At 41.1% G+C, this 288358-nt stretch overlaps 6 protein-coding genes across 12 annotated transcripts; 2 read left to right on the top strand and 4 right to left on the bottom strand.

Annotated features, from left to right (window-relative positions):
• Positions 1 to 38608: 38608 nt before the first annotated feature.
• On the bottom strand, positions 38609 to 112311 carry npnta (nephronectin a). 5 transcript variants are annotated; one of them, XM_080760052.1, is made up of 14 exons: positions 111917 to 112311; positions 101718 to 101818; positions 92859 to 92909; positions 85327 to 85419; positions 79055 to 79147; positions 74188 to 74307; positions 71852 to 71971; positions 61960 to 62094; positions 59639 to 59761; positions 56862 to 57404; positions 51423 to 51512; positions 46914 to 47012; positions 39324 to 39583; positions 38609 to 39209 (listed from the first exon to the last, which is right to left on the bottom strand). In XM_080760052.1, the coding sequence occupies exons 1-14, from the start codon at positions 111985 to 111987 to the stop codon at positions 39099 to 39101; spliced, it is 2010 nt and encodes a 669-aa protein (XP_080616178.1). In that variant the 5' UTR covers positions 111988 to 112311; the 3' UTR covers positions 38609 to 39098. The 5 variants fall into 5 exon arrangements, with proteins under 5 accessions (XP_080616178.1, XP_080616179.1, XP_080616180.1 ...); XM_080760053.1 differs by lacking the exon at positions 92859 to 92909; XM_080760054.1 differs by lacking the exon at positions 79055 to 79147.
• A 4261-nt stretch (positions 112312 to 116572) lies between these two features.
• gstcd (glutathione S-transferase, C-terminal domain containing) lies at positions 116573 to 188714 on the bottom strand. Of its 2 annotated transcripts, XM_080759824.1 has the most exons (12): positions 188588 to 188714; positions 187904 to 188331; positions 184228 to 184680; positions 181951 to 182265; positions 177921 to 178014; positions 145328 to 145443; positions 142440 to 142484; positions 141985 to 142113; positions 135429 to 135562; positions 122450 to 122480; positions 119493 to 119562; positions 116573 to 117618 (listed from the first exon to the last, which is right to left on the bottom strand). In XM_080759824.1, exons 1-12 carry the CDS (start codon positions 188706 to 188708, stop codon positions 117464 to 117466), a joined length of 2091 nt encoding a protein of 696 aa, XP_080615950.1. In that variant the 5' UTR covers positions 188709 to 188714; the 3' UTR covers positions 116573 to 117463. The 2 variants fall into 2 exon arrangements, with proteins under 2 accessions (XP_080615950.1, XP_080615951.1); XM_080759825.1 differs by lacking the exons at positions 141985 to 142113; positions 142440 to 142484.
• Positions 188715 to 188977: 263 nt separating this feature from the next.
• On the top strand, positions 188978 to 194857 carry ints12 (integrator complex subunit 12). Its single transcript, XM_080755709.1, has 7 exons — positions 188978 to 189115; positions 189362 to 189532; positions 189850 to 190014; positions 190827 to 191011; positions 191348 to 191507; positions 192293 to 192445; positions 192735 to 194857. The coding sequence occupies exons 2-7, from the start codon at positions 189377 to 189379 to the stop codon at positions 193287 to 193289; spliced, it is 1374 nt and encodes a 457-aa protein (XP_080611835.1). The 5' UTR covers positions 188978 to 189115; positions 189362 to 189376; the 3' UTR covers positions 193290 to 194857.
• On the bottom strand, positions 193599 to 213543 carry arhgef38 (Rho guanine nucleotide exchange factor (GEF) 38). The gene is made up of 15 exons (XM_080755698.1): positions 213262 to 213543; positions 208214 to 208398; positions 207859 to 207973; positions 207608 to 207755; positions 207450 to 207467; positions 207033 to 207232; positions 206110 to 206237; positions 204630 to 204734; positions 204299 to 204418; positions 203077 to 203481; positions 201646 to 201783; positions 200199 to 200400; positions 198579 to 198874; positions 194878 to 196832; positions 193599 to 194000 (listed from the first exon to the last, which is right to left on the bottom strand). The coding sequence occupies exons 1-14, from the start codon at positions 213509 to 213511 to the stop codon at positions 196650 to 196652; spliced, it is 2493 nt and encodes an 830-aa protein (XP_080611824.1). The 5' UTR covers positions 213512 to 213543; the 3' UTR covers positions 193599 to 194000; positions 194878 to 196649.
• A 4593-nt stretch (positions 213544 to 218136) lies between these two features.
• Positions 218137 to 229038, top strand: ppa2 (inorganic pyrophosphatase 2). 2 transcript variants are annotated; one of them, XM_080760236.1, is made up of 12 exons: positions 218137 to 218464; positions 219269 to 219333; positions 220027 to 220071; positions 220785 to 220835; positions 221466 to 221585; positions 221770 to 221856; positions 223584 to 223710; positions 225634 to 225761; positions 225981 to 226066; positions 226280 to 226349; positions 227184 to 227223; positions 227628 to 229038. In XM_080760236.1, exons 1-12 carry the CDS (start codon positions 218287 to 218289, stop codon positions 227648 to 227650), a joined length of 1020 nt encoding a protein of 339 aa, XP_080616362.1. In that variant the 5' UTR covers positions 218137 to 218286; the 3' UTR covers positions 227651 to 229038. The 2 variants fall into 2 exon arrangements, with proteins under 2 accessions (XP_080616362.1, XP_080616361.1); XM_080760235.1 differs by having other exon boundaries at positions 218139 to 218464; positions 220782 to 220835.
• A 161-nt stretch (positions 229039 to 229199) lies between these two features.
• tet2 (tet methylcytosine dioxygenase 2) lies at positions 229200 to 274840 on the bottom strand. The gene is made up of 10 exons (XM_080760234.1): positions 274262 to 274840; positions 241208 to 244330; positions 240509 to 240599; positions 240301 to 240394; positions 238470 to 238678; positions 237784 to 237934; positions 237586 to 237675; positions 236844 to 236981; positions 233605 to 233950; positions 229200 to 233010 (listed from the first exon to the last, which is right to left on the bottom strand). Exons 2-10 carry the CDS (start codon positions 244284 to 244286, stop codon positions 231605 to 231607), a joined length of 5604 nt encoding a protein of 1867 aa, XP_080616360.1. The 5' UTR covers positions 244287 to 244330; positions 274262 to 274840; the 3' UTR covers positions 229200 to 231604.
• Between the last annotated feature and the right edge of the window lie 13518 nt (positions 274841 to 288358).

The following is a 288358-nucleotide window of genomic DNA, read 5'->3' on the forward strand; positions in this document are numbered from 1 at the left end:
GCTATAGTATGCCGTACGATATGGGCTATAGCCCATGGTCCAAAATGATGAGAAACGAGGCTAACTTTTTTTTTCAAAATTTCAAAAAACATGGGCTATAACCCATCGTTTTTGTCATTTCGTCATTTTTTTCAAATTCTCAAAAATGATGAAAAACGGCGCGCTATAGTATGCCGTACGATATGGGCTATAGCCCATGGTCCAAAATGATGAGAAACGAGGCTAACTTTTTTTTTCAAAATTTCAAAAAACATGGGCTATAACCCATCGTTTTTGTCATTTTGTCATTTTTTTCAAATCCTCAAAAATGATGAAAAACGGCGCGCTATAGTATGCCGTACGATATGGGCTATAGCCCATGGTCCAAAATGATGAGAAACGAGGCTAACTTTTTTTTTCAAAATTTCAAAAAACATGGGCTATAACCCATCGTTTTTGTCATTTCGTCATTTTTTTCAAATCCTCAAAAATGATGAAAAACGGCGCGCTATAGTACGCCGTACGATATGGGCTATAGCCCATGGTCCAAAATGATGAGAAACGAGGCTAACTTTTTTTTTTGAAATTTCAAAAAACATGGGCTATAACCCATCGTTTTTGTCATTTCGTCATTTTTTTCAAATCCTCAAAAATGATGAAAAACGGCGCGCTATAGTATGCCGTACGATATGGGCTATAGCCCATGGTCCAAAATGATGAGAAACGAGGCTAACTTTTTTTTCCAAAATTTCAAAAAACATGGGCTATAACCCATCGTTTTTGTCATTTCGTCATTTTTTTAAAATCCTCAAAAATGATGAAAAACGGCGCGCTATAGTATGCCGTACGATATGGGCTATAGCCCATGGTCCAAAATGATGAGAAACGAGGCTAACTTTTTTTTTCAAAATTTCAAAAAACATGGGCTATAACCCATCGTTTTTGTCATTTCGTCATTTTTTTCAAATCCTCAAAAATGATGAAAAACGGCGCGCTATAGTATGCCGTACGATATGGGCTATAGCCCATGGTCCAAAATGATGAGAAACGAGGCTAACTTTTTTTTTCAAAATTTCAAAAAACATGGGCTATAATATGGGCTCAGATCCATGCCAATATTATCTGTGTGTTCGTAAAAGAAAATGCGTAAAAAAACAATCCGTAAAAGAAAAATGCGTAAAAAAACAATCCGTAAAAGAAAAATGCGTAAAAAAACAATCCGTAAAAGAAAAATGCGTAAAAAAACAATCTGTAAAAGAAAAATGCGTAAAAAAACAATCTGTAAAAGAAAAATGCGTAAAAGTTACAGATGCTTTTTTTGGTTCCCCAGTGATATCACTGCCAAAATTCACATGACGGCTGAGAGCCAATCACTTGCGAACAGAAAAAAAGACAACCTAAATTACGAATGCTTTTTTTGGTTCCCCAGTGATATCACTGCCAAAAATCACATGACGGCTGAGAGCCAATCACGTGAGGCCTTTTCCTCTACCCAATCAAAAAGCTCCATAAGTCTGCCTGGCAACTGAGGTTGCCATGTTTGTCTGGGGCTACGTTATAAGTATAAGTTTATGAGTTACAAGTTTAGCTATATTATATCCATATCTTGTCTTAAAACAACCACTCAATGGCATTATTGACTAATTCATTATTTTATAATATATATATATATATATATATATATATATATATATATATATATATACTATAATTAGTGAATCACTGCCTGCACCAATCGCTCCCACTTTTCACACGGGGGGGCAATATCGCACAACGGGCAAGGGCTAGTATAAAATAGTAATACATAACTTAAAAATATATATTTAATCTGGGACTGGGCTTTCCTGTCTATAGGTTTAGCTATATATCCATAATATCTTGAATTAAAACAACCAGTCAATTACACAAATTCGTTATTTTAGTAGCCTAAAATAAATAAAATAAATTCAGCTATATATCCAATATCCATATGATATTAAAAAAATCGGCAAATAGGCTATATCCTAATTTCTGCACACAGGCATCATTATTTTCTGACGATTAAGTAAGGCATTGTATAATTTCACCACAGGGAGACGCTGTACGTCTTGCTCACTGTCTCATGCACACACCACCCTTGCCCGTTGTGCGATATTGCCCCCCCGTGTGAAAAGTGGGAGCGATTGGTGCAGGCAGTGATTCACTAATTATAGTATATATATATATATATATATATATATATATATATATATATATATATATATATATACTATATGATATGATATGATATGATGATGTGATGATGATGATAGTATGATGAGGCTGCTATCATATATATATATATATATATATATATATATATCATATATATATCATTATAAAATAATGAATTAGTCAATAATGCCATTGAGTGGTTGTTTTAAGACAAGATATGGATATAATATAGCTAAACTTGTAACTCATAAACTTATACTTATAACGTAGCCCCAGACAAACATGGCAACCTCAGTTGCCAGGCAGACTTATGGAGCTTTTTGATTGGGTAGAGGAAAAGGCCTCACGTGATTGGCTCTCAGCCGTCATGTGATTTTTGGCAGTGATATCACTGGGGAACCAAAAAAAGCATTCGTAATTTAGGTTGTCTTTTTTTCTGTTCGTAAGTGATTGGCTCTCAGCCGTCATGTGAATTTTGGCAGTGATATCACTGGGGAACCAAAAAAAGCATCTGTAACTTTTACGCATTTTTCTTTTACAGATTGTTTTTTTACGCATTTTTCTTTTACAGATTGTTTTTTTACGCATTTTTCTTTTACGGATTGTTTTTTTACGCATTTTTCTTTTACGGATTGTTTTTTTACGCATTTTTCTTTTACGGATTGTTTTTTTACGCATTTTCTTTTACGAACACACAGATAATATTGGCATGGATCTGAGCCCATACTATAACCCATCGTTTTTGTCATTTCGTCATTTTTTTCAAATCCTCAAAAATGATGAAAAACGGCGCGCTATAGTATGCCGTACGATATGGGCTATAGCCCATGGTCCAAAATGATGAGAAACGAGGCTAACTTTTTTTTTCAAAATTTCAAAAAACATGGGCTATAACCCATCGTTTTTGTCATTTCGTCATTTTTTTCAAATCCTCAAAAATGATGAAAAACGGCGCGCTATAGTATGCCGTACGATATGGGCTATAGCCCATGGTCCAAAATGATGAGAAACGAGGCTAACTTTTTTTTTCAAAATTTCAAAAAACATGGGCTATAACCCATCGTTTTTGTCATTTCGTCATTTTTAAAAAATCCTCAAAAATGATGAAAAACGGCGCGCTATAGTATGCCGTACGATATGGGCTATAGCCCATGGTCCAAAATGATGAGAAACGAGGCTAACTTTTTTTTTCAAAATTTCAAAAAACATGGGCTATAACCCATCGTTTTTGTCATTTCGTCATTTTTTTCAAATCCTCAAAAATGATGAAAAACGGCGCGCTATAGTATGCCGTACGATATGGGCTATAGCCCATGGTCCAAAATGATGAGAAACGAGGCTAACTTTTTTTTTCAAAATTTCAAAAAACATGGGCTATAACCCATCGTTTTTGTCATTTCGTCATTTTTTTCAAATCCTCAAAAATGATGAAAAACGGCGCGCTATAGTACGCCGTACGATATGGGCTATAGCCCATGGTCCAAAATGATGAGAAACGAGGCTAACTTTTTTTTTTGAAATTTCAAAAAACATGGGCTATAACCCATCGTTTTTGTCATTTCGTCATTTTTTTCAAATCCTCAAAAATGATGAAAAACGGCGCGCTATAGTATGCCGTACGATATGGGCTATAGCCCATGGTCCAAAATGATGAGAAACGAGGCTAACTTTTTTTTCCAAAATTTCAAAAAACATGGGCTATAACCCATCGTTTTTGTCATTTCGTCATTTTTTTAAAATCCTCAAAAATGATGAAAAACGGCGCGTTATAGTATGCCGTACGATATGGGCTATAGCCCATGGTCCAAAATGATGAGAAACGAGGCTAACTTTTTTTTTCAAAATTTCAAAAAACATGGGCTATAACCCATCGTTTTTGTCATTTCGTCATTTTTTTCAAATCCTCAAAAATGATGAAAAACGGCGCGCTATAGTATGCCGTACGATATGGGCTATAGCCCATGGTCCAAAATGATGAGAAACGAGGCTAACTTTTTTTTTCAAAATTTCAAAAAAAATGGGCTATAACCCATCGTTTTTGTCATTTCGTCATTTTTTTCAAATCCTCAAAAATGATGAAAAACGGCGCGCTATAGTATGCCGTACGATATGGGCTATAGCCCATGGTCCAAAATGATGAGAAACGAGGCTAACTTTTTTTTTCAAAATTTCAAAAAACATGGGCTATAACCCATCGTTTTTGTCATTTCGTCATTTTTTTAAAATCCTCAAAAATGATGAAAAACGGCGCGCTATAGTACGCCGTACGATATGGGCTATAGCCCATGGTCCAAAATGATGAGAAACGAGGCTAACTTTTTTTTTTGAAATTTCAAAAAACATGGGCTATAACCCATCGTTTTTGTCATTTCGTCATTTTTTTCAAATCCTCAAAAATGATGAAAAACGGCGCGCTATAGTATGCCGTACGATATGGGCTATAGCCCATGGTCCAAAATGATGAGAAACGAGGCTAACCTTTTTTTTCAAAATTTCAAAAAACATGGGCTATAACCCATCGTTTTTGTCATTTCGTCATTTTTTAAAAATCCTCAAAAATGATGAAAAACGGCGCGCTATAGTATGCCGTACGATATGGGCTATAGCCCATGGTCCAAAATGATGAGAAACGAGGCTAACTTTTTTTTTCAAAATTTCAAAAAACATGGGCTATAACCCATCGTTTTTGTCATTTCGTCATTTTTTAAAAATCCTCAAAAATGATGAAAAACGGCGCGCTATAGTATGCCGTACGATATGGGCTCTAGCCCATGGTCCAAAATGATGAGAAACGAGGCTAACTTTTTTTTTCAAAATTTCAAAAAACATGGGCTATAACCCATCGTTTTTGTCATTTCGTCATTTTTTTTAAATCCTCAAAAATGATGAAAAACGGCGCGCTATAGTACGCCGTACGATATGGGCTATAGCCCATGGTCCAAAATGATGAGAAACGAGGCTAACTTTTTTTTTTGAAATTTCAAAAAACATGGGCTATAACCCATCGTTTTTGTCATTTTGTCATTTTTTTCAAATCCTCAAAAATGATGAAAAACGGCGCGCTATAGTATGCCGTACGATATGGGCTATAGCCCATGGTCCAAAATGATGAGAAACGAGGCTAACTTTTTTTTTCAAAATTTCAAAAAACATGGGCTATAACCCATCGTTTTTGTCATTTCGTCATTTTTTTCAAATCCTCAAAAATGATGAAAAACGGCGCGCTATAGTATGCCGTACGATATGGGCTCTAGCCCATGGTCCAAAATGATGAGAAACGAGGCTAACTTTTTTTTTCAAAATTTCAAAAAACATGGGCTATAACCCATCGTTTTTGTCATTTCGTCATTTTTTTCAAATCCTCAAAAATGATGAAAAACGGCGCGCTATAGTATGCCGTACGATATGGGCTATAGCCCATGGTCCAAAATGATGAGAAACGAGGCTAACTTTTTTTTTCAAAATTTCAAAAAACATGGGCTATAACCCATCGTTTTTGTCATTTCGTCATTTTTTTAAAATCCTCAAAAATGATGAAAAACGGCGCGCTATAGTACGCCGTACGATATGGGCTATAGCCCATGGTCCAAAATGATGAGAAACGAGGCTAACTTTTTTTTTTGAAATTTCAAAAAACATGGGCTATAACCCATCGTTTTTGTCATTTCGTCATTTTTTTCAAATCCTCAAAAATGATGAAAAACGGCGCGCTATAGTATGCCGTACGATATGGGCTATAGCCCATGGTCCAAAATGATGAGAAACGAGGCTAACCTTTTTTTTCAAAATTTCAAAAAACATGGGCTATAACCCATCGTTTTTGTCATTTCGTCATTTTTTAAAAATCCTCAAAAATGATGAAAAACGGCGCGCTATAGTATGCCGTACGATATGGGCTATAGCCCATGGTCCAAAATGATGAGAAACGAGGCTAACTTTTTTTTTCAAAATTTCAAAAAACATGGGCTATAACCCATCGTTTTTGTCATTTTGTCATTTTTTTCAAATCCTCAAAAATGATGAAAAACGGCGCGCTATAGTATGCCGTACGATATGGGCTATAGCCCATGGTCCAAAATGATGAGAAACGAGGCTAACTTTTTTTTTCAAAATTTCAAAAAACATGGGCTATAACCCATCGTTTTTGTCATTTCGTCATTTTTTTCAAATCCTCAAAAATGATGAAAAACGGCGCGCTATAGTACGCCGTACGATATGGGCTATAGCCCATGGTCCAAAATGATGAGAAACGAGGCTAACTTTTGTTTTTGAAATTTCAAAAAACATGGGCTATAACCCATCGTTTTTGTCATTTCGTCATTTTTTTTTATCCTCAAAAATGATGAAAAACGGCGCGCTATAGTATGCCGTACGATATGGGCTATATCCCATGGTCCAAAATGATGAGAAACGAGGCTAACTTTTTTTTTCAAAATTTCAAAAAACATGGGCTATAACCCATCGTTTTTGTCATTTCGTCATTTTTTAAAAATCCTCAAAAATGATGAAAAACGTCGCGCTATAGTATGCCGTACGATATGGGCTATAGCCCATGGTCCAAAATGATGAGAAACGAGGCTAACTTTTTTTTTCAAAATTTCAAAAAACATGGGCTATAACCCATCGTTTTTGTCATTTCGTCATTTTTTTCAAATCCTCAAAAATGATGAAAAACGGCGCGCTATAGTATGCCGTACGATATGGGCTATAGCCCATGGTCCAAAATGATGAGAAACGAGGCTAACTTTTTTTTTCAAAATTTCAAAAAACATGGGCTATAACCCATCGTTTTTGTCATTTCGTCATTTTTTTCAAATCCTCAAAAATGATGAAAAACGGCGCGCTATAGTATGCCGTACGATATGGGCTATAGCCCATGGTCCAAAATGATGAGAAACGAGGCTAACTTTTTTTTTCAAAATTTCAAAAAACATGGGCTATAACCCATCGTTTTTGTCATTTCGTCATTTTTTTCAAATCCTCAAAAATGATGAAAAACGGCGCGCTATAGTACGCCGTACGATATGGGCTATAGCCCATGGTCCAAAATGATGAGAAACGAGGCTAACTTTTTTTTTTGAAATTTCAAAAAACATGGGCTATAACCCATCGTTTTTGTCATTTCGTCATTTTTTTCAAATCCTCAAAAATGATGAAAAACGGCGCGCTATAGTATGCCGTACGATATGGGCTATAGCCCATGGTCCAAAATGATGAGAAACGAGGCTAACTTTTTTTTTCAAAATTTCAAAAAACATGGGCTATAACCCATCGTTTTTGTCATTTCGTCATTTTTTAAAAATCCTCAAAAATGATGAAAAACGGCGCGCTATAGTACGCCGTACGATATGGGCTATAGCCCATGGTCCAAAATGATGAGAAACGAGGCTAACTTTTTTTTTCAAAATTTCAAAAAACATGGGCTATAACCCATCGTTTTTGTCATTTCGTCATTTTTTTCAAATCCTCAAAAATGATGAAAAACGGCGCGCTATAGTATGCCGTACGATATGGGCTATAGCCCATGGTCCAAAATGATGAGAAACGAGGCTAACTTTTTTTTTCAAAATTTCAAAAAACATGGGCTATAACCCATCGTTTTTGTCATTTCGTCATTTTTTTCAAATCCTCAAAAATGATGAAAAACGGCGCGCTATAGTATGCCGTACGATATGGGCTATAGTCCATGGTCCAAAATGATGAGAAACGAGGCTAACTTTTTTTTTCAAAATTTCAAAAAACATGGGCTATAACCCATCGTTTTTGTCATTTCGTCATTTTTTTCAAATCCTCAAAAATGATGAAAAACGGCGCGCTATAGTACGCCGTACGATATGGGCTATAGCCCATGGTCCAAAATGATGAGAAACGAGGCTAACTTTTTTTTTTGAAATTTCAAAAAACATGGGCTATAACCCATCGTTTTTGTCATTTCGTCATTTTTTTCAAATCCTCAAAAATGATGAAAAACGGCGCGCTATAGTATGCCGTACGATATGGGCTATAGCCCATGGTCCAAAATGATGAGAAACGAGGCTAACTTTTTTTTTCAAAATTTCAAAAAACATGGGCTATAACCCATCGTTTTTGTCATTTCGTCATTTTTTAAAAATCCTCAAAAATGATGAAAAACGGCGCGCTATAGTACGCCGTACGATATGGGCTATAGCCCATGGTCCAAAATGATGAGAAACGAGGCTAACTTTTTTTTTCAAAATTTCAAAAAACATGGGCTATAACCCATCGTTTTTGTCATTTCGTCATTTTTTTCAAATCCTCAAAAATGATGAAAAACGGCGCGCTATAGTATGCCGTACGATATGGGCTATAGCCCATGGTCCAAAATGATGAGAAACGAGGCTAACTTTTTTTTTTGAAATTTCAAAAAACATGGGCTATAACCCATCGTTTTTGTCATTTCGTCATTTTTTTCAAATCCTCAAAAATGATGAAAAACGGCGCGCTATAGTATGCCGTACGATATGGGCTATAGCCCATGGTCCAAAATGATGAGAAACGAGGCTAACTTTTGTTTTTGAAATTTCAAAAAACATGGGCTATAACCCATCGTTTTTGTCATTTCGTCATTTTTTTTTATCCTCAAAAATGATGAAAAACGGCGCGCTATAGTATGCCGTACGATATGGGCTATATCCCATGGTCCAAAATGATGAGAAACGAGGCTAACTTTTTTTTTCAAAATTTCAAAAAACATGGGCTATAACCCATCGTTTTTGTCATTTCGTCATTTTTTAAAAATCCTCAAAAATGATGAAAAACGTCGCGCTATAGTATGCCGTACGATATGGGCTATAGCCCATGGTCCAAAATGATGAGAAACGAGGCTAACTTTTTTTTTCAAAATTTCAAAAAACATGGGCTATAACCCATCGTTTTTGTCATTTCGTCATTTTTTTCAAATCCTCAAAAATGATGAAAAACGGCGCGCTATAGTATGCCGTACGATATGGGCTATAGCCCATGGTCCAAAATGATGAGAAACGAGGCTAACTTTTTTTTTCAAAATTTCAAAAAACATGGGCTATAACCCATCGTTTTTGTCATTTCGTCATTTTTTTCAAATCCTCAAAAATGATGAAAAACGGCGCGCTATAGTATGCCGTACGATATGGGCTATAGCCCATGGTCCAAAATGATGAGAAACGAGGCTAACTTTTTTTTTCAAAATTTCAAAAAACATGGGCTATAACCCATCGTTTTTGTCATTTCGTCATTTTTTTCAAATCCTCAAAAATGATGAAAAACGGCGCGCTATAGTACGCCGTACGATATGGGCTATAGCCCATGGTCCAAAATGATGAGAAACGAGGCTAACTTTTTTTTTTGAAATTTCAAAAAACATGGGCTATAACCCATCGTTTTTGTCATTTCGTCATTTTTTTCAAATCCTCAAAAATGATGAAAAACGGCGCGCTATAGTATGCCGTACGATATGGGCTATAGCCCATGGTCCAAAATGATGAGAAACGAGGCTAACTTTTTTTTTCAAAATTTCAAAAAACATGGGCTATAACCCATCGTTTTTGTCATTTCGTCATTTTTTTTAAAATCCTCAAAAATGATGAAAAACGGCGCGCTATAGTATGCCGTACGATATGGGCTATAGCCCATGGTCCAAAATGATGAGAAACGAGGCTAACTTTTTTTTTCAAAATTTCAAAAAACATGGGCTATAACCCATCGTTTTTGTCATTTCGTCATTTTTTTCAAATCCTCAAAAATGATGAAAAACGGCGCGCTATAGTATGCCGTACGATATGGGCTATAGCCCATGGTCCAAAATGATGAGAAACGAGGCTAACTTTTTTTTTCAAAATTTCAAAAAACATGGGCTATAACCCATCGTTTTTGTCATTTCGTCATTTTTTAAAAATCCTCAAAAATGATGAAAAACGGCGCGCTATAGTACGCCGTACGATATGGGCTATAGCCCATGGTCCAAAATGATGAGAAACGAGGCTAACTTTTTTTTTCAAAATTTCAAAAAACATGGGCTATAACCCATCGTTTTTGTCATTTCGTCATTTTTTTTAAAATCCTCAAAAATGATGAAAAACGGCGCGCTATAGTATGCCGTACGATATGGGCTATAGCCCATGGTCCAAAATGATGAGAAACGAGGCTAACTTTTTTTTTTGAAATTTCAAAAAACATGGGCTATAACCCATCGTTTTTGTCATTTCGTCATTTTTTTCAAATCCTCAAAAATGATGAAAAACGGCGCGCTATAGTATGCCGTACGATATGGGCTATAGCCCATGGTCCAAAATGATGAGAAACGAGGCTAACTTTTGTTTTTGAAATTTCAAAAAACATGGGCTATAACCCATCGTTTTTGTCATTTCGTCATTTTTTTTTATCCTCAAAAATGATGAAAAACGGCGCGCTATAGTATGCCGTACAATATGGGCTATATCCCATGGTCCAAAATGATGAGAAACGAGGCTAACTTTTTTTTTCAAAATTTCAAAAAACATGGGCTATAACCCATCGTTTTTGTCATTTCGTCATTTTTTAAAAATCCTCAAAAATGATGAAAAACGTCGCGCTATAGTATGCCGTACGATATGGGCTATAGCCCATGGTCCAAAATGATGAGAAACGAGGCTAACTTTTTTTTTCAAAATTTCAAAAAACATGGGCTATAACCCATCGTTTTTGTCATTTCGTCATTTTTTTCAAATCCTCAAAAATGATGAAAAACGGCGCGCTATAGTATGCCGTACGATATGGGCTATAGCCCATGGTCCAAAATGATGAGAAACGAGGCTAACTTTTTTTTTCAAAATTTCAAAAAACATGGGCTATAACCCATCGTTTTTGTCATTTCGTCATTTTTTTCAAATCCTCAAAAATGATGAAAAACGGCGCGCTATAGTATGCCGTACGATATGGGCTATAGCCCATGGTCCAAAATGATGAGAAACGAGGCTAACTTTTTTTTTCAAAATTTCAAAAAACATGGGCTATAACCCATCGTTTTTGTCATTTCGTCATTTTTTTCAAATCCTCAAAAATGATGAAAAACGGCGCACTATAGTACGCCGTACGATATGGGCTATAGCCCATGGTCCAAAATGATGAGAAACGAGGCTAACTTTTTTTTTTGAAATTTCAAAAAACATGGGCTATAACCCATCGTTTTTGTCATTTCGTCATTTTTTTCAAATCCTCAAAAATGATGAAAAACGGCGCGCTATAGTATGCCGTACGATATGGGCTATAGCCCATGGTCCAAAATGATGAGAAACGAGGCTAACTTTTTTTTTCAAAATTTCAAAAAACATGGGCTATAACCCATCGTTTTTGTCATTTCGTCATTTTTTTAAAATCCTCAAAAATGATGAAAAACGGCGCGCTATAGTATGCCGTACGATATGGGCTATAGCCCATGGTCCAAAATGATGAGAAACGAGGCTAACTTTTTTTTTCAAAATTTCAAAAAACATGGGCTATAACCCATCGTTTTTGTCATTTCGTCATTTTTTTCAAATCCTCAAAAATGATGAAAAACGGCGCGCTATAGTATGCCGTACGATATGGGCTATAGCCCATGGTCCAAAATGATGAGAAACGAGGCTAACTTTTTTTTTTCAAAATTTCAAAAAACATGGGCTATAACCCATCGTTTTTGTCATTTCGTCATTTTTTTCAAATCCTCAAAAATGATGAAAAACGGCGCGCTATAGTATGCCGTACGATATGGGCTATAGCCCATGGTCCAAAATGATGAGAAACGAGGCTAACTTTTTTTTTCAAAATTTCAAAAAACATGGGCTATAACCCATCGTTTTTGTCATTTCGTCATTTTTTTCAAATCCTCAAAAATGATGAAAAACGGCGCGCTATAGTATGCCGTACGATATGGGCTATAGCCCATGGTCCAAAATGATGAGAAACGAGGCTAACTTTTTTTTTTGAAATTTCAAAAAACATGGGCTATAACCCATCGTTTTTGTCATTTCGTCATTTTTTTCAAATCCTCAAAAATGATGAAAAACGGCGCGCTATAGTATGCCGTACGATATGGGCTATAGCCCATGGTCCAAAATGATGAGAAACGAGGCTAACTTTTTTTTTCAAAATTTCAAAAAACATGGGCTATAACCCATCGTTTTTGTCATTTCGTCATTTTTTTCAAATCCTCAAAAATGATGAAAAACGGCGCGCTATAGTATGCCGTACGATATGGGCTATAGCCCATGGTCCAAAATGATGAGAAACGAGGCTAACTTTTTTTTTCAAAATTTCAAAAAACATGGGCTATAACCCATCGTTTTTGTCATTTCGTCATTTTTTTCAAATCCTCAAAAATGATGAAAAACGGCGCGCTATAGTACGCCGTACGATATGGGCTATAGCCCATGGTCCAAAATGATGAGAAACGAGGCTAACTTTTTTTTTTGAAATTTCAAAAAACATGGGCTATAACCCATCGTTTTTGTCATTTCGTCATTTTTTTCAAATCCTCAAAAATGATGAAAAACGGCGCGCTATAGTATGCCGTACGATATGGGCTATAGCCCATGGTCCAAAATGATGAGAAACGAGGCTAACTTTTTTTTTCAAAATTTCAAAAAACATGGGCTATAACCCATCGTTTTTGTCATTTCGTCATTTTTTAAAAATCCTCAAAAATGATGAAAAACGGCGCGCTATAGTATGCCGTACGATATGGGCTATAGCCCATGGTCCAAAATGATGAGAAACGAGGCTAACTTTTTTTTTCAAAATTTCAAAAAACATGGGCTATAACCCATCGTTTTTGTCATTTCGTCATTTTTTTCAAATCCTCAAAAATGATGAAAAACGGCGCGCTATAGTATGCCGTACGATATGGGCTATAGCCCATGGTCCAAAATGATGAGAAACGAGGCTAACTTTTTTTTTCAAAATTTCAAAAAACATGGGCTATAACCCATCGTTTTTGTCATTTCGTCATTTTTTTCAAATCCTCAAAAATGATGAAAAACGGCGCGCTATAGTATGCCGTACGATATGGGCTATAGCCCATGGTCCAAAATGATGAGAAACGAGGCTAACTTTTTTTTTCAAAATTTCAAAAAACATGGGCTATAACCCATCGTTTTTGTCATTTCGTCATTTTTTTAAAATCCTCAAAAATGATGAAAAACGGCGCGCTATAGTACGCCGTACGATATGGGCTATAGCCCATGGTCCAAAATGATGAGAAACGAGGCTAACTTTTTTTTTTCAAAATTTCAAAAAACATGGGCTATAACTCATCGTTTTTGTCATTTCGTCATTTTTTTCAAATCCTCAAAAATGATGAAAAACGGCGCGCTATAGTATGCCGTACGATATGGGCTATAGCCCATGGTCCAAAATGATGAGAAACGAGGCTAACTTTTTTTTTCAAAATTTCAAAAAACATGGGCTATAACCCATCGTTTTTGTCATTTCGTCATTTTTTTCAAATCCTCAAAAATGATGAAAAACGGCGCGCTATAGTACGCCGTACGATATGGGCTATAGCCCATGGTCCAAAATGATGAGAAACGAGGCTAACTTTTTTTTTTGAAATTTCAAAAAACATGGGCTATAACCCATCGTTTTTGTCATTTCGTCATTTTTTTCAAATCCTCAAAAATGATGAAAAACGGCGCGCTATAGTATGCCGTACGATATGGGCTATAGCCCATGGTCCAAAATGATGAGAAACGAGGCTAACTTTTTTTTCCAAAATTTCAAAAAACATGGGCTATAACCCATCGTTTTTGTCATTTCGTCATTTTTTAAAAATCCTCAAAAATGATGAAAAACGGCGCGCTATAGTATGCCGTACGATATGGGCTATAGCCCATGGTCCAAAATGATGAGAAACGAGGCTAACTTTTTTTTTCAAAATTTCAAAAAACATGGGCTATAACCCATCGTTTTTGTCATTTCGTCATTTTTTTCAAATCCTCAAAAATGATGAAAAACGGCGCGCTATAGTATGCCGTACGATATGGGCTATAGCCCATGGTCCAAAATGATGAGAAACGAGGCTAATTTTTTTTTTCAAAATTTCAAAAAACATGGGCTATAACCCATCGTTTTTGTCATTTCGTCATTTTTTTCAAATCCTCAAAAATGATGAAAAACGGCGCGCTATAGTATGCCGTACGATATGGGCTATAGCCCATGGTCCAAAATGATGAGAAACGAGGCTAACTTTTTTTTTCAAAATTTCAAAAAACATGGGCTATAACCCATCGTTTTTGTCATTTCGTCATTTTTTTCAAATCCTCAAAAATGATGAAAAACGGCGCGCTATAGTATGCCGTACGATATGGGCTATAGCCCATGGTCCAAAATGATGAGAAACGAGGCTAACTTTTTTTTTCAAAATTTCAAAAAACATGGGCTATAACCCATCGTTTTTGTCATTTCGTCATTTTTTTCAAATCCTCAAAAATGATGAAAAACGGCGCGCTATAGTACGCCGTACGATATGGGCTATAGCCCATGGTCCAAAATGATGAGAAACGAGGCTAACTTTTTTTTTTGAAATTTCAAAAAACATGGGCTATAACCCATCGTTTTTGTCATTTCGTCATTTTTTTCAAATCCTCAAAAATGATGAAAAACGGCGCGCTATAGTATGCCGTACGATATGGGCTATAGCCCATGGTCCAAAATGATGAGAAACGAGGCTAACTTTTGTTTTTGAAATTTCAAAAAACATGGGCTATAACCCATCGTTTTTGTCATTTCGTCATTTTTTTTTATCCTCAAAAATGATGAAAAACGGCGCGCTATAGTATGCCGTACAATATGGGCTATATCCCATGGTCCAAAATGATGAGAAACGAGGCTAACTTTTTTTTTCAAAATTTCAAAAAACATGGGCTATAACCCATCGTTTTTGTCATTTCGTCATTTTTTAAAAATCCTCAAAAATGATGAAAAACGTCGCGCTATAGTATGCCGTACGATATGGGCTATAGCCCATGGTCCAAAATGATGAGAAACGAGGCTAACTTTTTTTTTCAAAATTTCAAAAAACATGGGCTATAACCCATCGTTTTTGTCATTTCGTCATTTTTTTCAAATCCTCAAAAATGATGAAAAACGGCGCGCTATAGTATGCCGTACGATATGGGCTATAGCCCATGGTCCAAAATGATGAGAAACGAGGCTAACTTTTTTTTTCAAAATTTCAAAAAACATGGGCTATAACCCATCGTTTTTGTCATTTCGTCATTTTTTTCAAATCCTCAAAAATGATGAAAAACGGCGCGCTATAGTATGCCGTACGATATGGGCTATAGCCCATGGTCCAAAATGATGAGAAACGAGGCTAACTTTTTTTTTCAAAATTTCAAAAAACATGGGCTATAACCCATCGTTTTTGTCATTTCGTCATTTTTTTCAAATCCTCAAAAATGATGAAAAACGGCGCACTATAGTACGCCGTACGATATGGGCTATAGCCCATGGTCCAAAATGATGAGAAACGAGGCTAACTTTTTTTTTTGAAATTTCAAAAAACATGGGCTATAACCCATCGTTTTTGTCATTTCGTCATTTTTTTCAAATCCTCAAAAATGATGAAAAACGGCGCGCTATAGTATGCCGTACGATATGGGCTATAGCCCATGGTCCAAAATGATGAGAAACGAGGCTAACTTTTTTTTTCAAAATTTCAAAAAACATGGGCTATAACCCATCGTTTTTGTCATTTCGTCATTTTTTTAAAATCCTCAAAAATGATGAAAAACGGCGCGCTATAGTATGCCGTACGATATGGGCTATAGCCCATGGTCCAAAATGATGAGAAACGAGGCTAACTTTTTTTTTCAAAATTTCAAAAAACATGGGCTATAACCCATCGTTTTTGTCATTTCGTCATTTTTTTCAAATCCTCAAAAATGATGAAAAACGGCGCGCTATAGTATGCCGTACGATATGGGCTATAGCCCATGGTCCAAAATGATGAGAAACGAGGCTAACTTTTTTTTTCAAAATTTCAAAAAACATGGGCTATAACCCATCGTTTTTGTCATTTCGTCATTTTTTTCAAATCCTCAAAAATGATGAAAAACGGCGCGCTATAGTATGCCGTACGATATGGGCTATAGCCCATGGTCCAAAATGATGAGAAACGAGGCTAACTTTTTTTTTCAAAATTTCAAAAAACATGGGCTATAACCCATCGTTTTTGTCATTTCGTCATTTTTTTCAAATCCTCAAAAATGATGAAAAACGGCGCGCTATAGTATGCCGTACGATATGGGCTATAGCCCATGGTCCAAAATGATGAGAAACGAGGCTAACTTTTTTTTTTGAAATTTCAAAAAACATGGGCTATAACCCATCGTTTTTGTCATTTCGTCATTTTTTTCAAATCCTCAAAAATGATGAAAAACGGCGCGCTATAGTATGCCGTACGATATGGGCTATAGCCCATGGTCCAAAATGATGAGAAACGAGGCTAACTTTTTTTTTCAAAATTTCAAAAAACATGGGCTATAACCCATCGTTTTTGTCATTTCGTCATTTTTTTCAAATCCTCAAAAATGATGAAAAACGGCGCGCTATAGTATGCCGTACGATATGGGCTATAGCCCATGGTCCAAAATGATGAGAAACGAGGCTAACTTTTTTTTTCAAAATTTCAAAAAACATGGGCTATAACCCATCGTTTTTGTCATTTCGTCATTTTTTTCAAATCCTCAAAAATGATGAAAAACGGCGCGCTATAGTACGCCGTACGATATGGGCTATAGCCCATGGTCCAAAATGATGAGAAACGAGGCTAACTTTTTTTTTGAAATTTCAAAAAACATGGGCTATAACCCATCGTTTTTGTCATTTCGTCATTTTTTTCAAATCCTCAAAAATGATGAAAAACGGCGCGCTATAGTATGCCGTACGATATGGGCTATAGCCCATGGTCCAAAATGATGAGAAACGAGGCTAACTTTTTTTTTCAAAATTTCAAAAAACATGGGCTATAACCCATCGTTTTTGTCATTTCGTCATTTTTTAAAAATCCTCAAAAATGATGAAAAACGGCGCGCTATAGTATGCCGTACGATATGGGCTATAGCCCATGGTCCAAAATGATGAGAAACGAGGCTAACTTTTTTTTTCAAAATTTCAAAAAACATGGGCTATAACCCATCGTTTTTGTCATTTCGTCATTTTTTTCAAATCCTCAAAAATGATGAAAAACGGCGCGCTATAGTATGCCGTACGATATGGGCTATAGCCCATGGTCCAAAATGATGAGAAACGAGGCTAACTTTTTTTTTCAAAATTTCAAAAAACATGGGCTATAACCCATCGTTTTTGTCATTTCGTCATTTTTTTCAAATCCTCAAAAATGATGAAAAACGGCGCGCTATAGTATGCCGTACGATATGGGCTATAGCCCATGGTCCAAAATGATGAGAAACGAGGCTAACTTTTTTTTTCAAAATTTCAAAAAACATGGGCTATAACCCATCGTTTTTGTCATTTCGTCATTTTTTTAAAATCCTCAAAAATGATGAAAAACGGCGCGCTATAGTACGCCGTACGATATGGGCTATAGCCCATGGTCCAAAATGATGAGAAACGAGGCTAACTTTTTTTTTTCAAAATTTCAAAAAACATGGGCTATAACTCATCGTTTTTGTCATTTCGTCATTTTTTTCAAATCCTCAAAAATGATGAAAAACGGCGCGCTATAGTATGCCGTACGATATGGGCTATAGCCCATGGTCCAAAATGATGAGAAACGAGGCTAACTTTTTTTTTCAAAATTTCAAAAAACATGGGCTATAACCCATCGTTTTTGTCATTTCGTCATTTTTTTCAAATCCTCAAAAATGATGAAAAACGGCGCGCTATAGTACGCCGTACGATATGGGCTATAGCCCATGGTCCAAAATGATGAGAAACGAGGCTAACTTTTTTTTTTGAAATTTCAAAAAACATGGGCTATAACCCATCGTTTTTGTCATTTCGTCATTTTTTTCAAATCCTCAAAAATGATGAAAAACGGCGCGCTATAGTATGCCGTACGATATGGGCTATAGCCCATGGTCCAAAATGATGAGAAACGAGGCTAACTTTTTTTTCCAAAATTTCAAAAAACATGGGCTATAACCCATCGTTTTTGTCATTTCGTCATTTTTTAAAAATCCTCAAAAATGATGAAAAACGGCGCGCTATAGTATGCCGTACGATATGGGCTATAGCCCATGGTCCAAAATGATGAGAAACGAGGCTAACTTTTTTTTTCAAAATTTCAAAAAACATGGGCTATAACCCATCGTTTTTGTCATTTCGTCATTTTTTTCAAATCCTCAAAAATGATGAAAAACGGCGCGCTATAGTATGCCGTACGATATGGGCTATAGCCCATGGTCCAAAATGATGAGAAACGAGGCTAATTTTTTTTTTCAAAATTTCAAAAAACATGGGCTATAACCCATCGTTTTTGTCATTTCGTCATTTTTTTCAAATCCTCAAAAATGATGAAAAACGGCGCGCTATAGTATGCCGTACGATATGGGCTATAGCCCATGGTCCAAAATGATGAGAAACGAGGCTAACTTTTTTTTTCAAAATTTCAAAAAACATGGGCTATAACCCATCGTTTTTGTCATTTCGTCATTTTTTTCAAATCCTCAAAAATGATGAAAAACGGCGCGCTATAGTATGCCGTACGATATGGGCTATAGCCCATGGTCCAAAATGATGAGAAACGAGGCTAACTTTTTTTTTCAAAATTTCAAAAAACATGGGCTATAACCCATCGTTTTTGTCATTTCGTCATTTTTTTCAAATCCTCAAAAATGATGAAAAACGGCGCGCTATAGTACGCCGTACGATATGGGCTATAGCCCATGGTCCAAAATGATGAGAAACGAGGCTAACTTTTTTTTTTGAAATTTCAAAAAACATGGGCTATAACCCATCGTTTTTGTCATTTCGTCATTTTTTTCAAATCCTCAAAAATGATGAAAAACGGCGCGCTATAGTATGCCGTACGATATGGGCTATAGCCCATGGTCCAAAATGATGAGAAACGAGGCTAACTTTTTTTTTCAAAATTTCAAAAAACATGGGCTATAACCCATCGTTTTTGTCATTTCGTCATTTTTTAAAAATCCTCAAAAATGATGAAAAACGGCGCGCTATAGTATGCCGTACGATATGGGCTATAGCCCATGGTCCAAAATGATGAGAAACGAGGCTAACTTTTTTTTTCAAAATTTCAAAAAACATGGGCTATAACCCATCGTTTTTGTCATTTCGTCATTTTTTTCAAATCCTCAAAAATGATGAAAAACGGCGCGCTATAGTATGCCGTACGATATGGGCTATAGCCCATGGTCCAAAATGATGAGAAACGAGGCTAACTTTTTTTTTCAAAATTTCAAAAAACATGGGCTATAACCCATCGTTTTTGTCATTTCGTCATTTTTTTCAAATCCTCAAAAATGATGAAAAACGGCGCGCTATAGTATGCCGTACGATATGGGCTATAGCCCATGGTCCAAAATGATGAGAAACGAGGCTAACTTTTTTTTTCAAAATTTCAAAAAACATGGGCTATAACCCATCGTTTTTGTCATTTCGTCATTTTTTTAAAATCCTCAAAAATGATGAAAAACGGCGCGCTATAGTACGCCGTACGATATGGGCTATAGCCCATGGTCCAAAATGATGAGAAACGAGGCTAACTTTTTTTTTTCAAAATTTCAAAAAACATGGGCTATAACTCATCGTTTTTGTCATTTCGTCATTTTTTTCAAATCCTCAAAAATGATGAAAAACGGCGCGCTATAGTATGCCGTACGATATGGGCTATAGCCCATGGTCCAAAATGATGAGAAACGAGGCTAACTTTTTTTTTCAAAATTTCAAAAAACATGGGCTATAACCCATCGTTTTTGTCATTTCGTCATTTTTTTCAAATCCTCAAAAATGATGAAAAACGGCGCGCTATAGTACGCCGTACGATATGGGCTATAGCCCATGGTCCAAAATGATGAGAAACGAGGCTAACTTTTTTTTTTGAAATTTCAAAAAACATGGGCTATAACCCATCGTTTTTGTCATTTCGTCATTTTTTTCAAATCCTCAAAAATGATGAAAAACGGCGCGCTATAGTATGCCGTACGATATGGGCTATAGCCCATGGTCCAAAATGATGAGAAACGAGGCTAACTTTTTTTTCCAAAATTTCAAAAAACATGGGCTATAACCCATCGTTTTTGTCATTTCGTCATTTTTTAAAAATCCTCAAAAATGATGAAAAACGGCGCGCTATAGTATGCCGTACGATATGGGCTATAGCCCATGGTCCAAAATGATGAGAAACGAGGCTAACTTTTTTTTTCAAAATTTCAAAAAACATGGGCTATAACCCATCGTTTTTGTCATTTCGTCATTTTTTTCAAATCCTCAAAAATGATGAAAAACGGCGCGCTATAGTATGCCGTACGATATGGGCTATAGCCCATGGTCCAAAATGATGAGAAACGAGGCTAATTTTTTTTTTCAAAATTTCAAAAAACATGGGCTATAACCCATCGTTTTTGTCATTTCGTCATTTTTTTAAAATCCTCAAAAATGATGAAAAACGGCGCGCTATAGTGCGTCGTACGATATGGGCTATAGCCCATGGTCCAAAATGATGAGAAACGAGGCTAACCTTTTTTTTCAAAATTTCAAAAAACATGGGCTATAACCCATCGTTTTTGTCATTTCGTCATTTTTTAAAAATCCTCAAAAATGATGAAAAACGGCGCGCTATAGTATGCCGTACGATATGGGCTATAGCCCATGGTCCAAAATGATGAGAAACGAGGCTAACTTTTTTTTTCAAAATAAAAAAAAACATGGGCTATAACCCATCGTTTTTGTCATTTCGTCATTTTTTAAAAATCCTCAAAAATGATGAAAAACGGCGCGCTATAGTATGCCGTACGATATGGGCTATAGCCCATGGTCCAAAATGATGAGAAACGAGGCTAACTTTTTTTTTCAAAATTTCAAAAAACATGGGCTATAACCCATCGTTTTTGTCATTTCGTCATTTTTTTCAAATCCTCAAAAATGATGAAAAACGGCGCGCTATAGTACGCCGTACGATATGGGCTATAGCCCATGGTCCAAAATGATGAGAAACGAGGCTACTTTATTTTTTGAAATTTCAAAAAACATGGGCTATAACCCATCGTTTTTGTCATTTCGTCATTTTTTTCAAATCCTCAAAAATGATGAAAAACGGCGCGCTATAGTATGCCGTACGATATGGGCTATAGCCCATGGTCCAAAATGATGAGAAACGAGGCTAACTTTATTTTTTTAAATTTCAAAAAACATGGGCTATAACCCATCGTTTTTGCCATTTCGTCATTTTTTTCAAATCCTCAAAAATGATGAAAAACGGCGCGTTATAGTATGCCGTACGATATGGGCTATAGCCCATGGTCCAAAATGATGAGAAACGAGGCTAACTTTTTTTTTCAAAATAAAAAAAAACATGGGCTATAACCCATCGTTTTTGTCATTTCGTCATTTTTTAAAAATCCTCAAAAATGATGAAAAACGGCGCGCTATAGTATGCCGTACGATATGGGCTATAGCCCATGGTCCAAAATGATGAGAAACGAGGCTAACTTTTTTTTTCAAAATTTCAAAAAACATGGGCTATAACCCATCGTTTTTGTCATTTCGTCATTTTTTTCAAATCCTCAAAAATGATGAAAAACGGCGCGCTATAGTACGCCGTACGATATGGGCTATAGCCCATGGTCCAAAATGATGAGAAACGAGGCTAACTTTTTTTTTTGAAATTTCAAAAAACATGGGCTATAACCCATCGTTTTTGTCATTTCGTCATTTTTTTCAAATCCTCAAAAATGATGAAAAACGGCGCGCTATAGTATGCCGTACGATATGGGCTATAGCCCATGGTCCAAAATGATGAGAAACGAGGCTAACTTTTTTTTTCAAAATTTCAAAAAACATGGGCTATAACCCATCGTTTTTGTCATTTCGTCATTTTTTAAAAATCCTCAAAAATGATGAAAAACGGCGCGCTATAGTATGCCGTACGATATGGGCTATAGCCCATGGTCCAAAATGATGAGAAACGAGGCTAACTTTTTTTTTCAAAATTTCAAAAAACATGGGCTATAACCCATCGTTTTTGTCATTTCGTCATTTTTTTCAAATCCTCAAAAATGATGAAAAACGGCGCGCTATAGTATGCCGTACGATATGGGCTATAGCCCATGGTCCAAAATGATGAGAAACGAGGCTAACTTTTTTTTTCAAAATTTCAAAAAACATGGGCTATAACCCATCGTTTTTGTCATTTCGTCATTTTTTTCAAATCCTCAAAAATGATGAAAAACGGCGCGCTATAGTATGCCGTACGATATGGGCTATAGCCCATGGTCCAAAATGATGAGAAACGAGGCTAACTTTTTTTTTCAAAATTTCAAAAAACATGGGCTATAACCCATCGTTTTTGTCATTTCGTCATTTTTTAAAAATCCTCAAAAATGATGAAAAACGGCGCGCTATAGTATGCCGTACGATATGGGCTATAGCCCATGGTCCAAAATGATGAGAAACGAGGCTAACTTTTTTTTTCAAAATTTCAAAAAACATGGGCTATAACCCATCGTTTTTGTCATTTCGTCATTTTTTTCAAATCCTCAAAAATGATGAAAAACGGCGCGCTATAGTATGCCGTACGATATGGGCTATAGCCCATGGTCCAAAATGATGAGAAACGAGGCTAACTTTTTTTTTCAAAATTTCAAAAAACATGGGCTATAACCCATCGTTTTTGTCATTTCGTCATTTTTTTCAAATCCTCAAAAATGATGAAAAACGGCGCGCTATAGTATGCCGTACGATATGGGCTATAGCCCATGGTCCAAAATGATGAGAAACGAGGCTAACTTTTTTTTTCAAAATTTCAAAAAACATGGGCTATAACCCATCGTTTTTGTCATTTCGTCATTTTTTTCAAATCCTCAAAAATGATGAAAAACGGCGCGCTATAGTATGCCGTACGATATGGGCTATAGCCCATGGTCCAAAATGATGAGAAACGAGGCTAACTTTTTTTTTCAAAATTTCAAAAAACATGGGCTATAACCCATCGTTTTTGTCATTTCGTCATTTTTTTCAAATCCTCAAAAATGATGAAAAACGGCGCGCTATAGTACGCCGTACGATATGGGCTATAGCCCATGGTCCAAAATGATGAGAAACGAGGCTAACTTTTTTTTTTGAAATTTCAAAAAACATGGGCTATAACCCATCGTTTTTGTCATTTTGTCATTTTTTTTAATCCTCAAAAATGATGAAAAACGGCGCGCTATAGTATGCCGTACGATATGGGCTATATCCCATGGTCCAAAATGATGAGAAACTAGGCTAACTTTTTTTTCCAAAATTTCAAAAAACATGGGCTATAACCCATCGTTTTTGTCATTTCGTCATTTTTTAAAAATCCTCAAAAATGATGAAAAACGGCGCGCTATAGTATGCCGTACGATATGGGCTATAGCCCATGGTCCAAAATGATGAGAAACGAGGCTAACTTTTTTTTTCAAAATTTCAAAAAACATGGGCTATAACCCATCGTTTTTGTCATTTTGTCATTTTTTTCAAATCCTCAAAAATGATGAAAAACGGCGCGCTATAGTATGCCGTACGATATGGGCTATAGCCCATGGTCCAAAATGATGAGAAACGAGGCTAACTTTTTTTTTCAAAATTTCAAAAAACATGGGCTATAACCCATCGTTTTTGTCATTTTGTCATTTTTTTCAAATCCTCAAAAATGATGAAAAACGGCGCGCTATAGTATGCCGTACGATATGGGCTATAGCCCATGGTCCAAAATGATGAGAAACGAGGCTAACTTTTTTTTCCAAAATTTCAAAAAACATGGGCTATAACCCATCGTTTTTGTCATTTCGTCATTTTTTAAAAATCCTCAAAAATGATGAAAAACGTCGCGCTATAGTATGCCGTACGATATGGGCTATAGCCCATGGTCCAAAATGATGAGAAACGAGGCTAACTTTTTTTTTCAAAATTTCAAAAAACATGGGCTATAACCCATCGTTTTTGTCATTTCGTCATTTTTTTCAAATCCTCAAAAATGATGAAAAACGGCGCGCTATAGTATGCCGTACGATATGGGCTATAGCCCATGGTCCAAAATGATGAGAAACGAGGCTAACTTTTTTTTCCAAAATTTCAAAAAACATGGGCTATAACCCATCGTTTTTGTCATTTCGTCATTTTTTTTAATCCTCAAAAATGATGAAAAACGGCGCGCTATAGTATGCCGTACGATATGGGCTATATCCCATGGTCCAAAATGATGAGAAACGAGGCTAACTTTTTTTTTCAAAATTTCAAAAAACATGGGCTATAACCCATCGTTTTTGTCATTTCGTAATTTTTTAAAAATCCTCAAAAATGATGAAAAACGTCGCGCTATAGTATGCCGTACGATATGGGCTATAGCCCATGGTCCAAAATGATGAGAAACGAGGCTAACTTTTTTTTTCGAAATTTCAAAAAACATGGGCTATAACCCATCGTTTTTGTCATTTCGTCATTTTTTTCAAATCCTCAAAAATGATGAAAAACGGCGCGCTATAGTATGCCGTACGATATGGGCTATAGCCCATGGTCCAAAATGATGAGAAACGAGGCTAACTTTTTTTTTCAAAATTTCAAAAAACATGGGCTATAACCCATCGTTTTTGTCATTTCGTCATTTTTTTCAAATCCTCAAAAATGATGAAAAACGGCGCGCTATAGTATGCCGTACGATATGGGCTATAGCCCATGGTCCAAAATGATGAGAAACGAGGCTAACTTTTTTTTTCAAAATTTCAAAAAACATGGGCTATAACCCATCGTTTTTGTCATTTCGTCATTTTTTTCAAATCCTCAAAAATGATGAAAAACGGCGCGCTATAGTACGCCGTACGATATGGGCTATAGCCCATGGTCCAAAATGATGAGAAACGAGGCTAACTTTTTTTTTGAAATTTCAAAAAACATGGGCTATAACCCATCGTTTTTGTCATTTCGTCATTTTTTTCAAATCCTCAAAAATGATGAAAAACGGCGCGCTATAGTATGCCGTACGATATGGGCTATAGCCCATGGTCCAAAATGATGAGAAACGAGGCTAACTTTTTTTTTCAAAATTTCAAAAAACATGGGCTATAACCCATCGTTTTTGTCATTTCGTCATTTTTTAAAAATCCTCAAAAATGATGAAAAACGGCGCGCTATAGTATGCCGTACGATATGGGCTATAGCCCATGGTCCAAAATGATGAGAAACGAGGCTAACTTTTTTTTTCAAAATTTCAAAAAACATGGGCTATAACCCATCGTTTTTGTCATTTCGTCATTTTTTTCAAATCCTCAAAAATGATGAAAAACGGCGCGCTATAGTATGCCGTACGATATGGGCTATAGCCCATGGTCCAAAATGATGAGAAACGAGGCTAACTTTTTTTTTCAAAATTTCAAAAAACATGGGCTATAACCCATCGTTTTTGTCATTTCGTCATTTTTTTCAAATCCTCAAAAATGATGAAAAACGGCGCGCTATAGTATGCCGTACGATATGGGCTATAGCCCATGGTCCAAAATGATGAGAAACGAGGCTAACTTTTTTTTTCAAAATTTCAAAAAACATGGGCTATAACCCATCGTTTTTGTCATTTCGTCATTTTTTTCAAATCCTCAAAAATGATGAAAAACGGCGCGCTATAGTATGCCGTACGATATGGGCTATAGCCCATGGTCCAAAATGATGAGAAACGAGGCTAACTTTTTTTTTCAAAATTTCAAAAAACATGGGCTATAACCCATCGTTTTTGTCATTTCGTCATTTTTTTCAAATCCTCAAAAATGATGAAAAACGGCGCGCTATAGTACGCCGTACGATATGGGCTATAGCCCATGGTCCAAAATGATGAGAAACGAGGCTAACTTTTTTTTTGAAATTTCAAAAAACATGGGCTATAACCCATCGTTTTTGTCATTTCGTCATTTTTTTCAAATCCTCAAAAATGATGAAAAACGGCGCGCTATAGTATGCCGTACGATATGGGCTATAGCCCATGGTCCAAAATGATGAGAAACGAGGCTAACTTTTTTTTTTGAAATTTCAAAAAACATGGGCTATAACCCATCGTTTTTGTCATTTTGTCATTTTTTTTAATCCTCAAAAATGATGAAAAACGGCGCGCTATAGTATGCCGTACGATATGGGCTATATCCCATGGTCCAAAATGATGAGAAACGAGGCTAACTTTTTTTTCCAAAATTTCAAAAAACATGGGCTATAACCCATCGTTTTTGTCATTTCGTCATTTTTTAAAAATCCTCAAAAATGATGAAAAACGGCGCGCTATAGTATGCCGTACGATATGGGCTATAGCCCATGGTCCAAAATGATGAGAAACGAGGCTAACTTTTTTTTTCAAAATTTCAAAAAACATGGAATATAACCCATCGTTTTTGTCATTTCGTCATTTTTTAAAAATCCTCAAAAATGATGAAAAACGGCGCGCTATAGTATGCCGTACGATATGGGCTATAGCCCATGGTCCAAAATGATGAGAAACGAGGCTAACTTTTTTTCAAAATTTCAAAAAACATGGGCTATAACCCATCGTTTTTGTCATTTTGTCATTTTTTTTTTTTTAAAATCCTCAAAAATGATGAAAAACGGCGCGCTATAGTATGCCGTACGATATGGGCTATAGCCCATGGTCCAAAATGATGAGAAACGAGGCTAACTTTTTTTTTCAAAATTTCAAAAAACATGGGCTATAACCCATCGTTTTTGTCATTTCGTCATTTTTTAAAATCCTCAAAAATGATGAAAAACGGCGCGCTATAGTATGCCGTACGATATGGGCTATAGCCCATGGTCCAAAATGATGAGAAACGAGGCTAACTTTTTTTTTCAAAATTTCAAAAAACATGGGCTATAACCCATCGTTTTTGTCATTTTGTCATTTTTTCAAATCCTCAAAAATGATGAAAAACGGCGCGCTATAGTATGCCGTACGATATGGGCTATAGCCCATGGTCCAAAATGATGAGAAACGAGGCTAACTTTTTTTTTCAAAATTTCAAAAAACATGGGCTATAACCCATCGTTTTTGTCATTTCGTCATTTTTTTCAAATCCTCAAAAATGATGAAAAACGGCGCGCTATAGTATGCCGTACGATATGGGCTATAGCCCATGGTCCAAAATGATGAGAAACGAGGCTAACTTTTTTTTTCAAAATTTCAAAAAACATGGGCTATAACCCATCGTTTTTGTCATTAATTTCGTCATTTTTTAAAAATCCTCAAAAATGATGAAAAACGGCGCGCTATAGTATGCCGTACGATATGGGCTATAGCCCATGGTCCAAAATGATGAGAAACGAGGCTAACTTTTTTTTTCAAAATTTCAAAAAACATGGGCTATAACCCATCGTTTTTGTCATTAATTTCGTCATTTTTTTCAAATCCTCAAAAATGATGAAAAACGGCGCGCTATAGTATGCCGTACGATATGGGCTATAGCCCATGGTCCAAAATGATGAGAAACGAGGCTAACTTTTTTTTTCAAAATTTCAAAAAACATGGGCTATAACCCATCGTTTTTGTCATTTCGTCATTTTTTTCAAATCCTCAAAAATGATGAAAAATGGCGCGCTATAGTACGCCGTACGATATGGGCTATAGCCCATGGTCCAAAATGATGAGAAACGAGGCTAACTTTTTTTTTTGAAATTTCAAAAAACATGGGCTATAACCCATCGTTTTTGTCATTTCGTCATTTTTTTTAATCCTCAAAAATGATGAAAAACGGCGCGCTATAGTATGCCGTACGATATGGGCTATATCCCATGGTCCAAAATGATGAGAAACGAGGCTAACTTTTTTTTCCAAAATTTCAAAAAACATGGGCTATAACCCATCGTTTTTGTCATTTCGTCATTTTTTAAAAATCCTCAAAAATGATGAAAAACGGCGCGCTATAGTATGCCGTACGATATGGGCTATAGCCCATGGTCCAAAATGATGAGAAACGAGGCTAACTTTTTTTTTCAAAATTTCAAAAACCATGGGCTATAACCCATCGTTTTTGTCATTTCGTCATTTTTTAAAAATCCTCAAAAATGATGAAAAACGGCGCGCTATAGTATGCCGTACGATATGGGCTATAGCCCATGGTCCAAAATGATGAGAAACGAGGCTAACTTTTTTTTTCAAAATTTCAAAAAACATGGGCTATAACCCATCGTTTTTGTCATTTTGTCATTTTTTTCAAATCCTCAAAAATGATGAAAAACGGCGCGCTATAGTATGCCGTACGATATGGGCTATAGCCCATGGTCCAAAATGATGAGAAACGAGGCTAACTTTTTTTTTCAAAATTTCAAAAAACATGGGCTATAACCCATCGTTTTTGTCATTTCGTCATTTTTTTCAAATCCTCAAAAATGATGAAAAACGGCGCGCTATAGTACGCCGTACGATATGGGCTATAGCCCATGGTCCAAAATGATGAGAAACGAGGCTAACTTTTTTTTTTTAAATTTCAAAAAACATGGGCTATAACCCATCGTTTTTGTCATTTTGTCATTTTTTTTAATCCTCAAAAATGATGAAAAACGGCGCGCTATAGTATGCCGTACGATATGGGCTATATCCCATGGTCCAAAATGATGAGAAACGAGGCTAACTTTTTTTTCCAAAATTTCAAAAAACATGGGCTATAACCCATCGTTTTTGTCATTTCGTCATTTTTTAAAAATCCTCAAAAATGATGAAAAACGGCGCGCTATAGTATGCCGTACGATATGGGCTATAGCCCATGGTCCAAAATGATGAGAAACGAGGCTAACTTTTTTTTCAAAATTTCAAAAAACATGGGCTATAACCCATCGTTTTTGTCATTTCGTCATTTTTTAAAAATCCTCAAAAATGATGAAAAACGGCGCGCTATAGTATGCCGTACGATATGGGCTATAGCCCATGGTCCAAAATGATGAGAAACGAGGCTAACTTTTTTTTTCAAAATTTCAAAAAACATGGGCTATAACCCATCGTTTTTGTCATTTCGTCATTTTTTTCAAATCCTCAAAAATGATGAAAAACGGCGCGCTATAGTATGCCGTACGATATGGGCTATAGCCCATGGTCCAAAATGATGAGAAACGAGGCTAACTTTTTTTTTCAAAATTTCAAAAAACATGGGCTATAACCCATCGTTTTTGTCATTTCGTCATTTTTTTCAAATCCTCAAAAATGATGAAAAACGGCGCGCTATAGTATGCCGTACGATATGGGCTATAGCCTATGGTCCAAAATGATGAGAAACGAGGCTAACTTTTTTTTTCAAAATTTCAAAAAACATGGGCTATAACCCATCGTTTTTGTCATTTTGTCATTTTTTTCAAATCTTTAAAAATGATGAAAAACGGCGCGCTATAGTATGCCGTACGATATGGGCTATAGCCCATGGTCCAAAATGATGAGAAACGAGGCTAACTTTTTTTTTCAAAATTTCAAAAAACATGGGCTATAACCCATCGTTTTTGTCATTTCGTCATTTTTTTCAAATCCTCAAAAATGATGAAAAACGGCGCGCTATAGTACGCCGTACGATATGGGCTATAGCCCATGGTCCAAAATGATGAGAAACGAGGCTAACTTTTGTTTTTGAAATTTCAAAAAACATGGGCTATAACCCATCGTTTTTGTCATTTCGTCATTTTTTTTTATCCTCAAAAATGATGAAAAACGGCGCGCTATAGTATGCCGTACGATATGGGCTATATCCCATGGTCCAAAATGATGAGAAACGAGGCTAACTTTTTTTTTCAAAATTTCAAAAAACATGGGCTATAACCCATCGTTTTTGTCATTTCGTCATTTTTTAAAAATCCTCAAAAATGATGAAAAACGGCGCGCTATAGTATGCCGTACGATATGGGCTATAGCCCATGGTCCAAAATGATGAGAAACGAGGCTAACTTTTTTTTTCAAAATTTCAAAAAACATGGGCTATAACCCATCGTTTTTGTCATTTCGTCATTTTTTTCAAATCCTCAAAAATGATGAAAAACGGCGCGCTATAGTATGCCGTACGATATGGGCTATAGCCCATGGTCCAAAATGATGAGAAACGAGGCTAACTTTTTTTTTCAAAATTTCAAAAAACATGGGCTATAACCCATCGTTTTTGTCATTTCGTCATTTTTTTCAAATCCTCAAAAATGATGAAAAACGGCGCGCTATAGTATGCCGTACGATATGGGCTATAGCCTATGGTCCAAAATGATGAGAAACGAGGCTAACTTTTTTTTTCAAAATTTCAAAAAACATGGGCTATAACCCATCGTTTTTGTCATTTTGTCATTTTTTTCAAATCTTTAAAAATGATGAAAAACGGCGCGCTATAGTATGCCGTACGATATGGGCTATAGCCCATGGTCCAAAATGATGAGAAACGAGGCTAACTTTTTTTTTCAAAATTTCAAAAAACATGGGCTATAACCCATCGTTTTTGTCATTTCGTCATTTTTTTCAAATCCTCAAAAATGATGAAAAACGGCGCGCTATAGTACGCCGTACGATATGGGCTATAGCCCATGGTCCAAAATGATGAGAAACGAGGCTAACTTTTGTTTTTGAAATTTCAAAAAACATGGGCTATAACCCATCGTTTTTGTCATTTCGTCATTTTTTTTTATCCTCAAAAATGATGAAAAACGGCGCGCTATAGTATGCCGTACGATATGGGCTATATCCCATGGTCCAAAATGATGAGAAACGAGGCTAACTTTTTTTTTCAAAATTTCAAAAAACATGGGCTATAACCCATCGTTTTTGTCATTTCGTCATTTTTTAAAAATCCTCAAAAATGATGAAAAACGTCGCGCTATAGTATGCCGTACGATATGGGCTATAGCCCATGGTCCAAAATGATGAGAAACGAGGCTAACTTTTTTTTTCAAAATTTCAAAAAACATGGGCTATAACCCATCGTTTTTGTCATTTCGTCATTTTTTTCAAATCCTCAAAAATGATGAAAAACGGCGCGCTATAGTATGCCGTACGATATGGGCTATAGCCCATGGTCCAAAATGATGAGAAACGAGGCTAACTTTTTTTTTCAAAATTTCAAAAAACATGGGCTATAACCCATCGTTTTTGTCATTTCGTCATTTTTTTCAAATCCTCAAAAATGATGAAAAACGGCGCGCTATAGTATGCCGTACGATATGGGCTATAGCCCATGGTCCAAAATGATGAGAAACGAGGCTAACTTTTTTTTCCAAAATTTCAAAAAACATGGGCTATAACCCATCGTTTTTGTCATTTCGTAATTTTTTTCAAATCCTCAAAAATGATGAAAAACGGCGCGCTATAGTACGCCGTACGATATGGGCTATAGCCCATGGTCCAAAATGATGAGAAACGAGGCTAACTTTTTTTTTTGAAATTTCAAAAAACATGGGCTATAACCCATCGTTTTTGTCATTTCGTCATTTTTTTCAAATCCTCAAAAATGATGAAAAACGGCGCGCTATAGTATGCCGTACGATATGGGCTATAGCCCATGGTCCAAAATGATGAGAAACGAGGCTAACTTTTTTTTTTGAAATTTCAAAAAACATGGGCTATAACCCATCGTTTTTGTCATTTCGTCATTTTTTAAAAATCCTCAAAAATGATGAAAAACGGCGCGCTATAGTATGCCGTACGATATGGGCTATAGCCCATGGTCCAAAATGATGAGAAACGAGGCTAACTTTTTTTTTCAAAATTTCAAAAAACATGGGCTATAACCCATCGTTTTTGTCATTTCGTCATTTTTTTCAAATCCTCAAAAATGATGAAAAACGGCGCGCTATAGTATGCCGTACGATATGGGCTATAGCCCATGGTCCAAAATGATGAGAAACGAGGCTAACTTTTTTTTTCAAAATTTCAAAAAACATGGGCTATAACCCATCGTTTTTGTCATTTCGTCATTTTTTTCAAATCCTCAAAAATGATGAAAAACGGCGCGCTATAGTATGCCGTACGATATGGGCTATAGCCCATGGTCCAAAATGATGAGAAACGAGGCTAACTTTTTTTTTCAAAATTTCAAAAAACATGGGCTATAACCCATCGTTTTTGTCATTTCGTCATTTTTTTCAAATCCTCAAAAATGATGAAAAACGGCGCGCTATAGTATGCCGTACGATATGGGCTATAGCCCATGGTCCAAAATGATGAGAAACGAGGCTAACTTTTTTTTTTGAAATTTCAAAAAACATGGGCTATAACCCATCGTTTTTGTCATTTTGTCATTTATTTTAATCCTCAAAAATGATGAAAAACGGCGCGCTATAGTATGCCGTACGATATGGGCTATATCCCATGGTCCAAAATGATGAGAAACGAGGCTAACTTTTTTTTCCAAAATTTCAAAAAACATGGGCTATAACCCATCGTTTTTGTCATTTCGTCATTTTTTAAAAATCCTCAAAAATGATGAAAAACGGCGCGCTATAGTATGCCGTACGATATGGGCTATAGCCCATGGTCCAAAATGGTGAGAAACGAGGCTAACTTTTTTTTTCAAAATTTCAAAAAACATGGGCTATAACCCATCGTTTTTGTCATTTCGTCATTTTTTTAAAATCCTCAAAAATGATGAAAAACGGCGCGCTATAGTATGCCGTACGATATGGGCTATAGCCCATGGTCCAAAATGATGAGAAACGAGGCTAACTTTTTTTTTCAAAATTTCAAAAAACATGGGCTATAACCCATCGTTTTTGTCATTTTGTCATTTTTTTCAAATCCTCAAAAATGATGAAAAACGGCGCGCTATAGTATGCCGTACGATATGGGCTATAGCCCATGGTCCAAAATGATGAGAAACGAGGCTAACTTTTTTTTTCAAAATTTCAAAAAACATGGGCTATAACCCATCGTTTTTGTCATTTCGTCATTTTTTTCAAATCCTCAAAAATGATGAAAAACGGCGCGCTATAGTACGCCGTACGATATGGGCTATAGCCCATGGTCCAAAATGATGAGAAACGAGGCTAACTTTTTTTTTTGAAATTTCAAAAAACATGGGCTATAACCCATCGTTTTTGTCATTTCGTCATTTTTTTCAAATCCTCAAAAATGATGAAAAACGGCGCGCTATAGTATGCCGTACGATATGGGCTATAGCCCATGGTCCAAAATGATGAGAAACGAGGCTAACCTTCTTTTTCAAATTTTCAAAAAACATGGGCTATAACCCATCGTTTTTGTCATTTCGTCATTTTTAAAAAATCCTCAAAAATGATGAAAAACGGCGCGCTATAGTATGCCGTACGATATGGGCTATAGCCCATGGTCCAAAATGATGAGAAACGAGGCTAACTTTTTTTTTCAAAATTTCAAAAAACATGGGCTATAACCCATCGTTTTTGTCATTTCGTCATTTTTTTCAAATCCTCAAAAATGATGAAAAACGGCGCGCTATAGTATGCCGTACGATATGGGCTATAGCCCATGGTCCAAAATGATGAGAAACGAGGCTAACTTTTTTTTCAAAATTTCAAAAAACATGGGCTATAACCTATCGTTTTTGTCATTTCGTCATTTTTTTCAAATCCTCAAAAATGATGAAAAACGGCGCGCTATAGTATGCCGTACGATATGGGCTATAGCCCATGGTCCAAAATGATGAGAAACGAGGCTAACTTTTTTTTTCAAAATTTCAAAAAACATGGGCTATAACCCATCGTTTTTGTCATTTCGTCATTTTTTTCAAATCCTCAAAAATGATGAAAAACGGCGCGCTATAGTACGCCGTACGATATGGGCTATAGCCCATGGTCCAAAATGATGAGAAACGAGGCTAACTTTTTTTTTTGAAATTTCAAAAAACATGGGCTATAACCCATCGTTTTTGTCATTTCGTCATTTTTTTCAAATCCTCAAAAATGATGAAAAACGGCGCGCTATAGTATGCCGTACGATATGGGCTATAGCCCATGGTCCAAAATGATGAGAAACGAGGCTAACTTTTTTTTTCAAAATTTCAAAAAACATGGGCTATAACCCATCGTTTTTGTCATTTTGTCATTTTTTTCAAATCCTCAAAAATGATGAAAAACGGTGCGCTATAGTATGCCGTACGATATGGGCTATAGCCCATGGTCCAAAATGATGAGAAACGAGGCTAACTTTATTTTTTTAAATTAAAAAAAACATGGGCTATAACCCATCGTTTTTGTCATTTCGTCATTTTTTTCAAATCCTCAAAAATGATGAAAAACGGCGCGCTTTAGTATGCCGTACGATATGGGCTATAGCCCATGGTCCAAAATGATGAGAAACGAGGCTAACTTTTTTTTTCAAAATTTCAAAAAACATGGGCTATAACCCATCGTTTTTGTCATTTCGTAATTTTTTTTAAATCCTCAAAAATGATGAAAAACGGCGCGCTATAGTATGCCGTACGATATGGGCTATAGCCCATGGTCCAAAATGATGAGAAACGAGGCTAACTTTTTTTTCCGAAATTTCAAAAAACATGGGCTATAACCCATCGTTTTTGTCATTTCGTCATTTTTTTTAAATCCTCAAAAATGATGAAAAACGGCGCGCTATAGTATGCCGTACGATATGGGCTATAGCCCATGGTCCAAAATGATGAGAAACGAGGCTAACTTTTTTTTCCGAAATTTCAAAAAACATGGGCTATAACCCATCGTTTTTGTCATTTCGTCATTTTTTTAAAATCCTCAAAAATGATGAAAAACGGCTCGCTATAGTATGCCGTACGATATGGGCTATAGCCCATGGTCCAAAATGATGAGAAACGAGGCTAACTTTTTTTTTCAAAATTTCAAAAAACATGGGCTATAACCCATCATTTTTGTCATTTCGTCATTTTTTTAAAATCCTCAAAAATGATGAAAAACGGCGCGCTATAGTACGCCGTACGATATGGGCTATAGCCCATGGTCCAAAATGATGAGAAACGAGGCTAACTTTTTTTTTCAAAATTTCAAAAAACATGGGCTATAACCCATCGTTTTTGTCATTTCGTCATTTTTTAAAAATCCTCAAAAATGATGAAAAACGGCGCGCTATAGTACGCCGTACGATATGGGCTATAGCCCATGGTCCAAAATGATGAGAAACAAGGCTAACTTTTTTTTTCAAAATTTCAAAAAACATGGGCTATAACCCATCGTTTTTGTCATTTCGTCATTTTTTTCAAATCCTCAAAAATGATGAAAAACGGCGCGCTATAGTACGCCGTACGATATGGGCTATAGCCCATGGTCCAAAATGATGAGAAACGAGGCTAACTTTTTTTTTTTTAATTTAAAAAAACATGGGCTATAACCCATCGTTTTTGTCATTTCGTCATTTTTTTTAAATCCTCAAAAATGATGAAAAACTGCGCGCTATAGTATGCCGTACGATATGGGCTATAGCCCATGGTCCAAAATGATGAGAAACGAGGCTAACTTTTTTTTTCGAAATTTCAAAAAACATGGGCTATAACCCATCGTTTTTGTCATTTCGTCATTTTTTTCAAATCCTCAAAAATGATGAAAAACGGCGCGCTATAATATGCCGTACGATATGGGCTATAGCCCATGGTCCAAAATGATGAGAAACGAGGCTAACTTTTTTTTTCAAAATTTCAAAAAACATGGGCTATAACCCATCGTTTTTGTCATTTTGTCATTTTTTTCAAATCCTCAAAAATTATGAAAAACGGTGCGCTATAGTATGCCGTACGATATGGGCTATAGCCCATGGTCCAAAATGATGAGAAACGAGGCTAACTTTTTTTTTCAAAATTTCAAAAAACATGGGCTATAACCCATCGTTTTTGTCATTTCGTCATTTTTTTTAAATCCTCAAAAATGATGAAAAACGGCGCGCTATAGTATGCCGTACGATATGGGCTATAGCCCATGGTCCAAAATGATGAGAAACGAGGCTAACTTTTTTTTTCAAAATTTCAAAAAACATGGGCTATAACCCATCGTTTTTGTCATTTTGTCATTTTTTTCAAATCCTCAAAAATGATGAAAAACGGTGCGCTATAGTATGCCGTACGATATGGGCTATAGCCCATGGTCCAAAATGATGAGAAACGAGGCTAACTTTATTTTTTTAAATTTCAAAAAACATGGGCTATAACCCATCGTTTTTGTCATTTCGTCATTTTTTTCAAATCCTCAAAAATGATGAAAAACGGCGCGCTATAGTATGCCGTACGATATGGGCTATAGCCCATGGTCCAAAATGATGAGAAACGAGGCTAACTTTTTTTTCCGAAATTTCAAAAAACATGGGCTATAACCCATCGTTTTTGTCATTTCGTCATTTTTTTAAAATCCTCAAAAATGATGAAAAACGGCTCGCTATAGTATGCCGTACGATATGGGCTATAGCCCATGGTCCAAAATGATGAGAAACGAGGCTAACTTTTTTTTTCAAAATTTCAAAAAACATGGGCTATAACCCATCGTTTTTGTCATTTCGTCATTTTTTTAAAATCCTCAAAAATGATGAAAAACGGCGCGCTATAGTACGCCGTACGATATGGGCTATAGCCCATGGTCCAAAATGATGAGAAACGAGGCTAACTTTTTTTTTCAAAATTTCAAAAAACATGGGCTATAAGTTACCCATCGTTTTTGTCATTTCGTCATTTTTTTCAAATCCTCAAAAATGATGAAAAACGGCGCGCTATAGTACGCCGTACGATATGGGCTATAGCCCATGGTCCAAAATGATGAGAAACGAGGCTAACTTTTTTTTTCAAAATTTCAAAAAACATGGGCTATAACCCATCGTTTTTGTCATTTCGTCATTTTTTAAAAATCCTCAAAAATGATGAAAAACGGCGCGCTATAGTATGCCGTACGATATGGGCTATAGCCCATGGTCCAAAATGATGAGAAACGAGGCTAACTTTTTTTTTTCAACATTTTAAAAAACATGGGCTATAACCCATCGTTTTTTTCATTTTTTCATTTTTGTCAAATCATCAAAAATGATGAAAAACGGCGCGCTATAGTATGCCGTACGATATAGGCTATAGCCCATGGTCCAAAATGATGAGAAACGAGGCTACCTTTTTTTCCCAAAATTTCAAAAAACATGGGCTATAACCCATCGTTTTTGACAAATTGCGACAAATGGCATGCTCTTTAGAACATTTAGTCCTGCACTCATTTGAAGTAATGCTGTTGAGTAATGCAAGTGACAGCTAATTCCATTTTAGTCATTGAAAAATAAAATAAACATGCTTTATGTCAGTCAAATTTATTTTTATTTACATTGCTGACTGAATCTGAATTTGGTGAAAGCATCCATGCATACAGTTATTTCCAAAACTGAGGCCCTTCATTGTAATAACATACCATTATGCAACTATGTGCTTTGCAATGTACAGACAGACCATAACACATGAACAAAAAACTGACAATGTATGCACTGTAAACACAGCCTTGTACTGCACAAGGTTTCCATTTGAGTATATGATCATTAATTAAAAAGTAAAATACCTTTTCTTTTTACTCCAATTAATCATTGGACGAATTTACATAATGTATAAACCACACAGCATAATATGATCATAGATATTCTAGAATATGTACACACGACTACATTTACAATAATACAATTTGTGAAAGCCTACAAATTTTTATTAATATTGTCTTCTGTATAACAAACGGCACTTGATAAAACAAAGCACAAACTGTAGAACAGAAAGAAACGGTAGATTTGTAAGTGTCAGAGTTCACACACTGATTCTGCCTGACACATTTCAAGTATTTGAACATGGATTGTGGTGATCAAACAACTTGGAGAACCTTAAGTAGAGGTCATGGTAGAATCTTACTACCATGACAGCCGCATTTTTATTCATTTTGCAATGGATAAAAATATGCACAGCACAATCTTTCCTGGTATTCTGTGGTTCTCTCAGCTCCGATTCTAGTGAAGAATACTGTACTCATGGTTTTCATTCCAGCCACAGTATCAGAGAATAATTTAGTGAACAGTGAACAGAAAGTGAACAGTATAGTCCTGCACCCCAGAATTGGAATTCAGAACTACTGCATTGTGGTAATTTGGTGTAATGAACTGACAATCTGCTTAGTAAAAAAAAGCCAGAGATAACTGGAGATTTTTGAAGGTTAAATTATGGCAGTGCGTTTTGGTTTTGTACATTGGGTTCAAATCAGACATATCAATGAATCACTCCTCTAATACTTTGCTTAGAGGAAAACAACCTTGGAAATACGCTTTGATGTAAAAAATAAAATAAAATAAAAAAGGGGGGGGGGGGGGGGGGGAGGGTTGGGCGGAAGCATCAGTAGCTCGTGATTAAAAGGTTAAACCAAGGATAAGGAGATGCCCTCTGTGAAATAAGGACGCTCTCCCCAGGAGGAAATAAAGTGGATATAGGCTTCTTAGCGGTATGTGGCTTGCTGGGCAGGGCTGGGCTGTGATATGCCAGGAAAATCTCCATGGTAAATCCATACATGCATGTGTTTGAAGATCGAGGTGATGGAGTAAGAGGGGATTGTAAGGGGAATGGAGTATGTAGCAAGGTTTCCCCTCACCCCCATAATATTTGATTCAGTCTTTATTCATGGACATGTGACGTACTGTGCTCCACACGTATGGGGTTGTTCACAACATGGTGGTTAAGTTGAAGGACTGGTGAGAGGATCATCAACAATCCAGGGCAGAGCGCTGGTGTGCCAGAATGAAAGAGTCTGCTCTCCATGAGATATTTCTCCCTCTTGTTACTTCTTTTTTCTGCCATCTTTCTCTGATCTGTCTATCAAAGTCTCCTCAGATTGTGGTCCTCTGTGCAGGTGCCTTTCCTCAGGGTGATGTCATCTACAGCCATCTCCCCGCTCCTGCCTCGCCCACGCTCCCCCTTCAGGATCACCTGGAAAGAGCAATGCAAGGTTGTTGATGATCAGACAGACAGACAGACAGACAGACAGACAGACAGACAGACAGACAGACAGACAGACAGACAGACAGACAGAGTAATACTTACACTCTCCAGGCCTGTGCCCCATAGTGTAATTTGGGTATGCCTCCAACCATTGCCCCCTGTCCTGCCCCAGACTGCTGGGCTGTACTGCTGTCCCTTTTTCACAAACACCTGCAGCATGCCCACATGGTGCCCCGCCAGCTTGTGGCGAAACGACAGACAAAGGTTGCCGTCATTCCAGGGCGGAGTCAGTGGGAGGACCAGCCTCGCCCCACGTCCACTCCTCTTGTTGCCCACCTCAGGGATGGTGAGGTACCGCCCGCCTGTAGGAAGGAGGAAGTACAGATTAAAGGATATTATTACTTGCGCAAGCAGAGCGCGCAAGTAATAATTTCGCCCGGTCTCTTCAACGTGACAGCCGTCAACCACTTTTCTGGGTATGCAAAAAAAACAGCAAATCTGTGCCCGGTTTGCTGGGACCAGACTACACAAACAACCATATGTCTTACGTCATCATTTAGAGCTAGTCATACGTATACTATACACATAACCAGTAAAAATAAAATAGCAAATTGTGCCTGAACTGCTGGGACCAGAGTACGTGGTGTGTATATGTATGACTAGCTCTCAATGATGACGTAAGAAAAATGGTCATCTGTGTAATCTGGTCCCAGCAAACCGGGCACAGATTTGCTGTTTTTCTTGCATACCCAAAAAAATGGTTGACGGCTGTCACTTTTTGGCACAAAGTAACCACAGTATACTGCTAATCAAATTACAACTACATACTATTATAGTATATGTATATGTATACGTATGTCTTACGACATCATTTAGAGCTATACATACGTATACTATACACATAATCAGTAAAAATAAAATAGCAAATTGTGCCTGAACTGCTGGGACCAGAGTACGTGGTGTGTATATGTATGACTAGCTCTCAATGATGACGTAAGAAAAATGGTCATTTGTATAATCTGGTCCCAGCAAACCAGGCACAGATTTGCTGTTCTTCTTGCATACCCAAATAATGGTTGACGGCTGTCACTTTTTGGCACAAAGTAACCACAGTATACTGCTAATCAAATTACAACTACATACTCTATATCAGTGGTTCCCAAAGTGGGGTCCGGGGACCCCCAGGGGTACCTGAGGGAGTTCCAGGGGGGACCCATCTATTTTGTTCATGTTCATAAAGTGCTAAAGTGTTTAAAGCAGTGGTTCCCAAACTTTTTCATGTCAAGGACCCCCAAATTGACACTACTTAGCCCGTGGACCCCCATTTGAAAAGATATGCCAGGGACCCCCATAAGAGAAGACGTCTACATTTAGACGTCTACAGTTAGACGTCTACATTTAGACGTCTACATTTTGTTCATGTTCATAAAGTGCTAAAGTGTTTAAAGCTAAATGTAGACGTCTACATTTAGACGTCTACATCTTGTTCATGTTCATAAAGTGCTAAAGTGTTTAAAGCTAAATGTAGACGTCTACATTTAGACGTCTACATTTAGACGTCTACATTTTGTTCATGTTCATAAAGTGCTAAAGTGTTTAAAGCTAAATGTAGACGTCTACATTTAGACGTCTACATTTTGTTCATGTTCATAAAGTGCTAAAGTGTTTAAAGCTAAAAGTAGACGTCTACATTTAGACGTCTACATTTAGACGTCTACATTTTGTTCATGTTCATAAAGTGCTAAAGTGTTTAAAGCTAAATGTAGACGTCTACATTTAGACGTATACATTTAGACGTCTACATTTAAACGTCTACATTTAGACGTCTACATTTAGACGTATACATTTAGACAGTGTCCCCCTGAGTGCCTCCCCAGTGTGCCTCCCGAGTGCCTTCCCAATGCCTCCCCAGTGTGCCCCTGAGTGCCTCCCCAGTGCCTCCCCAGTGTGCCCCTGAGTGCCTCCCCAGTGTGCCTCCCGAGTGCCTTCCCAGTGCTTCCCCAGTGTGCCCCTGAGTGCCTCCCCAGTGTCTCCCCAGTGCCTCCTCAGTGCCTGCCCAGTGTCCCCCCAGTGTCTCCAATAGCAATACAAGAGCAATAATACAAATTAATCTTAATGTATTAATCGTATTAATTAATGAATCTAATTAATTAATTAATTAATCAAAATTGCGGCCTGTGCCCAGCACCATGCCAAAGCTTTTTCCTGCAGGAAACACTGCTTGTGGTTGTAAATATATTCTTATCCGTGTTGCGAGGATGAGAGGGTACCTGGAAAAATATCTACCCCAAAAGGGGTACCTGGTCCAAAAAAGTTTGGGAACCCCTGCTCTATATAGTATATGTATACGTATGTCTTACGACTTCATTTCAATGAAGACCATTATACTGAAAAAGATAGAACTATAAAGACCTTCATGTCAAGATTAGGCTTTAAACAATTAAATACAAATCCAACAACAGATTTCGGAAGTATTTTAGATCGTGTATATTTTAACAAATTTGAAAGTATTATTACAGAAATTGAAGTTAGAGACACATATTACTCTGATCATGATTTAGTATTAATATCACTATAGTCCAAGATGAAATACATTTAAAACAATTGACAATTTACAATAAGTAATAAAATAATTATACTGTATACCGTATATTACCAATTAACAGCCCATGCGCAAATAACCGCCCAGCTTCTTATAACAGCCCAGGTTCCGACACCATTTTGCGTAATAACCGCCTCCATCAAATAACCGCCCTCCTCCATATAACGGCCCATGGGCCGTTATATGCAAACTTCATCAGCCTCAGCCCTCATTTATATTATTATATGCGTGTTCACCGTGTTGAGTTTGCAGATCTCCGCACGCCATCACCTCACAACAGCGCAACACCAGTCCTCCACAATGATGCAACAAGTGTTGCATCATGACAGCGCTTTGTGAGTTTGGTGCGCGGCGTGCAGTCAGGTCCTCACAAGTATAGTAGCCTACTATAAAACACCTCAGCGCAACAAGTCCTCGCGCAACAAAAAGGTTGATATTTAAATCGTGTTATTCTCGGTCAATCTTTAACCGATTGTTCTAATTCCAAATGGCCTATAATCTGTGAAGTGTAAATTTTCATTGGGTGAAAATCTACCGGTACATAGGCCTACAGTTTATAATGAAATCATGTATTTGTCCGCTGCTTCCCCATGCTCAATCAGAACAGTGGTTACACCTGTGTGTTGATACGCTCCCTCTTACAATTAAATCAAAATGCATTGCCTGCAATGTTTATTGTTTACCATACTAAAAAAAGATTACTGCATGGAACTGTATGTAACCAAATGATGGCCAGGTGCAGACTGGTGCAAAAAGCCGTGGCCGGTGTGCAAAGAAATAGCAGATACAAGCTCACAATGCGTCGAGCCTCAGCGCGTTGTGAGCTTGTAGGTCTTGTACAATATTGTTGCACTAAATTGGAGGAAGATGATGAGTATTGGTATAGCATTGAGATTGCTACAGTCCCACAAGTTTAGTTCCCACAATTATTTTTTTAACAATTCATATTCTACAACATTTCCAAATGTATTTTACCCCATTTCCAGGCCTATGCATTAATGAGGATATTGTAAAAATATTCTTTTGGAAAAAAGAACAGATGTAAAAAAGTAACTAACACTATGTTGTTAGGTTGCAGTGTTTCCTGCAGGAAAAAGCTTTGGCATGGTGCTGGGAGCGGGGGGTTTTGAAAAATTTGATTAATTAATTTGATTAATAAATTAAGATTAATTTGTATATTATTGCTCTTGTATTGTTATTGGAGACACTGGGGGACACTGCAGGGCAGGCACTGGGGAGGCACTGGCAAGACACTGGGGAGACACTGGGGAGGCACTGGGAGGCACTGGGAGACACTGGGGAGGCACTGGGGAGACACTGGGGAGGCACTGGGGAGACACTGGAGAGGCACTGGGGAGGCACTGGGGAGGCACTGGGAGGCACTGGGGAGGCTCTGGGGAGGCACTGGGGAAGCACTGGGGAGACACTGGAGAGGCACTGGGAGACACTGGGGAGGCACTGGGGAGACACTGGGAGGCACTGGGGAGACACTGGGGAGGCACTGGGAGGCACTGGGGAGGCTCTGGGGAGGCACTGGGGAAGCACTGGGGAGACACTGGAGAGGCACTGGGGAGGCACTCAGGGGGACACTGGGGAGGCACTGTAGCTTTGTTTGTTTTTAATTATTATTATGGTAATACCAGTTCCAGACAATATTTGCACTACATGTTACTGTACGTTTATACTGAAACCAAATAATGGCCTTGTGCAGGCCGGTGCAAAAATAAATAACAGCCTATGGCGAATAACGGCCCGGCTTCTTATAACAGCCCGGGGTCCGAATCGATTTTGCATATTAACGGCCCGGGCTACTATTTGGTAATATACGGTAATATATTTTAATTCAGTTTATATACCTTTTTTTTCATCACATATCAATGATTTATTTTTCTGTAAAAAAGTAGGTAGGTAGCAAATAGTTACACCTAATGATTATACATTTCAAACGTTCCTTCACAGAGATACTGAGATGTGACAGTTTACAGCGGTCGAAAGTACTTGCGCCCTCTGCTTGTATGCAAGCAAGTATGCACTCGGCAGAGTGCAGTTCTAGTTCCATCCTGTTTTTTGCATGTTTATTTATTGTTAAAATAAATATTTATTGTTAAAATGTGTGTGTGTGTGTGTGTGTGTGTGTGTGTGTGTGTGTGTGTGTGTGTGTGTGTGTGTGTGTGTGTGTGTGTGTGTGAAAATAACTCAAGAATGGACAGACTTTCATGAAAGTCAATAGGAGTGGTCAGTTTTGGTCAATTTCTTTCAATTTGTATATGTATAGGCTATGTGTTGTTTTCTGTACCATGAGTCCATACTTAAGTTTGAATCGAAACAAATATGTCATTGCATGTCCACGTTTCATTGTCAATTTTCACTTTCAAATCTACAGTAGCTTGTAATATTTCACTCACATGAATAATACAGGCCTTGGGCAATTTGATATTCATAATTAATTAATGTATTTGATGTTATTGTGGAACAGTAATCATTATGGTAATGGTAATATCGCTTCAGGCTAAAAGCTGATTTATGCCTCTAAATTTTCCACATCTAAAGATGGGAATCAAATTAGCTCTATGAAGGGTGTGTGTGTGTGTGTGTGTGTGTGTGTGTGTGTGCGTGTGCGTGTGCATGTGTGTGTGTGTGTGTGTGTGTGTGTGTGTGTGTGTGTGTGTGTGTGTGTGTGTGTGTGTGTGTGTGTGTGCGTGTTATCCATCTGTGAAAAAATGGATTATGGATACTTTCCTGGACGTAGTAACGTGACCACTGTGTGGCTATGTCAGAATAAATGTTTTGTAATATTTAAATGTATTAATGGAAGTCAATTGAACTCAGATCTAGCTGAAAGCTTGCCTAAGTCATACGTCATAGATGTTAATAGTCGTCCATGACGTATGTCGAAACCCAGCCTAATTTCTTTACAAATATGCAATTGGACATTTTTGCCTAAAGGTGGCACTAGAGCAAAGGCCACCGGGTCACCAAATCGGCACAGTACATCCTATGGGAAGCCTGAATGTGCTTAGAAAGTTTCATCAATACAGTTGTTTCTAAGATATGTTGTTTGGGAGTATAATGAGTGTGCTAAGGAAAGGCCATGGTCACCAACATCAGTAGGGGATCATGAAGGCAAATTTCCAAGGCAAACGAGCCATTCGTGTTGAATATATGGCTACAAACAGAACTTAAAATACATCCAAATACTCCTTCTACTACTGTATAATACTATTTTGTGATATCATGCAGTATTTTTAAATCCAAGCACATCTACATTTCTATTTTATAATGCAAAATGTGGCGGTTACCAATATTTGTTAGTCTACTTGAAGTTATGATATGTACAGTATATTTACAGTATATAAGATGCACATTTGCTGACCTCATCAGTGCATGATAACACATTCTACAGCACCTGTTTTATATAATGGATTTTCTTTTTCTGCATAGAATGTGAATTACCTAGCATAAAATGCCTATCTGCATTTAATTTAATTTGTGCCTTTGAGGTCTACTTAGAAAGATCTCATATTTCTTGCTAAAAGTGATTTACCTCACCAATTGAGCTGCTTTTGTGTACATGGGAATTTAAACAGTTCTCAAGACATCGTGTTTAGGAGTGCGATATGATTTTGTGAACATTTGTATGGTTATACGAAAATCTTCATGGCAATCCAGGCAGTTTTCAAGATAGGCATTCTTGTTTAGGAGTACAATGTGTACGCTAGAGGAAAAGCCAGGTCACCAAAATCAGTAGGCGTCATACACTTGGGATGGAAATCCAGACGGTAGTTTAAGAGATATCTATTATCTACTGTATGTTATACGTTTGTGTTTGTAAAATTATACAGACATTTCAGAATACATTATGCTGCTTTGGCAGAGGACTGTGCTCTACTGAGTGCCTTCTTGTTCTTTTATATATATACAGTAGTGCTGATCTAGTCCTCATGGGGACAGAATTCATCACATTTTCTCATTAGGGCTCCATGTAAAACAGTTGCTTGCTCCCATTAAAGTAAGCCACAGGTGTCACAGATGGATGCTCATCTGCATGAGTTTCTAGAGCGAAAGCACTCACTGTCATGTTTTATATGGCGGATAATCCACTGGCAAGCAATTTGTTTTTGCCAACGGCTGATTTGCGTCTGGCTTATTAGCCAGGCTACTGCATCGTAAGACCTCTGGACGCCATGCCATATTTTGAGTCCAACAACACTGATTACTGCAGAATCTTGTAATCAATTTGAAAATCAGATTTGATTAAAGATTCAGTTTGAAAACATTTAACTTATATGCAAACAATTAAATGTCAAAAATAGCAGCTCTACATTCATCGCATTGTGACATGTTGACATGTTGCTATTTAAAAATAAAGTGTGGAGTGAGTGGTGCAACTCTGTGTGGGGGTCCCCGGAACGTCCAGACCTACAGAAACGCTTCTCCCCTCCGCCTGCGTCCGAAACGGTTGAGAAATTAGAGAGTTACCGTGTGGGGGTCCCTCTACTGTACTGTACTGTACTGTACTGTCACACCTAAAATCATCATATACTTATACAGTTAATATGTGTGTGTGTATTAGGCTGCACAACAGTGACACTTGGTGATGAAAACCAACCAAACGCTATTTTCGTGCTCAGACACAGCCAGGGACACAGGGACCCAGCCAGAGACACACAAAGCTCCGTATAGGAAAAATAAATTAGGATTACAAATTGGGACACATTGGCTGCATAAATTCCAATACTGGTGTACTGGAAAAAATCAGACCCGTCTGAAGTGAGTGGTACTGTACTGTACTGTACTGTACTGTACTGTACTGTACTGTACTGTACTGGCCCTCCTCCCTGGCCTGTGTGTGTCTGTGTGTTAGGCTGTGCAACAGTGACACTTTGTGGTGAACAAACGCTATAACGCTATTTTCGTGCTCGGACACAGCCAGGGACGCAGGGACAGACCCAGGGACCCAGCCACACACATAGCTGTCTGGTAGTTTGAGTGGTTGCACCACTCAAAAAGAAAAAAGTCAAATAATAGCCAATATATCAGCCAAAAGGATACATTAGTCTGGCTCTATGGGTGAGGTCGACGTCAATTACCTGATGGGTCTGCTGTTGTCTCCCAGTGCAGGTCACCATCTTTGTCCCTGATCCAGCCACACAGACCATGGTCAAATGAGCAGCTCAAATACCCAGAGTCTGTACACAGTGAAAAACACACAATTTTTAGATTTCTTTTTGTGTCTGAAAAGAACAAAAACATGTAGGTGGAGAAAGAAAATGAAATATGCTCTCCCTTCTTGATAACTACAGTACATTCAATATGCTCCAAACAAGGCATTCACGGCAGAAACTCTGTATCTCTGCATTTCATCTTTATATGTTTATGTTTTTAAATAACCAGAGGTTCGGGCCGCACCGATCCGAACGATGTCCGAGTGTCAGGGGCTTTGACAGAGTACCAGTTGTACATGTCTGTGTGTGTCACTTTTACAGTATGCCCATATATGGAGATCCCTTTATCTGTCAGTCTTTGTCCCTTGTATGACCATAAATGGAGATCCATGATGTCCAAGTGTGTCGTGGTGTTGGTGGGCAGTGCCGGATTTAGAGTAGTAGTGGCCCCTGGGCGAGATAAGATTTCTGGAGCCCTCTCTGGGGTATTTGGTTTAATTTTGGTGTAATTTTGACAGACAGACAGACAGACAGACACTAGTCGCTGTCCATGGTGCTGAATGCATGCAGCCACTAGGTGTGTGTGTCCGTGTGTGTGTGTGTGTGTGTGTGTGTGTGTGTGTGTGTGTGTGTGTGTGTGTGTGTGTGTGTGTGTGTGTGTGTGTGTGTGTGTGTGAGAGCTCTCAATGTTCTAACCGTAACAACTAAATATAACTATAAATATAACTAACACAAATCTCACTTGAATTGGATTGCAATACTATACAATTTCATAATTTCTTTTAGTCTGGGGCCCTCGGGCTGCAGCCCACCCTAGCCCAATGGTAAAACTGGGCCTGTTGATGGTTAATGCAGTGGACACAATGATATGAGAGTGAGTTCCTTCCTGCATATGATGGTGAGTTCCTTCCTTCATAGTAAGAGAAAATTAGCAAATTAGCACAAATTTGTGGGCGTGGAATTCTCTCAATTGTAATAATTGCGAACGCAGTGATTGCAAACGCAGTGAGCACTTACTATGAGACCTAGCAGATCATGTCTGTCTGTCTGTGTGTGTGTGTGTGTCTGTGTGTCTGTCTGTCCCGCTATCCAAATATGGAGTGTGTTGCATCAGCAATCACTCAGCTCCATATATGGGCACAAAAGGGGCCAGGTCCACTCAGCTCCATATATGGGCACAAAAGGGGCCAGGTCCACATATACAGTAACAGCGGGACAGACACACAGACAGACAGACAGACAGACATGATCTGCAGGGTCTCAGCTGCGTTCGCTTCCCGCGTTTGCGCGTCTTACTGGTAGATAAAATGTACATTCAGAGGAATTCACAATTTACCCTTTTCATGGCAGCCATATTGGCGTAAATAGTTGTGTCCTTCACAGTTGTTACCAATATTGTCTCACAAAGCCTGGTGGTTTTCTTCGGTGTCCCATTTGTTGAATTTAAATTTTCCCCAGACGAAGATCTCTCATCGTCCAGGTACACAAGACTAATTAAGACTCTGTCCAATTTAGTGTCAATTTCTGAGCCTTTCTAGTGAGCCGAGGAACACATATAATGCTATATCCATAGATGCATAAACAAATTAAACCATTTGAAAATTGGTTCCACAATAGCATGTTGGCTCAAACATGTACACATTGGCTGTGAAAAGAATACATATTGCTCAAAGTTGAGTACAAATCTGGGTTGACTGTCCCATTATAGAAGCATCCCTAGTTCAATCACCCCTGCAGCTATCTTCCGCGCCAAAGTGCCTTTCAGCAAGGCGAATCGGTTATATGACTGATGTTTATAACTTCTGTCATAGTAATAGATCAATGGGATGATGTACTGATAGATAATAAAAACAAATCTAGTCTCTGTCAGTTTTTGTTGCTGTACTGCACAGTGCACAATGTGTGCGATTATCCCCCTCCAGCCACAGTTTGCATAAATGCCACAAACCACAGCAAAGTGCAATCCAGTGATGACAGTAATAATCTACTACAAATGATCATTTCATTTCTGGCAGCACTGCCTTGATGACAGTTGGATAATAGTTGGGGGACATGAGAAAAAAAACAAGTGCTTCTTCTATACACACATTTCTGTACAGATTGGATATGGATATGAGAATAGCATCCGTCTTTGTGCCCCTGAAATCGGTTTGTGCAAAACACTTCACACTTCATTTTCTAAGCCAATGAAAATACCTTCTCTCATAGCCAATGACACACCATGAGCCAAACCAATGACACACTATGAGCCAAAATAAGCACAAAGCCAAACCATTAAGCAATTTCAATTGTGTATCATTGGCATCAGTAAATCACAAAGGTCTACACATAGCTGTCTGTTTCCTGATACTAACTAGACATTGCTCTTCCTTATTATCTATGGAAACCTTTTATATCCAAAACTTTAACTTTTCAGAAAATGAAAAAAATAAAACAGAAGCTGGGTTCCAATGGATCCATTGTAGTTACCACTTTCACATATATAATTTTGTATTACATTTTTGAATAGCAGATCTATAAGCTCACAACGCACAGCACCATGACAAGCTGTGAGCTTGTAGATTGGCTATCTTTGCTACTTTTGTGTGACACTGTAGTATGACAAAGAAAGAAAGACAATCTGGATGATGATGTGGAGATATGAGGTTTTTGCCCGACAGCAACGTTATGCTTCGTGTTGATGTGGTGGTTGGTAATCATACTGAAAAATGTCCCGATGGTTATGCGGCTCACGATCACCACAGTAATCTACTTCCAAATGAATCAATTAATCATCCAAGCAGTCACTCTAGCAATCATCTTAAAGTGAAAAGTGTGAAAAAGTCTTTGACGGAGCACTCTGGGCCGTGGGCCATCGTTTTAAAATGGAATCAGCCAGATGTCATCAGCAGGCAGGGCACAACGCCGACGGCACGCCTATCAAAACACACCTGGTCACTATCACCTCCTTCCTTCCTTTGGCTGCTTTCCGGAGGACTGCGGCAATTGTTTGTCAGGTTTGCCTTAGCAACTCATCTGTCACTATTTGATATGTGAGCTCTGTCATCTGTAAGCAGGTAGCCAGGTACACTGCAAAATCCGGAGTGACTCATTCGTTATTGTTGGGACTATATTTGTCATTGTGCATTTCAGAGAGTGTAAAATAAATTCTGTTGAGGTCCATTTTAACACTCTCAGAGTCAGGGGCTGTTGGGCATAATCTTTGACTTCATTCTCTGAATAAGGCTGTCGGGAGAGGTCAAAGGAATGTGAGTGGCATGCATGGAGACACACAGTGTCGTGAAATAAAAACGCTTGGGCCACGTCACTGGCTTTGATGGAGGGAGTGTAAAACAGCCGTTGATTCGTGGTGCAAGGTTGTACTGAAACACCCTGCTGGACTGTATTACATTACTAGAGAGTAGAACGAGAATGTGATATTGAGCCCATATACTGTGGAGAGGATAAGAATGTGATGTACAGTATGGTTCTTTGGAATGGAACATCGAGTGGGGAGGCACAAAAGACAAGCAAAAGAGACGCATAGTCTAATACAGGGGTTTTCAACTCATTATGAAACAGGGACCACGACCCAGACTGAGAATCAGCCTGGGGACCACTGTTGTGTTGGGAGGGGGGATATGGGTGTGGTGTGAGGGAAACATCTTGAAATGAAATTAGGTTGACTGTTAAGGGCTTAATTTAATTTGTTAATTTGAGGTGAATTAAATCAAGCCCTTAACAGTCATTATTTAAAGGAGATATGTTAGTGGTCCAGAGCTAAAAAATAATAAAAGATTGAGAACCACTGATCTATTACTATCACATGGTTGCCTTTATTCTGTTCTCTTAACCTTCCATATTAAACTCATGTTAACTGATTCATTGCAATTTATATGAGCGAGCAGACACATGTGCTTGATTATATTTAATATAGACACATTTCCTAATAATGGTGACTCAACCAGTCAATCTGGTTCACTTTCACTTTCAGTTTTAATTTAGATTATATGGACACATTTCCTAATAATGGTGACTCAACCAGTCAATCTGGTTCACTTTCAAATTCAAATTCCCTTTTCTCTGGCCATTCTTGACATCCGACTTCCCAGTAAATTACAACATTGATGTGGCATCATAAATTACATCATCACCAGGTCGTTAGAGGTAGCACACTGAATCGGTGATGGGCACAATTGACTGGCTTCTTGTACATTGAAATATTAGGCAGAGATGTTGCTCTCATCCAGTCCAACATAAATGTAGTGCAACAACATTACAAAAAAATATACAGTCATATAAGCTCAAGCATAGTGCTCAGGCAATATGACTAGTAGAAGATCAGATAAGTGAACATGGGGAAGAAGAAAAAAATAATTGAGGAGAGTAGAAGCCAAGGTGAAGATCTCTCATCATAAACTTTAATCAAAAACTCCACAGATACATTGTGCTTACCTGGGTCATCCTTTGATTCTTCAGCTGTGTTGCCCAGTTCGATATCAAAGTCAATCCCCAGGACGGTGTTCTGGCCGTGGTTCCGAGGGACTGAAGAGAGAAAGTGGGGTTGAAGTCAGAGGATTATATTGAGAATGAGGTAAGGCTGCCTTATAAAAGCAAACCGAACTAACTATTTATTATGCTTTAAAAGTCACATCTGCACCAACCGTGTGTTTGGATGGAGAGGAGATACCGGCTTATATGCTTTGAATCACTGCTTGTTTATTTAATTTCTTTTTTATTATAATTATCTATGGAGTGCATTGAGTTGCACTCACTGTATGAAAAACGTTATAAATTAGATTCTGCTCTTTAATGTAGAACAGTGAGAACACACATAACACCAAGACAATGAACAGAGAACAACCTCTCCAAGTGTCTGATACTTGGCCACAATTTCAGAGTCCAAATGACAAATAACTTCAAACTTACTTTGAAAGATCATAAAAGATGTCCTTTTAAATTTCCCATCCAAATGCCAGCCACGAAACTCCCTGACATTTAAACGTTTAGTGGCAATGGGCAGCAGTCCGAGCTGGGGTAACCTACAGTATGACTGTTTGCTTTATGGGCATAAAACAGCCATTCTCTGGTCATAATTTGAGTCTCTGCCACTGTACTAAACCTTGAAATCCCTGTCTTAAATGTACAGAGGAGTATTGTACATCACCAGTCCCTGTTTACATCGACAGGCTATTATGGCCTCCATAAAACATGTACTGTATGGTGGCCTGCCTGCGACAGTCACCAAGGCCATATGAGGAGACTCTCTCCATGGATCATATAGGGAGGGACAGACTAGAATATGCCAGTACAGATAGTAATATGACACTACAATTTCGGGGGGTCTGACTGCCTGACAATTAAGCATCTGCTCATGAGAAATGTTACCGTCTGCATAACTGTGATGCATGCTATCAGAATATCTGGTAACACTCTGATAATACTGTAGCACTGAACTACAGTATAAATAATCATGTATTTGCTTGTATTTCATACGTTACTAATTTGTAGCTACTGTTTGACACCCACTTTATTAGTGAAAAATTACTGTGTCTTGGCCTGGGTGAGATCAATAATAGCACTGCTTATTGCCACGGACTATAATTTCACTGTACTGTAGCTTTTATTCATCCACCGCAGTAGGATATAAGTACATGGGTTACTTTGTAGGCATGGTAAAACTCTACTGACAGCTGTACAGCCTGTAATACAAGGTACAGTATACACACATTGATACAAAGAGAGTCAAATGTGAGAAGGAATGTAGCGAGAGTAATGAGATCGTCATCTGTTTCTGATGCAACGGCTAAGTAACTGCGGTGGCAACCGAACCCTCAGCCACACAAACACACAGTGAGACAGGCATGTGTGTCCACATGGAGACATGAAGAATCAGAGACACACACACGCGCTCGCGCGCGGGCGCACCCATGCATGCATGCACGCGCACACACACACACACACACACACACACACACACACACACTCACTCACACGCGCGGGCGCACTCTGAAATAGCCTCGGACTGAAATAGTTTCTTTCTATGAACAGCTTGTCGTCACACTGCCAGAAATACTGGCCCAAGTTGAAGTTATTAAAGGTCAACTGACACATGGGCCATGAAACATTGTCCTTGTTGTCCTTTAGATGCCCATAGTGTGTGATCTACTGCCCTGCAAACTCCCTCCAATTCCATTACACTGACCTCTATCTCCATATTTCTGATATGATTGAATACTGTTTTCCTGGCTCTAAAATGCATTTGCAAAATGCCACGTCACAATTAAAGCATGTTGTCAAAGAATGCAACAATACAACATTTTAACATTGTCACTTGATGTGTTATGTTTATGATATAGAGGCAATCAATAGTGAAAAATTTGGACACACAAATGCACTCATGTACACACACACACACACACACACACACACACACACACACACACACACACACACACACACACAAACACAAGAGCAACTCATCCACAGATGAATCTCAATGAATTGAGTACTAAGCAGACCTTGTATTGACTTATCCTTCCAAGACAATAGTTACCCCTAGAGAACTGTACAGGTCTGAATGGTTGACCCCTACAGTAAGCAGGTTTGGTGGCTCTGAGGGGCATTTTCCTAGCATAGATTGTATCCACTTATCTCCTAAGAGGTAAGGGTCACTGCACATCAATACAATTCTGTGATCGCCTTTTATCCTATGATGATAAACCTTTATTCTGGTCTCTTCCAGGATAGCAATGAACTCATCCACACTAGGACACGAGAGGTCAGTGAATGTTTAAATGAGTATGACAGTGATGTGAATCTTCCTTTGCAAACACCACATCAAACCCAGTTGAACTCCTAGGGGAGATTTTGGACCGACATGTTACATAGCGCTTTCCACCACCATTATCAAAACACCAAATGAGGGAATATATTTAGTTAGAAGAATGGTGTTCCATCTCTCCAGTAGGTTTGCAGACTTGTACAATCTACAAAGCACAATGAAGCTGTTCTGGTAGCTTGACACGTTATAAGACCCTTTATGTTGTTTTTTTGTTTAATTTGTCACCATATGTATTACTGTACAGTATGTATGGTGATTATAATTATGCATAGAATACAGTCATATATTAGCAAGTACATTAGAGTACATGCACAAAGCAGCTACTGTACTAGCTGCTTTTTCCAGTGGTGCAAAGTGCAAACATATAGTAAGTAGCCTATATTGCTGCATCTGAACATTTTGCATTGTGGTCTTCAAGTCCCCCTGTGCTGGGTTGTACCACCTGGCAGCCACAGGGATGAATTGATAGCCAGAGAAATCTGGAAGAATTCAACACTCACACCAGACTCCCAAGATATTCCAGGCATCTACAGTATGGCTGTGTGCGTGTGTGCATGTTTGTGTCTGTGCATGTTTGACTGGAAATGTTATTGTAAGATTTTGTGTGTGTGTGTGTGTGTGTGTGTGTGTGTGTGTGTGTGTGTGTGTGTGTGTGTGTGTGTGTGTGTGTGTGTGTGTGTGTGTGTGTGTGTGTGTGTGTGTATCCATGCGCGCGTGTGTGTGCGACGCATGTGTGTGTGCGCCTGTGAGAGAAAGACAGAGAGAGACAGTGTGCAGGTGAGAATTTCTGTAGCCGTGCCTATGTCTGTGTTTGTATTTAATGGGACTTAGGCATTAGGCTGATAGCAGATTCCTCATTTAATCTGTTGGAGAACAATAACCTGGCAATCAGGGCCCTGCCTATTTATCTGCAGTAGTTAGTGATTATGTTTTAATGAAACATACCACCATGCAATCTGCGTTGCATGGTGGCCAGTGACATATTAACAGGACAGTCACTTTATGCTCTTTCTACTATTTGACACCACGTAGTGAGCTGATAAACAAGAGAATAAACCTTTTCATTAAATAATCCATATCAATCCAACATCTATGTTCAGGTGATGCACTGGTTAGATGTGTCTATACGTGTTGTCCTTTATGTTGGTTTGTCCTTTGCCTTGTCTTTTTCATTCCTGGCAAATATTTGGGTGGTCAATAAGAGCTCAGCGCCATGGGGGATTTATGCTCTGCCAACTTGACCAGTAAACAAAGCTTTAATCTAATGACCCAAAATGCGATAAGACATCAAACACATGGGCTGTATTATTCACATCAATGGTTTTTAACCTCCTCAGGCCCCAAAATAGTTATATTTTTGAACTGGGGACCACCTAAAATAGTCATATTTGAACTGGGGACTCCCCAAAATGATCATATTCTTTTAACTGGGGACCCCCCAACATAATCATACTTGAAGTCATGTGGGGTCCTGACCCACAGGCTGAGAACAACTGATCTAGACAGATGGTAAGCTAATGGTTCAGGGAATTGCTTGTTAAGATTTAAAACTGATATATAAATATAAGAATTAAACATTGTGGAACAACATAATGATGTTTGTTTCTCAATTATAGATTTGTGTAACTTAATTTACTAACGCTAAAATGTAGTTTTTGAAATAAAGACAAACATGGCTTGTGTATTTTAATATAAACTCTGCACTGTATGTTGTGTTAATGTGCTTTTGTATTTTCAATTTCATCCTAGATTGCACATAACGAAGTGGCTCACCCTGGGCTTTAAAAAAATATTTATTTTCTTTAAAATCTTCTAAAAGTCAATATAGCACTGTATTTTGTCAAGAGTTCGCTGGTGTATGTAAAAGTGACTGCCAACAGCCTCAGGCCAGTGGCATTCACGTGACTCTGTATGAAATGGGTTAACATAATACAGACAGGTCTGGGCACTGACTCACCAGGGACGTGATCTACTGTATGTACAGTAGGTATCTTCATAGTTTAATGAGATGTGAGATCCTAAATGTTCTTAAACTCTGAGAGTTGCTTACATTACATAGCTGTCGTGTGGAAACCATTCCTTTTTTCTTTTTCTTTGATTTGTAAATAAACAGTGAACATTTGTGTGGCACTCTTGTATATTTTCTTAGTTACAAATGGATGAATGAGCACACGGTTTAGTCATTTTTAGGATTCAGGGCAGGACATGCAAATTCAGTCACATAAGGAACACGTGATACGAGGATGAATCATTTTTCTTTTTCACATTGGCAGTTCATTCTAAAAGTATTTAGCCATGTTTATTTGCGTTTTTTCTTGTGTATTTTCCATTTTTAATCATAACTCATGTGGGAGAAACTGTGGAGTTGTGATGAAGAGGGATTGTTTCATATTTGATGCTCCAATAAACTTGCTAAAATATAGTATGAAAACTAATACACTCCCACAAGACAGACATGCAGTTCACTCTAAAGAACCTAATAGAAAATCCAATCCAATTATCATCGTACCAATGTCTGGAAGACAAAGTGTGGTCTACTGCAAGATAAAATGAATTTGCTTCACCATTTCTCCACGTGGCCTAACTGTGCTGGTTATTGTGGGAGCGAGGTGGAGAAGAGCAAATGGTTTGTATAATAAACCATTATACTGTGTGCAGTCACTACATTGTATTACTTTTTATTACCCTGAAGAAGGCATTTTGCTGCCGAAACATTGGTAATCCAATAAAATGTTTTTTGCATCGTGACTACGAGCTGTGCAACCTCTCCTTCTTATCTTCAAGTTTGTCTCCCATGGTCAGCACCTCCCCACTATTGGTGTGCGGACTACTTTTTTGTTTGCTTTGATTACTTTGAGTTTCCTCACAAACAGAAAGGTAGCTCAAGTTAGTTGGCTTCGGTTCAAGAAAGGAGAACCGTGGGGGTTTGCAAGTGGAAACCAGGAACATCAGTGTCGATTTAACTCTGAGAGCGTAAAAATTGATTGAATCCTGTGGGATTTTACTGTTGCATTACCAAACCCATATGAAGAAAAGGAAAACATTCTTACTGTGGACATCTCCTCTCTGCTTGGTCACTTCCTTCTGTATGGAGTTGTCTACAGGGGTGACAGGATCAGGCTGAGGCGGCCGTCTTGTGGGTGGCGGTGGTGGAGTGATGGGCGGCAGACGTCTCGGGGGGACGTAGGGCTTGCGTGTGGGCACTGCTGGTCTCCTGGTGGGCACTGCTGGTCTCCTGGTGGGTACCGCTGGTCTCCTGGTGGGTACCGCTGGTCTCCTGGTGGGTACCGCTGGTCTCCTGGTGGGTACCGCTGGTCTCCTGGGGGGAACCCAGGGCTTTCGGGTGGGGATAGATGGCTTACGTGGGGCGGGCGTTGCTCTCTTTGGAGGGAGCGTTGGCGGTTTAGATGTGGTTGTTGCAGTAGTAGTCGTGGGTGTTGTAGTAGTTTTAGGGGGGATTCTTTTGGCAGTCAGAGGCGGGCGGATGGTGGTGGTTGTTCTCCTGTGGTCAGTGTCAGGAATGTGGTTGTGGTGGTTTGGAGGTTCCCATGGATTTCCACGCCTTGGGGGTAGGATGGACACCTTAGGAATAGCTGAGAGATAACAGATGATGATCATTTTAAGTCTCTTTTGTCAGTTGTAATTGACATGGCAGAAAAGTTAATGAAAGTTAATGGTTGCATCATGCATGTTAAGATGATGTGTTGAAATAAAACAAGATGGGCTCTAATAACGGTGTGGCTTCCATGTGGATCTCAGAGGTCCTTCTTTTGTCTGCAGTGTGCATAAGACATTTGGCACTGACCTGACATAGTTGAACTGGGGCAACTATATCCGCTAGCAGACATAGTTGACCCAGGGTAACTCTTTGCTCAGATATTGTTTGATTTAAATCATACTATTGCTATAGTACAGCATTTCATGTACTGCATATTGTTATTCAATGAGTTAAGACAAAATTAAACACTGAAGTTTTGGCTTATTTTGTTGAATGTCATTTTTTGTTTAAATAAATAGTCACACACTTAGGTATGTTGCTTCATGTGCCTGTTAAATATTCAAAAGTGGCGTTTTGGTATCCGTATGGACTCCTAGGCATCAGTACCAGAACTAAACATTTCCGAAGCTACCCAGCATAAGACACAGGTCACGAGTGCGTCTTTTGCGAACCTCTGACATCATGAGAAAAGAGCTATGCCTGTGTGGCAAATGCACACTCTCTGGCTGCTGAGTCACCAGGGCACCCTGACATATGAGTCCTTCTAAGTTAATGAGGCATGACATTGGTGGCCAATTGCAAGGGCCGGCAGAGCTTTGGAGAGGAAAAAGCCCTTCGGCCTAGTCTTTCATCTACAGTAGGCTACAGTCTTCACCTGAGACCTCCTGAAAATCTATTCACAGATCAGTCTCTCGGCTATTCATCGCTCAAAATAATCAGGTATGTGGGATTTGTTCTCCCTTCTTACATCACCTCTGGGAGGGAGAACATTCAAGATAATTTTCACTTGGTGAACTGTTATAAGGCACGTACACAACATTAGTATTTGTTTGTGAGATCAATAAAGTTGGTCTGTGTGTATAGTTGTCTGTACAGTATACTGTATGTGTGCATGCGTGTGCACGTGAGTCCGCATGTGTGTGTATGCATCTGAGTGAAGTGTGTATGCAGAGCGATTGCGCTGTTCAAAGGTGCAGCCTTGTCCTCAAGATGACATTTGCTTGGCTGACTGGCTGTCATCAAAGCTTTACAATACGTTCCTTTGCATGCATTGTTCTGTCTAGCACATTGTTCAGGAGAGGGTTACTAGAGCTGGGGAGGAACTTCACAAGGGGTTCATGAGTGAGGAGAGAGAAGCAAGTGGTTTGAACTCTGTTTGCGCCTTCTCGGGTTACAGGGAGCCTTTGATACGTGATACACAAATATAATATCACATAGCTCCAATGTCAGAGCACTTGTGCCTTACGCTGCATGTGCAGGCGACAGGGTGATTCAGGACAACAGTGTTAAGGTCCTGTCCCGTGCCAGGGGGTATTCTTTTTTTTTAAATTATCACACGATTTTGTAACCCATTCTTCACCCCTGTGTCAAATATCTAATGTGATCCTGGGCTCTACACACCCTCCGCCAACCTGGGGAGAGCTACAGACTTGAACTCATGCTTCCTTCATGCATGAGTGTCCAAGTCGCTCCTTTACACCTGACAGGGGGGAGTTTCCCTGGTTAGACGTAACACGTGGAAGGAACACGTTATTCCAACCTGGCAAACTGCCTCCCCCCGGCTGGCCAGGGGGAGGCAGTTTGCCAGGGGGTATTTTCTATGTTACACTCTGTCACTAGAGACAAACGATTAAAGTACTGTGTGAAATAATGATTATAAATAATGTCTTTGCCATTGAACGGCAGGAAAAAAGAAGAAAAAAAAACACAAAAACACGCACACTTATGAGCTTTCTGTCAGCCGGCGCAATGTGACACCCAGCCTGAGGACAAACAGCTCATGGGAATAGACGTCTGACGTCTGAAAACAACAGACTCCCTCCCCCCTTTTTGCTCTCAACAGACAGATCTCAATACGGTAGGTCAAGGTCTCATTCAGGATGCAGAATGAAAATGGAGCTCCATCCTCCCCCCAAGAAATGAATGACAGCTGTTACAAAGAAAATAAATTCTTGCTGCTCTCCCTTCCTCCCTCCCTTTCTCAGCGTTCCCTTTCCTCTCCACCTCCACCTTTCAAAACACAACCAAAGAAAACAAAAAAAAGATTGTGAGGGCCTCTTGCACCACTGAAAGGAGCTGAACACTGGGGTGGTGAGGAGAGGTGCTTACGTTTGCAGTCGTGGCCGGTCCCCCTGTAGCCGTCTTTACATTTGCACTTGTATGAGCCAGGCGTGTTGTAGCAGGTGGCAAAGCTTCCACAGTGGCTTTGGCCTGTAGAGCACTCGTCCACGTCTGAAAGATAGTCAAAACACCAGCAAGATTCAGCGACAGTGTGTGTGCAATATGTGCGTGTGTGAAGTGCACATGTGTGCGTGTGTGTGTGTGTGTGTGTGTGTGTGTGTGTGTGTGTGTGTGTGTGTGTGTGTGTGTGTGTGTGCGACTGTGCGTGCATGCGTGTGTAGTGAATGCATGTTTTGTGTAAATGAAGGAAAAGAAAACCGTATGTGTGCATGCGTACACAATATCTGAGTGATTTTAGCTCCTCACAGTGCCTGAAGAAGGTCAGTAGACCGAAAGCTTGCTAAATAAATACATTGATTGTGCACAGATCTGAGTGTGCGGAGCTTCCCGTTATTTTTTCTCATGTTCTCTTTGTGGCTCCAGCACCTCTCTTAAGTTTTTTTCAGCAGATGAGCGGTGGTTCTTTTTCCATTTTTGAGCTCCTCACAGTGTAAAAAACTTTGTGAATCAAGTTCTAGTACAATCTCACAGGACTGTATCCGCTGCGATGTCCATCCCTCCATCTTGTTTGTGCATGTTAATGTACCGGTATATGATTGTGTAGTAGGCCTATGTGTCAAAGAGCTTCAAACAACATCGCAACACATTATCGAAGGCTAATTGCTTCCCATCCACTTCAGCTGTAGTAGAGAGTAGGCAGGCAGTGCACGTCATGTGCTGTGAGTTGTGAGTGCTGTTATTCGTTAAATAAGAGAGATCTCTCCACCTGTCAAAACGGCTTCATTATGAGAGTTCCCCGGTCAAATCCTCCCAGGGATAACAGAAACAGAAGAGATTCAACAAAGGTTTTTATGCGGTTGCTAGCTCATTCTAAACACTGAGATGTCACTCTGCCATATGCTGTTTACTGAGAAGTATTCAAATACAATATGCTGTTTACTGAGAAGGATTCAAATACAATATGCTGTTTACTGAGAAGGATTCAAATACAACTCTCAAGGCACTGAAGGCATACTGAAACGCATACTGGCGGACTGCCAAATAAAAGTTTTTAGACGACAAGAATTCATGAGATTACATGCTTCCTATTGTGACCATATTTGTTCATGTGTCTACTGCAGTTGTGGTATTTTTCTCCACACACATTTAGACTCGAGGCAGATTCTACAAATCCTAACCATTTTCTGAAAAACGTATGTTGCTATATAGCTCAAATCTAAAATGGCACAGAGGATTTCCCGTATTGAATAGGATAAAACCTAGTTTCTTCGTGATACTGATAAATAATTTAAGAGAATACTAAGTCCATGATCCATTGTTCCAAGCCAGAACACAACCCACTGATCGATCATTACAATGAATATGCTCTGAAAAACGGACAAGGCCCGTGCTGTGCTAAGTGGTCAGATGGATAGCCCGTGAATGCTTTGGAGATTTTCATCAAGTGGGCCTTGATTGATCCAGAAAATGTTGGGAACCACTGGCTGGTCTACTGTATGTCTATAGACAAGAGGTAATGAGAAAGGGTGTAAAGTAACTACACCACTTTACACCAGCAAAGTACATTTACTGTACTGTACTTGAATAGTATTTTTTTACTGGAGTATTTCCAATTTTCTGTACTTTTACTTTCACTACAATTATTTTAAAACTGTATTTACTAGTTAGTTTGTAGATTTTGATTATCATTACAAAATATTAAAAAATTAAAAAAAACATACAATAACCACCTTATATACATTTCGGCCATTTGAAAATAGCCGATCTACTACAGTGTAGCTCACAATGTTTCGCCATTCGACACATTGTGTGGTTGTTGATGCTATTAAAAAAGCAATAATAATATGCATAAAGAGTATACTTTTACTTTTGGTAGGCTACTTTAAGTACATTTTTGATGCCAATACTTTTGTACTTTCACTCAAGTACATTTTGATTGCCGGACTTTTACTTGTGTGAGTGTTTCTACATTGCAGTATTTATATTTTTGTAAAAAATGTGAGTACTTTTTTCACCACTGCACATGAGTAGGTGTGTGAGAGCGTGTGGGAGAGAGAGAGAAGCTTAGAGTGTGTTGGAGAGAGAACGTGCATGCTTCCTTGGCCACTCAACCTTGGCGGTACAACACACCTGAACACACTAATAGCATTTCAGCAAGTCTGAGAACCTTTTGCTCTCAGCTTTCATACAAAGCACGAGTGAGTGTTAATAAAACCGGAACCATAATTTTCCTGTGTAGGTACAGTTACCTATGCACTGGTATTTGCCGTTGATGTGTTGCAGGTCGAAGCCTTCATGGCACTTGCAGATGTAGCTCCCGAAGGTGTTGATGCATTTCCTGAAGCGGGGGCACACTGCTATGCCTGCGGCGCACTCGTCCACATCTGGAAGAAGAAACGGGGGTTTTATTACATCGGTAAGAAAGGTTTAATTTGGAGACCAAGCCATTGCATAAATTGAGATTGAATCATTACCTTTATTACTAATTACTATTATGTATTTATTTGTTTATTTAATAGTATTTATTAATTTATTCACACATTCATACAATGAATAGTATATATATTGTATTTCTCCTTTTAAGATGTCATATGTCATATGCCAGGTTGAGAGTGGTTCTGCCTAATAGCCACAGTGTACTACTTTGACTGATATTCCTTTATGAACAAAACTAGTTTTGTATTCAGCTCTAGTATTTGCAACCAATTCACTCCACCGTGGCCTGTTCTTTGAAGGCCTGTTATGATCACCTCAGGCACATGAAGGGTATTAATATTTATAACACAACTGGCTCCCATGCAGACGTATTGTACTGCTGAAAATAACATTACAGTACATTAATGTATGGACTTCTGCAGTCTGTGGAGCTACAGTATGCAGCCCTCCAATAATTTTTGTTTTAGATTAATTTACGCTAACTGAGTTGACTGAATACAAATGCATCTTGAACTAGAAAAGTCGCAATTTTGAAAAATTGCAAAGTGTGGTTGCCGCAGTCGCTTACATAGGCCCCTTCAACTAATATTGCCAGCCAATTACAATGTCACGTCACCCCTGTGATCATGCATAAGTAATTTGGAGGGTATTTATCCCCCCAAAATCATGTTTTTGCAAAAAATGGTTAATTCTTTTGCATTTGCGGTGCCCCCTATGGATGAAATTTTAATTGCTTTTAGCTCTGGGTTGAGTAACCCACCCGCGACAAGTGAGTCAAATTTGGGATGGATTGGACATTCCGTTCGTGATTTGTAGCGTTTTTTGTAAAATAGGCACCTCCCACTAACTTCGGAAGCCGATTACGGCCGAACGATACGCACTATCAAAATTCTAATTAATTTTAGTAATTATTATGAACCTACCCTCCAAGTTTTGTAACTATAGTGCTTACAGTCTCTTTTTCACATTTTCCCATTCATGTCAATGAGGAAATTGAATGCACAAACAAATTAATATCAATTAAACGATATAACATTTCTCTTAGCAAAATACAAGAACACCATTCTGAAATTTTCTGGTCGATTTGACATATGGCTCAAGTGCGTACAGTCAAAACTGTGGGACTAGTAGTGCGGCAAAGTTTTGTCTTACTCTAGTAAAACAATAAAGAAAGTGTTACAATTACAATAGTCTGGGCAACCACACTACGGTAATTATGGTTACACAAGCTACAGACACTTTGGTTCAACGTATCTTACATGTACATTTTAGATTTAGTTACATTTCCTGTGCACACTGCACAGTGGTATTCTGCTGCACATCAAGCAGATTCACTAGAGCAAGCAGGAGTTAGAGTGCCTTGCTCTAGGCTCTAAGCTACCTCAACATGAGCTGTTGAGAACAGGGTCAGAAAGCCACACTCCTCTAGCCTCCAAAATACTACAGAAGCAGACAGGTCAGAATCAGAAACCATGAGACACATGGACTAGAAGGATGGCTTTTCTCAGATGGTGTTGTACTAACCCAGCTCCCAGAACCCAAGGTGAAGCTGCTGGGTTGTAAAGGATCTTGTAAAAGAGAATCCACACTTACTCCTGACCTTCTCTCGATAAATAAGGCATAAAAGGAACAGCTATACTTAACCCCCAGTAGAAGGTTGTGGTTACCCTGGGCAAGCCTATAAGGATGGAATGTGTCTTACTTTGGGAAGAAGGGCATTGATTAAAAAAAAAAAAAGAGCTGTTGTACCCAGACAACCTTCCCTGGGTACATAAGGTAAGAATAACTGTACTTAATCAAACTCAAAAACATAGGACTGGAGAGTACAGCAGTCTTAAATAAATAATGGTTTGAAGTTTTGTACACACATTGTGTGTGTGTGTGTGTGTGTGTGTGTGTGTGTGTGTGTGTGTGTGTGTGTGTGTGTGTGTGTGTGTGTATGTATGTGTGTGTGTGTGTGTGTGTGTGTGTACACGTGTGCGGATGGCAAGACATGGAGGGCAAACTTCTGTCATCTCTCAGTAAACTCAATATTGACTGTTTTCACACCAATCAAACAAATCATGGCTTTTCAAATGGAACAGCTCCCCTTTCAATTCATTTGAAAAGGGAGATTTAACACCATATCGACTTGCTTTTGAACGATTGCTTTTTCAAAATAGAAAATAATAACCTTGTCAAAGATTATTATTATATATTACTCATGTGAATTCCCAAGTACTCTATACGTCTGTGTGATTATACATCTCTTGTCCTAAATTCCCTTACTTCCTTACAAAACAAAGAGAGACATTCTAAGAACATATTTATCTGTGATTATTAAATAGCATCTAAAAGGCTGATAATGTGTTTTCACCTGACAAACCTTTTGATTCATTGAGGAAATTGTACGGAATGAAATATGAGGCTGTCCCACATTCATACCGAAACTTCTGGGACGAGGTGGAAACGCAGCAACCCAGCAACACACAGTCATTAATCAGAGGGCTGGGCTGCAGGCTACAGCAGCTTCTCTCTCTCTCACACACACACACACACACACACACACACACACACACACACACACACACACACACACACACACTTTCTGCAGGGTGAGATGCCCTTGTCGAACAGTTTCCTGAACCCATACATTTGCATTTCTATTTAATAATTGATTTAGTTTTTTGCCAGCAATTCGGCTTCATTTGACCATTTGACAGTTGCAGTACCGTGGAGACAGACAGGGAAGAGGGAGGGGTGACACAAGACATGACTCAGTTTCAAAGTCATTAGGGCTGCAATAATATAATATTGATTACCTTTTCGATTGATCAAATAATCGAGGAGTGCAAGCTTTATTTTTAATCAACAAATCAATTAAGTGTTATTTTATTCGCTAAATGGTGCCCTGTAAAAATAGTTAAAATCGGAATAGCTGTAGATCAGTATAATTTTATTACCTTCTTATCAATAATATTTTACTATCTAGATCTAGACCTGCAGTAGGTCAACACATACTGTATAGTTGTATACATGATGTATACTGTATACTATGCATACTGTACAGTATATACTGTACATCGTCTTTTGGGCAGATACCTTGTATTTCCACATTTCAGCTTGTTTTATAAATGAATACCCTACTTTAAACATTGCCGTATTAGTGTCATGCAAATAGATAAATTTCTGAAAACATGTTCATCTATAATAACATGTCTAAAATAGGGAGGCTAGGTTGAAAATGGTTAAGTCTGTCTGTGGGTTCTATAAATATTTAATCAACAAAAAGGTAATGTCAAGTAACTGCTTGTACCTGAATAATAACTACATAGGATTTATTGGGAAAGCATTTTTTTTTACATAAAAGGCTCGTCTTAGCTTCACTTTCAGTGCTTTAAAACAGTCCCATAACATTTTGGGTTGAGATGAGATGCTAATTGGCTCTGTACTAACAAAAGACTAACCTGCAGCAGAGTTCTCCCCTGCAGCTTATAACTTTAGAAGCCAGGGATCCTATTTGATGACTGTATTTCACAAGAGTGCTGCCTGAAACACCCTCCAAGCTGAGGTAAACACTACATCCGTATCTGAAATTTCAACAGTCAAAGCTGCAATTCATTGTCCGGCCCTAGCCTTCATGAATATTTACAGAGTGAACACCTGTGGCGCAACAACACCTCACTTCCTCCTAGCATTCTGCTTCCGCCATCGTTCTTTATGACTGACAGCCTTTATAATTTACCCTATTTTAGGACCCCTCCCCTCTCTGCAGCTATGGTTAGCCTGCACTGAGCTGGGCGTATGCCTGAGTTGAATTACTTATTATAGAGCGTCGCAGTCCCTCCCCCTTTCAGAACAACGAGTGGCCCAGGAAATGAATCCCAATTCATTTTTCCCATAGGCATTTCTTATTTAATTTATTTAAAGACCTTTTAAGCGTCGTACGAAGCCAACTCTTGTCGTGACAAATCATGACAACACACACAATATTTTGGACCAAACAAATAATTACAAAGAAGAAAAACAACAAAAAAAAGTGTTGTAATCTGCCGTTCTTTTCTACTTTCTAATTCTTTGTTTGGCCCGAAAAATTTTGTGTGTTGTCATGATTTGTCACGACAAGAGTTGGCTTCGTACGCCGCTAAAAGGTCTTTAAATAAATTAAATAAGAAATGCCTATGGGGAAAATGCATTGGGATTCATTTCCTGGGCCACTCGTTGTTCTGAAAGGGGGAGGACGCTCTATAGCCCCAATATAACTGACACAGGTTAATTGCTTAAATTTGTCCCCCTCCATCTGTGAGCTACTCTTCTAAGTCCTGCCATTTTTAAACAGTGGAACGAAGATGGACTATCTTCACTTCCTACAAGTACCGTCCATCATCCAACAGGCCCTGTTTTCAAATTATATAGGACACCCCCGCCTAGATTTATCTTTTATACCCAATCGAGTATTGGACCAATAAAACGAAACCAGATCCAGGGATTTCAGCCAGATCATTCACCTTCATCTATCTATAAATGTGTCACATCTCTGTCTGTCTGTATACTGTAATGCACGTAAAGAACCGTTCGCCCCACCGACTTCAAATTCGACACACGCATTCCACACCCAGAACTGCCACTAACAACAGATACAGCAATCTCCATATATGGGCATAAAAAACACAGATGACACGGGTACAGCGGGTATTACATAGCCGGGTGGGTCATGGATCTCCAACTTCCATCGTTACCGACTCGGTGCTCTATAGCCAGGTACCGGTCTAGTGAAGCAAATAATAATAATAACAACATTTCCAGACTTCCGGAATTGATCATAAACTAGGAAGTTGGACGATGCGTGGTCAGGTCTTGTGTATCAAACGGAGCTAGGCCAGTGCAGTGGAGGGCTTCACATCGTTGGCTCTGTACCGTGGAATAAACCTTGTTTTGACCAAAAATGCCATCTGGGACAAGGAATAGGAGATACAGGCGATTGAAGAAACAGATAGAATGGGTGTTTATGGTGACGACGATCCAAAATGGCGCAACCCGATGCTAACGTGAGTAGCATTATGACTTGATCAATTAAAGGCGCTATAAAAGCGCAATTGCCATTAATCTAGGGCAATGGCGTTGAGGGTAGCAATAAATAATAAGGCTTTAATTGACAGATCTATGACAATAGCACGGAAACGGTTAATTGGTGAGAGAGTGGAGGTTGGGAATATGGGGTATTACCGGGCCTGTTTCAGTTAATCATTAAGCAATAAGGTCATTAGTTAATGATGCACCCTACATATTTAAAGGATAATGAGTAACTTGGGGGAAAGGAATCGTAGAATATACTACATTTTTATTATGAGGATTTCCTTGTGCAGGATGGAAGTTAAAACCCCCTTGTTCTAATGCGTGACTCACTAAGTCATTGATAAACAAAATAAAAGTACAGTTTTGTCAGGAACCTATGATTTAGAAAGATTAAACACTCCAATACTTGAATAGGGAGCAAGCCAGCTATGTATGAGATTCTGTTTGTTTTCATTAAGGGTTTGTCTCTGTCAATTTGCCATACCTCAGCATATGCACTTGATCAGCACCTAGTGACTTCAAAGGCTGAAATAAAAAAAAGAGAAAATCCTTCTGTTGCTTCTGGCACTTAGCACTGTGACAAGTTTAAAATATTCTTCATACATACTCTAGTCTAGTGTCTAGCCCATTTCCCACTGGACAATTAACATTACCATGCTTTTTTGTCTTTAGTGGGAAAGGTTACAATTAGCATTGATTCCCAGCCAGGACAAAATAACTGCAGTAGGTGTACTGTAGGTGTTTTATTATCAGTTCCAGCTACGATCAGCAGTGACGCAAACATGACAGAGGTAGCCAATATTTGTCCCTTTTCTGGCGCATGCTATGAGAACGTTTTTCCTGATTCGAAGGGACAAGGAAATAAAGAGACCAAGGGCTCCACGGTTTGTGCAGGTATTTCACTCACAAGAATCAATGTGAACCGATCTTTTCAATCCAAAGTAAAAGATAGTTTGCAGTAATTCAACCTGTTTTGCAATTATAACCCTATCCCCCCCCCCCCCCCCCCTTCCAGTCCCATGCATTCACAAAACAATTACAGTATAGCCATCCTTTTTGGGTAGTTGTAATCGCATATTGTCTTGTTATCAGAGAGAGTGGAAGATATTGAGGCAGGGTGAGACATGGTGTGGTATGTGTGGGTGCGCACATGCGTGCACAACTCGTGTGAAGTGAGGGGCGCTCTTATTAGCATACATCATCATATTCCGGCCAATCACAATTAACATCCTCATTTTTCTGTCCAATCTGGCTAAGCACTTGCGTCCTCACTTTTGAGGGGCGCGCTAGCCCCTCCTATGTGCAGCTTTTGGTGTATGGGCAAAACTTTGTCCAACAAACATTAAATTCCAATTGACAATGAATGGACAATTCTACGTCATAGTGTCTATTTTACGTCATGAGGTACGATGATAAGAGTGCCCCTCACTTCACAAAGGTGTGATTTTTCATCCTCAATATACTGTATATATTGCTCAGCCAATCAAATAATCACTATCGGGTACACCCAAACACACAAAGCTGGGCATAGGAGGGGCTAGCCCCCCTCAAAAAATAAAAATAAGAAAAACACAGCGCGGGAGAAACGGAAGCCCCCAGTTCCGTTTTTCTCACACATACATCAGCAATGAAAAAGGAGTAAAAAAAACCTGCTATGGATGATCATTTCAGAGGAAAAGCAGTATTGAGTAAAAACACTAGCCTGGCATGACCAGACTAATATCACTGCGTAGTGTGGAAGATTTATTCAAACTGAGGAGTACCAGACCAATATCTGCCCCACACCTTCAGGAAGCATTATCCGTCCTAGAATTGAATTACGCAGGTGGTTTTTCTTTTGTGTCTCCTATTCACTGTCTACCTAACCGTATCCCTACATTAAGGTTAAGGAGTTAAGGAGATAGGAGCAGCAGTAGGGATTTACCGTGGCTAACAGAGGTTGGCCGGTTCTCGTCCAGCATGGATCACCATGTCAGGTGGATAGATGCCAGTTCACCGGCTCCTAGCCATTGCCAAGGTGCACTAGAGAAAGGCACCGAACCCATAACTGATCCTGGGCACGACTGCATGGCAGCCCATTACTCCATATTGCCACAATATATGACCCTGTGTGCATGACTGCATTTCGGTCCTATGTGTGTTTACAACTGAGCGTAAAAAAAACCAATTTTTTTCCAAGGAGATTAATAACAGTTATATTTTTTTATCTTAAACCTATCCCTATACTCCGTTTCAAATTCTGCCTCCCAACCTCCTGCCTGACCATTTGTTATAGTACGGTATACAATACAGTATCAGTTTAGTCACCTGATGATGATCCATGTGTCAATAAACAGTAGTTTCAAGAGTGAAGGCTTTAGTCACTCCATCCCTGGGATTGCAATTTTAGGCAAATCTTCAAATTTTACAAATTATTTTCAAATAAAAATTCTACATTTCAACGTGTTGTGAGCTTGTAGATCGGCTATTTTGTCCATAGTGTTACGGTGTCAAAATGTGCTGAACCCAAAATGCAGAGTCACGACTCACAACCAGCGGAATAATGTTCAAACACTAATTTATTGATTAAATGCAGAACAAAGGCAAGGTAACGGGCAGAGGATAAGCAATCCCAAAAACACAACACAAAGATAGGTACGAGCAATTACCAGAGGTATTCACGGCAGGGTCCAGAGGAACAGCGACACAGGCAAGAGCTCCAGGGTAGACATCACATAAAAGTATGAACTGACTACAGACAAAGTTTGAGTGCAATTATATATGGGGCAGGCTGATTGTCAAAGTGTTCACAGGTGGGATGACGAGGGGGTTGGAGACAGGTGAGTGAACTGACTGTGTGAGTGGAAGGAAAAGTGGGAGTGGCCAGGTCTGTGGAGAGACAGATCCTAACACATAGGCCCTCATTTATCAATTGAGTGTCAAATCTGCCACAGATTCGAGTGCAGGTTTCGTAGTACACCCACGTCGCCACGGCATTTATAAAGTGATCGCAAACAGCTGATCCTTCCTTAATTTCGTTCTGATGTTAATAAATGTAACGGCTGAAATCTATCTGGCACGCCCTATGAAATCAAGCCTCGCCCTCGTTTTTGCGACATGCAATACTGCAATACGACCAAACAACGCATGGTAACCTATAGTTACACAATGGAAAAAGCAAATAAAAAAGTTTCCCCTTGCTGCCCGCCTGTCTGTTTCTCCTCTCACCTCGCTTGCCTTTCTGGTTAGTAAACCACAGCATGCAAGCCGCCTTTGTTTTAAATGGTCCCCCAAACTGTCCACACTTCACACCTAAGGGCCGGGGATGCGCCCCCCTGCATGCTAATTTGCCCAGTCAATCATTTGATCCACGCTACGCGCCTGCTGTGTGTTTTTAGTTGTAGGCTATTACGTTGTAGCCTAAATTATTAAAGTCTTCATTAATTTAATATACAACAAAATATATTAGTGAACGAAAACCTGAACCCATGTGAACCATATGAATTAAATAACAATTAAATAGGCGCGCACACACACTGCTGTTTTAGGTGCATCTCCTCCCTCCTGTCCTGTCTGTCTCTACACCGTGACAATGCACGTTTATGATATCTATTTAGATTGCCTCACGAGTCGCTGCAGTGGCTGTCAACTGTCAATTATATGAATGTGCTGCCTAAACCAGCTTCATGTACGTACATGGCACTGGTGGTCTGGCTGGGTTAGCCTATCTCCGATGCGGTCCCCTCGACTCCCCTGCACTTGCGCTGGCTGGCACGCCGGCAAAAGGACGAGACGTAACGCGAGAAAGACATGGCTGTTTGAAGTAGCCATACCCGTTGGTTGGTAGACTTGACTATAGCTGCTGCATAGCCTCGGTCCCAGGCTTACTTATCTGCGAAAAGAAGAGCTATAGGCAGCTACAGCTATGCAAATGCCTCTCGATCCATGTCATGAAAGTTAACTATTGTAGAAGGGGAGGGGGGGCTACCGGTATGCGCTCATGCAAAACACTGTTTAAATGGCTTATATGACTTGCAACATTGTTTTTAATTGCGCAATTTTAATTGGTTGCACACTTGGAAACATCCTACCAATTTCATATGACATGCCTTTACAAAAAAAAAAATCACATGTATTATTAGTTTTATAACATTTTTTTATATTTTATTTTAGGAGTAAAAACATATGTTTAGATGCCTGTGACAGCGTGTCAGCAGTTCAGACAATGCTGCTCCGCTTGTGTACGACAGAAAAACAGCCGAGGACAAAGCGTACGACAGCTCCCGACCAGACGTGACTTTTTGTCCTACTCAAGTTCAATTTCAAGCTTTGGCGGAAATGGTAAATGCCGAAAATGTCGGTAATTTTGGCGTGCACCCATATTTTGGCGTACGCACGGTTGATAAATGAGCTTAACCCATTTTAGGCGGGAACCCTTTTTGGTGTTAGCATTACGTTATGCTTTAGCTATTTAAAAATAGCAGATGGTGGCGCATTACGAGCTTGTAGGTCTGCTATTTTTGAAAAATCGAAGAACAACTGACAGAAACATAGCTTCTTCAGATAACTGTCATTTTCAAACAGACATTTTTAGAATCTGATCTCAGGTCAGAATGGGTTAAGTGGTTTACCGTACCTACAATTATTTCTTGTAGTTAGACAAGAACATACCCACACATGTCCTCCCATCAGGCGCCAGCTGCAGACCAGGAGATGGACACTGGCATCGCACCTCTCCTTTGAGGACCTGACAGCCGTACTGACAGTTAGCCATGCCACAGCTACGGGTATCTGCATGGTGGAGAGAAGGAGCAATGGAAAAGCTAATTAATTCCACAATACAGTAGAGCACACACAGGAGTCAATATTTATACAGTGCCTCTCTCTCTTTGGCTTTGCCTGTCTCATTTCTCTCATGTACCCTAGTGCTGCATAATAAACATTATGTTCAACATTTCATTTAATTCAGAATGTCTGATAATAATTTGGATACGGTTGAATAGACATCTCTTTATATACTGTACGTACCTGAGGATTGCGGACTGGCTGAGATTTGTTTATAAAGCTATCTTTATACTTTTTACTATATTAAGTATTATTACCTTACCATCATACTTATTATAACTGAGATCAGTGGATTTCGGTCCCAAGAGCATTGCATGTTTTCCGTATTCTAAGAGTAAAACTGAATTAAAGGTAAAGGTATAGAAAAAAATCAGGGTTGCTGCCATTAGAACCTGGCATTGGAATGTTTCTAAAATGTGTCAAATGCTATTTGTCTATGTCTTTATCTGCCTTTTAATGTATTTTGTGATGCTACTATAGTGATGAAAATAAATGCAGCCCTTATTCGTGGTTGAGGTTGGGACATTTCTTTCTGCTGTCTTGGCTAGGTCAACCTTGAAAATGAGGTATGAATCTGTGTTATTATTTTACATAATGCAGTAATCATACGAGAGGAGATTTGAGGGTCAGACACCTGCCCATCTGTCTTCGTATTATCAAAGATGACCCCATGACTCCAGGGTGCAAATAATAACAAAAGGTCACACAAACTGCTTATTATTAGATTACTCTACCCCACAGCCCCGCTCTACCACACCAAAGAACTGTCGTGTGGTCCTCCCTCAGCCATCTCCATCCCCTTTCTCCTGCATCAATGTGCCAGTTTGCAGCGTTTTCTGCACAGTAAAGGCCTCAGTGCTCGTTCAACTCAGAGATGTAATGCACCCTTACAGGTCCATTTGGTTACATGTGTCCCTGCTCAGAGTTAACACACAACAATCGTCTGCAGCTGTGGCTCGATATGGCTTACGAAGGAATAACTGACTTCTCCAAAGTCAGAATGTTAAAGGCTGAATAATTAAAAGTTAGTGACCGGGAGCGGTGTGGCGCTAAATCAATACACACCATTTACCTCTACCAAACACTTGGCATACTTATAAAGCACACATTGTGAGCTTAACTTTGTATTCATTTCATGATGTTGTTTTGTTTCCGTGTCCTACTTTAAGTGTCCATGTGCATATAGCAGAGAGTAGGAGAGCAGCACTGAACAATATCGATAGGGATTGTACTCCCTATACAATCTTAGAATAGAACAGCCCTATAAAACTACTTATTGCACAAAAGTGTAAAGGTGAGAGGAGGGGAAACATTCATTAGATGTTTGGATGCAGCACCAGTGAGACGAGTATCGACTGCCGCTCAGTGGGACACCTCTGGGCATCCAATAAGACAAGCACATTCCTCAGGCCAACCAATAAAGAAAGAGTGGAGGGGTGGGGTGTAGGCGGTAAAAGTCATGATTCCTTTTAAATTGTTCATTTTACAGCTCTTAAGGCTTCTTCACAGGTGTCTCTCAAAGCCAAGAGAGAGAGAGAGAGAGAGAGAGCTAGAAAGCGAGAAAGAGAGAGAGTGCTCGTGGCAAGATGATAAAATAATGGGGCATAATCAAAACATTTTATCAAAGTCACTGTGCAGCTGCTGTGAAAGGCACTCGCAAGAGTGTGGAAATGTATCTCATAATAGGATAGTGCGTGTCATCAACTTTGCCTTGTGGTCAAATCATGTAGGTATTTGTACAGAGGAAATAGGGTTCATAGTTATATCACCACCACAATAACAAAGTGGTAGAGAGATTATGAAAGAGGCAGAAAGGGGGAAAGTAGAGGGTTCTGAGAGGGAAATTTAGATTTCTACCTAAACACTTATCTGTCCATTGAGGGAAAATAGAGACATTTAAAAACATGTACTGTAGGCATATGGCTTGTTCAAATATTAATGAGGTTAGGAAGGGAACATCAGTAAGGAGAAATTACTTATTTAATTGACACAAACAGTAAGGGGAGACAGAGAGTCACAGTAATAAAAAGAGATAGAGAGACACAGGGAGAGAAAGAGAAAGAAAGAGGCTGCTAGAGACAAAAGAGAGACACACACAGGAGTAGAGACCAAAAACAGGGCCAGGAACGTAGATACACAGATCGATAATGGTATAAACTCACTTCCACACGTCCCGTCAGGCATCAGCATGTATCCGTTGAGGCAGTAGCACTTGTAACTGCCGTATGTGTTCATACACCTATGTTTACAAGGCCTTGGCTTCAAACCGCACTCGTTCAGGTCTGTAGACGGAGAAAGACAACGTAAACAGAGGGAAAGGTGTGTGTGGTGTGTGTGTGTGTGTGTGTGGGGGGGGGGGCAGAAATAGAGGAGATGGAGAAGGAAGGAGGCAGAGCTGCCAGACAGAGCTAAAATGAGTCAAAAGGTAGAGTTCAAGGGGGTAATTATGTTGAACATGTAACATCCCATTTATGTGTGTCCATATTGTGTGTACTGTAGTAAGGCCCTGTCCGCCTGTGGAAGGAAGGAAGATGTTCCCGTGTTGTGACAAGTCCACACGCATCCTCTGTGATGAGTACACAGTAAGGCAGTGTTATCTGCCACTACTCTGTCCACAATTACCTACATATGTACCACAAAATATACTATTATCCTCAGTGACTCTACACAATCCTCACACCTTCATTCCAATGGCGATACACTGTCGTCTTGGCAAGTGGAAACACCGCCAACCAGCTCCCCCACTCTGACATGTCTAATTCCAACCTTCTTTTTTTTATATGGTCATAAACACAGAGACAGTACACCCACTACGTAGTCTGTAAAAATGTTATGAGAAAACGATCCAGTTTGAGTAGTGAGCGTGTGGGCTTGTGTGGGAGAAGAGAATGTACCCAGAGCGCTGCACCTGTCAACCGCTGGTGCACAACTAAAGGTATGGGGATGTCTGATTGTTATCTTTCTATGCATTCTGAGATGCAATCATCTCAAAGCAAGCCTATACAGGAAACAATTATGTACTGTGATTGCGAACACATTGTACAAAATTTGAGGAAGATTTATTTGAAAATATATATTTTTGCAAATATATTGTAGATATGAATTTGGCATTATTCATGTAATCATGTAAAATACTGAGATTTTACAATCTAAAGTAGATCCAGTAGAAAGAAATCCACTAGATCCAAACTTTAAATATACATTTTGATGAACAGCAACTGATTAGGATTAGGTTTAGTCTTTTTGAACACATTTTTTGGAAAAGAGTTTTACATAAATCAAAATTAAACATGTAAACAATAACTTTAATTACTCTGAAGTAATACTGTGTTTTTGTACGGAGGACTGGAACAACAGAATGGGATGATAACCTTTCCCCCCTGCTTACATGTGGTGGCAGAACCAAGACCAATAAAGCCCCTTTATATTTAGCTGAGCGCCAGTGAAGTACACCTAAAATAGCAGATCTACTAGCTCACAAGCTTGACTCGTTGTGAGCATGTCGAACTGTTATTTTCGGTGCAGGACACCGGCGTGTAACACCCTTTATCCTTTTTACACTCCCATCCTAACCTGCCCTCATCAAGTTACAATGGTGACACAGCCAAACTCATGCAAGCAAGCAATTATAAATAGCTTATATGTATGTGAGTTACTTGCATTTCTAGGGCATATTATAACCAAGCATCCTGTCATAAATAGAGTTCATATCACTGTACATGAGAGGGGAGGGGGGGGAGTGGCTCATGTTTTAGCAGCACTGGCTTTAGCTCCAGGACCAAGTGCACAACACATTCCCTGGGTGCTGCATGCCTCCTGCATATCACAGATGCCACACATTTAGACGGACGGACGGACGGACGGACGGACGGACGGACGGACGGACGGACGGACGGACGGACGGACGGACGGACGGACGGACGGACGGACGGACGGACGGACGGACGGACGGACGGACGGACGGACGGACGGACGGACGGACGGACGGACGGACGGACGGACGGACGGACGGACGGACGGACGGACGGACGGACGGACGGACAGACAGACAGACAGACAGACAGACAGACAGACAGACAGACAGACAGACAGACAGACAGACAGACAGACAGACAGACAGACAGACAGACAGACAGACAGACAGACAGACAGACAGACAGACAGACAGACAGACAGACAGACAGACAGACAGACAGACAGACAGACAGACAGACAGACAGACAGACAGACAGACAGACAGACAGACAGACAGACAGACAGACAGACAGACAGACAGACCAGTAAATCCACTCCAGTATCATATTTAGTGGTCATTGGCTGGTCTACTAAGGTTGTGACAGCTGCATGATTGGTAGACTGGGGGACTCCCAAGTTCCACTGTGTTTACAGTAAATCAATGTCCAGCGTTATATATTATGTGGGCATTCAGTATGTTAGGGCTTGTCCTGTCAGAGACCCCAGAAACATACATGTATCTTTTTCTCTTCTTTTAGGTCTGTATTGTTTTGAGGGGTGCTAGCCCCTCCAATACATGGCTTTTGAAGGACTTTAATGTTTGTTTAGGGCACACATAAAGGCATACAGTACAGTACATGTATGGAGCTCAGGTTGTCCAGAGCCACAGATCCGAGGGCTATGCCCACGTACGTATATAGTTATTTGCATATACTGTAGAACCGATCATCTTCAAACTCGGTGCACGCATCTGCAAAGAAATCGAGGGAGTGCAGTGCACACCACGACTCGTTCAGATACTGTATGCAGTTGTCCAGAACTGCCGGTCCAGTATAGGAGTTTAATTTCCTCAAATTAGCTGCATGCTGCCAATTTCACATAGGAGTGTGATGTGGGATGATTTCGATAAAATGAAAAACAGTGCAGTGCAAAATATGCAGAGGAAGGTTTGTCTATCACAGTCTGATGTTAAATCACACGATGCAACACGACGTGCTTGGGTATGTGATGGATAAATTATCACTTAGGCCCAGGGTGATAATTTGTTTATGACATACCCATTGTCGTTGTAATCACAAAGACAATGAGAAAAAAACTTTAGACCAACTTTTGGTCTAAAGTTTTTTCACGCACGCACGCACGCACGCACGCACGCACGCACGCACGCACGCACATAATTACAATGTGACTGAGATAATGAATCCATTTCAGGCAGATATTCCTTGAAGGCTTCCATTGATATTAGTACATTTGCATTACTGCACAGTCCCACTTTCACTGATAAGCACTCAGCTGAGACTGTCAGGAAATATCTTCATTGGGGCAATTTATTCAGTGCCACTTCAACCGGTATTAAATACATCAAGAGACTTTGTTTCATTTTCAAGTAATACCGGTATCTAATTATGCTGCAACTATATCTCTAAGTCGCTTTTAAATGGGAAGTCATTGACTTCTTTTGTCGACTCATGCTTTGTTATTGCACAAAGGAAGATTGATTTGATTACCGGTACTTAAGAGGATTAGTGTTGAAAAGTAATTAAAAGAGGAGAATTACAGTAAGAATGGTATATAAAATGTCATTAGTTTGGGGCCATGGGCCAACCCTTAGAAGCCACTATGCTTTTTAGATGTCTACAAAGCAGTCACAAACTTTCACACACAAATGTTAAGGCTATTTATTCATGAATCAAAGTTATTAATTCCAAAAAGAACTCCAGCACATGAACTTAGTACTGATGTTAAGCTTAAGGAAAAGGGAAGGTGCACACACGCACACGCACACACACACACACACACACACACACACACACACACACACACACACACACACCATAGCTCTCTTCTTCTCTATCACCGTCTACTTTAACTCATGGTTTGCACAGTAGTGCATATTCTCCTTGATACTACAGCTCAGAAACCCAAGATGACCCTGTGTCCATTAAGACCCCAGTTGTGGAAGAGAAAACAGGTCTCAACTCGCTCTCCTCGCTGAAAAAAAGGGGGGGACAGCTTGAAAATGTAAATGGGGGATTATTGAAAGAACGTTTAGCATTCTCAGACAGAGAAAGCCCCTCAAACATGAGCAGCACATGCCAAACAAGACCCAGCCACGGGCCTCCTCTATGCAGGGGTGAAGGAGATTAAGAGACAGAAGACATACATAAAAGAGACAAGATAGAGAGCGAAAGAGAGATAAGGCACAGATATGACCACTGCCTGACAATTTGACACGGGCCCCCGTGGGACTAGGTGCGATAGCGAGGTGTACGTGCGGCTGAGGCCCCTTGGGGCCCCTGTTCACTGTAGATGAACTGTTGAGACTCATCTGAAGTGATGCAGAGTAGAGTGATTTATTGGGTGGGCTCCACTGAGGTATGCTATGCTACGTTCTTGAAACGCCTCTATCATGGAGAGAGATTAGGGAGAGGGGGGCCGGGTATACTCTCTCTCTCTCTTGGCTTCCTTCTCTTTCAGGGATGTGCTGGTCTCTGAAGCAGATAAGGACGAACAGAATAGGTATTGTTCTGTCGGTGCCAGGAGAACCATGGGAATCCTGTCCGTGGTCATGGTGATTATTTTGAAGATGCTCTTTTTTTCTTATGAGAAAGGTATACGTACGTGCGATACACAACAATGATAACAGCGTGCAGAGGCAAAAGGAAATGAGGCAGAGCAATGAAAGACAAATTACGTGCAGAAGCCTTTGTTTGGAGCTTCAAGATGAAAGGTCAATGCTCACTGGCTTAAGAGAAATGGTGAGAGGTCAAGACAGCAGGTGCTTCAGAGATGGAGAGGAAGACATAATGCATCATAACCCGTGAACGTCATGTACTGCATGTACTTGGCATGCTCGCCATCCACGCCGCCATCCTTACAGCGAAGCCAATTGAGACTCTCTCTTGCTCAGATAAAGATAGAAATGTTGCATGGTGAATAGTAGAGGAAACAGAAGGACATTCACACTCTCGCTCAGTGTGTCACGGTCTGCTCAGTACAACACCATGCACGTGGTGGGTGCTAAAAGAGGAGCAGAGAGGGGAAGAGGTTTGCCTTGCAATCGACGAGTCTCACCCTCCATCGCTACCCCAGGTGGCCGATGGTCCACAGGAAGAAAGATAGGAGGGTGACTGTCCCACACTGGTGGGGTCAGATAGTCCAGCTCTTCTTCTCCAGGGAAAGATACATGATAGTTAGAGGATTGAGGATGGGGGTGGAGAATTTAGGGGGTGAAGGATGGCAGTAGTGTTTAATGAGGGAGAGAGAGAGAGAGAGAGAGGGGGAGAGAGAGATAGAGAGAGAGAGAGAGAGAGAGAGAGAGAGAGAGAGAGAGAGAGAGAGAGAGAGAGAGAGAGAGAGAAAGAGAGCGAGAGACACAGAGAGACACAGAAAGAGACAGACAGACAGACATAAAGAGAGAATGCAGTGAGAATGAAAGAAAAACAGACAAAATCAATGGATTAAAACAGCTTGGACCAAAACCACAAAGTAAAGTAAAAAAAAACATTATGCAGCAAAGAGGATTACACTTGTGGGAATTGGACATGAGCTGGAAATCTGGGGAAAAAAGACGGCGCAAGGGAGAGGCCTCGTCTTTCTCCTCTCGCTCTCGCTCCACGTTGGCATTCCCTCTGCACCAGTGAAAAGTTAAATTGAATCTCGGAATGGCATTATCAGTGTGGATTCCAAGGTATCCTCCTCTCAGTTTTGTCCGTATCTGCAAGTTCAAAGAAACACTGAGGTTTTCTTTTCAACCGCCGCGTCGGGGCTTGACTGCAAAACATGTCAGCCAAAAGAATTTCAACCCCAGCGCCCACCCCTCTCTCTCTTGTGTCTCTACTTCTCTCCCTCCTCCTCCTCTCTGCATCCATCCTCCCCTCAATCTTTCTTGTGGCAGTTTGCTAACAACACCTATTGTTAACAGTCTGGAAGACGATACCAACAGCTTGGACTGTTTTGCAAGCTTCAAATGGTTCAAACTATGTGTGTGTGTGTGTGTGTGTGTGTGTGTGTGTGTGTGTGTGTGTGTGTGTGTGTGTGTGTGTGTGTGTGTGTGTGTGTGTGTGTGTGTGTGTTTGTGTGTGTGTGTCCACAAGCTTTGAATGTTTCAAGGGTGTTTTGCTATTGAGGGATGTACGTAGGGGCAGACAGGTAGGTTTGGTGCACTACATTCCATGCCAGCCCCTTGTGGGACTTTTTGAATAGCATTGAAGTGGCCTTATGGCCAGAAATATGTTTGCAAATACGATGTAATCCTAGGGCTATTGATATAAGAGGTTTGTGTAGCTACATGAGCAACATGCCAAACAAATGTTTGATTTAAATATAACCTGTGGATATAGTAGCAGGTGTCACAGGTTAAATATAACCTGTGGATATAGTAGCAGGTGTCACAGGGCCAAGGATTGGAAAGGACTCCCACACATTGCTGCATACTGTATCATTGAAGACGATTTTATTTGAACTATACAGTAGTGAAAAAATATATTGAGTTAACGCATGGCCTCACTGACCTAGCTAAAAACAAGATTCCATCCATGATAACTGAAAGGTGGTATTCGTTTGTAGATGATTTAGTATCTGGCAACAACATGCACCATCTTTCTGAAATCCTCACAGCTGCTGGACTTATTACCCAGCAAATGGCCAGGGAGAGACGAGACAAGAGAGAGCAATCTAATTTAATTGAAAGTCTGTGAAGGCGATCCTGAAATTTAGCTAATAATACTGGAAAATGAGGTTGGCTTGTCCAAGTTAAACCAAAGTACCTTCCACAGTTATGAGCAAATGATCCCAAAATAGATAAGCGTCAGAGATGATATTCGGAGAGATCAGTGGAGGAAAAAAAGAAAAGAAAAAAGAACAGCACTGGAGGGGAAAAGAGAAATGCTGTCTTAAAATAAAATATGACGTCTATGATGAGTGTTTATTTAACTGTGATATTGAACATTTGTATTGTATTGTTGTATTTCAAATAGAGAAATTTGAATACCAGCTCACAACGTGCGTAGATCTGCTATGTTCACAGAATGTTCACATATTCTCTCGCCTAGAATAGACCTATAGAATAGGGATGCCAGGGTTCATTCTGCCAGAGTGTTTATTTAACTGTGATATTGAACACTTAGTTGTATTTCAAATAGAGAAATGTGTTTGAATACCAGCTCACAACGTGCAAAGATCTGCTATGTTCACAGAATGTTCACATATTCTTTCGCCTAGAATAGACCTATAGAATAGGGATGCCACTGTGCCATGGTTTCATTCATGTGATTAAAGTGAAGAATCCTCTTCACAGCTGTTGAAGCTGTATATCACTTCTCTGGAAAGAGCTTTTAATAGTATCTACCTTAACAGCAGGTGAACCTTTGCTAATTAAAATCTCCAGCATTAAACAGCCATCCTATTAAAATGATTCGATCAGTGGGAGGGTGAGAGTTGCAAACTCATTAAATGGCACAGCATAATAGATTATCTAAAATTCTAACTAGTTTATCTAGTTTGCGTCTTCTGAGGGAAGAACAAACGCTCAGGTGCTGAGAGAAGATTGCCTTTCATGTCAATAAAGACATCAACAAATATTTTACAAATACTGTCCATTTAAAATGTGACAGATCCAATGCTTTGTGCACATTGAATAGTGATATAGGTGAAATTAACTCTTAAGTCTTAATAAATATGGATATATGTGCGTGCGTGCGTGCGGGCGTGCATGCATGCGCGGTATTACAGTATCTGCTGTGTGTGATTCATTGATCTCCCTTTTTGTTTTTTTTCAGTTCCTAAGGTGTTTTAACAGTGCTGTTAATCAAGGAGTCTTCAGGGTCATTCATCTGTCCACACCTCCTACTTAAAGAAGGAGAATGCCTCCCTCAACATGCCCTAGGTCTCCCTGCTGAGTGTGTGTGTGTGTGTGTGTGTGTGTGTGTGTGTGTGTGTGTGTGTGTGTGTGTGTGTGTGTGTGTGTGTGCATGTGTGCGTGCGTGCTGCGGGTGTGTGGTATCTCTGCTTGCATGCTTGGACAGATCAGAAACAGATGTATTGTATGTCTATTTGTAAATGCAACAAGCAATTAGCTGGTTTCCGTTCACCTTTCTTCCTCCCCTCTCTACAAAAAGTATGGATTTGACATCGGCTCATGGCAAGTTATCTTTTTATCATCTGCTCACCATGAGTAGTGAGATCAATAATTCCGAGCTCAATGAGTTACTAACTAGCACTAGCACTACATTGGAATAATAAGGGCAGAACCTGTATGATGTATAATTTCGTTATACATTTTATTTGTGCATGAAATGTGCTTTAAATGTCAATAGTGCTCAACATGTATGTAGCTTCAAACTAATCAATTTACTTTTATCTGTTTGTGGGCTGCTTACTACGACATTCCCGCCTTTTGTTTTATGTGTTTAATCCGCTGTATTGTAATAATTAAAAAGACACTCCGTCTTTGCTGCGGAGCTGGAGACGAGACCTTCATGTTATGATGACGAAACCGAAAATCAACACATGCTGTGGGCTGCTAGGGCTTCTGGGAAATTGAGGCCAATGCAAATAAATGGGGTACAACGCCTCATGGAGGAGGGTCTTGTGGGGCGGGTGGTGCGATCGTTCATAACAAACGGAGGAACCTTTTTTCGCCAGATTTTCACGGATCAAAAGCCCAAATAATTCAGCGTATGCTCTAAAGGTAATAAAACAATCTCGGCAGCGTAGAATATTTGATTAAAATGCGGGTTAAGCGTTTTATGGAGTCAAACTAATAATAAAACCTGACCTAAATAATATGGAACAATATCAGTTCCATCACCTGTTAGGACACATTGTTGACGCATGTCATCAAAGTCACAGATGCACTTCTACGCTATAAAATCCTGACTGCTTAGTTAATTCTTTAGATTCATCCAAAATGACCACACAGGAATGTGCAGTGTCCAACCTGGAGGGTCACCAGGTCCTCTGGATGGATCCACCCTGTAAATGTGCCACATCAGTGGTTAAGTGCAAATCGATTAGCCGAGGCCGAATTCTAAATGAAAGAGAATGTAATTTATGTACTCCTGAATAATTCAATGTGTTTCCTCGGCACATTCAGAATGCTGACGACCCCAAGGTCATGTTCGCCAGACTGTGGTGGTCCCCAAAGGCCAGGCCCATCACTCAAATCCCATTAGAGTGTCTGAGATGCTGCTGCCGCAGGTTGGGAGACTGAACACACACACACACACACTCACACACGGCGCACACATTCGGTTTACATTTGTACACTTAAACATAAATGATCACTCAGTTACTGAGTGTCTCTATATATATAAATTCATCTCTCTATAGATGAATATGAGGACCAATTGTTGCCGATTAAGACAGAGGAGAGCCCATCACTCTGGCTGGGCAGACAGGAGCCTATACAGAATGCAGGATGGAGGGATGAGTCATTTGGAACATTCCGGAAAGGATTTAAAGTAGTCTCCCCCTCCGTTCCGTCCCCACACACAGACACACACACACACACACACACACACACACACACACACACACACACACACACACACACACACACACGCAACAGCACCCGCTCACATCCAACCCCGCCTTCTTGTTTTTAATTACATGCTATCCTATTCCTGTCTCAGGGCGTGAATTCCGCAAGTATGTTCAAGCCACTTGGATGAACGTCAAGCCAGCGCCGACTAAAAATGTTAAAGGATCAGCGCTTTCCAACAGTCAGTAAATACATCAGGTATTTCAACTGGACATGATGACTGAAGCGTCTATAAGAATCCCCCATGCAGTAAAAGCCTCAGTGCTACTCTGAGAGTTACAAAATGAAACCTCTCACCCAAAAAAACCCATTTTGCACAGTTAAATTGACACGGAGGATTATACTATGCGCGCCCGCGCGCACACACACACGCACGTGCACGCACGCACACTCACACGCAGACGCACACACACACACGTGCGTCGCACGTTGAACGCACACAGACACACTTTTCCTCCTCTAGGCTTCAGCACTAGGGTTGGGTAGCTTGGGGTCAGACCACGCTATCGCGTGGGTCAGTAATTGAGATGTTATCTTCTTAGCAGAGGGTCCTTCCTGTGAATCACTCAACAGCAACGGCCTCCACAGGCGTTTCTATTTGAGCTGAATCAGCTCTGCCCCCCTCCTCTCTCTGATTATACCATCTAACTCTGTGTGTGTGTGTGTGTGTGTGTGTGTGTGTGTGTGTGTGTGTGTGTGTGTGTGTGTGTGTGTGTGTGTGTGTGTGTGTGTGTGTGTGCGCGCGCACACACATATGCATGGCGCATGTACTGTATGTGCTTGCACACATAGGAGTGTGTACTGTGTGATGAGCTTCCGCTTCCATGATTAAGTAGTGGCATTAATAGGTTGGTTCCTGCGCTGTGTGTGTGTGTGTGTGTGTGTGTGTGTGTGTGTGTGTGTATGTGTGTGCGCGTGCATGTGTGTGTGTGTGTGTGTGTCTGTGTGTGTGTGTGTGTGTGTGTGTGTGTGTGTGTGTGTGTGTGTGTGTGTGTGTGTGTGTGTGTGTGTGTGTGTGTGTGTGTGTGTGTGTGTGCACGTGCGTGCGTGCGTGTGTGTGTGTGTGTGGACTTGGCCACAGTAAACAATGATTATCCCACTACATGGCTTAAGGGGCAGGAGTTCTCTCTCAATCTGTTTTCCCTGTGAGAAATGTGCGTGTCAGCAGGGAGCCAGGTGTTTGTTTTGGGGGGAAGGCATTAGGGGTACATATTTGACGGATAGTCAGTGTACGTTCACAACACATTCTGAATGTCTCCCTCATTTTTTCTGGTGTTTCCATTTCAGTACACAGAGTGAGCAAAGTAATAAACCACCTCCTAGACTAATAACAGTAAAAAGATGTCCCTGCCATGGGCGAGTCACTGAATTAATCATGTGCGATTGTGTATCGCAAGTTAAGTTCCATAATTAACAATACCCACAGAACACTGGCAACACGGTGACACTGACATTTGGTTCCACTGTTCGCCATTCTTTATAAAGAACATGCAATTGAGACATTTTTTGTCCATCAAATGAGGATTATTGTTCTCTTTCTTTCTCATATGTCTCGCTGCGTTTTCATTTCAGTACACTGTAAAATGAACAATGCCCTTCTACAGCGTGCCCAAGTAAGATAAGCAACATAAAACCCCAGTGCAATAATAGTACCCGCATAAGCGTCAGTCTTGACACTCTCAGGGTCAATTATCAATGAGGATTTGACAGTGTATAGCCAAGTAAAAGCAGCAACATGAAACCCCAGTGCAATAACAGTGTGTGCGTGCCTACAAGTTGTCAGCGCGCCAGGTGTAGAGCTTACCTTGATTGCAGGTCTTGCCGGTGAAACCCGGGTGGCACTTGCATTTGTTGGGTCCCACACAGTCACCTTGCTTACAGCCTGGCTGGCACAGGGCTGGGGGAAATAAGGGTTCAAAGAATGAGACCACGAACAAGCAGAGGGAGGAGTGTGGCATCCTGGCATGAGCCTCACACTAGATCCGTGTGACAAAGCCCTTAATCCTTTAGCCTTTTTGCTACTCTCCAAAACTCCTTGATTATTATAAGTGGCAGTGTAATATAAAGCCGAGTCTGGAGGATGTCTGTGTGCGAATGTTTAATATAACCTATAACAAGAGTGTTTGTGTGTGTGTGTGTGTGTGTGTGTGTGTGTGTGTGTGTGTGTGTGTGTGTGTGTGTGTGACCTCGCTGTGCTAACCTCCTGTCATACAACAACCCTGGATTTTTGACGGAGTGGCAAGCTTGTTTCCTTGGTGATATTAATCCCTTTTTATGTGCAGCTAGCAAAGAACTTTGAACAAGAACGTAGGCCTTGGTTTTCCACAGCTTCATATAACTACTACTACTTTAAGTAAATGTCAGGTCATTACAGTGGGGGTCGGAAAACAGATTAAGTGGATAAAATCTTCCTATAGCGGCAATATTGATAACAATCCAAGCATGATAAAGGCTTGTATGTTCCAATTATAAAATATATGTTCTGAGTTACCCTGCGGATTATGCCTACCGTTGTGTGGGTATGCAAATGAGATGTGTGATAATAAGACCAGCATGGCATGCACATCAAAGAGTGTGAATGTGTGTGAGTGAAAGTGAGTGAAAGTGTTTGCAATAAATGTAATTATTTCAGAACGTGGAGAAGCAGCGTTTAGTTTTTATCTGGAATAAGCTCCCAGAAAACTGCAGTTCTGCTGCAATTCTTAGTTCTTTTAAATCGAAGCACTGCCATTGAGAGTTTCACAAATGATGCATTATAATTTTATTTTCATGGTATTCAAATGTCATTTTCTATAGTTTTTTGTTAAGCTCTGTGCAACATATTTTTACTGCATTTTTACTTAATTCAAATGTCCCTTTTCCATTGTTTTCTGGAAAGCACATTGAAACGTGCTATACAAATTAACTTGCCTTCCCTTGCCATTGCTTATTGAGCACTGTGTCACCAGCCACTTCTTTTCATCTGACAGCAGGCAGTTTCACTGGGAGACTACAAAAGTTCATGCTATCTACCCTAGATACTATCCTGTCTCTGGACGCCTTGGATCAACCAGTAGGAGTTTGCGGCTGTCAAATGTGTTTGCTGAAGATCCCAGCCAAGCTCTGCAGGCCCCACTGCCAGGTATTGAACCCCGGTCTCCGTGGTGGAGCATGAGTGATTCACCTCTACACTACCGACTGTACCTAGACGGCCAGGTCAACTAACTAAAAGACAGAGCCAGAGAAAGAGACAAAGTTAGTGTGTGTATGTATGCGTGTGTGTGTGTGTGTGTGTGTGTGTGTGTGTGTGTGTGTGTGTGTGTGTGTGTGTGTCATAGACTAAAAAATATGGACAAAGCGTTAGTGTGTGTATGTATGCGTGTGTGTGTGTGTGTGTGTGTGTGTGTGTGTGTGTGTGTGTGTGTGTGTGTGTCATAGACTGTAAAAAATATGGACAAAGCGTTCCCCGGGTCTAACATGAACGTAAAATGAAGCCTGTCAGTCCTTGCAATGGAAGTCGCCATCTTTCTAGATCCGTTTTGGTCCAGCTGGCTATTGGCTGGCCCAGACAACGAGGCGGGACTTCCCCCCTTCTTCTCCGTTGGTTTTTATTTTGACTCGAGTGGGAGGGGAATCCCTATCATAGACTGTAACGGTAGCCACGCCCCTCAGAACATATGCGACTTTATGGTCATTTTTTAAATTAATGGGACCATCATTTTCCAAAAACAACATTATGACATTAGAAATGAGACTTTAAACTAGTGACTGGAAGAAGAAACTATTCATGACCATGTTTATTAAGTTAATACAGTCTAGGTGAAGTTGGGCCAAAATACATGGACTTCTATGGGGCTATGGGTTTTTCTGGGTCCAATGACAGCGCCACAAGTACAACAGGCCATTATATGAACTTTCATTTCCTTAGTGGATCACAAAATATCTGTCTGACTGCCCCCCTGGTGTGTGTATATATATATATATATACACAGTACACACACATACTCTCATACATAATCTCATATATATATATATATATATATATATATATATATATATATATATATATATATATATATATATATAAGGTGTGCGTATACTGTACAGTAGGCATGCACATGAGCACAGCATATGAACATAGTGTGTATGGTCAATATGATAGATAGGACATGTGTGTGTGTGTGTGTGTGTGTGTGTGTGTGTGTGTGTGTGTGTGTGCGCGCGTACATGCGTGCACGTGTGTGTGTGTGTGTGTGTGTGTGTAGGGGGTATCTAAGTGTTCTGTATCAGTGAGCTGGAGGCTAGCTCTGCTTATCTGCCTGTGCACACTGCATCTCAGTGCTAAGCATGTCTGATACATGCTGCTTCAGCCAAGTGGCACTAATTTACATTAAAAGCTTCATTAATTCTGTCATAATACAGCGCAATCAGAGGACTTAATTATCCCTTTGGTGAGAGAGCCTGTGTGTGTGTGTGTGTGTGTGTGTGTGTGCGCGTGCGAGTGCAGAAAATAATAAAGAATATCTGTGTTTTAAATATAATGTGCATGTGTGGGGGTGTCTGTGTGTGAGAATGTAGCAACCTATTTTCTGGACAATGTAACTGAACATGTAGCGTGTGGGAGAGAGTCACAGGAAAGCACAGTGAGTTTGACTGATGTGTGCATGTGTGTGTGTGTGTGTGTGTGTGTGTGTGTGTGTGTGTGTGTGTGTTTGAGAGAGAGACAGACAGACAGACAGACAGACAGACAGACAGACAGACAGACAGACAGACAGACAGACAGACAGACAGACAAGACAATCGAACAAGAGCCAGGTTTCCGTCACTCTGAGTCAAGATGAAATTGTGGCCTCCACAAGGGTTATCCTATATTATAATAAATATTAAATAATATATTATTTTCTCCATTGTGTCACTGACAGCTTGCAAATGAAAACGAATTAAGCATTTTTCAGTAGCTTGCGTAAAACACTGTAACGTAAAATCAAAGACAATTCTAATAGAGTCCGAGTGGAAATGGGTTGGATATCAAACGGTACACTGATTTAGCAGACTATTATGTTAAACAGGATACAAAGCAAAACGGCTATTCTATAAGCTGACCTCCGCTCTCAGAAATGCCCATTCGTGAGGACTTGGGTGTAATCTAATCCCACTGCTGTAGACTCCATCATTGTGCTCTGGCTGAGCTGAGCCATTCACAATGACGCGCCAGTCCTCAGGTTGCAGCCCCTTAACATTGTTCATATTGCGTTCTAAAGGCATGCCGGCATTAGAACGAATGCTTTAAAATGGAGACGATAACATCCCCAGACTCATTCCACTTTTATTAAATTGGTGTAATCTAATAGAGAGAAGGCAGTGTTAGCTCACTTGGCGGAGGCCCTGGGCTCAGAGCCAGGCCTCTAACGTGCTGAGCAGTCAAGGTTCACAATTATACGCCTCCGAGTGAAAATATCAAACGTCTAATTTGTAGTCGGAAACAATGCTGTGTTTAATAATATCTCATTTACTGCCAAGGATGACAAGGACTGCACCATCTTGTGTAAAAACACCAGAGTTACAGTCTTGAAGGAAACGGAAATACAGACAAATTTACACCCTGATCCGGCCCCAGTCATTTGGAAACGCGGAAATGGCTATTTGTCCGTTGTTTATTTGCCGATGTGTTTTGCCGCAAGGCACACTGTTTTCAAACGACTCTAATTCGGGAACACCATGTCCAAATGGATATTTATTTTCCCATGAACACAGCGCATGTCGGCGATCGACCAGGGGAGCGAAACACGGAAAGAAAGTGAAAGAAGACTCAACTATCTCAAAATTCTGACGCAAAGGCTGCTGAAGGAGCGCTAAAACTGTGAAACGCACTGGTAGTGAAGCATCAATTTCCCACGCTGCACTGATGACCCTCGACATCGGGTCACACCAGGGATCCCAATGGAACTTTACAGATCTGTAACTCTCGCAGTTGAATTAACACTGAGGAGGATTTTACAGTGTAGATTGGGGTTCCAGAGAGTAAACTGTATAAAATGTGGGTCTGTGCCCGGATGAAAATCGGGGGGTCCTAGAAATAAAAACTAGTAGGGCCACTACGGCAGCCAATGAGAAAGATAGCTTGCTAGTACAGAAAGGCAAAGTGATCGATCATAAACCAGCTCAGCTGTTACACAGCAGCTGGTAAAAAGGTTGAGGACCACTGTGCTAATGACTCATGTGTAAGTGATGAGACCCGTTGAGCCCAAGGGGCTCAATCCTCTAAAACAGGATTGAGTATTTGATAAGCGTGATACTGTAAGCAGGTCACCTCCCAGCTTGGCTTCGCTGGGGACAGGAGGTGGTGTATTTTTAAGTCTGTGGTCTGGCGATGTGATGAGGGAAATAGCCTGCGTTCATTAGCTACATTAAGCGACACAGAGCAACTAAAAATGGCCATCCCAAACATGGCACTCGTTCCATGAATACCGTCAGCAGAGGACTCCTTATGACACACTTTCACCTTGGTTTACGTCAGCTATCATTTCATCATTTCCAAAGGGGCTCTGCCATCTATGGATTGTCATCATACCGCTGGCTCATGTTAGATGGTCTATTTGCGTTCTGTCCCTGAAAATGTGACTTAACTAAGGCCCCGCCTACCCCCCTCCAAATGTTCTTTCTACACTCTTGTTTCTACCCATTTCGTGTCTCTGTTATCATGTCCTGCCATTTTTCTTCCAGGATATATATATATTCACTGGGATGACCAGAATGCTGGCAGGGCGCACAGTGACTCTTTCATTGTTGCTTGGTCTGTCTGGGCTTATTAGAGGTGCTATGATCATTTGGACACCGAATGGTGATCGGAAGATAATCACTCCAATGAATCTGTTATTGGCAATTTACCCGATCTGGAGAAACTGATATTTTATACCATTTACTTATGTAAGTGGTATAAATGTAAATCAGTTAAATAGTATAATATGGATTTGCATCAGGCCTAAACTTTCTCCCCCTCAGAAAAAAGAACAGTTTTCCATCCATCCATCCATCTTCAATTGCTTATCCGTAGTTGGGTCGCCTGAGTGCTCCAGACTTCCCTCTCCAGAGCAACATTAGTGACTTCCTCCTGGGGGATCTCTGAGTCTGAGTCGATGTGTTTCCTCCAACTGCGCCTTAGTCTGCCCCAGGGTCTCCTCCCAGTGGGATGTGCCTCTGGGACCTCTCTAGGGAGACGCCCGAGAGGCATCCTAACCAGATGCCAGAACCACCTAAGCTGGCTCCTTTCCAGGCAAAGAAGCAGCAACTCTACTCCGAGTCTCTCTCGCGTGACTGAACTACTCACCCTATCTCTAACGGAGATGACACCCACGCATCGAATAAAACTAATTTCGGCAGCTTGTATTCGCAACCTTATAGTTTCGGTCATGACCCACACTTCATGATCATAGGTGAGAGTAGGAACGAAGATTGCTTGGTAGACAGAGAATTTTGCCTTCTGGCTCAGCTCTCTTTTCGTCACAACAGTGCAGTAAAGCGACTGCAATACCGCCCCTGCTGCTCTGTCTCCTTCCTCCCCTCACTCAAAACAAAACAAAACCCTGACATACTTAAACTCCTTCACCTGGGGTAATGTCTCATTCCCTACCTGGACTGCACAATCCATCGGTTTCCTGCTGAGAACCGTGGCCTCAGATTTGGAGATGCTGACCCTCATCCCAGCCACTGTACACTCGACTGCGAACCGGTCCAGTGAGAGCTGAACAGGAACAGTTTTGACGTGGGTTTTGACATATAATAATTTTGGAAAATTTTCAAATTTTCGATCGGTATCAGCTGATCGTGAGAAAAACAATCAGTGATTGATTGGGATCGGGCCAAAAAACCTGATCGGAGCACCTCTAGTTTACATTTGGCATTAGACAGGCCACTCATCATTCTACCCCTCCTATTCTCCTGTTTTTCTTGCCCTGGCATTTTTTCCCCATTACATTCATGTAATGTATATGATAATTTACTGTTTTATGTGATTGATTGATTGATTATGAACAGTTTGCAAAAAGCACAATTTATAATAAAAAAAAATGCTAATAACCCAATAAGCCCATGGCTTGTTTCCATTGAGGTAAATTGCTTCCTTTCCAGCTTAGTTGACATTGAAAATAAGGGTCTTTCAAATTAAAAACCTTTCGATGGAACACCTTAAAAAATTGTCGAGCAACAAAAACGTTGAGCAAAGAAGTATAAATTGACAGATAACAGAAACAGCGAGAGTAAATATGATTTATCGATGTTTGAATTAAATGTGACGCATAATATTTCATGTTTTGTGTTAAGCATTTATCTTGTGAAATGTTGTGTATGAGTCATTGCACTGAGTATGCACATTGTTATTGAGTATTTCTTGAGAGGGATGATTCATTTGTCTTTACTGTACCATACCAGAAAGCAATACCTGAGCAGTGAAGTGGACAATATGTTGCTTAGCAGCATTTAACAACACAAATGATGGTAATATAAAATCTAAACCCTAGAAATTAAGTGCTGACCTTTTAAAAATACATGAAATGCTTCTTGCTTTTCTTCTCACCAATACTAGATGAGAATTGCATCACCCTAGTCTAGTGCACACTTCACTATGCACTGTTGTTGAATGTGATAGTGTTGAACTACAACATCTGAAGTGTTTTTTTGATATCACCAGTGAAGTCAGAGAGATGCAGGAGGGCTGAGACACAAGCACATGACTGCTGATAGAAAATCACACCCGTGTGAAGTGAGTGGCACAAATCCGTGTGGGGGTCCCCGGGGGGTCCCCATAAGTCCCAGACCCCCAGGAACGCGCCCAGGGGGCCAGGCAGATTCCGGCGAGCCGTCACATGTCCGAAACGGTTGAGAAATGACCGAGTTACCGTGTGGGGGTCCCTCTACTGTACTGTACTGTCACTGTACTGTAACATCCGAAATCATCATATATACAGTTAATATGTGCGTGTGTGTGTGTTTGTGTTTGTGTGTGTGTGTGTGTGTGTTAGGTTGCACACAGGTGGTGAAAAACAACTATGCTGTTAGACCCACCCAGGCAGGCACCCAGCCAGGCAGGCAGGCCGCCACACACATAGCTCCGTAAGGGAGTGGTTGCACCACTCAAAAACAGCCGCTGCCAAACTGAGACGAAGAAGATGACCACTGCTGGGTGTGAATGTTAGGGTTTTGTTAGACAGGCGTGTGGGGTTGAGGAGGGCACAGGTGGGGTGGTGGTGGGGATATTAAATCCACTCCTCCACCCCTAAAGTGTTCACCAGCAGCCACACACCCGCAAGGAGATAAATGTCTAGAAAAGATTATTTCAAGAAAACATGTTGTTGAGCTAACCTTGGGGCTGGCACCTTATCCCGACTACCCTGTGCGTTAAGGCGTAGAGAGCTGCAAAAAAACAACAACAACAACAAAACAAATAGCCAAACAAAAGACTTGCAGGTGAATTCTGTTTTAGTCTTTGAGAGGAAAAACAATCCATTATGCGAGTTAGGAGAACAGGCACTGCTCACGTTTGACAAAGCAGAAACACCATGAATCTGGAGTCACACATTCCATGGAGCACAAACACTGAATAATAATGTTACTCCCCACTGTGTAGTTGAGTTAGTGTGGTTCACATCGTGGCTGACTATTAGGGCTGCACCATGGTAGCTACAGGCAAGTGATGGTCCTTGTAATTTGACTAGAGTCACCAGACCAGGTTATTTTGACTATCAATTATAACGTTTGGGGTTGTTCATTTGGAGAATAAAACGTTTTCACCTCACATTACTTTTTTGAGACTATTTTCAACTACCGAAGGTATTCCAAATGAAATGACATTTCAAAAATGTTATACAATTATAGATTGTGGAAAGCAGCCTTGAGGCATGTGGCAAATGAGTAATTGTGCATCCACAGTCTCCAGGGACACTTAATTGTTTCATGGAGATTAAAAGCATATTTATCAACTGTTTTGGGAACCCTTGATACTGTACTACCACACCGCGACAGAGGAGATTTATTAAGCTCATTTCTAATTCCACCCACTGTTTGGGAACATGAAAACTCTTACACCACCCATATCCCAAAGAGTTCACAATGGTACTCCTCTCAGTGTGAAAATAATTAACACCACATCTTGACTAGGAACCCATTTCCTTTTGAATATGCAACAGATTTCCATTGGCCTTTACATCATCGCTGCAGCAGTGAGAGCACCTTTCAGTCCTGGAATACTAATAAGCATTCTGTTCATTTACAATAGAACATGAGATGTTCCAGGCCAGATGAAATAATGGGTGCATTTACTCCCTCCCGTATCCCCTCTGATCTTCAGTAGTAACCTTACTTATTGCTATTCATAGATGGAAAACACACAAGCAGATGGGCTTTTACACATGACTGAACATGAAAGAAAATAGAACAGAGGAGAAAAAGAACACAGCAGGGTACCAGAAGAAAATGAATTTATAAAAGAAAAAAGAAGATACTTTGAGGTAACTTTATTTCGTCCATCACTCATTCTAAAGCTCCTGCTACCAATTTAAAAGTCTTGGCTCAAAGTGGCCAGTGATGGCGTGATTGTTAAGATCCCTCACATCTGGACCCTTATGCCCCCATGCTGACCTCAGATTAAATCCTGAAAGATGGCTTTTCCTCTCTGTGACTACCGTCCACCTCAACCAAGACAAGACCTCAAAAGGGAGTGTGCTGTCCACTCAATTAGTGGTGGAAAGTACATGTACTCAAATACTGCATGTACTTAAGTACAATTTCGAGGTATTTTTTACTTCCAATTTTAAATACTTTACGTCCATTCCAATACATCTCATATATTGTACTTTTACCTTATTTGAAAACTTTACAGTACTAGTTAATTATTATTACAAAACATACAGTACATTAACCACTTCAGCCCTATAAAAGCTCACAACGTGTCACATCGCAAAACGTGAGATTGTGGATCTGCTATTTTTTTAACTTGAAATGGGACACAGCATAATGAGTACTTTTATTTTTGGTACTTGAAGTATATTTTGATACCAATACTTGTGCACGTTTACTCAAATAGATTTTAAATACCGGACTTTTACTTGTAACAGATTATTTCTACATTGTGGTATTGATACTATTACTTAAGTAAAACAATATATTGTAGCCTACTGTACGTCTTCCATCACGGCACTCAATTCATGAGGAGTTCATTAAACTGTCTCTGAATACCAATTAATTTTTCTAAACGAGTTGAATCTACAACAAAGCAACTATGATACAGAAGAAAGAGATGCTTGACTGCCTTTTGTATTTTTGTCTCTACGGCGCTAAATAATTGCTCAACAATCTTTTTCCTTTCTTATTTGTTTTAATGCCCCAATGTAGACAATTATTGTTCCAATTATTGTTCCTGTTGAGCACAGCTTATTGATTCAAACTGTATTGTCCAGGAGACCAGGAATGTACTGGCAGTGGTCGCCAGATTGAAAAAGACAAGAGATATTTGTATGAAAATGTAAATTGCTCCATTTGAACCATGTTATAGAAAACTGGCACTGCATATGAAATGTGTGGTATTTCATTTTGTGTTCTTATTTAATAGAGGGGACAATGTTTCAAATGGAGACAGACTGTCAGAATATTAACTCCACAGTCACCATATACAGTAATTTGGCCTCCAGCATAATGGGATCCAAAGCATAATTATATATTAAACATGTGCTCACTCTGCTCCTTACACAGAAACAAAGTGTAAATTGTGAGAGTGAGAGGGATAGAAACAGAGGCCAGAGCAATACAAAGAGTGAAAGAGGCTGTAAGCACAATGGGGAGGAGAAGGGTGAGAGTTTCAGGGGAGGAGAAAGAGTGTGAGCAAGGATTTGATAGAAAAAGAGAGCCAATGTAGCAGAGCGATAAAGAGCTTGAGAATGCAAAAGAGCAATAGGAGAAGACATGGAGAAACAGTGAATAGGATGCAAATAGCTTACAGATATGCTAGCCTTAAAGGATTACTGTACATCCCCTCATGTCCTCACTGCACTACAAAATCCTGAAAACAGGTACAGTTTTACACTCTGAGGGTTAAATTGACACTTGGGATAAACAAACATTTTTCATTCCACTTGGCAAAAGGAATGATTGTGATGGCAGCTGCTTGGAGTAAGTAGCTTGGAGTATGATTTAGCCCGCTGTATGATGTGTCACCGTTGTATAAACGGAGCTTAGTTTGCCATCAATTCACACACTGCTCTGGAGGTCTATCTCTGTCTCTTTCATTGTTTATCTTCCTTGTTCACTTGTCTCCTGCTTGCTGCTAAAGAGCCAGGCAGTTCTCCTCTGAAATCATGTGTTCCCTTCGCAATGCTTCCATCCTCCTCCCCGCACGTCTCTGACTTTCACACTGACAGTTTCTAATGTTTTCTTCTTCTCATGCTGTCAGTGTCTCCCACACAAAGCCACGTGAAGAGACCACTCCACAGGTTTCTCTACGTCAGTGGCTCTCAAACTGTCAAGGACCTCTAAATTAATATGCATTTGGCTGCGGATTGCTATTTGAAATAGTTTTTTGTCCACAACGCGTGATTGATGCATCGTGAGCTTGTAGATACAGTATGTCATTTTCAAATAGCCAATGTATATAGGGTTAAAGTTGTTAAACTTATGTTGATGCTACAGTACATCAACTGTCCGAGTGCACGCACACGCACGCGCACGCACACGCACACGCGCGCACACACACACACACACACACACACACACACACACACACACACTCATGTTCCTCTACATCAGCACCTCTAAGCAACTCTCTCACACCACACACCATTATTTCCGTCTTTCCCAGGTCTGGAAGCTTAAAAAAAAAGCAAGGGCACTCCATGAAGCTGCTCATTCTTTGAGAGCAGTCACCCAAACCGATCACTAGAGCAGCCTCAACCTGATAGCCCCAATCTAATCTCTAATCTCACTGCCATACCAATCTGAAATCCATGATGACTGACACACTCACACACACTCTCTCTCTCTCACACACACACCCACACACACACACACACACACACACACACACACACACACACACACACACACACACCACAAAACGACTTGACTCTGAGGTTTAAATCAGTGCCTCAGCAGCCTGATGGAATACAGATTCAAGCTCTATTGACTGCATTTGAGCAGCACACTGCAAGATCCTGAGTTTTCGTTTAACTGAAAGTGCAAACGTGAACCCTTAAGGGTCTTTTCGGTGTTAAATTAACACCCACAGGGCATTTGGTGGCATTAAGGGAAACCCTAAGTCAGTCAGCGATTTGAAATTGCAGAAACTTCTTGAAAGAGGTGCAGCTCCTTGAGTAAAAAGTACTTTGGACCAGTGGGGTTGTTAGGAGTTCAAAGCTAGCTCCCCTTCTAGAACGTGCTAGATAACCATGGAATGTGTGGGACTCCAGAACAAAACAAAGAGGAGATGTGTGCACACACTGATGTTCGGTCAACACTGGAAGGTCCATGCATTTAAAAGCACCTACAGTAGAAGCACCAATATGACTTCATTGAAAGTGACTTGATTTAATGAAATTCAGCTTCACGTACGATAGTCTCTCCACAAAATGTTCATCATCACAACGCAAGTGCATTGATTTTCTTTTAAACACGTCTTGTCTAAGATGACATGCTGCATGCGATATACAGCATCAGCACAGTGGCACATAGCCTGGTGAGCAGTTTGAGCACGTACCACATACACTGTAAAATCCTGAGTATCACTTTCACATCAATATCTCATCAACTCTGATAGTAAAAAGGACCATTTTGGGCCCCATTTTTATACTCTCAGACTTAAATTGATTTTGCAGTGTAGATCCCATGTCATTTCCCCTCTTTCCTACCATTCTTCACTGGAGTATCATGAGTATGCATTAAAGCAGTAATGCAGACAATAGTCTGCAGAGGCATCCAATCATGGGAAACTGCCGCCTTCCCTCTTGTTTGATGACAGATCGAAACCACCTGGTGTTTTGGTTAGAATGGACACCTGCATATACACTGGGCCATCATAGCATACAACCGAGCCAACAAAGCCTTAAAAAAGGAAAGAAAAACTAGCTCATGGCCAGCATGTTGTGACTATTTTTGACAATCCAGAAAAGCCCTTGTATTATGTAATTAAAATATCCCACCTAATCAGTGCTGTTCACTGATTCACTGACAATAGAGTATAGTCTAATCTCCTCCTCATTTCCCCATCTAGTCTCATCTCAGTTTGGCCACTTAAAGAGTTTCCTGGGTACAGGCAGCTGGCAGGCAGTGATAACTGGGGATGTATTGGCTATTGTTCCTGCCAGAGCTGCTGCTGAGGCCGTCCGCATGTTCACACATCCTGGTACGACCAAAGTGTTTGTGCAAAACACATTGATGAGTTTCTCTCTCTCATAGTGTAGCTCAGGTGTCACTCCACACTCATTATATCTCAGTGAGAGTGGATGCATGGCCTCCCTTGAACTGCTCTCACAGAGCCAGTATCATAAACGTTACGTACGGTACTGTAAGTATCGCATTATCTTATTACTAATTGAAATGACAGAAGTGCAGGCGACCCGACAGCCCAGTGGTTATAGGGCACGTAGCATATAGACTCTTAATTCCTCACAGCAAATACCAACAGCAAGTTTGATTCCCGGACCGACCAACCTTTTGCCGCATGCCACTCCCCTATTCTCTCTCTTTGGTTTCCTGTCTCTAAGCTGTGAAATAAAAATGGCAGGAATAAATGCTGGTGTGAGCTGAATAGACTGGTACACCAGTGCCATGCACATTATTGAACGCATGTAGTAAAACATGTCAAATTGTTCAATCAACACTATGATTTTTACTGCATAGATAACGATTAATGAAGCATATTAAAACATCTGAGATAAATACTGATCTTGTTCTCAAGGTCACCATTATAATAAAGGATCTGACCCTCACAGTCTTTGCTATTGGCAGCTTCTGGCGGTGTGTGCAACAGCAACCAGCAGCATAAGTCTACATTTCCAGTTGGATGAGTCAATGCAAGAAATGACAGGGATCCACATGAGCTTTCCACAAAGAAGGGAAAACAGTGCTAAACAAAAATGATCAGTCTGATATGGTGCAGATACAGTAAAGGTACCGTATAACCCATGGGTTATACAGTAAAGGTACTGTATAACCCATGGCAAGGACTCCCAAGTAGTCATAGACTTTGATTGCTATACCTGTGGTACTATAACCTACCATTGGACCAAACAAACAGTGTGTGACACAGTCCGCACAAAATAAAGTCAATGTTCAAAACAATCTGTTAAAAAACAAACTCATGAAAAAGAAAAATTAGCATGATGAGATGAGTTCAGATGAATAAAATTATACATTTAGTTCAAACTAGCCAGGGAGCCAGCCATCCAAAATTTGAGAGGACCTGTAATGTCATGACATTATTTGTGTTTTTTCATGGTCCACACCATGATAGGTCTGCTCTGCCGGAAATATCGCGAAAAAAAGTTATGGTTTTTGTATACCCCACCATAGATATAAATAATAATATATAAATGTCATCATACTTTAAGTACCGGTAGCATGTTTGTGATGTCAAACTAGGGGGTTTTCATGATTCTGAATCCATTCCAAGCATTAGTTTTGCACGAAAAACACTCCGGTCATATCAACTTGCCCAAATGTGCCCGAATGTGCTGACCTCATCACATTTGTGACGACGGCTATCACTATTTTTAGGCCAAGGAGTGTTTTTCGTGCAAAACTAATGCTTGGAATGGATTCAGAATCATGAAAACCTCCTAGTTTGACAAGTCACATGCTACTTAAAGTATGATGACATTTTGCCTTATATTGGTGTGCGATGTTTCCGGCAGAGCAGACCTCTCATTCTGTGGACCTTAATGACCAAGTGAATAGAAAAAACACAAATAAAAAGTGTGTCATGACATCACAGGTTAATCCTTAACCATTGAGCTTTTTGGCCTAAGGCTCCCCGGCTAAACACAACAGCAGTTATTTGCATGACTAGGTGAGTATGGAACTAACCTCAAAACAACAAATGACGGGGTTCAGTTTTGAGAGTCACAATTGCTAATGAGGGGATTATAAAGCAATGTTATTCATATTAATATTATTAATATTATTATTATAAGTTATCAGCACATGGTGTCTGAATGGGGGAATGGTTGGATGGAGCCAGCATGCAATGTTATTGGTCCTTAATGCCTGTGTGTGTGTGTGTGTGTGTGTGTGTGTGTGTGTGTGTGTGTGTGTGTGTGTGTGTGTGTGTGTGTGTGTGTGTGTGTGTGTGTGTGTGTGTGAACCGTAAGCCCCATACTAATCATACTACTTCCCCAGCAAAGCAACAGCTGTAACGTCAATTCCATCGTGCCATGCAGTGTGGGTGAGGGGATAAGGAGGTGTCATATTTTTCGAGCTATGCAGTGCATTTGGAACTTCTATTCGTATATTCACACTTCCCAGGCTAGCTAGCATTAGTGACTGGAGGTAGAGGAACACTGTCTCTCTTCCTCTCTCTGCTCAAGCATGCATAATTCAAAAATATATAATTCACATGTTTTTAGGAGGGATAAACACAGGAGTACTGCGGGGTGATCGTGCATAAAGTGTCATGTTGGTGCACTTCCTCTAGAGCCACCATTATTGCGGATAATTGGAATTAGGCGATTCTTTATAATAGTCTGATTTTGATGGCTATGGAATAAAATTGTAACATTCCATACATAGAGTACTGTCAGTATTTAAGTGTACAAATCCTAGTGTTGTTTACAACTTTTCTGACCTTAAGTATGTTATGTTATATTTTATTGTCTACTTTGTTAAATCATAAATTAATAATAAATTAAATAATGCCACTGTAAGATATAATACTTCTTGTGATGATATGTGCAGTTGAACCTATAAAGTCAAACATAAGTAATTATTACCAGGTCATAACAAGGGTTTAGCTTCTGTATAAGCAAATACTATATCAATATACATCGATTTTTATACCAATGATGCTTCTCCCAAGATAGAAGATAGATTTTCCCAGTTTTGCTACTTACTGATCTTCAGCTTTGTAGGGCATAGTAGTAAACTGTCTATTATAACCAGCAGGTGCAAAGTGGAAATCTAGGCTCAGTCTCTTATCTCTGCCTCTCCACCTGTAGCTTATGGGTCTCTGCCTCACAATAGCCACTCGCAGAGTGAATATAATTGCCAGCTGGTCCTTCAGTACAGTCAACCATTAGAATCAATCTTTCCCCTAAAGATTGTGCTACACAGTAAAATTCTCAGTGTCCATTTAACTTAGTAGTAATGTAACATTATGTACACTCTCTGACTTACAAATGGATAAGTTGACACTGAGGATTTTACTGTGTACTGTATGCACCACACTAAATCCATATGTGCATGATGCATACATGCATGTGTGTGTGTGTGTGTGTGTGTGTGTGTGTGTGTGTGTGTGTGTGTGTGTGTGTGTGTGTGTGTGTGTGTGTGTGTGTGTGTGTGTGTTTGTGCGCGTGCATGCGTGACATGTATGTGCATGTGCATGCGTGAGTGATATTTGAACGAAAGCCTGCACACATGGCAGACAATGTTTCGGCTGCTGTGGATCTTTGTTGTGTCAAAACAAGGAATAAAGGTTTGTAGGAATGGGCTTTCTGTCAAATATTCCATGTGATTTATCTCGGCCCAGCATCTTCTACTTAGATGTGCATATGGTTTCTGTACTACCGAGTGTGTGTGACAGGTAAGGATTTACTGTAGGCTTATTCCGATTTATTGAACTGTGTAGTACCCATGGAAAGCATTGCAACTACATCATGATACTAAGTCAGTAATTAGTTATTAGCCATATACCCAATAATGTACTTGGACTTTAAAACACTATATTTATACTCTTTAATTGTAGACTTTACATTACCTTGCATATTGTAGTAATGGCATGTTTAGTGTTATCATGTACAGTACATACAATACTTTCTCACAGGTTAGTACACTGAAATAAGACTATAGTAGCCTATAGTATATATACATTTGTTTTGTTCTTTCCCCAAGAGCCTTTTGTGTGTTATTATAACATATCTATTAGCACTATGACCCAAGCAGAACCTAGCCACCCATGGCAACCGTTGTTAGCCCTGGTTGCCTCCGGCAGCAGCAGCTCGCAGGCGTGGCGGTACTCACGCTGGCAGTGACCCCAAGAACGCCGAGTCCATCCCCAGCAACAGTCCACCCTGGCTCCATATCGACACAGCCCATTGGATGAAGCCATCTGTCGCGGCCACCTGTAAGAAGACAGTGTTCTTTATTAGAGATGCCTCAGAGCCTGAAGAGGTTGGGTCGTTTTTGAAATGCAAAGTTTTCATTTACAACATAGTGTCTCTGAAAGCGTAATTTGCCATTGAAGGCCTCAAGTTGCAATAACGTACTTTGTCATTTCGTTTGGGCAAATTCATGCCAACCGAAATCTCCTTCTGCTGCACCAGAGACGGAAAATAAAGCATGAGAGTGATTCAATCTAGAATATTTTCCTAGCATCACAGAAGTGAAACTAACATATTTTCCCGGCATCACAGACGTTCAGTCGATAGTAAATCAACCATTGTGTGTTTGACTGATGTCAAAACAGAGCAGCACTGAAAGACTGCCAGAACATTTTTGAATAGAAGCTTCAGTGCACATCAGCGCACCCCTGACAGTCGAATCTGAGCAGCCTTCGTCCCCGTTGCTCTGAACACGGGCATGTGAGAGAGATTAGAGTGTATGTTATCGTTGAGCCCTTCATAATGCATTTTGCTATACTTATTTTCACCCCGATGACTGTAAAGGCAGTGATGTTTGGCAGCTCTGGCTGAATGTGCATCCGTGTGAAGAAACAGCTTTCCAATCATTTCAATTGCAATATGAGAGCAGAGGATAACACTTGGTGAGCGGGAGAGAGGAAATAACGTTGATGTGTTGGTATTTTACACTGTAGGTTATTTCACTTGCTTGGAGGATCAGAGAAGAATGGCTTTTAGAAATGATTACGTCATATGGCAGCCAAGTCTATGGACTTGTATGCCCTAAAGAAAACAGCACATGACGTGACATCAGGTGGCAGCCAAGTCTATGGACTTTTAATGTTTGAAAGAAATCATACTTGTGTGAAGTGAGGGGCGCCCACTGTGGCTGCGATACGACGTCACGGGGGGCATTCATTCACTGCAGATTCACTGCCACTATATACATTACGAGACATGAATACAGTGTCTGCATAGATTCTGTATATGGAGCCGGCCAGCAAATCTATACATCTGACCTCACTGACACCAGATTAATAATTTAACTTCTGCTCCTCAACTGTCCTGTATTAAGAAGCTCTGTTGTTTCAGGCCTGAAAACGTCAATTTAAAAAATCACACCTGTGTGAGGGGCGCTCTTATCATTATCATCATCTCATGAACAACTGAATTTATGTGATTGGTTGGTTACGTATATCTGGCGGACATTTTGACCTAATTTCTCATTTCATTGTCAATGGCAAATATTTAGACGTGTGGGCACTGTGGGGACAAAAGCTGTGGAGGAGCTAGCGCCCCTAAAAAGAAAAAGAAGAAGGTCCATATATGGGCATTCCCAGACGATGCCCTAATTACCTAATAAATCCCTGTTATGATGGAGATCCCTGATCACAATATGTCATCAATATGAAGCCAGTATATGGGAGTGTCAATATATGGACATATTTGTGACAGTCTCATTATTACATATTATTATTTTTGAGGGGCGCTAGCCTCCTACGCACAGCTTTGTGTGTTTGTGTGTATGAGCACGGAAAGTGCTCAGCTGATTGGCTGAGCACAGAATGTGATGTACTGTATAGATGACCATTTATGATCTTGTCATTTCACTTTCTTTTTTTAATACAGTTGCTTCTTGGCAGCAAGAGCACTAGGATTACATTTTCCTCTTTGGGCACAGACAGAACAGGATGAATGAAGGGACCATTTAAGGGTGGTGAAGAACATACTGCTCAGACAAATTCAATGATACAGTCTAACTGATTTGACTTCTGGTACGCTATTCTGTTGATGATCAAATCTGGGAAAGTTGTACATTTTAAAGTTGAACTGTTAATAAACTGCAGACAAAAGCGGGAATCGATTAAACTTATAATGGTATGAGAGCTCTGCCTCCCCATTCGCAAAGGTACTTGCTAGCTTCAGTCTAACAAGTGATGCAACATACCTTAAGCAAGGTAGCAAATATATCAAACACTCCATGGAAAGTGTCTAGAGTCTGGGGAGCTCAGCCGTATGTTAGGAAAAATCTATCTGCCATATCGGCTAGAAATAACAAACCTCAAACCAATGGTTGAGATTATCTTTTCTGTCTCATAATCCTTTAATGAATCACACAAGAATTGAAAAATACAGACCAAGAGAACATTATTGGAGCATTTTTGAGGGGCGCTAGCCACTCCAATGCATGGCTTTCTGAAATGACATCATACCAGCCAAGTCTATGGACTTGAAATGTTTGTTAGAGCCTAATTATAAATTCCCCATACCCAGGCAAGTCTATGGACTTTAATGTTTGTTTAGGGCCGTTATAATGTGATTTTTTTGTGATTTAATGTTTGTTTAGGGGAGTGAATGACAACATAACACGTTTAGTAGCCTAGGCCTAAATAGTATATGATGCTTCATAATTTCTAATCCATCATAGGTCTGTGTTGTGTCGGCAAATACAGTATGTATAGACCAGGCCTATGTGGTTAAATCAGTGACAAAAGTCTCTCTGAACATGCGCTTTTCTTGACACAATAGATTGCCCTTGTGCCTTGGTGAGAGGGTGAGGTTGATGCTCAGTATGCAGGCCGCATCCATTGCTGCTATCCCCTCCTGTTAGCATCGCTTTGGCAAGACGAGGAAATGCTAATGCTTGGCCCCACTGCCAGTCACCTCGCCGGGACAAAAAAAAACAGCTTATGGAGGATGCTAAGTGGGAGTGGCAGGCTCTGGGAAAATGTTTGTCTGTTGTCTGACAGACAGGAAGGCACTGAGGCGGTCAGGGAGGCTGAGGTATAGAGTTCAGGAGAGCAGAGGAGAGGAGAGGGTGTTTATGGCCACAGGCTCCTTTCAGGTACTCTATCTTTACACATGTATCTACGGATGAAACACACACACACACACACACACACACACACACACACACACACACACACACACACACACACACACACACACACACACACACACACACACACACACACACACACACACACACACACACACACACACACACACACACACACACACACACACACACACACACACACACCACCTGCTGTCCTACATACAGATCCCTGTCAAACACATCAGCTCTTTCTGCTTGTGGTTAATTTACACCATTAACATCCATAAAGGATACAGATCAAGGCGGTGGGAAAGCATATCAATATGGTAACAGGATATAAGGAGGGTGATTAACAATCATAATAACACAGAGACAAGCAAGCTGAAGCAAATCGGCCCATCTTGGTATTAATAATTCAACAAAATTCTCACTTGTTATTCAGAGGCCATTTAACCACCTCTGCACAGTGCCGGTAATGAACACCACAGAGTAATATGTGGCGTCAACAACAGGACTGTTGGCAATCTGTGCACCCAGAGCATTTTTATCCAAGAAAAAGCTAAATGAAAATGTATAACTTTTTCCCCACTTGTGTTTGCCAGCATGAAATGGCTGTGAGAGGAAGATGATCTTTGATAGTGCAAGACGTTGAGCCTGTGTGATCAAAGGGAACACAAGCGTTGATCCTCAGGCTCCCAGAGGATTGTGGCCAATGAGACAGACTGTCTGCAAGGCTTTCATGGCACAGAGTCATAGACCCGAGGAGGACTTTGAGTCTCATAGTGTGCAACAGGTAGGGCTGCATGGTTATGGCTCAAATGACAATACTGATTATTTGATGGTGATGTTTGGGGGGGGGGGGGGATTTAATTTTCTCATTGTGCTCATCAATGCCACATCTTTGGGGAAATGCTAATGACATCTATTATTGTTAGTCTGTTAGCCTGATGGATGAGGAGATGCATTGTGCAATGTTCTGATTATTAACCTTTGTTTAATGGTGAGGAGATGGTAGGCATATGGTATTTGAATGAATAGCCATTTACAATTGTGTCTACTTAATTGTGTGTGCAGCCCCCACCCTGTGGAACTCTCTCCCAATGGAGATTCGCCATGCTCCAACACTGGGCTCCTTTAAGCCCTGCCTTGAAAACAATATTCTCTGTAGGCTTATGGCTAAAGGGTGTTCATTGTTTTAATGTAAAGCGTCCTTGGGTTTATGTCATGAAAAGTGCTATATAAATGTATTATTATTAAATAATTATGTTTTGGTCCTGAATAATTGAATCAAACGTGCATATACCCAGTAATAAATAAATGTATTTATATTATGGAAACCCTGAGGAAGACTATTGTGGACCTGTACCTTTTAATAAACTTTTGCATTGTGGCTAAGAGCTGTGAGGCCTCATCCTTTTCAACAATATTATGGAAACGTAACATACCTCTGTACTGTCTCTCTCTGTCTCTAAACATCTTTAGCACGCCCACACACTCATATTACACACAGATCATCTCAATAATAGGCTTCCATCTAAAACACACGCACGACACACACACACACACACACACACACACACACACACACACACACACACACACACACACACACACACACACACACACACACACACACACACACACACACACACACACACACACACACACACACACACACACACACACACACACACACACACACACACACACACACACACACACACACACACACACACAATTGTTATTCGCAGATCAACTTGTGTTCCTCTCTCATTCATTCTCAGACTGGATTTAGCCAGAGGCAGTTGTGTACTGCTGTGTGCATAGGTAGTTCATACAAACATGCATCTCATATACCGATGTTATGATGTGATTGTGTCAACAATGCCATGCCATGAAAATAATTTCTTCATGTATATGGTATTGAACTATTCAGATTCAGATTCTCCTTTCACCATCACCTGCACTGATTTACTGGCATATGAAATTAAATGGACATGATAACAGTCATATTTATGACCCCAAGGCAGTGAATAATGATCCTAAATTGCACAAAGCCTTAAGGGAACTCGAGCAGATAATTATTACCCTTCACGCATGCCGTGTACCACCCCTTCCGACCCATATACCGATCCAGACAAAGTCCTCTCCACAGAAAAAGAGCGAGGGAGAGAGAGAATATCATGGGTAAGTGTATAGGTACACCATCCATCACTCCATTTTTTTGGAAAATGGATACAGAGCCAGGCCTGATTTATACTTCATCGTATGCTGGTGTGGCATACAAATAATAGCCAACATACAAGCTCACAATGTGTTGTGGAGGCAACGTGTTGTGAGCTTGTAGGTCTGCCATTTTCGGCGCACAACGACTGAGCAGTACACTAGGCTTAAGCCAATCATCCTTGACTGGGAGAGAAGGGAATTCTATTTCTATCCATCATTCAGAGAGGTGTTCTCTTAAGTGGCAGTATGAAGACCCAGTAGGATAATGAGCATCCGCAGAGTGGCCCTCATTCACAGCAATGATATAATCTATCCATCTACATCCATGCCTGACAGTTTATCTGCCCATCTAGCCATCCATCTATCGATCTAGGCACACTGTGAAATCTGGAGAGTTAATTCAACGGATAGTGTAAAAATGGGTCCAATTTAACTCTGTGAAAATGGTGTGACAAATGCCTTTGGACGGAAGGTCGGGTTCGATCCTAGCTCCTCTGGGCATTGTGTCAAAGTGTCCAAGAGCAAGACACTGAACGACTCCTAATAGTTAGGATGGAGGACAGATTCTTTCCCCTACCCTCCCCTTGATACCCATGGACGCTGACTCTTTGATCTGCAGCATCTTGCTGCAATCCGGAATTTATTTTAATACATGTCTGCAAAGCATGTCAGATGTCTGCACTCAGCAGTAATTTGAGGTGGGCTCCCTGCTCTTCTACCGACACATTGACCATGGTCTTGGTTTAGTTTTAATAAAAACAGGTTTGAATCCTGTGTAGGACATAAAAGTTACAGATTACAGCTTTAAATACCTGCTCCAACCTGCCATGCTCTACCTGAGGCATGATAATGTGGAGCCTCCAGGTCTCAGACAGGTTACTGAGCCACCTTGTACAGTATATTGCACATGGCGCCATTGGGGGGTGTCTATGTGAGCACTTTGCCAAAGCTACCGCCGTCTGTGGCTCATAACATGATATGGGACTCTGGCAACTATAATGGGAGTCAGAAGTAGAACGGAGAGAGTCAAGTATCATAGAATTCATCATCTTCAATGTTTTTTTTGTTTTTTCTTTCAGTGGAAAGGAAAACACACAACAGTGAGGTGCAGATTACAGATACAGTACAATAATCCAGATCCATATGTATTTTCTATGATAACGTGTCAAGATCAGTAAATTAAATTAAAACAAGCATTACCAAGGTTGTATGCCACAAATTCACACACCGATGTCCGATGGCAAAGGAAACCATGTAAGGCACCAAGCCACCAACCTGCTCATTGGGAAAAATTTGGATTCTTGCTCAAGGACACTAACACAGGATAGAGGAGCCAGGGATCAAACCGGGAACCATCCAATCCCCAAGCGTCTGCTCTACCACCTGATTCTGCCGCCCATATAAGTTAAGTACGGAAACATATATCTGATGAGGAAGGATGTTTTTCCACACGCAAAAGGGAGGGAAAAGTCATATCCCATATTCAGAAGAGGTATTCAGGGTAAAACGTGTGTAAAAAATACATCCATATGCTTTAAAGGGCAGAGAGACGCAGGCATGCACTGGATACAGGTAACAATCACCTAACCAGTAACCACATATATGATCAAAATTGGAAGATATTTCTTGTTGGTTAGGTGCCGTTCAAGGTCATAAGCACTATACTCCCGTGATCACAACCACATTCAGTACATGGGGTACCCCATTAACGCGTAGAGATCATGCATGTTCATATCAAACATACGCATCACAGGGGCCTCTGTGGATTGATTAGGCCTATTTCGTTTTCTGTTTGACAAGAAGCACAGCATTGCGTTGCTAAAATAGAAATATGTCAAATAACGTACATTTATTTCTAAGGGATTGTGAATGGATGTCAGGACATGCTTATACCGTATACATAAATATATAAAGCATCCTGAATAATCAAATGGGGATCTGAAAATGTTCACCTATAATACTGTACAGATTAATGTCAGTTCAAATCCAGATTTTGACCTGCTGCGTTACATTCTATGATCCTCTCTACCATGCCTTTTCTGCTTCTCTCCATCATGCTGTCAAATAAATGCTGTACAAAATAATCTTTAACGCATACCATAAATCCAATTCATCTCTGAAGTAGCTATAAACAGTGCATTAGCACTCCAATCCCCTGCAGGTCCAAATGTTAGGCTTGCTATTACAATGCAAACACTGTCTGGCAGCAGTCCATGTCTTACGGGTACAGTATTACTGAGAATCTCTGGCATGTGCTGCATGGCCCTGCGTGGACTCTAGCAGTTTAGTGACGTCACAGGAGAAACAACAGCGCTCGTCCAACTGGTGGCTTTCATCTTGGTAAAGTGCTCTGACCTGAGTGTGCACTTATGACAGGGAAGCTGTCCCCCATGTCAATTTCCCCAAATATGTTTTAGGCATCAAAGCTTTGTTGACGGAAAAGGAGAGGGAGAGAGACAACGCAAGAGAGAGAGAGAGAGAGAGAGAGAGAGAGAGAGAGAGAGAGAGAGAGAGAGAGAGAGAGAGAGAGAGAGAGAGACAGAGACACACAGAGGGAGAGATAAACAGAGAGACAGAGACAGAGAGAGAGCTACTCATTAAAAGAGGTCCGATTCATTCAGACTGATACCTCAGCAGCCTGTTTGTCCTTAGCTGGACCAGATTTTCCTGTCCAAGTGGGCCAGGACTCATGTTGTGGGACATGAGAATGGCTACAAACTTCATAATCAGATTCATAATCTTATTCTATATTCTCATTGTCATTTATGGTGTCATCTATTCACATTGACCATGTCTAAACATGCAGATAAGTGCAAGGGATGGCTGAGCCAGGTGTAGGTTATATATGTTTTACACTTTTACTAGTAGCCTATTATATATTATTTTGTGTTGGGACAAAAATAATGCCCTTGCCAGTTATGCCCATGAAGGCGCTTAGGTGCGGATGGATAAGCTTGTTTTCTCGCTTTCACTGAAAGGCAAATAAGCAATAAGCCTTGGTAATAAACAGCCCCTTTTTCCTTTCCTTATGGGGGATATGCTCAGGCTGAATTAATATTAAAGCTGACGACCCTAGCCGGGGCAAGTTTATACCCATGGAAATTGGCAAATAATGGCTATGGTGACAAGCACTTCCATCATCCATCACAGTCTGTCAAGGCTGGGTTCATGTATAAATACTCATTACCCGACAGGCATGGTGTGAAATAAAAAGACAGCCATTCGACTACCGTGTCAGAATGCCATTAGCCATTGTGATCAACGCCTCTCTGAGTAATCAATATAACTCCATAATGCAAACAAGCATGAGTTTGGTTAACAATTCTTGAAGTATGGCCTCAGTACTCATTCTCACCGATCTGGGAAGAAAAAAATCAGACCTGTCTGAAGTGAGTGGTGCAGCTGCGTACCCTATTGGTACCCTAAACATACATAGGACACAGGGACGGACAGAGCTAGGCATTGGAGTGACTGCACCCTATGTTTGCACCACTCAAAAAAACAGAAAGTTGGACACAAATGTAGACTACTTGAAGACAACCTACCGGTATATCTTATTTGAAACTACATCAAAATAAATGTAAAATGAACATGGGTAAAAGAGCAGGAAGACAGGTAGGAAGACAAAAGTTTCAAAATACTTTAGTTGTTTTCCCATGTATTCCATTTGGTTGAGCAAAGTGAATTATTAGTTTCATATTCCCCGTCTAAATCTAAATCTGTCATTTAAAACCATTGCCCTATAGCCTACTGCAGCCGAAGTGCAATGCAATTAATACATGGGGTAAATAACTATCTAAAAACTGCTATAAATATAGGCCAATAAGCATGCATCATGCAATATTGCATGTGTGCTAATTTGGGGATCTCTCAGGGTCAGGGCTGGTCCTTAGATGTTAGTGGCTCTACCAGTGGTTCTCAACGCTTGAAAAGCTCAGCCGACCTATATTACCACTTAAAATGCATGGATGAGAATGGAACAAATTTACAGAATGGAACAACTGTCTTAAGATCCTTTTATGTGTATCAGAACCAACAAAAATATATATTTTGTTTGCACTCCCTGTACAATCACATGCCACACACACACACACAGTAGAATGAAATGGATGGTAAGAATAAAATAATAAAGTTAAACTTGCATTTTCGTTCATGCATAGGCTATATGATGCACATTTCAAGACACCATACAGGCGTATAGGCAGCCTATAATAGGCTTCCACAAGTGAAATGAAATGATCTAATGAATCAAAATGTATTCAGGTGTGGTAGTAAGTAAAGACATTAGACAATCATCCATGATTTCGCTCAGGTGCACCGGTGGTCGCAGATCTCTCGGTACACGCGCGCACGCATTCTTTTTGGTTTGGCTCGTCTCCACCTCTCTCTCCTCACATACTTCACTGGATTCGTGTTTGAACAAGAATCACGGGGAAATGTGCCGTCACATCAGTTCATAATGAGCCAAATGATCGCACGAGAGAAGGCTTAACATGTTGTTTTGTTTATGTGCCGCCGAGTAGGCTATGTATTAGGACTATATACACAGTAGAGCTACCAGAGGGTAATTTATCGGTTATAGGTAGGCTACTGCGTAATCAGCATGGTGTCGAACATTGTGAAATTAACTCATTATTAAATCGGCCAAAGTGTGGACTGGATTATGACTGCTGAATTAAAAGTTGGTGCAATGAAGTGAATGATGATCGCGGATTAAAAGGGATAAGTCAAAATTGGATATAAGCTTGGGCGCACTGTGTACGAAGCTCACTAAAGCGCATTAATTTAACACGCAATTATTTCAACACAAATTAACAGTAACACGTTTCAGCAAGTCTAGACAAAATAATCCTAAACAGCATTTCAGAGACATATCGCATCGGGATCAAGCTCAAAGTCGTGAAGTGTAAAAATACTGCCTTTAAAAGCTTCTTCATAGCTGTTCGAAACACAGCCTATGAAATCAATGAAACACAATCACAACCAGACTGAAATTTGCATCGAGTTATTATTTATATAAAATAATGATGGCTTACCTCCCGTCAAAGTCTGCACTTGCTCCAAAGCAGCAGCTGTATAACAACATCAACTTAATCCACAATTCCATGATTTTTGACAAAGCGCGCACACAGCGTGCTTTATTTCCCTCAAAATGAAAACTATCTAACAGGACTCTGTAGTCTGTAGGACCGTAGTGAATTTACAACATGCAACAACAGCAAGCACACTTTATTACGCACGCTGAAGGCGCACCGGTATGAGCTGTTTGTTGGTGTTACTGAAACTGTTCAATTGCCAAGGTACCATGCAGAGAGAAACTAGAATCCGCGAAGCGTGGAAGTGGCACAGCGCGTTTGTAGCGGAGCGGAGTGCACTCTATCGGTCTTCAAGGGACCCCACACCACAGCCAACCAACCCTCTCTCTCCTGAGTCTCTCTCTCCGTCTGTCTCTCTCTCCTTCCCCACTCCCCCCATCTCTCTGAGTCTCCCCCTCCCCTCAGTCCTCTCTATTTCTCTCCTCAATGCCGCTGATACTGACTGTCTGTTGTGCCTTAAGGGTCTTTAACAAAAAGCAAGACCTTTGCTCTTCCAGGAAGGAGCCTGTGATGATGCCATGCTTGCCTGGTTGCCTCATGCCTGGCATGTTCTGGAAATGCCTTAATTGATTTGACTATAGCCTGCTGAGACATGCAAGGTGCCCTGCCCACCCAGATAGATTCACACCCTCTGATTCCCGCAGCAAATTACACCAAGGAGGACATTCCTTATAGGCTACCAGTGTCGCCAGTGTTCACGTGATAAACTTCTGAAGGTCAAGCAACTGCATATTCTATTTTGTATAGGTTTTGTGTACAGACTATTTTAACTACAATTTCTGTCCTTAGTTCACCCTTCCTTCTTCACAGTAACATCCCGAGTGTAAATTTAACTCTCAATTGGTTACATTTGTACCCATTGCTGAACATATTTAAAAAAATGTATCTGAAGGGGCTTTGGAATAGAGGCGCTGGTGTTACATAATTAGACAAACACACTTGGAATGGGAAATGGAGGTGGGAAAATAGAATTGGTACTATTTTGTTTTGTATAACTTTGTAATGCTGATGTTTGTGCGCAACACTCTTGAAAACAAAGTATTGCATTGTGGGTTTGAGCTGACATGCCCTATTTGGTGACTTCAATGAAGTCACCTTAATTAGAGTGGCAGATGCCTCTTTTTTTTAATTATATATTTTTAGGGCCATGATGTCATGTGATCTATACCGGCAAAGCCTTTGTGAACTACTGGTAGATCACAATCTACCTTTTCGGGCACCCCTGGGCTAGAGGTTAACCACTTAAACCCACTTAAAAGCCTCTATTCTATTAAAATGTAGCTATCTGAATTACCGGACAACTATATATTTGGACTGCTTTTTTCCATTTACACCAAATATTTTCACAAAAAATACCAGATCTACAAGCTCATAGCACTGTAACATGTTGATTTTCTATTTTTGTCGATTGTTCCCCCCCCAGAATAGGCATGCTGGTTAAGTGTGTGTATGTGTGGTGTGTGTTCATCTGAAGATTCACCCTCTCCTTGACCATGTCCCACTCATGAGCACTTCACATTCAAAGTAGGCCTATATTGGATTGTATCCACTCTGTCTGGAGGCGGCAACACAAGAGCCGGTCTCATTACTTGTGATGTGCTGCACTATTACTAAGAACACCTCACGCCTCCAGTATCCAGCTCAATCAATACATTGCTTTCGCAGGTACTAAGAAAATAAATCAAGGATGGGGAGTGACAGAGTGAGAGAGATCACCAACCAGCATCATGGTCACTATAGAGTATAGACCATGGAATGACATTGGAATGTTACATGATTTCAAACTACAGAGCTGTTGTTCAGCAGCATTGTTGCATTTTTATGCATGGTGCCTGTTTGTCCTGTAGTGCCTCTGTCGCTTGATTTGATACTAAATCTCAGCCGTGGCATATAGACAAAAGACCTTTTACTTTGCTGGGGCGCAAACCGGCTGGAGAATGTTGGAACCATTCGGGCTTAATTAAACAATTAATCACATTATTTTCCCTTTCACCGCTGGAGTGAGAGCTGCACTCCCACACTGATTAATTGCAGTTAAGAATGATCAATGAGGTTATGCGCTATGCCAAACCACACCACCTTGCCCACCTGTATTTGTTTAAATACTCCTAATGAATGCTGTGATATTTGGAACAATAAACACCTTGAGTGTTGCAGTAAATAGACTGAGCAACAGTGTTGACCTAGGATCTTTTTCTTTTCTTTTTAGAGGGATTGTGCTGTAAATCAGCGCCTTCACAGCCATCAAAATCAAGGGCATCATAAATAAGGTTGCTATTTGGCCAGAAGGGAAATGTATCACGGCAGAGTAAGATTAAAGTCCACAAACAACAAAGCAATGAGCTGTTGCAACCTACATGCCATTAACAATGTGAGCATAGTAAAATAGTCACCACCAAGCTCATTAGATGTAGTCCACTATACTTCTCCCTTCCTCTCTATATTGTATGCCTTGTGCTCCTCTCTCTTGCATTCATGTAATGTTGGTCATCCCAAAAGTCAAAACTCCCAGGAGTTGCTGAAATATGTACAATGTGAACAATTCAAGCGCACAATCCTGCAAGTTTTATTTAAGCAAACGCCAAGTAAAACTGCAATTCCCTTTATAAATGAATGGATGGTCCACACTCTCGTCTGTGACGCAAATCTTTCCGCAGGGCCACCTATGGTAATGCCCCTTTCTCTCATGCCTTTATGCATTTCTGTCATGTGCACTTGGGCAGAGCCCAAAGGTATCACGGTCCTGAGAGGCAGGTGTTTCCTTTTGAAATAATCCTATCTCTTGGAAGGAGACGTCTCTCTAGCCATTCACCTCAGGATAGATTGGCTGTGCCAGCAGAATTCAGATGAGCTGAAGATTGGTTGAGCCTCTAACGCATCTCTTCTAACCCCATCCCTCCTTTTAGTTGGTGTGGTAGAAAAAGCACCATTTAGCCAGCACCCAGGTTAACCCCTTGATATAATCAAGCTGACTTTATACAGTATATACATATACATGTATATATATATTCTTTCCCCAATAGATTATAGGGTTAGGCACAATGGCATTTCTAGGCTATTGTCATAAATTGTGAAATCGTAAAAGTGGCATTTCACCCAAAATACAGTAGAACAGTTCTTTGTTAATTCAGCATTCAGTGTTACTCATGTAAGTGAGATTTTAACTAACGGTGCTCAATTAGTTAGTTTGAGTATTTTAAATAATTGACTCAGTTCAATGAGATATTGCTTTAGACGTAGTTTAATCTGAGGTCATTGAAACTTTGATTGCAAATTGGTTAATTTCAGGGATATACAGTGAGAGAAATTATTCACTGAACACAGTACATTTTGTGATTTTTGGTGAGGTGGGCTCACAACTATTCGTCCAATCAGGCACGGTGACCTTACCCAACGTCTGGCCCTCATGAAATATTCATTGCTGTTGAGTGTATTACAGTATGCATACATCATTCTCGCCCGTTTCCAGAAATAATCAGAGGCTTCCTGTCATGTACCATCATGAATGCTATGAGTTACCTGTGGTGATCTTTGCTCCAATCAAATCTCTCCTTCCCACTCCCCAACTGTCGCTTGCTTTCTCTTCATCTCCCTCCGTTTTCTTCCACTGTTGCTGTGCATTCCTTTCTCTCTACCGCTGCTCTTTTTGCATTTTCTCACACACATGCCCACAAACACTCAGACTCAAGGTGTGAATGCAAATACTGAAAATACCACATCTCATGTGATGTGATAATGATGTGATAATGATCATTCATCAGCAATGTTTTCCCTCTCTATTTTATACTTCACTGCTGAACTGTATCAGACTAGTCTATAACAGAGTTGGAGTAGGCAGAGTGATTGCACAGTTTGGGCAAAGATACTACATGTATAGCACAGTCAGTGACTGTGAAACGTACTTTGACAAGGAATGTATCCTGAGGAAAACAATTCTCAAAAAGGACTCACTGGTCACTAAACTGCCTCCCCCTGGCCAGCCGGGGCGCCTGATGGAGGGGAAAGGAACTGGTTGGAATAACGTGTTCCTTCCACGCGCTACGTCCAACCAGGGAAACTCCCCCGTCAGGTGTAAAGGAGCAACTTGGACACTCAGGCATGAAGGAAGCATGAGTTCAAGTCCGTTGCTCTCCCCTTGTCCTCCATATATGGGGACTAGGTTGGTGGAGGGTGTGTAGAGCCCAGGATCACATTAGATGATTGACACAGGGGTGAGAAATGGGTTACAAAATCGCGGGATAAAAAAATAAAATATATATATATTTTTTTTTTAAAGGACTCACTGTGCACTTGTGCAGTGATATACTACTCATGGTGATGTATCATTGTATGTAGGTGTCCTTAGCTGCTCACAAGCTGGAAACCAAATATTGCACTGGCCATGAAGCCAAGACGCAATATATTTAATATCACGATATTCAGCTATTAATGTCTGTAACTTAAAAAACATTTTTTTGCAACTCACCTTTGGGGTCCAGACCCACTGGTTGAGAATACCTCCTTTACACTTTCATTACCTAATACCTCAGAAAAACATACAAAATAAATGTACTTATCCTACAAAGAAAAAACTTACCCTGTAAAAATGTCTACCTTAAAAACTGTTATTTTTATTGGAAAGAAAATGCAAAAGAGGGAAGCCATGAATTGAGAATCTAATGATGACATACTGTCCTTTAAACAGAAGTTCACAGGTTTGATCTCAGCATGCAGAAAATGTGTATTAACCCATTTAGACCTACCATCGATTCTACAAATGTCTTCTAAATCCTGACAGTTTTCTGAAAAACACATTTTCATGTCAACGACCCCCAAAAATATATGTATTTGGCCACCGTCCCCCATCTGAAAATATGTAGTTCCCCAGAAGCAAAGATTTGAGTAAGAAATGTTCACTCTGAAAGAATATATTCAAAGATTTGCGACACATTTTCAAGATTTTAAAAAATAGCAGATCTACAAGCTCGTAGTGCGGCACTCGGTGCTGCGCTATGAGCTTGTAGATCTGCTATTTTTCAATAGCTAAAGTATAACAATGCTTGAAACACCAAAAGGGGTTCCCGCCTGAAATGCGTTAATCAACAGCCATGTGTTCTGTCGACGTGTCCTTGAGCAAGACACTGTGAGCACCATGATGTACCTCACTTGGTCTGGGTAACAGCATCTACTATTGCTTAATTAATCCAACGTATGATGGTTTCACTCTCCGAAAACAGACAATCTATAGTATAGTGCTGCATCAGCTTTCTTTGGCGAGCGACACCGCCGAACAACAAAGTATAGATCAGGCTTAAATGACTGAAATGTAAATGTAATTATTTAAAAGATTGCCTCATTCTTGGCACCGTTATCACACAGCCTGAAGCCATATAACTTGGCAGCTCTGTCCCACTGTAATCGTATTGATGATACTCAGACAGTGGATCTTTAAGCTTGTGATTCCAAATGTGCACTTCTCTCTCCAATGGGCTGCTTTATGCCAGTTGACTATCTTGCAGGGGCGTTCTCTCGGGGCCTGCCCACCAGCATGTTGTTCTTTGGGGAGCAGCTCTCGGGTACCATTGTCATCACCTGTACCGAGTACCCATAAGCCTCTGCTGCCCAGGAACGATCTAAATCTACTAGGCCCATACACTGCTTACCTGGAGAGGAAAAGAGGAGGGGAGGGGGGGGATAAGGGAGATATTCTGAATCAACTATATTGTCACATCACCGATATACAGGTGTAAACAACTGAAGAACCCAGGGCAAATAAGGTGATCATGTGTGTATGTAATAAAAATAATAAAATATGTTACCAATTGAGTAAATATATGTTTTTTACAACATGAGATATTTACCATTTAAGATAACAAAATAGCTGCCTACTTACCAAGAAAAAAGGTTGCTGTCTGACATGAAAGCAAGGCATAAGTTCTCATTCATTATTACACATTTTGCCTGCAAAATAATGATGTTTCCGAGGACAGAAAGATCTGTGTTTTGGAAACACTCACTGTTGAATTATTTCCCAGGTGAATAGTTATTTTGTTTCCTTTGGAAACAAATAGTCCTATTTGTAACAATTTCCTTGTTTTTGTTCATGCTCATGCTTGCTAATGCTTCCATGCACTGACAGGCTCCCAGTTATATTTCTCTTATCTCAATTTAAAGTATGACTGTAGCTCTGCCTTTTTCTTTCAAGATGGCTTTTTGCATCATTGATGGGAAAGAAAATATTGACGATTGATGGACATGCATATAGTCACGCTCTGTCTATTTGAAAAGTGTTCTATATGTGTCTGGCACGAGATTGTTAAAGCTAGAAGTTCCTTTTTTTAAGCGCTCAATCAGATCACATCTCCTGTTTTAGGAGTGTGCAAATAACACAGTATCTAAGCCATGAAGGGTATGAGGAATGTTTATTCATGCATCCAGAAATTCACCTTCAGATACAAAATATGTTTTAAACTAGACATTACCACACTTGTACAGTGCAGCGTGGGGCAGGTATGCTGCAGTTTATATATTTGTATGTTTTATGTATACATTATGTTTTGTCTATGAATATGTACAGTATTGTGTTTCATTTTGGGATGGGAATAGTCTTGAAAAATCTGAGCTCTAGCATCCTGTTAACCCATTTAGGCCTACGGCCGATTCTAAAAACGCCTTCTAAAGCCTGACCTAAGTTTTCTGAAAAACTTCAAATATGTATATAGCAGCATCAATTTTTTGTAATTTTTGAATACTGTACATACTGTACAGAACCCAAATATGGGTTCCCGGCCTGAGGGGGTAAGACACCAAAAGGGGTTCCCGCCCAGAATGGTAGCAATATCACCACACTCACTGCTTGTGGCTGGTGGGTTTGAAGCACGTCGTCTGAGGCCTCATACACACGTAAAGAACAAATGTTCTGTGCTCTGCCTGAATGCTTTTCCAATGGGAGTCACATGATTTGAACAAACATTTGTGTTTGATGGCTGTGTTCTGCCCCCAACCCCTCCATTAGCCTCGGTACCCAGGCTCACAAAAATTGAAAGCCTGGGGAACGGCCACTCTGGTCAAACTATGTGACTTCCATTGGAAAAGCATTGAGGCAGCCATGAAACACAGACAGAACACAGAATGTCTGTTTGATGTGTGTGTATGAGGCCTGAGAGGAAGTACTCCAAAATGATCAGACATGGGAGAGGGAGAGAGGCTCCTCAGATTCAAAGGGTCAACTTTGACTGTCATGCCAAACACCTTCTACAGACAATGAACACACTATATGAAGCATACAGAGAGCCTACTCTACCTCGGTGAGAAGACTTTCAGACCCTCAACTTTTGTGTAAAATCCACTTTATGGCCAGAAAATAAAATATTCCACCGTACTGAAACATTATTTTGTTACTCCAGTGCGCCACCTACAGATCTGGTCAATGAAAATGTTCTATTATCTAACTAATGCAATAGACCAGAGCATCCATCCATCCACTAACAAGGCTAAAAAGATGGTGAGGTGTAATGTTAAGATCATGACAAAATACCTATGATTTGTCTTTCAAGAGGCAATTGGACAGCTGTCTGGTCTGCAAACCGGCATAGGACCATGTGTTCCTGACCCAAAGGAGAGAAGAGAGTGGATGTCATTCTCAGTCTTATGTCCATTTCTGACTGGCATTCTCTTTGGTCTAATGCACACAAAAATAGAAATGTGTAATTGGAATAGGAACAAGCAGATGAATTGTCAGTAAATGAACACAGTACCTCTCAATGTCCCTGTGTTTATTTATTTCTGTGAAACATATTTGCTCTAGAAGTCCCACGGTTGCTTTCATCATAGAGAGCCCAGCTCAATTCAACACTGCACTCTTGAAAATATAACCAAGCTCTCCTTTTCCCTTCTCCTAGTATTACAGTAGAATGTGTTAATATAATCATTTTGTATTGTGTTTAGCCTTGTACCTTCTCACTACTGATTGCTTATAATGCTGACCTAGGAACTTCTTCTGTTAAATATGTATGGCCTTGTTGCTTTTTGACAGGCTAAAAAAACATCACAATATCTACCTGGGGCCAAGTGGACCACACAACCAAGAAAAAGGTACCATTCTCTGCATACAGTTGTTTTAAAAAGCGTTATTCTGCCACAGTTCTTGTAGCAAGCAACCCCTGGAGAGCACCTCCTCGTCTCCAACATGTTCCTGCGATAATTGATTCCATTCCTCTCTGCGAGGGGTCAACAGTGAGTGCAAGGCCGTGGTTGCAGGTGTGGTGGATTCACACTAAGCACCAATATCTCACTTTTGTTCCAGCTAGAAGCCATTTGTCACCACTATACAGTCTACTATAAAGAAATGGAGCATATTGAGTGCAATGGCAAAAAGGTATATATAGTAGACATGGGGCTTTGACAGCAGGTAATGGGGAATGAGAACGAAGAGGGCGAGATAAGGGAGATTTAGAGAGCCTACGTCACAATCATGTCTGCTTTCTCAATGAAAAATAGATGTATACCGGTACATTTCTTGTCAGAGTTAATGTTAGAGTATATATTTACAGATTGCAATCATGGTAATTAAATAGTTCAGTCTCTCTAGTTCCTCTTTTGGACAGATTGTTACAACACAACGAACAGCATTTGGTCAAACTGTCAAGTATCTCTTCATTGCTTCAAAACATAATTAATTAAAATAGGCAGAAGTGGATCAAATCACCAATCATTCCTTTTCTATATGTCTGAGAACAAACTTCAGATAGATGTTCAGGGTGAGCCAGTGTTATCACCCATCAAATAGTAGATCACGGTTTGCAGACAAGGTCCCATAGCAACCATTTTACAAATTTCCTCAAAGGATTGCTGACAGGTCCCATAAATCACTAATGGGATGCTCCTTCCCACTGCCCATCTCTCTCACCCTGGGGTTCAATATTGTGTGTCTATGCTGAGCAAAAATGGATGGTTAGACCGGAGGGTGTACATGTAAGTGTGTAAGCCTCCAACGTGTGGTTCCTTTGTTCCCACTAGGACAGATACTGTATCAGAGCATTGTGGTCCCATGGGGCCAGTAATTGTATATCACTCTCCAATGAGAAATTCATAGAGAAAAACAATAGTGTTATCTGTTGATAGATTCTGCATACAGAACAACATACCCATAGTGAGACCTGCAAAATTATGATATTAATGATAATACTGGTTCCTGTGCTGAATATTGTATAACTATGCACAGTCTGCCTTAAGGACTATAATTAACTGACCATTTTTGAAAAACAAGTTCTGTGTCACCATTTAAACAATCTATAGTGTCTAACTGCATGCATGGTGCAAGTGCATTTAGCTGAGGATTGTGTTTAGTCTTTTAATGAATCATGGAAATGTTCGAGTGTCATCACCCTTTAACTTTAAGCCTGCACCTGCCTTCCCCATTGCATCTTGGAGATGGGGAAAACAAATACTGCACCAGGAGTCTGGGACTGAGATAACTTTCTGTTACCACAATATAGCAATACACCAACAATTTGCATGATCACACCTAATTTTAAGATCAACTATTGGTGCACTAGAGGAAAGGCCATGGGATCACCAAAATCAGATCATCCTACAATCTGTATATGAGCTATCTTAAATGCAAAGTTGGCATGTTTGCCTGAGGATTGATTGATTAATTGAATACTGGCAGAAATGTAAACGGTACAGAGTACAGTCAAACACTTAGTCCAAAAGGATATCATTGAAAATCCTTACGAGGGGGTTATAAAGAGGTGGGGGTAGTCACTTGACTAAGGGAGGAGCAATCCTTTCCTCTCCCACTGGCCTGCTGAAAGTCGGATTTTCAGGCCTGTTTTAAGTGATTTGCATGGTGATAGAGGGAACGTCCTAGTTGTTCTGTCTTCAGGGACCATGAATGTGGAGTTTCATGACAATCTGCTGATTCAATGTTCATGTAACTTGTGTGCAAGTGGAAATACTGGTGCCAGAGAAGCCCATGGGGTCATCTAAATCAATCATCTAAATCCATCCTTGGGATTCCTTGCTGAGCAAGGAAGTGTTCATGGCAAACTGCCCGTTAGATTTTGTGTTTAAAGGGGCAGAACCTTTGTACACCTATAGATCGAAAGATGGAAGATTGTCAGTTGTCACTGGGCTGACTATTCAGGTGTATTCCAAGCATATGGTGCGATAACAATTTGATTAGTACTGCTCAGAATCCATTATGCTCCAGTTAATCCAGGAGCCTCTTAATACATTAAAATTAGTGAGAGGAAAACAGTTTTCATTAAATAGAGATAAAAACAGAAAGTAAGACTGCATGGTGCACAAGATGTTTCAAAAATCAACCAGTCGTGACCCTGGAAGGGAAATCTTCTTTGGAATCAGCAAGAAACACATTTGTGAATGTCCAAGACCTTCATCAAAATGTACTAATTAAAGTTTGTTACAATGTGACTATGATGAAATAGATATACGGCAGCTAATACATATTATATTTTAAAGACATACCTTAAAACTGAGACTCTCCTGGAACCTTTTGCTGTAAATAAGAAGAAGAAAGTAAGTAATGGAAAAAGATAGAAGAGAAGATATTTTGCTGTCACAGTCTAATGGTTCTTTGAATATCATGATATGGAACATTTTCTGCATTCAATTGTCTTGTCTACTGCAAGTAATGTGCTGTAGTGTATCTATCCTCTACTTGAGAAACCGTCTTGATAAAGAAACTGGCTACATTTATCAAAATAGACCTGTAATGCTTAGCATTACAGGACCTGGGACCTGTAATGCTTAGCATTACAGGTCCCAGGGAATAGAAAATCATTATTGAGAAACACTTTTTTTTGTGTAGAGTAGCTAGGACATTGACAATGTTTGTGCAACTCATTAACAAACTAAGATGTCATGGAAAAGGGTCAAAGGGAAGCTCTTAATGTTTAATATGGCCAGTTAGGGCATTTGCTATCAGAGCTACGATCTGTGTGGAGAGATGGGCAGTTTCACCACTCGTAAAAAAATATGCTGGAAACTGCTTGGAATGGAATGTTTACACCTGTAGAGTCTTCTCTCCCTTGTAAGAGTCTATGGAACATGACCTGAGGGGGAACACTAAAAGCAGCAGCAGGAACGAAGATTGACACAGTCAGGTGCGCTAAGGCCCTACCGCACATACTGTAAGATTTGCCCTCAAGAAAAGCTTATTTTTTTGTGGTCATCCTGTTTTGTTCTCTCTTTTTTCTCTTTTTTTAATTCCCTTGGGGAGATGCAGGTTGGGAATGGTTTTGTGTGAGGTTTGGGTGCAAACTTGCAAAGTGCTGTGTGAAAAGGTAGTAGTAGTGGCAAAGTTTAAATGTTACCAGAAAGAACCATTTTATGTTTGATAACTCAAACATAAAATGGTTTTTATGTTTGGTTTTTTATGTTTATGTTTAGTTGATGTTTTTCTAAATATAACTATTTAGAAAAACATCAACTTTTAGATCAGCCAATAAATACATAAAATTAAAGTTAAATATTAACTAGCACCCCTCAAAAATCACACCCATGTGAAGTGAGGGGCGCTCTTATCATCGTACATCATCATGACGTAACATGTCAATTTGCTCAGACACATGACGTAAATTATCCTTTCATTGTCAATGACAAATGTGACAAAAAGCTGTATACCGGTATAGCACCCCTCAAAAAAGTATACTACAGAACCTAATATGGCCTACTGGCAGTGTATACCTAATCTGCTTTCCAGCCTGATTCGCTTCATTCCGTGATTTGTTTTGTCACTTCGAAGTGACAAAACAAATCACGGAACGCAGCGAATCAGGCTGGAAAACCAGGCTAGTGTGAACCATAAATATGAAGCTAATTGGTTCAGCGGTTTGTGGGATTAACTCTGGACACCTACACACAGGGCTTTGTTTCTCTCACTTACTTTTTAACAGTATGGATACATCATTTAGATTGACACGTCAGCATATTATAAATATCACACTCATGCCACAGTCCCATTGTTAACAAAGTGCTGCCATGACTACAGAAACAACACCATTAGCAAACAGCGCCTGTCTCTTCTACCCTCCAGTGCTATTCCACTCAGGTCATATTTCAGTCTATGACATCATCGTTTAGAGGTCAAATTAGATGGTTCCTTCTCAGCAGAACGGAACTATTAAAAGGACATTTCACCCATAATGCAGTTGAGATTAATTTACTCCTAACAGTAAGTTTGACTAAATTCTGCAATTGATTCAATATTTGGGTGTAATGCCTTTTTATTGTCTATTTTTCCTGGAATCTATGTCTGTTTACAGTATCCATCTGTCTTTCCGTATGTCTGCCAAATATGGAGATGACTGAGGTCATAGTATTGACGCCAGAGACTGGCCTCCAACTACTCTGATAATGGATACTACACTACTGATTTGAATTTCTGAAAGACAAAAGTATTATTACTGTACAATTAGTAATAAAGTAAAATGGAACTGAATGAATATATCCCATGCAGTATTTCACAGCCAGAGTTTTTATTTTTCTATTTTCATCATGTTACTGGGCTTCACATCCTGATAGCCTCACCGAATGGATGAATTCAACTGTCATCAACACAAAAGGTTACCAGCTTACCGCACAATGCTTTTTAGAGTTTGGTGGGTATGTGTGACGCAATTTACCTTTAGCAGTTCCATGGACGACCTCATCTAAATGTCATCCTTTCAAATTATGTCTCATGATGGTAGTCACAATCTCTCTCCTTCCTAACTCTCACTATTGTCGAGTAGCTGCAGGTGTTTGCTGGATTGTTGGTGATTAGAGACAACTAGTGAACAAAGGTGTGTGTGTGTGTGTGTGTGTGTGTGTGTGTGTGTGTGTGTGTGTGTGTGTGTGTTCGTTCAATATTGAATTAGTACGGTCTAATTGTAATGTCCCCAATAAATAAGTATTACAAAAATCACACCCGTGTGAACTGAGTGGTGCAACTCCCCTCTCCCCTGCCCCTCTCTCTTTCTCATTAGCAGGCAGTGCAGCACTATCTCTCTCTCTGTTTCTGGCACAACAGCGCCACTTTTGACCCTACTGGTACAATAAACATAGTAACATATAACATAGTCACGGACATTGCTGTTCCTTGGAGTGGTTGCACCACTCAAAAATGGTACTGTATTAGTTGCATGGAAATTAGTAGGTTAATAGGTGTACAGTATGTGTGAGAAAGACAGATGGAGAGAAGGATAGACAGGGAGAGAGAGAGGGAGAGAGAGAGAGAGAATGTGGGGAACAAAGTGGGATAGGAGGAGGAAGAGAGAGAGAGAAACAAAGAAACAGAGGGTGAAAGGATGATGGAGAGAGAGGAGACTAATAAGCATGTGAGAAGAGAAGGTCCAGAACAGTCATAGACGCAGCAGGTCAAAGAGACCACCAGAGAAAAGTACAGTACTGATTTAATTGAACTGAGAGTGTAGAAATGGGCCGGAGGGCGCAATTGTAGTGAAATGGAACAAAATGTTGTGCCAGTGAAATTATGATTGGTACACAGTAAAATCCTTGTTAAGTTAACTTTGAGAGTGTAAACATGTAGTTGGTATATGGACACAAATGTTGGTTAGTGGTAAACCTGAGGCACACAGCAGGTGTTATTCTGACTACAGTAAGTTGATTGGCACTGCATGAGAGGGCCTTGGTTATAAGTTATAACACATATTATTGAATATTATTATATTCTGAAATACAAGTTATTACATGGGATACAATCTATCAGCTTTACTGTAGGCCATTTCCTATTCTCCGTCTTATTAAGTATGACTGTTTTCCCGATACTGTATCAGGAACTTAGCAAATCTTGATCTATAAAATTCAGTGATCTGGTTAAAATATGAAACCGCTCTACCAGTATGTAATACGTCTACTGCACATTGCACATTTAAATTAGGGGTATGCTGAAATATCGATATTGCGATATATATAGATACATCCTCCCGCGATAAATAATCGAAAATAAATAAATAAAATTTGTTCATAATGAAGTGATGAACAACATGTTTAGAAAAGGAGGAAATGACAGCTAAAATAAATCAAATTCACATTCCACAGCAACCAGAAGTACTGAATTACTGGATGGTGATTTGTCCAAACAGCTTTGTGGGAATACAAAATGCAGAATGCATTTCCCCAGCAGTGGACAAGTTCACTGACACCAGTGATAATGGTCAGTTGGTGGTGTTTGTGAGGTATTATAATGACTAGAATTTCGCCCCCCTTCGGGGGGCTCAATCCTAGTGTCGTTGCAGCGCAATATGGGAAGAAGGAAATTGCGGGAATTGACAGACTCCACTTCATGTTTCAGCTGTGGTTTTAAACTCAGTAGTGTGCCCTGCACACAGCGCACACTCGCAATTGCAGCTGGAGGGCGACGCGACACACACACACACACACACACACACACACACACACACACACACACACACACACACACACACACACAGAGCGATGTGTGGATAAATCACTGAGATTTGGGAAATGTGTTCAGAAGTACAACGATTAAGCACGCACAGGCAAATGTCAGAAGCATCTGTTTCGGTTTCCAAACAGGAAGTTGTAAATGTGCTTATTAGACGGAGGCAGCGTGATGCTGGCATCTATTGTGATGCCAGCATCACCACATTTCACATAGAAATATAAGCACCCATTTACTCGCTTAGCGGAGACTGTGGGGTGGTAGAGGACATCTCCCCGGACGCGTGGGTATGTCCAGATAGTTGCCTCGCGGAGGCCTCTTTGTCCAGTGTCCATTCTGGGTCTGGAAACGGCACTTTTTTGAGTGTTGACCCCAATAGAAGGTCTGCTGCTCTGAATTTTACACCTCTCCCGCTTAGCGGAGACTGTGGGGTGGTAGAGGACATCTCCCCGGACGCGTGGGTATGTCCAGATAGTTGCCTCGCGGAGCCGTCTTTTGTCCAGTGTCCAGTCTGGGTCCGGAAACGGTAATTTATTTTGCATTGACCCCAGTAGAAGCTCTGCTGCTCTGAATTTTACACCTCTCTCGCTTAGCGGAGACTGTGGGGTGGTAGAGGACATCTCCCCGGACGCGTGGGTATGTCCAGATAGTTGCCTCGCGGAGGCCTCTTTGTCCAGTGTCCATTCTGGGTCTGGAAACGGCACTTTTTTGAGTGTTGACCCCAATAGAAGGTCTGCTGCTCTGAATTTTACACCTCTCCCGCTTAGCGGAGACTGTGGGGTGGTAGAGGACATCTCCCCGGACGCGTGGGTATGTCCAGATAGTTGCCTCGCGGAGGCCTCTTTGTCCAGTGTCCATTCTGGGTCCGGAAACGGTAAAAATTTTTGCATTGACCCCAGTAGAAGCTCTGCTGCTGTGAATTTTACACCTCTCCCGCTTAGCGGAGACTGTGGGGTGGTAGAGGACATCTTCCCAAACGCGTGGGTATGTCCAGATAGTTGCCTGGCGGAGCCGTCTTTTGTCCAGTGTCCACTTTAGAAAGTCCATGCACTCCAGTGAATAGCATTTATCCATTTAGATAACTTTTTTATGTTATTTAATTACTTATTTTTACACAGAAACATAATGTGTGTCTTTACAATAACTGTAATGTAATAATAATACTAATAATGTAATGTAAAAATTATTTAATTAACGAATTAAATAATCTTATTTTATTCTGAAAGCAACCGGATGTCTTAAATCTGCTAGCTCTCAGACCGGAAGTTCTAAATTTGCTCATAAGACAGAGCCTTAGACGGAGCCAACTCGCAGGCAGTGCGAGAGGCTGGTTACAGGATTCTATAGGTCAGCCGTTTTGGTGTGACACACACGGCTTCCACATTTAGCTTCATACTGGGTGAAAGTGTCCTTCCAAAAATTATTATTTAGCTCGAAATTCTTATTCACAATGACATCGAGTTGAGGTGTTTGTGTTTTAGGGTAATTGTTGCATAAGCGCTATTTCGCACTATTTCTCCCTCCCCTCCCCTGTGTCTGAAGCAGCTAGCATGGAAGCTATATGGATTATGGAAGCTTTCCCTCCGATTGCACACAACCATGCCGTTATCCACGCGTCCATCCGATTGCTTTTAATGTAAATGTCCCATCCACTGAGCAATAGCGATATAAGCGCCTTATTCATTCATTCGATTCATTTGGGTGTGGGGCTGTGCAGTGCTGTGGGCAGCCTTTCTGACGGAGGCTCGGAGCTGCTGCTGCTGACGCTGTTCGAGTCGCATGGAGCAGTATAGAGTAGGCGTGGCGCAGCATTAGAAGGGTGCAGCAAATGCACGACATTGAGGGGTAGAAACCATCCCGGTCGCGTGGTTCATCTAACGCGTGTGTCACTGTGAAGGACTGGCCCCAATAAGTGAACGTAGTTGGCGTAGTAGACGCCAACATGACGATTCTGACGTAGGCTGGTGATGTTGAGCAACAATGGCGTGGTTGACAAAAGTAATATTTATTCAGTAATTAAGACATTTCTTTCAATGAAATGTAGCCTATATGTATTCTGGGAGGGTGCCGAATTTATTTTGCATATAGAGATGTGTGGTGAAAGTGTGGTTGGGTCGGAGAAAGCTGTTGGATAAACGGCCATGTGCTTATGTACCCCTGTCTATTAGGGTAGCAGGATTATTATGATTATTATTATTAGTATTGTTATTGTGATTATTACATGGATTATTGTTGTGATGTGAGCTTGTGGCTGACTCACTATCTAGAAAATAAAAACATGGCACTTCATTTAAAATAGGTTACAGACCCCTGTTATATGCGCTTGTTTTGGGATTATTTTTAAAGACCTATTTACTTGTTTCTATGAGACATGGCAACGCCAACAGCGCAGCGAAAGGCATCCACGTCTTTCTCTTGTGAAATGCTGAGATTAGAAACGACCATAATTATTTCATTTCTCAACCTTAAAAAATAAATAAAGACATCTCCATAATCCTTGGGAAGTGTGTGTAGCAAAAGTAGTCGGCATTGTCATGGTTGAAAGTATTCATGCAACACTGACGCTGTAAGCTGTGTGATGCTAACGCGCTAACACCGTTAGCATGGTCTGTGTTGGTCAAAGGAAAAAGGATAGATATGAAACTACTGGCCAAAGTGTCATACAAAACACAACACCTAAAATCGGAATGTGATGGTGACCTATTGAGCACAAACAGACAATCATGATTTGCTTGCTGGACCTATAATTAATTTATGTGCATTACATTTCCACCTCGCACATATAAATCAAAAGCAAGATGGATGCTAACGCGCTAACACCGTTAGCATGTTCTGTGTTGGTCGGAAAAAGGATAGATATGAAACTACTGGCCCAAATAAATGTCATAGAAAACACAACACCTAAAATCGGAATGTGATGGTGACCTATTGAGCACAAACAGACAATCATGATTTGCTTGCTGGACCTATAATTAATTTATGTGCATTACATTTCAACCTCGCACATATAAATCAAGCCACAGTGCAGTCAGAGAGTAGTTCACAGGTCACACACAGGAGCAGTGAAAGGGGGAGGGGCCTTCGGATGGCAGTGTAGAGTAGGCACGACATTGAGGGGTAGAAACCATCCCGGTCGCGTGGTTGATCTAACGCGTGTGTCACTGTGAAGGACTGGCCCCATTAAGTGAACGTAGTTGGCGTAGTAGACGCCAACATGACGATTCTGACGTAGGCTGTTGAGGTTGAGCAAGAATAGCGTGTTTCAGAAAAGTAATATTTAAACAGTAAAGAAGACATTTTTGGCGAATGCAATGTAGTCTATGTCTTTTGTGGGAGTGTGCAGGTTTTATTTTGCATAGAGAGATGTGTGGTGGAAGTGTGGCTTGGTCGGAGATAGAGCACGAATGAACAGCCAGGTGCTCATGTACCCCTGTCTATTAGGGTAGCAGGATACCAGTGATAATGGTCAGTTGGTGGTGTTTGTGAGGTATTATAATGATACCAGTGATAATGGTCAGTTGGTGGTGTTTGTGAGGTATTATAATGATACCAGTGATAATGGTCAGTTGGTGGTGTTTGTGAGGTATTATAATGATACCAGTGATAATGGTCAGTTGGTGGTGTTTGTGAGGTATTATAATGATACCAGTGATAATGGTCAGTTGGTGGTGTTTGTGAGGTATTATAATGATACCAGTGATAATGGTCAGTTGGTGGTGTTTGTGAGGTATTATGATGATACCAGTGATAATGGTCAGTTGGTGGTGTTTGTGAGGTATTATAATGACTAGAATTTCGCCCCCCTTCGGGGGGCTCAATCCTAGTGTCGTTGCAGCGCAATATGGGAAGAAGGAAATTGCGGGAGTTGACAGACTCAGAACCGAATAGTTCTGATGATCCTCATGGGGGCTACCCGCAGCCCCGCCTCCCCGCAGGCCCCCCCCCCCCCCCCCCCACAGCGGTGGGAAAAAATAAGTTGATGTTTTCACTGGTACTTTGGGTAGGCTACAGCAGTGATACTCAACCTCAGGCCCGCGGGCCACATCAGGCCCGCGGGACCATTATGACTGGCCCACCAATGAAAATCTAAAAAAAAGGAAAAAAAAATCTGGAAAATGAAATAAAAATAAATAAATCTGAATGAAGTTATCTTTAATTACATTATTATAAGTAATACTATTAGAGTTGTACTATTACTCGAACGAAAATAAAAGTTTGGGGCGGGGGGGGGGGGGGGGGGGAGATGCAATGCAAATGAAAGACATATACTGTGTATCCCTATTCCCTGACATAATTTTATAGCTAAACGGACAGAATTCTATTTTATTTGAATGATGAAACCCAGCTGCCATTAATAGTTCTTCACTTATAGCTATCTATTTTCAGGTAGATTGTTTTATTTTACTCAGTCAGCCATATCACTACTACATTTTTTTCATGAAAAAGGTCATAGCTGGGTAATCTATTTTCAGGCAAATTGTGTTTATTGTATTTTATTTTACTCAGCCATAACAATTTATTTTCTGTTAACCAACTTGCTGGCTGGCAGGCAGGCAGACAGCTACTCATAGACAGGCAGACAGACAGCTACTCATGGATAATTGGACAGGCAGGCAGTCAGACAGCTACTCATAGACAGGCAGACAGACAGCTACTCATGGAGAATTGGACAGGCAGGCAGACAGCTACTCATAGACAGGCAGACAGACAGCTACTCATGGAGAATTGGACAGGCAGGCAGGCAGACAGCTACTCATAGACAGGCAGACAGACAGCTACTCATGGAGAATTGGACAGGCAGGCAGGCAGACAGCTACTCATAGACAGGCAGACAGACAGCTACTCATGGACAATTGGACAGGCAGGCATGAAGGCAGACAGCTACTCATAGACAGACAGACAGCTACTCATGGACAATTGGACAGGCAGGAAGGCAGACAGCTACTCATAGACAGACAGACAGCTACTCATGGACAATTGGACAGGCAGGCAGGCAGACAGCTACTCATAGACAGACAGACAGCTACTCATGGACAATTGGACAGGCAGGAAGGCAGACAGCTACTCATAGACAGGCAGACAGACAGCTACTCATGGACAATTAGGCAGGCAGGCAGGCAGACAGCTACTCATAGACAGGCAGACAGACAGCTACTCATGGACAATTAGGCAGGCAGGCAGACAGCTACTCAGACAGGCAGACAGACAGCTACTCATGGACAATTGGACAGACAGACAGACAGGCAGGCAGGCAGACAGCTACTCATAGACAGGCAGGCAGACAGCTACTCATAGACAGGCAGACAGTAAGACAGCTACTCATGGACAGACAGACAGGCAGGCAGGCAAAGAGCTACTCATGTTATGTTATTATGTTATTATAACAGCTACTCATGTTATGTGCAATAATTTGTGCAGTTATGGAAACAGCTCTTTGTGTTTATGCAAGAAAATGTAACACATTTATTTATTTACATATTGTGTGCATGCACATTGTACTTTCCGCCGCGGATTTATTTATTTCCCAAATGGTCTAAAATTGAGTTATTTAGCATACTTTTACCAATGAATTAGCCTATACACAGACAACGACTGATTAGCCTATTTTGGACGATATGGGTCTTTTCTCGAGTCACTCCGCTGAAAGTGTCAGTGTTGCTGCCTTACACACCCGCCGCCTATGGGCACTGTACTGTAGGCATATAATACCTGGCTAGGTGAAAACAAAAGAAACCCGATTAGCATTTGAGTACTTTTAACACCTCTGAACAGCCGGCGGAATTCCAGAGCATGTGTAAATACGCTAGTATGCAGTCTGTGACAGAGTCACAGAGTGTCAATAATTCCCAGAAAATCTGTAATGTTAATATAAAATGTCCACGAAAATCCTCATGGGGGCTAAAAGGGGCTATTTAATTCTTCATATAGCCCCCACAGACTCGACGTCGTTGGACAGACTCCACTTCATGTTTCAGCTGTGTTTTTAAACTCAGTAGTGTGCAATTGCGAGTGTGCACAGCGCACACACGCAATTGCAGCTGGAGGGCGACGCGACACACACACCCCCCCCCCCCCACACACACACACACACACACACACACGCACACTTTTTTTCGCTCGAAATTCTTATTCACAATGACATCGAGTTGAGGTGTTTGTTTTAAGGGTAATTGTTGCATAAGCGCTATTTCGCACTATTTCTCCCTCCCCTCCCCTGTGTCTGAAGCAGCTAGCATGGAAGCTATATGGATTATGGAAGCTTTCCCTCCGATTGCACACACAACCATGCCGTTATCCACGCGTCCATCCGATTGCTTTTAATGTAAATGTCCCATCCACTGAGCAAAAGCGATATAAGCGCCTTATTCATTCATTCGATTCATTTGGGTGTGGGGCTGTGCAGTGGTGTGGGCAGCCTTTCTGACGGAGGCTCGGAGCTGCTGCTGCTGACGCTGTTCGAGTCGCATGGAGCAGTATAGAGTAGGCGTGGCGCAGCATTAGAAGGGCGCAGCAAATGCACGACATTGAGGGGTAGAAACCATCCCGGTCGCGTGGTTCATCTAACGCGTGTGTCACTGTGAAGGACTGGCCCCATTAAGTGAACGTAGTTGGCGTAGTAGACGCCAACATGACGATTCTGACGTAGGCTGTTGATGTTGAGCAACAATGGCGTGGTTGACAAAAGTAATATTTATTCAGTAATTAAGACATTTCTTTCAATGAAATGTAGCCTATATGTATTCTGGGAGTGTGCCGAATTTATTTTGCATATAGAGATGTGTGGTGAAAGTGTGGTTGGGTCGGAGAAAGCTGTTGGATAAACGGCCATGTGCTTGTGTACCCCTGTCTATTAGGGTAGCAGGATACTGTACTGCACTCCTTAGTATTGCACTGTACTGTAATGTTGTCCTCTGTACTGTACTTTACTGTACGTCTTTACTGTACTGTACTGTACTGTTGTTAGTGTTGTTATTGTTGTTTTTCTTATAATGATTATTATTATTATTGTTATTATGATTACATGCATTATTGTTCTGATGTGAGCTTGTTTGTAAATGAGTGAGTTTACAAAGAAGTTTATTGTTATTATTATTATTATTATGATTATTATTATTAGTATTGTTATTGTGATTATTACATGGATTATTGTTGTGATGTGAGCTTGTGGCTGACTGACTATCTAGAAAATGAAAACATGGCACTTCATTTAAAATAGGTTACAGACCCCTGTTATATGCGCTTGTTTTGGGATTATTTTTATAGACCTATTTACTTGTTTCTATGAGACATGGCAACAGCAGCGAAAGGCATCCACGTCTTTCTCTTGTGAAATGCTGAGATTAGAAACGACCATAATTATTTCATTTCTCAACCTTAAAAAATAAATAAAGACATCTCCATAATCCTTGGGAAGTGTGTGTAGCAAAAGTAGTCGGCATTGTCATGGTTGAAAGTATTCATGCAACACTGACGCTGTAAGCTGTGTGATGCTAACGCGCTAACACCGTTAGCATGGTCTGTGTTGGTGAAAGGGAAAAGGATAGATATGAAACTACTGGCCAAAATAAAAGTCATACAAAACACAACACCTAAAATCGGAATGTGATGGTGACCTATTGAGCACAAACAGACAATCATGATTTGCTTGCTGGACCTATAATTAATTTATGTGCATTACATTTCCACCTCGCACATATAAATCAAGCCACAGTGCAGTCAGAGAGTAGTTCACAGGTCACACACAGGAGCAGTGAAAGGGGGAGGGGACTTGGGATGGCAGTGTAGAGTAGGCACGACATTGAGGGGTAGAAACCATCCCGGTCGCGTGGTTGATGTAACGCGTGTGTCACTGTGAAGGACTGGCCCCATTAAGTGAACGTAGTTGGCGTAGTAGACGCCAACATGACGATTCTGACGTAGGCTGTTGAGGTTGAGCAAGAATAGCGTGTTTCAGAAAAGTAATATTTAAACAGTAAATAAGACATTTTTGGCGAATGCAATGTAGTCTATGTCTTTTGTGGGAGTGTGCAGGTTTTATTTTGCATAGAGAGATGTGTGGTGGAAGTGTGGCTTGGTCGGAGATAGAGCACGAATGAACGGCCAGGTGCTCATGCACCCCTTTCTATTAGGGTAGCAGGATACCAGTGATAATGGTCAGTTGGTGGTGTTTGTGAGGTATTATGATGATACCAGTGATAATGGTCAGTTGGTGGTGTTTGTGAGGTATTATGAGGAGGGTATGAGGCAAAGTGAGAGTTTATTGAGTATTAATTTAGTGTTTGAGTGGTGCAACCACTCCTATAGACAGCTATGTGTGTGTCCCTCCCTGTGTCCGAGCATGAAAATAGCGTTTTTTCAGTTCCAAGTATTTTGTAGTTGCAGATATCGTGATATATCATTGATAAAATTTCATACAATATATCGATATATCGCAATATATCGAATATTGTGATATTATCGTTATTGAGGGCCTAATATCGCGAGACCATATCGTCCCACGCCTAATTTCAATACACATACAGGGTGACATCTGGGAGTGTGACACATGGATTAACAGTAGAAACTGTTCTTCTGTCTGGGTGTTGTTTACACACTGTGCTGGGAGTACAGACAGTGCACTGCAGCATGCGACTGTACCCAGATGGTGTGTATCAAGGCCAACATAGAGCAATTTCATTCACGGCTTTCATGTCCACCTGCACTCGCTTGACAGATGTATCTCACTGCATTTTTGTTGTGGAAAGCGGACGGCAGCTATACTTGAACCAATAGCCTCGATTAATGTGTTGGCAGGGATATAGAAAAAACGAAAATATAGTCATAAAGTGCTGCCACTGCTGCCATCTACAGGTTTCACTTTTCACCTGTATCCTTTGATTAGATTTTTTTGTGCCAGGTTGAGGCAAGAAGCCCAAAGGGCTAATACTCTACCTATGTAAGATATACTACCATCCTCTTCTCCTCCCTGTCGTAAATCTTTTGAAAGAAATTGTCACGTCAGGTTGAAAGTGGTTAAGAGTCGGGGGAGCAATTACAGACCTCCTGGGGAAGGAGAACTTGACAGTGTTCTGAATGAATCCGTAGCAGCAGGGGCTGACCACAAAGGATGCTCCGGCCTGGATGCAATGTCCCACCACCATGTCTGTCGCAACACCACACGCATGAAGGGCCACCTGTAAGACAACATTCATAAAGAACATACAAGCTGATTGAGTGACATACACAGGAACATGCAGGTAGAGACTACACAAACATGCAGACATGTCAATGTGTGTATATTTAGGAGTGTGTTTGTTGTACAGACACAAGCACAGACAGGCAGATCGCTAGGCAGACATATACATAGTACATACTGCGCATGAATGTACCCCCACACGCAGTCACACACACACACACACACACATACACACACACACACACACACACACACAAAACAAAAACAAAAGATATTACAAAAGAAAAAAAACACATAATCACTCCCATCGTTTCCTATAGGGCTGCATATTTAAAATGCATACATGCTTTGAAAAGTTGTGGACATTAAGGAGTTAGGACAAAATGCTGAGCTGAGGCACGGATGCCTCAGGCTTCCCATTGAGCAGGAGAAACTGTGTGTGACAATGTGGCCATTAGCCCCGGAGTCCATAGATATTGGTAGATGGAGAGGCAGAGAAAACAGCCTATGGCTCTCTGTATGACTGTTTTGGAGCAGCTGAATTTACCAAGCAATGTCTCTCAGTCTCTAGGAGGGAGCTCTGTCTTTCCAAGGAATAATGTCAGAAGTGAGGATTAACCCGTGCTTGCGGTTATGGTTAGGTTAGGGTTTGGGGTAGGTTGTCGTTCTAATGACAGTTGGACCAATAGTATGTCGGAACTAAAGTCTGTACCCGTCCTGCCGTCAGCACAAAGAATCCACAGGCATCGTTTAGTTATTAGTCAGCTTCTCTACCACCGGGCCAACGTTGACATTCTTGCATATTGCCCACCAAGGAGCTGTCCGTTGGTGTCAGAGAGTCTGGACCCATGTCGCCATGACAACACCACAGAACAGAAGTCTAGTAAGAGTGACTGCAGCCCCAGATATTAGGGTACACTATATAGTCTGAGAATCAAGACTGAATCTTTATTTATTCTTTTCTCCAACTAAACCAAGGTTGCTAGGGCTTTGTCAAAATGATGCGACAGGAGAGACAAACATGGGTCAGGAGAGTGGCTACATCAGTACCCATTATTAAATACTGAAGTAAGATACCGTATCTACCGACATGCAGACACAGACACAGTACCGGGGGCCAACTCATTAAAGCCGTCTAGAACTCGGCACAGGGGAACATTTCTCAGGACAGCATCCAGCTCTCCCTGGAAATGCTTTGGCAGAATTTAGCCATTGTAGCTTAGAAAAGAAAAAAGAAAAGGAGAGCGAAAAAAGGCAGTATCATGGTTTGATCAAAACCAGATTTCAAATTATTTACACTAGTGCTGCACGATTAATAAAAAAAGATTGCGATCTAGATTCCTAGACACCTACTGTATGCGATCTCATTTCTAAATTTGAGCAAGGATCGTGCAGCACTAGTTGGCTGTCCAATTTTTTTTGTTATGTTTTTGCTACAAGAGAGAGACTTTATTAAGAGAGGTTTAAGTCAAGCACTTCTGATGTCTGTTAAAAGCCATAGTAGTTGGATCCAGGTGCCACATTTTGAATCCAGCAACTACAGAATGGAAAAAAATTGAATCGTGAAGAGGAAAATAGAGATTCACATTTGAGCAAGAATCGTGCAGCACTACTTTACACATAAAAATCCTGTGAAAATGTACCCAAATGGCCTGTAGTACTGACTTGCACCCTAGCGTCCCTATTCTGGGGTGAGCATTTGGCAAAAATAGCAGATCTACAAAAATGTAGGTGTAGAGAGGGAAAGAAAAGGGGGCGAATCTAGAACCCCGGGGGACTCTGGCCAACAAAGTACAAAGGGATTAAGTAAGTTAATTAATATTCATACTGAGGATTTTACCGCATAAGCAGTCTGACGAGAGAACGTATACACTTTTAAAGCAGGTTGAGTGTGTGTAACTATAAGATGGAAATAAGAAATAAGCCCAACGATGATGGTTAGGGTTTCTAAACTGCCCACAGCCCTTCTATGAGACACAGAGTAGGAAAATAATGGTGGTATTTTATCAGTGTGGGCCAATTATATGAAGGTAGGTTGAAAAATGGTGATGTGGTCCTTTAATACAAAAAAATTATCTCCACTTGTTTGGATATGAAGTTTTTAAAAGGGGCAGTCTATCAGTGGGGACTTGTGTCTCTTTCCAATTCAAGCCGATAGCTCATTTTTAACCATCCTCGATATGCAGTTCATATTCATGTGGGAAATGGCTTATATCTCCTGAAACCATTTTTGGACAGCTAATTAGAAAGAATCTGCTTTTCCCTCCTCGTCTGGGATTTATAACGATGTTGTTAAATGTATGATTCTTTTCTAATATATAAGACCCATCACAAAATGCCATACAAGATTTGGAGAGGTTTCTTGATTAATTAGGAGTATACCGTTTTGCATGTATTTTGCCCACTGAATACAAACCATGCATAACAATGACCAACCTTTTTTTCTAATTAAGTTGTTTTTATTTAGTTGTTACCTCTGTACCCTGTAAAGTGTCTTTGGGTAGAAAAGCGCTATATAAGTTTGAGATATTATTATTATTATTACTATTGTAGCCTCTAAAAGCGTGTCTCCCAATCCTTACAGTCAGAGACTACTACTTTAGTTAGACCTGGTGACACAAGCGGATTGCAATCTGAGAATCACTACTCTGGACTGCATGCTGTCGAAAAGAGTGAAAATTGCTTAAAATAACCTTTAATAAATAAATTGTTCGTATAATTTACTATACTGCTATTGTATCTCCCCCAAGCATTTGTAATGCAAGCACAGCATAAATCAGGGATGAATTTGCAGCCATTCAGGACCCAGGGCCATTTACAAAAGCATATTCTATATGAATCACAACTGTCTGTGGGATTGTTTCCGAGGGGGGGGAGTTTTATCTGCATATTTCACTCAATAATTAAAAGCAGGAAATAATGGGAACTCATTATTCATTATAGGCTGTGTAATTATACCTACGCATTTGGAGACAACAAACTCCAACTGCACTGCCAGCTGTAACAGCACTGCATATCTTATATCACACCCTTGTTTAATGGTGAGGTCACTGAGGTGCTTATTACCTTTCAAAATATAGTTTATTTTGTTACTTTTCTATGGCTTGATCTACATCCAGCTGTTCATTTTTGTCTTGTTATGTTTGACTTTCAGTTCACACAGTTCCAATATCACTATCAACTTAATCCCTAAAATTATCCTGCTCTGTACGTGTGTGTGTGTGTGTGTGTGTGTGTGTGTGTGTGTGTGTGTGTGTGTGTGTGTGTGTGTGTGTGCATGTGCATTGTGTGATGGTCAATAATATGACTAATGTTAGGCACACACACATTTTCAGGAAGTGGAATGCATATACACTACTAGCTCTGTTGTCATGGTGTTTAAAATGCATTTATGTGTGGACTTGTGAATGGTGTAATAATTAATTTCTATTTTTAATAAAATATTTGGAAGCTGATTTTCAACTCTAGTGGTGATTATGTTCTGTTCACATTTCAAGCCAAGTTTAGGTCAAAGAGCTGAGCATAATTTCCAGATTTCCAGTGAGTAGTGAGTACGTACATCGTTATACTTTTCATACCCACAAATACAATTCTAGAAACAAGGAACAAAAATGAAAAGAAAGACCAGGCAAATAAAAACAGAAATCCTGTGGAATCGGCACTGGCAATGATCATGAAGAAGTCCTCTTACAACATGATCAACAGCCACCCACACAAGACTAAGTGAAATCAAATCAATGTAGCTTTTCCCCTTAAAAGTTATCTCAAACCAAGAACAAAAAAGATCAATTGGTAGAATAAATTATAAGCCAACACGGCATAACACAGAAATTATATGTGATGGCATTTACACCCATACAAAATCAAGATGAATTACAAATCTATAAACTCCACAACTTCCCATATCTTCTCATAATACTGTTTGTGTTTGTACGATTTCAAGGCCCCTGGGATCTCAAAGGTGCCCACAGACAGGAACCTTGTTTATAGATCTTGTGGCACAACGTATTTCGGGCATCCAGTGTTGATATGTTGCCGTGGGGCCCAGCATTCCAAGCGTCTCCCTGCCTCAGGGGCCCTGGCTCACTGTTTGTCCCTCTGGAGAAGGGATGACAGACTAAATATACTCCAGCTAACAGAATACCATAACCCTGATAACAGTCTCACTCTCACACCTGGCCCACGAACAGCCAGGAGTAGAGTACAGCTCGTCTAAGAATAGCTATGCCTCTGAAATAACTTAATTAGCGTCATTAATTGAATGTTTGACTAAAAATGGGAGCATGTTGAATCCAGGGCTACAGGATGACAGTTGTCAGGTGTGAACATCTTTGGGTGATTAGGTGCAGCAAAGGGTGAACATTCCAAGGTAGGGCATTGCAAATGAGAAGCAAGGCAAGTGAGTAAAATTAGACAAATACGAGGGCTTGCTTTGAATAAATATTTATAATAATTAAATAATGGTATGTGCTTCTTGGTGAATAGTCATGTCAAACGATTTGCGATGTGTGTATACATGTGTGATTGTGTGAGGTGTGTCAGCATGTGTGTGGTATGATGAAGACTTGATTCCCCGTGCAACGAGGAGAAGACTATTCTGCAATGTTTGTTTTTCTCCAAGTGGAGCTGGTCTCTGTGGAATGGTCAGGTGGCAACAATGGTTCCTTCTAATTACAGCAGGTACACACAGATACCCGTTTGTCCCAGGGAGGGTGAGAACGAGAGAGGCACAGAGGCTACTAGCACAGCTCCTTCTTTCTGAAAGTAGGGTATGACTCTTTAAGACAGAACAATATTTTTAACGTGCCTGCGAGAAGACCTGAAACACAAACGGAGCACTGGTGTCACCTATTTCCAAACAAAAGATAGAGGGAGAGAGAGAGAGAGAGAGAGAGAGAGAGAGAGGAGAGAGAGAGGAGAGTGAGCGAGAAGAGATTCATTTCACACAGAGTGAAAAGTGAAACTCCACAGCGCTTGTTTTTGTGTTGCACAGCGAATCTTCCAACACAGTCACAACCATAATTAAGGACCTGTTTGCGCTAAATTGTAATTATGCAGTTACGGTAAGTCAATGGCACCACAGAGCGAGGTGGGCGTTTAGTCAATAGAAAGTGTATTGTGTGTAGTGTGTGTAGACTGTAGTGGTGAGTGTTGAAACTTGCAGAGAGTATTTATAAGTGCTGGGTTCTAACTCCAGTTAGGTTGTCCCCCTGGCAAAAATAAATCAATAAAACTAGTCAAATAAGTCAATCATCATTCATCAGTCACACTGTGCTATCATGTAGCACGTTGAGTGGAAATAAGCAAAATCCTTATGAAGTAGCCTATGGCCAGGCACTGTAGTTGGCCACACAAACAGACACATCTTGAAGTGTCTTGGCGGAGATGCTGGCACTATAAGAATCGTTGATGAATTAGGAAGTACAGGGTGACCAGGGGTCCACGCTGCCTCTATAATTTATATAAACTCTGAAATGGTAGGCAACAGTTTCTGCTTTTGTTATAAACATGCTTCCTTCCAGAAACCATTACTGAAAATACAAGTCCATGCCTTTTGTTTTTAGGAAGTGAACCACAAAGGAATTGAGCAATGCACTCTAAAAAATAGAATGCAAGGAGAGGAGAGGAAAATATTTCCCTTAATGATTTCTGTTGGAAAAGGTCATACTCAGCATTAATGATGATGGGGTAACAAGCGTTGCCCCGCAGTTGGGTAGGTACAATTATTCATTATTTTTCATAAATTTTGTGCAAGCTGCTATGACAAAAATAATCTATTGTGATCTATTGTTACAGTATGTAACCATGTTACATACTGTAAGGTAGTGAAAGCACAGATCATGTGAACAGCATAATTGTCATTATTACATGTTTTCTATATAGTGTCACATAAGTTTCAGTTTACTAGTACACCGTTACTACGGGTAAAATTATAGCTTATGGTATCAATGCAAATTCCTAGACCTACGTATCTACTGTTCTTTAGAGTCAAGGGAATAAAAGAGTAGTGTCCTGAACTAGCCTGAATGTAGCGATACTAGTATCGCTGCATACCATATTTGCAACCCTGGTTGGTTATAGAATGGTTCCAGAATCCAGACTAATCTGGTTCACTCATCTCCACTTCGGCCGTGAAGTCCTCCCAGAATTGAGAGGGGCCAGACTTAATCTGCCTGGGGCAATATGCACTGCAAAGGCAGATGAAGGCTGGCTACGTGAGGCTAGTCCTGAACAGCAAACAGCATTTGTTTTTCAAGTATGAAATAATTTCCCTGATTCTGGCAACAACATTTCAATGGTCAGATGAACTTCTAACACTCAGTGGTAGTGCTGGAGGAATGCAGTTCCAACAATATTTGCAACAACAAAAAAAAGTCAAATCTCAGCGAGTGAGCTGCTTCTGTTGCTGAGCGTACTCACCCCAATGTCAAAGGGGCCAGTGAAGTAGTCTAAATTCGCTTGAATGAAGCCTATGTTGGCCAGACCCAGTTCTGCACTGCGACTCTTGGCCCTGAGCAAGGACTCTTCCTTGTTTTCTATGAGGATCACCTGGAAGAAGATAATGCATATTTAATATCCATTTGTTTTCCAATTTTATTCCAACAGTTACTGTACATAGCTCCAGAGAATGTGATAAATAAAAACTAGGAAGACCAACCATGACATCTGAATTGCCTTTTTATTAATTATTTGTATTATTATTATTTTAGTCATTATGCCAATTGATTCCTCCCCACACACATTTGTGTTGTTGTCACTGCGTTTTGTGTAGTATTGTATAGTATTTGTATTGATTAAATAACAAAGTATATAGTATAAATAAATAATTACTATAATTTGATGATTACTCAAAGGGCTATACGCATCATTATTACCTGGCAATCTGGAAGTGTGTGAGCCAAAACAATCCCAACATGACCCTGAGAAAAATACAAATGAAAAATGAATTCAAGCCACAGAGACAGAGCAGACCACATATAGTCAACATCAAAAGGTTCTGTGATCAGCAGTCCCCATAGTGTTGACCATCAACCAGGTCCAGTGGGTACCGCTGCTCCTCACAAAGCACTGTTTCATCACTGTAATAACCACAAACACACAGCAAGAAACCAAGACAAAAGCAAAGCCAAAGAACAAACTGAAGAAATTAAGATTAGGACATTAGAATAGAGGAAGATTAGAGGGAAAGAATAAATGATATAGGGGTAGAAATTAAATCAACGGTTTTCTTCTGCTGTCCGACTCATTGCAAAAGTCAACTGTATAATTTAAGCCCAGTAACCAAAATTCCCCAGGCTCAAACCCAGCATAAGCCAAGTCTCCTGTCCTACCGCAAGTCTTCCTTGGCTAATTGTGACGCCTAAATGCAAGTTGCAAATAGTTCCTGTTTTTTAATTGCCTAAAATTAATTTCCTTTTAAATTTTCCCAATTATTGATATTTTCCTTAATAGCATGCAACTTATGTACATCTTATCACCTGCTGCTATTTTAACTGTCTCAATTTAAACTGCCTTTAAACACGTGCCTCATGTAAATACTGCACCTTATACATCAATGTGGTAGAATACATGTCAAATTGCCAATATGTCTTGTTTTGTGCTTACTGATATACATACTTCAATCATCCAAATCAAAAATCAACACCAAAAAGAGTCAATAGCAAGAGCAGAATAAGCTGTTACTTGGCATTGTCATAGCTGGGACAGAATTCGTTAAAATCGTGCACTTGGTGAGGTTTGGCATGGTGTTATGGCCCCTACACACTATAGGAGTTTTAAAGTTGTCGGCGAGTCATCAGATCGTCATGTATTTCACACTATAGGAGTCTTTTTTTTAAATCGGCTGTTGTGGCTTTCACACTAAACGATTGGTCACCGACTGGGCATCACACATTGCAAGAGTTCACCAAGATGCGATCCAGACCAGATATAGGCTATTTAGGCTATACACATAATTTGTTTTTTATTCCAATTCATTTTGACATCTCACACATGTGCAGGATGCTGTGATACAAGCACGAGACCGACACAGGACGCCCCTCTCTCTCTCCACAGTCCACACACACACACAGGATAGCCAGGCTACACAGCGAAATGTTTGTGATAGCGTGTAGCCGACGTGGGCTGCATCGACACAGGACGTTAAACCTAGATCTTCATGAAATAACTGCGTCGCGGCGCGCGCACACACACACACACACACACACACACACACACACACACACACACACACACACACACACACACTAACAGCAACATTGGGCTAATATAGCTACCATTGTACGACACAGGACAGGTATTTACCCAAGGAATAAAGGTTATATATATTGTAAATGTCGGTAACACTTGGTTCCTTTAACGTCTATTCTTTTCTTTAGTTTGAAGTTTGTTGTTTTCTTTGATTATTTTGGGTTACCATTATTTTGAAACTTCCTGTCTTTTGGTCTACTTTTACTTTGACACTTCCTGTTACCATCACATATATAGCTGAAGCCTGTTACCTTCACTCACCTCAGAGCCACTCACCACACACAGCCAGAGTGACACAGGGAGAGGGCATGTTTGAAGCAGCAGAGCCACATGTGTCCATCCCAGTATGATTGTTTGACAGAGTGCCTGCTTGCTGTGACTCTTTGTATGAAGCTCAAGGTGGCCTTTCCAGCCCAAGCACCCTCGATAAAGCGGAGCGAGGTAGTGTTTGTTTGTGTTTCATTTGAGTTCTTTATGATTTGGGGCTTAATTATTGTATTTTTGAGCTTTGTTTTGGTTTATGGTAAATTCAGCTATTGTGCATTTTGCTTTGGCATTTGTCTTACATTGAAATTAATTGAGTTATTGTATCACTGCATTATTTATAATTGACCTTAAATTAACCCTTTTTATTGTTGATTGAATACTGAAGTGATTAATCTAATGCACTGATTATTGATACTATTGTTGAGTGAGTGAAACTATGAAATGTTTGTTCTAAAAGTATATATTTATTCCATTTTATAGTTTTCACAGTGTTCAAATGGTGCTTCTTCTGAGAAATAAACACCCGTTGAAACCATCCATTTTCATTCACAATTCGAGGGGCAGCTACATATATTATCATCATCTGATCATCTATCGATACGACCGACGGACAGACAGACAGTGTCAGTGAGTGCTCTCATTGGCTGCAATACAGGACTTCTCGGGACGCGCTCGCAGCCCCTTTCACATTGTAGGATTTGCAGTCTGCGACAGTGCTAAATATCAAACGTGCGAGATATTCAAAAGCGCTGGGGAAAGCGTCGGTGAGCACTTTTATCGGCGCTGGGTCTTCTCGCAGAGCCTTTCACACACAGCGAGCAAAACCTCGCCTATCAAAGCCCGATCTTCCGTCAGATCGGGGGTTTTGTCGGCGAGCGCCAAAAATGGCTGCTTAAAATGCCTTTAAAATGTAAAAAGAACAATTATGCACTTGGTGACAAGTTTTAGATTTTTGGCATGATGTTAGGTATGGGCACAATCTTTAAAAAAAACGGTGGATGAATAGACAATTTATAGAAAGAAAGTTTAGAACTGCTTGGCTAATGGAAAGATCATGTGGAACATGTGGAGAGATTGTAGACAGTGAGGAATGAACTTTTTTCTTTTTTATAACTTTTTTTTATCCCACGATTTTGCAACCCAGTTTTTTCACCCAGTGCCAATTATCTAATGTAATCCTTCCTCTGCCAACCTGGGGGGGCAGCGGACTGACCTCATGCCTAAATGATGTATATAATGTACTTACCCCTCCACTGCAGAAATCCACCACGGTCTGACCAGTTCTGGCCCTCTCCATTACCATGGCAACCAAATTATTCAGCTGTTGCCTCTTCCTGGTCGCACGGACGTCTGACATTTTCCCTGCAATTAGAAGAAGAGTGTATAATGTTGTAATCATGAGTGCGTCAGCACAGGTGGAACATCTGTTAAGTCAAGTCAGTGTGTATAAGAAAGAAATCGAACTTAACACAGCAGTTCTTTATTTAGCTACTTTCATGAAAATCTTATGAATTCTAATGTGAAGACCAACTATAGTCACAGTATTATATAGTCAAAATACTTGCTGAATTCAACCAGCTGAATTTCTTTGCACTTATGGTCGATAACCGATATTACTGATGTCGATATCTCATTCTGTATTAAAAAATATATAATAATTGAATTCATTCTGAAAAATGTAACAGGGTATCTGCACTGCAGCCTTAGGCAAGTCAGATTTAACTTTAATACCTTACATTGTGAGCTTGTAGATCTGTTCAAGCTGTTACTTTGGGCTTGTTTATCTGTAAAGACAATTGATTGATGAATTGATTGATTAATCGGACCGATGCTGATTAATCAAAAACTAGAATCGGCCAATGTCGATGTGTTTGCCGATAAATCTCCCATCCCATTATTTTCTTTATTTAATTTCTCGTTTTTGTAACGCATTCCTGAGCAAATCAGACTCAATTGAGTCTCCTACTGACCAGCCACCTGGCCATCCAATTATTGGCTCAGGAATGCGTCAAAAACTCCTTTAAATATTGCCTCCATTATTTCACCAGCACGTTTTGAGACTATTTACAACGCAAACAACATCAAAACAAAGCCAGCGTGCCAAAAAGTGTGTTGTTGTCGTCTGCGGCAGAATTCTCCAGCTACTGTGAGAAGCGGCATGTGTACTCAGTGTGTTACTCCATTAACTCAAAGCACATTTTGGTCTCTGGAGCTTTCTTCAGAGTCTCTCTAGCCCTTCAAACAAGCCACATCGACACTGATCCACTGCCATGCAGTGACACTGTCATCTCTGGCTCATAAATCCAGAGTGATGAGTGTTTCCTTTACCCCAGAGTCACGCTACTGCGGCCACACAGATGGAATATCAGAAACACATTACCCACTTTTACTTTCGCCATCTCTTGCTCGCACGCGCACACGCACACTTATGCAAATTGACAACAACCAAGGGTGGATAGCAATGAAAGGAATGCAAGACCGGGTATTCTGTGGCACAAATGAGAAATGTCACAGCCTTATTGTTCCTCTGTCTCTGTCCCTCTCTCACTGGCTGATATTAAGCAGATCCCAGAGGAGATGAGAATGAAAGGAAAGAAAGTGAGAGATGAAATTAAGAAGTGGTGAAAATTAGGAACAGTATTGACCAGACTCCACGGTTCATTTGGATGAGTAATTGTCATTGACACTTGCGCTCTTGGGGAACTCCTGGGAGGCCTCACTATTGAAGCCTCCTGTTGCATCCAGAATACATTTAGGATTTAATTAGAACCGGCATTACAAGCGGGATGACATTGGAAATGCTGGCTACCGTAATTATATGTGATTAGATGCTGAATGTAATGTAGATAACTGGAGCTTCTGTTGGTCTAGCCTGCGCACCATTATCTTACACTGGATGTGTTGTCCTGTTGTCCCAATCCTATGTGTGACAGTGCACCTCTGTGTTGTACGTAGTACACATAGTCAGTTAGATGCTATGCTATCAGCACATAGAGTTATAAAGGATAAAGTGCGAACTTCCCCGCCCCCTACTATTCATTCAGTTTCTCAGTGGTGTTTTGAAGCACCCGGAAGAACAGTCTACTTCCAAATTCTTGCGATTTGGACACCAAAATATATACCATACATTTTAAATAAAAACTGCATGAAACACAGTAATCTAAAAAGAACACAAAATCCATTGCATTTCCTAATGACTGATTTATTAATTTAAAAAACTAACAAAAAAGTGTTTGAGTGAGAGCGGGATGGGATCGGGAGTCATTCTACCACGAGTGGGACGGGATGGGATATTTTTTTCCTCTGGCCCGGGATTGGGACAGGATGGGATTTTTTCTGTGGGAGTGGGATGGGACGGGAGTGAAAATCCACTCCTGTGTCAGTCTCTAGTGTGCATGCATGTCTTCCTGCATCCCTCTGTCTCATCATTGTCTCTTTCTTTGATGGTCACTCTGTGGCTCATGATCAAACCCATGCGCTCTGTCCCTGTGGGAGTGAGGGGGTGGGCATAGACCATAGAATAACTAACCGCTGTCCGACTTGGATGGAGTGGGTTCACAACTTACCCTTTCATGCTTTTTTAATGTTGTTTCAGGGTGAAGGGTGAAGGCAAGGTCTGCCAAGTTTGGTCCAAGAGTCTCTGTAATTGCCTGGGCGTCCCACTCCTACAACCTTCTGATGCATATTCTAGTGGAGGCACTTCTTTGCATCCAAAAGAGTTTGAGCTCAAAGAGCAACTAGTGAAAAGAAAGTCTGCACAGTTCATGTGCGGTTGTTTGCTTAGATAACAGCTGTTGAAATGCTGAGGTACAATTTAGACAAACAAGCAACAGCTTTATTTAGGCATGGATGGAACGCCCAATTGTTGCAGACAATTGGATCATCCTGTAATACCTAGCTTACCCAAGTGTCTTTGGGTAAATAAATACCAGATTATTTAGAAAAGAGTCTAGAATCTTTACACTAGAACCAGAACAGTAGAATACCTAGAAGCACACCCTACTCCTCATTTGCAAAAATGCATATCATGGTAATTGAAATTAGACTTAAAGTCCTGCAAAATAGCCTTTCACATTAATGGATTGTTAATTATTCTGCAACTAGCATTAGTGGAAATAGGGACACCTTCTAGGCCACGAGCAAATCTCTTTAATCTTTGAGGGGCGCTATATACAGGTTTAATGTTTATTTTAGTTCAATGGTTGTTTTAAAAAACGCCATTGACAATGAAGGCAAAATGTACGTCATCTTGTCCCTAACACAAACATTAAATGGCATTAATAATAAAGAGATTCCAGTTCCTCCTGGCAATCGACTGGGTCATGAGGGAAACAACCGCAGAGGAGAAATGGAATTCAGTGTGACAATGGGGGAACAGCTGGATGATCTTGATTTTGCGGACGACATAGCTCTCCTTTCACATACACATACACAGATGCAAGAGAAAACAGACAGACTCTCACAAACTGCAATAAAACTCGGTCTCACTCCCAATATAGCAAAAACACAGTTGATCAAGATCCATGCCAAAACCACCAACCCTATCCTTATGAACAGCACTGCCCTAGAGGAGGTAGCAGTGTTTACCTACCTAGGCCGTATTGTGGACACCACCGGAGGGACAGACGCTGACTCAAAAAGCAGAACCAACAAGGCTAGAGTGGGGTTTAACATGCTCAGGAAGATCTGGAGCTCAAAGAACATCTCCATCAACACCAAAATGCGCATCTTCAACTACAGTGTGAAACAGGTGCTGCTGTATGGAGGTCAACAAAACTCACAACACACAGGCTGCAAACATTCACTAACACGTGCCTCAGGAGAATCCTCCACATCTGGTGGAGGGACAAAGTAAGCAATGTGGACCTGTGGAAAAGAACAAGCCAGGATCCCATTGACTTACAGATCCGAAAGAGAAAGTGGAGTTGGATTGGCCACACCCTCAGAAAACCTGCGACAAACATCACCAGACAAGCCTTGAAATGGAACCCCCAAGGAAAAAGGAAACGAGGTTGCCCCAGGAACAGCTGGAGAAGTATCGAGGCAGAAATGGCGGAGAGTGGGCTCAACTGGGGAGATCTCAAAAGTACGGCTAAAAGCAGAGTGAAATGGAGGACATTTTGTCAACGGCCTATGCACCCTAGAGGAGCAAAGGGCTTAAGTCAATAATAAAGATAATTTTGTTTTGTCACCGTTTGTTTTACATCATCATTACATCACCTAATCATAGCAACATGAGTTAGACTTTAATATGTTAGAGTTAGATTAGAGGTTACACGTAAAACATAGTAACATACCTGTATGTAGTCATTTTGATTCGTTGTATTGTCAGGTAAAAATAATGTTCCCTTATTGGCTATTCCTCCTCGATGTTGTAAGATGATAATGATAATGATGATGATGAGAGCGCCCCTCACTTCACACACGGGTATGATTTTTGTTAACTACATTTTGTGTTTGAGTATTACTTCAAATTATTTATTTTATGGATCCTTAAGGTTTTTGCACACATCGGAGCGAAAACAAATAATCAACCTCATGTAATGTCAATCACATTTGCACACTGCGTCTATATAAAAAGTTTTCGGACCACCCTTTGAGCAGTGCTGTGTTCTTCCAGACCAACAAACATGATCTCCGCTAAGAAGTTGATCATCTCGTTGAAGAACACACACACTCAGGCTTTATGAAAAGCCAGAGTGGGTGTGAAAATAGGCAGCAGCAAACACACACACACACACACACACACACACACACACACACACACACACAAAGCAGTGGAAGAATGCAGAGGGAGAGAAACAGAGGGGAAGAGAGATAGAAAAACACAGTGTGCAATTTACCTAAGAGTCAGATCCCATAGCCTAAATAATGAGAAAGAAAGAATCGCTGGCAGATTTTAACAACACATAACTATACAGTATTTATCACATCATTATCATCATAGAATTTTATGTGGGCAGGAGAACCTGTAAAGGTGTAAAACTGTAAGTATAATGTTAACAAATCTGTTTAATACAATGCATTTTGCAATGCAAAATAAGCAGTGTGGGGTCATATTATTGTTTTGGCATTAGCAACATTATTTCTTTTAATTTTCATAAATGACAGTACTCCGCCAAATGCATTTGGCATTAGCATAATCATACCATGACAATTTGGGAGCAGTCCATGAGTTGAGTGGATAACTCCATTTATTAGGCTGCAGCACCTACAACGCTGAACCTCACTCCAAACAGTGACTACTTCATAGAACCATATAAACAAAATGGCTTCTCTTAATTTCCATTATGGCCATAGTTTAATGGAAGTCCAGTATTGTACATGTGTTAAGTCAAGCACATTAAATCCAGGATGATATTCTATTAAATTATGTTGTGGTGCTTAATATTGGAAAGCTCTTCTGCTCCCCGTGGGCAGTGTGTTCTTTCCATTGCATGGTAGACCTGACTGAGTGGACATCAGTCTCAGTTGCCAGGTATCTGATGCCAAAGTTGATCTTAGCACACACTCTTTTCCTATCCCCTTCGATACTTTCCGTACCTCCGAAATTACAACTCTACATTTCACATTTTCTTTTGGCACAGATTCCTGCCCTACCTGCCGCAGGCTTTATGAGCAGTAGAATAGTGGGCTTAGGACATCCTCTGTCCAACAAACGCTGCCATCGACTCATTAAAATGATAAAGAGTATAAAACAAAATGGATCTTTCTAAAGGGTGGCCCCTGGACTGTACCTCATTAAATCTGCTGAAGAGATGATGAATGGAGAGGTATAACTCAGGTATAATGCAAGGAGCTCTATGATCTTTGGCACTTTTCTACAGTAATGGATTTATTCATGGATAGCTGGAGATTAAATTCCCACAAAAGTGAGTTATGACAACAATAATTAGAAAGAGGCAGCAAATGCCACTAATACATGAGCAAACACTATCGGTTAGCATGAAACAGTATAGTTCCTTATACAAAAACCTCATTGTAGACAACAGGACTGAAATATTGTTATGCCAACCATGTTGCCTTCAGTAATCCACAGTGTGGAGGGTTTATTATTATACACTCTCATACAGGTACAGTACAAACAGCAAGATGTGTGGCATGTTCCGCAGACTATAGTAAACATCCCGGGGTGCATACTTAGTTTAGACTAGTCGTTGGTTAGACATGGGTTAAGGTTAGGTTTAGGTGTGCTGCCCCGTGGGAGGTTAGGGTGAGGGTTTGAGATAGGTTGTAGTTGTAGGACTAATGACTGTTCTAACCAATGACTAGTCTAAACCAAAAACTGTCTAAACTAAGTACTGCACCCCTTACACTGTACTTTTTTACATGCAGTATTATACAATATAACAAGAAGATAATACTGCATATAAAAAAGTACAGTGTAAGATGAGCTGCTTGGACTTGGAATCGAACAGACACACACGGACACTGGCGAAAACATAATCTCCCACATCCGGCCGTTCCAGCCTGCCAGAGATTACGAAATTGCATGAGTAAAACGCCTTCTTCATGGCATATGAATGAAGCTTGAGGAAGCCACTGGGTGACATAATGGCTTTGTCTCAGGTAGATAGAAGATAGATGGGCCGTGATGTGACAACAAGTAGGCCTATGCTCAACTGTATCAACTACTTGCAACCAGCCACAGTTAAAACCAATAAATGAGGAAATGCTTATTATGGATCCCTAGCTCGTTCTCGTCATGGATTAGCACACAAGCGTCACCGACACGCAACTAAATATAAATCACTCTTAAGACCACATCATTTTCCCAGGATTCTCTTTTCCCTCGCAGGTCCCAGGTCAGTTCTAGGCGAGTAATGTTGGTACAGTGTATGTAGGTTCAGTGTGTGTGTGGCCCACACAGTTCCACCTCCGCCTTCAGACAACTCCCTCCACTGGAAATTTGGAATATGCCCTATTCTTCTCCACTGGTCCACATTAGCAACCCGGCTCATTCAGCTCAGATGTAGGATCGTCCGTACCGTAAGCATTTATTGATGATGTATGAGCCTTCTATTATTTCAGAATGATTATGTTCTCAGAACCACCCAGAAGCACAGGCTTGACTATATGGGGTTAAACAGCTGGAATGTTGCTTTGATTTCTTTATCTATTTGGAGCCCCAAACAACACAATAGGATGAATGCTGTTCTCACCTTCTAGACTCTTGGCTTAATGTCTTCGCCTCTGCCACAATGTTTATTTATTATAGCGATTACTGCAACAACACTTTGCAATTTTTCCAGAATTGCATCTTTCTAGTTTATTATACTTCCCAGCTACATGACTGTGTCTACAACTTCCAATGACTATTATTTTTAGTATTGTTTGTATTGAGCATTAACCTGTGTTTTCCTAATGTGACTGTTGAGTCCTGTTTTGATTGATTGCATACAGTATGTGTAGAGTACATACTACAATTTATGTAGAAATGTGAATGTGATGATGAATGCATGTGATGATGAATGTGTACGCACTTTACATTAGGACATCTCTCCAACCAAAACAAGCTGTGCGTCAGTGTGATCTTTAGAAGTGTTGTAAACAAGCAAGTAAAGTTTGAGGCATAAGCAGGGACCTGCAGAGGACCATCTGTGTCACCCTCGCGACAGTAGGAGATAACGTAAAGGGCAGCCAATAAGACGTCAACAGGTTGCCAGTGTGATGATATAGCAATAAACCACAGGCTGTCTCTAGTTGTTACAACAGAAAAATGTCATCCGCTGAAGAGGAAGAGGTTCGTATAACCTTGAAACAAGAGGACATGGCGTGTACATTTGTTAGTGTAGTGTGTACTGGCCACCCACTGAGATTCAAATTAAAAATGAAAATGCACCGTCTTCATTTACTGTGATCCCTCGGAATACACTGTTGCAGACATCCCTTTAGTTAGGAATCAGTTGGGATTTGGTTGTTTTCCTACAAAACACTTTTCTGTTCAACCTTTTTCCACAGCCTGTGAGCTGAGAACAGAGTGAGGATACTAGTAGTGTTTATGAACAGGGGCCATGGCGGGCTGCTATTTGGCACAAAGCCAGAGATGACACGCAGCGGGTGAGAACAATTCTTTGTGCAACAACAGACGGGTTTTCCCAATGCTTTTCCACTCGGATCACCAGTACCACACAATCCCCCACCACCCTCAAAGAGTCCTTCAGTTTAGCGTGACAGGACAGACATTCCTTTTTTTTCCCATCACTTTTACGCCTCCATGGGAAGTCGTGTGAGCATGGATGCTCATGTTAATTAAGACAATTATCATAGATATGATTTGACCAAAAAATACAAATTCAAGGTCATAAAATTAAGCACATTGACAATTCTGAGATGACTATAGACCTGACCACTTGGAGCAGCTCCACTGGACAATTTACTGTATATTTTGAGGAGGTATGGTACTTTCCCTAGCCACAGCCCTGGGATTCAAACAAGTGACATTTTGGTTGCAAGTCTCAAGCCTATTTCTGTAACTCGTTAACATCACTGCTAGCCCCAGTAGTCCCCCACCCGAGGTTTGTGACTCCTATAGTGAAGCTGGCAGAAGACCTTCCTACCGAAGCTTGTGGCAGTGAGCCCTCATGCTGCCGCTAATGCCACAGAATGGCTCTGGGCTCTATCAGACAGATCAGAATGTAAACACGTCGTGAACACAGGGGGCCCCTGATTCAGCACCAGACATCCGTCTCCACAGGAGGACTACTGGCTGCTTCAGCGATTAAACATAAAGGAGGCACATTGAATATTCTAGTTAATCTAGTACATGTATAATATCTATGCACAACTGGAATAATAGCGGACATGGGGACTAATTGTTTCAGCACCAAATGTGGGATATGTTTCTTTCTTATGTTTGTTTGAGGTGAAATATACTTGTGTTTTTATAACTATTTTATCATTGTTTCTTATCTAGCCTGCTCTGCACACATAATTAAATTAGTTTTCTTATCTAGATAATTGGATTGCCGTTTCTTTTTTCTTTCACTATTTTAGTTTATCTGTGTGTTATTGTCAAAATAAACTATAATGCACTACAATAATTGCATATTTAACGTTTTGTTGTGTTGAGTTATAGGTTTGGGACATGTCAACTCATTACCACTTTTGAAGTTCTGACTGATATCTAATAAACCGTGCATGTGCATCTCTCACTACATTATTTTCAGACTTTGTGCTCAAACCATAAATCTTTTACTGTGACAGTGCAACAAATACATATTTAAGCACATAATTTGCTGAAAAATGCCAGAGGCTTATGGTTAGTAGCAGTATAATGTTTATATTTGTGGATTTCATTTCAGGTCTACTACTACTGTATTCTGGACCAGATTTGCCTGAGCCTCCAGCATTTCACCAGAGAAAAGGTTTTATTTTGATCCAAAATGAGTTAATAACACAAGCAGACTCTTCACGTCTGAAATAAATGTCAGAGCTGAAATCTAAATATGAAATAAATGCTTAAACAAGTAGCTAGGTGTAATGTTGTGAGTCCACAGAAGAGAACCTTTCAAGAATGTTTTCTCAACTCGCTGTTTTCTGCAAGACATTATTCTATAAGTCATATCTACAATACTGGTGGGTCAAACTGAACAACCATTATGTCAATTTGAAGCTATGATTCCCTGATTTCATATGACATGAAAAAACGAAAATGGAAAAAATCCAATGACTTAGCCTCGGTCACAATTGGTCACATTAAACAATGGCTGACTTACTCTACACTAAATCTGTGCTTTTTGTCTTCACCAGGCCGAAGGCATGGGGAGAGAGTATGTTTTGCACTCCGTCCGTATGTGTGTGTGTGTGTGTGTGTGTGTGTGTGTGTGTGTGTGTGTGCCGGATCTGTCCAATATTTCATATTCCATCCTAATTGGCTAACATTGGCTTTCAAAGTTTGCAGGATTGGCCCGTTTTAAAAAAAAAGGCCTCAAATCATGAACGCAGCGTGCAATTTACGTGAAATCTTTCACAGACTTTCCTACTAGGCTGAGGAGTATATCCCACCCTTTTCACATTGGCCTGTTAAAGCGCCACCAACAGGTGGATTTTTGCAAAACACATTTTTGGAACAAAATGCCTCAAATCATCCAATTGCCATCCAAGGCGTAAGAAGAAATGGCACCCTTTTCATATTGGCCTCTTATAGTGCCACTAGGAGGCCACAACCTGACCTGCCCTGGTGGAGATGGAGACCTGTGCCCCGAGGGGCACTTTATTTAGTTATGTTTCAAAGTGGTAAAAAGGGAGCAATTTCGTGACAAAGTGGTACTGATTTATATTGTCATTAATTTTCCAATCTGGTAACAGATAAACCACTACTGACGCTTACATAAGCAACAGACATTCTAGTTTCACATCTAACCTATAAGCAAGGGGTGAAATTATGAATACAAATTTATAGTTTATCAGCTATGGACCACAAAAGCTCTACAAGAATGGTGTGCACTGTAATGCTACATAAAACACAAGTCTGCATATATCTTGCATGCATAATTATGATAAAACCCTAATCATTCCATTTTCGACAATAGGTCAGATAAATAGGAAAGACTGAACTGAAACAACACTGAAATTCTCACATCATGCCTGTAAGCAGCCTGATGCATTATGGCTGTAAGCAGCCTGATGCATTATGACTGTAAGCAGCCTGATGCATTATTCTCACATTATGCCTGTAAGAATCCTGATGCATTATGCCTGTAAGCAGCCTGATGCATTGTGCCTGTAAGCAGCCTGATGCATTATGCCTGTAAGCAGCCTGATGCATTGTGCCTGTAAGCAGCCTGATGCATTGTGCCTGTATTAAGCAGCCTGATGCATTGTGCCTGTAAGCAGCCTGATGCATTATGCCTGTAAGCAGCCTGATGCATTGTGCCTGTAAGCAGCCTGATGCATTATGCCTGTAAGCAGCCTGATGCATTGTGCCTGTAAGCAGCCTGATGCATTGTGCCTGTATTAAGCAGCCTGATGCATTGTGCCTGTAAGCAGCCTGATGCATTATGCCTGTAAGCAGCCTGAGCATTATGCCTGTAAGCAGCCTGATGCATTATGCCTGTAAGCAGCCTGATGCTAATGAGGCACAACATAAACGGTTCTTTCTAAAACGGGTAGTCCCAATACTTCATTCTGATTGGCTGGTTACCGTCACGTGACCGGTGTAAACTCACCGATGGCGATTACCCACTCCTTCAATCACTTTGTATCAAACTGCAGCCTTGTAGCTGAACTGGGGAAGGGGAGCGCTTCATTGCTTTACAAACACATGCCGTGCAGGCGTCTAAGCACCGCCCGTCTCATATAACTGTGAATGTGTGGCTCCAGGCAGCCCCGTAAAGATATCAAGCGCTATTCTCCCGTCACATAGGCTACTTGCAGAGCAAAACAAGGAAGTGTTGTGGCTCTGGCTCGCTCGCTCTGGTGGCGCAAAGCGTAGATACTTTTGTGAATGTAATAGTTTTATTAGGTTAATATTGCTATAATGTTTGTAACCGTTTTAGAAAAGCAATAAGCCACTCGAGGCCCCAGCTTACCGGGTATTTTACACTGGCTGCGGGGTAGAAGAAGGGGCCTACGCCCCCAGCCAGTGTAAAATACCCGGTAACCTGAGACCTCTCGTGGCTTATTGCTTAAATATTGCATCTGTAAGCCTTTGACAGCACCCATAACCACAGGGCCAACCAGCATACTAAGGCCTACTTTCCTCTTTGTCATTATTTCTGCACTGAACAATAACGACCCACTCTGCTAGGAAATCATTTTTGTGCCATCTGAAATCAAACAAGGTGTCTTGTCCATGTTTGTTTGGCCTGGGTTGCAAGGCGACAGCTCCGCTGCCAAAGACATAAACACTACAAATAATAGGGGCGACAGATAAGGACTTATAACATAGTTGCACAGTGTTAAAGGCACCTTCAACATCACATTATATGTGTCACAAAGCTGGCAGGCATCCATGTTTCCTTTAATGGACAATATCTGGTTGGCAGGGCCTTATTATAGCCTTGGCGTAGATCACGATGGGCAATTTACAAAATCTCTTCTCTGCAATTTGAGATTTGAAATGGCTTGTTAGCACTTTGAGGCATAAGCACAAAGGCAAGAGAATGTGCTTATAACCATATGGTCTTCATTAGACGAAAGGACGAAGAAATAATCTTGGCACATCTCGAGGGTGTGTTGACGGTAATCAATAACAGGAGACATCTAACTCTGCATTTTTGCTGTGCTTCACTTCCCATGTCACCAAAATGAGTGGTTTGTGACAAAGAAACAAGCTAAAGTGGCTCAAATTGGCCACCTTAACACAAACATTACTCCAAACAAACCGTAAGGCCCACAACAAAAATGTTAAATACCACATAGAGGTGGGAAGTGGGCAGTGAGTAACTTTACCTCAATGTAAGCTATGCTTTTCCTGAGGCTGGATCTGCCTAGAGAATATAGTGACATCCAGGGGAGGATTTTGTTGTCATCTGAAAATGTCATCTTTCACACAAAGAGTCAGTGAAACTACTGACTGCATTCAAACAAGAGTGTGATGACAAGAAAAAAAGGAAAATGCACGGGGTGGGGGTGGTGTGGGACTCCTCACGTGTGTCTTTCAACAGCTTTTGTTTGTCTGTCAAAACATCACTGGTTATTGCTTTAGGCGATTACCACGTAAAGCGGTTTAACAACTGGCACTTGACACAAAATGCAAGAAAACAAATCACGACAGCATTTGTCTGCAGCATGACTGCATTTCAGAATGCAAATTATAATGTCTGGGGGATAAGTGATTATACAGTGTTGCTATCACAAAAGGAAAATTATTTGCAAGATTAAAAAAGGCTTGCATTGTCCATTGTGCAGTCTATAGGATAGGAATTGGCTAGGAGAGGGGGGGCTCAATAGAATGCAAAGCAATGGTTTGAAGGAAAAGAAGCTGAAAGTGATGTCATCAAAGCCAGTTGCTCCTAAATATGTTGTTAATGTCGGGCGGAACCGTATCTCTATATTTCAACTTTTTGTTTTATTTTGTAAAATAAACGCCCTACTTCATCGTACAAGTGTCCTAAATCTACAAACTGACAATGTGCCAAATTGTGGGATTGTGAGATTATCTTATTTTTATAAACATTTTTGAAGAAACAAGAAACAAGAGCTTGCGACAATAAAACTACATGATTGGATCCGTTGGAACACAGGTTCTACATTTCCTGAGAAGGAAGGACATCCACCACAAATCCTGCTAGCTTTCCCACAGCAGCTACTTTGTTCTCTCATCTTTTTCGTCCCTTTCATTGTGTTCCTTTCACTCCATCCCAACCAGAACTGTCAAAGTCACTGAGTAAGTGACACAGTTTTTATGTCCTCATAGAGAGACATGTCAGAGTTCTTTTGTTGTTGTTGCTAGAAACCTTTGAAAACCTCCAGGTCCTGGTGGGATTTGGTTTGTAGCACCCTGCCTTGCTGTGCTAACCCAGGATAAGTAGCTGGCCGGATTCCAGATGGCTTCTCTCCTTTGGTCATCCCAGTGCTTCAGACAGAAAAGCCCCATGGTTTGGATGGTTTTATCTCTCTGCTCTGCTGGGAGAGATAAAGGAACTCTCCTGCAGCTCTGTTGCTCATTAAACATAGCCATCGCATCACCAGAGAAGAAACAGAGGCCTTATACTTAAAAGAAAGGCAGCTTGCAGGAAAAGAAAGACTAAATCAAATCTTTCATACAGGCAGGTTTTAAATAATTAGCCCCTTCAGTGCCTATCTGCAATGTATGCATTTTTATGCACTGGGGATGGGAAGGCACTCAGTCTAGATATAGATTGATTTCCTTATTATATTTAAAATGTCTCAAGCAATGTGTGGACTGCAGGACAGCGCTGTCCCAAGGCCGCTACAGATGGCGACACGACCAAGTTCTGAAAAGCTGGCAGAGGTGTCAGAGTCATGCAGAAAGGAGGCAAACAGCAGACCTTCCGCTCCAGGCAGACATCCCATCCAGTTCGCGAGGGCTGGAGAGGGTATCAAACACTCCCACCAGAGCGACACAGCAAGACTCCTCTCACCGGGAAATGAGTGGACCATGACGGTCGACCAGGGGAGGCAGCTCCAGTTCCCCAGGGAGATTGTGGAAACATCGCTACGGGTCAGACCTAGTCATGTGGTCAGACGTCAGAGGCTTTCAATACAGTCCTTCTGGTCGAACTCACTGTCCCATGGGAGGAAGGTTTGGAGGCTGCTTATGAGCAGAAGCGAGCCAAGTACTCAGACATGGCGGCAGAGTGCAGGGAGGCTGGCTGGAAAGCTGATTTATCTGCCCTGTGGAAGTGGGGTGTAGGGGCTTCGTAGGTTCCTGCTCGCCTACTCCGCGACATGGGATGCACAGGAGCGGGCCATCAAAAAGCCATGAAAGAGCAGGCTGAAGAGGCGAAGAAAGGCAGCTTCTGGCTGTGGCTAAGGAGGAAGCATAAGAGTTGGGGGACAAACACCTAGGGCATCAGCAGGGGGTGGCAGGGAGAGATCCCTGCCATCACTCCGCCACCATGAGACGTACTGGGGTTAAAGGAGCGAAACGTTGATGAATGGTGGTCCCCAGCTGATGACCCGTTTAGGCCCACAGAGGTGTTCAGTGAGGTGTGACACCTCACTGAACACACCTGTTCAAAAGGCACTGGAGGAGGTGCATCAGGCAGCAATGCCCAGCAGGAATACCATCACCTGTATCTGATTCTGATACTGTATGTGGATATGCTTTTTTGGAATAAGCAGAAGAAGAATCAAGGGACCACAAATCGGTCACAGCTCCTACATGTGACTTTTGGATAATTAGACAGGGATTTTGATTAATCATTATTGTCTCAATGGCAAACAAAGTAACACCTAATAAAAGAGTATCTTATTCCAAAGCACTGCTTATATAACAGGAGTTGCCATTTTCTCCTTCAGTCCTACAAAGTAGACACCATTCCCTTTTTACTACAAAACAGTAAATACCCAGATGATATTTAGTCTCATATCACAAAATCAATATAATATTGATACATGGTTCAGCTCTTTGTACACCAGTACATCACCACACCTCATCCAGAAACAAGCTATGCCACATAGCATCACCATTGTGATGCTGTGTTTCACCATCTAATTTAACATTTGTGGAGTTGGTCACCTGACCAAAAGCGGTTGACAGAAACTGGTCGACATGTTCTGTTGCCCCAACAGCGGCAGAAACAAGGCCACAACCAGGCTATTTACACACACTACAACTCGCTTACAATTCGCAAACCTGGCAACACTGCCCTGTGTTCATGCTGTTGTCAGAGGCCCGCCCCCGGCTCACACGTCACTATTTTCTCCGTCTCTCAGCTCGCAATCGGCAGCCATCTTGCTTTTTACTTCGATGCGCGAGTGGACATTTAATGCAAATACATTAATTATAGCTCCAGCAAGCAAACACAAACACCTCAACTCCATCTCATTGTGAATAAGAATTCCGAGGGGAAAAATAATTTTTGGAACGCCACTTTCACCCAGTATGAAGCTAAATGTGGAAGCCGTGTGTGTCACACCAAAACTGGTGACCCAGAGATTCCTGTACCGATTCTCGGGCATCTGGCCTGAGGCACTGCCTGCGAGTTGGCTCTGCGGGCGCTTTTTCCAACTCTCACTGATTTATCCAGCTCACACGTCAATCACAGTCACCAGCTCTCAGCCTGCACACACACGCACGTCTGTCTTGCGCACACGCGCACACACACACACACACACACACATGCAGGCTATTGCTTTTTATTTATATGGGCGAGTGGCAATTTAATGCAAATAAATTAATTATAGGTCCAGCAAGCAAATCATGATGGTCTGTAGGTCACAATTACATTCCGATTTTAGTTGTTGTGTTTTGTATGACATTTTGGCCAGTAGTTTTATATCTATCTCAGCTTTTGCCTGATAGCACACATGCTAACAGTGCTGACCACAACGTTAGCAGCATTTGATGACAGGTTGCCATAGCAACATACAGTGTGCGCAGACCTAACGTGAGCTTCTGGGACAGAAACTTGCGTTTTCATGACAGCAGCAGCTGCTGCAACCTCTGATAGCTACTGTGATAAAGATGCTAAAGCAACACAAAAACACATCCACACGCAAACCAAAACAAACCAGGGTTGCCACATATCGTGGATGTGAGAGTGAAACAAGCAACCAGGTCTATAAAAATGTTAATAGGCCAGTTCAAAGTAGGTAAATCAGAAATGGTCCGGAAATTAGTCTTAAAATAATCAATTATAGTGTTGACTGTCAAACTTTGTTGTCTAATGTTGTTTCAGAGCAGTGGAACTCAAACATTTCCATGTCAAGGACTACCAATAGATAAACAAGTCCAAAGTAGCTTATAATGATCAGACTTGGCAACACTGTCTCTAGGTTGAACGTTCTACTTTACAAGCTCACACATATGAAATATGTTTTTTTGAATCTTCAAACTGAGACATATTTTATGATAATACTGTTAGCAGTCATCATACTCCAAGAGCATACAAATGGAACCAAATGGACCCTGATTTTCCCAGAGAGCAAATGGTATCAAATGGGGGTCTGTGGCCTAATGCATTTCAAACTGGGGGTTCTTGGTATTATATTCTCTGCATATCTTATCAACTTGGGGTGAATATTTCACCACAATACTTTACTGAATATTTCACAAGAATATAACACAAGAGTCAAATGTACGGTCAAATGTAATCACAATATAGGCTACAGATGTAAATATTTATGACACAGTAAAATGTCGAAAATTAGTGCTATCCCCCCCCCCCACACACACACACACACACACACACACACACACCAGGCAAGGCTGTTGTTTGCATCGTTAGCAGGCAGCAGCTACCTTGGCACTGCTCTCTGTGACTGTAGTTGTTTCACCATGTTTGCGTATTTATGAGAAATAAAAAACACTTTCTGTTATTATTAATACTTTATAACCCATCCGTTACTACATATGTGCAGGGCACACTACTGAGAATTTCCTTCTTCCCATATTGCGCTGCAATGTAACTAGGATTCGCCGGCCGAAGGCCGGCGAAATTCTAGTTGTGATACAATTGTGTTGGATGGACAAATGGATTTCTTGCTCCCTAACATTGAATAACAATAGTATTTGGTACAACTAGAAGGAAATTATGAATTTCAGCAGCAACAATTGGTTTTGGCATACAATTAACCAATATGCGCAGATGGCATGAGGGACTCATCATTATGTGTTCCAGCTTTTTGCTGCTGGTGAGATGACAAAGCCACAGCCGGGGAGAGAAAATTGGCTTAATGTGTCCAAAAGAGAGTGTTGTTACTGTTGTACATCAGGAAAATGCATGAAATCCAAAAAGTATGTGATGATGCTGTTGGAAAGAAAGAAAAAAAGAAAAGAAAGAAAGAAAGAAAGAAAGAAAGAAAGAAAGAATCAAACCCTCCATCAGAGTAAAGTTCCATCGTGCTATAATCAGCAACTATCATTCCAAGGCTGAAAAATAGTAAAGTAAGCCCGTAGCACTTACACCTATTAGTGAGCAAATGCTTTGAGAAAAATGTCAAAGATCTGATCAATAGCAGGTTACCACTAACACTTCACGTAAACAGATAACCACAACACTACACGAATACTAGAACGCTCACCTCAAAACGCAGTCTCCTCGGGCTTACAGCCGGCGTAACTGCTCTGCCTGGTATTCCTAAACGTAACCTCAGTAAACTATGCCTAAACGGTAAAACCTAACCTTATTCCTACTCAGGGCTGAGTCTCCTGGGACTGTTTTTACATGCTCGGGGCCACCTTGATTCCTTTGAGGTCTACTTGTTCATCAACCCCTAACCTCAGTTAAGTTCTTTTAACCTCAAGTGGTTAAGAGAACTGGCACTCTCTGCCATAGTGGGGAAGTACTAGTATAGAATGCAAAAATACTGAGGAAATAAGCAATGTGTCAATGATATTCATACACAAATCTGGCTGTGGGGTTACTATATGTAATATCTAATCAGGAGAATATGGGCAAAGTGATACTTTAGCTATTCTTAGACTCTGCTTGACTGATAGCTCTGCTGGACGGAAATGTGAGAAAATATATACTAATCATACCTAATCAGCTCGGAAAGAACCAAGGTCTCTACTTAACAGACAACTGAGGACTAAAATTACCATGGCACAGAGAAATTCAGCTGGATGTTTGACTATGATGAAATAATTTCTTAGAAAATTAATTAAGTAATATTGTTAGTATTTAATTGTTTTCTTTGAGTACACTTCAAAAGGACAGTAAAGCGGTTTTCATTGTGGAAAGAAAATGTTCAGGTTTCAAATGCAAGAAAAGAGAAAAGGGAAGTTTGGCTAAGGAGCATTAAGCAAGTCTCGTTAAATACAAAGTATTTCAATCTATGGTAAAAAGAAACAAGTGCACGTGACGTACATAAATAAGTGCTGCTTTTGAGATGACCCTTCTTCAGGGGGGGGGGGGGTCATGACATTCTGTAGCTCTCAGAAGTGTAACCAAATCAAATGGATGCGTCCTCCGGCTCCTCACGATTTAATTAGCTGACTATTTCGCTGGTTATAAAGACTAGATTGTAAAGTAAAGTAAATGTTCTGACTTTCTATTTAAAGGGACATTCAAGCTCATATAGGCCTATAAAATTACAGATACATGAAACATTGGATCGGATAGACATCACTTTAAAAGTAATACGGAAGTCAGAAATGAACATATAGGATAATAAATTATATAGTTATAGTATTACACAGAGCTCTTCACGGGTTCAAAATGATGGACACAAACCATAATGGACATAATATGGACCTCTGAAATTGGTTCTGAGATCGGAGTGGAGCCGACATAGAAGGAAAAAAACTACCCATGCATGTTTTCACGTCGATCAATCGATGACGTAATCCATTCCATGATCACTCACACCATTGATTTGAGTCCACGGAGGTTTGATGTGTTGCGTGCGTGCGTATAGTCTATCACTTTAACTTACGGAGAAACTTGTAACTGTTCCCCCATATACATCGCTGCAGTAATCTGATCCCTGGTCAGCTCACAGCAGCACGTTTTCACACTTACAGGGTATAGCCTGCCAGCATACAAAGAAGATGATTGTTGTAAAAATAGAGGAATGGAAGCGCTGCAGGGATCTGTTAGTGGCTCTTAGATGGGTGCTCTTTGGTGATACAGGTAAAACCATATAGACAAAAGGTATCCTTCCTCCAAGTAGTACTGCTTGTCAAATTGTGAATTGCAGACTTGAAAAGAAAAGAATCCAAGGCACTCCGTCTTTGGTGAAAAATTAAATAATTTATTTGAAGATGAGCAAATTTCGTTTCGACCAAGAGGTCTTCGTCAGGGTAGACCCTGACGAAGACCTCTTGGTCGAAACACGTTGGTCCTGTTATTTATTTGCCTTACTCATCTTCAAATAAATTATTTAATTTTTCACCAAAGACGGAGTGCCTTGGATTATTTTCTTTTCAAGTCTGCAATTCACAATTTGACAAGCAGTACTACTTGGAGGAAGGATACCTTTTGTCAAGATGATTTTTGTGTATTAGCTTGTATGACACCTACAGAGACCACTGCAGAAGAATGGTCGTTGCAGAAATAACATGCTTTTTTAATATTTAATATCATATTGTCTATGTCCGTCAGCAATTTCCATTAAAGCACCTATATTCATGAAAGTCTGATTGTTCAAAATTGGTTATATGTGGGGATAGAAAACACATATGGGAGCCCCAAAAACACAAAAGAAATTGAAAAAGTTGTTATAGGTCCTTTAACCAGCATCAGTTCGGGGAAAAAATTATAATAATTATACCAGTCATCTCCCAATAGTGGGGGGACATTTTTACTCTTTTGACCCGCCCCCGCCCCCAATGGCACTATGCATGGCATTATGGGCCATACGTGAACACGCACTATGCTCCACACATGAACGCTACCTATGTTCCATACGTGAACACGCGCTATGCTATGAGCGGCCCAACGCGCCGCGTTCACGTATGGCACAATACCAATCCCAGAATGCACTCTGTTCCAACCCGGAAGAACGCCTCATGCGCTGGGTGAGCAGCTCAATACAAGTGGATGAGGAGAAATCCGGTGGCGTCTTTATTATTGAGCTAGTCAATGTCAAAATGCCATATGAACAAACAGTAAAAATGGCATTGACAATGAACTGAGAATTTACATCATTATGTGTCTGAGCAAATCGGCATATCTATGTTGGTGGGAACCCTTGGCCAATAACCCTTGGGAATTGGCATCATGATCATGATTACCACATTGGGAGAAAAAGGGTAAAGCAAACAAAAAAATGGTTTCGACATATGATTATTCCTGATATGACATTTGCAAGAGGCCCAAAACCGGGTTGGATGGAGAAGAGTCGTTGATGGCCTATGCTCCACTGGGAGCGACGGGCCTAAGTAAAAGTAAGCAATGCTGAGGCAGACAATGGCTCCGGATTCAAATAAGGGTTCAGTTCACCTCACAGCTTCTGCTGTGAAATAGCAGAAGCTCATCGGACATTCCTCTGGGGAATGTCTGTACCACAATACTATAAATAAATTGCCAATTATCTCTGTAATAGGCAATAACAACGCTGGGAGTGTTCCATGTTTACTGTGTATCTTTAAATCTCCCATTTAAGAGTTCTAATGAGTTCAATTAATTGAATAGGGAGAAAGGAAGGGAAGTGATTTCAGAGAGAACTAGGTTTTGCCATCGGTGCTCAAATCCCAGGAGGAAAGGATGCACTAGACTACTGCCAGCACACAGTGCATAAAGACCAACTGTTGCAACCAAATGGAATAGGAAAACAGTGATGTCTGCATACAGTATGGACTTTAATAGACTTCCAAAGGACCCGGTTCCAGAAATAGACTCTTTTTAATAAAACATGCTCTGACTGTTCCACTCTCCACAGTTAATAACACTTACATTTTCCTGCAAAAGGAAATTTCACCTCCCTCACTGTCTTGACATACTTTTATAACCTACTATAGACCTCTAAACCTACTGTAACAGCAGAGCGTTACTGGGAGTGCATAATGCCTAGTCCTAGTGTTAAATATGGCTGTTAAATCAGCCATATTCACTTAAATTATAATGTAAATGGATTCCATACAAATACAATGTAAAGTCTTATAAAAATGCAACCTGGATAAGATCTGTGGACACCAGATATAATGCAAAGGACATATTTTGTTATTTGTGTTGTAAACTCTAAGTACTGGACCCTCGTCTGGTTTGACAGACAGGTAGTGTGTGCCGGCTGGGTGGTGTGTGATAATCTTATTTCTTCGGTATGGCGACAGCGGCGGCGGGCCCGGGAGAACAATAACGCGACACGAGACAGTATCACGCTAAAGGTTCACCAAGTTTATTGCACGAACAGGAACATATAGTGCTGGATCCCAATGACGTGACAACAAGATATGAGATATAATAACCGCTAACTGCAACAAGGCTGACCTTGCTGTCTGAGATGTCTCTCGTAGCCTAACTATAAAGTATGCTACAGATCAGTCGGTACACAATACATATCAAGTACACTGTGTCTCACGTTCAAGTACACAGACATGGGCAATCATGATTATAACAATTTGGTTAGCAGAGTTTCTGTAACTGTGGATAATAAACTGTGCAAATTATTCTTCTTATTTTTTTTTTGCATTGCACCTTCATCTCCACATTGTTTTACTTACCAATACCATTACCAATGGTACACTATTTGGACTACCGGTAGACTACTATCTATGCACGCACACACACACAAAGTTTGGTGTACTACTGTCAATTGCTCCGGTTTTGTTCTGTCCCAGTGTGAAGCGATTGCCGATTGTTCTGTCCCATAGTGTCCCAGAAAGCGAGTGCCTATAGCCTCACTGGGCTCTGCAAGTTTAAGGAGCAACATCACAGAACATATTCTGTATAAGTTCTGTGATGTTGCTGCTTAAAATTGATAATTTGTTTCTACTCATTTACATATGGGAGCAATACTTTAATTTAACTCTGAAAAATGGCAGCTTTAAACGTGAAAGGTACTGTAACAGGGGAAAGCAGACTGGAAAGAGAGGCCATATGATTGTCAGAAGGTCACTAGCACTGCACGGTTTGCACCCTGAGCAAGATACTTAACCCCTAACTGCTCCCCGGACACTGAATTAATCTGTTAAATTAATATACTGTAAAAGATGTTCAGTTATATTCATTTTCACTGAGCAACATGGTCATAGGACAAAGTATATTATCAACTGGGCTTTGAGTTTTCAAAACATTTAGCCACTCCAATTTAACCACAATATCATCAGTCAGAGTTTACAAAGATCATGAATTAAAATCATCTATTTTATGTCAAGTCAAATATGATCCTATAAACAGAATAGCTTTGGCTGTGGTACAAGAATATGTGTACAGTTCATCACAGACGTGCCCCTGGGCCATGATCTGCACGAGCTCACCTAGTTTCAAGTTGCAGAAAACTCGTTCTGGGTAGAACGCACTGACCACATTTTTTATGAAAGGTTTTTTTTAATATTTATAAATAAATACATCAGAATGTAATTAACAGGTGAAAGAACAAAACTGAGCTAAAATAAATATGTAATTTATGTTCAGCAATAATTAAAAAAAGGCAATTACAACATCATGATCATTTCTGTACTACATTGTAAGCAATTAGTGTGTGTGTGTGTGTGTGTGTGTGTGTGTGTGTGTGTGTGTGTGTGTGTGTGCGTGCGCGCTCGTGCGTGCGTGCGTGTGTACGAGAGAATGAGCACACAGACAGCTGAAAGAATTAGTGTGCAAGGGCCAAAGGAAAAACCAACAGCTCCTCTCCTGCCCTAAATTCACCTATCCTGACCCTCCCATCTAAACACATTCAACCTGTGTGACAGGAGTAATCCGTGGGTGAACACCTTTCTGCAGCCATCTGCCACCTACTGTAGACAGACGAGCTCTCCCCTCGCTATACCTGTCCCCCCTTCTCCTTTGTTTTTTCTCTCGTTCTGTCTTGCCTTTGCCCTTTCCCTTGTCACTCAGGTAGAACTCACAACAAGAACAAACACCCACACGCAAGACACCCAAGCAAAAGTTCAAGCAAAAACTTTTATTCCGTCGTATCTGGTGTACTTCTGCTGAACTTCTACACAGTAAAATTCTCAGTGAAAATGTAGACATTTGTAACCCAGAAAGTGTACAAATGTAAGCAAATGGGCCTTCAGGATTTTACAGTGTATGCGTGTCTTGATGCTGGCAGCCTTGGCCAAGTCCCTTGAACACAATGGATACAGAAATGCATGCGCATTGCGCACACACCTAGTCACACATGCGTTAGAGAATTGCGTCTAGACTACCACTTCCACCCAAGCCCTTAGAAATGTGACCTGGTGTACTCCACATCTCTAAGCAGTATGCACAGTTCAGTGGCAACTGATGAACCTCTCTACTATACAGGAATAGCAGCACTAAAGTACCCATAATCACAGTGCAGAACATCCTCAAGGGCGTTATGTATTATGGTCTTTATACAATGGTTAGCATTGTGTACAGGCAGAAAATTGTCCTTCATGGCATTACGCACACATGAATAAAAACAGGAGGAAAAAAGCAGATGATGACGACGACGACGATGGTGGTGATGAAGTACCCTTTAACTGTTGTTGAGGTATTTGCCACAGTATATTTGCATAATGCATATACGTAGAATTTATATTTTACCCATTGTGAGAATGCGCGGTTATGGTTAAACAGTAACACATAGACTGGGCAAACCGGTAATAATACCGCAAGTCAGCTATGGACGCCTGCATTGCAGTTAACACAGCAGCCATATGGAAAATGTCAACACAGTCATAAAGCGGCCATGCAGATCACTTGAATTAATCTGCGTGCTGTACTTACAAGTGCACTTATCACATACCTAGCCTTTATTTGTCCTGCGTGAGGGTAGTGATAAAAGGACAGAGAGGCTGATACACTTGGTCAGTTATACAGCAGCTGACCAATCGGCACAAGAGAACAACCTACAGTATCTTCCCTAAGGATATTATGGCAAGTCGCCAATGAGCAAAAGATCCACAACTATCCACAATAGTAAAGGAAATAACCATGAATGAAACTCTACTGCATATACATGCTTGCTGTGGATGGTTTTATGACACAGGAAAAAACAAACCAAAGCAGAGTGAAAAACAGCTACCTTTGACAGTTCTATTTTCATGGTTGTGTGCCAACACAGCACATCAGCAGCAACTGTTTTTGAGCCAACTCCCTCCATACACTGTTTGAAATTATACTGTATAGTCCTGCTGGGATTGTCCTTCTCTGGAAGTGGTTCCAGTTGTAATGGTTAAAGGGACACTTTATCCTTTTGCAACCAGATCTATTTTAATGATGTTTGGGAGACAAGAAAACACGTTTCTGGGGGTTTTAGTGGGACATTTGTGTTTTTAGATATTTTAGTATTTCCAAGTGTCCATGATGTCATGGACACTGGGCTCACTTACTGCCTGGACTACATGTTGTCTCAGTAAGACAGCCTTCTCCCTATCCACAAGGAGGAGCAGTGCACCAAAGCATTATGGGAATTGTAGTCCAGGAAGGAAGTGAGCCCAGTGTCCATGACATCATGGACACTTTGAAATACTACAATATCTAAAAACACATATTACCCACATAAAACCCCCAGGAAAGTGTTTTTTGTCTCCCAAACATCATTCAAATAAGATTTGGTTGGAAAAGGGGTGAAGTGTCCCTTTCATCTATTAACCTAAATGGTGTTCTCTTTGTGAACAAAATTAAATAAGGCTATGGGCATTTGATTAACACATTATCACAGAGGCCAACATGCATCATTGCCTGAGCTTATCCAACTGAGGGCTGGTTTATAAGCCTAAGCCGCATCTATATTTATATCAACATTATTAGTCTGTGCCTATAGTTTTTACACAGCACTTCTTAAAACTCCTATCCTGCCTGGGTCTTCAAAGGCATAAAGGAAAGGAAAGGAATACAGTATACACCGAGCGTCACACTGTGACTCACAACGTTCTGAACATTCATACGGTCTGTGACTCACCGACATTGCCAAAAAATGTAAACAAGGAAGAGGATGTGGTCTCGAGCATCTTCCCGACCAATTAGAGTATGTGACATTTTATGAAGGTGTCTGCAACCTTTCATTGTTCCAGATATATGAGACATCATAGGCAGACGTCCTCCATGACGTTTTAACGTCACATTTGCCTTGCGAAACACACAACACTTGTCATGCAAAGTAAATTGGCCTCAAGCCTTTCACCCTGGGGACAAGGGTCCTTGAATATAACAGAATTAAAATTTCTGAGACATACAGTCCAGTCCATTTGACTGCGAAACAAGTTTAAGTATTCAAAACAAGCAAAGTAAAGCACTTGTGGAACATCTTTAATGCCAAAACGGGGAATTGTATTCTTAAAAAAGTAATCCAGGAAGCTCACATCCAATGTCCACCCACCTGGCTAAGCAATTTGATATTCTGGAAAGCTGCTCTTGGACTGTTAATCTACCATGGAAGCATTACAAAAAAAATGTTTTTAGAAAGAAGACTTTAGAAAATATTTGTCTGTGTGTTACTGTGTTACTTCATACATTTATTCATCAACTATTACATACAGATATCCCTTGCTACGTTTGACAACTGAAAAGAGAGATAACCTTTAAAAACAATATCCCTTGGAGGTGCAGCAAAAGAAAAACAGTGCTTAAGCAAACATGCAGCAGAAAGCAGATCTTCTACCAAGCCGCTTGACAGATCTTCTATACATTGGCTTGGCAATATGAACAGAGATTTTAGTTGTTTAAGATATTGGGCTGGGCAGTTCATTCCAGTTTAGAGAGCTGCCAGGGACACATTGAACATGATGCACAGGCAGTGTTACTGCCACTTTGGAATATGCATGGGTCCAAAGATGGGGGTCTTATGGAACTATTACAAGTAGAATAAAGGTCTGAATCAAAGTTAAGTTGAGCATCACAGGGGTGGTTTGTTGGGTAAAATATGACAAGCTGTTACGCTCCAAGTCAGCAATCAGCAAGCTAAAAAGCGTGGGATGTGACAGTCGCAGTCTGGCTAAACTCTCTGTGTTGGCGCTAACCAACAAGAGGGAGGATGTTTTTGCGGAGGGGCTGTTATGTCTCAGCTTATTAGCCAGCAAACATGGCTACAAAAACATGTGCTAATGGTGTCTCACATTTGTGAGGCAGCCAGAGACCTGCTTGTGCCTGCAAAACAATAGAGGGGCAGATGTGGATACTGTATGTTTTGTTGTTGAATTTGTATGTTTTTAGTTATGGCCTATAACTCTTGAACTGGAGGTCGGACGATCAAAATAATTTCCCCTTTGAATTCCTAGAGTCATTACAGAACGCAAAAAAGTCACGCCCATTTCCACCAGAGACGTTTTCCGCCATGTTGCCTTTTCTTTGCATAACAGTTTTTGCTACTAGCTATAGACTATGATTGGCTTTCAAAATTAGCTGGAGGGGCCCGTTTTGGACAACATGCTACCCTGTGCTGGACCGATGCAAAAATTAAGTCTAGAACTGATCTTGGAAGGAAGGAAGACCAGTACAGTAGCTCACAAAATATATTTTCCCACCATTCTAAATCAAATTATTTCACGCCAGCCAAGTCGGAAATTTGAGTGTGAAATCTCAATCTCGTCTGTTCTATAGCCAAAGATGCAATGAGACAGAGACAGACAAGCAGAGACAAATGGGGCCTGTGTTTTCACGCTGGTGTTTCAGCTTCTGTCATCCTCTGGTAACCTTAGACAAAGACAGGGAAACTCATCTCATCCCCTTGTACCAAAACAAGCCCCAGAGCACCTAATGGCAACATGATTCAAGTATGACAACTATGTGGTTCCCTGCACACCCAGCCCCCACACACATACACGCACTTAACCTCATTTCTTCTTCTCCCAGAAGCTCCATGTCTCTTTCCCCATCTTTCGTGTTTTCCCAATTGTCTCTCGTCTTTTCTCATTCCGTCTCCTCCTCCTGCCCCAGTCTCTCCCCCATTGTCACATGCACCCATACATGTACCCTCCACCCCCCTATTATGCCACATTAAGCTAGACAGAGTGACAGACATCCAGTGAGCTTGTTCTCTACACAATAGATCCAGTCTTCACCTGGCTGCTTACCTGGCTCCAATTAGTGCAAGCAATGCTTTCTACAGGTTGAGTAAAAACAGGCAGCATGAACAGGAGAGTCTTTGTTCCCATCATCCCATATGTTCTGCACAGAGCACTCATTTGCCCCCAGGTGTGCAGGGAGCTTGTTAACACTGCATGCTAATAAAATCGGAGGTCAGTTGGGGGTATCAGTGGTTTGTGATATTACTTTCTGTGTACGGTCGGTCACTCTCAGGTGTTTGTCACTTCTGCAATTTGCCAGACGCGTGCACCCATCCACCTGGGTGACAGCAGACTGCTGGGCGAGTGCTGGCGCTTTGCAATGGGGGGTCAGATCAACATATCCACCTGGGTGACAGCAGACTGCTGGACGAGCGCTGGTGCTTTTGACTGGGGGGTCATATAGCATCAGGATGTATTAGGATGTTGATATTCATTCATCAGCCAACACTCCCCACTCACAGGTAGGGCCTTAGTCCTACTCCTCCCAGCCCAAATCACACTTTGGAGTTGGAAAGCATGAGTGTCTATTTCAAACAAAATGTTTTTTGACTGGGGTACCAGACTAGTACCCCCCCCCCCCCCCCCCCCCCCCCCCTAGAACCTCTAGTTCTAGACCTCTGCCGGGCGCGGCTGCACAAATAACTTTGGGGCGGGCCAGGTATCAGTCACTCAGGGAGAAAGGATGGATGGAGAAGGATCAACATAATTATGGAATATCAGAACAGGTCAGCTCCAGTGCCCGACCAACACACTGACGGGAAATGCACGATTCCATAGTTAACTGCGACCATTGGTCGCAAAAAACTCATAAAACTAACGATACTGCTACTTTTCATCATTGTGTGTGTGTGTATTGTTTTGACATTACAACAGTGCGTGCGTGTATGTGTACACAGCACGTGTGTGTGTGCGACGTGCGTGTGTATGCGTGTGTGTATAATGTGTGTGCGTGAGTGGGTGCTTGCTTGTGGATGTGGGTGTGCAAAATTTAAGTAGTATGTGAGTGGTTCGTGCTGCTATACTTTCTGTGTACGTGACACTCCTGTTTTGCCAGTGTGGAGGCATAAAAGTATGTCAGCAAAGTATAATGCAATTATCGTGAAAACACGATAAAAAAACGTGTGTGTGTGTGTGTGTGTATGTGTGTGTGTGTGTGTACAGACAGATGGCACAGCCCACACACGGGTTCAGGACAAATTGGCTTCCTCTTGTCTCCACTCCACACAAATTCCTTAATTACTGTAGCACTGAAACACAGCAGCTATCTACCTACCGACCCAACACTGCATGTGGAGATATCAACTGCACTGTTTATCATGGAGAGTGCCAGCTAAAGTGAAATGACTAAAGTTTGGTTCCTCTCCAGTCCATACGCCAGGAACATCACTGCCTACATATATCATTAATATTCAGTTGTTCAGGAGTCCAATAGGAAACGTAATGAAATATAAGTTGGACACCACCACAATGGTCTGGTCTTTAACTAATACCAGAGGCACCTGTTTCATCATGTCACTCTGCCACCATCATCAGGACAATGGACAAAATGTTTGTATTTGGGGGACCATGGGGACAAGTACGAAGGACCACTGTAACAACATCAGAGTGTTTGACAAAGAGACCAACTTCTGGCTGAACACATTTTTCTGCACAGCTTCTTCCAGAAAGCAGCTACAGTCATTCAGTTGTGGTCTACGATGGATATCTGTACATAATATTAGGTGGCCACAACTTTAAACTGATATTTAATGATCTGTGAAATTCAAATTCATAGACCTTGTGGAAGAAGGTTGAGGCCAAGGAGAAACGTAGCTGTGTCAAGAGGTTTGCAGCATACAAAAGCTTGCACACATAATGATAATAGGTAGATCTTAGACGCAAAGTATAAGATGCATAACTTATATTATGCAAGCTAGCAGTTATTCAATACGGTGTGGCGCAGACTCCCACACATCAGGTGGGAACTGGCAGCCTTGACTACCAACAGCAACAGATGACAACTGCAGACAACAAGTTCCACATATGGAAAGTGGAGACTTTCAGCTGTATCTTGCGCCACCACAGTCCTTACCCCTTATTCCTGGACCTAAACCTAAACCTATTTTTCTATTTTAAAACATATTTAAATAGTTCAAATAGATGAACTACAAGCTCACAATGTGTCGACGTAGATTGGCAAGTTGAACTATTTTTAAATGTTTTAAAATACCGTAGTAAAAAATGAAAAATAAGTTTAGGCTTAAGGGGTGGCGCAAGATAGGTCCCTTTGTACTGTATGCGTTTCTCTTTTTATTTTTTCAGTGGCTTATGGGCAGACAGAGGCATTTTCCCACACACCCATTAGACAGATTCTAAATGACACATCTCAGCTTGCTGGTGAGAGGTTGCAGCATGGGAACAAATTTTCGCCTGTCACAATATTCCACATTAGGAAATATTTATGAAAGCAGGCATTACGGTTTTCTTTGACAGACTGTGATGAGGGGCAGATGGTTGCAGAATCACACAGTGTGTGTGTGTGTGTGTGTGTGTGTGTGTGTGTGTGTGTGTGTGTGTGTGTGTTTCTCTTCAGCTATCTCCACACTCCACAGCGCCACATATTATAATAATAATAACAGTGTTTACCGGACGCTTCCATGAGAGAAAAACCAAGATAAAGAAAGATAGAGATAAAATGAGCATGGCTGCAAGAAAGCAAAGAGAATGTAAGAGAGACAAACTAAGTATAGCCAGAGAGAGAGAGAGGTTTAGACACCTGGGACTACAGTCAACAGCATATGGTTTCACTGCAACAAGCCACCACTGAAGCAAGCACACCACTATGACAGTGTGTGTGTGTGTGTGTGTGTGTGTGTGTGTGTGTGTGTGTGTGTGTGTGTGTGTGTGTGTGCGCCTGTGCTTCAGGTGTATATCAGGCGTATGTTGCCACAACATACAGAGGGGGTGCCTCTGTGTGTGGTGTCTGTGTGTGGTTGCCGAGATTTCCTCCTAATATGGCACTGTGCTGCACTTGACCACAGCACTCTGTCAAGGCAGGTGCGTGCGTGCATGCGTTTACATGCCCAAAACATTTGTGTGTGTCTGTTTACTAGGGTGTGTGTTTGTTTTGTGTGTGTGTGTGTGTGTGTGTGTGTGTGTGTGTGTGTGTGTGTGTGTGTGTGTCAAGCATTTTAAAATTCCTTCGAGGCAGTCACAGGAAAAATGCATGGCTTATGGGACGGGTGGAATCCTCAATCTGTCAGTGTGCTGACGTTTATCTCGGGGGCACAACTTGTCAATGAAAATCACCACGTTATAGTAGCCTAGCGGGGGAATGTTTTATGCACATATTTAATTATGCACGCCGTGATCCTCCCTAATAGTATATTACTGAGATTCACTACGACTTTGGACCAGTGGTGGAGAGATGGAGGGGAAGGAGGGCTAAAGATCTGTTCAAAGATGTTATGTGGTAAAGAGAGTGAGAGAAACAGAAAGAGAGCGAAAGAAAGAGAAAGAGAGCTTCTTTTATTTTTTTACCATACCAATCCTTTTTATACTATTCATGAAAAAACTGAGCACATTAGAGCACTACAATATCATTCAAGAAAGGAAATAAAACTAAAGACGCAACATCTAAAACCTCAGTTTTCAAAAGAACAAAAACAATAACTACATAAAATATCTCCCTGCCCTCAAATCTCAGCAAATTAATCTTGATATCAGATCATTCTATAATTTGCAAAAACTCTGTTCTAATAGCACTGTAGCCATGAGTTGAGCTGCAGTTGACCCTGCTCTCTGGATTATGTTCATTGTTGAGGACCACCTGAGAAATTAAATACCAGGCTAATCTCTATTATGCTGCGTGGAGGTCAATAATTGAAATAAGTTCGATGTTCCCACTGCCATCACAGTATTGGACTTAGCTTCATTCTGCTATATCTAAATTTGTGTGGAACGTGAAACGCCCACGTCTCAAACTTTCCTTCTTGTTAAAGGGGGCCAGAGCTGATGGCGGCCTTATATTGCCTACATTCAAAATGTACTATTGGGATTTCACCCTCTTCCTCAAACATCCTATTGAATTGAGAGATCTGATCTATTAAAACATAAACTAGAAAAAGTGCCCTTCTGGGCACATGTCTCCACCAGGAGGATAGGAGTGTGTGTGATGTTTGGCAAAATGTTTAGGAGTAATATAAACATGTTTTTTTTTGTTCTTTTTCTTTTTTGCAACAATTTTCTTCATTTTGTTGAGGAAATGCAGATCCAGATCACTCATAGCATCTCTGAGGATAGAATTCTGGATGAGCAGGACATGTGCAGATTTTTGTACAAAATGGGCCACTCCTGAAAACTTTGGAAGGCAATCTTAGCCAATCAGTGTAGAATCTGAGAAATCCAACAGACTCGTCTTGATCACATGACTACAGAAATCCTGTGTACCGATTTGCGTGAGATTTGGATGAAATCTGGCATGGATCGGGCCAACGGTATCGGAGATTAGCTGGTAACAGACGGACGGAAGGAAGGAAGGACGGACGGACGGACGGACGGACGGACACATGCACACACGCACGCACACACACGCACACATGGACGGAGTGCAAAACATACTCTCTCCCCATGCCTTCGGCCTGGTGGAGTCAATAATCAATGCAAATGAGGTTCCATTGCAGACCCCCTTACAATGCACCCTTTAGACATATCTGTGATGTTAGCAGATCAAGAGGTCTTGTTTCCACACTGTATGCATTTTTACTAGAATGTAATTATGGGACCCTTCCTATATGGAGGAATGACATACCAAATCTAGATCCTGATTGGAGCTGGGACACAGTGTGGTCTAATCTGATCATCAACAGATTCATCTACATTTTGTTCACCGAACATATTTGACCCCCTGCAGATTATGTGCTATGAGGATTTTAAATAATCCCAACTGTACTTTTTGTGCTTCAAATAGTATAGGTAGTACAGTAGGTACCTTCTTCCATATGGTTTGGAAATGTCCAAATGTTTCCACATTTTGGAGTATGGTTGCTGCTAAACTTTCATTACTTTTACGAGTTAACATTAGACGTTATCCATCTTTATTTATTTTAAATTATTTTAAATTGATCCCAAATACAGTTAAACGGCACTCGCAAGTGTGTCTTCTTTGCTGGTTTAGCAGTGGCAAAGAAGATTTAGGTTGATACACAGTGGAAACCTCTCAGTCCTCACACATTAACATTTCGTCCAATGGGCTCTAACCTTTTTAGATATTGCCTGGAGATGTCAACGGCAAGGTTACATGGAGCAAAAGAGGAGAATGATAATATTTGGTCTAACATTGAAGATAAAATTAAGGATATGATTTAGTCCTTTTTCCTTTTACACAGTGTTAAGACATTTGGCACAGGTGTGCTGTTTGTGACATCATGGTCCTGGGAGGGGACAGGGGAGGGTGTCTGGGTGTCTGTTTTTTATTTTTCTTATTTTGTTTTTGATTTACTATGTATACATATCTTGTATTTGTGTTTTGCGTTCTTAGTATTTATTCATAATGCCAGTATCCCTAATTGTACTGTTTTTGTCATGAATAAAAAACAAGGAAAAGATAGAAATAAGTTAGAGCAGAAGCCTGTGTCCTTACCTTCAGTGGGGTTGACAGCTGCAGGCAGGTCGTTCCATGCGAGGGTCCAGTCAGGGTTGGGGTGAGTGGAGAACACTGCCTCTATGCCATGATCCTGATGGATGAACACACACAAATACACCTATTAATACCTGTGCGCACATACACACACACACACGTACACACACACACACACACACACGCATGTGTTACCATAGAAACTCCTCCACGGTGCTTAGATGCTGGGGGGACTCCAGAGAGTGCTAATGAAGCGATTTACAGGAAAAATAACAAAGGGGCCTGTTCTTACCTCACTCCACCATGATCTGAAACTAGACCCGAGGACAAACCACTTCTATACTGCATTCCTTATTATTACTCCAACTCTCTAGAGTGCAAATGTTTCCTCTCCATGTCCTGCAGCACCGGAGGAGGAGAGGTGAAAATGAAATAGAGAGTAATGCTCGTAATTTCATGTAGGGTTGTGCGGCTGTGCCAGATGACAGTGAGACTACAGATTAGCATCATTGCTAAATCTGGTGCATTTACAGAATATTGCTCATTAATATGCAATCTCCCGTTTAAATAAAGTAAAGATTAAGCATTATTGTTGTTGCAATGCATATTATTAATCACAATGCATATCACAATATATGCCTGATGGTGATATGGGGAAGTGGGGAACAAAACTTTGCAGTCCAGAAAGTGATCCAAATTAAATAACAGTATTTCCATATTGCTGAGTTGTGCAAAGATTGTGTGATATAGCCATTGTCTTTTTCTCATTCTCTGAGGATGATGACATGGGCTACTGTGCACACCACTGCCTGTGTGAAAGGCTCAATGTGCAATCAATCATCATTGTGTTATTGATTGATAACATAAATAATGCTACCATGGCATTAACACATCATTTTTGATGTATGGCCTCACAAAATCAACTTGCAGACTGGTTCTATAGTAATTATGAATACAGACTAGTCACTAATCCATCTTGCCTGAACAACGGTGCAAGTACTTCAGAGAAAGTGTTTTACTTTCATGTATTGAGAAAGTAAATGAGTGAGAAAGAGAGACACAAAGAAAAACAGAGGAAGAAAGACAGAGAAAAACAGCCAGAGATACAGTATATGGTGGATTGGCTCATCGTCATACTGTTACACCACTACAGTATACATACAGACCCAGCAGCAACATCTGGCGGTCAGGCATTTCGACCAGCAGGCTTCAGCGGACAAGACAGGCAGCGAGGCCTTCCACGTGTTGTTTGGTCGTATTCGGGTTGTTGATGTCGAAAAATCGGGGCGCATTGAGAATATTTAAGGGAGTGTCGTGTCACTTAAATTGTTTCAGGCGTGAGATTTATCAAGGAGCGGCCAAATTTACTCTAAGATTGGCTGTATAGGATCACTTGATAAATGCCACGTTGACATGGTCCCATTGACCATGTCATATGCACTCCATTGATAAATGAGGCCCAGTGTGAGTGAGAGATGGGACTGGGGCTTCCGGTTAGCACTAGTGAATGATGGCATGTCAGTCACTACTGCTGGAGTCCAGCCTTCTGTCTGTCTGTCTGTCTATTAGTCCTGGCGTTGTCCTCACATTCTCAGACAGACACAAATGTACGCCTACAGACTGAGTGGCACACATGGGACAGTGGGACACGCATGTGCATGTGTGCAGAAAGAATCCAGAGATATGCATACGCTGCACAACATGCATATGTGAATATGTGTATGTGTGCGACTGTGCGTGTGTGTGTGATCGCTCACAATCTCTCTCACTCACACACACAGTAGGACACAGAAACAGACACCTTGTGCACAATTGCAAATGTGACGGCACCATTATTCACATGGTCATGGACACACTTTAAACACGGCTGGGAAACCGCACATACGCAGACACATCAATGTGTGTGCAAATGGAAATATGCACAGCATGTGCATGCATGCACACACACACACACACACCACCCCCCCCCCCCCCCCCCCCCCCCCCCAACAGCTGCACTGCAGACATGATGGTGGCGACAAACAGCCAGTCCCATAATCCCTCTGGGTAGAGCAAGAACAGCACTGCAGCATTTGTGTATATGCCTGGGCGTACATTTATATGGAACACGTATCGAAACGTGTTCCATATAAATGGAAACTTTAATTTGTGCGTGACTCTCTGCCCCAACTACATTTCATCCCGTGAACGTGCCACACTTACGGTCGCCCTTGTCCTGCTTCGACCCCCCTCTCCCCCTTCTTTCCTGACATTAGATATGAGATTAGGATGGACGGCTGGCCAAGAGGAAATCTCACATTTATCTTCGCCGAGCGTTGTTGAGAACAGAGAAAGCCAGCTGACAGGCCACTTTCTGAACAGCTGGGCCTGTTTATCGCCTCTTGGGAGGACCATGTCCCTAAACAATTCCAGGGACAACATTTGGTGTCCAACACTCATGTGTTTATGATTGTGTGTGCGTATGATGCGTTGGTGTGTGCAAAACTGTCTATATGACTTGAGCGTGTGTGTGCACTGTATGGGTAGTATGATTGGCTCAGTAAGTGTTCATAATGTTCAGTGTGTGTATGTGTGTCACTGCTTGGCCATCCAATGCATCCTACAGGAGCTGTATAGTGTTGCGCACAAGGAGTAATGCTAGCACTGGGCCCCGTCTCCACTCCTCACTGGGGTATTCAGCAATTACTATGAGCTGCTTAGGCCGACTATAAAATGTTTATTATGTTTAGCACTGGGTTACTGCACCTGAGGTGAGCTGAATTCTGCACCGCCTGCACTAATGTGCTAAGTGATAATAAGAGAGGATGAAAGAAAAATGGTGCAATTTTGTAATGAACAGGAGGGGAGTGGAACAGCAAGGCATAATAGAGCAGAGGGAAGGGAATTACAAAGGCACTGTGGTCTATGCATTTCATCTGGGGATGAACTAGAAGAGCAAAATATAGAGGCTTTGGTGTTTAAAATCTTGTTCAAAACTGTCCAAATCCTAACAAAACAAGACAAAATAAATAACTACTGTATAATATATACATTAGCGTTATACACACCCTTATCATGGCATTACAATTTACTACAGTAGGCCAATTTTACTTCGACCGTAAATATGAATATGACACAGATCCACAACCCTGTTCTTAACCCTTTATCCCCTGTGCCTTCTCCTGAATAGTAATTTCTCTCCTTAATCTCCAGATTTAGCACAATGCATAAGCAAACAATGCTGCCTGACGCGTGCAACGTGCGTTGCTTGCTAGTCACTGACTCAAATTCACAATATTAAGTTTTCCACTGAAAAGCGAAAATGTATGAAACTGTTCCCAGTACAAATTAATTTTTAAATGTTCAGTCCACTTCATCATAACCCTAATAGATCCATATTGAAACCACTAACCACGTACCGGTACACACAAACACAAGTGTACACACTACTACCTCACGATGTTTGCACTTCATATTTTTTGTGCCAAGAGAGATGAGCTAACAATATTTACCATGCATATATGTATACATGTGTGTGTATGTGTGTATACAATACATATATCTATCTTTTTTCTTTTTCTCTCGTCTTTGTGCCTTTATTGTTTTGTTTTTTGCATTTTTTTGTCTTCTGTGTATGTGTGTTCTATCCTATTCTCTATATACATTTTGTGCATATATACTCTATCCTTGCATCTGTTTGCTGTCTCTGGACGGGGGGAGGGAGGAGAAAAAAAGGGGAAAAAACTGAACTGTTTTGACTGAATTGCCTGCCTGTATTAACCTGTAAAAAGGAATAAAAACAAAGTAAACACAAAATAACAAACAGTAGACACTGATGGCTCTAAATTAAAGGAAGCCTAGCCAACAAACAACCACCTGGGCATCCCTTGACTCTCTTTCATTATTGCAAAGGGACACAAGGAGGGAGCTCATAAAATGTACATGTGTAGTTGTGTACTGTGTCTGTACTGTATATAATTACTGTGTGTGTCTGTATATCTGCAAGAGATGAACTTAAAAAATATGGAATAAAAGAGGGAAAATGTTCCCTTACTTTAAGCTTCGTCATGGTGGGCCTGGGGCCTCCGATAAAATGCGCCTGTGGGACTGCAGCGGTGGTGGTCTGCCCCTCCATGCCGTCTTGCTCCACCAAATCTGTCGGCGTGACCCCCGTCACGGCTTCGGGAGCTGGCGTGCTGGAAGGGCTCGGGGGCCCATGGGTTTGAGGAGCATGGGGGTTCATGGGCAGACACATCCCACAGGCTGTGGCTGCGGTCAGGACCCCAGGGACCGCCTGGACACAGCTGTACCAGCGCAGCAGGAGGGGCAGCTCGGATAGAGTGCCAGGGGAGAGCATCTGAAGGGAGCACTGTGGAGGAGAGGAGTTATGCATTAAGTGACTCATAAGATATGTCAGTGTGTTCAGTGAACCAGAATCAACGGGCCAACCAACCTTCATTCTGCCTGGACAAACAGTTGTGTGTTGTGTGTGTGTGTGTGTGTGTGTGTGTGTGTGTGTGTGTGTGTGTGTGTGTGTGTGTGTGTGTGTGGGTCCTTGGGTTGGGGGTCGTGAAAAGCAATGGCATAGCTCTGTGTGTTGGGAATTGGAAATGGGATCCGTGCAAACAGAGACAGGGAAAGAATTGGCCTGACTGACAGTGGGAAGGCTCTCCTCTGGCCCTTCTCACCGTGGACAGTAATGGCGATTTGGCCACTGAGAGGAGACACGCTAGGCTGAGTGTGAAACAGGAAACCACTGGAGCACAGCTGAGCTCTAAAAGTCTCATTGTGAAAAATTCACAATTTACTTCATTCCCACAGTCAAGGGAACAGTTTGGAGGAGCTGAAATGAGGAGGGGTGTGGTTGTCTGCCCCCGCCCCCCATCACCAATCAATAAGGCCATGTGCTGACCCAAACCGTGACTAAAACCACAAAATTCTAACTGAACATCTGCCCTGTGCACTCATTGCATAAAGGTTACCAGGTGTTCCTGGTTGCACCTCACACCTCCTCAAAGTCAGGAGCTAATAAATTAGGGAAACCCAATGTTGCAATATTACAGGATAGGATACAACTATTTATAAAAGTAGACAATATGTATGTGGGCTTTTGGAATCATGTTGAAGCACATATCATAAACTGACAGTTGACAGTTTACAGATCTACGCAACAGCAGGTGATTAATTGTGCATAAAAGGACATTTTTGTCAGATATTTGCATCATTAGATTGGAAACAATCCACGAATATAAGTTTGCAAAGTATGATTAACTGAAATGAAACAATCATAGCATGGCAAATCAGCAACACAAATGTATTATTATTATATTTTAACATGATTGATAAATGTATCTTGTAAATAAGGAGAGGCGACAGCGCACGCCAACCAAGAATTACATCTGTGACGTGGTTGATTTCAACCTCAGTGAACTTGGAACACACCCAGCCCTTCCCTTCTATTTGAAGTGTTATCACCTCATGCCAGGTGACTCCAGACCACCTAGGAAACAGCAGGAGAGTCTGTGCCAAGTCTGAGGTAGTCAGACACTCCTCTCCAACTTTCTGCCTGGCTGGTTATAAATGTGTTGGCTCTTCCTTCCTGCTCAACCTAAGCGAAATGTCAATATCATACGTCATGCCTAATTTGACAAGTCATCATAATGCAGACCAATCTCCATGGGAGACGAGAGTAAATATGGTAAATGGCCGTGTCTATGAGGCATGAGGAAGCTTGCGTCTCTAAATGAGACACAAATGAGATGAGGCAATATTGGGGGTGCAGGCATTATGTGTGCTGCTGCTGTTGTTTACTTTGTGAAACGATGCGGCTAACGCTAACGGCCATCCCTAATTGCTAACAGTTCAAGTAAATGTTATGTTAAAATACAAAAGGCAGGCCTGGGCCATGGCTCAGCGGTCCAGGCACCTTGGCTGGTAATCCAGTTTGGCAGTGTGCCGTGCGTTCGACTCCCGATCCCAATGGCCTTTACTGCATGTCATACCCACATCTCTCTCCTCATTTCCTGTCAGCCTACTGTCTATCCCTCCATATTTTTTCTTTCAATAAAAGGTGAAAGCCACAAAAAACACCTTAAAAAATCAAAAGGCTTAGAGTTAGAGTGTGTGCATAATAATGTATATACCGTATGAGTGCAATATAAAGTAATGGATAATATAACATGCCTTTAACATGAGACTCTTCTGACCCAAACTAATTATGCCAAAAGCCAATGCACATTATTCTCCTTGAGGCACAGGGACTGAGTGTTCCTGGACATGGGAGTGGTCCTCAGGTGTAGTATTAAACAGAATGTCCCATGCAGACACTCACCAGGTACTGATAGATGCAAGGCAGGAGGACAACATCGGTTAGAGTAAAGTACAGCCCCTCTGCAAACACTCGCTGCAGAGGGGGCAGCTCTGCCGTCTTCACTCTCCTGATCTCTGAGCTCTCCCTGGTGGCCGGAGGGGGAACTGCATCCACAGATAGCTTTGCCAGGGCTGTCCTGAGCTCCAGCCCTCCTTCTGAATGGGAGTCAGAGTCTGGGAGGTTCTCCTGGTCTTCTAAAGGTTGGCTCTCTTTCTTCTTCTGTTGTTGTTTCTGTTGCTGAAGTTTCTGCCTGCGTATTTTGTCATCATTGTGGACTTTAACAGGCTCGCCTAGTCTCTTCTCCAGGTAGAGGATGGTGGAGGGGAAGTGCAGGGATGGATCAGCGGGGTTCTGGAGGTGTTCCTCAACAGCAGAAGGAATCCCCAGCTCACACAGTCTGGTCCACTGGCTCACCTGAATGTGAATGAATGAAAACATAACATTTTTTTTACTTTTTACATTTTAGAAGGCTAGCCTCTTACAGAATAAATAACTGAGTGTGTAACAGTGAAATATGCTTGAATCACACTGATAACAAACAAACAAAAGAGTTGCAAATGCATAGATCAGACCTAGCCCCTCTCGGAACCCTCCATAAAGCTTTTATGAAATTTGGATGATCGCTTTATGTAGGGTTCCTCGACATTACAAAATGTTCTAATGCAATTGTTGGAACGCGGATATAAACAAACTCCTCGTTTAGTCCGTCTGCGCGGTATTACTACATTTTTTCCTGTTATGGTTTCCGAATGTGCGAACTATAAGTACCTATACATACCTCTGAGAATATCTCCTGTGTCGCGGAAGCCGTTAAGTATTTTTAATCCATGTTTGATTAAAAATGTCGCTTTGATTTCCTCTTGTTTATTTACCGTTTATTGTACCGCCTCCCGATGTGCGGTTGGCTTTGCCGGCTAACGTCATAGCTATAGCACCACTAGCTAGCCAGATAGGCGGTACAATGAGGTGTCAATAAACAAGGTAGGAAGAAGCGACATTTTTAATCAAACATAGATTAAAAATACTTAACGGCTTCCGCGGCACAGGAGAATTCGCAGCGGTATTTATAGGTACTTATAGTTCACACATTCAGAATAACTCAAACAAACAGAAGCCCTCAAACGGCGCCGCAACGACGTATCCGACGTATTTATGTTTATTTCTGTTCGGTACCAGGTGGCACCCGACCGTGGAATAGGACCCAATGGGGTAAAGTCTACCAAATGCCAGAACTTTAGTACCATTTGGGTTCTGCTTGTGGGGCTAAGATCAGACCTAACCTGGGAGGGACACAGTATTAAAGACAAACTACAGGTCAAATATACTGTAGCGACACATTTATTGAAATCCTGTCTGTTTAAATTATTGCTCATGTGGTAACTGAAACCTTGTCAGTAGATTAAAGTACAGCTCAAACCAATAAGAATGTGATGGTTCATCAACCAGGGAATTAGCCCAAAACAGGAGACAATAGAACAAAATCATGGAATGAACCAAATAGCACACCTTTCTTCAGACCAAGCTATTAGTTTACTGACTAATCAACAGACTGCACACTAGTTTACTTTATGGCAATAATTCCAAAGTTTCTTTTACATCTGAGAAAAGCTGTTAAAAGTGGGTAACGGGAGTGTGTGGCCTTATCAGATGATTCCTGGAACAGTTGGGTGGGGCAAGTTCCATGACAATTGACACCAACTGCTATATGACACACTGTCACACATTTAATTGTCTCAATAAGTTGATTTAATATGGTCTTACATGTTGTCTGTAAGATATATTTTGCATGTACTGTGTTTTATGCATTGCTGCAAACTAAATTTAGCATTTGAACATCTAGGACTCACCTAGCCCCTGCTCATCATGCTAGAGATCAGGGTAGAGGACAATGGGCCTGGTTTTCCAGATAATCAAAGGGATCAGTGCCCATGTGTATCTGTCAGACTACTTCAAAGGAGTGAGAAACACCCACATGGCACAGGCACAACACCAGAGTTTTTGGGGTTTTTTATGGGGTTTTTTGCGCCTTTTGCCTTTTTTTTTATAGAGGGACAGACAGTAGGCTGACAGGAAATGGGGGAGAGAGATGGGGGAGTGACACGCAGCAAAGGCCGTCAGGACCGGAAGTCGAGCCCGCGGCACTCCGTCAGACTCGGAGTGCCTAGGTGCCTGGACCGCCGAGCCACGGCCCAGGCCTCACAACACCAGAGTTGAGCTCCACTGATCTCATTCCCCAGCACAAACTTGAGGATGAATTCATTCTACTACTATGCAGAAACCCTCACAGACCTGGACTACGCCGATGACATCTGCCTGCTATCTGACAACGTAAGGCAGGCACAGGCTCTCCTGACCAGTGTGGAGTTGGAGTGCGCCAAAGTTGGCCTCAGGCTAAATGCAAAGAAGACTGAGGTCATAATATATAACATCCCCCAGGAACATCTGCCCCTAACGACAATAGAGGGTACTGTTCTAAAGGAGGTCAGTGACTTCAAATACCTGGGCGCATGGGTCGACTCCACAGAGAAGGACCTTAAAGTGAGGAAGGCACTTGCCTGGCGAGCCCTTAACGGTATGACCAGTGTGTGGAAATCCAACCTCCCCCGACACATCAAGATCAGTTTCTTCTCTGCTACCGTGGAGTCTGTCCTCTTCTACGGCTGTGAATGCTGGACACTTACACAAGCCCTACAGAAATCCCTGGACGGGTGCTACACCAGAATGTTACGTGTGGTACTGAACATCAACCAGGATGAGCACATCACCAACAAGCGTCTGTACGGGGCATTACCAAGTGTAACGGAGAAGATAGCAGTAAGGAGGATGAGACTAGCTGGCCACTGCCACCGACATCATGAACTCCCGGCCAAAAAGCTTGTACTGTGGGAACCAACACACGGGCATCGATCGAGAGGACGTCCCACACCTACCTACGTGGACGTACTAAAGAAAGATACTGTTGCGGAAAGCACAAAGGAGCTGGCCAGATGTATGGAGAACCGAGATGACTGGAGACGACGATGGAGGGCTCGTCTGAGGACGACGTAGAGAGACTATGCCACCAAAATGTGGAATGCCCTACCAGCCATCAAAAAGTGTGACTCCCTAGTACCGTCCTTCAAAACCGCCATAAAAGAGCACCTGTCTGCAATTTGCAGTGTTTTTCTGGAAGTATTCTTTTATTGGTGAGGATTGAGGATTTATTGCGAACGCAGTGAGCACTTACTATGAGACCTAGCAGATCATGTCTGTCTGTGTGTCTGTCTGTCCCGCTATCCAAATATGGAGTGTGTTGCATCAGCAATCACTCAGGTCCATATATGGGCACAAAAGGGGCCAGGTCCACTCAGCTCCATATATGGGCACAAAAGGGGCCAGGTCCACATATACAGTAACAGCGGGACAGACATGATCTGCAGGGTCTCAGCTGCGTTCGCTTCCTGCGTTTGCGCGTCTTACTGGTTGTATGTCTTGTATTGATGAATTGAATACATGGGATCACAATAGAAACTTTTAACCTTTTAGCATTATTGTGTGTGTGTGTGTGTGTGTGTGTGTGTGTGTGTGTGTGTGTGTGTGTGTGTGTGACTTTATATGCATTAACGTATACGTATAGTATGTAGTATGTACAGCTAACCTCAGCGCAGGCCTTTAGACAGGTCTTCTTGAACCCCAGCAATGCCAACACATCCTTCCTGCTAGGGTCAAACTCCATGGTCCTGTTGATGATGTGACGAAGCACCACAGCCAGTCCGGCCCTGCAGTACCTCCCTGTCTCATCTAAAACAGCAGGGAGACGGCAGCCCTTCACCAACACTGGTAAGTTGCCTGGTTGAATGTCACATATGTCCAGGGACGGTGGTATATGTCCTCTGAGTGACAGAGAGCTGGCAGCAGGCTTGGCAGTGACCAGATGCACTTTGAAACACTTGCAGTCACAGTAGGACAGGAGGAAGAGGGAAATGGACGTGTGTAGTGGGAAAGCTGCATCTTCATTTGTGGAAGAATTAACTTCTAGATATAAAGACTGGTGCTGCTCCCTTGTGATGTTTGTGTGCGCCATTGCTGAGAAGAGAAGAGAAGAGAAGAGAAGAGAAGAGAAGAGAAGAGAAGAGAAGAGAAGAGAAGAGAGTAATGGAATTTGGGCTTCACTGGGGCAAATTAAAAGATAACTTCCAGTACATTATCGGAATAAATGACATGGCATGTACCTCTAACAAATTAAACTGAAAATGTGTAGCATGCAGCATCAATGCACTATTCATTTATTTTGAAGCAGGGCATACAATGACCGAATGACGTACAATTTAAAGTTACTTACAGAATTTTTTGTTACACTGTTTAGTCAGTGGCTGCTGACACCATACGCTTACGCTATGGCTGACACCCACGTTGTTAAGGTAAACACTTCCTCGTTCTATTTCTTCGCTACCATATACCATGTAATAATTTCGAGACGTCGACAGACAGCGACACCAACTGTCAAAATATAAATTATGAAACAACATTACATTGCTGTAGAAACAAACATCTACATTTACATGAAATATATTCATGAATAATGTGTATAATAATACGTAAAATATTAAATACATGCATCTACATGATGCATATTGCATAACCGAGAACAATTTCCATCCAGTTCTGGCCGTCTTGGTCTTGGGTTCCGCCGCCGCGGACATATTTGATGGTTGCACACAGGACACAAGGAGGGGGGAAAAGCGTCCCTTCATATCCCGGGGATGACAGTTCTTTCTTTTGTAAATACTTACTAGTTAGTTAGCGTTAAATATCTGTTTGTCACAACATATCACTGTAAGGAATATACCGCTGCGAGTGTTAGTAAAAGGTACGATAATAATCGAAAAGATAAAGAGATGCACAGCTATAATAATTCGGTAGCAATCATCAACGTTTAAGTAGCCATTCTCTATCACAGTGGCAGTGCGTCTGGATGCTGTCTGGGCCACTGCCACTGGCCATCTAAATAATGTAATGTGTGTGGCTCTGGACAGCACTGTATGTCGCAATTATAATATACATTTAAATTGAGGGCTTCTTAAATTAACTATATATATATTACTTACCCTTATAGTTTGAAGTTTCCACCATGGCCGCGAGCGTGAGTCTTGAGTTGGATCCCATCTTCCTGAAGGGACTCGGTTATCTGCACTCAAAGAACAAAGACTCTGCAGAGAAACTCAAAGCTCTGCTGGATGAGTCCATGGCCAGAGGCAGCGATTCGTCTTATCGGTCCTCACTGAAGGTAAGGTGACGTCACAGGTGTTCATCTCGCAAAAAGGTCAGAGATTATTATACTCCACTCCATATACCTCAAGTGTCATATACCTCAAGTGTCATTGGGCAATGTCTAGAAAAGAGGAATGCAAGTGAGCATCTCAATGTTAAATTGGCTATGAAAATTTTGGCCCCAATTTATAAAATGTAAAATAATTACAGTAAATATAAAAAATAAATGGTGCCCAGAGTTTTCAGGTGCCCACTCCTTTTGTTACCGAAAGATCAATCTAAAATGTAAACATAGTGATTGTTGTAACTAGTATTTGTGTCTTGTGTCTTTAGGATATAGAAGTGTCCAAGAGTGCTGTGTCAAAGCTCAGCCTAAGTAAACAGGACTCCAAGTCTTCGTCCAGCTCCTCCTCCTCTTCCTCTGGCAGCAGCAGTAGCAGCAAATCCAGCAACTCAGAGAAAGTAAAGAAGGAGGCAGAGAAAAGACCAGCTGAAAAGGTACCATGTGTATTATCCTCACTTTTTTTCTCCTTTTTTATTATGTGTTTTTGTCTTTTTGCCTTTTATTGATTATAGATTATTCTTTTCCCTTTTGACCTCCTTTATGATGAATTCCCGTTCTACTCTTGGGCTTTATAGAAGTGTATATTTGTACTTCTCTAAATGTTTTGATGAATTGAACAAGGTGGACCCTCTTGTAAGTTGTAAACAAGTGGAATCGAACCCGCAACACGCTGTCCGGCTGGATTACCAGCCTATAGTGCCCAGACAGCTACACCAGCTGCTCGGGCTATCCTCACACATTCTGATAGTAATTATTGCTGTATAGTGTTTGTTCAGTAATGGTGGTCTCTGTCTCTCCGGCTCTTTAGTAAACAGAAATTGCATTTTCAGAAACAAGCAGCCAAAAGTGGAACTGGAACACTATATAATTAAAGCTGATAGATACTCTCTCCTGATTGGATGAAGTCGGCCATACGACTGAAAATGTATTTTCTGTTTATTAAAACGCTGGAGAGACAAAGACTCTGACAGCTTCACTATTTCACTATAACACATTTTTAACCATAACACATTTTTAACCAAAGGATATCACTTTCAATGTGTTCAACTATACTGCTGTAAATAAATTGTATTTATGCTCCCCATGTGCCAATATTTTATGATTATTAATTCCAGGAAATACATTCATGATATATGATTAATTAAATAAGCCTAATTTGTAACTTGCACACAGCGTTGTGCACACCGAAATTAACTGTTTAAATTGAAAACTGGGACACAAATTATATATTCTTTTACTACCCAAGGTCAGGGTTGATCTGGCTGAGGTTGACCCTCCAAAGAAGCCTCGTCTGGAGAAACCGGAGAACCGCTCTTCACCAATCACAGTTCAAACAAGCAAAGACCTCATCCTGCCAAACATACACGATTATGATGAGACCAATGCTGATGACTTTGCCATGGAAATGGGCCTAGCTTGTGTGGTTTGCAGGTAAGTGTCACTTCTTGAATTAATTAACTAAAGATGCCCTTAAAAGGTACTTGTTGTAAGACATGTGTATTTGTTGAAAGACAATAATATTAACAGTAATATTGACTTTTCTCTGTGAACTTGCACAATCTAGTATTGAAAGGATAGGTATTCATCATTCATACTTTTGCATTCCTAGCTGTTATTTTTGTTTTGTAGTTCCATTAGAACAACTAGCTGGGGTCATAGGAATATTGGCTGGGTTTCCCAAACCCCTTGTAGTCATTACTAATTGTTTCTTGCAGTGGTGGTGACTTAGGAAAATAAGTTAATTCGACTTACTTGTTTTTAATTCAGACAGATGACGGTGTCTATGGGAAACCAGCTTGTTGAATGCCAGGAGTGCCATAACCTGTACCATCAGGAATGTCACAAACCTCCGGTATCGGACAAAGATGTCAACGACCCACGGCTGGTTTGGTACTGTGCCCGCTGCACGAGGCAAATGAAACGCATGGTAAGGAAAGCATTATTCCCTTCCTCCCATAAGCTAAATTCCAATACTCAAATTACTGAGTTACATTACAATACTCAAAAAATACTTTAGTATGGCAGTGTTACAAAGAAATTGATGGCTTGCTGAAATAGCCTTGTGTAGCGATACTAATATCACTGCGTGGATATTAATCTCATCCCTATCAGTATTAGATTTGTTTCTGCAATGTCCCGCCCTATATTTGCATACGGGGCCCTGGTTGGTTATAGCCTGGTTCCAGACGAATCTGGTTGGCTCGTCAAAACTTTGGCCGTGACAATATGCAATATACTGGATATGCATTGCAAAGGCAGATGACGGCTGGCTACTGCTGAATTATATGACCATCTTGTGGACTTTACATAATGTCCGAACGTAAATCACGGCTGTTTGCCTATTAATGGTATACTAGGTTTAACTCTGTTAAACAAACAGCAGTCAGAATGACTTCGGACATGAGAAGTCCACAAGAATGACAAGATGGTCACATATTTCAGCAGATCACCAATTTCTCAGTAACACCGCCAAGTCTGCCATGCTAGACAGAAGAGGTGAGCAGACATAAATTTGAGTATTGGAATATAAACCTTGTACTCATACATTTATTATGCATTGTGATATTGGAGAGATTGTTTACATATGTATCTGATATTGTTCTTATTTTCTTTTCTTATACTTTACTCAATAGTGTTTCTATGCTCCACCGGTTACTACATCAATTGATACTGTGTCTTGATTCTGTATCTTGTTTTTGATTTGTGCACCAGGCACAGAAAGCTCAGAAACCTCCTCAGAAGCCAGCCCCAGCAGCTGTATCAGTGGCCCCTGTTGTTAAAGACACACTGGTGAAGAAACCAGAGCTGAAACTCAAGCCAGACACAGCCAGTTCCTTCCAGGCTTTTAAAAGAACTGAGGTGAAGGTATGTAGAACAATGAGACAATTCTTGGAATTATGTTTCTTCCTTGGGATCCGTTTGTTTCTTTCATTTTGGATTTTTGCCTTGTTTAAACAATACATTGTTACATGAAGATGATGCCAACTGACAATGGCCACATTTCTTTACACCTTGCATTAAAAATTGATTATGATTTTTATTTATTTAAAGCACCAATATTGTATTGGTAATGCATCTTGATAACTTCTTTCTCGTGTCATAAACCTCTCATGTCTTGTGTGCACATTAACCTGTTCTGTTCTACTCTGTCCAGGCATCCACCACAACATCAACCATCAGTGCCATCAGCAGCAGTAGTACCACATCCTCTGGCAGTGGTCTCAGTGGCTGGGCCGCCTTTGGAGCCAAGACCAACCCCTCCATCTCCTCCAGCTCCAAACTGGGCTCCTCAGGTCCTGGTAGTGGCCAGAAACCTGTAGGACTGTCTGGGTTAGCGGGCACTAAGTCAGGTCTAGGCGGCAGTAGTGGTGCCAAGATTCCCGCCGGGGGTGGCAATGGGAACGGATCAAACCCACTGAAGCCCCCTCCGCCGTTGACACTGGGTAAGCAAGCTCTAAACCGCTCATCCAGTGGGGACGGCCAGGGGAAGTTGTCTGCAACGGGACCATCAGGGGCTGGATCCCCCAGCAGCAGCAGCATGGGAGGGAATGGGGGGAGCAACAACGGGGGAGGAAATGGGAACAATGGAAATGGGTCAAAAGGGGGCACAGGTGACAAGGCTCCCACGTCACAAGAGTCCCAGCTCAACGCCATGAAGCGGCTGCAGATGGTGAAGAAGAAAGCAGCGCAGAAAAAAATGAAGAAATGAGAACAGAAATTAACTACAAAATATTGTTCCTGAAGAAACCATGTTGGCTCGCTTCAAGCCCCCTAAAAATAGTAGTATAAATAATACAAATGCAGTCAAGGTCCCAGCAGTGCACTCTTTGTATGTACTGTATCTTTGAGTACTGTTGTATGTACTGTATCTCTGAGTACTGTTGTATGTGAGTGTGTAGACTTGGCTCTGGTTGATCAGCTGTTTCGATTAAGTAAAAGTACTCATATTTTCCAAAGATTGTCAAGCTGCAGATCAACAAGCTCACAACGCATAACATTGTAGATTGGTTTTTTTCCCCTCTAATAATCAGAGGGAGTATGTCATGTGCTGTGGGAGGTGGGGTGGCGATGGATTATGGGGTGTGTCTAGCATCAAAATTATACTTTGAGTACTACCAAGTACTCAAATCTTCAGAAAATAGCACATCTACAAGCTCATAACAAGTCACATTGTAGATTGGCTGTATGTGGTTACTGTAGGTTTTGTATTCATAATAAAATCTGCAAAGTTAAAGTAACTAAAGCTGTCAAATGCTGTAATTGTAGTGGAGTAGAAGTAACAAAAATGGAAAGTAAAGTAAAAGTACCACACCACAATACTGTACTGTGTATTGTAAGCAAATGTACTGTTACTTTGCACCAATGACTAAATTCAAAATGTATACATTAAATCAGAGAGCAGACCCCTGCAAACTTTGATCTAAAACACATCCGTAGTGTAAAAATTGCAAACGCAGTGACTTTACAAAAACATGGGTCATTCCTCCAGTGTCCTCTCTCCCCAGTAGCAAACCCCAATGGAAATGCATTGGGTGCTTAAAGTTAAATATCTCAAACTACAAATTGTTTCAAGGTAAAAATTCTCAAGTGTGCTTGCTGCTGCTGCAGAGAGTCGACAATTAATGAGAGGGGGATGAAGAAGGAGAGTAGACATAAGTCATTGGAAGAAATATGAACGGAAAATGAATATGCATATAGGCAGTGTATGGTCAGAGCATTGTGTTTTATATTAAGAGATCAATGTAATGTGGAGCAACACCATCCTAACAGCTCATTTATGTTTCAGTGAACAAATGACGCATGACAAAAAAAGACAACAGATTCTAATAGAATGTGCTTCAAGTCAGACACGTTCATTTTCAGTTTTACATTATGAAAGTACAGATTATGTTTACAATTATGTGGCATACATTGAAATTTGAAAATATTATTTTCATTTTTTATTGTTATTTTGCATCCGTCATAGCAGTAACTACTTTAAGGCCCAATTAAATAATGTATGATCCTAAAACTGCTGCTTTAATGAGTGGGTTCTTCAACATAATACTATGAAAAAAGACAGAACCCATAAAAAAGAGAAAATGTGTTCTCATATTTGCCTACATGTGGAACATTCTATCAGACCGTCACATAAGAAATTGTCATTTGAATTAATGTAATTTTTTTGTCAAAGCATAATTTATACTTATACCTGAATACTTGAACATTGCTATTAATAATGCTGGAGTCAGTGTGACTCGTTATGTCCCAAGCCAATCTAATGTGTAATCCATTCCTAACTAATTATTTTTATTGACCACCTCCCATTAAAATATTTTATGAAGTACTGGTGATAACTCATGACTGCTTGGAACGGCATCTTTTTTCATTTCCTTTTTTCTTTATATATTTGGCATTTTCTGCTTTATTCAGTGTAGACTGTAGAGCGCGAGGAAACAACGGACAGAAAGGAGAGACGTGATGCTGATGCCAGAAGTCTGATTGCAACCCAGGTCGTCGGTCCATGTGATCAATGCACTCAAAGCCTATATAGCCTACTTTGTTGCACATGGCCCATCTACAAGCTCACAAGACTAGCTATTTTTGGTGCAGGACACCAGTACAAATCCATATTAACACATTAAGACCTGAGGCTGATTCTATGTATTCTAAATCCTACTAGTTTTCTGAAAAACGTATTGCTATCAGTGGTGCTCAAAGTTGTCCATGTCATGGACTTCCAATTACAGTATGTACACACAAAAAACTGTTCATGTGTGTTGCAGTTCATATTGCTCAATAATTCCGTATAAAGAACAAATAGTTGATGAGAGGTGGGACCTGGTCATAATTTAGTATGTGTTTATTCATCACATATAATCAAAATAATCCTACACATACTGTACTTTCATATATATTTCTTTCATAATTTTAAACATAAAACATTTCTGTGAATAAATCATTTGAGAAGGATAACACCATCCTAACAGTTTAAACTCAGCAACACTGTTGGTGACAATACAATAAAGTGCTCAGCACCATAATGTCTACATTATTAGGTTTATGATCATGTAAGTCAAAGCAGACACAATATTAGTCGTCCTACACTTTGTTTTGGTTATTTATCTGATATCCAGGGCAGATTACATCCTGTCCTGTAGAATAAGCAATAGCATTGCATATAAGCAACTACATAAACATATAGGTAACCGCAATAGTAAAGTGAAACTTTGTAATTCTTAATGATTAGGCGTATTGTCTCTCACAAAAGAAGTGCTAGGACAGAAAGTTGCTTATAGAAATAAATAGAATAAAGATGAAGGCATATTGTAGAAAATCACTGATCAATATTTGGGGAGGATTTCAAGTGGGGCGCGTGATGTGATTTCCTGAGATTATTTAGCAGCATGCTGGGAACTACAGTATTTGTAGAGTGTTCCATAAGGTCACAGGTTTGATCTGTATAACCAGTGCTTTCCATAAACCTTTTCAGTCTTTGACTAAATGTTCAGAATGACAAAGACATAAAAAATAAGGTAAATAATTACTAGTGCAAGATTAACTTCAATGCAGGATGCAACCAGTGTGAAATGTTTCAACCTTCTTACAAGCCTGCTTCCAACAATATATTAACGACTGATAATGACACTTCAAGTAAGTAGGTGTTGTTTTTCCTTGAAATAGGCTGACAATTGCTGTAATTACAAATAACGGAAGGAAGTACTTGGAAGAAATACATTCATAATTCCTTCATAATGCACTTAGTGAGTGAATGTAACAGCACACTACAAAAAAGGGCAGTTCAGTTGTCAACACTGTACTTTTACATAGGTTAGTGTACAGGTTGGTATAGCTGCAATAAGGACATTATAAAGTATGTCACAGTGAACACGCAACTTAATCAAGTAATCAGGTACATTCCAGTCTCTTTTAAAAATGATAAAGGGAAACTATCGTCAAAATGTGCTTGAAAAGGGATCTCTTAACCCCCAACAACTGCAACCGTCAAGCTGCACAGTGGCCAACAGTGTTCACTGTTCAGTCAACATTGTCTGGATATGTTTCTGGGCACAGTTATTCCACTCGCTTGTCATGCGTAGGACATCTTGCCAAGGTAGTTGGCAGGGACGTAACCTTTCAGGCCATTAGCCTCAGCCAGCCACCACTCTTTGTTTCCTCCCAGGTCACAGAACTGCAGGATATGGACATGTTGGCACTCCTGTAGTGTCAACTCCTGCTCACAGCGAGCTTGAAATGCATACACGGCATAAAACTAAAAAAGAAGAAATGGAGACAGAATACACACTGATTAGGTGTTCCTTTTTAAAGTTTGGACCCCCAAAAATATCCCTGCTCTATACCAAGGGGAAATAAATACTCAAGAAGAATCAGAGATTGGGTCTACGGATATGCTTTGAATTGGTTCATAGATTCTAAATGGCATCAGAACATGCCACTGTGGAAAACGTCAATGAAAACCACAAGATGCATAAAATGTTAAAAAGATTCCATTTCAGCAGAGGATCTAATCATCCACACAATCTATTATTTGAACCAGTAAAGTAGCGTGATAGTAATGTATTCTCAATTATATCCACAAGATGGCACTGTTTATCAGTTTTCTACAGGGAGCTCAACAGTCAGGCCAAGTATCAATTCCCAGTTTCATAGGGCAACAAGTTACTGAACCTCATCGACATTACACAAATAACGTGACATTATAGCAAACGTCAAGCCTTACTCCCTAGCTCTGCTCATACAGCCAACAGATACAAACAGATAGCCCACCCTCTGTGCTGAGGAGTCCAACCTGAGTGACAGTCCTGCCATCGTATAAATGTTATTCACTCCATATAATCTCTATGCAAGGTGGGGGGAGATACTATAAACCTATCAGCGGTGCCACCCCAGCATTCCGATGCGAGCTAACGGAGCTTCTAATCATCCGCTTCATAAACCAGCACACTTCAGTTTTTATGGCTCCTGTGCAATAACAGTCCTCATACTTTATAGCTAGTCACCCCCCCCCCCCCCCCAACCCAGCTCTGCCCTTCAATGAGGAGCCATTTATTGGCATCGGAAAAGCCTGTGAAAAGTTACATTGCTTAGTCAACGCTTTATTGTGATTACTGTATTTGTGCATGCGTGCGTGTGTCTGTGGATACTCTGTCACTGCATGTAATTGAAATCAGCAATGCACCTTGTATTTCCCAGCCTTGACCTAGCTTGAGTAAAAAGTGTGTGTGTGTGTGTGTGTGTGTGTGTGTGTGTGTGTGTGTGTGTGTGTGTGTGTGTGTGTGTGTGTGTACTGATGTGCAGCCTTTCTGCACCTGCGTATTTGGCAGATATTGGAGAGTTTGCTGAGTGACAACATTAGTCTTCTATTTCACCTTGACTCTCTTCTCAAACTGTAAACCAAACTCCAGATGTACAACATTGTGTTTGACCCATTGTGTTTGACCCCTCCATGATATGTCTTCTTATCTGAGGGGTATTTTTCACTGCATTGTCTTTACATTAGGTGGATATAGCTCAAACAGTTTTTAATACTTAAATACTATATACTTAAGATGATTCCTGCGGATCCTGCCTAAACCTTTTTGTATGCATTTATATTTTATTTTACACATTCTGACAATGCTGCCATCAGCGACCAACTGCATTTTAGAAAGACTTGCAAGCTAAAGTAATACCAGGATTTTAGCTGATATCAGCAATATATGATATCAACACACACACACACACACACACACACACACACACACACACACACACACACACACACACACACACACACACACACACACACACACACACACACACACACACACACACACACACACACACACACACACACACACACACACACACACACACACACACACACACACACACACACACACACACACACACACACACACACACACACACACACACACACACACACACACACACACACACACACACACACACACACACACACACACACACACACACACACACACACACACACACACACCTGCTGATCGTCTGAGTCCAGAATGTCCTCCAGTGTGTCTGGTGGGCTCTCCAGTTCCCCCTGCAGTCCATAAAGGGTTGAGCAGCTGTCAGTGGTGTGCAGATTGAAACTATGCAAGCTGCTGCTGCCGCCGCTGCCCGACACGAACAGGCTGAGGTTGTCAAAGTCCTCGTCCAACATGACAGTCTGCTGCTGCTCCTGCTGTTGGAGTTCAGAGGCAGCCTGCCCGACTCGACTCAAGTCCCTCAGCGGGTTGTACTGCTTTAGGAACGTGGAGTACACATAGCCCTGTTGACCTACAAAAACAATGAGGTTAGAAGATCTGAAGATTCTTGTCTGGATTTTCAGGGCATCCTGGTTAAATCTGCAGGGTAAACTGAGTGATAAATGCTATGTAATTTTAATACGCCTGGAAAAATATTTCCGTATAATTTCCAGGGCTTTAACGATACTGTGAGTTGTAGTTAATGTGAAAAAATGTTCAAGCATATTCTGTAACATTTATTGAATATGGATAAAACTGTCTCAAAACAATATATATTTAGGTTGTCAATGGAAAGTGAACATTTTATCAGACTTGGCTTGGAAGAATGAATGGCCATTGTCTGCTAATGATAAATGTGGATTCTATCAGCAGAAATCGTCTTAAATAGAGTTGCAGTGAGAGTTAAAAAGTGCAAAAATATGAGTGACAACCTCGTTCATAATGTTAATACTGGCTGAATGATAAAAAACTTCTCAGGAATGCATGTAATTCCAGTATTATTAGTGTGACCGTACTTCATATACACCTGTGCATGCACAGTGCATGCATGTGCGCATGCACACCACATACACACACACAAAAACAGAAAGTTGTTATTGCTGCATCTCTCCCGTCCTTATTTCTGACTGCCCCAGGGGAGATACTTTGTACTCTAACTAATATTGCGTGCAGCGGTTTGTTCCAAATAAGGCATCACGATCTGCGAGACACACAGGGACCTAGAGAGCATCATGGAAACTAGCAATGGAGTCAGTGCCTGTTGTGATGGAGCCGTCTCCAGGGACACAAGACAGAGAGGCACAGCGGGGAGAACTACCGTGACACCACAAGAGCCTCTGGGAATTTCTCTCTCTCTCTCTCTTTTTTCTCCCTCTCTTTGGCTGACATGTCATGAAGCAAAGTTTGTGTGTCTACTCTACACACAGCCTCAGTCAGTGAAGACATGCAGGTCTATTCACGTAGTAGAAATGTCTAGGTAACCTCTGCCTTGCCTTACCTGCTGATGATGTACAAGTGCAACAATGGTTTCTTCAATCTGTACGATTTCCTGATATTGTTAACACTGTAGAATGAAATGTGCTTGCATATCTACAGTATAGTTAACCATTTCCCATGACCCAAACTATTATCTCCTATAGTAAACCCATAACTCTCTCTGTCAATAATTCTAACCCTAAATGCTGGTCTTCTAGTGTGATGGCATAATCCATGCACGGCAAGACCATAATCATAGTCAATTGTTATGCACATTATGGTGGAGGAGCTATGTCCTGATGCTAATCATAATTCTAAATGTAACCACTTGGAATGTAGCTTTCACACACACACACACACACACACACACACACACAGACCTCCAGTGTGGACCAGCCAACGACTGCTGCTTCCCAGGGGGTCTGTGTCTTCCAGCTGGGCCACGAGTTCTCCCTCCAGCACGCTGAGGTCTTGCTCCTGGCAACCGTTACATTTTCTCTTCAGCAGGTAGAGGCGACTGGGAGGATACTCTGCCAGCAGCCAGGCTCTCTGCTCCTCCGTTTGATGCTGTACCTCTGGTAACTGTGGGGTTGGCGATAAGGAGGATGAGGTTAGTACAGCATGGAGTGAATATGGTTGTAGTGGAGCATGCTGTGAGATGTCTATAGGCTTTTACAGCATGTTACCGGCACAGAGAAGCCAATAGGTATAGATATACAGAGCATTTGTGTTGTTTTGTTCAAAATAATGCTGGATATTTGGATATTTCATAAAGAGAGAATAAGAATTATGACCAAAACGATGTCATAAAATATCCAGGTCCAGGCATTCAATGTATATGTTTGAAAAATAGGAAAGGCCTTTAATTCAACGTGCTGAAGACATGGAAAGATTCTCCAACATCTGTTGGCTTGTGCCTACTTCAAAGTGCTGTAGATATTTCATGTCAGTATTTAAAATAAGATGGTGTTGGTTGGTGCGTGTGAATATGCATGCATGCATGCTTGGTTATCATATCAACATGAGAGATCATTCAAAGATAGGGAGAGGAGAAGCAGCGGTGAAAGGTAACAAAGCCCTTGGGTTTTGAAGGTATGGGGGGTGGCAGAAAGTCAGATCTGTTCACTCATGGCATGTGTACTGGAGATGGCTCAAACACACAAATGTGTAAACACACACGCATGCATATATCAGTCTCAGGGGAACTGATACCTGGTGCGGCCTACTTAATCACGACCCAGAGCTCTTCACAGTGATTGTGGCATGCCTGCGATAAGACCTCCAACATTGTGCTGAATTATGAATTATAATTGGTTTGATTAAATATGAGAAGAGCCATAGAGTCAGACCGCAGGGTTATGTTCTCGCCTGTAGGCCGATAGATTTGTACTGATCAAAGCTACAATCCAGGAGAGTATGTTAATACAGTTGTAGAAATGATTCCGGTTTAAATTTAAATGTCGAATATTTGTTTTTGTCAAATAAGCCATGTGTGTTTTACAGTTTGTAGGTCGGCTATCTTTTTTTTAAATCATGAAAATGTGTGCAAAAACTGAAAATCTTTGAGTATACAGTATATTCTTTCACAGTGAACACTTTTAACTAAAATATTTGACTGGAACAAAATATTTTGAGATGAGGGTTGGCAGCCAAACATAATTGTGGGGCTCCTTAACATGAAAAAGTTTGAGAAACACTCACATACTGTATAACAGAAACATTTTTCAGAAAACTGTTAGGATTTAGAAAATCCGCTTCAGGTCTTAATGGGTTAATCCATGTATTGTGGTTTGTGGATCATTCACTCAGACCATCAACCAAGCGTACCGTTAATTTCTTGTCTCGTTGTCTCTCGAAGCTAACTTTGCGCTCCATGAGTTTCTGTGCATTTTCCTTGACAAAAGCCATGTTGTTCAGCTCCTCCATGATGCTGCTCTGGACCTCACTAATGTTTGACAATGGAGCCTAGGCAAGCAAACATCAAACAAAATATTTCAGTCAAAAATAGCAAATGACTTAGAGTGAAGGCATTGTACACTACATATAATTCAAGTTCAAGAAAGGTTAACTATCTTGTCATTCTAACGATACACAAGTGCACAGCTGAAAAAAATTATGTTACAGTATAGGCCTACATTAATTGCGACCGTAGGTTGTAGATTACTATTACTAGTAGTCCATCATGCCTCGTGACACGTCACGCCTCATGGTTGATATCATGCCTTGTGACACGTCACGCCAGCATATGTCCGTCAGTCCATCACACCTCATGGCACACTACAAATATGGCCATCTCCATATATGAAGATAACGACACAGCCATACATGGAGAAGATTGGATCATCACCTAGATCTGCATATATGGAGCTGGCCAGCAACTTTACATCTGACCTCAAACCTCAAACCCTTAGATCTCCATATATGACCTGTTCTGACATTCCATATGTTGATCCCACCCCACCCGTCCTTCCTCTTCGATGTCTCCCTTTTGACTTAAACCTGTCCATTCAAACTCTAGAAAGGCCCGCCCCAAAGTTATTAGTGCAGCCGTGACCGGCAGCTGGCGAAAACTAGAGTTCTCAACAGGCCCGGAAATTAAGGCCCGGCCCTACCTGGGCCCTCATCAAACCCTGTACACTCAAGACACTGCCCACGCTGCCACTCTTAGATCTCCATATATGGAGCTGACCTGTTCTGAAATTCCATGTTGATCTGACCTCATCAAACCCTGTACACTCAAAACACGCTCCATATATGGCCAGTACAGAATTCATTCCATATGTTGAACTGACCCCCCATGCCAAAGCGCCAGCACTCGCCCAGCAGTCTGCCGTCACCCAGGCGGATGCGTGCACGCTGCATCTTAATGGTATAAAACCCTTGACTTTTACAACAAAGATGACAATTAAGAATTCACAGACAACGGTGCAAACTGTATGCCCAGGCAAATAAATTAATGCGGAAATTCCACAAGCACATAAAGAAGTCAAGGTCTCACTTGTTAAAGCTTTCTGTACTCCGTTGTATACTGCTCTCCTGTGGAGTAACTACAAGGCTAGTAGCATGCAAAAACTAAAGGTTGCATAATGGTTGCGATGTGATATGGACCCTGAATGACCCTTGAATATGTCGTTCTGCATTTGTGTAGTCGTTGTGTCCCTGTCCAGTAACGGTCCTTCTATAATTTAAAGACAAGAATGAGAATTTTCTAATTACTTCTAATTCTAATGACTTCTTCTAACATACATGAGTCCTTACCGGTAGCTGCTGTATGGAAGGAGCGCGGTGCAACATTGAATCTGTCAGGCCTCTGAGGAGACCCACCAGACATAGCACACAGTTGGTCAGGATGGTGTAGGCAGCCATGTTGAACCTCTGCAACTCCTCTACCAGCTGGGCATTAAGAGCCTCATAATCCCTCCTGGCTAGACCATGCTCTTCTGACACCGGCGAGGGAGACGAGGACGAAGAGGAAGTGGTGGTAGAGGAAGCAGGAGATGAGGAGGCAGAGGAGGAAGAGGAGGAGAAGGAGTGTGATCGCTCCAGTCGGCTGCAGTGGTCAAGCAGCTTGTCGTAGCGTTTCTGGATAAGCTTCTGTGGGGCACTGAACATGCCCTGTAGGGAGGTGAGCGGGGCGAGTACCAAGCGCTCCACCCTCTCTTTCTGAGGCCAAGCCATAGAGGAGTCATTGAGAGTAGAATAAATGTATATGTCACAAGCACTGATAATAGTTAAGATTGATCAACATTGATAAAGTTTCATTAAGTTCATGAACCTAATTACAGGTCTCTTCTTCCGACAGACCAGTAGGTGAAGTAGAAGAATTGATCTCTGTACTAATACATGATGGAATGGAACACCTTGCCCAATGTCACCTGTCTGAATAAGTTATTGCACAACTTGTACTATACTTGAAATTGCAATGGTAACAGGAAGTTAAGAAAATAGGACTTCAATTCCGTTTTTCACACCACCAAATTCAAATTATGCTAATGACAATTTTAACGCCCCCCCCCATAATGAACTCCCTTTGATACTACATGGCTCTGTGTCTTTCTTCCTTGTTCCCCTGAGTACAGGTGTAATTGTTTCTAAGGATGGCCCATTTTATGTCATTCAAGAGCTATTAAAGATCATTACAGAGTGCACCAGGCTTTGTAGCCCTTCTGAACTGCAGAATAGAGGAGCCACTATCTAAAAATCCTTATTATGCCTATTAGAAAAAGAGACATCTACACTGTAAAGGAGGGCAGGAATTCAAGAAAACAAAGAATTATGTAGGCTAAGGGGATTACTAGGATAGGCCTGCATGATTATGGCAAAAACCTTAATACCAATCCAAAAATTATTTGTTATGGTTATTAGTATACATTTATTTTGGTCCTAATTATTTTATTACACTTCATGCATCCTATATTAAAGTCTTGACAGTGGGCGTTGTAGATTAAATGAAATCACCAAACCAGCTATGGGTACTTACAAAGTGCTTATATGGATCATTGCTGTTCTTGTGCAATAAGCCATTTGTGTAATTTTTGGGGGGATCCTTAATGATTTTCTCCAGGTCTTGAACATCCTGGATGGCTACAGACACCATCTCCTGCACAAAGGATGAGACAAGAACCAAAAAACTACATTAATGAAAACATTCATGTAAGGTTGATCTCATGTGTTGAGTCTGTGGTTGGAATTGGAGGGTTTTCCAGTAGAGGAGACATGGTCAGGGTCTTTTACACTCTTTCTTGGAATCCCAGGGGGAGAGAAGACCACATGATACATTTATCAAATGTCTGTACTCCACAGTGACTGACCTGGGTGTGTTGTAGGTAACAGTTGATGTTCTTGAACAGCAGTCTCACAGCTTTCTCCAGACTCCGGAAGAATTTCTCCTCCTTATCAAACGCTTCGTCCCTCACCTAACAGAAACAAGGGTTTAGCAGCTTATTGCTCCATTCACTCCACTGTACATGTTAAGAAATACTGACCTACACAGTACAGAAACTACAGTATACAAAACTCAGCCGCCCGCCTGCTCACCAGAACCCGATCCAGGGACCACATCACACCAGTCATCTGTGACCTTGGCTCCTCGTGACACACTCCATATATGGACAATACAGAATTAATTCCATATGTTGATCTGACCTCATCAAACCCTTAGATCTCCATATATGGAGCTGACCTGTTCTGACATTCCATAATTGCTGCTCTGACCTCATCAAACCCTGTACGCTCAAGACACGCTCCATATATGTCGCGTGTCATGGAGAAGACTGGATAATCACCTAGATCTGCATATATGGAGCCGGCCAGCAACTCTACATTAAACCTCACGGACACGTCGGACACCACATTAATAGTTTAACTCCTGCTACTTAACTGTGCCATATTAAGAAGCTCTGTTGTTTCAGCGCGACCTCTGTCATTTCTTGCCCTCAGGGCGTCATACTGGTTATTATTACGGTTATTATTGTTATTATTTTATTATTAGCTCACAGTTAGAGCAATGGTCACCGAGTTACAGTATGGCCATTTGAAGTCTTAAACACTGCTGTGGTGCCCCATATGTGTGCAATTATTATTATATATATTTTTCAGTATTCTAATGTTCGCCCCCATAAACAGTCTTTGGTGCGGATTGGATGCGGTTAGGTGCGGATTGGATCAACGGTCTCAACGGCCTGTGGGCCCCAGAGGCCCCTGACGAGGTCCCTGGGGGAAACCCTTGACCCCTGGTGGGACTGTTGTCATGGCAGGACTCTGAACAGTGTTTGTGGCAAGTTTAGAGCGGATTGGATCAACGGTGGGCCTGTGGCCCCCAGGGGGTTCTAACGTGGCCCACGGGGCCTAACATGTGGCTCGTTGGAATGATAACAGTGTTTGTGGCAAGTTTGGTGCGGAACTGCGGATCAGAGCAACTGTGCCGATGTTAGGTTTGTGACCACAGTCTACGGTCCACCCACCCTCTAGGCAATTATAATATAGGATTACATTTGGATTTCAGGTATTTGCTGAACTGCCACCACAACTATCCAATAGGGGCGGCTTGTGGTTCAGGAGGTATAGTGGCCATCTGTTTCCTCTCTTTGTAGCAGGTCATTGAACACCTAACTGCTCCCAGTGAGCAGGTTGACTTGCATGGTGTGGGAATGGGTGAATGCAACAGGCTTTGGTTCAGACCATTTACCAAATAGGTATTTAGATAAAGCCAATATTTCACAAACACAAAAAAGATCCTCGTTATTTCCAACTACAGTAAATATGGGTTGTACTGGAACCAGTGTATTTTACCTGTGAGCCAGTGAGAATCTTGAGGAATCCTGTGAACCTGTCACCCTTCTTTCGGATGGAGTGGATGTTGAACTTGTTCAGTTTGCCCCTTAATGTGCCCTCGTCGTCTGACCTCTTGTACTTCATGACTGGGAAATGGAACCAAAAATAACATGTGTGAAATGAATAGGATAAGACTAGACCGATGCAGCCCGCTCGAGAATGCTGCAAGTTAGGAATGCATGTCCCACCCAGTTATGCGATCCCCGTTGTACCCATTGTCAGAGTATCCATTGTACGCCTGCCTTGTTGTCAATAATGACAAATATGTAAAAATATGTAACACATAATAGCTAACACGAATAGCTATTCATTAGGCTATATAATGTTTGCAAGCTAGTTAGTTACAGTAGTTACATAATGTAAACAGACAGGCTGCACAGCCGTGATGATAAGTGTTAGGGATGTCCCGATCACATTTTTTTGCTCCTGATCCGATTCCGATAATTTGATTTTTCCCGATCTGATATTTTTATTTTTATGGAACACTTGTGCCATATCAGAATAGTAGAATATCCAAAATCACAGACAATATCCAGTCTAATATGATAATAACATTGATACTAGTGATGTTCCGATCACGTTTTGTAGCTCCCTTTGTACAACCCTAATAAGTGTGTATGATTGGGAGAGCTGTCAAAGCATATAGTGATGGCAGAGTGGTTTGCACATGGGTAAGCCTATAGATGTTCCTTTGGAATAAGTAGAATAAGTAACATAGGCTGCTACACGTACTGTACAGTCGTGGAATTCTTGATCAATCAGTGAATTGATGAGACAATAGGGGTCAAGACAATATTCTATGGTTATGCTTTAATGTACATGATATCATGGGCAGAACTATACTACAGTGCCCAACAATGTTTGTTTGATGCCGTTCTCACCTATATCTTTCCGTCTTTTGAGCTCATTAATGTTGACATTGATGATCTTGGCAGCGGTGTAGGCCTCCTGTAGAGGCCGGTGGTCAGGGTGCTCTTCAGGTGTGGCCTGCCACAGTTCCCTTAACAGCAGCGGGTACTTCATCACCCTCTGGACTGGCTTGATGAGAAGAGACCCCATATTCAGCAGGTTGGGCTTCCCTCTGGACAGTAAGTACGGTTACAAAATGACCATACAACTTCATACCGGAAACAGAAGTTAACGGGAATTGTTATAAACAATTAGCTCAAATTGCGATATGTTATGGAATATAAATTATTATACAAAACATGATAAGCAAAATTAAAGTAGAACAAAACACAAGGTATGCTCTTAAAATCAAAGGCACAACACTCAAGGTGATGATATCATATACTTACTCTTGGTCATATATTTTCCTATAAGACAACACAAATGACATAAATGAAAGAGTTAACGAGACACTAGATACAGTACACTGGGATCTTTAAACAGGGGATAAATTACAAGTTCAGTATAGTATAGTATGAAAAAGTATGAAAGATATAACTGCACTTACTTAAGTGCTAAAACACAGGTGATGAAATGTTCTTTTAGCTCTTCCTCTTTCTCATAGGATTTGAGTGCCTGGTTGGCGTCATCATGATGATAGCAATAAATCTTATACACATCCTCCAGAGCACCCTTGGCGTGAATGAAAATGTCTCCTTAAAAATAAGAATAAATTAAATGTAAACTTTATGTTACTTTACTTGCACAACTATACAACTATTGTTTCGCCACTTGATATAGTGAATGAATGGGAGTTACCTATGAGTACTGCTTCTGGGTCAGGTTCTGCAGTGGCCTGCTGCAGTCTGTGAAGCAGAGCTGCAGAGACCTCACATACTGTCTCTATGTTGGTGAAGAGACGGTCAACATCCACCTTACAGGAGGAAATGCCATTGTAAAATACATCTAACTTAAATACTCAAAAACTGTTGTTAACAAAGGCTAACAGTGATTACTGGTGTTATGGTCAAAGGATGTGACTAGGATTTAAACCACCAATGCAGACGATATTAAACACTGAAAATTATATCCAACTTTGAATACCGGTAACACAAAGAGAGATGGCACTTTTCACAGTTTTGCTCTCAATTTCACAACACAAGACCAATTGTACCTGTTTTTCTCTAAGGGGTTTGACCACCTCTCTGATGCACAGCTCCATGTCTGTGAGGAAATCCCTTTCCGTTTGCACAAGCTCCTCAATGACCCTTGACCTGCGGGTCATCTTCCTCCGACGAACTTCCTCGGGCTCCAGAGCCGGTGAAGAGGGGGAAGACAAATCGTGGGGTGTCATTTTCTCTGAGGGGAGGAGAGATGTATTGTATTATGGCAACCTACCCCAGTGGATAAGGTGTGCAAGAACAATCATAAATATTTACTATAATACACTTTAATGTCAATGAAAGGTGGAACAAATATTGTTGGCATCACATTCAGAGCATTTTGATGATTCAATGTAACTATTTGAGACATTGATATGTCAAAATCCATTGAATTTACAAGCAGTCACATTCCCCATCAAGTTCAACACATCACTTGTGTGTTGTTCACAATACATTTCACAGAGAAGATTGTGTGCACATCTCAATGCCTATATTCAGGCCAGGTGCTAGATGTCAAGCATCAAGGCAAACCTCAAAGAGGAGGAAGAACATCCGCACACCAGTTTGTAGAGCTCCGAGACTTACTTTATTTTAAGTTTTGACCGGCTATAGGTCTTCATCAGGCAAATATCATGTGCGGATGTTCTTCCTCCTCTTTGATGGTTACAATACATAACATTATTGTTCAGTGTGGGCCCTATAGTTAAAACTTTGGTGTGGACAACCCTTACCAAGAAATCTATGAGTTTAGGTTAACTCATATTGACAATCCATGAATTGAAGAACATGTGGCTTTTCTACAATCTTCCATTTAACTTGCACAGGCTTTGGCATGAGGTAAGTACACACAGAGATTGGCAGACATCATGGCCTGAGGCACCCCTCTTGTTCACCCCTAAAGTTACGCTTTATTTCAGAAAGGTCAGTATAGTGACAAAGACCAAGAAAAGAGAGAAGGAGAGAAAAGATGAGGGTTGAAATTGAATCAGTGTGCATGTACTGATGGAGCATAAGGTCGGTGCACTGACCAACGTGAATCGATGATTAATTATGTATCTTAATAACTTCCTAATTAGAAAATGTTTTGTTTTTGCACCTCAAGTGTCCACACAGAGAGCACAGACACTGCTTTAATATAGCCTACTGCTTTGGTGAATAGTGGTTTATTGGAGAAAAACACATTTTGTAAATGTGGATTAAGCTAATTTTGGGCAAAGACAGTTAACCTATTTTACTATAAATTCATTATTAAAACCGCACACATTTCACAGCGTTTCGTCAATTTAACATATACAGTATGCAAAACAGAACACACACTGGCCCTGTGGCTGCCCATATTCAAGAAAACATATTACATTTCTGCCAGATAGGCTGCCTGAACACTTCCAAACAGCCACATTGGTATTTCACAGTTATCTAATTGTTTTGACTCAGCGCCAGCAGGCCTCACTTAACATGCCAGTCAGGTTCTCTCCTCCATTTTTGATTATTTCTTTATGTTTTATCGCCCCACAGCCTAATCAGTCTCACCGGCTGCTCTGCACTTTGCATGGCGGGTGAGACGAGACGTTGCGAGGCAGAAGCACGACCACAGTGTGTCGAGGAGAAGGACTGGGGGCGCTTCCTGATCTTCTTCAACACATCACTACTTCCTCTCGGTGTGAGAGTGTGTGCGTGTGTGTGCGTGTGTGCGTGCGTGCGTGCGTGTGCGTGCGTGCGTGCGTGCGTGCGTGCGTGCGTGTGTGCGTGCGTGTGTGTGTGTGTGTGTGTGCGTGCGAGAGAGAGTGGACAGAGGAGAGGAGGAGAGAATGCCACGAGGCCAGTGTCAGGTTACGGAACTAATCATTGAGGTGATGTAATGCTACAGCCATTCCGTCTGCTACAGCTGGGAGATGACTGGTGTGTGTGTGTGTGTGTGTGTGTGTGTGTGTGTGTGTGTGTGTGTGTGTGTGTGTGTGTGTGTGTGTGTGCCTGCGAGTGTGTGTGGTGTCGTTGTGGTTGATTGGTTTGGGGTGTGACCCATCACCTGACACACAACCATGCACCTATTATGCAAGGACACACAAGCAGACACACAAGCAGACACTGTTGCATGCAAGTGAAGATACACACACACAAACACACACACACACCACTCAATCAAATACACTTGCATATCCACTAGCCTGCACTCTATCAATCCCAACTCGCTTGTTTTTGCATTGATATACACACTTTATTTTAAAGACACATTTGTGATAAGAGGGTTATTCACATATATCACAGTTTTAGCTTATTATTTATTTATTTTCCGTTTTATTTAGATAAGAGAGTATAGAGAGACTGGAAACAGAGGGCAGAGAAAGAGGAGAGACACAAGACAAGACAAGGGTCTAATTCAAACCTGGGTCCTCGCAACTCACAAGGAGCATGTAGTGACAAGTTGACAACATGGTAATAATAATTGCCACCTTTGCCTTCATATCACCTCCTTGATCACATCTCAATGAAGGACAGAACCACTATAAGCTCTCCAGTTTGCTGTCAAATATGTGTGGGGTTGTGTGGTTGTCAGTGCAGTTTGCTGTCATTATGTGTGGGGTTGTGTGGTGTGGTTGTCAGTGCAGGAGTTCCCATGAAAACGGATACAGGCCCTTTCACTGTTCAGACCATTGAAAGGGATCTAACGGAAGGACCCAGAAATACAAGGCCTGACATATCATGTATCCACACCAGGACAAATGGCATGCCAAACCATGCGCTCTCCGCTAAGAGCACAATCGGATTTTATCATTGAGAATATTCCTATTCCTAATATAAAGTATGCCATCGTTGATGAACATTCTGCAATGATTTTAATCCGGTAATAAGTGTATATTATTTTGAGTTTGAGCAGTCTTACTCAATTTGCCCTAGGCCCATTCACCTATAGGCCTACTGATTAAATAAATAAATAAGAAAATTATCAAGGGTAAACCCATACCAAATTACTATTACTTTGGTCAATATACTGTAGCATCACATAATAATATCATGTTGGGATATAGTGAGAAGCATAAATGACATTAGCATCAGACTTTGCTGTCCAGTTAGTGGGCATAACAAATGGTTGCCATGGCGTCTCTGGTCAACCAACCTGTTTGACAGACAGATGAGAACTGTGTTCAGCAGCAACTCGTGTTTCCTCTTTCGGTGAAGTCATCATTATGTCAATATTTGCCATTGTAATACACCTGTAAATATGTAATGCTGCATGGGGAGTGAGGTTAAAGTCCTTCAAAGCCGGGCGGTGGTAGAGGGGTGGTGGGCGGGGAGGTAAATGGTTTACTGAAAACAACCCTGTGTGTTTTGTCAAGCCATGATGCAGGTCGATGGTGCAATAGTTTGTATTGACTGACTTGAATTTATAGAGATTTTTTTGTTAAAAGGTTAAAGCACTATATTCATTGCTATAGTGTTTGTTCAGTAACAGAGGCCTCCCTGTCTCTCCAACTATTTAATAAACAGAAAATAAATGTTCAGGTGGGTTGAAAATTTTCAGGCAATCAGGAAAAAGTACTTATATATCAGCTTCAATTGTATAGTGTTCCAGTTACAATTGTCTGCTCATTTCTTAGTGCCATTACTTTACAATGTACAATTACAATTTCACTAATCTAGTATTCTAGTTCTCTCTCCTGATTGGTATCCAAACCTGAAAATGCATTTTCTGAGATGTAGGGCTATGAACAAACACTATAGCAGTGGTTCCCAAACTTTTTTATTTATTTATGATACTTATATTCCTTTGAAAAATGTTGGAAATTGTTTTTTAATTAATTTCTGTTTTAAAAATAAAATAATAAAAAATAAAACGTGTATAGGAAACAAAACCTAGCCTATTGGATATTTTGTCGCGACTCATAGAAAAAACGATATATATATTTAACACTTATTTTAACTAAATCACTTACACTACCTTTAAGTACCACTAATGAAGCATTCTAAGATATGTGGCCAAATTGTTCATAGTAGAAATAGGCAGGGAACAGATCAGGTGACTGTCTACATACACTACACTACAGTACATACTGCATTTAATCCTTTCTGACAGTGCTGTAAGCTGGTTTGCCTGAAGCACAACATTCCTAGTCACTGACAGTGCAAAGCTAAATGTGACAAGTATGTCCAGTTTTTCCAAAATATTGGCCTCTGTCACTCACATGTCTGGGATAATGAAGCGTGTTAGAAAGGGAAGTGGTTCCCCTTTTACGACATAACCCATTCTAAAATGACGACTTCATATTAATTCAGTTTAGTTTTATTTTCAAATCAGGCAATATTTTTACATTTTGGCATGTGAACAACCAAACCCCCTAGAAACTAGTTGACAAATTCAAAGGTTTGGTAATTAAAGACCATTTACGTAATCCCTCATGGTATATTACTCGCTGTAGGGCTTGTTTACTAGCTGGGCTGGAGCTCAGGTCTACACGGTTTGCATATGTGACCTCATCCCTGTGGGAATATCTGCTGTTCAACACATAGCAACACAACAGGTGCCCAGCATCCAGTGCGTGCATGTGAGAGAGAGAGAGAGAGAGAGAGAGAGAGAGAGAGAGAGAGAGAGAGACAGAGAGGGGTGTGTGTGTGTGTAGACTGTGTACATATTACTATACAGTAAAGTATGTATGAACCAGTTCTCTGAATATTTTGCCCTTGAGTCACATTCTGATTTGGAATCTATAGTTATAGATCTATATGTTATACTGTACACTTCATGTTCATTGCGGAATATTTAAAAAAGACACTGGTGTACAGTACATGCTGACCCGGGCCTCTAAATGAGGACAGCAAGTATACATTTATAATGAGTTCTATTTTCAGTTTCTTAGTCCGCATTTTGAGGGGCGCTAAAACAGTTAGTGTTTTAATGTTTGTGTTGTCTGAACAAGATTTACTAATTTATTAAAGTGAGAAGAGAGTGAGGCGTCAGGAATGCAATGGGGGCCTTTTTGACTCAGATGTGTGTATAGATATACAGTAGTTACCATAGCTGTAACTCCACAGGGAAGTTATTAACAGGAGGGTGATAGGCTACCTTTAAGTTTAGCGCTGTACTCAGTCTTGTCCGACTGAGTCCTCCTCACCAGCGTCCCCAGGTTGAAGTCACCCTTGGCTGTGTCCTCAGCCACGATGGTATCCGTCTTCCTCCTCTCCAGGTAGCGCAGAAACACTGGCCTGTGCCTCCTCTTTATCACTTTATCCTTCTCTTTCTCATTTCCTCCGGCCACCTCCTTGGAATCCATGGTGAAGTTTGCTCTCTGACTGTCCCTTGTGCCGCCGGACATTGAGGAAAAAAGAGGGAAAGAAAAGACAGAGAGAGAGAGAGACAGGGAGGAGAGGGAAAGACAGAGAGAATGTCTGGGAAGTTAAACAGGTGCACTGTTCACAGTAAAAAGTGACTGTGCTAGTTCTGCACAGGTACTCTAGCTCCTCCCTTTACCTAAATCCACCTGTCACAGGAGAGCTGTGAGACCACTCCCCCCCCCCCTCCCCAGAGTAACGATACAGTATGCCTTATCTCTACTAACACTGTTGCAGGGTCGGACAGAGAGGGACAGACTGAGGGAAAAGAGAAAGGTAGAGACCAAACACAGGCAGAGAGACGGAGTGAAAAAGAGAGACTGAGTGAGAGGGACAGAGACACCATAAGAGAAAGAGAAGCAGATAACATGAAAAAGAAAATGGGAGAGAGAGACACACACACACACACACACACACACACACACACTCTTTCAAAATAATAAAACAGACAAACAGTGTGCCTAATGCCTACAAAAAACAAAGTTTTAAGATTTACAAGGCCCTGCTTAATAAGTTACTATTTTATTTATCCTCCCTGTTGGATTGGACATTCGCACATGCTTCCAGGGCTATGCATTCTGAACTCAGCTGTAGATATTCCATTCAACAATAATATATTGCAAGCTATCAACAGAGGTAAGATCTGGAAAAACAGGTAGTTTCATCAACACCAAGGTGAGACAATGACTTCTGGTCAGGGCAACAAGATACTTGCATTCTTCCCCAGGAACAATGAATGATCATGTCTTTTCCTCCCTCATAAGGACTCATATTGAGTTTCCAGATCACTGATGCAGAATGTGTTCATTGAGCACCTGTTCTGTTCGGCTGCCATTCTGCCCAATTCATACAAAATAGCAATGGACCAATCAATAGTCTGCTTTGAAAACACATGGTTCACTGTAACACACCAGGCATTCACACGTTAACTCCAAACTCTCCAAATGTGTCAACAATAAATGACAGTATATTTTGGTAAATCAAACATACACATAATAAATAATGGCTAATTACCTTTAAGTACAAATTCTAGCTTTTAAGAACAATAAATAATGGCGTATTACCTTTAAGTACAAATTCTAGCTTTTAAGAACAAAATAATAAAATAAGTACATTGTCTCCCTCATGGGCTTTCAGCTGGGGTGAAGTGAATTATTATGCCTCAGGTGAGCTTGTGTCACAGACAACTGCACGTGTGGAAGTTCCGGCTTTGTGTCTCAAAGAGAGAAGTGTGCTCTGTCTACAATGAGTTCACACGGCCACACCATAATGACAATGGAATGGTGTCAGATACAAATGAGAAACAAAGTGATTCAGATGATTAAAGACCGTTTCCTGTATGAGTGAGTGTAAGGGTAAAGTGAGATGATGCATTTTTCAAATGGTGTGAGTGTTCACTGATTGTGAAATACTGTAGGAGAAGCACAACAGACATAAGAGATGTGAATATTTACAGTTTTAAAATACTTATGATCTAATCATTGCATGATGTCACATATACAAACATCGGTTTTTTTAAAGGGACAGAAAAGTGCCAATAGACACAATGATGTAATGTGACACACCTCAGCAGTGTCAACAGCTGAGGGCCATAGGGAGAGTTACTGTACGCACAAACACAGAGTTAGTTCTGGAACATGCCCTGTGATTCCTCGTTCTTTGGCTGTGGGCCATATGGAACAATTCAACTAAAACAGTTAGGGGCACAATAGTTTTGTTATTAAAGATAACACAACTTAGTTTACAACATGTTTAGGGGTCCACTATGCTAAAACATCAGTTCTTTATTTCACATTATTTATCATCAGATCGTATCCAAGCAACATACCAGGATCTTGCAAGAAAAATAAAGACAAATAGGACATAGTCTACTCTCCCCTTTACTCATAGTAGGGTAGGGAGTTTAATAGGCATACATAGGGCAGATGTGTGCCCTATGCATGCCTGGAAAAGGAGTTGGACAGACTCCTTGGTGAGGAAGTTTGATCGTTCAGAATATTGCCAGTCGGAATGATTGCTGCAATGTCTGCCTTAAAGGACAGCTGACAATTCAGGACAATACCCAGGCTCTTGGCAGTTGAAGAAAGCCTAGGGAGATATTGATGGAAATGGAAAGATCCCGCAAAGGACAGGAATTACCTGGGAAGAAGAGAACTTCAGTCTTGTCTGCATTGAGCTCGAGTTGCTGGGAAGACATCCACAGATGTCAACCAGGGATGTAGCGATGAACTTTTCAACCTGTGTGGGAAGGAGAAAAGCAGTTTGAGGTACATGACATCAGCACAGTGGTAGGAGAACTTGGGTGCAGAGAGGACGGCGCCAGACAGAGATTTTCTATACGGGTGGAAAGGATGGGGCCTAATACAGACCCCTGGCGGACCCCAGTCAAGAGGGTACAGGGGGATGAAAGAAAACCATTCCAAGCAAACTTGGTAGATCCGACCAGTCAGGTGGGAGGTGAACCAGGTGTCCAGGAAAAAACATTAAAATGCTGAAGATAGGACTAGAAGAATCAGGACTAAAGAGTGGGACGCAGCCTATATAGCGCGGAGTGCTACTGTGATTTTCAGATTTTCTAACATCATACATCTCATTGCATCATGCAACAAAATATAAATTAAAATATATAGCACCCGACCAAATTCAATGGACAAAGCAGATAGCAAACAGTCTTATCTACAGAATTTTGGGGGCTGGATGAAACTCATGGAACATACACAAACATGCATGCAGGCACACACGCATACATTCTAATCCGTGGACCACTGGTGGTCCGTGAAGGTATTGCATGTGGTCCCTGACCATGTATTTAGTAATGTAGGAAAGTGAAGATTTGTATTTTAATGTATTGTATTGACCACAAGTTGAGAAACAATGCAGTAAATGACGTGGTGACGTGTCGATGTTGTCAGTTACTGGTAAGTCGAACGTCAAGAACTTCCACAGAAAAGTGAGGTAGAATCTCAAGGGAAACTGTACCGGATTGCCTGGTTGAGTCACCATTATAAGGAAATTTACCCATAATTAATTAATGTGTCTGCTCGCTCATACATACAGTAAGTTACAATAGCAACATGATTTTAATTTGAAAGGTTCATTTTCCCCCCACACAACGCCCATATCCCCCCTCCCAACACAACAGTGGTCCCCAGGTTGATGGTCCCTGGTTCATAATCAGTTGAAAACCCCTGTCTACAGTCTTTTCCCAATACACAGAAACATAGACAGAAATTGAGCATATTAAGCGTAATTACATGATTATCATAGAACATAGAATAATATACATAGGGCAGGTCCAAGGTCCTTGTTCTCGAGTTTTACCTGTAGGGTCTCATCTCCAGTATGCCGTTGGGATACCTCTGGACATCCCTCACATATTTTCAGTAGGACTGCTCCTCCTTGTGGTCCCATTTCTGTTACTCGTCTGGCTATCTCATAGTTGTCTGTCATCATCCCTCTTGGCAGTGGCAGGGCTTGGAGGAGTCAAAGGTCAGGAACCGTTGTGTGGAGAAACAGTTGCTTAACACAGGAGGGCAGTGGCTCAGATTATGGAAACCTTCGCTTGACAATGAACTGTGTCAGTGGCTAGTCAGTGGCTTTCCACTGCACTGCTGGAAGTCTGGAACCCCCTGTACCTGGTTATATTCTAGCCCTCAAATCATGGACTGATATAGACCTGGGTCTGCCTCTGCCTCTATGACTGCATGTGAAGTATAGATATTCCCCTTTTTAATTTAGTTTTGGGAGCCCTGCTGTAACAGTGAATGCACATGTGATTTCAGTCAGCCTGGATTTTATGGCTGCTGTGATATGTGTACCTTTTGTTTGAGCAAACAGGCAAGGCAGAGAAATGGATCAGATGCAGCTGGTGTGGCCGTTTGTTTGCTCAATGTCCATTTCACACAATGGACATAGGACTTTGATCTCTGAATATTGTAATAGTTACTACAGAGTACTGACTCTCAATTCTGTTCAATGCACACGTACAATACAAATACAGGGAATCCCTCAAAGCAGATGGCTGCTATGGTGGCAATTTAGATTCATGACTACGCCTTATAGCATTTTCCTCCATCACTTGATTATTTTACATTCAAAATTGTCTTAAAAATGAGTATTGGTCACTCACATCAATATCAATTAATGTGATCTCATAGAATAAATCAAAGCAATTGGGTATCACTTATGAATAGAGGTGGAAAGATACAGCAGGGGTGAACTACTTCTTCAAGAGCTGAGCTTGAAACATTACAATAGATAATTTTTCTCATCATAAAAAATGTACTTATCCTTCATCATCACAACCGTTACCATAATGTTCTTCTGTTTATTCACTTTTTTTTTATAGTATTTCATATGAAGCCAAGAAGTGCATAGATTATAACAGATATTGATATAGTAGGCTACTAGGAGGAACTGGAAGACCTTCAGGCAACAAAGATGTAGAAGCTTCACAAAGACTCTAGTCTACGCTGAATTGACGTCCTCCAAATACTTTGACACCAAAGGTGTCGACCAATGGGAAAGCAGTGTGCTGAGTTTCGGGCCAATGGACGGCGCGTATGTTCGCTTCCTTTTCAGGTTACAGGAAGTGGGTTGGAGTTAACAATCTTGCTCTTATAAATATCATTTTTGAGTACCACGACCTCGCTACAGATAGGTGGCAGTCAAATACAACGAAGGACGTGTTGTGCACGGCTGCACGCAGACAGACGGGCCGCGGACGGGAAGCAGGAACTGTGAAAAGAGGGGGTTTATAATGAGACCGCTGTTGCGATCTTCGCTGGGCGTGCTGCCGTTTCTTGGTTCACATTCTGCCACTGAAAGCAGAGTGATCACACAAGCAGCAGGTCTGCCCACATATCCGAGAAAAATGATGCATTATCAAACGGAAGAGAGAGGACAGCTGAACTCTCCAAACTACAGGATGTATTTTAGTAAGTTACCACCGCTGTCTGTCCAAGAAGAAACGCGTTCATTCAGTACGTTAACACGTTTGCGTGGCGTTCCTAAATCGTCCGTCTCTTTCGACGTCGAGAACAAAAACATAAAACCGAGAAGACAGTACATCATGCTGCATGCATGTACTGCATTTAAACGTTGTATTCTTAAGTTGTACTTTTACGAATAAAACCTATTAACGGCTATTTGTTTAGGCAGGTCTATGAGTTCCATGTTAGATTTGTCTTGATACTGTACACTCCTTCCATTGATTCGGCAAAACATACACAAACGGGTCCTTTCTTTCACGTGTTTGTCACTTCCTGTCGAGCTGTCGCATGCGCAGTCAACCAGAACCAATTTGGCTTCAATTTAATCTTTATGACCCTGTATAATATTAATAATAACAATACAAAGAAATAATTCTTTATAATAATGAACATTTGTAGTTGGACAATACTGTATATCGGTTAAAATCTGCCTTTGGATGATAAATGCATGCATGAAACAGTATAACATAACGCAGATTTTTTGGAGAAGTTATAATATTTATTTAATGGCCTAGTCCTGGGCTGATCTAGGTCTTAATTCTACTTATTTGCAGGATAAGTTATCATTACTTTACTGATTACCTTTGTGCCTTAAAACACCTGGAAGAGATTGCTTAATGGTACAAAAACAGATCAGCAAAAAGTAAAAGACCCATGAGTAGCGATGGAACAAAAAAGTATTGCCCTGAATCAAGCAAAGTTCTTTACAGACTTTCTTTTCTATATTGTAATTGTTTTTTCTTTTCCTAGAAAACTCTGAAGGGAAATATATTTCACCATTTCACGACATTCCACTTTTTACCGAGGCACAACAGGTAACTTGTTTTTATACTTGTACTGTAGTTCAACCTTAGGCATGTTAGGGTGCCAACATTGGCACAGTGAAGGGTGATCACTGACACACTGGCATTAGTGTGAGAGAGAGGATTTGTCTTTTTAAAATAACATTCAATTAAGCTCTCAAATGCATGCAAATCCTGCATAATTCTACATTAAATTCAACTGGGGAGGGAGTCTGGAAGATACTGTAGGTGCATTATTTCTAATGATCATTACAATGCCCTGATGTGAAAGAAAATAGTCCAGAAGAATAAAGAGATGTTCTATTTATGGACAATCAACATCTGTTGGAATTGTTTTAATTTGTATGTGGTGTCATAATTCAACATAATGTTGACACAGCACATAAAGAAAATAAAAACACGGCACTTAATGTCAGAAAGGTTGCCGAGCCCTGCTGTAGTTTACTGCTGCTCAAAGTGTAATGCTCTGCTGGTCTTTCTGTAATGTATAGTGTGTTTTACGTTTGTTTTTAATGGACCCCTGAAGTTTACACAAATGAAATTGATTGATTAGAGTTCACATGTGGATGGGTAAAAACAGGCTGGTTGAAATCAGTACTTCCATATATTTGGGTAATATACAGTATTAAAATACATTATAAGCCCACTGCCTGTTTTACTGTAATGTAGCTCTGATCATTCAGTGATTGACTTGTCTTGCAATAGGACAGTGATGTGCCACCGAAAAAACTTAAGAAGATTGAGAATCAGGTATTGTCAAATTCTGTTCCATGTCTACATACTGCACTCACTCACTGGCCACTCTGCACCAGCAATATTTGCAGGTGCAGATACTCACTCAAACCCAATATACATACAGCTCCTTCTATAAAAAGAAATCACACCCGTGTGAACTGAGTGGTTCAAAAGTATTCCAGACCAAGTATTGACTGCATACATTAATATACGGTACTTTTCAGATGGTCGACATTTCTCGATTAAAACATTTTGTTTAGTGGTCGTGAAATATTCTAATATTTTGAGACAGGAGTTTTTTTGTGACGAAGTTACACCTTTTGAATTATATTATGGAAGAAAATGAACTTTTGCACAATATTCATTTTTTTTTAAGAACGAGCTGTATATGTACATACATACTTACTGTATACACTGTACACAGTATAATGCAAAAGATGATTTATCACATGCCCCCATAGCAAAGGTAAGTAGAATTTGATCAACAAAATTGATTAAATTGGCTCATGAAAAGGTAGTCTTCCTGGGATTTCCTGACTGTGGGGAGTTGGCTGAAAACAGCAGGTGCTGTTGCCATTCTTTGAAACGTAGAATCTCAGGACATCGCTCGGTATGTGATTCATATTTTTATGAAGCGGGTATCTGAAGTCACACAATCTTGTCCATCTAATGTCTTACTATGTGGCTACAAACATAAATATATGTTCTTGTGATTTCTTTTTTAGCAGCTGTATAACATGGTTGTGGAGGTTCCTCGATGGTCAAACGCTAAAATGGAGGCAAGTGCCCAATGTTTAAACTGTTACTGAATAGAGACAGAAAATGGGTGAAGAGAGAGTGGATGTTAAATGCATTAAAAGGCCAAGGAATTGAAATGGGTGCTCACTGTCAGGCATCAGAGCGTTTGTGTTACACGCCTTAACCACTCAGCTTCGGCTATCGGCACTAAGGATAGTTCAATTGTGTTTTTCTTTTAATTCAGCATTTCAGCTTCATAATGAGCAGTTGAGAATAACAGTCCAAGTCCATACTTTATTTTGACCCCTTCCTGAATAGGCCTAGCTGTCCTGACCCCCATCATTTATACATTATGGATCATATCTATGGACTGTTATTCGTCTCAACTGCTCAGTGAGGAAATGGATTTGGCCATCTAGCCTTTGCCGGTGTCATACGTTTCTAATCCCATTCCTTTGAATACATTCTGTACAAATATAACATACTGTGCCCTCCAAGCACATTTCTAATAATAACTGTTATAACTATAGTTATACAGTGTTATAAGATCATAATGCATTATAACCATGTTGTGATATGGATGAGATATGCGTAAGTGTAACCCAAATGTTATAATTTGTTTTACATATCTTATATCATTCTATTTTTCCCGTCATTGTTTAAATCCTTAGATTGCAACAAAGGAACCACTGAATCCAATCAAACAAGATATAAAGAAAGGCAAGCTCCGATATGTGGCCAATGTATTCCCCCACAAAGGTTACATCTGGAACTATGGGGCAATCCCGCAGGTGAGGAAAAGTGGGATAATGTTGACATAGTTACAATCTGAAAATTACGCAATTCTTCTTGCCTTAGTTGAGATTTATTTTTCCTCAAAGATATTGGTCGTTAATATAAATGTAATACATTACTTCTCATTGCCAGGCAATTAAATTGTTTATTTTCTATTGCTCAATTGTTTGCTGTGAAAAGACATGGGAGGACCCCAACCACATAGACAAAGATACAAAGTGCTGCGGAGACAACGACCCCATTGATGTGTGTGAGATTGGCTCCATGGTAAGACGGCCACACCTGCAGTTCTACTGTAATGCTATCACTGTTACGTTAATACAGTACTTATACTTTACTATTAAACAGACAAGGATAATAGATCTGATGTGATCTGAGGCTGTGATGCATGCTTTTTTTTTTTTTTACAGAGCTATATTTAACAATACACTGAATTAGTTCCCACAAGAGCTTTACAAAGGAACCTGATCTATAAAATTAAACTTGCCGAGAGAATGTACACACCTGTATGGATCTATGTGTATGAACACTTTAGAGACGGTGGGACATAGCCACAATGACTGCAATGTGCACTTATATAGTAAATGGTGCATTTAGCGCCTTTATCCCATTTTGACCTGAGATCAGATTCTAAAAATGTCTGTTTGAAAATGACATGATTTTTCAAAAATAGCAGACCTACAAGCTTGTAGTGCCGCGCTATGAGCTTGTAGATCTGCTATTTTATAATAGCTAAAGCTTTACATAATGCTAACACCAAAAGTGGTTCCCGCCCAAAATGGGTTATCCAAGGTGCTTTACATAGATTGTGTGAATTGTGCATTACATTCACCCATTCATTTCACACACCGATGGCGGTGGAAACCATGCCAGGCACCAACCAGCACATTGGTATCATGTACGGTCACTCCTAAAGCATCTCACCTCGGTCTGACGGTTCTTGTATTCTTTATTTTGTTTTACTGAGAATAAGGTTAGAAATAAGTTTAGGGTTAGGCATAGTTTTACTGGGGTTAAGTTTAGATACAGGGTTAAGTTTAGACATAGTTTTACTGAGGTTAAAGGTATTCAGTGATTTCACTTAATTCAAATATCACATTTTTTTGTTTTGTTGTGATAATCCTCTCTACTATAGAGTGTGCTGACCATATAAGCAGTTCCTCCCTGTCCCCAGTTAACCCCTGGGGGTCAAAAAACCTTAGGTTTCGTTTTTGACTCTATCCTGATTGGACGAAGGCTTAGGTCCCACAGCCAAAAACGAAACCTACGGTTTTTTGAGTGAAATCACTGAATATACCTTTAAGGTTAGGAATAAGGTTAGGTTTAACCGTTTAAGCATAATTTACTTGGGTTACTTTAGGAAATACCAGGCCGTGCAGTTCCGCTGGCTGTATGCCCGGGGCGAGTTGTTAATGGGGCGACTTGTTTGGTATTCAGCACATCAGGAGCAATTTGGGGTTCAGTAAGCCGTAGTGAGATAAAGCCAAATGTTCTAATGATCCTTCTTATACAATAATCCCTGTCTCCATATTACATTACTCTAATTACATTATTATTCTATTATTCTATTACATTATTCTAATACCTTGCCATGAGGAACTATAAGGTCAGAACTGTTAGTGTTTAGCTTTGGATGTATTTTGTAAGGCAGGTGAACACAATTAAAACACAACACTGCTAGTGGTAAATTCAATTAAATTAAAATTTCACGCCAATATCTACAAGTGCACCTGCAGGCTACAGTGGGCCTTTTTTTCAGCACTCCAGTGTAACTTATCTCATTATCGATACATTAAGACACATTAGGTTTCATTTTAATTTCTTCTGCAGGGTTTTAGAAGGAATATTTGAACGTCATTTTTGGCCATTTTGTTTTAGCCATTTAGTTTTGCCATTTGCCTACAATGCATTATCCCATTATATATTGTACGGCTGTGTTAAATTGTCATGTGGGATGGGCTCCTAAACTTTCTACTCATTCCTCTGTTGTACAGGTGTGCTCACCAGGTCAGGTCATCCAGGTGAAAGTGCTGGGAATACTGGCCATGATTGACGAGGGAGAGACAGACTGGAAGGTCATTGCCATCAACACAGAAGACCCAGATGCTGAAAATCTTAACGGTGAGTTTGACCTATTTTGGTTTTCTTTGATATAGCCAAACTGCACTCTGAAGTGTGCTTTCAGGTGCAATAGATTAGATGAGACTTTTCTCAGTTCACCAGACTGTGATGATATTTGATGTATTACCATGTGTTGTTCTTGTTCTAGGTTAATAGCGTCTGCTAAATGCCTAAATAGTAAATTGTCAAAATGTAGGTCCTACAAGGTTTCTAAGGTTGTTTGAGGCTTCCCTAAACACCATGGCCAACCCTCCTTGTGTCCTAGACTCTTCTCCTTCCTGTGGAGCCTCTTTAAGTTAGAACTGGAGACTCAACATAGACCCAACATTAGCCCCTCTCGGAACCCTACATAAAGCTTTTATGAAATTTGATGGGCGCTTTATACGTAGGGTTCCTGGTCATGCTAAGATTTTTCAATGCGATTGTTGGAACGCGGATATACACAAACTCATCGTTTAGTCGATCGGCGCGGTATTACGACGCTTTTTATTGTGTTTGTTTACGGATGTGCGAACTATAAGTACCTTACATACCTCTGATAAAATCTCCTGTGTCGCGGAAGCCGTTAAGTATTTTTAATCCATGTTTGATTAAAAATGTCGCTTTGATTTCTTCTTGTTTATTTACCGTTTATTGTACCGCCTCTCGATGTGCGGTTGGCTTTGCGGGCTATGTCCCTGCCTCTGATCTGCTCCGTCATAGCTGTAGCACCACTAGCTAGCCAGATAGGCGGTACAATGAGGTGTCAATAAACAAGGTAGGAAGAAGCGACATTTTTAATCAATCATGGATTAAAAATACTTAACGGCTTCCGCGACACAGGAGATGTGTCGGTATGGTATGTAAGGTACTTATAGTTCGCACATTCGTATGTCAATACATGAATAAACATGGTAAAAGCGCGCAGAAGTCCGTCTCATGGCGTGTTTACATTGTATTTGTTTGTGCGTAACTGGCGACAGCCCAGCGTGAAGCAGGACCCAATGGGTAAAGTAAACAAAGTATCAGAAACTTTACTACATTCGGGTTCTGCTTGCGGGGCTAACCCAACATAGTCTGGAGACTGGCAAGCTGTTTGTGAGGGAGGTGGTGGGTCAGTTCAGAATAAGAACTAAATAATCAGTAAATAAGTTTAACTGCAATTTATTAAATCAAAAGCAAAATAAAGTTTTCCATAACAAAATGTTCACTTAATGAAATCAAAATAAAATAAAACTGCCTCAAAAGGGATGGGTGTAAAGCTTAAGTGTCCTGGCACTGTCCAAAACTAAACTTAAATGTCCAAAAAATGTATTCAAATGGAACCCAGTCAATGCTGCGTGTAGTGGTAGGTCTCCTCTTACCACCCTTTACACTGTTCTGCAAAGTCCGTCCTCAATCGAAATCCAAACTCCATGGAACTAATCCAAAATGGAAAGAAGGTCTCGAAATCCAATGGCGGATATCCAATGTTCAGGCAAGACTTGGGAAATATTCCTCTTGCTTCTCCAGTAGCCTGTCTGTCTCTCTGTTCACCTCCACTCTGGACTGACAGAGTCAAACTCTCCAGGTGGCCCAAACATTGTGATTGCCCATCACTCCATCAGCCAGGTAAGCTGTGGGAGGGGTCTCTCAATCACTGCTTGTTGCCATAGCAACACATGTATCTCACTGGCTTCTTGTGGCATATAGTCCAGCGGATAAATAGGAAAATCTCATAGAGTAGCGGATTGGTAGAAAATAATAAAGTACATGAAAATTGAAACATTAGAAACACATAGAAACAATGTGACTCTGGGCACAGAGGTTACAAGGCCATATCTGTAATACCGTGAAATACTGTATATTGTGGTATTTTGGTGGATACCATATTGTGACATTTCTTTCAATTGGATCCCCACATACAGTGCAAGGTGGAAAAAATATTTGTGTCGTTTCCCTCAGACATAGACGATGTACGCAAAAGCAGGCCTGGTCACTTGGAAGCCACTGTTGACTGGTTTAAGAAATACAAGGTACCAGACGGCAAGCCTGAGAACCAGTTTGCGTTTGACGGACAGTTCAAAGACAAGGTACATAGAATTGTACTGTATATTTTCGCTCGGAACATTTCATATTCAGCTATTCTCATGTTTGGTTAACTTTTTTGTGTGATTTTAGTAGGTATGCTGTATACTGTAATATACAAATGCCCACAAGGGGCTGAAGTGCTATGTCCCTTAGTGATACCTGTCACGAATAAGCTGACCCCACTTCCATGTACCTAATTCATATACACCCTTCACCTTCAGGACTTTGCCATCAAGACCATTAAGACCACTCATGAGCACTGGAGGGCACTAGTGCAGAAGAAAACCAATGGTGGAGAAATAGAATGGTGAGTGGAATGCAGGGTTTTGCATGTAATATGTGTATTTATTTGTGGATGTGGATATGCATGCATGTGTATACTAACCGTGTGTGTGTGTGTGTGTGTGTGTGTGTGTGTGTGTGTGTGTGTGTGTGTGTGTGTTCTTCATGTATGTTGAGCTGGTATTGTGCATTTAACTGTGATGTAACTTTTTAATGTGTTCTTTTTGTCTAATCACAGTAAAAATATTTCTGTGAGTGCAAGCCCTTTTAAATGCAGTGTGGATGAGACCAGAGATGTAGTCCAGTTGGTGAGTATTCATGTTCAACTGCTACTAGTTTGGGACCCAATTGTTATAAATGAAAAAATGAGTACACCCTGTATACTTTCAAAATTGCCAAAGCATAAAAAGCAGCACTCCAAAATAAAAGATACAAGACTGGCTCAGATGTAATATCTCATTTTATTTAGAACGCTTACATGTTTTGCCACTCTAATCTGACTTGTGTGACTGTAATATTGTGTGACCTAGCAACTGATTGTCAAGCAAGGACCTCCCACCTTACACACGTAGGGATGATTATGTATATTTTAAAAGACACACCCATTATCACTTTTAAATCTGTTCTGTGGAAGGCTGAATGCCGAAACGCGCAAGCGTTCTCAATAGAATGAGAAATTGCATCTGAGCAAGTCTTGCATCTTTTATTTTGGAATGCCGCTTTTTCCACTTGGTGGTTTTTTATTTAAGTTGTGTTTATAGCTGAGCACCCACTGCCGCCTAAACCAAGGGCAGCATCTAGAGTTTCCTGCTTCTTTCTTATCTTGTATACTTTGTTGACAGGCCAGTCGGCCCCCTAATGTTTTCCCTCTGGTCTACATTGATAACTTTGCCGAAAACAGCCGATCCCAAGCTCGCAACACGCCACGTTGTGTTGTGAGCTTGTAGATTTAGTTGAAAGTTTGCATATTATGCCATTTTTCACAGACTGTTCACCTACGGTATTACTGTATGACATGCCCAGAATAGGGCATCCAGAGATCAAGTGGTTAAACATCTCTCTGTGAGGGTGCTTATGAAAAATGTTAACATTTGATTCCATATAACTATACATAACCTGTATATTATTTGTCGCCTCCAAAGGCCCCTGCTTCTGGAAGTGCACTTCCAGTATCTCCAGAGGGTGAGTTTAAAATATCTTGCATTTTAAAGGAGAATTCCGGACTAACCATTTTCTTATCATAATCTGATGTTATATCCAAGAACAAGTGGTAGAGGTGCACCACAGCTTTGAGTATGCGCGATGGGTCTTGTGCTAAATCGCTTATTTTTATCGCTCGAAAAATCATTTTTTTGTAGACATTTGGGCTACAAAACGGGCTGCCGTAAAAAGGCTACCATAAGACCCACCACGCTTTCTCTGAGCAGCGGTGCGGTGCTCTACCACACTCTACCACTCGCTCTTCATCAGATTAAGGTGAGAAAATAGTTAGTCCGGAATTCTCCTTTTAAGAATTGCATTATTAATCTGTTTGAACAGATAAAGAATTACACTATACAACTTGACAAATCTGTTTCCCTGTGCAGTGGACAAGTGGTATTTTCTGTAGTGACGCTGAAGCCCTCAAGATGGTGTATAAAGATGGAAAAACCTCTGGCCATGTTGTCAAAAGAAGCACTACCAGCATTGTCTCCTCCCAAGATTGATTTTGTATGCAGCTAAATGTATTTTGTTATGGAAAGGAGACATTCAGAAGGTGTATAGCCACCATTATTGGTGGCATTCTCTGTTTTGTTGGCATTGTGGAAGGATGTTTTTTTTCAATAATATAAAGTAATCCTTTACCATCCATGATTGCGTCATTGGCCCTGCACCCACTGTCGAGGTGCGTGTAAATAAGTATGCTCTGGTATTGTTGGCATTGTGAACAATAATTCACTCAAATTAGAAGACTAATTTGAAATTGTACATTCGATTATTTGTTTGTTTGTACTGGTTACAAATACCTAAGGGACACATTTATTTACAATGAGCAAGTTACATAATGTGCCATGATTTCTTTTGCAACTTGTGTATTGGCCAAATATAAGTGAGAATGTACAATTATCTAACCACTACCAGTGGTAAAAAATCCCCAGCTGTTAAAAATATCAACACAGATTAATTGTTGTAACTTGTAACCACAATGTATATTAGATGGGACATAATCATTTAGCTTCATTTGATTCCCCTTCTCTCTCAAGTTGATTAAAGACCGAAAATGGCTGTTTTGAATGTTTTTGTCACCCCAGTTTCCAGTTCTGTGGATTTGTGATGGCTAAGTACAGACAATATTTCCAGCACATATTAATTTGGAGGAACAAATCAAAGTGCTTTAAATAAATATAAATTTTATTAAAAACACCCACATCTCAGCAATATCAGGAATGATATAATAAACAGCTTTCAAATAAACTGCATTCAATACATTACAATACTTACAGTATTTATATGCATCCTTTATTCCTTTTCTTTAGCATACCAAACTTCAGGAGAACTAGGGGAGCGTAAAAAATAATGGGGGACAGGCAAAAAGTTGCACATTATATATTTTTTTAGTGTCTTAACTGCAAAATACATCGACTGCTAGCTTAACATAAGAGCTGAGCACCTTTTTGTGCATTAGTTAAGCTCAGGTAAAGTTATTCAAGTACTGTTGACTCGATCAGAAACACTCTGAAGCATCTTCAAGTATGGCTATGCTTGTCACCCGCTATATCTTTAGACACCTCTGGTTTCTCAACCACAACCTGCTACTGTAGCTGGGTCCTGTACACCAACATTCAACATCTCATGTTTCAGATGTATCTTTACAAAAAGAAAAAAACGGAATAGTTTAAAAACACTAACTTCTAATGGTTTTTAGCTAACAGGATGCCCTATAACTGTAAACATTGTGTTTGACAGTGAATGTGGTATTTACAAAAAATAAAATAAAAAAAGTCCTGGGTTATCTAACTTTGAACTATTGTGTGAACCTGCAGAGAAGTAAAAGCATTTTAAGGACATGAATGTTTGCTGTTTGATGGGCTGTGGGTATTGGTCAAAAACTACAAGAACCTACAATAAGAAAGAAATGAGTTGTATTCCTGCAATACAAATGCATGGTATATACAATGTGGCATAATTTACTTTATTTTCTTTTAACACATTTACAACCTAGTTTAATTTTAAATAAAATGTTTCGTAATTCTTTATTACAATTTTTTTTTCTCCTGAAAAAGAAATTAAGTGCTTTCAGAAAACAATAAAATTTACGTTAAAGAGTGGGGGAGAGTTGTCACTCAAACCATCATAACCATTCCATTATATATCACATTAATTCAATCAAATGGACAGGGGAGACTGATCATTATACAATTGCTTAGTGGTTATAAATAAATTTAACTTTTTCACTATACACAAGCACAAAGATGTGCAACTAACCATAATAACTGCCCTGTTCTTGCCTCTTAGCAAAAGTAAACACATTGCACCTTACTACGGCAATGTCATACTTTCCCTTTAGTCAGTCAGTGCATATTACATGTTCAAATTACTTTTTAAAGGATACCACCAAACTACAGCCTAAAACATACGTACAAAAATTGCGGGTGATTTTCACTCTTTTCTTACAAAGTAATTTTGTGTGTGTGTTTTTTAAAGATATAGTACATCATTTCATTGGGATTCAGGTGGCTGTGAAGGCAAGTCCCTGAATGAGAAAACATTTCAGAATGAATACAGATGATGGTGTGCACAAACAAATAATTGGAAAATGTCCCTGATTTTTAAGTAACATCAAAGCCTCAAGTCCAAGTAATACTTTCTAGCTGTGTAATAAGGAAGAAAGTAGGCGATGAACTTTTGTGCCTTTTGGTGGCTTGAGGGTCTATTGTTATTAAGTTTGAAACGTGATGCATAAAACTAAATGATAAAATGACAAGAATAGCCTTTTGCGTTATAATCCTATTGCCAAACTAGTTCTGAGGTATATGACAAGTAGGTACTGTACATCTTTCATTAGCCTTTCATTGCCTCAAAAGTCTCACATTATGTCTAGCAAGTTGAATAGCACCATATGAAACAAAATCTGTTTTAAAACCAAAATAAAATAGGCTGTTTACTATTCTTTACAACACTAAAATCGAAAGCGTAAATTCCAAACAAGGAGAATTAATTTACTGTACAAATCTCACCTATTTTATATCTTACATTTAGATTACAATTAAGCCGTATTTATGCTTTGTCGCGCGACACCCAAATCGGCTGAGAATAGTAGATCCATAAGTTCACAAAGCGTCATATCTGCAACGTGCTTGTAGGTCGGCTATTCTCTGCGTGATACACCGTCGCGTGATGAAGTATGAATCAGGCTTGCTAAGGACCCTCCCCAACAGCAAGCCAGCTGCCAGCTTCGGACACCAGGATAGTGATGCTGAGTTAACCCTGTACCATGTTCCTCAAGCATATGAGAAACGTGTTACTAAAACACCACAGTCACAAGACTACATGTAAAAAAAAATCACAATCCAGGTTTGTTCAGTGAACCTGCCGTCAGGAACTTTTTGAAACAGTCACGCTGACAACAAAATAACCCTTTAAAAAAACTGAAAAGGAAAAGTAAGGTGTATAACAAGACAAAACATGCTGCATGTAGATTTTGTTTAAAATATAAAAAATACACCATTAGAATGGCTCAATGTTACAGTATAAAGGACATAGGTAAGTGAAAGACCAATAAAATGCACCAATAAAATGCTAGTGTAAAAAAAATCTATTTGCATGGTACAGTTTTTGCAGATAACTGTAATTTTAGCTTTTTTTTCATACTGATTTCATGTTAAGGGTGTTTGAGAGTACAGATTTCTGTAGCAATATAATTTAAACAAATTGATTTTAAAGTTTTACCAAAACATTAAATCTTCTTATCAAAAGTGCTTTAAAAACACTTATGCTGATGCTTTGACAATTAAACAGTATTTTCAGTGTCATCCAGTTCACATGATTCACCAAGTTTTTGTCACTTATACAAAGCTGCGTGGTTATAGGGTGAAGCCATTTCAATAGAAGAAGCCCACACCTTTAGCACCGTGAATGGAGTCATTCACAAAGTCCGTGTTTCTATGCCAACATATTTCCAAGTGAATATTCCATATGAAAAAAAAAGAAACTTTGTTTCCAGTAAAAAAATAAGTCCCATTGTATTAGACACAAAGCACCAGAGGTTTTAACAGTGTGAAATCTTAAAAAAAAAAGTAACCCAACAATAAATAAATATGTCCTTAGAAGGATCAACCAACCAGTAAATCTCGGTTGTTGCAGGAGGTGAAAGACCTGATGTGGAAGCCAGGGTGTACAGTATTTCATCATAATTTATGTCAAGTTTGTTTTCCCAGGCCAGCTTAGTTGTTTCTGCTGACACTGTCTCATGCTTTTCTGAGACAGGGGAGAAGTGTTCCAATTCAGGCCATCAGTGCCTGGGATTATAGTAAATATTTCAAAAAGAGCACCTTCAGTTCTCTCAGTGTTTTTCCTTATTCTTCTACACAAATCGACTGTAAGGCCCTGTGACCTTGGTGAAGGCGTAGGGAGTTGTAGTGACATAGGTGTTGGTTGTGCTGGACTGAGTGCCCTGCATGAGAGACGCAATGAAGCGCTTGTAAGGAGGCTCGCCGGTTGGTTCTGATGGCTCAGGATGCTCACGCTTCGCCCCCTTCTTGCCACTGCTCTTAGTGGGTGTCACTACTTCACCGCCGTTCCTCTCCGCCTCTTCCTCCTTCTCTCTGGCCTTCTCTGCCATTTTAGCTTCCCACATCGCCAGCCCATGCTTGGCCTCATTCATGCTCTTGTGCTGGTAGAATACTAGGGAGATGCGTGTTGGGTGGTTGCGGTCAGGGTTCTTAACAGGTGTTGTGGCATGGAGTTCCCGCTTTGCACACTCGATCAGGATAGAGCCATGGCTGGGTGCCAATGCCACCCCACCAATCTCTGGATCTAAAAAGTTGTGCTCGTTGTCCGACCACGTCTCAGGCTTCAGGGGCGTTGTGGGTGTCTGTGGGGTCCCAGGCTCCTGCTTGATACTGGGGCCCAGGAGACCCCCATTGGGCAGGTTGAAGCCTGGTGGCATTCCCGGGTTCAGGCAATCGCCACTCAACGGAGGGGGACGAAGTACCTGTGGGCCAGCCAGGCCCGGCTCTGTCTTAATTTGCATACAGAACGGGTCTTGTACTGGTGGGAACATCTGAGGGCTCTGAGAGAGGTATGGATTAGGATAACTGCCAAAATGATTGCCTTTGCTCATAGCAGATGCATAGTCCAGATTAGGGTGTGCTGAAGGGGGTCTTGAGAGGGGGTCCATAAACTGGGGGTCTGACGTGACGTTAGGGCCATAAGGACCATGAGGGTAGTGTCCCATGGAATGAACACCAGGCCTCATGCTGCAGTTACTGTAACCATTGACCTGTAACGCTTGCTGACCATATCTTGGTGGATAGTTGACCTCGTAGTGATGCATCCCATACTGCTGCTCAGGGTACAGGCCTTGCCTCTGCTGTTGATACATGTCTAGGTGCTTTGGGTTCGAAGCATAGTATGGGTGGTAATTATCCAAGGGCATACCTCCATTACACTGATACCCTGGATAAGGACGATTTGACCCATTCATGTAAGAGTTTGCTACATGGAGTGGGGAGGCGTAAGGATTGGCGGGAGTTGCCGGGTGAGGGGGATACATGCCCCCTGGCGTAGAAGTGCTTGGAAAAGGCCTGGGATGGTTGGGGAATCTGGGGTAGCTGGCAGGATGCGGGGCACCAGGGTATGAGGGAGGGAAGGGAAGGTTCTGGTGGTGCTGCAGCTGTTGCTGCAGCTGTAGATGCTGACCGTGGGCCCCAAGAGGGTGTGGCGGGTGACCTAGTTGTGGAGTTGCAGTCATGGCACCTAGGATATGCCCTGAAAGAAACCAGAGACGTGATGAGAGATGTGATGTCTTTGAATGAAAATAAAACAAGCTGTCATACTACATACACTACAGACTACAGTATATCACACATAGACCTCCAATCCTGCAAATACCAACAGCAGCTGAAACTAGCTGAGATCTTCTCCAAGCCAAGAGCCAGACCACCAGAATTGGCTACCATCAGACTATTGAACAAGGCCTGCCCTGAACACACTGCCTGTGTGGATTTACCAATGCATTTTTCTTTTTTAAATGTTTACTGTGGGCTATATCATAAGCACATAAGACTTACGACTATAACGTTCTAGTATCTCATGACATGTACTGCACCTACTATCTTTTGCAACTTCTCATGTCCATAGAGCACCTGCTACTTTATGCACCTCATGGACAATAACCACATACCACTTATTTATGCTATATGTATAAATGTACATATCTTTTACACAAAAAAATATTTCATCCCCTTCTTTACACCTGTAAACCTGTGATGGGACAATAAAGTTGATTTACATATCAGTGACATGCTAAATACAACATGTAATCTATGTATATTGCTAATTGAAATTATGACTTCAACCCACCTGGGCCTGGAGTAGTGCTCTCATAAGTGCTTGATTTTGACTTGGCCTGAAGGGCCTTTTCTGCCTTGGCGTTTAACGTGTCCAGCATTGAATTCTTGTTGGCGGCTGCCTTCTTGGCGTCCATTTTTTTCTGTCGACATGACTTGGCTGGCTCCGCAAGCATGCGCACCTGGCGGCGGAAAGCACTGAGGACCTGAATGGCACCAGATTTGATTTTCTCCTTTTGGCCCTCCTCACTGCCAAACTCGTCTGTAGTGGCGGCCTTGTACAGGGGCAACACATGGAGCTGCTCGTCCTCCGGGATCTTGCCAATATCCCTGTTATCCTCCCTTGTTAATGTGCAAACCTGGAGGAAGAAAGGAAGTTGGTACAGTCAGTAAGTAGGCTATCACTTCTTATTTTATTTATGTATTTCTGGTTCATTTTAACAAGGGGCGCACCAACATGTGCTCATACACGCAAGCCTGTGACACCAAAAAGGCCAATGTTAGGGAGGACTCTATGATGCTGCACTGCCCTGAGCTGAGCTGGCCTGTCGCTACTAGACCGTGCTCAGTGGCTGCAGTTCCAGGCTGCCAGCTGCTCCTAATTAATGTTTTATTGACAAAAATGGGGACATACTGTATGGAGCTGACCTGTTCTGACATTCCATATCTTGATCTGACCTCATCAAACTCTGTACACTCAAGACATGCTCCTTATAATGGCCAGTACAGAATTCATTCCATGTTGATCTGACCCCCCAGCCAGGTTTTCATAGTAAATATAGAGCTTATGACGATTGTCCGGGGCCAGTGATCTTGAAATTCTATTTTCATCTGTGTAATGCACGTTGCCATTATGTGCGTTAGGGTACTGGGATTGAACCTTCAACCTCAGTATTAAGCACAATGTTCTCAATAGTGCACTGAAGAGAGCTACCTCATGTTCTTATTAAATGTTAACATAAACAATTTACATCATTCTGTATGTCATGACTTTATTGTTTACTGTATTGTACAATTTGCTTCCTCACTTTTGTCCTCAATGTTTGTGTTTACACAATGTTTGTGTAAACACAAACACTCAAAACTAGTCATAGCCTGGTGGTGGTAGCAAAACAATGTTTGTGTTTACAGTACACAAACCCTCAAAGCTGGACATAGGAGGGGCTAGCGCCCCTCAAAAAGTGCCTCTGAGACTAGAGACTCAGGGCTCAAAACATACATCAATAATATGATCTATTAAATCGCATTACCCACACTGTCACTCTACATCATTTGGTGTTCATAAATATGTTCGAAAGGGTAAAAGTAGCCTATATAGCCGCTATAAAATGTTTTGCCCTCTACCGGAGCAATCATGACGACATTAGGCATAATTGTAGCCGTAGGATGTCTAAATTGAACCTAATTAAACGACGGTGTCACTTGATTGATTCAACTCTGCGCTTGGCTTGCCGACAGCCTACCCTGCGTTATTTTGGACATGGATGGATGGGAGATCATGACCGGGACACCCTCGCGCGATGCAGTAACGCGCCGCAATTCGCTGGAGACTCAGACTGGACTAGTACACCGATATATTATATTATTATATTTACTTTATTAGCGTAAACTCTAAACGGTATAATGGATGGACGCTGACGCTGGGTAAAAAAAAGAGTCTTAATATTTAGACGGCTCTGTCTGATTTTGGACCCTGGGAGTTTGTCGACGACCGAAACAAACCATATGCTCCTTTCATCAGCTCCACTATACACTACTTCAATCTGCAGTGACGCTGTTTGGCATGGAGGGGTCGCGGTTAGTCAATGCATACCATTTTAAAACTCCAACAACTTTTATTTTTCTTCCATTGTTTCGTCCATTGAAAATCATTAAAGCTATTATACATTTAGCGTCAATCTTCAGTCAAGGCGGTCGACAGTTCAGTTACTACGAGTGGACTCTTGACGATGTAAGTAACCTACGTTGCAGCAGATTCACAAAAGGCACTTAATTAAAGTTAATGTCTTTCTTTCTTAATTCTTTCACCACAGTTCCCAATTTGGAATTTTCCCATGCAGCATGCAGGTTATTTCCCGGCGGCCGACTTGGCCTAGCTTGTTTTTCTCTCTCTCTCAAATCAGTGGTGGACAACTCAACCCCAGTAGACCTTTATAGTCAAAGTAATTTGTAATCGCTGGCCTACTCTACAAAGGCGTTTCTCTGCCATGTGCCATGTGTAGCCTACTTGAGTTAAATTACTGGAGACTGAGTAGGCTTACTCTTACTTGCTTAAAAAAATACTTACCGGTAAGTGTTGAAAATGAATGAATGAATGAAAAACTTTATTGTGTATTGTATTTGATATTATATTTAATAAATTAAAACATATCAAGGCTGCAAGACCCTGTAAGACGGAGACCCAATGATGCTTCTTGGTAACATTTTTATTTTAATTAATTACTTAATTATAAAAAAATATTTCACCTAAACATCATCATTGATGTTCATTGTTTAGTCTTGCAATGCCATTGGTCATGATATCTGCATATAAATACCCCCCACAGAGGCACAAATTTACACAACTTCAAAATCTCTGGACAAAATTGACCTATGACCTTTAACCCTGATAAAAGTAACTCAAATGCATGTAATACATATATTTGTGTGATCATTAGAATGTCTAGAACATGTGTTGTGTATTCTTTTTAAAGATATCCACCGAATGTAAATTATAATTATTATTATTATTTTGAATAATTATTATAAAACGTTATTTTTTTTTGCAAAGTCCTAGTAGTAGTAGTAGCCTACAAAGTAGTAGTAAGGTTGAAATCTCTTTTTTGCAAGTAGAAATATATCCGGGTCTTACAGGGTTAAACCTGTTGAAAATCTACAGGCTCACAACGCGTCACGACGCCACACGTGAGCTTGTTGTAGATCTATAACTTGTGTAGTGTCACATGTAGCCTACATGGATAGATGACAAAAAATGCACTGCAAAAAATGTTAAGAGGTAGAGAAAAGGGGTGCAGGCTTTAGTTCCGACATACTATTGATCCGAAACCTCAATCCTAACCTAACCCTAACCGCAAGCACGGGAGCAGCGCATGTCGGACCATCGCTTTTTCGCATCACATGTCCCCCCGCTTCGGATCTTCGGTGTGTCGGAAAAGCGTGGGCACCCGAGAAAATACCCACAAAATAACTGAATTTGAGTTTAATTGCCATCCCCTGTGGCCCTGATGATGCCCCTGTTGGCCTGTTCCTTACCACAGTGCTGCCGCCCTGCATGTTGTGGAGGTCTCTGTGAGCGTGGGCACAGAAATCAAGGCAAGCTGTGACCCCAGAGAAGGGACGACCATCTTTTAGCCCAAGACGACAGTCTGGTGCCCTGTGTTCATGCTCCACCTACAGAAAAACAACACCATCAGGTAAACAACGTTAATAATCTTTTATGAATCATACGACCCTCCATTATTAATGAATATGAGAGTCAAGCTTTAGGTTAATTAATAACTATTCTTTAAAAACTTATTTTAACTACTTTAATAATACCATACCCCTGTTCCATGTCTCCCTATCCTAACTATCCTTTGTATATTGTATCCACCCATAATAATACAAAAATCACACCTGTGTGAACCAAGTGGTGCAACTCCCCTCTCTCTCTCTCTCTCTCTCTCTCTCTCTCTCTCTCATTAGAGACACAGCACTACCCCTCTCTCTGTTTCTGGCGCCCCCTACTGGTATAAATGAGTAACATACTCGTGCTCATAGACACAGGTACACAGGTACACAGGTACACAGGTACACGGACAAAGCTGGATGTAGAAGTGGTTGCACCACTTAAAAAAGAATGCCAACTTGCAAGTTCACATAAGGTTGTGCCAAAACATGGTACACATACTGTTATGTTATCCTTTAAACATAACATTCTATGTGTAATTCAAGGTAATGTTAACTGAAGAAACCAGTAGTATGTTCTCAAAGTAGAATACCCAGGTATCCTCACCTGATTTAAATAAGCTTCAGGTGCCAGTTGTTTATACTTTGGACCCATTATGGTTGCTAGGTTCTGAAGGTTCTGCTCCAGTCTCTCCTCCTGTAAATTATGGCATTATATTCAGGCTGCTGTATGCTTTATTGGACAAATATTAGGTATACATATGAAAGACCCATAGCATGTTACTACACAGTGCAACAGATATACCTCTTTAGGATCATCCCCAAGTAGCTTGAATCTTCTTGGGATTTTACTCCTGGCAAACTTGCAACCATTGTAGTACATACTCCAGGAGCAGCCGAAGGAGAAAGATGCTCCGCAAGCATCAGGATCCAACCCTTGGCATGCACATGTCCTCCTGAATGACATGGACAAGCAGGTATTAGATTTGTTGTTACTGTTTTTCTTAAAGAGATTAGGCAGTGCATTTATCTTTGTATACATTGTGGACTGACGGTTTGCTATGGCGAGGCACAGGGGGAAGCAACTGGTAGCATTTGTTCCAGGCTGGATTTGTGTTTATGTCAACTCCAAGGCACACTCTTCTCTACATAATTTACTATTCTATGACTTCTGTTCAATGGCATTAAGATTTAGCTGACCATTAAGTTTCCAGCATTAGATTTTGATTTGATGCGTAGAAACAGATTACTTCCTCCTTTGAGGGATTTTCAATAGAATTTATACCTTTTCATAGAGCTGGATGTATTATTTACAGCTTAGCTGATTAGCAAGCTACTGCTCTGTGACTTCACTTCAGTATACTCATCCAGTCATGAACACTTTACAGTGGCCTATTTTTTTTTATTCATTTATATTAAACCAAGAAAACAATATTGTAACTATTACAATGACTTATAATAATATGGAATATTCAAATGTTTTAAACATACTCTTCGTTGATGGCACAGCGTCTCTGGGTGCAGGCACCATGTTTGTTTAGTGTACCACTCAGTTCAGAGTAGAGGCGGTCTGCCAGGCTGCGTTGGATGCCATCCCAGACCATGATGACCACTACAATACTGGCTGTCTCACAGGTGTGGCCTGCTCGCTCCCTAACTAGCACTAGCAACTTCTCCTCCTCACTGGAACGGCGGATTACCTGCAAGATAACATGCAGTACTCAAGGTTAATTTATTACAGTTAAGTACAGTACAGTATCAGCTCAGTGACTTTGTGGTTAGAATGTCCGCCCTGGGACTGGAAGGTTGGAGGTCGATCCAAGGACGGGTCATACCAAAGACTCAGTGCCTCGATCCCTGCTTGGTACTCAGCATCAAGGGTTGGATTTCGGTAAGTCCCTGCGACATACTAGCATCATATCCAGGCCAGGGGGTGTACTTGTACATCAAGCTGCCTACAGAAACAGTAGATAGGCTCCTGCCCTATTGGCTCCATGGCTTGGCAAGGCTTACATACAGTACAGTACAGTAGCTGTACAGGACTTCAACATATTGACACTGATGTACTGATGTAGTGAGCACACAATGACACTCATGCCATTGGGTTGGACATCATTCAGTGCAATTCGACACTATAGATTATCTGTTATATATAATATATTAATATTATAGATAATATATTTTTATGTCCCTAGGGGGTCATTGTTGATTGTTTACAGTGATTTTAGAACAGCGGGGCATTGTAAGCTAAGAGGTTATTCAAAATCACTGTAAACAAATGGCCTTGCGTGATTAATACTACACTCACATGGCAAGGTTTCATAAAATATAAGCACAGCAACAAAAATGCAACAATTTATGGATGACAAAATAATCATTCTACAGTCTACTCTACACTATGCAATGTAGTGCATTGACATTTAGCAGAATCAATTTGTTTGGCACAGGTGTGTGTTTTTAGAATGCTGAGGAAAACCTGTTGGGTTGGAACACATCCGTTGTTTCTGTCTGTGAAAGGGACATGCATTCTGGGTTTGAGTAGTATCCTATTTATCAGTATCATAGTGAAAGCACAATTGTTTAAAAAAAGATATATATTCATATTAAAATCGTAGTGTTTTGTCAATTGCCTTGCAACCTTTCACCAGTGGGCCCTGACCCACAGGTTGGGAATCACTGTAGTATTTTACCATGACTTTGAACGCAGCTCAGCCAATCAGTTACAGTAATTGGAACTATCCATTTAGAAATAACCTCTGAAAATGAGTAGAAAATTATGCATCCACGGCACTTTCACACTTATATTTAGGCTGTGCAGTCATATGCCTAAATACATTAACGCATAAGCCTACTGTGGAAACTAAATTAGTCACAGCCTATCTGCCTAGTACTAGCCTAGGTTATTAGAAGAAATGGAAATTCAAATAAATATTTTAAATATATTTTAAAATCCATTGAACGTTAACAACACTGTGTTCATCATTCCGGTCTAAAGAGCAGATGACGGCTTCCTGTTCTTAGCTTTTACCAGGCATAATGCTACTCTCTGTAGCATTCAGAGATTGTGGAAGCGATAGTCTGGCTGGCCCTGGGTTTATAGACCAACAGGTCACGTTATTGTTGTACTAGATTTGAATAAATTGAACACATTGGTTAAAGTGACATACCGTAATGCACAAGACAAGACAAAAGCAGAGATGAATAAAACACACACTACACATACTATACAAATTCAACACAGGTAAATAAATGGTATATAAAGGAAAATATTTCTTAGGCCATTCTTCCTCAAGCCTAAATTACAAAACATGACCTTACTCACCCATTTGGCTATTGGGCAGCCCTGTGTACTTTTTCCTTCTTTCCCAGTATAGACAATTTTCTCAATCCTGATGGCATTGCCGGTTAGGCCAGATCTTTAAATGCAGAATGACAGAAAGAATGAAGTCAGCAAATGACATATAAGTATAACCAATACCACATTAACTCTAAAAGTTTTATTGTGAAGAAAATCCCCACATTTGGCTTACCTTTTCTCAATTTTCTCACGTATACCAGCAACATTGGGTGCTGCTCCCAGGTGGGTGTAATATGGGCCCTCATCCTTCTCGCTGATTGATTCTGAATACCACAATGGAACAACATGTCAGTGGCATTCTGTAGCTATCTGTACGTATGACAATATGAAAATGTAACTGTGTATTTGCAACTGATCTGCACATTTCTGCTGCCTGTTTTAATCATTTCAGGGGTTTCTTTGTATTTTTTTGCTCTTTTATTTCAGTCTATTTGTCTATTTGTTATAGATGCACAAAATCAAAATCCATGTTTGTCATCTTGTAATTGACATCAAATACTGCCAGGGGAGAGCAGGATGGGGCCCTGTCATTCTCAGTGATTTCACTTTTATTTTTTGAGGGGCGATAGCCCCATCTATCTCCAGCTTTTGGTGTGTGTAACCCAAATCTTGTACTAACACAAACATTAAATGCCATTGACAATGAATGGACAATTTTGAGTGTTTGTGTAAACACAAATATTGCGTAACACAAACATTGATGACGAAGGTGAGGACGTACATTTTGATTGGCTCGAATGAGATGATGTATGATGATGTATGAGGATAAGAGCACCCCTCACTTCACAGTTCACACAGGTGTGATTCTTTCTGAATATTATTGAATATTGTATGCTTAAACATTTAGACTGGGACATTAAATCAGACTCACCAACACAGTGGCAGGATGCAATGTCGTACTGCTGTTTAATAGGAGTGTCCAGCAAGTTCCTGATGGGGGTGTCCAATAGTTTCATAGGAGAGTCCAGGAAGCTCTGGAGCAGGGGCTCCTTCTTTGGAGTGAATTCAGGTGGTCTTCTCAGTGGTATAGAGGTAGCAGCCCCAAATGGATCCCCTCCACCCAGGCCACTCAGGTCAGCATTGGTCGAGAGTACCGTGATAGCCCCAGACGACTCCACCTTGACCTTATTATTTAATGAATTGATGACAAGGGACTTATTTTCGAACACAGGCGAAAGATGATACTGTGTCAGGCTTTGTTCCAAACTGGCCAGGATGCTCCTTTGCCTGTTGCTTTGCTCGCACATTGATTGCTGATGTTCTTGCTTGATGTACATACCACCCATGCCCATCTCTCGCTGCTGTAACAATGGCTGCTCCTGTTGCTGCAACCCTGGTGCTTCAAACTGGGCTCCGTTTTCTATTTTCACAGCCCTCAGTTTGAATTCACCTGGGCTCTGGGGTGGATGAGGAGGGCCCTGGCGCTCCTGGCGCTGCAGCAGGTGCATCCGTAGTGCTGCATGCTTCTGAAAGTCTGTGTGGGGACCAGGTCCTAGAGGTAACGGGGGTCCCCTCTGGAAATGCTGAGCACACGACTCCTGATGCTGCTGTGGTTCAGCTTTAGGATACATCTGTGCTGGCACCTGCTGGCTGAAAGCACCCTGTGGTAAATGAGGTTGCGCTTGTTTGGGGGTCTGGGGGAAATCCATGTGGTTGGGCTGGTGGCTGGGAGTTGTAGGCTGCTGTGGTGGGTATTGCTTGAGGTTACCGCTGCCTGAGTTGGGAGCGTACTGCCTTTGCTGCTGCTGATGTTGGTGTTGCATCTCCATTGTCTTGCCGTAGCCGAATGTCGGGTGGTCACCCTGTTGGGGCTGCTGGGTGTTGTCGGACTGGGTGGAATTATTCCTCGGAGGTTGGTTGCTTGGCTGAAGCTGCTGATGCTGACCTGGTGGAGGTTGACTGTGAGGTCTGTAAGTGGGAGATGAAAGCTGCTGACCTTCAAACTGAGGTGGGTGGGAAAGTGGACGTTGCTGCTGTTGATTGTTGTGTTGTTGCTGTTGACAGTGCTGTTGTTGCTGCTGAGGTAAAAATCCAGGGGAAAGGATTTCCTGCAGGTCAGGATCATCATCATCACATAAGTGCTCTGGCTGCATGTGGCTGCGGTAGCGGCTGTCCACCTGTTGCTGCTGCTGTTGAGATAGGCTGCATTGCTGTGGATGGTCTTGAGGCTGTTGTATCGGAGTGGCTTTAGAGTTTGACTGCTGCCACTCAGGGGCAGTGTTGTGCTGGACTGGAGCAGAAGGCGGTTGGCCTGGCAGGCAGTCTTGCTGTTGGTGTTGTTGTTGTTGCTGCTGGAAGCTGTTAGATCCTGGGATGTTGTCTGTGAATCCTCCCTGTGCCTGAAATCTCTGCACTGGCCCCGGCTCCCGCAGCTGGCCATGAGCATGGGTGTTCGTTGTCTGTTGCTGCTCGGTTTGCGACCTGGGAGGCAAACTTCTCCACATGTCCTGCTGTTGTGTCTGGGGCAGTGTGGCACCGCCAGAACAGTGCTGCTGGGGTAGGGAGGCATTCAAGTCGATCCAGGCCCTCTGTCGTGCAGGAGCCGGGCCAGATAAATTAGATTGTTGCTGAGGAAGGCTGCCCATCCCATTCTCTTGGCCAACATGGTGCAGTGTCTGTTGAGGGCTGGCTATATCAGGTTGGCTATGAGAGTTTGGGGCCATGGACGCTGTCATACCATCAGTTCTACACAAGTTATCAGCATGTTGCTGTGGTTGTGGCGGTTGGATCCTATACTGAAGACTCCTGTTGGAGCCTTGGAGCTGATGTTGAGACTCGGACGCACACTCCTTATTTTGACCCATCCTCTGTAACCCAGGATTGGGAAAAGGTCCAAACCCATCTTCATCCTCTGTCTGGAGATGAGTAGTGTTAGTTTCAAGGAAGGAGCTCTGACTATACTCTTGGCTCGGCTTCCTATACACACCTTGGGAGTGTGGGTCCTCTGGATAACACTGAGATCCATTATGATGTTGTTGCTGTGAGCTGTTGACAGTAGGTGAAGCTATGCCAGTTGTGTGGCCCACCTGATTCAAGGATTCTTTACACTCACCGGAGTAATGTTGCTGCTGTTGATGTTGACGGTGATCTGCTCTGTAAATGTTTGAGTATCCATTCACTATGTAGGGGTTAGAGTTGTAACCATTTCTGCCATGATCATTTTGTGCCGCCCCAGGCTGCTGTTGCTTTGAGGCAGGCACTGAAGCAGAAGGGGAAAAACCTGAGGTGAGTGGGTCAGGTTGAGCACCTTGACCTGGAAGCTCACTGGCCAGCGAATTGTTGACAGTATCGTCCTGTGGCCCAGACATTTGCGGTGCAATGGAAACATGCTCAGGGTAATACTGAGACAGAGTTTTCTCCAAAAGATCACCTGGAGAGTCATCCATCGAAGTGGGCGATGCCACATCACCATTGGGAATTGAACATTGCTTATTCCTAGAAAGAGAGAAAATATCCCCGTTTGGGAAATTACAATTCCTCTTATCAATTTTGGTTTCCTTCGACAGGGTGTTGCAGTCAAAATCCGCCGGCTTTGTCAGCTCTGGGAAATCGTCCATCAGACTGGAGCTCATTTCCTCGTCTACTCCTTTTATTTCAGAATCCACTCTGAGTTTCTTGGACTGGTGCACTAGTAGGGACTGGTGGTTGCCAAGCGTGTGCTTCAGCTCCCCATTCATCACAAAGGGCCCTTGATCGAACAGCCCTTCTGCCGGGGCAGGGCTGCTGCTGCAGTTTTCCCTCAGCCGCTTCATGGGGTTGATCCCCATGCCTGGCTTAATGTAATGGTTCCAGTTTGCATCCCCATTGATCTGCAAAATGGGAGACTGGCTTCCATTATGAAGTTTGGTAGCAGTGGCGGTGATCAGGTTGTTTGTCGGGGTGTGAGCTGTACTGAATTGTGCTAATAGCAGACTTTCTTCTGTCTCATGACTGGCCGTTTCTGTTTCCATCTGGCCTGTTCTGAGTCCATCCACAGGGCTGCCCTCTGTGTGTCCTGCAGATACAGAAAGAAAGAGCAAGAGAGATGCTTGGTTACTATCAAGATAATGAATGCTTGCTTACTATCAAGATAATGAATTAGATAACATCTAATGATTGTGATATACCGGTAATGTTGTTATGGATGAAGATAAATAGTCTGTGGATTAAAACTAAAGTAGAAGATAAAAACATGATATAAACTTGCTCACAAAGTGGAATACTCCACATACACTAGCCGTCTCAAAACATAACATTTACAAACGCCGTAGTAACTCTACATTACACAAAATTCCCACCGGTGGGAAGTAGTAACTCGGCCAAGTGGTGAACTCATCGCTATGGGCATAGAGGCAACAAGGGAAGGGTCAGTAGAGCAAATGTGTTTACACTTGACCCCATGTGAATATCAGATGGCAACATGGACCCGTCACAAAATTAGATTCACCTCAACCTTAACCCAGTGTGGGTGGCCATCGGAGTGAGAGAGGAGATAAGAGCCGAGTTGAGAGGTTAATCCAGGACAGCATGGACTTACAATAGAGATGAGATAAGAGATGAGATGTACTTCATTATCCCAGCAGGGAAATGTATACGTTACAGCAGCATAATGTAAAAATAAACAAACAGTAATCAAACAGACAGACAGACAGAAAAGAAAACACATCGGACAGAGGGGGAGAAAGTTCTTATGTGTTGTATAGTCTATATAGTTGTATAGTTCTATTCCGCTCTGTGTTCATTTTCGGAGGGAAAGTGAGTATGACTAAAGGTTCTCGACTCTGTCCTGCAAGTCACCATAGAGTGGATTAGCCAGTGTGGAGATCAGTTTGTCCCTAATTCTCCTCTCTGCGACTGACTGCAGCCCCTCCATTCTGAGGCCCACAACAGAACTGGCCTTCTTTGTGATCTTGTTGAGCTTGTTCAGCTCCCAGGCCTTAATGCCCCCACCAGTATATAGGCATTATAGGGGTTAACCTCAATCAAATTGCAACAGAAACTCATTTTTTTTGTTTAATAAATTATTATATATAGAATGCCTATACTCCCCAGCATACCACTATAAAACAGAACACCAGAACATTTTCAGTAGCTTGCTACACACATTACAGGACTTGACTTCTCACATAATATATCTTGGTATGTATGGCCCCTGTGGGAAATCTAGGCCTGGGAGTGTGTTGTTTTGAAATTCATCATATACTCTTCTGTCAGACGTAGAAAGTTATATAGGCTGTCCACCATTCCCAAAACACATTATTTTCCATCTATTGTGCTCTGATCATGCCCTTTTGAAAAGCAAACTCCTGTCAAAGTCTTCTTATCCAGACCAGTTTGGTGCTGAATTTAGCATTATTATTGACTCGTCAGACAAAATGTCTTGGGGCAGACAAAACATGACTAAGTTATGCACATGATGCACATCATGCAGTAGTTTATCTTTTTTCTCCCTCCCTCTAAGTAATTAGAACCAGCCTCTAAATTGAAGACTAGAATAATAGACCTGGAATCATGGTGTGAATGGAGGAGGCGGTGGGGGGGGGGATATATGCAGCATTCTCTGCATGCTCAGCATATCTAAAACATACATAACGCACCCAAGGCAGCTGTGTTTGGGACTGTACTTTGTCCACAAGCCGGGGGGAAACTTTGCTTTTGCTTTTGTCCGCAACACATACTGAAGTCTCCTTAATTCTTTTCAGCCATGTGCATCACACAATGGCCTGTGTCTATGTCTGTTGGCTGGACACTGACCTTATTCCATTTCACCAGCACACCTGAGCATGCCATGAGGAGGAACTTGCAACATGGTGCAACAATATTGATGTTGCAATTGAAGTTTGAATATTGTTTTCTATTATTTTCAAATAAGCTGGATTTTATCCAAACAACCCATACGGTACTGTATGTACCATAGTAACCAACATTTTCTGGTTTAGAGGGCACGGTTAACGTCTCAGATGGTAGATGGGAGATGTTGCTGCCTTTAGCGGTTGTATACCATTGTGATATCACTCTCTGAAACATAATCCAAGGGTGATCACTTCACTTGATACCACAGGCAGACTGTAGTATTGGTAATGTTACTATCAGATGGTTATATTTGTGAAACATAACTTAAATAACTCAAATAATATGGTCCCTATTTTCGCCAGTGCTATACCCCTTATCCCTAAACGTCTTTTCCTTTTTTACTATTTAGATTTTTATTTTTATTTTTTATAGTTCAAATAGCCAATCTACAAGCTCACAACGTGTCGTTGTTTAGATTGGGTAGTTGAACAATAAAAAATAAATAAATAGGGCAAAGAAGTTTAGGGATAAGGCATATTGCATGGCGAAAATAGGTTTAGTTAAATGCCACACTACCTTGGTTGTAAGCAAAACCAGGGCAAATCTGCTAGTGTTGGGTAAGCTTGCTATAGACCTTTCATCATTTTGTGCTACACAAAATAACCTCTAAAAAAGAGCACACTGTGCAAGCTCTCAATTCACGGTTCTTTCTTTCTTTCTTTCTTTCTTTCTTTCCTTACATATTTCTGTCTTTCTTTCTTCGTCCCCGCTCCTGCCTGTAGCAAATATAGATTCCAGTGATGACATTGATTTCTGGTTGCCACCCTCAATTATTAATGCATGTCACATCCGCAGCATCTGCAAAACAATTACAGTGCATGGAGCCCCGAGTAAAGCCGCAATCTAATCCATCATAGTTATGAGCAGCTCCTCTGCAGATACTCAAGGAGTAGGAAAGCCCTTGGAACATTCTGGGTATTTTTTTTTAATATATATTTGAGGGCAGCTCAGCTGCTGGGTCAAAACCTTGTATGTCTAAAACTGTTACTTTTCTAGAAATGCAAAAAAATAATAAGAACCTGTGTTCCAATGGATCCAATGTTGTTATTATTTAGTCACGGACCACGGTCTTGTTACACCTTTCATTGATTTAATACTTTTAAAACCCACAGACAGACTTAGTTTCTGCCCGACAGCAACAATTTGATAACTGAAACCCAGGACACCTTGACTACAGTCAGCATAGTGTACTGCTTGAGCAACTAGGGCATATTCCAGACTATGTACAGTATTAGGAAACAAGAATTAATACATTATGAATTAATAACCAGCTGCTGCCGTATATCTCCAGAATTGTGCTATGAAATGTAAATATCTGTGTCTATCTGTATTTAATGTGTGTGGAAACAACAACAGGATGTGTCCAGGTGACTCTAGAGTAGCCTTAGCCTACTACAAATGGAACCAAAGGATCCTTTTCTAACAATAAACTCCCCCCGTGGAGGTCGGCGCGGGGGTCCCAGCAGAGGTCCGTGGAGGTCGGCGCGGGGGTACACGATAGACTGCGTGGGGGTCCACGGATAAGGGGGGTCCCTGCGGAGGTCGGCGTGAGGGTCATGCCGTTCACGTTGATGCATGTGGTTTATTTTCCACATGCATGGTTGCTGGCGTCAATTTCCACATGGCTAGTATTATGTTAGAGAGATAGAGATATACAAGTCAGCCAGTATGGTTGCCAGTGTTGCCAACTGTCGTGACAGAAATAAGCTAACCAACCTCCAAAAACGAGTCAAGCAACTGTGAGGAAAAAAACTATTCAAGTTTGACTGGAAATAAGCGGACTTGGCTCATCAGTAGGACTACCGGTGTCGGTCAGGTTGTCTAAGTTTCATAGGCATTCTATGACCAGCTTGTGGAAAGGCTGGTCTGTTTACTTTTCAGTGTTCATATCTGGTCTAGAACTGGCTACTGCATCCACTGCTATCCAGTAATTTATAGATGTGGCTAGATAGAATAGATGTGGCTAATCAGATAGTTAGTGTTGCCTAGCCCTAGTGTACTGACTAGTAAAGGTTCTTTTTCAGAATCTGAATCACTTCATCCTATGAGGCCACCGAATACACCTCACTGCTTCAAATGTATGCCATATTGTTTGTGGTTGTGCGTTTCATTACGGTGCTGGTATTGCCCCCCCCAGCTCACACTTTCGAGCGCTTCGACCTGTCTGCCATACTTGCATGGAACAGGAAACAGAAAGGTTGTGTGCTGTAATATAGGGTCCAGGTAGGAATATGTCTATTACGATAAATAGTGCCTAAAGGCAAAATACAGATAGCAGCCCCCTTTGTCAAGAATCCTATTGTTATTTTAGTTCTGACCAATCATGTACCGGTTTCAAAAGAGCATTGATTCTCAGTACCCTTCCCTAACCACAACTGATTGAAAGTCTTGCACATGCTAGCTCTACAATACAGTACAAAAGAGTTTGAGAGAAGGTCTATTCTTTTTAGTTTAGTTACAGGGTAAGAGGAAGCACCTGGCTGAGGTTATAGCAGACATCTGAGGTGACATGATGTCATGAGTCAAATTATTTTCCAGTGATGATTCATGTGCACATTTCAACTCTTCATATAAAGGCATGGCCGTTGGGTGTGCTTTTGGAAAATGCCCCACCACAGTATTTTTGGCAATGAAAGGAGCCTTTTCATTAAAGTTGGTCTAGGCTCTGCTCAGTCCAATAAATATCCACCTTCTTTTATGCTCTCAGAAATGCTAATGATGGAGTATCTGCATCATTCTGAATATTGAACTAAATTTAAATGAATGCACTATAACCACTTAAACCCTATACTTGGTTGGCCATATTCCCATGAGCCCTATACTAATTGACCGTATTCCCATGGGCTACACTAAATATCATCGGCGAAAAGAATTCCCTGAGAATAGCAGGAATGCTAGGATTAAAGTTTTTAAGTCTCAAAAAACTACTTGAAACAAGGAATTCATGTCTTTTTTATACACAGAGCTCTGGGATAGGCTATAGGACACAGACGCCAAGCCACTATGGCCAGATAAGAAAAACATGGCACCGAACCTTTGAAAACATAATTGGATCCAGCTTTAAAATCCCACGAAAGCTTTCTCCTGTTAGTGTGTGAACACACTATAGGATCACTATAGGCATTGCTGCCGAGGTGGGGGTGGGGGACGAATAAATAACAGGCCACATGGTATGTTTCATTTGGCACAATATTGCTCCGTCATTGAGCCTGATTATCACATCTGGAAGCCATTACAGCTTGGTTGTGATCAGGCATTGTCATACATACTGCATCTATACAAACCGAAATGTCTGGGAACAAAGTGGAAGTAAATATACGTTTGTATGTAGTCTGTCTGTTGGTTATCGATGATCATATGATCACAAACCTTCCACCCACCATTATACAACCATGAACATTGAATATAATTTTTTATCCACTCTGCCACCTGAAAAGTATCATATTCCAAGTAGTAAAGCAGGGGGAATTCACCACAAGATGGAGACCATGCAACATGTATAGTAGTAGCAGCTATTGATTACAATAGAAGTTTGGAGCAGTGAGCTCATCAATGTGTAACATTCCATAGTGCTATAGTTAATTGATTCATATATAGTTGGGATTAGTTAGAAGTATAATGTCACCTAATATGTAACAGATTACTCTGCACATATTCAAATGTATTCCATCTGTCAGGGTACTGTAGGCAGGAGACTGTTTGCTGTGAGGGAATTTAAATAGGACACCTGCTGTGCCTGACCGACAGGAATACTAGATGAAAACTTCATTCATCTTTGAGATTTAGAGTTCACTCAGTTTGTGATGTACCTACAGACCTCAGCCGTATGCTAAGGAAAAGGATGGCTTCTATTAAATTCAGCTAAACGCTGAGATTTCTTATAAACGTGTTTCCCCATTTCCTCAACAACCCTTTTCATAGACTGCCCATTTAGGACAGGAATAAAAGCAATATGACAAAGAAAAAAATAAGAAGAAGTTAGCACTCTTTTGCAGCACAAGTCAACGGCGCTCACCAGGACAATAAACACAGGATAATGTGGGGCAAAGCGGACCTAGACTCGGGTCTGGCAGCAGTGGCATCATGTCCAGTCAAACTAAAGGTGGTTCATGCAACCTTTGATATTTTACATTTATTTCCGCCTCAAGCATGGATGCGCTATACTTCTGTTTTAGTCACTGAGGCAGACTAGCTAGCTAACTCACACGTGTGAATCTATTTTACGTCCGAGCATAGACATGCATGGTAACGCCCCACCTGCCTCTGATTGGCCTACCGACACTGCCCGTCTTGACTGTCCTCCGAGGTGGATATAGCTATGCTAGATAGACTGATGTGAGGTTACTCCGTGGTGGGAAATAATACGGTAGGTATGATACAAGAGAACTGTAAATTGTAACTTTTATTTTTGTAGAAGAGCCAAACTAATATTGTTTATGCCGTTTGCTTTGATGGAATAATTGATTGAACATGTACGCCGTAATATGATTTGATTTGGGCGTGTTCTAAATAAAGTGTTTGTGTTAATTATTGTGTAATTTATTTATGTGTAAACTTGAAACATTATTGTACTGTAAAAAGGTCTCTTTTCCCTTCATCTTTATCCTTTTTAGTATAATAGTATTAGTTTACTATAATTAGATTAATACAAGATAATCAACACTAACACTTTATTTAGAACGTACGACCGTACGTGTTCAATCAATTATTCAATCAATGCAAACAATATTAGTTTGCCTCTTCTAGCCTGCCAAGCTGTCATTCTCTATTATTTCTCACCACGGAGTAACGTCACGTCTCGGAGGACAGTCAAGACGGGAAGTGTCGGTAGGCCAATCAGAGGCAGACGCTCGGACACAAAATAGATTCACGCAACTTGCACACTAGGTGGCTTGCTGGATGACTGATGTCCTGGTGTATGTACTTGGCTAGTTGACTGGCTAGCTGGCATAACAATTGTCCCTCCTATGTCAGTCACCCCTCCAAGACCCACAGCAGCCATCCACAAGCCTGGGGTTTGAGAGCTAACAAGCCAAGCTGCTACGGGGCTGCCTGAGAGAGCTGCTCTCATTGTCAACAGATCCAGCACAGCCTTTGGCAGCCAGCTGCCTGATGGCAGGTGGATGAAGTATAGTAGGAGCACAGAAAACAATGGGTGGGTCTTGTGTAGAGGGATTTGAAAGGTGTCGTGTGCACGTGTGAAATTGCCAGAAGCCAGCTATATGATCTGTGTTTTGAAAGTATTTTTTCCGGCATTTGGGCAACGCCTAAAAGTCTTATAATGAATGGTGGACTGTTGATTGTTCAAATACTCGTATACATTTTACATTGAGGCTTTTTTCGGTTGACTTAGAATTAGGGCTAGGCTATCTTTTCAATGTTGTGCAGAAAGACAGCATAGGTTCAAATAGTCAGCAGTTCTATAGCATTATATACAGTATGGCAGGTCTCCTGGAGCTTCCTGGTCAAAGGCCTTTAGCTGCTGGCAGCCTGGCAAGTGCACGTATGTACAGCAGCCTCCCGTGCCGGAGAAATTTGCACCCACCTTGATTTTACTGTAACGCATATATATTATATATTATTTATGATGCATTTAACACTTCTGGTGAAACTTTCTACTTCCTTTTGTGTAAACCCCAGTTTTTAAGTTGCTTGATTCAATATTTAGATATTTAGTCATATTTCTATTAGGTATTGAGCATAATGCCTTTCATGCGAAAGCTTGTGAGTTCAAACCCTGCCTGGGGTTGACATCAGCAAGGGCATGTGGTCGCAACGGATTTCAAATGCCAAATCAAATGCGTTCACATCTGAGCCAAGTCTCCAGAGGAGGTGTGTCTGAAGCCTGTCCTGGACAGGGGTCTCCGACTCTCTGGACGTAAAAACTAAATAAACAATATTTTCTATAAAGTCCATGCATGAAGAGAGAGAGAGTGTGTGTGTGTGTGTGTGTGTGTGTGTGTGTGTGTGTGTGTGTGTGTGTGTGTGTGTGTGTGTGTGTGTGTGTGTGTGTGTGTGTGTGTGTGTGTGTGTGTGTGTGCGTGCGCGCGAGCGTGTGATATATTTGGAAGTCTGGGCCATGTACATAAACATAACCTGAGTGGCCTAACAATAGCTGGCATGACAAAGAGCAAAGCCAAACAACTTGCCAAATTCAGCTCTGTTTTGTAATTTGTGGATTAAAATAAAGGACTAAAATGTGTATTTATGATTGTATCTTTGAATTGCATATATACGTTGCATCACAAATAACAACACATAATTAAGCTCGTTTGAACATTCATGGGTCATGTAGTGTTGTAGTATTCAAAATAGTAAAGTTTTCTTTCTGCAAAACGAGATGAGGTCATCATATTGATGATGCCCATATTTAGCAAAATATGAATTCACTAAATATGAATAAACAAATCAACATATTTGGGGATTTACTTCCTTGGCCAACTGGCAGTATATGCACACAATATTTGGTGTAAGAAATAGAACCATGAGTTAAACCATACATGGCTTTCTCTACCCTACCGTGTGACCAATTTTTGTTTTGTCTGCCCCCCTCAGTGGAGGTTGTTAATCTGTAACCAAGTAGTGCTATAAGCAGCCAGCCAGAGTGGCTCCAGTTCCACTGGGACACTCCAGAGTTTAACAGAGATCGACCAGGGCCAAGCAGCTTGTCACAGAGAGATACACCCCCTGACCAAAAAAAATTGCTAACCTAGAACAAAGCCAGAGTTCCCAGCTGAGTGCACGCATATGTGCCCTCCCCCCTCCACACACACACACACACACACACACACACACACACACACACACACACACAAAACACAACACACAACAATTACACAATATTTTAAGCATAACTAAGCTTCCCCTACAACAATTGAGTTACTGGCAGCATTCTGTTGATACTTTTCATTAAAAGTGTGTTCCACATCTAGGTCTATTTTTGTTCTGGAAATAGAGCACTAAACTAAACCAGAAACATGGAATTGCAGTGGTTACAGTGTACAGTACTGCTGGAAATTCTATTACTTATGGTCTTTGATCTAATCTTAGCTTTCCTCCCAATTTCCATTGGGGAATCACAGTGTTTATTTCAATTGATGAAATATGCTTCTTGCTTGAACCGAATCCGAAACCGAAAATGACATCATTGTGTCATCTTTCCCTCCATTAGTTGAGAGCCTTTTGTTTCTGCAGTGCTGGTCGTCACTGCTCCTTCTGCGCGCGCGCGTGTGTGCATGCATGTGTGTGTTTTTCTTCCGGGTCCCTCCCTCTCTCAGAGCCTCTCTACAGACTTCTGCCCTGTAATTACTCTTCGGGTTCCTCTCTACTTCTGTGCCTGCTGCTATTCATCCACTTCCTCTTTCGTTTGGTCTTGCTGCTGGCATGTGATTGGCTGGCCCTGAGCTGTTCTGAACCTGGCTGTTAAAGTTCCTGCTGTAGAGAACTAGACAGAGGCACAGACACGGCCTATAGCTACATTAGGGTCCTCTTATTTGCCGACCTTTACAACTCGGTCAGTCGGTTTAGTGCTGCTGTGTGGAGCCCGGGGGTCAGGGTGGACTCCCGGCTCCCCTTAGAGGTCACTTCTTACACTGACAGAGTTACATTAACACAGGAGGATTTGGCTGTGTGTTGTTTTACAACACTGATCCCGTTTGAGGGGCATTAGTTAAATACATACATTTTACAGCCACTGCCACAATTACAAAATGAACAGTATGATTTAAATGTTTTCTCTTCTACACACAAATTGTGATATGTTTATACATACCGTATATCAACTCACTGGCATTGGTATGTAGTTTCAAGACGTTTGGTACTCTGGTACAAACGCAAATCTCTACATACGTATGTGGACAATGAAGTTGATGTTATTATGTTCATGTTTGTATTTCCTCCTTCCTATAGCAATTATCCTTTTTTATTTTCCACCTGCAAAGTCCAATGTGCAGAACTCTGTGTTTTTGTTATCCCCAAAGAGAGCGAGTGAAATAGGAGAGCCGCTTTGGTGGACAGGGTCTATTTGGCGTGACTTGGCAGCCGTACGTGACATTTACTGATAACGACAGCTGCTGAGAGAGAGAGGGAGAGAGAGAGAAGGAGAAAGCTCTCAGGTTCAGACCTGGGATGTATGGGTATGGACTGGAGCTTTGCCCGAGCAGAGAGAGAGAGAGGGAGAGAGAGAGAGAGAGAAGGAGGAGGAGGAAAGATATGGAACAGGCTTGTAAATCAAAATGAGCACTTGCTGAGCCACGTTTCTACTCTTCGAAACAGAGCGAGAAATACGGCACTATCTCAAGTGTGCGTTTCCCCCCCATGCTACTTGGCTCAGTAAGCCCTGTTTAGTATTTTCCTGTGATGATAAGAACAAGGAGGCGACTACTAGAGGTTGTAAATCCTGAATGGGGAATAGGAGTCTGCAGGGTGGCCCTGTACGCAGTGTTAATTTCGTCAACTATAAAACTATGATGAAAAATGTTCGACTACCTTTTCTACTACTGATGAAAATAAAATAAACACTTAATAAAAACTAAGTTATGATGACACAAACGTAATTGTAAATATTTTGACAATTTCGTCAACAAATTAAAACTAGACTAAAATGTTAGGGTGGGACTAGTGGAGAAGAGATCCAGTAGAACTAAAAGTCATTTTATGTTTGGTTGTCCTCATGTGTTGCACTCAGAAAATAGCAGATCTACAAGCTTCTACAAATCTACAAACATGTCGTGCTGCGATGTGCTGTGAGCGTGTGTATTTTCAGCATGCAACCAAGTGTAAAATCTGCCATTGCAATGCCTGCCAAAATGGAACTGCATGGTTGCAGGTTCAATTCCCTTCCCTTACTGCCATGTGTCCTGTCTGTAGTATTCAGTGAATTCTCTACTTCCTCCATACTCACTAAAAGATGCTCTGGATAAGAGCTTCAACTAAATGGAAAGATGCATGTTAGAAGTATAGTAACACACAATTTCTAGACAAATAGTTTTCTTTTTTGCCAATTGATTGACTCATCCACAGTTGTTCCTGACTTAAACTTGATGTTATGGTCCTCACCTGAGTAAAGTGAAGTTAACTAACTAACCATTTGTGACTGGTTTAGATGCATAATTATGTTTTGATGTTATGGGGGAGAAATATGTTATTATGAGGAGAGCTGATAACACCACAGTGATTGTGTGTGCACTGTCACCAATGGGCTAGCTTTGGGACATTTTGTTAAATTACACACAGCAGAGCAGCAGCTCTCAGATGAAACCTCATCCTTAGCTCTGGTGCACTGGTGTAATTGGGTCAGATGACTAGCATACTACAGGTTTTTTTTTAAATCCCTCTCGTAAATATAGAGCAGTACTTGCTACTTCTGAAAACGTATACAGTAGCAGTAACAGTCTGACAGCATTTTCACATGTAAACAACCTAGCACAGTCAGGTTCAATATTGCCATAAGATACCAATTTGTATTAAGACTTCATTGATGCTATCTCAACCGATTACATGCTCACATGAACATTAAAATCACACCCGTGTGAAGTAAGTGGTGCAACTCCGTGTGTGTGTGTGGGGGGGGGTTCCAGATCCACAGGAACGCACCCAGGGTGCCGCCCCGCGTCCGAAACGGTTGAGAACTGACAGAGTTACCGTGTGGGGGTCCCTCTACTGTACCCTCTACTGTACTGTCACTGTACTGGCACACCCAAAATCACCATATATACAGTTAATATGTGCGTGTGTTTGTGTGTGTTAGGTTGCGCACAGGTGGTGAAAAACAACCATGCTGTTTTCGTGCTCAGACGCACCCAGCCACCCACACACCCACCCACACACCCACCCACGCACATAGTCACTTAAGGAAGTGGTTGCACCACTTATGGTGAATGAATCAACGTGTTTGTCAGAACTTTAAACCTGCAAATGAGTTTCAGACTGCTACAGTATTTTCTTTTGGGACAATGCTCCACGGCCCCTTTAAAATGTAGACACTTGCTATGTATTTGTTAGAATGGTGCTTCCGTTCAGGGGGCCTATTGAACACATTTCAATGGGTAAACTTTAGCAAAACAATTCATCCTTAGATAGGGTCTGAAATTAACACTGGCGAAGTTCCAAATGCGGTAACGTTTTTCATTTGGCGTGTTAAAGTTTCCGAAGCCACCCAGTACTTATGGCGTGTGATTTTCTTGGTGGATGATAGCATGGCATGACCACAACTCTTTTTCAATGTGTCAAACATTATCTCCTTTTTGCACAAATGTTAATAACATAAAACAAAATCTACATCTACAAAGATTGCTTGTCTGGTAGATGACTGGTGAGCTATAAGTTGGACTGAGAGCAAGGCTAGTTCTAACTAGAATGAACTGAATGAACTTGCAGTAGTAGCATGCTGGTGCTGACAGTCAAACGTTAGGCAGACATCACCAGGTGTTCATGCTTGTGCCGTGCCTTGCCAAGACTCTCAATAAACCACCTCACACATGTGATTCGGTCACATGTGTACACACACACACACACACACACACACACACACACACACACACACACACACACACACACACACACACACACACACACACACACACACACACACACAAGCGTGGTACCTAGGCTATAATGCACCTCAGATAGCCGCTTATGCGTTCCTCTCTCCCTGAACATGTGACACATTCTCCACATTACCCTGCATCTGCAACAAAAGGCCCCTATGTGTGTCTGCAGTTTGCTCTACCTCCCCCTTCCAATTTTGTATGCCGTAATATTGTAACCCCCCACCCCCACCACCATGACCTCCACCAAAGGCTGCAACTCATTGCAGTGTTGTAATATGTAAAGTTCAGGCAGTGTGGGGAAGCTCTGTGCTCTGCTCCGTATGAATGAAACAATAGGCGGATGTTACACACACAGTGCACAATAATATCCCAGTGTTCATCTAACAGTATCTCTGAGATGGTACAAATGTGCATTTGGTTACATTTGTAGACTCTCTGTGAGTTGACGATAATCTAGAGAGTTAATTTAGCTCTCAGTGTAAAATGTGTATTTTGCTGAGATCCTTAAAACAGAATATAACAGAGGATGAATAAAGATCGGTTCACACTACAGGAGTTTTAAAATTGGGAGCGATTTTGAAATAATGGTTACATCCCGCACATAATTGTCTTCTCTTGTAGCATATGGTACATCCACATATTTTAAAACATGGCACATCACACACACTACAGGATAGTGTCTAGTGTGTGATTGCTCAGCCCAGCTGAGCAACGTGGCACCTCAGATGATCTCATCTCACATAATCACACGCAGAAGCAGATGTAAACAATCTTAAGTAAGTAGCCTTGGAAACGACGTATCTCCTGTTTCTATAGCGTGAGGTAACAAGTACATGTTATGTCACAGGGACTTACCCCTCAAAAACACCCTTGAGGCTGAGTGGCAAGCATTGGGTACCATTTTCCTAGTTGTCAGTATGACTCGGCCAGGGATTGAACCCCTGACCTCCCAATCTCAGCGTGGATGCTCTAAACACAAGGCCACTGGGTCGGGACTGAGATGTAAACAATGGAGCTGGTAAAACGTGCTGTGGTAACGGATGAACGGTTGTGATATACAGTATCTGACGAGACACGCTATATGGTACATAGCCATGTTCTTGCCACCTATCGATAAGCTTCATCTGTCTAATGCACCCATAGCAGGTTGTTTCTTGCAAAAACCGAACATCCTCCTATTCATTTCAAGTTTGTGTATAAACCTTCTCTAAAGCTTATACTCTAAAGCTTAAATCTCCCAAACGTGAGAGCAGTTTTAATTTCCTTTATATTCATTATGACTAAGTCACATTACTGTTCTTTTATTTTGTGTTTGTTCTACATGTCCAAATGCAAATTCGTAACTGATGTAATATTGTCTAACTCTAACGTGTGTGCCATCTTACTCAATGACTCGGCAATGACTTTTTCTCACACGTGCAATGTGCTGATCAGCTACTCAGCAAGCCAAATGATGTCATGATGACGATGTCCGGTGACTCTGGTGACGTTCAGGACTAGGCCAGATCACAGCCCATATGGGGATGATCTTTACGTCATTTCCAGGACGTCTTCACCAGTTGAAATAATATAACTTATTCTGGGCCAGATCGGACTAGTTATGATATGACTTAAGTCAAATCTGACTAGTCTTGGTTTGACTTGATCTGGCCCCAATCGAGACGTCACTAATTCGTCCAGGTCCTGACCGTGCTTGCTGGGTACAGTACATATATCACGACTGCCTATCACAATTCTATTTTCCATTGTGCATTCCTTAAAGTGGTACATATGTATGCAGGCCCCAGTCCCAAACAAAAGGCCCAGGAGACATGCCCAATGCCTAAACTGCTGCTCAAGCCCCGTCATCAAATGAGATGTACCATGGGGCCTCTGATTCTTATCGTAGACGTTTCACCTGTCATGATCACAACAGCATATGTATAGGAGAGAAATTTAGGAAATGTAGAACTAATTGTCATTTATGCCAACTGATTGCTAATACTCAGGGGGTTGCGGGTGTTGGGGGACTTTTTCCTTCAGGCTAAAAGTTAATAATATGGGGGATACATTGGCCATATCAAAGAGTGTATCTAGTTTAAAGGTCTGTTGATATGAAGCATGTGTTGTTTCAGATTAATGGCCAATGGACTGCAGCTAAAACACAGCAGCAGGAGATCTGCTTTCCATTACTATATGGATATCACTTACATGGTCACATGGATACAAGGAATACATTACAACCAACCTGAGAGCTAGTTAACAGCAAGTGTTCATGTTTGTGAGCTAACTTTGGATTGTTGCATACCGTATAACAAGTTCAGAGATTGAGAGTGAAATAAAAAAGAAACATTCCAACAAGATGGGTTTTAGTTCAAAGGAAATAAGTTGGTGATTTGACTTTGGGGTCATGTAAAGGGATTTGGTGAAGTAAACCTGATACCGAGAGCTTCTACAACACCAGATCTCTCTGTGGGTGTCAGGTGAACTACTGCAGCTTCCTGTTGATGCCGGCCGTGGGGCCTAATGACTAGATTGTGACATACAGTAATAATGGCTGCATCACGCGACCACTCCTGAGCAACTGTTGAGTCATTTCCCTCTCTCTGTTTACACCAAAGAAGTGAGCAAGTTAAAACACAGTCAGAGTCTGTTCTTAATGTTTAGAATAATATAGTAGATTAGAAAATGAACAGGTATTGTTGTCCATAATGTGGAATTTATCTTTTCACTGTGGCAGACTCGGGACTTAAAAGTGGTTTCTTGAAATGTGCTTAGCAAATCACTTTTTACATTTTAAACTGAGATTGTATTCACATATGCCTTCAGTATATGCAATTGTATTGTGATCTTTGCAGTCTTAACATAATATTCAATCTATCCTACCTTTCTTAGCTCAATAATAATGTGGCTTTAAATTGTCTGCATAAAAAACAGAACGCATGAGAGTGGTACTTCCATAGCCTCATTCTGTTTTTCTTCTTTTGGTTCTTTTAAAAATGTGTTCAAGACTAGATTAATAGATTACGTCAAACCACAGAGGATATACATACACTTCTGTTTGTAATTTCATCCCGAGTGAACCTTCCCCTCCCCCAAGCCTTCCCCTCAAGAAGAAGGGATCTGGATCTGTACAATCCACATTGTTCCTTATGTCTAATGCAGGACAGATGTGGCCATGGGAGTGTGGTTGGTGGAGATCCCCATTGAAGTCCTGTGTTCCCTACATCAGTTTCTCTCATTGCCTCCTATTATTTTACTTTGTCAGCACAATTTAATCAAGTTAATTTGTTTGCATTTTCACACAGAGAGGGGCCTGGAGGAATATAGCTGAAACTAAATGCGAACAAAAGCTTCACATGTTTGAAAAAGTGGTACACTATCGACGTAATGAGCTGTGCTTTTAGGTTCAATCATACCGTACCGTATTTACTTTCTGGAGAGCACCAGTCCTTATGGATGCTCTATAGCTTAAAATGCTTATTCTTAATCACATGAATCTTACTGGGATGTCATATTAAGCCTACATGTAAATTGGCGAACATTGTGAGAAAATAGAAAATCTACCAACTTGTAGATCGGCTATTTTCGGGAAGGGAAAATACGAGGGGACCAAGTGTGCATCCCTGGGAGATCCCGGTCGACGGAGTATACAGAGTGGTTAAACAGTGATCCATTTACAGAGTGACTATGTGGCAAGCTGAAAGACAACCTGGTTTGAAAACAATTCAGGCGATGCAACCCTGTTATTCAGTTGAGTTATCTATGAAAACAGCAGTGTTGGGCAGTAACTAGTTACTAGTAATGTATTACTGTAATATTATTGCTTTTCCCAGTAATGAGTGAAGTAAGGTATTACTCTGACAAAACAGTACTATTATACCTATTTACTTTATTTCATTTAAACCCTTTTAGGGTGATTTGTGACTCTTCTTAATATTATTATTCAAAACAATTGGATTCAGTTCTAAAAGAAGCCGACTAAACAGATTGTGTTGTTGTACAACCCCTTTTTGGTGGGTGTGGGGGGCGCAAAAGTAATATGTAATATAATATAGTATGTAATATATTAGTCTTGATTTCAAGTAATAAGTAATGTAATATTACTTTTTCTAAGGAGTAATAAATAATAACATATTACTCTCCTAAGTAATATTGCCCAACACTGGAAACTGACAACAAAACAGACCCTTCAAGAGGCAGTACAGAAAACACTATCATCACTAATATTTAAACTATTATAAAGAAAATAGAACAAGCTCATTAAGATAGAAAAACCAAGTCTGCAGAACAGCTTCTGCTCCACAGTGATTATTTTACACCGACATATAACAAGACGTTTCGGCCATGACATGATGGCTGAAACGTTGTGTTGGTAAAAAAATAATAAAAAGCAAAGTCGAGCAGAAGCTGTTGTGCGGACTTCCCTTCCTTCTTCACTGTATCAACCTTTGGTCCAGCACCAGCAAGGGACTGGATGTGCGCAACCCTCTTGTTTTGAATACAAAAACAACCTGAAAGAAAACAACACCGAGATAGATAGGGTAAGGTTTAAGGATAGTGGAGCCGGTTTGCTGTCAGATGGAATTGGCAGCATGTAATACTCATTCTCAGGACAGAAGAGTAACTGCAGAACGGTAGTGAGGATAACGATTAACTTGGTACTTGGTACTGCTGATGTTGATGAGTTCAGAACTTTATATTTTTCCAATGGAATTTTAGTTGTGAGGTCAAATAGAAAGCATGTTTAGATCTGACAGAGTGTAGTATTTCCGGTTCTGAACTTTGTGGAAGCTCAGTATCCTGGAAGATGCTGTCTTAGCATTAGAGCATACTAGAGGTTAGCAGCGGCCTGAATGTATAGAGTTGGTACCTCTTGGTAGTTTGGCATTGCCAGACTGACTATGATTTCCAAGCACTCTCTGTAAAGAACAAGGCAGTAATAGTAAAGTTTGTTTGTCAAGTAGATACAGACTTGAGCAATAACCTGTCTAACCTCTTATCTGAGGTACACTCACACAACTTGTTCAGCAGGATCAACTGCAAACAACACATCTAAGACACAAGCAACACACACACACACACACACACACACACACACACACACACACACACACACACACACACACACACACACACACACACACAAAATACATCCCTGGGGCGATCCTGTATGTCATACGTTGACTGCTAAACATAGTCTTGTCTATTTAGCAGTTTAGCCAACATTTGGAAGCATCAGAAGGAAAGTGCTCAATAGAGCACAATGTCCTCATTCAATATGTTTGATTAGGTCAAAGAATGAGCTTAGTTCTCTGATTAGTTCACTGAACTCTGGACTGCAGAGCTTCACGGGTACAAAGAAATGGTCCAGAACCCGAAATGGATCATCAATTCATCATTCTTTCAAATGACGGCACCGAGCCTGAGTGGAGTGGACCCGTGACAATTATTTCCGAGATTACGAGATACTGAGACGACACGACGAGGAATCTGGATTGTACGCCGGTGTTTTCAATTCATATCAGCCTTATTCCAAACCAGCCTAAAACATTGCACATTACATTTGTCTTTCACCAGTGCAGTGCGTCACGGTCGTGCCGCACACACAGCCATACGTTAGTACAGGTCTTCTCGGATCCACTCGTGTATTACACATAATGATAGACAGAATGAGTTCCGTGGGACATACGGCCGATTCTCACCCGAGTGATTATGAGAAAATACGGATCCGACATGTGCAGGTCTCGGGTCCTCTCGAGTATTTTCGGAATCGGGGCACTCTGTGAAGAGCTCTAGACCACAGCCCCTAAAATAAAGTTAATTCTGCCACACTGCATTCACTTTAAATACACAAAACCATGGGGGGGCACTACTGTATGTATGAGTTACTTCCACCATGTTAATGTGTGTGGGTAGATTTCCTAAGAGTAAGAAACAGTTGCTCATTGTCCCAATCTCTGATCTGACCCAAAAACGCATCAAACCTTGGACTTTCTTACAAAACCATGGAATCATGGAAGCATGTGCCATCCATGAGTGAGCGAGTATGGAATTCTCTTCACATTTGGGTAAAATGGTGACTCCCACAGTCACTGCGATGGAGAGACATCTTTTCTGGCGGGCATGAGCAACGAGAGGTGGTCGCCGCGCCAAACGTTGCGATGGCCGCTAGAGCCAATGGCCGCTAGAGCCGACTCAGCACCGCTCGAGTTATGTACCGATAAGGACAGAATCATAAATTCTGCCGGGCAGTGCTGTCTTCCTGGAATTTGACGTCACCATTTTACTCAAACCCGAAGAGTTCCTGACTCGCATGAGTGAGTGTGGCAGTGTGGCCCCATGCAGCCAAACTCGCATAGAATGGACAAATCCTATCTCTGTACGTTCAGGCTGAATCACACCAACATTCTAATTAAGAAGCTCTCTCTTGAGCCCTCAGAACACGCACAGAAAAGCTATTTAGCTGCTGCCTCCTACCCCCTCACGGTTGTGTACTTTTGCTTACCTTCCCAAAGCTGCCTGATCCTTTTTCCCTACACACCCATTTGTCAATTCACCGGTCAATATATCTGACTATGTTGATGAACTGTACACAGTGTAAAGTTAATTTCTTTCATGATGTGTGGTAGCCATGGTGACCATCTTATTAGCGCCAAAGCTCCAGCTGCTCTATGCATTAGCCCGGTGCAGCAGCCTGAAGAGAATGGAGCCTGCTCTAGTGTGTGGTACTGCACACATGTGCTTTGCAGATTGATCCCGGCCCGGAGAATCAATAGTCACATACTCAAAAAAACCTTGGCGTTGCTGTGCTTGTTGGGTGAAACTAGTCTAATACTTGTGTTCAAGGGTTTGACTGCTATGTTGACTGCCAGGCTGAAATAATGATTAATGATGTTGTTTCTTAAGTCAGATTCCACTGTTAGTATGGGAAATGCCATTGTCACGGTGTGCATCAATAAGGTAGGACCCAAGTGCAGAACAGGAAGGCACAGAGCCAGAGAAGTCTAAATGCTAGACGGTTTATTCCAAAATCCAGCATAAAAGGCAACATCACACTTAACATACAACAATGATCTGACAAAGAAAATGACAAACCAGGGGAGTATAAATACACAAAGACACAGGTGAACTCAACAGATAATCAACACAATGATTGGCTAAAAGACTAACAAGACAAGGTGTAAATACTGGGGTAATCAGGGTAATGGTGAGACAACACAGGTAACAAAAGCAACAGAGGAAACCAAGGGACCAAAAATACTACAAAACAAAAGCACAACAGAAAACGTATCGTGACAGCCACTTGCTGGTTCAAGAGGTTTATTTTGATAAGAGTCGTAGCAACATTTCAGCCTTTCTGCCTATAGGCTGACATTCATTAAATACACAACAGTAGGTTTAGACAACCGAACCAAATTGTATATAGTAATCATTCATCAGATAGCAGCTGTGAAAAACCCAGTCATGTGACTTAAGGTGCAGTACTTCTGTAGAACATTCCTAGTATATTATTGAAAGTCACCAATTGCAACAATACAGGGAATAATATCAAAGTCATGCCATAATACATAAGGATGCCTGAAGAAGGCCGAAACGTTGCTAGGACTCTTATCAAAATAAATCTCTTGAACCAGCAAGTGGCGGTGTGCGGGTCTCTCCTGCTTCTCTAAAACGTTTGCTGTTCTGCCAGGACCTATACGCACCTGCTGTAAAATTAAACCGGGTGTGCGGAAGTCATTTCTCAAATAAGTACTTGGGAGCATATTTGGCAAGGAAGACAGTTGTAAATCATTACACTTGGAATAGTGATGTATGCAGTTGAGTTGAATTTTGGTTCATCTTTTCATTTTTTGCTATACAATTACCTCAATCTTTCACACTCTAATGAAACGTTGCAAAACTGGACAGTCAGCTGATGATAACTCAAGTCCCAGATTCATTCAGGTCTTATTGGCCCCACAGCTTTCATTCAGGTCCTTATTGGCCCCACAGCTTTCATTCAGGTCTTATTGGCCCCACAGCTTTCATTCAGGTCCTTATTGGCCGCACAGCTTTCATTCAGGTCTTATTGGCACCACAGCTTTCATTCAGGTCCTTATTGGCCCCACAGCTTTCATTCAGGTCCTTATTGGCCCCACAGCTTTCATTCAGGTCCTTATTGGCCCCACAGCTTTCATTCAGGTCTTATTGGCCCCACAGCTTTCATTCAGGTCCTTATTGGCCCCACAGCTTTCATTCAGGTCTTATTGGCCCCACAGCTTTCATTCAGGTCCTTATTGGCCCCACAGCTTTCATTCAGGTCCTTATTGGCCCCACAGCTTTCATTCAGGTCCTTATTGGCCCCACAGCTTTCATTCAGGTCCTTATTGGCCGCACAGCTTTCATTCAGGTCTTATTGGCCCCACCTCGTTTGGCTACATTTGATTTAACCAACATGCACTTTCTGTTGCCATGATCCACATTCCAACCAGCATCCAATAAAACAGGAAGAGAGGAGGTCAACACATAAACAGAGCCAATGGAAACATTATTATAAAGCAGGAAGTCCAAATAGCGTGGCGGGCAACAAACACACTCCCACAAACACATGCACTCGTGCACGCACGCACGCACACACTCACGCACGAACGCACGCACGCACGCACGCACGCACGCACGCACGCACGCACGCACGCACGCACGCACACACACACACACACACACACACACACACACACACACACACACACACACAGTGACACAGAAGCAACAAGAATGAATGAAGAGTGGAAACCAAGCACAGGTCTTATTGGCATGAAAGTCTACGTTAACAACACCGTATGGATCTTCTTTTGGGGGGGTGTTTTGGTTTTCATTCAGGGCTTCTGTGTAATTCCCCCTAACCTTATATCCTTTGCATGTAAAATCAGACAGATACCTCACTGCCATTTGAGCAGTGAATCAAATATGCACAATGTGCTCTTTTGTCTGATCTCATCATGGCAGAGAATGCACTGATATTCTTTCTCTCATTGGTTTCCAAGCAGCCTGACCTAAGCCACTGCTGTTGCTATGCTCCACATTTTCCCTCCACTGAGAGAGAGAGGGGGCACGTGACTCTCATTGAATAGAAGGAATCACAAATCCTCTCCTGGTGAGGGATGTTCTCTGTCGTGAATCAAGGCTCCCACTGAAGGACGTCTTGAAACTCACAAGTCACACGCACACGCACACACACACACACACACACACACACACACACACACACACACACACACACACACACACACACACACACACACACACACACACACACACACACACACACACACAGACACATGTAGACACACTCTGTGAATCAAGGCTCCCATGAAAGGACACCTAGAATCACACATGTGCACGCACCCAGGAATCAGACGATTCATCCATTTTTCTACTGTATAACGGTGAGCATTTTTCAAGCCCAGTCTGTATATTGTTTTAGCGTTCCCACAGATGAATGAGATTATTCAAACAGGGCAGGGTTGTGTGACTCATCAATCATGCAAGTACTGTTATTTTCATCCCTCCATACCATGTTGGTTAGATAAAGTTCCTTTTCAGGTATTGAAGGGATATATAAAGAACCTGGAGGCCGGAGGAGACAAAACAAATCTAAAAGAATTATTAAAAATAAATGAAAGAATTTAATGAAAAAACACGGACCACATATGTATTAAGAGGGCAGTATGAGTCACCAAAAAACGATGGGTATTTTCGATGAATGGTTAAAATGGAGTTTGAAGTTATAATGGGTTTGTATAGGATCAGGTGGGGCAATTAAAATGAATATCAAATATCTAAATACTGACTCGAGCAACTTAAAAACTGCCTGTGGTGTTCACATAAGCGTAGATGATAAAATTATCAAACGCTTTTTTGAAAGTGAAATATCCCTCTAAGAAGAGAACAAAGTAACACAATAAACCTGGTTTAGAACGCTATGAATAGGAACTAATTGAGATAGTTGAGATATCTAGTGTTTGTTGGAGAAAAAAGTCACACCTACTTTAACAAAATGATAGCAAAATGTTGACACATTTCCCACCCTTCTCCCAAAATGATTTTGTTTTTATAATAGTATTCTTTGTATCATTTTACTCAGGCATCTCTTGTCGGCGAGAGTAGTGCTCAAATTGAGCTTTGAAGAGTATCCAAGTGTCAACAACACTACGGTAGCACGTTTATCTGATTCTGAAACATTGTCCAACTAAAACATGTTGACCTGAAATATTTGATCTGCCATATGTAAAACACAGGACCTTGCTGATCCAACTGATACAATTTAGTCATGATGAGGATAAACATTTTATAGTAACTATATGACACATAATACAGTTACAGTACACAGTCAAATCCTCAATGTTAATTCAACTGACAATGTAAAAATTATATATTGGACCCGGGTCCATTTTAGAGGATTTTACTGTGTATCTCTGAGCTAGTCTGGTCATTTGCCTTATGAACATGTTTATGTGAACTTGTGACCCCTCAAAAATGTAAGTGTGGGCTCCGTCCCCGAATGTAAATATGTTTTACCAGTACCAAACAAACACACTTGTCATTAAGGAGTCTTGGGTAAAGACACCAGCTGCTGCGCTGGCACATTCCACAGTGGAAACCTAATATTGAAGCCTGCGCCACTCCAAGCCCTCTGAAGTAGTTAGTGATGTCATTCAAAAGCCTTTGGTAAGGGTTACACTTCTAAATGACATTTGGGGCCAGCTGTCTTGCTTTGTGCTCCTTGTGTGGACAACAGGAGACCACAGGGTCCAACCTTTGTCAGTGACAGCTCCTAGGAGTCAGCCCGTGCCTGACAGCCATTTTAAGTGGTGGCCAGGCAGCCTTCTCAAAGGCAGCTGTTTAGAAGACAGAGGTTACCTTCTCTTTTGGGAATCCATGATCATGAAAGAGGTTAGCAGATGTTATGAGTGATAACTGATAAGGCATCTGAACTCTTCAAATTGTGACCTGGTTCCAAATTGTGACCTTACTTGTTATCATCTTGTTGTCATTACACTGCAAGAACCTTTGCAAGAGGGGGTTTCATCTTCCTCATTTAGACCCCATGGTTGTTTGTGGTTCATTTGACTTTAGTGATTTGCAAGTTTGCGTTGAGGGCTTGGGCTTGTGTGTTTATTCTTGTAATTATACTCCCTTTCTAAACATTTCACACCTTAATGCTACCCACCACTGTCCTATGGCATGTACAGACTTTTTGACTGGGGTGGCCCAAGTTGTGCACATGCAGGGGAGCGCACGCACACATACAGTATAAGCATGTGCACAGCACACACGTGTCGGAATAACATTCATTACCATTATTGTACCCTCTTCCCATATCTACTTACTCCAATTACTAGCATTGCAGTGTCTTAAGTAGATTCAATTCAATTCGGTTTATATTTAATTTAAAAGATGAATAAACCCACCAATGGCAACACCATGACTGGGCAGTGGGCACACTGACAAAGGCATGACATGGAAAAATAAAATAAACTAAGTCAATCTTGTGACTCGTCAGTTGTTTAAATATCAGCGTGGCACCATACAAAATATGTGGGTGCATTCTTAAAGGGACACTTTTTGCAAAAGAATATATGTTAATGAAGTTTAGAAGATTTAGAACACTTTGCTGGGGGTCTTTTTGTGTAATATGTGGTTTTAGATATTTTAGATTTTAGCAGTGAGCCCAGTGTCTCTGATGACATGGACACTGGGCTCACTTACTTCCTGGACTACAGTTCCCATAATGCTTTGGTGCACTGCTCCTCCTTGTGGATCGGGGGAGGGACATCCGTCAGATGTATTTCCCCCGGATACGATATTTTTCTGACCAATCACAACACTTGTTTCATTCACGGAGAATGTAAACTGATTTGTAAAGCATCAACATCATTTCATTTCCTTTACTTCCGCCAAAATCCCGCAACTTGGGCAGCCAACTTTAAATTACCATTTGGTGCAAACACGGGCTGAAATCACTACTCGCCTCCTGGACAACTCCGCTTCCTGGTCCGCCATGATATATATTATTTGAGTCGCCTTTTTGAGCGGTGCCTCCGCTCCATTACGCAGCTATGTGTGTCCGTATGCGCACGTGTATGTATGTGTACGCTGTACGTGTCCGAGCACAGAAAGCTGCAACACGGTAACGCTGTCACTTCTCGACCGTTTCGGACGCGGGAAGACTTGGCTGTGTTCCTGGGGGTCTGGATGTCCCCACACGGTACAGTTGCACCGCTCACTTCACACAGGTGTGATTTGTTTTAAGGCACTGTAATTATCAATGGTCGGGGGAGTGATCGTAGTGGACATGAATTAAAGGATTATGTAGTCTGGCATTGAATGAGTTGTAAACCACATTCAACTTTGAATTAGTAATTCTCACCAAAAACCATTGTGTAAACTATCCAGTGAGTGAAAGTGGTTATTTGTACCAAAATAGGCCTTCCGAAATGTTTTTGACAATGTGATTGTGGGTGTACATGTAGTGTGTATGTGTGTGCACCTTATAAAGTATGTTATGGCGGGTGTGAATTTGCACACATATGCATTTTCAAGCCACAACACAGGAATAAAATAGTATGATAAATTGACTTGAACGTACGCGTACACAGATGCACTTATGAAGAAAGCAGTGAGTTACTGATAAGGCCAGCACCATTGTAGCCTTATTTAGGCTTTCGCATACTCTGGAGGCCATACAACTCAATGTCATGACAACCTAGGGAAGCCGCTTGCCTCAGCGGTGCCTCGCTCTGTGGTCACAGACACCGTCTCGGCCAGCTTGGCTTCACCCCGTCTCTTTCTCACTCTCGGCACTTCCTGGTGGCGAAACCCAGGTGACAATATACAAATAGATTCGCCCCAGTGAAGAGGGAGCAATCGGTCCCGGCGCGAAAGGCGGGAAGTAGAGAGGCGGCGTCTTTGGGGGGAGGGGGGTGGCATTACGTAACATCTCGCTCGCTGTCTCACTGAGGAATGCTGGGATAGTGTTTGTAAACAGAGCGGCCATGTGCCTGCGTTCACGTGGAGGAAGCTCTTTTCAGTCCCTGCCTCGGCCGCCTCACCCCTGAGGTAAGCCCTGACATCGATACACAATTCCACATCCAGAAACACACTCCCTCCCTTCGGCCATGTGTGCCACTCAAACACAACATTATCATTCCCAAGCCGTAATTACTACTACTACAGAGTATCTCTTTGACGCAATGCAATGAGATGGAACGGAGACTGTCGTGCTCATTACATTTTCACTTGAAACCTTGAACGGTTCCCATAACATGGTAAATATGAATAATAGTTATTGAATAGCAGTATTATACTATTCTCTTGTTCAGTTTCATACAACAATGTAACAACATGTAATAACATTCTCTACATCTTTTTTTAACTTCCAACGTTTCTACATTTTTCTGGACCATATATAGTGATAGAAGAAGAATATATTGATTAGAATAAAGCCGTGTAAAGAAAGGTTGACCATTCTGCAGATGTTGTCAATGATGTATTGACATGCCATAGATAATATATCCGTAAATGGAAAAATCAATATAAAGATCTTTCTTAACAGACCTATATAGATTATTCGTAAAACTTTTTAATTAAAAACCTCAACACAGAATACAATTCATGTTGATGAAATGTAGATATGATCTAGTTCAGGCCAAAGCTTATTTGAAACACACATGGGCATCTTAGGCAGAAGCTTTGTTTTACATCATTCGTTGTTAGGCTGTTAACTGATTGTCCCAATATGGAAATGTATCATCATTAAGCATCATTGAGCACTTTTCATAGCCACCACAACATTTGTATTTTTATTTTTCATTATTTTGCAAATATCTGGGGTGAAGCAGATCTTCTGTACAATGGTTCCATTGCAGTAGTAACATGTGATTGCTGTGGAAAAATATCCCCCTCCCATAGCAGACAAGAGAGGAATCGATAGCCGCAGAGATCAATACAACACTCAGCAGCTCGCCATTTTGTCTCAGGAAAATAATAGTCAAGGCATAGCAATGGCAGTGCCATCTAAAATGTTGTACACTACCTGCTACTGGACCAGTTTCACCATGTCATTTCTGTAACCAAGCAGCCCCAGGCTGGAAATTTAATATGTGGGCTCACTGCTAGGGAGTGGTCAGAAGTTTGGGTTTGGGCTATTGTTTATGGACAGCATTGTTGGTGGACTGCTATGGCAACTGGACATTCTTCTCTGAGGTGATATTGTCTTTTACCCTGGGAAAGTGACATAAAGGGAACTTAGTGCCCATGGCAGAGAAGCAGTCCAACCGACTGCACATTATCAGTGAAGGCAGCCCAGTATCCCTGTGATTGATCTATCTATCCCCCCAACCTTCATCCCCCTGCAACTCCTGTTGTAGATCTGATGTCCTTTTTTATCTGCTTATGTAAGAGCAGCCACATCATGTGCAAGAAAAAAGATAATGCAAACACATCCAGAAAGAATCTGTTACAAAACATGATCTTACGATATGAGTAATTAAATGTGCTTTTCCACAATTTGAAACCTGTGCACACTGCAACTGGATACAAAATACCACATTAGCTGTTATATACAGTATATACACAGCTGTATCCAACCATTCATTAGCAAGAAATACACACATGATCCTTACAATATATTGACAGATCTACAAATGTTTTGGGCAGAGTACAATGAGTACAATGAGTACAATGAGCATCTGCAGTGGTGTGATTGTAAAAAACAAAAATCAATAATGCATCAAATCCAGACCACACTATAGCCTGCTGCCACAGAGGCACACCACCCTTCTTTAATCTGTGGTTCAATCCCTCTGTTTTTACTTTACTCACCAGTTAAGCCACAATCATGGAGTCAAACTGGTATTTCATGTTACCACATCACATCACATTAGAGTTATCTACAGTACATAGACTTATCATTGTGGAAATCCATCCGAATGGAACAACCAATTCACCTAAAAGAAGACAGAGAAACCAATGCCGTCTCATCCAGTCAAACATACTTTATAAGGGCTATGGAACACACCCCCGTCTACGTGGTTGTGTTGACAGTAGACAGTCAATGACCACGCTTGCCGTATCAAAACACAGCCATGCCTTCGCCCAAGTGGAACACACTACCATTGTTATGCCCAAAGCTCTTGACAGCTAGCTAGTGCTAAGAACTGAGATCTCACTCGACTGTCAAGATTGTAGTGTAGTGACTACATGCAAATAATAATTTAACCAACAAAAATGCAGTATGAGAACAGTTAAGAAAATGATTTGATTAAATAGTTAACTGAAAGCTTGTTATGAATGAACAGTGTTACCCTCTTGTCTATCAGTTAAACACAAGATTAAGCTATTGTCCATCAAGTCATTTGACAAGCAACTGACTTTTATTTCGCCACACTTCCCATGGAATTGCAATACTGACCCTGGCTTATAGATTTAAATTCTGGTTTTAGTACAGTTAGCCAACGTTCTGTGTATTGTTAATAATTTTATCAGATTTTCAATGTTTTATAACTGTGCAGCTAAGCTAAGCTAAACTAAACTAATCTAACTACCACAGAGGGTGATGTCCGGTTGCGTTAGCTTGAATTCCTTCATTGTTGCCACATTAACATTTTATAACCTCCTCTCTCTAGACTACACTGCTTATTTACAACAGCCTATTAAAGGTCACTTTTTGTGCTCTCCCTTCCAGGCATGCCTTATTTTGCATTTTACCATAGGCTTAATTGTGGCTATTGAGGGGGTGACATTACAGCCACATTTTGTGGAATACACAAATTAAATACCCAAACATTGCAGGTAGATCTGTCATGCTCTAATGGGTGATCATTGTCTTAATCTGATGTAACTGTTTGTGGATTCTGTTTAAATAAGAGACCACTAACAAGGGCTCATTAGCTATTCATGAGGTCAGGTGATGCACAAGGCCTTGTTGTTGGGAACAGCCACACTGTGTGTATCTTCCCTCATTAATATAGTCTTAGATGCCACTGTGTTTCAGTAATGCTGAATATTCACCCTTTTGTACTCTGGGAAAAACAAAAACCTTAAACATCCTTTCACTTCCTTTTTTTTTTTTTACAAATAATTTGACTTCTCATATAGGTGTTTGGTCGGTCACCGCGCTGTCACTGTCACAAGACTTCAGTTCCAATCATTCAAATAGAACAAGAAACTGTTACATATGCAGAGGCAATAGCAATGTGTCCATTTTGCAGACCCAAGAGACATTTTTAGACAGGTATGTGCATGCACATACACAGACAGATACACATCAACACACACACACACACACACACACACACACACACACACACACACACACACACACCCTCTTCTTGCTGTGACAATTATCTCTCCTTGAAAGGTTCTATTCAAAATGAATTAATTTGGCAATTGGTATAGTGGCAACTAAGCACTAATGTGGTTGGCTTTATTATCTGGTATAAACAATATATAACCTTGTCATGTTAGTCATTATTTCATAGAGCATTACATTATTTAAAATGTGTGGGTTGGCTGCTGTCTGGTAGTGGTAACAATCCTCTTAAGCTTTTTCATATAAGAAACCAACTCCAGAATTGCCATTCTTGTTTCCACAGCTAATGGTGCGGTAGGATTGAGTTTCATTTCCTTTGGAGCTTTCTGACCTTGTCTGCCTTGACTACTCTCTACTGCTGCAATTCTCCTCTCTGTTCCCCTCTCCTTGGGACTATGCTTGCCTTTGTGTCTGCTTGTCATTCACCAGTGAATGCAATGAAAGCTGATTCACACTGAGATACACAAAGCCAGAAGCTCTCCGTTTGCTCCACGGATGTCCATGCACTCCATGCACTTATACTGCTGGACAGGTCGAGGAAGACTTTTACTATTCTACTCAACATCTCCCTATTGAGCAGCACAAAACAGACATGCAACTGCAGAAGTGAAAATAAATAGATAGGAGAGATTGGCTTGCTGAACATATTTCTCAAAAGAAACTCATGTCCCCGTTGCTATACAATATATTTAAAGGTATAACTTCCCCCTCTCAAAGCAAAAGCAGTGTATAGAATGCGCACATACATGATACAGAATATTTATCAGAAAGATCAAAAAATATACCATGAAAAAATAATGGAGGGGGGAAATATATTGAGGAGGGGGGGAATGAATCCATTACCTTTACAGGCATTCGTAATAATGCTTCAAGGGAGAAAAAAGTCCTGTACAAGCACTCTAAGGTTATAATTTTTATACTAAACGGGAATTCCAGAGGCAAGAACGAGTATTCATTGAATGTAGGGCAGATAGAAAACACAAAAATATCCCTATTATGTTCAACTGGCAGCAAGAAAGAAAGAAATCGTCAGCCATGTTGGAGAAGCTTTATCTAATATCCCCTCCTTATTATGTTGGCTCTTGCTTTTTACCGAGGGGGGACATTTGCAATGCCTCGCCTGATACACAAGAATCATCAAACCGACAGCCGGGGTTAAAGGGGAAAAGGGTCGGGGAGAGAGGCAAAAAGCGTCCCGGGAGATTCTCACCTGTTTTCACGTCCCTCCACTTTGTAGAAATTCCAATAAACCGTCTGGATCTTCTCTTTAACAAATCCTAAAGGGCAGCCATCTTGCCTCCTTCTGTTCTTCTATGAAACAGACTATCCTCCACATCAATATTCATGGAGACCAGTGTGACGTCGGCTCTCATCATCAGGAGAAGCCGGGGTGTCGCTGTTTGGCCACCCTGTGCTCTGCATACACATATGTGGCTCCAGTGGAAGGCAGGGTGGACCGGACAAGACTTGCGTGTGTGTAGTTGAAGTATGTAGTATGTGTGTGCGTACGTGCGTGTGTGTGTGTGTGTGTGCATGTGTGTGTGCAGGCGTGTGTGTGTGCGTGTAGTATGCGTGTGAATGTCTGTAAGGGTATGTGTTTGTGTGTGGGTGTGTGAGAGAGAGTGTGTGTATGTGTATGTGTGTCTGTGTGTGTGGTGTGTCCAGAGACACACCACAGAGAAGAACCTTGCTTTGCCGGCCAAACTCAAATAATGCAAAATCACTTTCCTGCTGAGTCCTTCCCACACAAAGGGGCCGGGGTTTCTCTTCTCTTCCCCCTCGCTCACTCCCTCCCTTCTTTTTTCCTCTTCTCCTACCCTCAGCCGTACACAATAGTGCACACTATTATGGCTGCCCCGAAGCACCGGACTGGATCCAGTCAAATGGACAGGACTCCACCCATCCCCCGTTGTAGACTTGAAAACTGAAATATTGCACTGAGCTTAAGAGGGAAGAAGAGAAGACAGAATCTCCTCTGCCCTTTCTGTCATTCGGTCTATTCTCAGACAGGAAGACAATCGACTAAAAGAGTTTTGCCCTCCCCAAGCTCATTCTCCATGCACTTCCTGGTTGTTTCAATTTTTGTTTAGCTGTCACAGGTTTGCAGTAGCTCCTCCTTGCCAGCATTAACAACAATTGCAGTCATTACCACAATGACTAAGATGGAGAGAGGTGTCCACCGATTCAGCCTTGCACACATTTCTGTTTAGTGGCTTTAGTGGCTCTTATTTTGGCACGCCTTATGCCTGCAAGCTTATTTTTTTGTGCGGTGCCTTTGAAAAGCCTCAGTACACAGCAGCGTTCTTCACTTTATGTGTATGCCAAGAAGACCCTCCTCCTGTTGACACTGGCCACGTGGGTTGACAAGACTAGAGAGAAGAGTGTGAGAGAGACAGAAGACATAGTGAAATGTTCAGGATGAATGGGACATTAAAGAACACTGGTAAACGATAGTTTGCTAAGCAGTTTGATATTTGCAGCAAGCATCAGCATTTTGTTAGGAGTTCCCTAGAAGGCTAGAAGTCCATACTGTATGTGAATTACTTTGTATTAAAATGTGTTGCATCCATTTTTGTACATATAATATCTTGCCTCAAGCTGATATAGATCTTGAAAAAGTACTCTCTGTTACAGATTTGAAAATATAATATTCAAGACCTCTATTCAAATCTTAAACTAAGTCATTTGTTTAGAATTAGAAATTCTGTCTTTTCTACTTACTTGGTTTAAATTATCTTCTTAACTGTCCAGTGCACATTTTAACAGGTGGTTCTTGTCTGAAAATAATCTCTAGACTTTGGCTGCTGTCCAGGTTTAAAGGGAGCGAGAGCACCAGCCCCACCTCTTTCCCCTTGGCCCCTGCCCTAGCAAGCTAGCTGGTTGCACTGACATTTGTTGACTCAATAGTTTCAGGCTCAGAGGCAGAAAGGAGACTTGTTTTCACACAGACGGGGGAGGGGAAGAGAGAGGCAGAGAGAGCGGGGAGGGAGCTAGTAGCCCTAGTAGTAACACACAATTATGCCTAAAGACAATATATAGCCTTCTGCTTTCACATAATATTGATATACCTACCACCCTATGGGTGTCACACAGTTCAACAAGTCTAATGTGTCATTTAAAATCTAATACAATATGTAAATTAATTGTGCAACAAATGTATTACATTGTATGTTACTGAAGTTCTCAGCTCTTTACCTATAAAATACTAATATGCCTACTAATACTAATTTTAGAGGATATAGTGGCCTATTGTAGCCACGATCAAAATATTAGCACTTTTCATGCCTAAAATATTATTCACGGTGCTATTCAATACAGCAGTATTAGACCGTGACATGAGCGACAAACACAAGTTTGGCTAGAGTTTGGCTGGTTAGGTTTGACAAAAAAACTGAAAATGATTTATGTATTGCTGCTTTTGGAAATGGCCCAATGTCCCACTAATATCAGGGCGTTGCAGAGCAGCCTCGTGTGTAAAGAAAATGTAAACTGCATTTAATTCAGAAACGAGACAGGTTTGATCTTGCCATATGATGGACGCACCTCAATCAGCTGGTTAAGGAGGCAGGGACTATATCTGTGTAAATGTAAACACTCACCATGGCTGGAAAACATGGTACAGAGTCAACTGGGCTTTACCTTTAATATACTGGGACAGTGTAGGAGGAATTCCAATGACAGTAGAAACGTTGCTGAGAGTAGAACTTATTTTTGTGAACATTACAATAGGTCCTTAAGAATCAGGTCTCTTCTACACGTGTGTGCTATTTTGGAGAGGCAATTGCTTTACCTCAATCAATGTCACTTGTGACTATAGTAGTTACTGTTTTATTAACTGTCCCATAACAGAAAGGTATGTTTTCTGTCCTCAAGCATAACACCTGAAGAGTAGAGACAGAATGTAATTATTTGATATAGACATATTTATGTATTTCGTTCATTACACTCTCTGCCATTAATGGGCTCAGTGGTGATTGCAAAGGTACAGAGGCCTCCAGAGACTGGTGTCTAGAAGTCCATTTCTGCTGTGTGATAAGATGTTAACTGGTTCCTGTTGGACCCTCCTGGGGGCCCATAAGAGGAACATGTTTGTGCCTGTTTCTGTTGTTTTTCTTTCTCTGACGACACCAAGGTAATGTTAACTGCAACATTACAGTTTGCTTATCTGTTGTTTGGAGACAGCCTGTGACCACAACGTCCTCAATCCGGATACCATAACCAGCTGTGAGGTTTGCTGGCATGGTGTGTGTGCGTGCGTGCCTGAGAGAAAGAACGTGAAATAGCAACAATCCCTATGCCCTCCATCAACAAAGTATTTTCAAAGTTCCCTTGAGCAAGGCACTAACCTTAGTTCCAGTATGATGTTGTTTGAGGTTGTTTGTGCTGAGTAGGTGCCTGGGGGTAAGTATATGGCTGCAATTAATGTGCTTTTCATCCTTAACCAATATCCATAGCCCTTGGATCAAAATAACACTCAGTGACATTTTACCCTTCATTATGGAGTCACTTTGTGTGAGGAAGTAGGGCTGTGACAAGCTAAATTGAGACAGCCTCATATTAAAGAGTAAGGAGGGTTTTATTTGACACTTACTCATACGGCTGCCAAATGTTGTTGTGGTATGTTCCCAAGACTGTCCTAATAATAACAACAATGCAATATAACAAGAGGATGAATGATAATTATGACAATACCAGATTTAGTCAAATAAAATGAAACAAGAAGAATAAAGTATAAAATATAAAGTTAGAATAAAAAATAAAAAATATGTGGTAAATGTGCAAAATATGGGGCATTGGTTTACAGCAGTGGCTTTCAACACTGACCACCTTTTGATGAGATTTGCCTTGCAGACCCAAAACTAAAGAATATGTCCACATCTCCATGCTGTATTGATGTTGGCACCATAGGAGGCAAACTTAGACTTCAGATGTTTAACATTTAGGCCTGAAAAGAAACATTCGCTCTGAAAGAATATATATTCAAAGATTTCTGCCGCATTGTTATGATTTTTCAAAAATAGCAGACCTACAAGCTCATATGAGCTTGTAGATCTTCTATTTTTCAATAGCTAAAGTATAACATAATGTTTAGTTAAAGGTATATTCAGTGATTTTTGTTTTGTTGTGATAATCCTCCCTACTATAGAGTGTGCTGACCATACTACTGAGGACAGGGGTTAACTGAGGACAGGGAGTTCCTCCCTGTCCTCAGTTAACCCCTGGGGGTCAAAAAACCTTAGGTTAGGTCGCCCAGCCTTCATCCAATCAGGATAGAGAGGGGCCTTCCACCAATCATGATTGAGCTGGGGCGGGCCTTGGTGTGTGTGCTGTTGGCCTGTCGCGTCACGCGTGTCTCCCCTCTGTAGTGTGTGTGTGTGTGTGTGTGTGTGTGTGTGTGTGTGCATGTGCACATCTTTTTACCAGGGCGGACCTGGGTTAACAATAATTTAATTCTTATGGGTTCCGGCGTTACGGGTCTATTTGGTTTCATTTTACACTCTAGAGTTAAAGATCTATAAGGGTCCATTTGGTTACTAACTCTCCATTATTTAGCTGGGGACCACCTGGAACCCCTTGAAGGACCACTGCTGGTCCCCAGACCACTGTTTGAGAACCACTGGTTTACAGAATTAGGCAGACACGTGCATAGATCTGTGCAAGTAACAGTGTAAGCAGAAACTACACAGGGTATTACAGATTGAATGTAGTTTATTTATTTATGTATTTTGTCCATGTTCATATACTGTAGCTCTGACAGTATTGATTGAATGATTGGAAATTTTGCAGAATGGGTACAGTTCAAAGAAAGTACAGGTCAATACAACAACTGCTAAGGAAAAAACCAGAAAAACATGCTTGTTTACATGCTCCCTTAACACTATGTTCGTTACACGCAACATCCAGCCAGTGAAGACATCACCAGATTAAACTAAATGGAGTTGGAAAATAACAGCTCAAAAAGGTTAGCTAGGTAAAACTTACTTAACTTCGCCATCTTTCCACTCTGCACAGCAGGCATTTATGTTGCATTCATTGTATTATGGATGATATATGCTTTTCAAGTGGACACATTTGATCTCTTGCTCTGAGGCGGAACTGTGTTTGTGTGTGTGTGTGTGTGTGTGTGTGTGTGTGTGTGTGTGTGTGTGTGTGTGTGTGTGTGTGAGAGACATCTGTGATTGTCCCACGTGTCTCAGGTAACTTGCAAAAAGATACAATATTTTGTACATTTCTGGAACTCTTATAACCTGTATCTCCACATTCATTAAAGGGATCATTATATTGTCTACTCAGGCATGTGAACACCCCAGACAGTTTTTAAGTTGCTTGATTCAGTATTTAGATATTGATATTCATTTGAGCTACCTTCCTATACAAACCCATTGTAACTTCAAACTCCATACTCCATTTTGACCATGATAGATTAATCAAAAACACCTGTCCTTTTTTCTGGTGGCTATACTGCCTTCTTAATATGTGAGGTGCCTGTCTGTGTTTTTTCATTTACTGTTTTCATTTATCTTTTCAATTTTAATATATATAAATTATATTTTTTGAGTCACCAGAAAAATAGACGGGTGTCGATTAATCTAAAATGGTTAAAATGGAGTTTGAAGGTAACAATGTGTTTGTATAGGAAGGAGCAGGGCAACTAAAATTAAATATCTAAATACTGAATCAAGCAACTTAAGAACTGTCTGAGTAGGCGATAAAAGTTTTTTTGAAAGTGAAATTTCCCTGCACGTAAAGAGAAGTATACTGTAATGAAGGTTTCCCATGCATGCTGTATGTTATCAAACCAGACACTTATCAGTGTCTCACAGGTAACTTGAAATTGTTTAACTGTCAATTCTGTCAAACTGCCAGCATTTTCATTGTGTGTTGCAAAGGTCACAGGTCATGCCTAAGGTTTCATCATCATCCACTGAGGGTATATTACTGTCTTGTTTATTGTGACAGTTGAGTCAGCTCCTAGCAGTGTGCTCACTCAGTTGGTGGCTACTGTTTGTCGTAAATTACAGATTAGCTCATTGTCAGACCCTGTTTCCTTCCATGTACTTTAAAGGAGGGGTGTGGGGGGGGGGAGTGAGAAGTGTGCCATCGCCACCCCCCACCACACCCCCTAGCTGCCACACTAATCCGGGGCAATCAAGAAATTGGCACATTTGTCACTTGGCTGGTTTCACACCTAAACTTAGCTGTGTGAGCTTAGTAAAAAGGGATTCAAATGTTTCCCTAAGCTTTGTTACTTATTGTTGCTACCAGTGTGAGCGCACGGTTAAAGAGGTGTAAACACATGGTGTGCGTGCGTGGCTGTGTGCGTGCATGCGTGCATGATAAAAGCAACAGTTGACATAGCCTCGGAAACCCAGACGTTTTTATTTCCAGGGAGAAAAAAAAGTCTGGGTCTGAGTCCACTTCAATTCGGCATAGAGTAGCGCAAACATTGCTCACTCTCTGCTGATTTCTGATTGTCTGCACCTTTGTAAAATTGACATACACACGCACACATGTACACACACACACGCTCCTCTCTCTCTCTGTCGCTCTAAGTAATTAGTCTCATGTCGCGCAGCTGCGCATATATTCTCCCGGCGGATCCTGCCGGGAGCTACCTATGCCATAAAAAGCATAGGTGAGTTCCAGGCTACAGTTGACATGGTTTCAGCCCACAAGGTAGGACAGAAAAGAACCCTACCTTGAGGTTCTACAGTGCAAGATTATTTTTTTCTTAAATAAATTATTGATAGTTTATAGTAGATAGACAGGAATTGGGGAGAGGTCAGCCTAAGTGCCCGGACAGCAAGGCCAGCGGTCCGGGCCACAAAGATGACAATTCTGACAATTCTAACAGACATTTCCGATCTGAGGCATCATACAGATACATAGCCTACACATACACAGGCATGTGTACCATAAGAATTTTACTGTGTGCCATGTTTCTACCCACTGTATTCTTACATGCATGTAAAAAAAAGGAGCCCTGAGCCTTTATATGAGATAATAACTATGTACATCTTCTAAGCCAATACACAGCAGCAGACTGACCAGAATGGTACTAAACCCATCCCCCGAGCCCCCTAACAAGATGTCACCTACTCAGATGCCCCCCTTCCTCCAGTTATCTTAAAAAACAAGGAAAAGTCGTTAGTGTTCCTCCAAGACGACCCTAATTGTTTAAGCCACAGCAGGGGACCATGGGGGAGGGGTGTGTGTGTGTGTGTGTGTGTGTGTGTGTGTTTGTGTGTGTGTGTGTGTGTGTGTGAGAAAGGGAGAGTATTCTCTGTTATGATTTCATTTTGAGCTCTGAAAGCTAAATCAGAATCTTTATGTATGTGCATTGTGAATTTCATGCACTTTTATTTGATTTATTTAATATTATCGTGCTGTCCTCAAAATGATTGGCGCTTTTGTCCTATATTTACAACCGTGTGTGTGTGTGTGTGTGTGTGTGTGTGTGTGTGTGTGTGTGTGTGTGTGTGTGTGTGTGTGTGTGTGTGTGTGCGTGTGAGTGTGCGCGGCTGTGCACTCGCACGTGATTGCGTGCACCACCTAATCATTGACAGAGTATGTCCCCTGGGTGCAGCAGGGTCATCCAGGGCCATCCACTGTGCAGCCTGCAAGGGCTAGGAGATGGTTCCCACATCCAGACAGCAGGTGCTTCTCTCCTCCACTCACACTGTGTACACCTCCCCCGTGCCCCCGTCGCCTCACCTCCACCCCCACAGTGCCCCCAGCGGCGACCTCCACAGGCTGGGGGTGTGTCTACTCTCTACTGATCAAGTTTGGGAAGAACTCTAGCTGGTTGTGTGAAGTTGTTTCCCTCCCTACTGCAACACTTATTAGATCTTAGTTGTTGTCTTCCTTTATTTAAGCAGATATCTTCTCATTGAGGTTGGCCAAGAGTGCAGCATGAACACTGTCACAACAATAAGCCTAAACCAATACTAACAGACAAACTATCACACCCTACAACCGGACAAACAACATCCAGCTAAAATGCTAAACCATTTTAAGCCATTATACCTGGGAAAGCGTCTGTGTCATTTTAGATTTTAGTTGTGTTGGCTATTAAAAAATGTCAGATATTCAAGCTTAGCGCAGACACAGTGCGTCACTTCGTGACGTGCTGCCAGCTTGTACATCTGCTATTTTGGATCATTGTTGAAAAGTGTGTGACTACTAAAATATTGTTACTGTAAGTGTTAAATTGCTCTACATTCTGATTGATACTGGTTGATTGTACTCAATCAGTTTAGAGCAACCTCACACAGGATACAGATAAAACATGTGAAATCGGTGACGACACAAAGAAATTAGCAGACAAAATTGGAACTGGACCACTATAAAATTGAAGCTGTAATTTCAGGTCCTTAATTACAGGATGAAGGGGCATTTAAAAGCTCTTTATTGTTAGACTGCATGCCATACTGGGCTTGGTTTCTATACATGCACGTAAATAAGGAGCCAGCCCCCAGGAGTGATTTATATAAGTGAACCAATGTTTTAAAACATCACATGCCATGCTTTCTTTTATTTTTTTCTTCTTGAAAATCAGTTAATGGCTGGGGTTTCCCAAAGGGACCATGCATGCCTAGCAGTGGGCGTGTGGTTCTTAGGGGCAGTCTTCAACAACACGTCCCTTTCACTGTGAACATAGATTTTCCATGCATAGATGTGCCACGCAACTTTCCTTATAATAAGGCGCTGAAATGAAGTGCGGCCTGGCTTGCTGACATCACTTTGCCATCTGAATGAATTTAATCATATTTGGACTGCTGGGCAGCTGACAGTAGGCTCTCTTCACACTTAAAACAAAAACGAAAAATATATATATAGCAATTTCATTTATTTGATGCTGAAGTAGACCTAAACATGTTTGTTGTTTTTATATTTAAATTAGATCACCATTTGTCACCATGACTGCATTGTTGACATAGTGCCTGATGCGGTCCAAATACTTTATTGCGATTAAACGAATCCTGCTGCGTAGTGTCGGAAAGTGCGCTTCGTTTGGCAGGTGTGAATGAACCAAAAAACGGGGGTTTCACTTCGCTTCCAAGCGCACCTGACTTTGATTCACTGCATGCATGTTAATGCAACCCGCATCAGATAAAGGGAATGAAGCAAATAATGTGGCGGATGAATGATGAAGAAACACAGTTGGAGACGGAGAGGTCATATTTTACGCAGCGCAACCGTGGATAGACATGGTCAAATGAGGAGACTGAAGCCCTCATAGAAAAGTATGAGGACGAGTACATTAATCAATTGCTTAGGGAATCACATCATTTTTTTTATATTTAAATGAGATGAAGAAAGTCACCACTCACATCACACATTTCTCTGCGAATGGTAACTATACTGCCACAGGTCGACACGTATAGGCTAAAACGGCTTTAGGGAAACGGGTTTGCTTCTACATTTATTCATGCAGGAGGCGGAGGCCTTACGGCTGTGCTCTTGTCTAGCTTGTATATGTCTATAATATAATATAACTTCTCATGTGATACTGCCTGGTATTGTCTTGTTCTCATGCTCGCCACCCAAATTAATTAAAACTCAAATGACACAAAACACAACCATTTACTTTCATGTAGCCTATCACATTTTTAAATGATACACAGACATACATTTAATAATATTAATTTAATTGTGAGTGTTATCCAATTTAGGCATTGTCCAAATGTTGCCAACAGCTAAATAAATATGACATGGTGTTCAGGATGACCCCTGCTGGTGGGGCCTCCTTAAGACTGTGCTTACCCTCACAGGGGTTGTTTATTTCAATACAATGGAATAATTCAGCTAAACTGCATTTGAACTGTATTATATCTCAGTATCAACTGTAACTGCTTTAGAGTACAATGCAGTGTGTACATTTAGTTGAATCCCTAGCGAACCCTTTTCTTTGCTCCCTTTTTTCCCTGGCAGGATTCAACTGCGGTGCTCAAGCATCTGCAGTCAATAGCGACAAAGCAGGTTGTTTCATGTTAAACATGACAGCTTGCTCACTATGCATAGTTATTAACAACTGTTATTTAAAAACAATATTTAACTAGGAAAAGACTTGGTGAGATAGATTATAATTCTCTTTTGCAAGAGTGAAAATATATACAACAATGCAAATCAATACATGATATTGCCTGTCTGATAGACAAATAAATCTAAATTTTGACCATACTGTACATACTCAACTTGAAAGCTATAATAACTATTTATTTATCTGTTTGTATTAATTAATGTGAAATGCCCTTTCAGAATTGGAAATCGTAGAAATAAAAAAAAACCTTTGCATTATATCACCATTGTATCCAAAATATGTCCCATGTTACATAATATCACCTCCTGTGTTTATCCTGAGCACACTGAGAAAAGATCCTAACAAACTTGGTTGATATGACAACAAACTGTCGAATCTTGAATGCTTAGTTAAACAAGTCGTCCAAAACCTCTAGAATGTTGTGTGGAAACCAGTCCCTATAGATTTCAGAGAGCACCTCGTCATTGGCTTCCTGTTCAAACAATTTGATTTATAAAAGTATTTTGGTATGTGTCAGTGGTGTGTAGTAGGACATTCCTCTGATGGAGTCCAGCCAGGGTTTCAAACATTAAGAAGCTTTTTCACAGTACATTTACCCACAACAAACCACATATTTGTGTTTAATAGACACTACATTTTCTTGTATCTAATTATCTGATAGCTGTGTTTGTACAAGTGCTTGTATGTTCCTCTGTATATTAATGTTGCATCTCATTTACAATTATTGGTTTTCAGCTCCTTGGCATTGCAACAACTAGACACATATGTTGATCCTTTCCCATCCATCCTTCCTCTTCAATGTCCCGCTTTTGACGTATTCACGTCCATTCAAATTTCAAACTCTAGACGGGCCTGCCCCAAAGTTATTAGTGTAGCCGCACCTGGCAGCCGGCAAAAACTATAGTTCTCAATGTAGGAATGCCCGTGTTAGTGGCTGGAGAAACAGTACAGAGGCATTGGTAAAGTTGGTGTTGGTGTTGGTGTTCATTCACCAAAGGAGCACTACCAACTGGCATAAATACAGGCGGCTCTCTACTCCCAGCACAGACTTCAGTTTACTGGCAAAATGGCAGCCTTTTATACCCAGCTGGAGATAATGAGAATGGACTATCCCATTTACAGGGGTGTCTTCAAATGAGAACATACCATAAATACATACATAAACATACAATAAATACATATAAATAAATAACCTTAAACCATACAAATGTTACAAGTTTCTGTGAACTACATGAACTATACAAGTTATATAATAGGTCCTTCACACTACAACATAAATAATCAATCACAACAACACATCTTAATCCCCCGCTATCCTGACATGGTCCAGCCCAATCCTAACTGAAACACATCACAGGCAATTGTTAGGCATTCAATCAAACCTCAACAATAGAACTCCACCTTATTGCACTTCCCAAACATATTGAATCTATAACCCACATTGCACTTGCCCCTCATGTTTGTTAATCACCAAGCATTTCCCCAGGTGGAACTCGTTGGCTGAGTGGCCATCTCAGCTAAACAGGGTAGCTAAACGGTATTCAACGTGTGTGTGTGTGTGTGTGTGTGTGTGTGTGTGTGTGTGTGTGTGTGCGTGCGTGCGTGCGTGCGTGCGTGCGTGCGTGCGTGCGTGCGTGCGTGTGGGATTTTGGGGCTGAACCTCTTCAGACGCCAGAGGTGAAAGAGGCATTTTTGTGTTTTTCACCGCATGACCGTATGCTAATCCCAGGTGAGGTGAAGCTGCTGACTATTTCCGCAGCAGAACAGATTGGGTCCAGCTTCCCTCTGTAGTCCTTTGTCTTGTCAACGTTCAGACATAGGTTGTTCTCCTGTCACCATTGTGGCAAGTTATTGACCTCTCTAATGGAGGCCAGCTTGTCGTGGCTTAGCTCTGGTCCATAGCTCTAATGTGTTTCATTTAGAGCAATGTTACTCTCAACTTCCGCCGCTCGCATGAATGCAGACCAGCCTCTACTCTTTGGCGTAAATAAAAAGAAAGTTTTTGCTACTCACCAAAACAAAGGCGAGTTGTGTCATTAGAAAGCCTACTTTCCTTAGTGGACGCACTCTGAGCCCCCCACCACACGTATAAACTGTACTTTTTGGCCAAAAGAGGATTTTGTTTCCACCGGAAGAAAAATATTTTTAGTTACTCCGCTGCGCCCTCTACTGATATTGCCCAGAGAACTGCCTCATAGAGAATATTTTTCCTCCAGTGAAGAAAATCCCTTTCTGGCCAAAAAGTACCGTTTATACGTTTGGTGGGGGGCTCAGAGTGCGTCCACTAAGGAAAGTAGGCTTTCTAATGACACAACCCGCCTTTGTTTTGGTGAGTAGCTAAAACGTTCTTTTTATTTACGCCAAAGAGGAGAGGCTGGTCTGATTTCGATTTGAGATTTAAAACGGAAAGTCCCATAGCCTTACTGCGCAGGGCAGAATCGTAGAAGCAGTAGAAGGCAATGGACCAGAGCTAGTCTTGGCTCTGCACTATCTCTTTTGTTTTCACTGTCTACAAACTTAATCACCAGGATGGAACTGTGCATGACCATGCAGTCATGAGTGTACAGAGAGCAGAGAAGGGAGCTCAGGACACAGCCCTGGTGGGACAGAGGTATTGGAGCCTATCCTTACCGCCTGCCGTCGACCAGTAAAAATAAATTGTAACAGTAAAAAAAACAACATTCACTCAGTCCCACTGTGCAGACAGCTACGTATGTGACATCTGTGACTGTAGTCTGGTAAAGTGATGTTGTCTTTTAAGCAGCCTCACATGGTCCCTGGTTGAACACAACAGTCTGATTCATCAGCTTCTACAGGTGGGCGTCTAGTTTGCCTGTTGCCAAACATTTTGCCTGCTATCTGTTTTCCACCAACTGTCCTACCCACAGCCTACACAACACACACTACTGTCGCATTGCCAGAAGAGAATACCCACAGCCCATTTAAGCCATACAAAGATCCATAGTGGTTTTATTTGTCAAGAAGTAGTTAGATGTATTTTATTTTATTGCTTGTCAGAGACGTGGCAAGCTGCTCAACTTGAGTGAAATGTTACAATGATGCCACGGTATCATGGGCGTCATGATATAGTTCATTATTTTCCTTGTTTAAAAAATATTTAGGGGTCCAGAGTGTTTTCCCGATAAGTCAAAGTGGCTACGCTGCAAATTCTCATTTACTAAATATTATCTTTTTTTCACCTGACGAAATGCCAAGCTCAAAGGTTGTTGAATAAATGATATTGGAGCATACGAGTGTGGGTTTTATATTGTTTCTCTATGATCATCATTTCTTAATCCAGCTCTCCAAAGAAGTGATGTGCATATTCATTTAGCTTTTGCACTCCATATTATCCCACTTGGGGAAGAAATAGCACACTTAGTTAAAATCCCAGGACAAATCGTTTCTCAACTTCGAAACCAAGTTGATAGTGGATAATCACATATAAGCGACATAGTGAGACAACGCCACCCTGTGCACATAGTGTGAATCATGCACTCTGATGGTGCAGTGGTAAGGTTCCTCCCCACGGAGGTTGTGGGTTCAAATGAAATCCACCGTGGTGCATCAGGGTCTGTCAGGCCACGCATCTTAGACTATACAAACACATTTGGCCTACATGTGTTTGGGAGGAGGGAAGCCGGGTGAATAAGGTGGTATTGGTCATTGCACATACTCCTATGGGCGAGGGCGTCACCTGGCAGCAGGGAGTGTTGAGCAGGAGGAATAGGACGATGGCCTTACGTCCTCCTGGTGGGGATTTCTATCACTGGCAACACGGAAATGTGTGTGGTGAGGAATTGATTTGCAACGACGAAATTGGGGAGAAATAAATAATAGTAATAATAATAAATAAAATTAAAATAAATAACCAATATCACTGCATTCAGCAACCGTTAAACCTTAGTGCTCAGGAAAAGCAACAGTGGCCATGAGCAAAAGAAGAACATAGTTCATGCATTGTTGCTTGGCAAACTCTTGGCTTGTTTGCCATGCTGGAATGCTGCAACGGTGCAACAGCCGTTTGAACGGCTGCATACAGTACAGACGCCAAGCAGAAGCAGCAGCTGTTTCGTCCGGCTAACATGTCTCATTCAGTGGCAGCTGAGGCCCTTTGCAGATACCACCAACATGAAATCACCCTTCCAGCGTAACCAGCTAAACGCAGCAGCCGCCAAACCACACATGGCTGTGTCGTCTGTCGCTAGGCGAAGCTGCTTTGTCACTATTGAGTGCAGATGCTTAAGCACAGCAGTTGAAGCC

Source organism: Protomyctophum bolini, assembly GCF_963924005.1.
Source record: "Protomyctophum bolini genome assembly, chromosome: 3".
In the NCBI taxonomy this organism is placed as follows: Eukaryota; Metazoa; Chordata; class Actinopteri; order Myctophiformes; family Myctophidae; genus Protomyctophum; species Protomyctophum bolini.

Coding starts and splice junctions, on each gene's coding strand:
- tet2 (XM_080760234.1), bottom strand. CDS start 244,286: ATGGAAACAGAAACGGCCAGTCATGAGACAGAAGAAAGTCTGCTATTA. Junction 240,600..241,207: donor TGCATCCTGCCACTGTGTTG/GTGAGTCTGATT, acceptor TGTGGTATTCAG/AATCAATCAGCGAGAAGGAT. Junction 233,951..236,843: donor TGCAGGGCGGCAGCACTGTG/GTAAGGAACAGG, acceptor TTCTTCCTCCAG/GTTTGCACATTAACAAGGGA.
- ppa2 (XM_080760235.1), top strand. CDS start 218,287: ATGAGACCGCTGTTGCGATCTTCGCTGGGCGTGCTGCCGTTTCTTGGT. Junction 219,334..220,026: donor TTTTTACCGAGGCACAACAG/GTAACTTGTTTT, acceptor GTCTTGCAATAG/GACAGTGATGTGCCACCGAA. Junction 225,762..225,980: donor ACGGACAGTTCAAAGACAAG/GTACATAGAATT, acceptor CTTCACCTTCAG/GACTTTGCCATCAAGACCAT.
- gstcd (XM_080759824.1), bottom strand. CDS start 188,708: ATGGTATATGGTAGCGAAGAAATAGAACGAGGAAGTGTTTACCTTAAC. Junction 188,332..188,587: donor ACAGTGTAACAAAAAATTCT/GTAAGTAACTTT, acceptor TTCTCTTCTCAG/CAATGGCGCACACAAACATC. Junction 145,444..177,920: donor AGCTGTCAACCCCACTGAAG/GTAAGGACACAG, acceptor TTCTAATTGCAG/GGAAAATGTCAGACGTCCGT.
- npnta (XM_080760052.1), bottom strand. CDS start 111,987: ATGGAATTGTGGATTAAGTTGATGTTGTTATACAGCTGCTGCTTTGGA. Junction 59,762..61,959: donor CGGCAAATACCAGTGCATAG/GTAACTGTACCT, acceptor ACTATCTTTCAG/ACGTGGACGAGTGCTCTACA. Junction 51,513..56,861: donor GCAGAGAGGAGATGTCCACA/GTAAGAATGTTT, acceptor TTCTCTCTTCAG/TCCCTCGGAACCACGGCCAG.
- ints12 (XM_080755709.1), top strand. CDS start 189,377: ATGGCCGCGAGCGTGAGTCTTGAGTTGGATCCCATCTTCCTGAAGGGA. Junction 190,015..190,826: donor AGAAAAGACCAGCTGAAAAG/GTACCATGTGTA, acceptor TTACTACCCAAG/GTCAGGGTTGATCTGGCTGA. Junction 191,012..191,347: donor CTAGCTTGTGTGGTTTGCAG/GTAAGTGTCACT, acceptor TTTTTAATTCAG/ACAGATGACGGTGTCTATGG.
- arhgef38 (XM_080755698.1), bottom strand. CDS start 213,511: ATGTCCGGCGGCACAAGGGACAGTCAGAGAGCAAACTTCACCATGGAT. Junction 208,399..213,261: donor GTACAGCGCTAAACTTAAAG/GTAGCCTATCAC, acceptor TCCTCCCCTCAG/AGAAAATGACACCCCACGAT. Junction 204,735..206,109: donor AGATTCTCACTGGCTCACAG/GTAAAATACACT, acceptor TGTTTCTGTTAG/GTGAGGGACGAAGCGTTTGA.